General features: G+C 38.8%; 1 protein-coding gene and 1 long non-coding RNA gene across 38 annotated transcripts; one reads left to right on the forward strand and one right to left on the reverse strand.

The window, feature by feature from the left end:
• Nucleotides 1–45,746: 45,746 nt before the first annotated feature.
• Nucleotides 45,747–237,844, reverse strand: GRB14 (growth factor receptor bound protein 14). Of its 37 annotated transcripts, XM_086370424.1 has the most exons (15): nucleotides 114,595–114,816; nucleotides 112,912–113,009; nucleotides 108,767–108,796; nucleotides 94,179–94,335; nucleotides 74,511–74,632; nucleotides 72,494–72,568; nucleotides 68,642–68,779; nucleotides 63,419–63,529; nucleotides 63,132–63,227; nucleotides 56,922–57,002; nucleotides 50,116–50,232; nucleotides 49,952–50,024; nucleotides 49,720–49,807; nucleotides 47,400–47,493; nucleotides 45,747–46,107 (listed from the first exon to the last, which is right to left on the reverse strand). In XM_086370424.1, the coding sequence occupies exons 5-15, from the start codon at nucleotides 74,577–74,579 to the stop codon at nucleotides 45,961–45,963; spliced, it is 1,089 nt and encodes a 362-aa protein (XP_086226550.1). In that variant the 5' UTR covers nucleotides 74,580–74,632; nucleotides 94,179–94,335; nucleotides 108,767–108,796; nucleotides 112,912–113,009; nucleotides 114,595–114,816; the 3' UTR covers nucleotides 45,747–45,960. The 37 variants fall into 37 exon arrangements, 30 of the variants coding, with proteins under 30 accessions (XP_086226550.1, XP_086226441.1, XP_086226549.1 ...); XR_015152616.1 differs by lacking the exons at nucleotides 108,767–108,796; nucleotides 112,912–113,009; nucleotides 114,595–114,816 and adding exons at nucleotides 178,635–178,767; nucleotides 180,019–180,350 and having other exon boundaries at nucleotides 63,132–63,280; XR_015152645.1 differs by lacking the exons at nucleotides 108,767–108,796; nucleotides 112,912–113,009; nucleotides 114,595–114,816 and adding exons at nucleotides 178,635–178,767; nucleotides 180,019–180,350 and having other exon boundaries at nucleotides 63,132–63,280; nucleotides 63,368–63,529.
• Nucleotides 194,158–210,280, forward strand: LOC147378447 (uncharacterized). The gene is made up of 3 exons (XR_015152660.1): nucleotides 194,158–194,292; nucleotides 195,257–195,342; nucleotides 210,241–210,280. It is a non-coding gene; the product is annotated as an uncharacterized LOC147378447 (long non-coding RNA).
• Nucleotides 237,845–255,653: the final 17,809 nt, after the last annotated feature.

A 255,653-nucleotide genomic window follows, 5' to 3' on the forward strand; every position in this document is an offset into this window, starting at 1 on the left:
GAGAGTTGGGAATAACACACAAGCTCTTTGGCATTCACTGTTTTCTAAGCTTCACTGTGTTTGAGCCTTTTTCATTATTGTGCCACTTTGGTACTCACAGCGAAAATTAAACTACATTAGCCCTGCTGCCCAGGAAGTTGCAATCTAAAACTTGAGACCAAATGGATGACATGAAAATCATCATAGTTGTCATTATAATGACATATATTTTTCAGTTTACAATTTATCAACTTCGAAATATTTTCTATCACCTTGGTTTACCCTCAAAAGAATGCTCTACAAATTATGTAATAGAAAATATTGCATGAATATTTAATAGATAACTTTTACATACTCCAGTTTGCTCTCTGGGAGATGGTCAGGAAAGAAAAGTCACTGTGGTTTCTTACATGTGTGAACAGTATGATGCTCTTACTATATATGCTGGATGCCACTAAATTGATTTTATGATCAACCTATAACACGCATATATACACATATGTATATACATATATATTTGTGTACATATATACATGTGGGTATGTGTGTATACATGTATATTTTTTATAAATACACATATAATTTCTGTTCATTTTCCTAGCCACATTTGGAATCCACTAATGCTTTTTGCTATATTCCATGTGTCAGCACAGACAAAAGTCATCTCAGGGCTCTGGAAATGGCAGAGAGTGAATAATTAAGATCGGGCATCAAGACATTGACATGTCATTCACTGGTAACACAGAGGGACAGGATGCCAATAGTACTTTCTAAATATGCCACCAAGGGAGGGATTTTCTAGATCCTTAATAAAATTGGTCCCCATACATAATGGATACTACCAGTCAGTACCTTCTTTCTACTGCACAGCTTATGTCAAAATTATGAAGGAAAAAAAGAAGAAAAGGATACTGCCCATTTGCTTATGGAGTAGACAACTGTCTATTTTGTGAAATTTGAATGGAGTGAGGCAGGGCCTCTGGCCAAAAGTATATCCCTCAATACCTGTCAGACTGCCTGGAAATCCCACCATTATCGACTCAATCCTTTGTGTCTTGAATCTGTTTCAGGCCTTAAGCAAACCTATTAAAATGCATATACTCTCAAAAGTGACACAATCTTCTTGCAGATTAGACCCTTAATTAATGGGACCCAGGATAAACCAGGGATGAGGAGAATGATAGCAGAGTGTGTTTTTAAAATAATAGAACACAAATATACTTCCAGATATGGAAAATATGCCTGGGGCCATTATACATATCAGAATGTGGAGTGGGACTTTTCTATTTGAGCATTAGGATCCACAGTTGAACATAACAGACCAAAAAAAAAAAAAGTTCTCAAATTATAAAGGGAATCACCAGCAACTGGGGCCAGGCAGCCTGATCCCAGGACTGAAGGAGTGTGGTATATTTAACAAACCACTGGAACCTGCTTTTGGAAAGGGGACCCTGAGCATATCTTTATGCTTAAATAAAAATTTAAGCCTCTTTGTAATATTCTCTGGTGGGCACAAGGTCCTGATTTTTTTTTTTTTTTTAATGTCTGAGTCCTTGTCTGACTCATATCTACCTACAAATAGAGCTGGGTACACAGTGACGTTTACTGCTTATTGTGTGCCTCCTAAAACCCAAATGTCATGATAGGCTTGCCACCAAGGAGGACCTCATTTTAACTGATCTAATATCAGTAGTGCTTAGATTTCTAAAATCTGTGAGGTTGAACTTACATGGGAGACACTAGATGATAGACAATTAGATCATTTTTCGTGAGATGAAGACGATATGGTAAAAAAGTACTATGAGAACTCCTTGCTGAGGGACTGGCAGCAGTGTGATCATAAGAACATCCCTGACACCAGCCACTCCACACTACACCGCGTGCCTGGAGCCTGCTGTGCACATCCGGACAAGCGAAGAATGAGTGTCCCTACGTTTATTGCGTCTGTTCATTTGACCGCTGGTAAATGGAGAGAAATAAAGTCATCCAGAGCCTCTGTAGGAAACTCTACTCGTGACTGACAAAAAACCTTGACTGAGTTTGAGAATACCTCACAAGAGAAAGAAGGAGAGAGTAAAGAAAACCCAAAATGCAATGGAACCTAATCTGTACTCTAACAAAACCCGCTCAGCCAGAACAAACTATGACGCATCCTGGGAAACAGCAGCTCCGCTCTTTTGAAGAAAAGATATTCTACGACCCCCAAGGGGACAGTCCTGCCAGCCAGGGACAGATTCTACAAACCTAGATGGACAGAGTAGGGAAAGGCTCTATTCACTCACTGGAATTTTGTAGAGCTTCTGTAAGTGTCAATAAACACCCATCTAAGGGTTATATGATGTTCCAATATATTTTGGTGAAATAGTTGTAACCAGGAGAGTCTTAAAATAAAAACACTGGAGGGAAATGTGTGAGTCTGTCGAAGAAGGTGAGGCCATTCTGAAAGCCAGCATCTAACTGCAGAGGGAGGCTTGAATCCCCCGAAACCAATCCAATAATCTGTTTCACTGATACAATTATTAAATCATTGATTAGTGTGCTGAGTCGTCTTTATTACGGGTTAAATGTAGCCACCGCCAGCTGTTTCTGTGGTAAGTTCCTCTGCTAGAGAAAAGCTGGCATTGTGCCCAGATGGAGCCTGGGAGCGCCACAGCTTCAAAGTGTTTTTTCTTTCCTCCAGCGAGTGCTTCCCCCTGTCATTACATGGTTTCCCTGCGCTCTCATCATTCCAACAATAGAATCCATAAAACCAAACACAGAAACAAAGGGATAACTTATTGGCAACTAATGAAACACAGAAAAATTGTTCAAGCAGTGCAAATGCGAAAGGGCTTTGAACTTGTTTAAATAATCTGCCTTTATTCCATCGCCCCACGGTTAACACAGGCATGAAGGCAAGTGTCTCAGCTTCGTAGAAACTACACATTCTTTGCCTTAAAGGTCTGCTCGCTTTTGCTCCACTTCTCAAACTCTTGGAATGCTGGTTTGCTTTCTGTCCGCTTGTCCAAATTCTTCTACCCATTTAGCAACACTGGCTTATCTCCCAGCTTTTTAAAGAAAACTTCCTTGGACATGCAAATTCTGCTAAAAAGCTTTCTTTTCATTCTTCAGTAATTGAGGTGTTTCTTACTCTTTTGGCCAGCAGGTGCCAGGGCAGAATGGGAAACTTCGAGAAGCCATGCTCCATCACAGTAGACAATAGACCAAGGCACTTCCCTCTGATCTTAGATACACACACAAACACTTTCTCAATCAATCCTCCCGGTGGTTCCATCACTTAGTACTGGCAGGTGAAACCTGTTGGCTATGTGCTGAGGAATTAGGACAAGCCTTGGCATCAGACGAACCAGGATTCAAACCCCAGATAAAAATGTTTAGTAGATATGCAACCACGGCTTTTGTGTTTCTTTTCTTAATCCTGAGACTCAGTGTTTTAATCCAAAGAACAGAAATGATATGATCTTTTTTCACAGTGTGCGTTATGCCTATGCATGCGAGCTAAGTTACTACGGTCATGTTCAAATCTTTGTGACCCCATGGACTGTAGCCTGCCAGGCTGCTCTGTTCATGGGATTCTCCAGGCAAGAATACTGGAGTGGGTTGCCATGCCCTCCTCCAGAGGATCTTCCTGACCAGAGATCAAACCTGCATCTCTTATGTTTCCTTCACTGCAGGGTGTGTTACCACCAGCACCACCTGGGAACCCCATGTTATGCCCAGTACTTGGCATAAGGTGCACCAAGAGCCTAAAGTATGAACATGTCCTCTCCTCCAGTCCCAATCTCCACCCCCCAAGACACTTAGTATCATGCACCACTAATCAGGTCTTCTGTCTCCAAGTAGACTCTAAGTTCCTGGAGGACAGGAACTATGCTAAGGCTAAAACTGTATGCATAGACTATATGCATAGACTCTAAACTTTGGGCCCTTTCCCCTAAACTAGTAGGTAGACTGGAAGAAATGTAGGTAAGTCTATAAATAGAAATAGGAGAATATCTACTAACAGTTTCAGGTAGTTGATTTTTAGCATTATGATCATTCTCTATTGATTCTATGATATGCAAACATGATAAAATAAAATCCTACCCATTTTTGGCCCAGATATATAACAACCTCAGTAATATTCTTGCAGATTCCTGTCTGAGAGTATTCTGATGCTTTATTTTAATATCTGCACAGGGTCTGCTCAGGTTGGGGGATGAGCTCCCTGATTTGGTCTGGCACAACTCTGACAAATGGTAAGAAAAGAACACATCTACCTATTAGTTTCAGGCATGCTGCCAAATTGTGCTTAAGAACCATTTTGAAAAAGGAGTAGAATTAGCACAGATATCATACTATTCTTGAGAGAAGAACTCAGTTATCATAAACTTGAAATTGCACCTTTAACCAGAACTAGCAGGATTTGAGAGGCTTCCCTGGTGGTGCTAGTGGTAAAGAACCAGCCTGTGAATGCAGGAGACATGAGAGATGCAGGATTGATCCCTGGGTTGGGAAGATCACCTGGAGAAGAGCATGGCAACCCACTCCAGTATTCTTGCCTGGAGAATCCCAAGGACAGAGGAGCCTGGTGAGCTATGGTCTGTAGGGTCGCAGAGAGTCGGACACGACTGAAGCGACTTAGCACACACACAGAAGGCTTTTAAGGCTTCCATGCCCTATCCCCACAACCTATCACTGAATAGGCTTACTACAGGTTATGGTACAGTAATGGGTTATTATACATGGTCTAAAGTATATTAGAGACCAATTTCTTTAACTCAAACATCTCCGTTTTTTCTTTCTTTTGAAATACAATTTGTGATGCAAACAAAATTCAAATTTTCCAAGTTAAAAGTCCCCTTTGTTCTTACAAAGAATGCAAAACCTCCAGCCATGGAGAAAAACATTAAGTAATCACAGATTCATAGAATTTTCAGTGCTGGAAGGGACCTTAGAGACCATCTAGTCCAACCCTCTCATTTTAACAGATGAGGAGACTGGTGTCAGTGGAGGATTATAGCCTCCAGGGTAACACAGAGTTCATTAACTCACCTTAGAAAGGATCTGTTTTTGTTGTTAGAATAAATGATTAAATGATTCCAATTTCATGCCATCTCCTTTAGTCAGAAAGTTTATCATTCGCCTTCTTCTTTTGTACATGTAACCATGACAATTGCTGGGAATAATATAGCTATCAGTATAAAAATAGCCTCATTAGCATCAACAGAAAGCTCGCCAATCAGCTTGGACCTATTAAAGGGCTGATAACCACCTTCGGTGGCCTTACACTTAGCAACACACACTCTCCTGATTCCTCCCTTAGACTGGCTCTTTCCTCTTTTGAGACTATCTGTCACAGCTTGACAGCTGGGATTTACAAGGGGAATCCTACCTGAGAAAGCCCTGTTCTCAAGCAGGCTCAGTTGGATCTTGTCCTGGGATTTCTGGTCTGCCCCTGCTTTTGAGAATGTCTAAAGCAAAAGTGAACATTTTCCTTCTCTGTGTATTGCAGAGAATGGGTAAAAATGAGCTATAATCTAGGAATGGACACATTCATTAGCAGGAATCCTTTAGAAAGGGTTTGGTGTTTACTTTAGGTTCTTCATTTGATTCTTCCACTGCCACTTCCCACCCCATCTTGAGCGATTTGATGATTCATGATAATTTCTATAGGTTTGTATGTAATATAAAACAATTTGTCAAGGTATTTTTATCACACAACCTTCCCCCACCACCACCAAAAGCACAAACAACATAAAAATTAAAATGAAACAAAACTGTCAAAGGATAGAGAGAGGACTTAGATCCATTTTAAATCACTGGCTAAATTCACCTTGAATAAATTTCACTAAAAGAGAAAGTTAAACTGAATTTTCTAGTTGAGCTACAGAGATGGAGGAGGAGACTGATGGAATGGAGCTCAGCAAACTGCTTTGAGACTTAAAAGGTTACACAAAATAACACAGCCTTAAAAATAGACAAATAGAGCAAGATGGAGAGTCCAGAAGTAGATCCATACATATATGATCAATTGATTTTTGACAAAGGTACAAAGGCAATCAGGTACAAACAAAATAATTTTCTCAACAAAAGGTACAGTGACAATTGAATATTCATATCCAAAAAGATGAGTATTGATGTCTCAGCAAATGAACATTTTTATTCAAAATGTATCATACACCTAAATGTAAAACCTAAATGGAAGTGAGAAATAGATTTAAGGGACTAGATCTGATAGACAGAGTGCCTGATGAGCTATGGACGGAGGTTCCTGACATTGTACAGGAGAGAAGGATAAAGACCATCCTCAAGAGAAAGAAATGCAAAAAAGCAAAATGGCTGCTGAGGAAGCCTTACAAATAGCTGTGAAAAGAAGAAAAGCAAAAAGCAAAGGAGAAAAGGAAAGATATACCCTCTTGAATGCAGAGTTTCAAAGAAGAGCAAAGAGAGATAAGAAAGACTTCCTCAGCGATCAATGCAAAGAAATAGAGGAAGACAATAATATAGGAAAGACTAGAGATCTCTTCAAGAATATTAGAGATACCAAGGGAACATTTCATGCAAAGATGGGCTCAATAAAGAACAGAAATGGTATGGACCTAATAGAAGCAGAAAATATTAAGAAGAGGTGGCAAGAATACACAGAAGAACTGTACAAAAAAAGATCTTCATGACCCAGATAATCAGGATGGTGTGATCACTCACCTAGAGCCAGACATCCTGGAATGTGAAGTCAAGTGGGCCTTAGGAAGCATCACTACAAACAAAGCTAGTGGAGGTGATGGAATTCCAGTTGAGCTATTCCAAATCCTGAAAGATGATGCTGTGAAAGTGCTGCACTTAATATGCCAGCAAATTTAGAAAACTCAGCAGTGGCCACAGGACTGGGAAAGGTCAGTTTTCATTACAATCTCAAAGAAAGGCAATGCCAAAGAATGCTCAAACTACCGCACAACTGCATTCAACTCACATGTTAGTAAAGTAATGCTCAAAATTCTCCAAGCCAGGCTTCAGCAATATGTGAACTGTGAAATTCCAGATGTTCAAGCTGGTTTTAGAAAAGGCAGAGGAACCAGAGATCAAATTGCCAACATCCGCTGGATCACTGAAAAAGCAAGAGAGTTCCAGAAAAACATCTATTTCTGCTTTATTGACTATGCCAAAGCCTTTGACTGTGTGGATCACAATAAACTGTGGAAAATTCTGAAAGAGATGGGCGTACCAGACCACCTGACCTGCCTCTTGAGAAATTTGTATGCAGGTCAGGAAGCAACAGTTAGAACTGGCCATGGAACAACAGACTGGTTCCAAATAGGAAAAGGAGTACACCAAGGCTGTATATTGTCACCTTGCTTATTTAAATTATATGCAGAGTACATCATGAGAAACACTGGGCTGGATGAAGCACAAGCTGGAATCAAGATTGCTGGGAGAAATATCAATCACCTCAGATATGCAGATGATACCACCCTTATGGCAGAAAGTGAAGAAGAATTAAAGAGCCTCTTGATGAAAGTGAAAGAGGAGAGTGAGAGAGTTGGCTTAAAGCTCAACATTCAGAAAACAAAGATCATGGCATCTGGTCCCATCACTTCATGGGAAATAGATGGGGAAACAGTGGAAGCAGTGGCTGACTTTATTTTTCTGGGGCTCCAAAGTCACTGCAGATGGTTATCGCAGCCATGAAATTAAAAGACGCTTACTCCTTGGAAGGAAAGTTATGACCAACCTAGACAGCATATTAAAAAGCAGAGACATTACTTTGTCAACAAAGGTCCATCTAGTCAAGGCTATGGTTTTTCCAGTGGTCATGTGTGGATGTGAGTGTTGGACTATAAAGAAAGCTGAGGCGCAGAAGAATTGATGCTTTTGAACCGTGGTGTTGGAGAAGACTCTTGAGAGTCCCTTGGACTGCAAGGAGATCCAAACAGTTCATCCTAAAGGAGATCAGTCCTGGGTGTTCATTGGAAAGACTGATGTTGAAGCTGAAACTCTAATATTTTTGCCACCTGATCCGAAGAGCTGACTCATTTGAAAAGACTCTGATGTTGGGAGAGATTGAAGGCAGAATGAGAAGGGGATGACAGAGAATGAGATGGCTGGATGGCATCACCAACTCGATGGACATAAGTTTGAGTAAACTCCAGGAGTTGGTGATAGACCGGGAGGCCTGGCATGCTGTGGTTCATGGGGTCACAAAGAGTTGGACATGACTGAGTGACTGAACTGAACTGAAATCCATAAAACTTCTAGAAGGAAGAACTGAAAAATTGTGTAGCCTTGACTTAAGCAAAGATCCATGACTCATGTGTGATAAATTGATAAATGATAAACTTTATCAAAATTGATTGTCCCTTCAAAGACATCACAAATAGAATGAAAAGGCAGCCACAACAGGAAAAAATATTTGCAAATCACATTTCTGTTACAGGATTTGTATCTAAAATATATAAATAATTGTCAAAATCATTAATAACTCAATTTATGAGTGGAACAAAATATTTAAATAGTCACTTCACCAAAGAGGATAAAGAGTGTCAAAAAGGCACCTGATAGTCATTAAGTAAATTAAAATCACAATGAGACGTCACTGTATCACTCTTTAAGTGACTAAAATTAAAAAGGCCAAGCTGACTTACTGTTGGTAAAGGAATGGAGCAGCTACAACTCTTACGCTGATAGAGTATGAAATGCTAAACCACTTTGGAAAACAGCATGACAAAAATTTAACGTACACTTACTCTATGATTTAGTCATTTCACTCCTACATATTTCTGCCAGACAAAGGAAAGCATATGTCCATACAGAGACTTATATTTGATTTCATAGCAAATTTAGTTGTAACAATTGAAACCTGGAAATGATCCAAATGCTTATCAACATTTATTATGGAATGAATACGTAAATTGTGGTATAAATATAGAATAAAATACTACTTGGCAAAAAGAAGGAATAAATTATTAATAGACACAACAACATGAATGCTGTTTGGATAGAAACATGCCTTTGCTTACCTTGAAAATAAAATTCAAAATAACTATGCTAAATGAAAGAAGCCAGATCAAAACACCAAAAAAGAAAGAGCACATGCTGTATGATTCCATTTATATAAAATTCTAGAAAATGCAAACTAATCTATAGTGAAAGATAACATATCACTGGCTGTCTGGGGATGGGAAGGGGCTTGGTGCTGGTGAGGATGGGAGGATAAAAAGAGAGATTGCAGAAATGCACAATTAAACTTTGAAGAGTGATGGATATATTTATTATTTTGATTGTGCTGAAGGTTTCATGGGTGTAAATATAGGTCAAAGTATACTCAACTTCACAGTTTAAAATGAGGAGTAATAAATATACCATGGACTAATTTATTGATATGATTCCTTTTGATAATTATAGAATGCTACTTTTGAGGACATGGGTCAAGGAAAAATAAAGTATGAGATAAACATGACAAAAGAATATTTAACCAAAGAATCATACAACATAGGGGCTTCCCGGGTGGCTCAGACAGTAAAAAATCTGCCTGCAGTGCAGGAGACCTGGGTTCAATCCCTTGTTCAAGAAGATCCCCTGGAGAAGGAAATGGCAACCCACTACAGTATTCTTGCCTGGACAGTTGGCGGGCCACAGTCCATGGGGTCGCAAAGAGTCAAACACAGCTGAGTGACTAACACTTTCATACGACATTGCCAACTTAGATATCTGAGTGCCCTTATTTCAGCTTAATTTGGGGATCATTTTCTAGAGCAGCAATTTTCTAAAAGCAGCAATATTTCCACTTGTTTATTTTTTAAATTCATCCTCAGCACTTCAAACAGTACTCTCTACTGAGCACTTCCTCTGTGCCTAGCATCTTACCAAGCACTTGACTTGTATTTCCTCATTTAATTCTCCCAGTAGATATTATTGTTCCCACTTTACAGATGAGAAAACCAAATCTCCAGGAGTTTAATAGCATGCTCAACATTATACAACCCGTAAATGACAGGTGGAACTCAGATTTACAAGCAAATCTGACTTTACAACCCCATGTTCTAAACTATTGCTTACTTATTCAGAAGATAGAAAAAAAAAAATGCTGGGTGTGAAAACAACCCAGAGTCCCTTTGACTTAATCTATCCCCTTGAAGGGTTTCCCTGCTCAGGTATAAGATCTCCCTTCATGCAGTTCAACAAAATTCATCCTACTCCATAATCCTGAGCAGATTTTACTCTTCAGGATACAGGTAGACTAGGGAAAAGCCCTGTGTGTCCCTGATAATACAAAGACCTGAAATCACAGATAAAGCTAAGTAAACACAAATAAGTAAGATGCAGAGATGAGACATAGAGCCCTAAAGGATGCAATATACATCTGTGTAATTTATTCGCTGTGCAGGTGCTTGGCACTGAAGGGGCAAGTGAAGCTTTGCACCCCAGCTTCATCCACCAAGACTGGGCTTGTGCCCTCACTCAGGGCTTCACCGACTAAACAAATGGCACTTTAAAAGAAAAATTTTGCTCAAAGCTAACAGTGGTCTTGATGAACAGATTTCCTTTGTTTGTCTTTTGTTCTTTTACTATCTTCCAAACTCATGGCATTACATTATTGCTCTGGATTTTGCATTATTCATGTCAAATAATCTGCTAAATAATATGTTCTAGAAGGCACAATCTGAGCCAAGGTAACTCACATAAAAAAGAAAAAAAATAGCATAAATGATAAATGGAATAAAGATTTTTAAAGAAATTTTACGGTATTTAATTAATGTACCAGTTTTACTAAGTTGCTTTCAAGTGAAATGGCTCTTTACCAGTGCCTTTTGAAAAGGTTAGAAGTGAATTCCCTGAGCTACAATCATTAGCATATAGATGTCTCTAAGTGTTAATTTCTGTTTTCACTGAATGAATGTAATTTAAAATGAGGCCCTTTCAAATCAGTTAACTTCGGCCATTTGAGGAAGATAAGAAAAATGGACTCAAGCATGAACCCCCAGCAGAACCTGCTTCTTCAGGATAAGTACTATATGCCAGAGCCACGCACTACTTTGGGAAATTACAGGTCTGCTCAGAAAGAGAAAGAGGGTTTGAGGTGAGTAGGTTAAAAGGACCCCAAACATTTGCTTTGGATTTAGCTAATCATGAAAAGGAAATTGAAAATGAATGAAGAAATCAATTTTGAAAAATATGGCCATCGTGTCCCTGCAGAAAATTTCAGTAATACTGTTGATGCAGTCCAACAGCACCAACTGGTTACTCCTGCACAGTGCTTGGCACATAGAGGGTACTCAACACACGTCTGCTGAACTGTATTATCATAAATGGAAACACATGTGTTGTAGTAATCTCAAAGATCATTAAGTCATTTATTTTACTCATGCTCCCTTTAAAACCCCTTCTTTTTACAGCAATGATCCTTTGAAAATATAAATCAGATTCTGTCAATCTTGTACTTACAGAACCTCAATGACTTCCCCTTGTTCTTTCTTAGAATCAAATTCTAACTCTTGTGCACAGCCCATACGATCTTACATGTTCTATCTTTGTGACCCTTCTCATTCTCCTCCCCACTAGGCTCAGCTATGCTGGCTTCCCTGTTCTTCACACATAGCCCTGTCCCACCTCAGGGGTCTTACTTCTGCCCCCCTCTGAATGGAAGGCTCTTCCGCTAAGCTCTCCTAGGAGCAGCTCCTGCTCATCCCTCAAGCCTCGGGTCAAACACCACATGTTTAGGGAGGCCTCTCCTTATCAGCCTACCTAAAGTGACTAACCTCCAGTTCCCCCAGTGGTTCTGCATCTCATCACTCTCCTCTGTCATTATATTTTTCAAAATCTGACATTATGGTTCTTATTTAGCATCTGTGTTTCACACACAAATGAAAGGGCATTGTGAGAGCAGGGGGTTAGTCTCTTTTATTCACAGCAATGTCCCTGGTGCCTAACACACCAGGCACAGTGACTGTTCCTGTGTGGGAGATCAAAGAATGTTTTCTGACTTAATAAGGGAATGACATAGAGATGAGTTTACCAGTCCCACTCAATTTTTGCAATGGTATATAGACTTAAAGATGCAGAAAGCCCATTGCTTATACAGAACAGTTTAAATTAGAAAGACTATAGACTCACTGCCTTCAAAGTGTTGTTTTAAAAATCCAAGTATTACCTACATTCCCCCATAGCACTTAGAACATAGTAGCACAATTGCACTTAACACATGGTGCTGACCTGTCTGCCTCACTCACACTAGACTCATATATTCAGAGGAACATGCCCATACCCTAAATTGTAACATGTGGCAGGATCAGATCACACCTAGCTCAACTTTGCATCCCTCAGAGTGCCATGCACATGACAAATACATTTTAGCCATTCTGCTGCTGCTGCTGCTAAGTCACTTCAGTCGTGTCCGACTCTGTGCAACCCCATAGACGGCAGCCCACCAGGCTGCCCCATCCCTGGGATTCTCCAGGCAAGACACTGGAGTGGGTTGCCATTTCCTTCTCCAATGCATGAAAGTGAAAAGTGAAAGTGAAGTCGCTCAGTCGTGTCCGACCCTCAGCGACCCCATGGACTGCAGCCTACCAGGCTCCTCCGTCCATGGGATTTTCCAGGCAAGAGTACTGGAGTGGGGTGCCATTGCCTTCTCCGATTAGCCATTCTACTAGTCTCTAATTCGCTAGAATTCAGATATACTGCTACTTGGAGTCCCTCCTCAAAACTGACTTCAGGCACTCACCAGAGCAAAGAGAAAAAGGTGATCATCTAATAGATCTCCACGAGATGAGACTAGAACTAATTATTCACTCATTCTTCAGTCAGTAAATGCTACTGAACACCTACCCACACATTATAGTCTATATAGTAAGCTGTGTTGGCCATACAGTGATAAACAGGCAGATAAAGGTCCCTCTTGGGGGACCTTGGGGGACCATATACAAGTATAGCTTACATGCTAAGCTGCAGTCGTGTCTGACTTTTTGTGACCCTATGGACTATATCTCACCAGGCGCCTCCTTCCATGGGATTCTCTAGGCAAGAATACTGGAATGGGTTGCCATGCCCTCCTCCAGAGGATCTTCCCAACCCAGGAATCAAACACACACCTCCTGCAACTCCTGCATTGCAGGTGGATTATTTACCACTGAGCGAACCAGGGAAGCCCACACAAGAATAGACAAACTAACAAAAACCCATAATTCAAATTATCAATTGTTTTATGAAGATATGAATAGGGCAAATGATACAGAATAGGCTGTAGAAGGGAAAGGTAGTTAGGGAAGACCTCTCTAAGAGGACATTTAAAAGGATTCCTTAAAGAAGGGAGGGAACAGCCCTAATGTGGGAAAAGACTGGGTACCCTCAGGAAATTTAAGAGGCCCCTGGGTCTGTAGGCATACACAGAGGAGGAGTGAATGACCTTGCAAAGGAAAGCACAGTCTGGATCATGGAGGACCTTGAAGGCCATAGCATGACTTTCGAGTGCATCATAGTGCATGAAACAACAAAAAGCCATTGCAGAGGTCCAAACAAAGGCATGATAGGCTATATTCCCATTTTAAAGGGTTATTCTGGGGGATAAGTGGAGAAGGCCGTAGTGCCCTTTAACCGCAGGGGATATATTCCTAACCCCCCAGTGGATGCCTAAAAGCCTGGATAGTACCGAACCTATATATACCAGTATACTGGTTTTTTCCTGTGTACATACATATCTATGACAAAGCTTATTTTGTAAACCAGGTGCAGTAAGAGATTAACAATAATAACTAATAAATAACATATAACAATTTTAACAAGAGACTAATGATAGTTGTGTGAATATGACCTCCCTCTCTCTTTCAAAATATCTTACTGTACCAATGTAGCGTCTTTTTCCATCTTAACTAAGCATTCATCACACACAGTGGCTGTAACTTCTGCAGTTTAAAGTGCAACAAGAAAACTAGCACAAATTTCTATTTCCTTCTTTACAATTTCACAGATGGAAGATTCGTTCTTACTGTAAGTCTCAGCAACCTCAGCATACAATGTTTTTCTTTCCCTATTAAGTCGAGAACTTGCCCATCTCACTTAAAGGAAGCACTTAACGAATTGTCTTTGGCATATCCAAATTGCCAGCGTCACTCCTCTTGTGTCTTGGGGCCATTATTAAGTAAAATAAGACTTATTTGCAACAAGCACTGTGACACTCCCACAGCCGCTCTGATAACCAGCTGAGTTATTTTTGCCAAAGGGATGATTCACGTTTGGGGCGGGACCTAGAGGGATCATCGCCAGATTTCGGCACAGGAGCTACTCAGAATGTGGCTCCCTTTAAAATTTGCCAATTGCTAATTTCTAGAATTTCCCATTTAATATTTTTGGATCAGGGTTGATCCTGGGTAACTGAAAAACACAGACAGCAAAACCACGGATAACAGGGGACTACTGTACATCAGTCGTGGAGATTTATAAGTGCCACTCCTTCGACAAGCTAACATCATACTTTAATCTGACAGAATCTTTTCCTAACTAATGGAACCTCACTCGATACACTCAGAAAACCCCACTGGAGGTGCCTCAATTTTCTAGGTGCCTAATCACACCATGGAATTCATCACAACTTCAGAAGTACACTGGGACCCTGATGCCAAGAATGCTGGTGAGTACCTTGCGCTTTGACACTGGATCCATAATGGGTTTTCTCATTAACAGCTTCATTCTTTTAAGAAGAGAGTCGGACACGATTGAGCGCACACGCAAGCATTCCTTTTCGGCTTGCTTTCTCACAAGTTTGTTTATATAAGTTCCAATTTTATCACTAAAAGCCATATTTTTAAAGGCAAAACTTCAGAACTGACTCTTACCTCCCACCGCAGGGCTAAGCTGGCTCCCCCAAACCTTATTTGACAAAGGTGATGTGTGGGCACATCTCAACACATACAGACACACACACAGTCACACTAGGGGCGATGGATGAAGGGAACCAAAAGTTTTGTAGTTTTGTTTTCCTTTTTTCTAGGGCAAAAGTAGAATAATACCTTGAAGGTCATGTAACATCTCAGTGGCTCAGATCGCCCCTCTACAATAGCTCCTTCCCCCTGCTTCAAGGAGCTATTTAAAGGACTCAATTCTCTCCATGTCCAGCCTTCCTTCAGTTCAGAAAACATCAGTGCATTAAAAAAACATATCTATTTCCTGTGACCTAAATAATATCCCAGGTAGCCTGAGTTGATATATCAACTAAGGTGACAAATGCATTGCCAGGAGGACCCTAAGCTGAAGATAACATAGCTAAGGGAGGGATATTCTCTCTATATTGAAGGTTAAGGTCCACAGTTCAAGAAACAAGGGTGTCACTAGTCAGTAAATTCAGAATACAGTCTGGTTCATCTGTGTCCCTCATAGCCCAATTTATGCAACAAATCTGCATCAACGATTATGATAATAAACTTAGAGCATACAGGAAATAATTATTAACAATCTATGTTAAGCAATGATGTGTTGAATACACTTATTTCTAGTATAATGTTATGATGAAGCAATTATTATTGTCCCCAATTTATACATGATAAAACCTAGCTCCAGTAGATTAAGGAATTTGCCAAGTTTACATTTTAAGTGACAGACATGGGATCAAATCCAGGTCTGTCTAATCCCAGGTCTAAACTCTTAGTACTATAAAATGCTGTTCATTGTCTTCAAGAAGATCACACAGAGTTAGTGGCTCCATCGTGTCCAACTCTTTGTGATCTCATGGACTGTAGCCTGCCAGGCTTCTCTGTCCATGGAATTCTCCAGGCAAGGATACTGGAGTGGATTGCCATTCTCTTCTCCTGGGGATCATCCTGACCCAAGGATTGAACCCGGGTTTCCTGCATTGCAGACAGATTCTTTACCTTCTGAGCCACCAGGGAAGCCCCCACAGTGGGAGAGCAAAAGTAAAATTTACTTGTATGTACCTTGGAAGTTGCTATGTATGGTGGTCCCTGTGGGAGCTCAGAAGAGGTATTTCCTGGACAGAAGAGTCTGAAGAGAAGGTAAAGTATGAGCTGAATCTGTGGTGCTGGTGTAACATAGATTATAATTTACTGTCTTGGAGGTATATTGCCTGAGCTTTAATCTGGTAAACTGACTTTGTGTTCTTGCTCAAGTTATTAATATTTAAGTTTTCAGTTTCTCGGTTTCCCCATCTATCAAATGGGGATGATAATTTATATGTTTCAATAGGTCAATATGGGGATTTAATGAGTCAAGTGATGTCATATGCTTGGAAATTTGGCTATAGTAAGCATGTCATATGGAGAAGGAAATAGCAACCCACTCCAGTATTCTTGCCTGGAGAATCCCATGGACGGAGGAGCCTGGTGGGCTACAGTCCACGAGGTCGCAAAGAGTCGGACATGACTGAGCAACTTCACTTTCACTTCACTTTCAAGCATGTCATAAATGTTACTAATTCCTATTTTTATCAAAGTAAAAGTGGGAGGTTATCAACATGTATTAGATGGTAGAGGAAATGGCATTCTAAAGTAAAAGAATATTTGCAAAAGCCTGCAGAGAGAGAGTATGACACAGTCAAACCATTTTTTTTTCATTTTATTTTTTAAAATTTTTATGGGAATATAGTTTATTTACAATGTTTTGTTGGTTTTAGGTATACAGCAAAGTGAATCAGTTATACATATATCCACTCTTTTTTTTAGATTCTTTTTCCATTTGGTTCATTACAGGATATTGAGTAGAGCACCCTAGGCTATACAGTAGGTCCTTGTTAGTTATCTATTTTATATATAGTAGTATATTTATGTCAATCCCAATCTCCCAATTTATCCCTCTTACTCCCTGGTACCCATAAATTTGTTTTCTACATCTGTGACTCTACTTCTGTTTGGTAAATACAAATAATTTCATTTGTATCCTCTTTACAGATTCCACATATAAGCTATATAATTCGGTAGGGTGGAGTTTAGGGCTTCCATGTGTACAGAAAGGAGGTCTCACTCATGACATGAGAGGGAATTGTGCGCCATGGCACTAAAATGATCTTGCCTGTAATTTTTGAATTAAAGAATAACTGGTACTTGGGGTTCTCATGGGTAAACTGGAAGAATTTGACAAAATGATAATGTAACCCCTTGCAGTTCTAGTAATTACCTTAGTCTACAATTCTTAACAATCTCCATTATAAAATTCTTGTGGAATTTATTTCTTGAGTCTTTTTAATCTAGCTAGCCACCTGGCTTTCTTATTACAGAATCCTTAATTACTGATGTAAATTCTTGACTTACATTTAATGTCATCATGTTTAGTAATGACCATATCCCTGTAAATAGACAATCTTAAAATTATGGTAACTTTTATATTTTGGTCGTATTTTTGACAGTTAAGTTTTTCTCACCCAAATATTGTCAATCTTATCAAGGCATCTTTTTTAAACAAGTCTATGAAAAAATATATTCTTCAGATATAATAATAAAGAAAAACACTAGGGACATAAGGTACTGACAGTAGTTAACATCACATGGTAATGTTTATCTAACAAATATGTGCTGTGTGCCTGACTTTTCCCCTGGTACCAATACCAATTTGTTTTATTTAGTTTAGTTTTTTTTTTTTTTACTTACATTAGCACAAGTGCATTTAAATAGTAAATTTTCTCTGGGCCTAAAAATGTTAACATTCATAAAAACATATACATCTTGTTTTAATACCTTGTCAACACATTTAGTAAAGATGGATCCAGAGACCAGAATCCATTCAAAGTCCCACTGTTAGGGAAATCATTTGTTTCCAGCCAGTCCAATCGCTGCAAAAATAGGCATTGCTATTGTGCTGTAGATCACAGCATTGTTATTTATAAAGTACTGCTTTGGAACAGAGAAGTGCCATCCATCAGTATCCAATCAGCAATGAAGCTGGCAGAGGGAAGTGGGGTATACAAGAATGCATTGGCACAGACCATTTAAACTGGCAGATTCTAGAGCTTGAACTTGGCAGTGGTTTTTGAAACTAATTTATTTGTTATTTGCGGGAAATGGTTACCACATTGAAATACATTCGACAAGCTTCCAATTTCAGGACATTGAAGAATCAAACACTGCAACTAGCATTCTTGTGCAACTCCCTCCGTGTATCTTCTTGGCCCCATCCTCATACCTGATAAGATGTCATTTCATTCCCTGCCATGGTTATATTTTTTTGCTCATTTTCTATTTCTGTTTTTAAAATTGGATCCTCTCCAAATTCTTTCCTATTTTAAAAACCACCTGCTCTTCTTTCTAAAGTACTTCCAACACAGGTTCACATCTCTTGAGTTAGATTTGGAAGTGATGTATACATACTATTTGTGTCTTGGCATTAAAGTCTGGAGTACAGCATCAACTCTTCATTTGAACATGTTAGTATTATGTAGACAAAATAAAAAACTTCTTGGGCATTATAAATTCAATGCAGTTCCAATCAAAAGCATAATAGGATTTTTCCTATGCCTTAACAAACTGATTCTTAAATCCATATAGAGAAATAAAGCTCTGAGGCTAGCCAAATATATTTGGGGGAAAAAAATCACAGAACAGAGAGGTCTTTCTCCACCAGAAATAAATGTTTTTATATAAAGCCACGGTAATGAATACAATGTGTTTATAGAGTAGAAAAAGACATTTTAATCAATAGAAATGAATAGGAATCCCAGAAACAGAAGTATAAATATAGATGAACTTGGAAGTTGTAAACAGGGTATTAAAACACATCATCAAAGGACAAACTATTCCAAAATGAGAATTTGGACATTAGCTTCATATATTAAATAATAGTAATAAAAATAAAATCAGACTGTTAGCCAAACAATATACAGAGACATAATTCCAAGGATATTAAAACTTACAAATAAAGAATAAAAATAGGAAATATTTGTGGACTTAGGATGGCAAAAAAATAAGAGTTATAAAGGAATAGATGGAGTAATTTGGATCAAAATTTAAATCTCTGTTCATAAGGGATATCAACAACAGAATATAAGGACAAGACACACACTGGAAGAAGACATCTGAAACACGTATCCCAGGAAACAGAATCAAAAAAATTATAGAACTCATATATGATAAAAACGCAATAATATAGTAAAATGTGGAAAGGATTTGAACGAATACCAGAAAAGTAAATTTCCATTGTCAGTTAACACAATCCTGTGGGAAGATATCCACACACATTAATATTTTCAAAATACTATTTCATACCAGACTGGCAAAAAAGTTATAACACCTAGTGTTGATGAGGATTAGGTAGCTTTGGCTCATTACAATAGGGGTATAAAGCATTAGGACCAATTATGAAAGCATTTTCAAAGTATCTTTTAATGTAGGAAAGGTACAAAATCTGAAATCTACCAATTCAATCCCTAGGTATATACTCTAACAAGAACATTAACAACACAAACAAAACTTTTATAAGAACACATAATTTAGAATTTTTTGTAGTTTTATTTGTAATGATGAAAACTTTGAAAAGAATCCCCCAAAATAACATGTACAGAAATTGATAGATTTTGGTATAACTGTAAAAAGCAGCAAAAGTTAAATGCATACTCAGCTAGACAGAATAATAGAACAATAAGTAAATCAACACAAATAGATCTCAAAATTTAATGTTTATTTACTTTTCAAAAGCAAGTTATAGAACAATATGTATAGGATGATAGCATTATGTAATTTTTCAAACACACGAAAATAAAATGTATCTTGTTAATGGATAGTTACATAGTAGTGAAAGTATAAAAAATACACATAAAATTTGTGAATGTGATTACCTTAGGGGAGAACAAAGGGGAGGCTAAAATGTTTTATTTCTTAAAAAAATAGCATGAAGAAAATATGATCAAATGTTATTTATAATTCCAGGGGTTGGGGGAGTTGTTGTCTGCCATGGAAATTAAAGCTGCAGGGAAGGGGTATGAAATATTTCTACTGATTACACACTCAAGGAATTATTGTCAGATCTCATTTCCCACAAGCTTTACCTTCCTGAACTTAAGTTATGGTTATTTTTCACGTTAATACTTGAATAAATTTCACTTTAAACAACTTAAAATATCTACCATTTCAGAAGCAGCTGACCCCTGAGCTTACACAGACATAAACTGGTATGGAAGATTCAGGTATCCAGGAAGCACTAGCATTTTTATCAGAACCTGGGCAGAAATAGGGGGCTTCCCAGGTGGCACAGTGGTAAAGAATCTGCCTGCCAATGCAGGAGATGCAGAAGATGTGGGTTTGATCCCTGGGTTGCAAAGATCTCCTGGAGGAAGGCATGGCAACCCACTCCAATATTCTTGCCTGGAGAATCCTATGGACAGAGGAGCCTGGCAGGCAACAGTCTTCAGGGTCGCTAGAGAGTTGGACACATCGTCACAACTGAGCATGCACAGAAATAAGGAAAAGCCCTCCCTCCCTTTGAATTCTCCCTTACTACTCAGTCTTATGGAGAAGGCAATGGCAACCCACTCCAGTACTCTTCATGGACGGATGAGCCTGGTAGGCTGCAGTCCATGGGGTCGCTTAGAGTCACACACGACTGAGCCACTTCACTTTCACTTTTCACTTACATGCACTGGGGAAGGAAACGGCAACCCATTCCAGTGTTCTTGCCTGGAGAATCCCAGGGACGGCGGAGCCTGGTGGGCTGCCATCTATGGGGTCGCACAGAGTCAGACACAACTGAAGCGACTTAGCAGCAGCAGCAGCAGCAGCCCTCAGATTCAGATATTTGATTGTCGTACAGAAACTAGGAGAAAATAGTTTTAGTCTATGGCTTTTAGCATAGAACTTCCCTGCAGTGGTTACAAGATCTTCTGAATCAGAAACACAGTACAGGCATTTTAAATAATTGTTTTTCAGAGAATTCAAGCCAGGTTTCTTTCATTTTGCTGAGGACTACAATTGGAAAATAGGTGCTGAGGTCTTCCATAATCTAATGTGTTTATGGGAAAACACAAAAATCAAAGAAAGGTCATTCATTCTCATTCTTTCACTTCTATTTATGAGATCTAGTAGAGTAAAATGAAAATCTGTTAAAGTCCCAGAAACACTTTGTGCAGATATTTTAAAAAAAAAAAATCTTTTAAGAGGATTATATATCTTCAATGATGTTAATGTTTGTGCAATTATGCCTAAAATTAATATCATTTGGACCAATTCATTTACTATACAATATCCTCTGCAATATATTTGATTCTCTTCCAGTTGTAGCTAACTTGTAATCACCTATGCTGGCAGGTCTCTATGTGAAGTTTCATACTAGGTATTTTTATATCCAAGACAATTTAATGTCAAAATGTATCCATGTTCTGTAACAAGGGATTCTAAACAAATCTAACAGAGCTTGTCAGCTTCCTTTATCTTTTGTAAAAACTATTGGTAATTGCAAAATAACATAATCTGTTCGAAGCATAGTATTTAATTATTGGCTCATAATTTTATTAAATTCAATGCAGCAACTATAATGAGTTTGTGTTCAATTCTGCATTCAGAATCAAGATCTAGGGATTAAGTAATCTTCTTATATTCCTATTCATAACAAAAATCCAAAAGCATTATATCAATTTGATAAGATGTAAAACCTCAAGGAAATTGCTGTGGTCAGCTAGATCTGCAGTCTTAATTTTGATAACAGAGATAATATAATAATTTCTTTAGAATTTTTTTTTTCTTACAGTTCTTTTAAACCTACTGCATTTCCTTGCAGGCATGTCTCTGACAGCAAGCCCAGAAGATTTTTTTTCCCCTTCATTTTTCTCTTTTTGACAAAGAAAGAAAACAAAGTCTGGGAGTAATCCTTTTCCTAGAACAAGAACAGCAGAGCCTTTTAAAGGACTTTCATTATTTTATGTGGTAAATGTTCACAGCTCTCAAATTTATTGGCATAGCTGTCAACATGTATATTCAGTTTGATAATAATGTTCCAGCTTAACGAGGCCTCTTGGAATTATTTATTATTAAATTTCATTACTTTCTGCAAATGTTCATGCTGATTAAGCCCACCCTTTCAGGCTCTACCACACTTAAACCAGTCACAGTGTGATGTGATGAGATGGTGAAATTCAAGCTAACATGCTTTCCACAGGACCTGTCTTGTCAAATCTTTAAATATAATTTAATGAAATGTCTGTTGACGTAACTATGGAAAGTGGAAAAACTCATTTATAAAATCAACCAACCATACCTGAAGAACATTTGCACTTTCTGACATGACAAGAATTACTTACACATTTTGGACTGCTTTTGTGTGGGAAGAATTGCTACATATGGCATTTGCCAAAGAGTCTGCCTATTATATTCTGTTGTAAACACGGCACATCTTTCCTGAGTAGTGTTACTCTCAAGGCACAGGCCTCCACAGAAATGCCTGGAGAAGTACCAAATGATATAGAAATGCAACATGCTCTTATCCTTTCAGATGTTGACAGTCAGAATAGACCTTGTCTAAATTCTTGATGATTTTATAGTGGAATAAAAGAATAGAAATATATTATATATTATCACTATTGCCATAAGAGAAAATCCATATTATCACTATTGCCATGAAAGTAATTTCATGTATAGCATAGAGAAGGCTTATGAATAGAATAGATAAATAGATAATCTATTTCCAAATGGAATATACAGGTGTCCTGGTTTTATGGAGTCAATTCGGTAGGAAAAAGAACTCATGGTAAGAGAAAGGCTATGGGCCCACTGAATCAAAATTATCACCGGCAAGCTGTGGAATAAGAATATCTCAGAACACGCCTTTGGCAGCCGAAATTAGGTTTAACTTGTCCATTTGGGGTGTTCTCATTATACTTCTGAGTTCTAGCACTGCACCAACCATATTTTTTATGCCACACAAATGCTTTTTATTGAATAAACACAAATTATTTTTTAAATTCTGACTCTCTGTAAAAAAATTATTGAAATATGATTGCTTTATAATGTTGTGTACAGTTCAGTTCAGTTCAGTCACTCAGTCGTGTCCGACTCTTTGTGACCCCATGAATCACAGCACGCCAGGCTTCCCTGTCCATCACCAACTCCCAGAGTTCACTCAAACTCACGTCCATCAAGTCGGTGATGCCATCCAGCCATCTCATCCTCTGTTGGCCCCTTCTCCTCCTGCCCCCAATCCCTCCCAGCATCAGAGTCTTTTCCAATGGGTCAACTCTTTGCACGAGGTAGCCAAAGTACTGGAATTTCAGCTTTAGTATCATTCCTTCCAAAGAACACCCAGGACCAATCTCCTTTAGAATGGACTGGTTGGATCTCCTTGCAGTTCAAGGGACTCTCAAGAGTCTTCTCCAACACCACAGTTTAAAAGCATCAATTCTTCAGCGCTCAGCTTTCTTCACAGTCCAACTCTCACATCCATACATGACCACAGGAAAAACCATAGCCTTGACTAGACAGACCTTTGTTGGCAAAGTAATGTCTCTGCTTTTCAATATGCTATCTAGATGCATCATAACTTTCCTTCCAAGGAGTAAGCGTCTTTTAATTTCATGGCTGCAGTCACCATCTGCAGTGATTTTGGAGCCCAAAAAATAAAGTCTGACACTGTTTCCACTGTTTCCCATATATTTCCTATGAAGTGGTGGGACCAGATGCCATGATCTTAGTTTTCTGAATGTTGAGGTTTAAGCCAACTCTCTCTCTTCTTTCACTTTCAACAAGAGGCTCTTCAATTCCTCTTCACTTTCTGTCATAAGGGTGGTGTCATCTGTGTATCTGAGGTTATTGATATTTCTCCCAGCAATCTTGATTCCAGCTTGTGCTTCTTCCAGCCCAGTGTTTCTCATGATGTACTCTGCATATAAATTAAATAAGCAGGGTGACAATATACAGCCTTGAGATACTCCTCTCCCTATTTGGAACTAGTCTCTTGTCCATGTCCAGTTCTAACTGTTGCTTCCTGACCTGCATATAGGTTTCTCAATAGGCAGATCAGATGGTCTGGTATTCCCATCTCTTTCAGAATTTTCCACAGTTTATTGTGATTCACACAGTCAAAGGCTTTGGCATAGTCAATAAAGCAGAAATAGATGTTTTTCTAGAACTCTCTTGCTTTTTCCATGATCCAGCGGATATTGGCAATTTGATCTCTGGTTCCTCTGCCTTTTCTAAAACCAGCTTGAACATCTGGAAGTTCACAGTTCACGTATTGCTGAGGCCTGGCTTGGAGAATTTTGAGCATTACTTTACTAGCGTGTGAGATGAGTGCAAATGTTGTGTTAGTTTCTGCTATACAACCAAGTGAATCAATTATGTGTATACATATAACCCCTCCTTCTTGGACCTCCTTCCCACCCCACTCTCCTAGCTCATTACAGAGCACCAAGATGATCTCCCACTAGCATCTTCCCACTAGCTGTCTATTTTGCATATAATCCTGAATATGTCAATGCTACTCTCTCAATCTGTCCCACTCTCTCCTTCCCCACCATGTCCACAAGTTTGTTCTCTATATCTGCATTTCTATTCCTGCCCTGCAAATAGGTTCATCAGTACTATTTTTCTAGATTCCATATGTATGTGTTAATATATATTTGTTTTTCTCTTTCTGACTTACTTCTCTCTGTATGACAGACTCTAGGTTCATCCACATCACTGAAAATGATGCAATTTCATTCTTTTTTGTGCCCAATGAATAATATAACCATATTTTAAAAGTAATTATTTATTTTAATCAGAGGATCATTGCTTTACAATGTTGTGTTGGTTTCTGCCACACATCAACATGAATCAGCCGTAGGTATATACACATTCCTGCCTTTCTGAACTTCCCTTCCACCTCCCACCCCATCCTAACCCTCTAGGTTGTCACAGAGCACCAGGCTGAGCTCCCTGCACTATATAGCAACTTTCCATTAGCTATCTATTAATATCTTACACATGGTAATGTATATATTTCAATGCTATTCACTCAATTCACTCTGCCCTTTCCTTCCCCCACTGTGTCCATAAGTCCGTTCTTTACGTCTGAGTCTCTATTCCTGCCCTGCAAATAGTTAATAAGTACCATTTTCTAGATTGTATATTTATATGTTAATATACAATATTCATTTTTCTCTTTCTGACTTCACTCTGTACAACAGGCTCTAGTTTCATCCACTTAACTAGAACTGACTCAAATTCATTCCTTTTTTTGGCTGAGTAATATTCCAGTATATATCAGTTCAGTTCAGTCACTCAGACATGTCCAACTCTTTGCCACCCCATGGACTGTAGCACGCCAGGCTTCCCTGTCCATCACCAAGTCCCAGAGCTTACTCACACTCATGTCCATCAAGTCGGTAATACCATCTAGCCATCTCATCCTGTTGCTGCTTTCTCCTATCCCCTTCAGTCTTTCCCAGCATCAGAGTCTTTTCAAATGAGTCAGTTCTTTGCATCAGGTGGCCAAAATACTGGAGTTTCAGCTTCAACATCAGTCATTCCAATGAATATTCAGGACTGATCTCCTTCAGGATGGACTGGTTGGATCTCCTTGCAGTCCAACGGACTCTCAAGAGTCTTTTCCAACACCACAATTTAAAAGCATCAATTCTTCAGTGCTCAGCTTTCTTTATAGTCCAACTCTCACATCCATACATGACTACTGGAAAAAACATTGCTCTGACTAGATGGACCTTTGTTGGGAAAGTAATGTCTGCTTTTTAATATGGTATTTCTAGTTGGTCATAGCTTTTCTTCCAAGGAGCAAGTGTCTTTTAATTTCATGGCTGCAGTCACCATCTGCATTGATTTTGAAGCTCAAAAAAATAGTCTGTCACTGTCTCCACAGTTTCCCCATCTATTTGCCATGAAGTGATGGCACTGGATGCCATGATCTTAGTTTTCTGAATGTTGAGTTTTAAGGCAACTTTTTCACTCTCCTCTTTCAAATTTCATCAAGAAACTCTTTAGTTCCCCTTCACTTTCTGCCATCAGGGTGGTGTCATCTGCATATCTGAGGTTATTAATTTTTCTCCCAGCAGTCTTGATTCCAGTTTGTACTTCATCCAGTCCAGCATTTCGCATGATGTACTCTGCACATAAGCTAAATAAGCAGTGTGACAATATATAGCCTTGATGTACTCCTTTCCTGATTTGGAACCAGTCTCTTGTTCCAAGTCCAGTTCTAACTGTTGCTTCTTGACCTGCATACAGATTTCTCAGGAGGCAGGTCAGGTGGTCTGATATTCTGATCTCTTTAAGAATTTTCCACAGTTTATTGTGATCCACACAGTCAAAGGCTTTGGCATAGTCAATAAAGCAGAAGTAGATGTTTTTCTAGAACTCTCTTGCTTTTTCAATGATCCAGAGCATGTTGGCAATTTGATCTCTAGTTCCTCTGCCTTTTCTAAATCCAGCTTGAACATCTGAAATTTCATGGTTCACGTACTGTTGAAGCCTGGCTTGGAGAATTTTGAGCATTACTTTGCTAGCATGGGAGATGAGTGCAATTGTGCAGTCATTTGAATATTCTTTGGCATTGCCTTTCTTTGGGATTGGAATGAAAACTGACCTTTTCCAGGCCTGTGGCCACTGCTGAGTTTTCCAAATTTGCTGGCATATTAAGTGTAGCACGTTCACAGCATCATCTTTTAAGATTTGAAATATATACCACTATTTCTTTCATTCATTCATCTATCGGTAGACATCTAGGTTGCTTCCATGTCCTGGCTATTGTAAATAATGCTGCAGTGAACATTGGGGTACATGTGTGTTTTTCAGTTATCTATTATATAACCATATTTTTGGTTTTTTTTTTTTTGTTTTTTTTATTTTTATTTTTATTTTTTTTTTAATTTTATTTTTAAAAAAAAAATCACATGCTCCCCATCCTGAACCCTCCTCCCTCCCAACCTCCCCATACCATCCCCCTGGGCCTTCCCAGCGCACCAGCCCCAAGCATCCAGCATCGTGCACTGAACCTGGACTGGCATCTCGTTTCATACATGACATTTCACATGTTTCAGTGACATTCTCCCAAATCTTCCCACCCTCTCCCACAGAGTCCATAAGACTGTTCTATACATCAGTGTCTCTTTTGCTGTCTCGTACACAGGGTTATTGTTACCATCTTTCTAAATTCCATATACATGCGTTAGTATACTGTATTTATGTTTTTCCTTCTGGCTTACTTCACTCTGTATAATAGTCTCCAGTTTCATCCACCTCATTAGAACTGATTCAAATGTATTCTTTTTAATGGCTGAGTAATACTCCATTGTGTATATGTACCACAGCTTTCTTATCCATTCATCTGCTGATGGACATCTAGGTTGCTTCCATATCCTAGCTATTATAAACAGTGCTGCGATGAACATTGGGGTACACGTGTCTCTTTCCCTTCTGGTTTCCTCAGTGTGTATGCCCAGCAGTGGGATTGCTGGATCATAAGGCAGTTCTATTTCCAGTTTTTTAAGGAATCTCCACACTGTTCTCCATAGTGGCTGTACTAATTTGCATTCCCACCAACAGTGCAAGAGGGTTCCCTTTTCTCCACACCCTCTCCAGCATTTATTATTTGTAGACTTTTGGATCGCAGCCATTCTGACTGGTGTGAAATGGTACCTCATAGTGGTTTTGATTTGCATTTCTCTGATAAAGAGTGATGTTGAACATCTTTTCAAGTGTTTGTTAGCCATCTGTATGTCTTCTTTGGAGAAATGTCTATTTAGATCTTTGGCCCATTTTTTGATTGTGTCATTTATTTTTCTGGAGTTGAGCTGTAGGAGTTGCTTGTATATTTTTGAGATTAGTTGTTTGTCGGTTGCTTCATTTGCTATTATTTTCTCCCATTCTGAAGGCTGTCTTTTCACCTTGCTAATAGTTTCCTTTGATGTGCAGAAGCTTTTAAGTTTAATTAGGTCTCATTTGTTTATTTTTGCTTTTATTTCCAATATTCTGGGAGGTGGGTCATAGAGGATCCTGCTGTGATGTATGTCAGAGAGTGTTTTGCCTATGTTCTCCTCTAGGAGTTTTATAGTTTCTGGTCTTATATTGAGATCTTTAATCCATTTTGAGTTTATTTTTGTATATGGTGTTAGAAAGTGTTCTAGTTTCATTCTTTTACAAGTGGTTGACCAGATTTCCCAGCACCACTTGTTAAAGAGATTGTCTTTAATCCACTGTATATTCTTGCCTCCTTTGTCAAAGATAAGGTGTCCATATGTGCGTGGATTTATCTCTGGGCTTTCTATTTTGTTCCATTGATCTATATTTCTGTCTTTGTGCCAGTACCATACTGTCTTGATAACTGTGGCTTTGTAGTAGAGCCTGAAGTCAGGTAGGTTGATTCCTCCAGTTCCATTTTTCTTTCTCAAGATCGCTTTGGCTATTCGAGGTTTTTTGTATTTCCATACAAATTGTGAAATTATTTGTTCTAGCTCTGTGAAGAATACTGTTGGTAGCTTGATAGGGATTGCATTGAATCTATAAATTGCTTTGGGTAGTATACTCATTTTCACTATATTGATTCTTCCAATCCATGAACATGGTATATTTCTCCATCTATTAGTGTCCTCTTTGATTTCTTTCACCAGTGTTTTATAGTTTTCTATATATAGGTCTTTAGTTTCTTTAGGTAGATATATTCCTAAGTATTTTATTCTCTTCGTTGCAATGGTGAATGGAATTGTTTCCTTAATTTCTCTTTCTGTTTTCTCATTATTAGTGTATAGGAATGCAAGGGATTTCTGTGTGTTGATTTTATATCCTGCAACTTTACTATAATCATTGATTAGTTCTAGTAATTTTCTGGTGGAGTCTTTAGGGTTTTCTATGTAGAGGATCATGTCATCTGCAAATATAACCATATTTTTGTACTGGGTTTGTCCTGGTAATTTTTCATGAGTTCTTTGAGGACAGGAACCTGTTTTCTTTTTATGTTACATTTCTTTGGCACCGAGAACAGTATCTAAGATATAGGAGATGATTAAAAGTGCTAAATAGATTAATTGAGAATACATAAAATAATCATAATCAAAAAACAACTTGGATATTTTTCTTAAGTGCAGATGGGCTTAAAATTATTTTCCTATTTCTCCAAAGGAGAGGTACTGGTGAAGGTGAAGGCAGAAGAAAATGACCAGTTTTTTTTTTAAAATTCTGAAGAAGGATTATTTTATACCCTTTCTTTCTGATATGGTTTGGTTGGAAATGTGTCTGTTATTCAAATCAGCAAATATGTGAGTGCTTCCTTTGAATGCTTCAGGAGCATCAAGAAAATAGACAGTAATATATGCAATGCTTTCCCTGCTCATGAGGACCGTGTAGTCTGTTTCAAACACATGCTGATTTTACAAAGCCCCTTCAACATGTTCTCAGAAATGTAAAATTTTGAGAGAACTGCATGCTGTGTGAATCTAATGTTTTTCTCTTGGAAGAGTTCATCAAAAAGGTACATGTCAAGTTGTGCTTTGAAGTACAATAAGATGGTGAATAAGTGAAGAAGCCTTGGGTAATGAAAAAAAAAGTCTACTTTTAGGGGAGTACATATTTGATGGCACGGGAACCTACCAAAAACAAATGAAGTAGTCAGCAAAAGTAGAACCCAGAGAGATTTGGGAGACAACAGGCTCACATCTACAACCATTTGGAAGGTAGGCATGGAAAGATTAGGATAAGGATGGACATTATTATAAGTAGGCTTAAAAGTTATTCATACAGTAGCAGTTATTTATCCTCTCAACCAAAATGTATTAAATAATTATGTTCACATAGAAAAAGGAGAAAGGAAATGATTTGTAAGTTAGCATTTATTGTTATTTTGTTCCGGGCCCTAGTCCTCATGTTTGACATATGTTATGTCTCAGTCTGTATGGTCATTCCTTTTGTATAAGGAATGTGAAGTGCAGAGAAGTTATATGTGCTAAAATCACAGAGCTATTAAGTAGACTTGAACCCACTGTATTTCTGTAACAAAAGCACTTTTCCCTCCCATCCCCTGTCTGCCACGTACATACTGCCTCCAGAATGTGCCTTCTAACCAAAACACACAGCGATGGATCTTTTACACAAAGGTCTTGTACTCTGGTTTTAAATAACGAAAGACATATATACATAGTTGTATAGCTAGATAGAGACAGAGATTTGACCATTAAATAGCGGTTGAAAAGCAGCACACATAAGCAATTGCAAAATAGATTAGTGTTATCAAAATCTTGGACAAACAAAAACCCTGACATATGAAGAAATAGAAAACAAATTATACCATCAACATCTTTAAATGCCCATACCTACCCCTACGAGTCCAGAACCTCAGTTTCTTAATCATTTAACCTATTTTAAATCATTTTACAATTGCTGTTTTTATTCACCCATAATGTTTATCCACAGATATAATTGTATCGTGCTGAGATTGGGATAAAATTAGACTACATAGTTAATGATAACCCAGTGAAAACCAGAGTTACAAAAGTAATCTTCAGAAAAATATCTCTATAATAAACCTAAACAAGTAGTGTCCAGGGTCCAACATGAGAAGAACTGGCCAATCCCAGAGTTAAATCCAGATTCATGAGATGGCCTTGAGGCTACTGTTTGTATTCACCATGATTTTTCCATTTGTAAATTAAGACTGAAAATCTCTTCTTCATTTTCCTGCCTTTGACAATAAGGGACTAACCTTAAACAGTAAACGTTACTATTCTACAGTGACTCTGATTACATAGGCTCCAAAGAGTAAATAACTAGATTCAATCCTATGGAAAGGCATAGACAGAGCCCCGTTCAAGGAGCCCTGGAGAGGTTGGCAGATCTTTTCTGTTCAGGAAGGAGCACTGTTCTTTGACATCATTGGCACTCACACTGCCAGCCCCTTCATCAAGCCATGGAACATATTCGGTTCAATACCTGGGCAATACTTGAGCCTTAGGAAGCTTATCTAATGAAAGGAGAGAGTCCTTTGGAAAAAGATCTTAGGCCTTTGAGTTAGACACTCATGATTTGAAAGCAAGCTACAATGCTTACTTTTCTGTTTTCCCTTCTCTGATATCAGAATAGCACAACTTCCTGTCGGGGCTTTTATCAATGATTAAATGAGGTAAACCATGCAAAGAGCCTGGATAGTGCCTGAAACTTAGCCCTTCAAAATAATAACTACTCCTGATATTGTTTGATTGGCCCTATAATACTGCTAACAAAACAGATACATAAAGAGTTTAAGTTTCTTTTCTGCTATCACACAATGGAAAGACCTGAACTGACACAAAATTTGTGTTCATAGCAGAGAAGAATCCATGACCTGGAGGAAAAAAGCATCTTAAAAACTTATTTGGCGGTCAGAGTTGCTAGGGAAATTTCATAATTTTATAATTAACTAAAAATAGCTTTATTTTAAGCCCAGCGATCTCAACAGCAGTTCCCATTTGATCTGGACATCTACGCTTCACTGCTTATACTTCACAACAAACCTTCAAATTAGAAAATTCACTGGAGTAATTAAGATTTTTAATTGGAAGAAAAAGTATACAATTTGCAAAATGTATTTAATTAGCCCTCAGACCACTCACTGATCCAACACATAATTTCCAAAACAGTTGTACAATTTAATACATCATCTTTGCTAAAAAGGAAACCATATTATTAAAACAGCTAGATCTGACTTAAAGGGTAAACATGTCCTGATCAAATTATATTCTTACTTCTTGGCATTTAACCCAATTCCCTTTAATGTCTCACTTCTTTTTTAATGCTTCTAAGCTTGTTTTTCTATTAATTATACAAATCATTAGTATTAAAAGGCGATATAATTGTTTCAAGAAGTGGCTTCACAGACTATCTGCATATTTAATCAACTGCCTCTAAATTTTTAATCATTTGAGTCCAGGTTCTTGTCTTGAAGCTTAACGTGATAACAAACCTACCAACTGGTACAACTAATTGGTACAGAATTAGTCAATAATTTATAAGGTAAGAAAAAAAAAATATTGGATGTTACAAAGGTAAAAGACCGTCAGTCACAGTTATTTCTGAGAGGTACCAGCAAAAATAGCACTTGCTTCTCCAAATACGTGGTGTACTGGTGACACCCACTGGCAGTTCTTTGGCATTGTTCAGATTCTTTGCCTTTTTAGTGTAAGAGTTGTTTAAAAAAAAATCAGCAGATCTTACATACTTATGCCTTTCTTTAATGTTAAGGTTAGTTGGATTAACCTGTACACCCATTACACTGAGTGGGACATGTGTCCAATGAAGAGCTTGAAATTCAATAATATATGTGAATTATTCTGTGTATTCTGAGTTAGATCCCAGTGATGCTCCTGGCCATTGTGAGTTTGAGAGAAGACAAACGAAGACACAGTGAGAAGAGAAACATCTTCAGTTTTTATACAATTGGTGAAAATCAATACTGTAGTGTTACGCTAACGGGGATGTGGTGAAATGCCTTGCTGCTGTCATTTTGAAAACAGTGAAGCATTTGGGAAAGACTGGCACTGGGTAGCAATGGTCAAGTGCACTAAGATTAGTAGCTCTCAAAATTTAGTAAACAGCAGAACTATGTGGATTGCTTATTACAGCTACAGATTTTGGGGCTTTATTGCAAAGCTCTATCAGAATCTCTGAGGAAAGTTTCTAATGTAATTGGCTCACAAACCACACTTTGAGGAATAAAATTCCTTATCCTCTGTGCTCCACACATGGAATTAGATACAGAATGCAGAACATACGGTTTTGGATGCCCAACTGGGGGCAACGTGGGAGAGAAGTCCAACTTTACCACTGGAACAACTTATTTAAATGACTTCTTTTGCATTATATCACTTCCAGTGATTTGATCATCCCCTGGAGGAGGAAATGGCAACCCACTCCAGTATTCTTCCTGAAAATGTTCATGGACAGAGGAGCCTGGTGGGCTACAGTCCACGGGGTCGTAAAGAGTTGGGCACAACTGAGACTGAGCACGCCCACACTTCCAGTAATTTGATCGTCAGCTCATTCAGAAGTATTTTAAAAAATTTTTTTTCAAATCTTCCAGGCAGTACGTATACGACAGAAATAATTTATGATTGTTTATAAATGGAAATCAGATTCCGAGAAAGGAGTGAAATTAAATAGGTGAAGAGTAATGAGTGTAAAACACTCAAAGGCAATATGTCATTTATTCTCACTATACTTATCAATGTGTTAGCAGTATTGTGTTATTTGTAGGTGGTAAAATCACAAGTAAATTTTTTTTGCTACATATACCTGAGCTTTTTGCAATTAGAATGTGTTTATTTATTTTGTAAGTTTAGCTAAACATACCCACCCTACAGGCTCTGGGGAAACCACAGTTGTTCAAGGATCAATCAACCAGAAGCTTCATGGATGCCTTTAAGAATTGAATCACTGCATAAAGAGCTTGGGTATTTACTCAGAAACTACGATTTCATAATTTAAATTAATAATTGAGACTTGGAGTGAAGAACAAAGTTGAGAAGACCTGACAAGGTAGAGGACATAAAGGAAAGAGAGCACAAGGCCTAAGCTATTTTCTATGAGGAACCAAGTATAAGGTGCTACAGAGATGGGGTTATACAACAGTAAAGGCAGGAGGGACAGCAACTAGGATTTAGAGGGGGTGAAACTATCTTCAATTTTTTGGAGAGATTAAAGATTAAAAATGAACAACGTAGATTGCAAGTCCAAGTAGGTTATTTCTTTTAGCTGCAATAAAATGTCACAGTGTTACAAAGTCCAGTAACAAAAAAGCAACGTCCCTTCAGAGAACATGCTCAAACCACCTTCAGGCTCCCAAGGACCTGTGTAGGATTCTTGTGTGTCTGGGATAATGTTGCTGGAAGAGAACTGGGGAGTTTGATGCTGTAGCCACTTTGTAATCTTTACTAGTCTCTCAGGATGAAAGCCAAAAGCTCCCCAGCCTCAGAAGATAAAAACAGGTCTCTTCTAATGAAAATTCTCTAGTTCCTTTGAGTTACAAAACCACAGCCTGGGGAGAGAGCCTAAATTTAGACTTTTCTTCTTTCCTTAAGGAACTGTCAAAGAGCTGCCAAGATGTGTGTTCATTGTCCATTGAGAATTAATGGGAAATAACTAATCCACCTGTTTTGGAGATAGAGTAACATGCTCACATTGAAACAGTAGCTTGGATGGACAAACACCCAATAATCCAGATGCATATTTTACAAGAATGCTAGTTCACATTAAGAAATAACAATTGTATTAGAAAAGTAGAGAGTATAAAATCACTTATATAAAAAATTCCCTGTGTTGATTAGTCTCTTTTTCTTGAAAATGAAGAGAGATTTATTTTTCTGAATATAAAAACTACCCATTCATCAAAAGCAATAAAGAAAAATTACAAAGCCAAATAGAAAGTCAGCCAAGAATACCATTAATTTTATATCATAGGGAGAGCTGCTGCTGCTAAGTCACTTCAGTCGTGTCCGACTCTGTGCGACCCCACAGACGGCAGCCCACCAGGCTCCCCCGTCCCTGGGATTCTCCAGGCAAGAACACTGGAGTGGGTTGCCATTTCCTTCTCCAATGTGTGAGAGTGAAAAGTGAAAGTGAAGTTGCTCAGTCGTGTCCGACTCTTAGCGACCCCATGGACTGTAGCCCACCTGGCTCCTCCATCCATGGGATTTTCCAGGCAGGAGTACTGGAGTGGGGTGCCATTGCCTTCTCCACAACAAATCTCTACTGAGCACTCAATATCTGCCTTAGATATTTTGCTAAGTTCTGAGGTTACAGCCATGAACAAAGTTCTTTCTTGCCAGGAACTTACACGTATAAGCTTCCCTGGGGGCTCAGATGGTAAAGAACTTGCCTACAATGTGGGAGACCCAGGTTCAGTCCCTGGGTTGGGAAGATCCCTTAGAGAAGGGAATGGCAACCCACTCTGTTATTCTTGCCTGGAGAATCCCATGGACAGAGGAACCTGGCAGGTTACAGTCCATGGGGTTGCAAAGAGTTGAACATGATTGAGCGACTAACACTTTCACTTTCACTTTAGACTTATAGAGAAAACAAAAATTAATGAGTAATTCAATAGAGTGCGACAAGCATTATAATAGAAAAATAGCAGGAACATATTATTGGCTAACCTACCTAATCTGTAATCAAGAACATTTTCCTGAAGAAATAATATATTACATAAGCCCTAAAGGGGGAAAAGTGTTACCTGGGTTGGAGAAAACAGTAATGTGTTCGAGATAAAGGGAACAGTACATGCAAGGGCCAAAGCTAAAGAGAACATGTCAGAAAAGAGTCTATTCCAGGGCATTAGCTAGCTGGAAAATAGAACACAAGGGAAAGTGACTAAAGATAATGCTGGAAACACAAAGGTCAAATCATGAAAGCCTCATAGCCCTGTTAAAAAAGCTTTATCCAAAGCCAGTAGGAAGCCATTGAAGTTTTTAAGTAGAGGAGTGGTATGATCAAGTATTTTTGTGAGACCACTCTGAGTATAGAGTATGGAATAAACTTGAGAAGGGAGGGTAAGTATAGAGAAAGATCAGAAAAAGAAAGGCCAGCCAAGAGTCTGCTGTAGTAGTCTAGGAAAGCAAGTGGCCCAGATCTGTGTAATGGCAATGGAAGTGGGGAGAAATACGCAGATATAATCAACATTTTACAGCATTTGGTATTTCTAGACTGTTGTTTGGGAAGTTGGTGGTAGCACGTTTACAAAGCTGTGAAGCTCTGGAGGAGATCAGGTCTGGAGGGAAGATAAAGAGATCCATGAAAATGTAGTGTGATGTAACTATAAGATATACAAATGGAGACGTTGAACAAGTGGCCAAATAATCAGATCTGAAGTTCAGAAAGGAGGCGCAAGCTTGAAAGCCACTTAGACTGTATGTGACCGAGAAGGCAATGGTAACCCACTCCAGTAGTCTTGCCTGGAAAATCCCATGGATGGAGGAGCCTGGAAGGCTGCAGTCCACGGGGTCGCTGAGAGTCGGACATGACTGAAGCGACTTAGCAGCAGCAGACTGTATGTGAAGCCATGAGAATAAAGGGACGGAGTAAAATAAGGAGGGAGGGAAATTTATCTTATGGCCTAGCTAAGCAGAGCAAGATTTAGGGAATGAGCAAAAAGGGAAATGGATTTGTAAAAAAAAAGACCAAGAAGAGGTATCCAGGACTGGAAGAATAAACTTTTGTTGACATGGAAACCAAAAGAAAGGAATGATTCAAGAAAGAGAGACTGGTTAGAAGCACCGAAGTTGTTGAAAGAGCACGTGTGAAAGATCTGAAATGTTTCCTTTCATGTGTGGTCTCACAGTTTCAAGGAGGTGGGGGAATGTCAGCGATTGTGAGTCACAGCAAGTGAAGAAAAGGTGATGTGCAAGAAGGTACTTTATAAAGAAGGAGGCCAGGGAGAGAGTTAGAGTTGTTACTAAGGCAACCAAAGGGTGATGTTTTTTAATGACTACAAAAAGTGAAAATTACATCTTAGCTGAGGGCAGATAACCTTTTTGTTTTTTGCAAAACAAGCTGCATCTACTTGGAAGGGCAATGACCAACTCAGAATTCCTGACATTAGGCTGACACTTGAATGTTCTGTTTCTTACCTCTGCTGAAGTTTTAGTTGCTTGTGTTCCACCTAAACCTTGACATGGAGTACAGTCTGATCCCTTGACTTTCTACCACAACACTCTTCTAAGTCACTAGTCTACGTGGGGATTTCATGTCAGGTTTGGGAAGATGAAGCGCTGTTGAACTGTAGAAGCACACGGCAAACATCCTAGGAAATACGTCCTCAATGTCCTTATTCTTAAGAATCTTTTACAGCCTGGTCTCCAGAATTTGCCAATAGCCATCTTTCACCTCGGCTTCCAGCCGCCCACTCTCTCATTAGATCACTTGATTCATTTTCTTGCTGCCTCCCCTGTCTACTTCCATGCCCAAGTTCTTATCTTCCCATGAAAAATGAAGTTCTCTGTACTTAATTTTTTCAGCATCAAGTTTCAGACTCATCTTCCTACATAAAGAGGTGCTAAAAAAAGATAATTATTTTTCTAAGAATTCCAATGGCATCTGTTAAAATTGTAACTTTGTCACCATCATAATTATTACAATCTTCCTAGTTTGGGGACTTCACGGGTAGCTCAAATGGTGAAGAATCTGCCTGTGGTGCAGGAGACCTGGATTCGATTCCTGGATCAGGAAGATTACTTGGAGAAGGACATGGTAATCCACTACAGTATTCTTGCCTAGAGAATTCGATGGACAGAGGAGCCTGGCAGGGTACAGTCCAGGGGTTCACAAAGAGTCAGACACGACTGAGTGACTAACACTAGTTTCTTTGGCCCTAAACCTACTAATAATTTCCAGCTCCTCCCTTTACCCCTTCATGTCTCTCATCCAATGTCTGGTGATAACACTGATGATTTCTTCCTCCCATAAAATCATTTTTCATGCCCATGACTGGACAGCAGGCTCTCCTGATTATTGCCCAGATTACTGCAATAGCTTCATGATGGGCTATCCTCCTTTGGTTCCCCTCTCCTCCTTAGTCATCTAATACAGAGTTACCCTTCTAATACAGATATCATCAGAATACTTTTATCCTCTAATTATTATACTCATTGACTCAATAGATATGTCTGAGAATTTCTATTATGCAGAGCATAGATAAAAAGGCAAAGCTCATTTCTGATTTCAACAAGGTAAAGATGAAATGGGGTGGCACACTGAGGTACCTGGCTATGACTGTCCTGAACTAAAATGTAAACCATAAGCTTGGCTTTCCAGTTCTGTTAGCCATGACCTTTCCCTCTGTCACATGTCCTGTACACTTCAGTTACAATGAAGCTATCATTTGCTGGAAGACTCTTAAATTTAACCTGTGCCCTTTCCACACTGGCTGGCACTGCCACTCTCCATTTGATGACACTCTCGGCTCTCTCTCCAAGGTTTGGCTTTATAAATGTAATCCCCACAGGCCTTCTAGGACCCATCTCAATCTTTCCATCATTCAGCAAGTGTAACCAATGTCTCTCTCCCATTGTATTTATAATCTTATTCATCTTGGCTTCTGGGACACCTCTGTATATCCAATACTGTAATATTGAATTTAGCAGGTCCTTCTGTCTTCTTCCACTCAGTCATGTATTAGCTCAATTCCTGTGTTGTCTAGGTGGAGGGAAGGATGTCTCTGGATCAGGTTTTCAGTCTTCTACATTTCCCACTTTATCAGTGTTATTTGGGGGAATGGAGATGGAAAGCATGAGCATCTCAATTATCACTTTGTATTAATCTAGTGGAAGGAAGCATGGGTGTCTGTAGGATCTGGTACAGGTAGGGACAGCTGTCCACATCGTCTCTTCGGGTAGCAGGGGGAGAGCACCCCAAGCTATACTGCAACTGTGGCTTATTCCATAAAAGCAGTCTTACAGGAAGGACTGAAACCAGGGCTGAGGCACAATTATTGATGTATATTGCGCCATTCTTGGCAGGAAGGGCACACAAGTGATGGCATGGCAGATACTCAGTGGTGGAAAGGGCAATGTTCCAGGGAGGCAGAGTACCTGAATGTACAATCACTAACATGATTATCTAAAAATACATCAGTTAAGAGTCCAGATAGTGTGCTAAGCACTTTACGTGAATTTCATTTCACCACCCAACTGAAGAAGTAGCGATGATGCTGATATTGATGATGGTAACCCCCTTCATAGGAAAGAAGAAACTATGACTTGGCCAAGGCTTCATAGCTACTATGCAAAGGCTGGCATCCAAATCTGCAAAGTATGATTTCAGAGCTACAATCTTAACTCGAGTTCCCAATGCCTGGGGTGTCATGTGGAGTTGAATTAGGAAGCAGTAAATTTTTTATAATTACAAAGCAAACTAGGGTGGTAAAGGACTAGTCACCTGATACTCTAACTGTAGAAACAAATATTTATGCTGGTTAAAAATTCACTTGGATTCCTTTCTCAAGTTGGGAAAATCTCTGCAATGACGTTTTGGGTTAATATAGTTATGTGCTCAGTCCAAAGGCTAGGCTTTCTCTTGTTCACATCTATAATTTGTGGCCCGAGATATATGCAACTAGAGCCATTATAAGCAGTGCCCTGGTTATGAGCATTCCTAAGTGTTAAGTGGTAAAAGTGTGGGAGTCAGGGCTGGCAGGGAATGACATATCCCACAAGAGGCAGGTATGGTTTGGTTGAGGGTTCAATAAATGTTACTAGAAACCTGCATCTCAGGCAAACTACTCTGTGCCCCACTGGTGTGGTAACACTGACTGAGCATTACCCTTGTATTCCCTAGAGGATGTGACACAGAAAACTGGAGGCTTTATATGAGCAACAGTCAGTGCAGCCAGGAGGCACAGAAGGTCACACTACCTCATGTGTCCAACTGGGGTCCACCTACATATATAATCGCACAGTTACAGTTCTGTTATTACTTTCTTTTGAAATCCTATTTTATTTTATGCATTTAAAGATATTCTGTGAAGGGAGTTCATAAATTTCACCAGAACTGAGAGATGGATCCAAGGCACAGGAAAGTTTAAGAATGCCTGGAAATAGGGAAAAGAGCTCTTAAAATAGTGGAGCCAGCTTGAAACACCGATTTGTAACCATTACCAATGGTAATCTTTCAGAGAAATCATAATTCAGGTGGCAGTCTGATAGCAGTAATGTAACATAGCTACCACATGTAGAGTTAGCACTGTTGGAGATCAGAAGCCAGAGACCACATGGGGCTCTAACTAATTGATGCTCAGTTCAATAGCTCAGTCGTATCTGACTCTTTGCTACCCCCATGGACTGCAGTATGCAGGGTTTCCCTGTCCTTCACCCAACTCCCAGAACTTGTTCAAATTCAGGTCCAGCAAGTCGGTGATGCCATCCAACTTTCTCATACTCTGTTGGTCCATTCTCCCGACTTCAATCTTTCTCAGCATCAGGTCTTTTCCAAAGAGTCAGTTCTTCATATAAGGTGGCCAAATACTGGGGTTTCAGCTTCAGCATCAGTCCTTCCAGTGAAGAATCAAGACTGATTTCCTTTAGGATGGACTACTTGGATCTCCTTGCTGTCCAAGGGACTCTAAAGAGTCTTCTCCAGCACCACAATGCAAAAGCATTGATTCTTTGGTGCTCAGCTTTCTTTATAGTCCAATTCTCACATCCATACATGACTACTGGAAAAACCATAGCTTTGAGTAGATGGATCTTTGTTGGCAAAGTAATGTCTCTGCTTTTTAATATGCTGTGTAGGTTGGTCATATAGCTTTTCTTCCAAGGAGCAAGTGTCTTTTAACTTCATGGCTGCAGTCACCATCTGCAGTGATTTTGGAGCCCAAGAAAATATAGTCTTTCACTGTTTCCATTGTTTCCCCACCTATTTGCCATGAAGTGAAACGATGTCCTTTAATTATAGGGGACTGGAATGCAAAAGTAGGAAGTCAAGAAACACTTGGAGTAACAGGCAAATTTGGCCTGGGAGTACAGAATGAAGCCGGGCAAAGACTAATAGAGTTTTGCCAAGAGAACACACTGGTCATAGCAAACACCCTCTTCCAACAACACAAGAGAAGACTCTACACATGGACATCACCAGATGGTCAACACCAAAATCAGACTGATTATATTCTTTGCAGCCAAAGATAGAGAAGCTCTATACAGTCAGCAAAAACAAGATCAGAAGCTGACTGTGGCTCAGATTATGAACTCCTTATTGCCAAATTCAGACTTAAATGGAAGAAAGTGGGGAAAACCACTAGACCACTAGATTTGATTTAGGTATGACCTCAATCAAATCCCTTATGATTATACAGTGGAAGTGAGAAATAGATTTAAGGGACTAGATCTGATAGACAGAGTGCCTGATGAACTATGGACAGAGGTTTGTAACATTGTACAGGAGACAGGGATCAAGACCAGTCCCAAGAAAGAGAAATGCAAAAAAGCAAAATGGTTGTCTGAGGAGGCCTTACAAATAGCTGTGAAAAGAAGAGAAGCAAAAAGCAAAGGAGAAAAGGAAAGATACATCCTCTTGAATGCAGAGTTCCAAAGAATAGCAAGGAGAGATAAGAAAGCCTTCCTCAGTGATCAGTGCAAAGAAATAGAGGAAAACAATAGAATGGAAAAGACTAGAGATCTCTTCAAGAAAATTAGAGGTACCAAGGGAATATTTTCTGCAAAGATGGGCTCAATAAAGGAGAGAAATGGTATGGACCTAACAGAAGCAGAAAATATTAAGAGGCGGCAAGAATACACAGACCTGTACAAAAAAGATCTTCATGACCCAGACAACCATGTTGATGTGATCACTCACCTAGAGCCAGACATCCTGGAATGTGAAGTTAAGTGGGCCTTAGGAAGCATCACTATGAACAAAACTCATGGAGGTGATGGAATTCCAGTTGAGTTATTTCAAACCCTGAAAGATGATGCAGTGAATGTGCTGCAACTCAATATGCCAGCAAATTTGGAAAACTCAGCAGTGGGCACAGGACTGGAAAAGGTCAGTTTTCATTCCAATCCCAAAGAAAGGCAATGCCAAAGAATGCTCAAGCTACTGAACAACTGCACTCATCTCACATGCTAGGAAAGTAATGCTCAAAATTCTCCAAGCCAGGCTTCATCAATATGTGAACTGTGAACTTCCAGATGTTTTAGATGTTTTAGAAAAGGCAGTTCCAGATGTTTTAGAAAAGGCAGAGGAACCAGAGATCAAATTGCCAACATCTGCTGGATCATCGAAGAACAAGAGAGCTCCAGAAAAACATCTATTTCTGCTTTATTGACTACAACAAAGCCTTTAACTGTGTGGATCACAATAAACCGGGGGAAATTTTGAAAGAGATGGGAATACCAGACCACCTGAGAAATCTTTATGCAGGTCAGGAAGCAACAGTTAGAACTGGACATGGAACAGACTGGTTCCAAATAGGAAAAGGAGTACGTCAAGGCCGTATATTGTCACCCTGCCTATTTAACTTATATGCAGAGTACATCATGGAAAATGCTGGTCTGGATGAAGCACAAGCTGGAATCAAGATTGCTGGGAGAAATATCAATAATCTCAGATATGCAGATGACACCACCCTTATGGCAGAAAGTGAAGAAGAACTAAAGAGCCTCTTGATGAAAATGAAAGAGGAGCATGAAAAACTTGGCTTAAAACTCAACATTCAGAAAACTAAGATCATGGCATCCGGTCTCATTGCTTCATGGCAAATTCATGGGGAAACAGTGTCAGACTTTATTTTTCTGGGCTCAAAGTCACTGCAGATGGTGACTGCAGCCATGAAATTAAAAGACACTTACTCCTTGGAAGGACAGTTATGACCAACCTAGACAGCACATTAAAAAGCAGAGACATTACTCTGCCAACAAAGGTCTGTCTAATCAAGGCTATGGTTTTTCCAGTGGTCATGTACGGATGTGAGAGTTGTACTATAAAGAAAGCTGAGAGCCGAAGAATCAATGCTTTGGAACTGTGGTGTTGGAACAGACCCTTGAGAGTCCATTGGACTGCAAGGAGATCCAACCGTCCATCCTAAAGGGAATCAGTCCTGAATATTTGTTGGAAGGACTGATGGCAAAGTTGATACTCCAATACTTTGGCCACCTGATGCGAAGAGCTGATTCATTTGAAAAGACCTGATGCTGGGAAAGATTGAAGGCGGGAAGAGAAGGGGACGACAGATGATGAGATGGTTGTATGGCATCATCAACTCAGTGGACATGAGTTTAAGCTCCGGGAGATGCTGATGGACAGGGAGGCCTGATGTTCTGCAGTACCTGAGGTCACAGAGAGTTAGACACAACTGAGCAACTGAACTGAACTGATGGGACTCGATGCCATGATCTTAGTTTTCTGAATGTTGAGTTTTAAGCCAACTTTTCCACTCTCCTCTTTCACCTTTACCAAGAGACTCTTTAGTTCCTCTTTGCTTTCTGCCATAAGGGTGGTGTCATCTGCATATCTGAGGTTATTGATATTTCTCCCAGCAATCTTGATTCCAGCTTGTGCTTCATTCAGCCTTGTATTTCACATGATGTACTCTGTATAAGTTAAATAAGCAGGGTGACAATATACAGCCTTGACATACTCCTTTCCTGATTTTGAACCAGTCTGCTGTCCCATGTCCAGTTCTATTGCTTCTTGACCTCCATACAATTTTCTCAGGAGGCAGGTAAGGTTGACTGGTATTTCCGTCTCTTTAAGAATTTTCCACAGTTTGTTGTGATCCACACAGTCAAATGCTTTAGCATAGTCAATGAAGCAGATGTTTTTCTGGAATTCTCTTGCTTAACTGATGTTGATCACCCTAAAATAGAGCTAAGACAAAAATCTCCAACTGATATATCAGTCAGATCGTATACCATTATATATGTGAAATAAGTAATTATTCTGAATTACTAAACACTCCTAGTAATTTTTATCTTGTCTGACTAGGTCTCCTGAATGTTTCAAAATAAATAATTCTCCCATACAAGAAAAATGAAACAGAACAATGTGGATGTACCAGATCTGCTTTTTTTTTTCTTTCTGTCTAGGACTGTATACTAACTCTAACATATGAAAAGCAAAAAAAGAAGAAAACACAGCTAATCTGTCCTAATCCTAATCCAAAAGTGGCGTGATAGCAGCAAGGAGATCAAATCAGTCAGTCCTAAGAAATCAACCCTCAATAGTCATTGGGAGGACTGATGCTAAAGCTGAAATTCCCATACTTTGGCCACTTGATGTTAAGAACTGACTCTCTGGGAAAGACCCTGATGCTGGGAAAGACTGAAGGCAGGAGGAGAAGGGGACAACAGAGGATGAGATGGTTGGATGACATCCCTGACTTACTGGACATGAGTTTGAGCCAGCTCCAGGAGATGGTAAAGGACAGGGAAGCCTGGTGTGCTAAAGTCCATGGGGTCACAAAGAGTCAGACATGATTTATCAACTGAACAAGCAGAATTTGGCTAAACCAAAATGAAAAATAATCCAAATGTAATTTGTATTTTTCTTGGAAATTCATTTAAATACTGTACGAATTCTGGATGTATCTGACACTCTCAGATTTAATTTCCTATAAGGTATATATACTAATTAACACCTGTTCAAAATTCTTTATCAGAAAGAACCAGAAAGGATAATGTCAACCTTTCCTCAATAATTTTTCTTGGCTCATGCTTTAAGATCAAAGTGAACAATTCTGTACAAAATCTGGGCTCCACAATAATAAATTTAGATAATGAATGAAGTTAGAGACACAATAGCGAAGACAAGCACATGTTGGTCAATTTATGAGAGTCTAGCATTTAAAACAGGACATTCTGATACTGGTCAATTTGACTCTGCTGCAAAACAAGAAAATGCATATCAATTCAAAACAAAGCATTTTTATAAATCAGAGATAATCCAAGATATCCTACAAGGTTGAAAGTGTCAAGTGTGTTTACCTCTTGCTCTTCTATTTAGAGATCCTGTGTGTCATCCAAGCCTTTGTAAGACACCAGATCTATCTCTTTTTTTGGTGTTTTCAAGATTTGTATTTATTTATTTATTTTTAATTGAAGAATAATTGCTTTACAGAATTTTATTGGTTTCTGCCAAATATCAACATGAATCAGCCGTAGGTATATATATGTGGACAGATCAATCTTTGATAACATCAGATTTGTGTTCTAAGTTTTGGTGTTTTAAGAATTAGGTTTGAACTGGCTAAAAATAAATTGAGTACACTTAAATTCTGTCAATAATTCTTTTCTAGTAACAGCTGATTTTATTAGCATTTTGTGAATATTTTCAGATGCTCTATTACTAAAAATGTATAGCTTTCATTTAAAACTACAGTATGCATTTTTGAAATATTATTCTTAAAAAAATCTTAACTTTCCCACAAAGTTTTACAAGGATCAGAGCAGATGGGCAACATTGTGTATTATGTTAATGTTTTTTTGCTGTTTAACTTCTCATCGTTTTTTAGAACACTGAATACCCTTCTCACAAAAAGTAGGAAGAATAGAGATAGAATCCGCACAAAAGCTTTCTAGATGGTCTCAGGGAGGTGATAAGGGAGGCTGGTGTCACAGCTTTCCGAAACCTTTGTCTTCCATAGTGATGTTGCCAAGGTAAGAAACTGAAAAGTGGGTATGAAAAGAGAATAGCATGGATTTACCTTTTTGAATCTTAATAGATTTTTACATCTTAGATTTTAATATTTTGATCAGGTTAATGATCTAGCTGTATAAGGATCTAAAGAACCTTCTGAAAGTTACAGCATGGGGCAAATGAGAAACATTAAGGTGAAAATGTTACACTGTCATAAATTTACATGCCATGAGAAAGCATGTGCAAATTATCTAAATCCCCTCTACATTTTGATGATTTTTTTTTTACATTTTGATCATTTTCTTAAAAACAGGTAGTCACAGTCAATCCTTAAATAAATGAAAAAAATGCAATAAATCATGTCACTGATAGGTACAATACCAGTGTAAATATTATGGTATAATTAATAACTTAATATGTAATAAAAGTCATTCTGAAAAATCAATATATTTCAAAATAATTTTAAGCTGTTATTTCAAAATATGATTTGATCTTAAGGTTATAATAAACTCAGAAAATATACAATTCAAAATACTTTTTAGTTTTATTAACAGGTTGCAGGTAGCTTCTTTTAATTGATAACTCAAATTTTTATCATACTTCTTAAGTTATAAAAACAGTAGTATAATTGAAATTCAGTCCACAAATAATTCATTCTGAGCCTCATATTTTTTTCACATTTTGTGGTTGAGAATTCTAATGCTGCTATAGTAAATAAGGACAGAAAGATGTCTAAATTATGTATATTTGAAGAAAATATTATAATAATGTAAAATCACACAAGAACACACCAAATCATTTTTTTCTGAGGTTTAATTTTAACTAATGAATTTTTAAATGATGAAGGTAATGTCAATCCAAATCTTGAATTATTTGTAACGTACAAACTATTTTTTGTAATTGTAGGTGAAATAGATTATTTTCACCATGGCAATGCCTTCACCCTTATTTATGGTCTTTTTCTTGAGTTCTTTTTCCTCAACAGTTTAACAAGTCACTTCTGGTTTGGCTAAAGTGCAATCCTAGCACAATAATGTTTCAGCTTGCAAGGAAGAACACCCTTATTGAGTTGATAGAACTCCACCAACTGGATTAGATCCGTAAATCTTGTATGTCCATCATCTAGGGTGTGGAACATCTCACCATCATCTTCCACCTGAAACAGGAAAAACAACAAACCAGTAAGAAGGGAAATAACTACTCAGAAAGTCAATCATGTTCTATTGCACACTGCATCTTTAAATGCCAAAACTGACACATTTATAATACTAAAGGACAGTGAAGAGAAGATTCTGGCACATCCACTTCTTTTTTGTAACTGTACTTGCATTTAAAGGAAATATCATCTGATCCCAAGGTAAGCAGTGTGGCTCTACTTCCTGTATCTTCAATTCTCTTAACGGTCTATAGTTAGAATAGTAGGACCAGTCTGAATCAATACAGTACACAGTGAGAAATCTGCACTATTTAGTGTAAGAGTCAACAAAAGATTTTAGTATGCCTACCCTCAGAAAATAATTTCCACTTCTAATTGCTGTCTACCTAAAGCCTCACTTTGTATATTTAAAAATGAACATCCACCAGAATTTGTATCAGTAAATTGATTCTGGAGCAGTCAGTCAAACATTATGTTAATGGAATGACAGGTTGATTTGGTTTTTTTCTTTTCCCTTTGCATTGAGATCTTCGGGCATTAAGCAATTCATAACTTGCCAGGGATGTCACTTACATAATAAAATGCAGTCAGGAAGAAACTTCATATGGATTGGATAATTTCAGAAAGAGTTCATTTGAAAAAAGAAAACACTAGCAACTTAGCAATTTCATGTTAATACTTTTTGAAAGTAGACTGGATCTCTGTTCCACACTATCTGGTTCTAATACACAGACCACATGCATACATACATGCACGCTTGCACATACACACACACATATGCAGCAGGAGCAAGAACAACAACAACAAAATCTCAAAGCAAGCTGTGCCACCTGGAAGCAGAATTACATTTTTAAAAGGTGTTCAGAATAGTTTAAATAATGATCTCCAGTGCTACAACACCTGCTTACATATCCATAATGATGATTATAAACAAAACTACAAAAAAAAATTTTTGGGACAAGAGAGAACGGGCTTTAAAATAATGGTTTTTAAAGAACCACTAGTAGATTTCAGGAGAAAGAATTTTCAGTGGCCTTTTAATAATAAGTGGCATGGGGTCTATACAATATTACCAAATCATATTTCATGAGAAAAGGGAAATTTAATTTTTACAATTCCTGTATTTCTTATATTAATTCAGACTCATAAAACCATTTCTGCCATACTTAACTCTAGTCAAAGCACAAGCTCCCATATTATATTTAATAAAAGAACCAAAGAAAACTAAAGTCTCCAAAGCTTGTGCATTAAGATCATCTCTAATACACGAATAAGAAATCACAAATACTTACTGGTATAATTTGAAAGTGCTTTATTTTTTGTCCATGACTCATTGACAGTACAAAAGTTTTGGGGTTACTCTGACTATCCCGTACCAAGAAAACTCTAAAGAGAGAGAAGGAATTTCAATGTTTTTCTATATTTATTCATGGATTTCATAGAAATATAGCCTACACCAAATCCAGGAAGTATATTCCTAAATGTAGCTGGAGTTTTCCTTTTACTGCGTATTCAATGATGGGATTATCCAACATGGTAAACAATATGGTATGATATACTCTAATACTATAAAACTATCATTGGAATTAATTTAATTTTAATAGTATAAATGACAGTCATCTGTCAGATTTTTTTGCTCACAATAACCAATATAAAGCTATGCTGGCATCAACAATTATTGCCAAGTCCTTTTTCCATTGGGAAGTTGGGTAATCATATGCAACTTTTTGGTACAGAGAATGAATCATTAGCATATTGTTACTTCTGGATCATGTAAAGTCCTGCAGAAAGAAACTTTTTAGAATTAAAAAATTTTAAACCCACTCTTCTATACTGGATCCTTTTTTTTTTTTTTTTTTAATTCTGATTCCTACTACTACCTACAACTAAAACTGAGAAGTGAATATATTCTAAAAATCAATCCTGAAATCATTTATTAAATGTTTGAACAAAATACTTTTAGTAAGAGAAATATCCAAACAACATTTACTTCAACCTTGAAAAAGGTAGCATAAAGTCTCTATAACAGGCTAGAAAAACAAGACGTGTCCTAATGGCCTAAGAAAAATGTGGCCAGGCGTGGATTCTTATTAACTGGCAACTCAGTGCATCACCATCTTTGTATTAATTGCTGGCAAACAGACTGGGCGAACAGTTCCCACTGGTGACTCCGATAACTAATCTCACTGTACCTGAGGCAAGAGACAGCCAAAAGTGAGCCATCACAGACGTCTGACAAGATTATCCATTTCATCTGTGCTGTGTGATTCTGACATTCCATCTCTGGGAGATGGGACAAAAGGGAGTTTCCCTGGTCAGTCAAGCTCTAAGCCTCACCTGATTCCTGATTCCTGAGTGGATCAACACTACCACCTAGCGGACTGCCCGACAGCATCACATCTTTCCAAAAGGAAGACCAAAAACAAGTTTTTACATTAAAAAACGTAAAACATAAGGATATGTCATTCTTTTGGCAGTTATGTCATTCAATTAAAAAAACTGGGCTCAAAAATAAGGAAAATTATAATCCTCCAAAATATTTTGACAATCCTTTGTGATTTATTTCTTTTATTGGTCTTATCAAACAGTAATTCTGCTGATTGTTCAGATTTAATCTAAAAAGATCTAGTTCCATGTAGAATATATTGAAATCTTTTCTTATTTAGAGCCTACTGAAATGCTGACTTGCTATTAATAATCTTCTACATGAAAACGCATTTTTGTCTAAATGTCTGTATTAAATCACCTTGAAATCTTGCCATCATTTTAATCCAACCCTTGAAGATATAAGATCCCATTACCACTTGTTTAAATTGATGCTGGTTTTATTTCCCATCCAAACCTCAATACAACCTCCTTAATTTGTACTGCATTTAGGAATAAAATTCAGCTAATATTATATTATAGGAAGTATCTATAATATTGAGTAATTTGAGAAGAATAAAATTCTTTAGAACATAAATCTTGCATAGTAAATTTTCTGCTTCTCCTGTGTCTTCTATGGTATCCCAAACTAAAAGATAACATGAGAAGAGTCAAAAAGTACTATTTTCATAGGTTTATATTACTTGAAACTGTTAAAATTTAGAGGAAAGAAATGGGATGTAAACAGAAAAACATGAAATAGTCTAAGTACATAAGAAACAGCTTTTTGCTTTACTTTTATGTTTTACTTTAACACACCCTCCATCAAACTTAAAAAAATGTGCAACATGTAAAATGTGGTTCATGGTTTTGTAAGATGCGGTTTTGTCATGACACAAACAGTACTTTGCCATTGTACTAATCAATTCAAATCAAAATGTTGACACACCAAAACGTGTTCAGTTTTCCCCCATCAATTAATATCTGAGATGCACAGAATGGGAAAATATTAACTATCAATGTTTAAGACCAGAGAATCCTATTCAGCTATCTTCTTTATGGACAAAGACTATGCAACTGCAATATAACAGGTATTGTCTAGGTATTGCTAGGATTCAGTGGCAACCATCCTTACAACACAAAGTCACTTCTGTTTTATTGAGCCGAAATCAAAACTCTCTCTGTTGAATAAGTAATTACTGATTATAAGAGAAATCAAAAATCAGTGCTATTCAAAATCTAACTTACCCATCCACTAGACCTTGCTGAATAATCAATCGCTGAGCTTCCTCTCTAGAAATTTTGTGGTGAAACCATGGTTGGGACCGGTGGATAGCTGAAGAAATAACGTGGGGTAATACAAGATTTGTTTGAAATGATCATAGTCTAATGACATGTACTTTGACCCTGGCCCCTCAGTGACTACATCTAAATGCAACCTTCCCACCCAGCTGGCCACGGCGACTGTGCGCAGACATACCCATGCTTGCGGCAGAGCTCTGTGAGGATGCAGTGGGGCTACCGTGACTGCCCAGGCGTAAACATCCTTTTTTCTGCATAAGGAAGTGGGAGACAAATTTCAACTTTCGGGGTGAAACAAATTCAAATCATAAATATTTTGAAGAACATGAAGCTAATCTGTACCCTCCAAGCTAGTCCTTCTTCAACTGCAACGGAAAGGGCTTCAGTGGGATTTTCTATAACTCTGGTTTTCTGGCCTGAGAAATCCATTGCTACCAGGGAATTCTCTGATATACTTCTCTGGAAAAAAGCACATTTTTTTTTACCTTGAAAATACCTTTGAAGTTACCTTTCAGTCCTTTGCTGACAATATATCTCCATTTTAGGATATGGTTCCAAAGGTAACTAGCAGGAAATTAAAAAGTTAACAATACATATTGATAGGAAATGATGCTATAAAATAATTTAAGTAAGTTACACAGTTATTTGTTAAGGTCACTGAATTAAGAGAGATTATTAGCTTTCAAGGTAAGTATGTCTTTCTCCTAAAGCAACCCTGTATCTTTTTATTCATTTAAGCAGAAAAATACCAATTCACAAAAAAATAATCCTTCATATGGCTAAAAATATCCATCACTTCCAAATTCATCTCTCTATTATGCTTTGAAATTCATCAATGGTTATTTAAATGTTAAATCTACCTACTTATAAAACAGCTTTTATTAAGATTCAAGATACACTAAAGCTATAACAGATTCACTTACATTACTTCTTTAGAAAGAAACAGTACTCATATTTTATAATAAACCAACAACATGTATTTTAAAAGTTTATCACATCAACTTTCCTCTAACTTAGAAAATGACGTTTAATGAAATAATTCAGATAACTCCATAATATTAAAATTTCTATGATTTAGTATGTGAATGTGTTTTCATCTTATGGGCATAAACATGGCAAAATAAGAGTTGCAAAACTTAGTTTGAATGATGAAAGAACCAATAGAAAAGGAAGACATCTTTAAACATAATTTTAAACAAGTAAGAAAGTCATCTTTGCCAATTACTTTTTTCATTCATAGTCTCTGATTGTGAAAATAAAACACCCAAAACATGGATCTTATTTTGTTTTTTCTTTGTTTAGGACTCTAATTCACAACCATCTTTCTTTAAAATGTGTCATCTTAAATAATGTATGCTAAAAAAAAAAAAAAAAAAAACTTGTCAAACTCTCCGATTACAAGTGTCACTCGGTTTACAGGAATAAAACCTCTCCAAAAGACAAAATATCCAAAACCAGCATGTGTATGCATGCTAAGTCACTTCAGTTTGTGACCCTATAGGTTACAGTCTGTTGGATTATCGAAAAAGTGAGTGAGTTCCAGAAAAACATCTATTTCTGCTTTATTGACTATGCCAAAGCCTTTGACTGTGTGGATTACAACAAACTGTGGAAAATTCTGAAAGAGAAAGGAATACCAGACCACCTGACCTGCCTCCTGAGAAATCTTTATGCCAGTCAAGAAGAAACAGTTAGAACTGGACATGGAACAACAGACTGGTATATAATTAGAAAAGGAGTACATCAAGGCTGTATATTGTCACCCTGCTTATTTAACGTATATGCAGAGGACATCATGAGAAACGCTGGGCTGGATGAAGCACAAGCTGGAATCAAGATTGCTGAGGGAAATATCAATAACCTCAGATAGGCAGATGACACCACCCTTATGGCAGAAAGCAAAGATGAACTAAAGAACCTCATGATGAAAGTGAAAGAAGAGAGTGAAAAAGTTGGCTTAAAACTCAACATTCAGAAAACTAAGATCATGGCATCTGGTCCCATCACTTCATGGCAAACAGACAGGGAAACAATGGAAACAGTGACAGACTTTATTTGGGGGGGCTCCAAAATCACTGCAGATGTGACTGCAGACATGAAATTAAAAGATGCTTGCTCCTTGGAAGAAAAGTTATGATGAACCTAGACAGCATATTAAAAAGCAGAGACATTACTTTTCCAACAAAGGTCTGTCTAGTAAAAGCTTTGGTTTTTCCAGTAGCCATGTATGGATGTGAGAGTTGGACTATCAAGAAAGCTGAGCAGCAAAGAATTGATGCTTTTGAACTGTGGTGTTGGAGGAGACTCTTGAGAGTCCCTTGGACTGCAAGGAGATCCAACCAGTCTCGCCTAAAGGAAATCAGTCTGAATATTCATTGGAAGGACTGATGCTAAAGCTGAAACTCCAGTACTTTGGCTACCTGATGCGAAGAACTGACTCTTTGGAAAAGACCCTGATGCTGGGAAAGACTGAAGGCGGGAGGAGAAGGGGACAACAGAGGATGAGATGGTTGGATGGCATCACCGACTCCACTGACATGAGTTTGAATAAGCTCCGGGAGTTGGTGATGTCCATGGGTCACAAAGAGTCGGACACGACTGAGTGACTGAACTGAACTGAAGTGACATCATGGTCCGCCAGACTCCTCTGTCCATGGGATTCTCCTGGCAAGTATATTGGAGTGGGTTGCCATTTCCTCCCCCAGAGGATCTTCCCTACCCAGGGATCGAATCTATGTCTCTTAAATCTCCTGCATTGGCAGGTGAGTTCTTTACCATAGTGCCAACTAGGAAGCCCATAAACCAGCATGCTGCTGCTGCTGCTAAGTCGCTTCAGTCGTGTCCGACTCTGTGCGACCCCATAGACGGCAGCCCACCAGGCTCCCCCGTCCCTGGGATTCTCCAGGCAAGAATACTCGAGTGGATTGCCATTTCCTTCTCCAATGCATGAAAGTGAAAAGTGAAAGTGAAGTCTCTCAGTCGTGTCCGACTCCTAGGGACCCCATGGACTGCAGTCCACCAGGCTCCTCCATCCATGGGATTTTCCAGGCAAGAGTACTGGAGTGGGGTGCCATTGCCTTCTCCGATAAACCAGCATGGGCAATGTTTAATAGGCTTTCCCCACTGGTCATTAATAGAAGAGCAACACACAAAAAATGGGCTTCCAGATGGAGCCAGTGCTAAAGAATCCGCCTGCCAATCCAGGAGACAAAAGAGATGCAGTTCAATTCTTGGGTCAGGAAGATCCCCCAAAGGAAATGGCAAACCGCGTTGGTATTCCTGCCTGGAAAATTCCATGGACAGAGAAGCCTGACGGGCTACAGTCCATGGGGTTGCAAAGAACTAAACACAACTTGAGTGTGTGCACACACACACACACACACACAACACAAAAAAAGTTTTCATGGTAAAGGATGAGCCAATATACACCTGGAGACTCCTGGCTTAAGGCCATTTTGCCTCTCTCTCCACATGGTTTCTTCCATATCCTGCTTCGTCTAACAGACTCTAGTCAAAGTCTGCTTGAAACAAAACCTGGTTCATACAAAAATGGGATGGGGGGATCATTTATCTCTGCGTTACACATCCCACTTTGTTAGCATTTATTGTTTCCTCTCGAAACCTTGCTGTAGTGGTCCACAATCTTATTATGGTTCCTCTTTATTTGTGGAGATCTGGCGTGCAATCTTTCATTTGTTACAGGAGTTTTTGCAACTGACAGCTGCTCTTTCCAGACAGATGCTGTCTCTGTAATCTCTATTTGCTGTCACACCTTACTTTGCCCTTCTCACCCCATGATCTTCTCTGCTGGGTCATGGACCAGTCAGATATACTTTTGCTTTGCCAACATTAATGAAAAGCTTCCACCTGCCCAAGCCACAGAGTAACTAATCTCAATCATAATGATAGCTTTATCCTTATAATATCTCTGCCTTCACATGCCAAGATGGCCTCTGTAATCACAAGACTCTGATAACATAAAAATACTGTTAGGAAAGAAAAATAAACATAAGCAGTTGTTCTTAATTCGCTTCTCATTTTTTCCCCTATAGTATGACAGGCTGAAATGTAAAACAAGATCCCATGTTCCATAATTACCTGACCTTAAGTAGGGAGTCTACAATACAAATAAGTATTTTCATTTGCTACGTTAACTATGCTAGGGGAACACACAGAAATAGAGCAAATGTTTTCTACTGAATGGCAGGTGGTAGATGAAAAATTAATAGTTTACCTTTGGTGGACAAAGAAATGGAAGTGAAGCAAAACCTGACTTGAACCAAAAGGTCATTTTCAGCTCAATTTCTTTCACATAGGAAAGCGACATTGTTAACATTCAGAATCAGTGTATTTCTCAACTATTTGTCCCTTTTCCTAGCTCTTCCATGGGGTGGATAAACAGGGCAAGCCCCAAAAATAAAAGTCCATGATTTTAATAGCATGTCTCTCTTTAAGAAAGAAGGAGCCTGAGTACACCCTCCATTAGCCAGATCAACCTTGAGATCAGATCCAAACACTTTTGAGTGAGGCTGGGGCATGAAATGTTTTTCAGGCAGCTTAGCTAAGCAGCAACTAGTTAACTACTCAGTCTCTGCCACTCCAGGGCTTTCCTGGTGGCTCAGATGGTAAATAATCTGCCTGCAATGTAGGAGACCCAGGTTCAATCCCTGGGTCAGAAAGATCCCCTGGAGAAGGGAATGGCAACCTACTCCGGTATTCTTGCCTGGAGAATTCAATGGACAGACAAGCCTGGCGCGTTACAGTCCGTGGGATTGCAAAGAGTCAGACACGACTGAGCAAGTGACTTTCACATAAACATGCAGTGCAGGCCATAGTAAGAGGGCACAGAATTTCCTCAGATAGTGTCTGACACTCACCTCTCATCAGTGTCATACAGAGCCACAGGACATCAGAGGTATAATCATTTCTACAGATCACACAACCACCCTCCCTTATTTTATACTGCAGGACAGCAGTGACTCAACCAAAGTCACACTCTTGGTAAAAACAGTGACAGGCCCTATCTAAGGTTCTTTTCTGTACCACGGGATGGGAGGTACAGGGAAGAAAATGCAATTTGGAATGTCTAGCTCAAGGTCAAATATGAGAAACAATACATAAGAACTTCAGTTGATTTGCTTCTCCCATCCCCTCATTCTGGCCAGGGTCTAACTGATAGATGTTCCTTTAAATGAATTCTGTTTTTTGTCCTAAAAATAGGCCAAATATCTGCTTCTTGAAATATCTGCTGATGATTCTCCTTCCAAAGCCTGATGGGGTAGCTACTGTGTGCTGTATATAGTTAAGATGTTCATTATGGTATGATAATTTTTTCTCATTTCCCTTCTCAAAATGAATCCCTGGAGAAGAAGATAACATTGTCCCTTAAAACTATAACTAAAGTAGGCAAAGTTTTTCCTGCTGTTCCTTGAACGTGCTGCCTTGATGAAAACCCAGAGGCAGGTGAGGTCACTGACTCTCTCATCTAGAAACTATCCTGGGATTCTGTATACATATCAAAGTAAACACAAATGCCTCCCCAATCTTTTAAGTTTCCTTCCTGAAAATTAAGAAGAATAGAGGTGCCATTTTGTCTGATGTCAACTGCCATACAGGACTAGGTCCTTGTCCGCATCACAGAGATTCAAACCTCTTGTCCTTGAACTCCTGTTTACAGCCAAATTCAAGACTCAAGGAGTGTCTTTTCTTATACAAGGTGTTGAACAAATACAGCTACATTAACTGAACCGTCATAGATTTACTGATCAACAGTAGGATCAGTTTCAATGGAAAGAAGCAAGAATAATACTATACTTGTATATTAATGACAATGATGAGACTGGAAAGGACTTATTTTATAGCTTTTTTCCCCTATGATTAAGAGGATACTAAATAATAATTGCCTCCAAATCATGGCTGCTATTAACATGCTCATCCTAATAACTTTAGACTCTGAAAGAAATTTAGAAGGATTTAGAAAAGGATTAAGATAATAAAATTCATTATTCATATATACATGAATTAAAAGATTAGGGTAAGCTGACAAATTATAAAAATTCTCACCTTAAAGCTACTGCTTTTATAAAAATTCATTACATTCCTTACTTCCTTATTTTAGAGCTAAAAAGTAATAGATATAAAAATGAAAAGTTACTCTTCCTTAACTTAAAGCACCATAACTACAGAATTGGAATTCTTTTTCCATATTAGTCTATCAGGATACATAATCGACATTATTTCATGCCTCATTCCTAGAACTGAGTGTTTTATCTGCTATGTTACCATGTGCGAAAATGCACCTCCCTTGGTCACAGCCATGAAAAGCATGTTTTAACCTAAGTGTAAATGCAGCATGTTAGCCGATTGGTCACACAAGCTCATACGTCCAAATTTCCAATATATTCACCAGTAAAGAGCACAAGCAAAAACAGCAGAACATAAACTTTAAGTTCAAAAATAAATTTCTTGTTAATGCACAGGAAATTAAAATTAGGTCCCAAAGACGGGGAAAGATGTATCTGTGTATAAATATCCAAGTGCCATTTAGGATAAACTTGTGAAGCGGTGCTAGTCTTAATGTAATGCACAACCAATATTTTGGCTTGCATCTTTTGGGTTTCCTGGAGAGCGGTATGTTTTTCAAGGACCTGAAACTTTAAAAATATTATTGTTAGAAAATCAGAATGCAAAATAAGTCACAGGCTATGATAATCCCAGAATTAATATTTAAATAAATAAACCTACAATCAAATCAATAATTAAGAAATATCTACACTCTCAAGGACAGTGTTCTATAAAATATCTTTTTAAAATCTAAACTTCAATGTAATGACACACAATGACTCTCATAATTCTTTCAAATATTTAAAATTTTTCTTTAACATAAAACATTATTTTATGTTTTATTATGTTTTATTATGACTACTTAATGTATGCCCCACTATTTGATTTTATCACATAGGTTGCACTCACATAAGATCCAAAAGTAAATAGTTTAATATAACATGGTAAGAAGCTGTCCAAAAGTTACTTTACTTGACCAAAAAAAAAGGAAATGTATTATAATGTACATTTATAATGTAATGTGATTGCAAATTAATGTAATGTAAATATAAAACAAAATGTAGGTTCAAAAACTTGGTCCTTACCATGGGAGATATACTCTGAGAACTGTAGCCACTTCTGCCTTGATACGGATGCATGTAATTCTGGTACAGCTGCATGCCATACTGCAGAATAAATAAATAAAAACACAGTCCCACCACTTTTACCACATATGTAACTTATGAAAATAAATACTCTCATTCATTATACATCAATATAAAAAACGAAAATTACAAGCTTTCATTAAAATAAATAAGTAAAGCAACCAAAATTTTGAAAGATAAAATTTTACGTTCTAAATAGGACGGTTTAAAAGAGTGGTTTTTATTGGGACCCACACTTAAGTTCTAGCTTACAATACAAAGATCTGGAATTGACATTCCTACTCATTATTCTTGTGTCAATAGCACCAAAACTATGTGGAGTGGTATATCACCTAGTGATAAGATAGCTCACTTGGGAAGTCTTCCTGAGTTTATGGTACAAAGACTCTGAGAATCTGACACACATCCTAAGCAGAACTGGGTAAAATTTACCATAACTCTTCAATGACAAATTTACCATAACTCTTCAATGACTGATTGATGAATTACACTGTCTTTTGTAATCCATAAACTTGATCCTATTTTGAAGATTCCTGGCACTGTACCATCCTCTGGTAACAACACTCTTAGGCCATTGTTTAATTTTTGACTTTAAATTCTGGGAATCAAAATGGTGGGGCATCAGGCTGATTTCAGACAAAGGGTCATGGCATACAATGTAAAGAGCAGTAGATAACTACACAGTCTTTACTTTCATGAGGTAGCATCATAAAAACCAGACTGCCAGGCTACGATAAGAAAGTGGGTCTGGATTATAATTGGATTATTAGTTTGAGAAACACTAAGAACGTCAACTGCCATGGCCAAACAAACATCTTGCGGGAGCCCCCATCTGAAACTGGAAGATAACCCCCTTAGATTTAAGTTACTCCCTTAAAAAAAAAAAAAAAAGGAAAGAAGAAACCAATGGAACAGATAGGCTTGTCTTTTTTTCTGCTACCGTCTATAATTCTCTCCATTTCATGGAGCCATTATGAACTTAAAAGTAGGTCCTATATAAAAGACTTTGAAAAGACCATGGAAAACAATATTAGCCTTAGGATGAATTCCATTTAAACATTCCAACAGAGCTATTTCTCTAATAAAAACTATTTTCTTGAAAGCAATTCCAGCAATGTGGATATATTTGGTAATTAGGCAGAAAGTCAGAGGGGGGCGAGGGAAGTCATTGTTTTCAAGATTTTGCTTTTAATATGACTACAAACCCAGAGTCATTTAAAATTCTCTGTGTTGACTTCTTTATCCAATTATTTCCCAACTTCTAAAAGTTATTTTTTAATTTAAGGTTTGATTGACATTAATAGGATCTAATGAAATTTATTTTAAATCAACTCTAAGCATACAATGACTTTAAGAAGAAAGAGGAGCTTAACTTCTAGTCAAGTTCATTTTGAAGAATATATAATAGACTCCAACCAACACTTTCACAAGTACGTGCTGCCTGGACACCTTTTATTCACCTGAAGTGAAAAGTCTGTCATCTACTAATAAAACTGTTTCCTTCAAAGATGTTCTGTCCCCAGTACCCCTGGCTTTAGGAAGTTGCTTCTGTGCTGCTGAAAGTCTTTAGTAGGCAGTTAACTCTGATCAAGGGGTAGGGCATGGATCACCTTAATATTTCCCTGTCCTATGGAGGTTAAGGCACCAAAATATGTAGGAGTTCTAACTGAAGGAAAGGGGAAAAAGACACCATGTACCTGGGACAGTCTACACGAACAAATCTCCCCTTTTCTAAGTCTCTGATTTTTTTCTGATTCTATATGGAAATGGAATTTCTTCAAAGAGAATGGGAATATTTCTGTTTGTTGCTACATGAAGAGTTTACATGTATATATGAAAAAGAAAGGAAAATAAAGCAAGAGGCCAAAATTCTTGGGGGAGACTATATCTAATAAACAGCATATAATGGAAACAAGAAGGGTACTTCTGGTTGAGCCAACATAACATAGACTAGTCTTCCCCTCCTCCTTGCCAATAAACTGGAAATAACACAATAGACAACCAAAGGAGATGATCAAAAGCTACCTCTAACCCTAGGTGAGCCCAGCTGCACCAGCCATGGGGATCAAATCAGCACCTCATTGACAACAAGCTGCCAGTCCCCTATTAGACAGTCTCAAATGTGTCTGTGCTGGCAGGCCCAGGCTTCCTGTAACTGATTATTTTTAAATGTAAAACAGATCATATCACTTGCCCGTTTGATTCCATGGTGGTTTCTCATTGGTTCCATGCTAAAGGATTTCACTGATGCTGGCCTGTATTTCCAGCCTCATCTGGAAAAGCCTTGCCATAATTGAAACAAACAGGGAACATGGATGTGGTAGCAGAATAATGGGCCATATATGTCCACATCCTGGAACCTGTGAATATAATACATCAGGCTAACTGTGTGGGTTTAACAGTCGCGTCTGACTCTTTGCGACCCCATGGACTGTACCCCACCAGGCTCTTCTGTCCATGGAATTCTCCAAGCAAGGATACTTGAGTGGGTTGCTAGGCTAGCTGGCAAAGGGGAAATAAGGTTGCAGATATGATTAAGGGTGTTGATCAGCTGACTTTGGAATGACATGATTGTCTTAGATGATCCTGGTAGATCCAGTGTAATCACAAGGATCCTTATCCAGAGCCAGAAGAGAGAATCGGAAAAAAGGGAGCATGGAAAGAACTCAGCAGGATATTGCTGCCTTTAAGGATGGAGGAAGGTGTCATGAACAGTCTCTAAAGGCTGGAAAGGGCAAGAAAACAGATCCTCCCTTAAAGCCTCCAAAAAAGAATGGAGCCCTGTTGACACCTTTTTAGGCCAATAGACCCATTTCAGATGTCTGAATGACAGAGGTGAAGGATAATAATTTTGTGTTTTAAGCCACTATGATGGTAGTAATGTGTTATAGCAGCTATAGAAAACTGATACAACATAGCCTCTTTAAACTGGGCATCTGGGACTTGAAAGAGACTGAGAAGAGTCAAACAGTAAGAAGGCACAATCTTCCAGAAACAGCATTCTGGATATAAAAAGAACAAAGCTTTCAGTATATTTCACCATTTCTCAGACAGACATCTGTTTTTAGACTAACAATCTGTATTATAACCTATGGCATCTTATATTCACTGTGGACCAAGCAACTTGCCATTGCCTGAAATTGATGGGATTAAAAAGTCATTAGCATCAAACCTTGCAAAGGGATTGCCAGCGGCTAGAAAGAACCTCACAGACCATGGCAGAGCACTCATCTGCCTCCCCAAAGCTCTTGAAGGCACAGAGCTGGATAATCTGTGAAAAATATAAGTATCCATGACTCTGAGATGAAAATGATTCAGAAAAGTCAGATTTAGAATATGAAGAAGTTTCATGAATACCTTAACTAATTTATTTCATAAATATATGTGTGTGTGTGTGTGTACATACACAAAATTGATAACTTCAACAAAAATGATGAGAAGCAGGACTACAGGCCTAAATAAATCTAAATACTCAAATGAAAATAAAAATTATAAGTGATGTGAAACCTCACATCATAATTTTATTGCCATAATTCTTATCTTTCTAGTTACATAAAAATAATGGAGCATCCTAATAAAATCAATGGCATGTTAGAGTCACTGAAGGACTTTTAAAGGAAGTGGGTTTACCGCCTGCTTCTGTGTTGGGTATTTGAATTTGAGCCCATGAGAAGGGAGAAAGTCTTGCTATACAATGTTGGAAGGTATCTCCTCAATCAGCCTAGCTAGACTTCCAGAGTTCTGATGGAAGGGGAGAGAAAATCAGACACCTTAAGATATTTTCTCTACCATAACTGTGATGGAATAAAGTCTTCCAAATAGTGCCAGCTTCTTTATCTGTGAAAGGAGGGGACTGGATGAAGTCAGTGGTTCTTAATCAGGCAGACACTTGGAACTCAGTCACTAAGTCAGGATCCCCGAGGATGCAGCTGGGCACATGGAGCCTCAGAAAGCACCTCCTGTGATTCCAATGCATGTCTCTGGTTACCAAGTTACTACTGCCTTGACTGGTTGGTTTCCAAGACACTCTAAAGTACTTCTCTCTTTTTCACTTTGTTTGTTTGTTTTACATTTTATGACAATGAGAGCAACATAGAAGTGATTAGTGACTACTTATCATGAGGGTTTCAAAGAATTAATAAGATTTGCTGAAATAAAAATCATGACAGCCATGTTGACAATAGACTATTTGAGAAACAAACAAATTTCTAATAAAAAGGTAACCATAGTTACCTTTCTGCCATAATACAAAAGGAAGAAAATTTCACAGTTAATCCAAAAGCTTTACATTACTTTTAAACACTTGCTTCCTACCACTTCACACCTACTAGGATGACTATTTTTAAAAAAAATAATGGAAAATAATATGTGTTCATGAGGTATGGAGAAGTTGGAATTCTTATACATTCCTAGTGGGAATATAAAGTGGTTTAGCCTCTGAGGAAAACATTTTGGCAATTAGTCAAAAAGTTAAACATAGAATTACCATGTGCCCAGCAAATCCACTTTTAGGTATATATATAAAAATAAAAACTGTTACTCAAATAAATATGTGTATAGACATGTTCCAAACAGCACTATTCACAACAGTAAAAGGTAGAAACAATCCAAATACCCATGAATGGATAAATAAACAAATTGTTTACTTAACATATATGTATGTGTTAAACAATACACATACAATGGACTATTACTCAGCCATAAAAAGAACAAAGTACAGATATAAGCTGCTACAACATGGATGAAACACAAATTATGCTAAGTGAAGAAGCCAGATCCAAAATGTCACATATTGTATGATTTTGTTTGTATGGTGGTTTAGTTGCTAAGTCATGTCCAGTTCTTTGTGATTCCATGGACTGTAGCCCCCCAGGCTCCTCTGTACCTGGGATTCTTCAGGCAAGAATATTGGAGTGGACTGCCATTTCCTTCTCCAGGGATCTTCCCGACCCAGGGATCAAACCCAGGTCTCCTGCACTGCAGGCAGATTCTATGCTGACTGAGCTACTGGAGATGCACAGAACATGTGCCACCCGACGTGGGGCCTGAACCCATGACCTGAGATTAAGAGTCGCATGCTCTACTGACTGAGATAGCCGGGCACTTCTATTTCTGTGAAAAATCCAAATTGGTAAATCCATAGAGTAAAAACATGGTTGCCAGAGGCTGAGAGTAACTACTTACTGGGCACAGAGTTGCATTTTGAGTGAAGAAAATGTTTAGGAACTAGACAGAGGTGGCAGTTGCACCATATTTTGAATGTACGCAACGCCCCTAATTTGTTCATATTAAAAAGAGTTAATTTGGTTAATTTTATGTTACAAGCATTTTACCTCAATTAAAAAAAAAAAAGGAAAAGGACAGAACATAAGATTTTGCTCCAAGCCTGGTATGACAACTACTAATTCTGATCCTGATTATTCTGCCCTTCTTAAAATGAAATGGGTGATGTTTTATAATTATAAATTTAAAATTGTGCTAAATTTACTAGCATACAAGTTTTGAAAATACATGTGCTTTCTATATATCCAGGAAGGTATCATCTGTGTCTCTCTTCCCTACCTAATTTCAGAACATTCTTACTCCTTGTCAAAATGTTTGCCAATAAATTTTGCTTATGGAAGCTAGAATTCTTACTTAGCACAAAGGTGAATATTTGAATAATACAGCTATAGTAAAATTTTAAAAATAATTTGCATTAAACTAAAAAGCAATTCACACAATACTTAAATAAAACGTAAAACAACACATTAAACATATCCAGGTGGGCACATTTTAAAATACACTTTACTTAGAATTGATGACAATGTTTCTAAAATGCAGACTAAGTAAACAGGGGAAATTTCAGTCAGTTTTACTGACTATATATGTAACAGTCTTACCAAAAAACAAAAATCAGAACATTTCTAAAAATGGAAGCCTCCACACACACGAGATAAATGCATTAGGTTATTCCACGCTACTCTGGAAATGTTTACCTTTTAGATAAAAAATAAAATACATAAATATGGTAGTGGTTATTTTTCTTTTTCCTCACAAAACCACACGAATTCAGAGTGAGTCTTCTGAGTTTTGATATACAGCCATTTTCAAACTTTGATGGTACTCCCAGCAATTTTTAATAGAAATTCACACCTGCCTCGAGATTACCTTAAGCAATCTAATCGCGGTCACCCAGCACGTCCTACTCTGCTCTTCTTCTGCACAGAGCATTTTCAGGTCTCGGGGCCCTCCCGCTTTGTTAGGCTAGAAGGCCACAGCACATTGTTTATCGTTAATGCATATCTTGAAGGTAACACCTGTTGAAATAAAAGCCACTAAAATTCTCCTATATATAAGAGAAAGCTGTCTCTTTTTAAAAGAAATTAAAAGAAACTCAAGCTTACCTAAAAGGCTGAGGCTTGCTTTATTCATCTAGCAAAATATTAAGCCTGTACCTTAAAGCAGAATCCATAGTTAGTCGGTGCTCCGTGTTTTTTTTTGCCTGCCAGTGACACATAAATATCACTATTGCCAAATTCGCTGAAAAACTGCAAATGCCGTGGTTCCTTAAAAAAATATACATGTGTGTGTTGAAATGGGTACATATATTTTACACTACCTTTTGTATTTCTATTATATTATGTAATTTATACCTTGGTAAACATTATCTCAAATAATACCATAGAAACAAAAGGAGAGGAAAACTAAGTCACCATATCCTTAGATAACCAGGAGCTGAATATGAGATTATTTAAGAAGAGGTGACCTGTTTACAATTTAACTTCCAATATACCAAAAAATATATCTCCATATTTATTTTTATTTTATTTTATTTTATTTTTAAACTTTACACTATTGTATTGGTTTTGCCAAATATCGAAATGAATCCGCCACAGGCAAAATGACTCGCTTTAACCATCACTTCAAGGAATCTGAGGGAAAGAAGAAAGAGAGCAAAGAACAGCTTTTGAAAATGTTTTCTTTATCTGGGTTTCAAATAATGGTAGTTCCTCAGAGGGAAGAAGGGTGGTTTAAGCTTCTGCAGCAGTAAAAGAAAAGAAAGAAAAAAGAAACAGATGAAGATCCCTGCTGCATTGAGAAACGATTACTCCTCATGTTTGTGTACTGCCTCACACACCACAGCAAGCAATGAGGGAGGCAGCACGACCCCCTTCTTTTATAAAAGCAAGGGAGCCTGTACAGATAAATGCAGGGAAATTACCTGGCGATGGAATTGTATGATTTTCAAGGCAAAATGGAATCATGAAGGGCTATTTTTTCTCTGGGAAAGCCATGAGATTTAGAGTTGGTCATGGGAAATCTGGGTCATACTCTTCTGTGATAGGTTAATAACTTGGAGAAATGCTTAATTCTGGGGTTGAATGTATAATCAAAACTGAGCAAAATGCATTTGTTCTTTAAAATCTTGCTACTAGCAGTCTCAGACCAGCAGTATCATCAGCACCTGGGAGTTTATTAAAAATGGAAAATCTCAGGGCCCACCCCAGATGTGCTGATTCAAAACCAAAATCTATAGTTTAACAAGAACTCAAGTGATTGTATGCACTGAAAGACAAAGCAGAACATTCAGCAATTTGAGCAACCCATTCAAATCCAAATCCAAAAAAATTCAGTCATTGGACAGTAGGCTGGCTATCCCATCAAGAGTTTCTGTTGTATGCAACTGTTTCTCTATGTGTCACTGTTCTTTAGGCACTTTAACCCAATGAATGAATATAGTTCCCAACTCCATGGAAGAATGCAGCAGAAAAGAAAATTGTTAGAGACCCAATCTAGGGTCCTGGGAGAAGGGAGGAGGAGGAGGGAGAAAGGTACTCTCACTGGCATGGCCTTTAAAACTTTATTCCTTGATAGAAACTTTGCTCATAAAAATGTCTGATTTCTATCAAGATGGAATAAAACCATTCCTGCCCACTGATACTGTAGAAGTCAATGTAGCTGAGTCCTTTGGATGCGAGAAAAAGGCAACTCAAGAAATACTGGAAGGCCATAAGAGGCATGATCAGCTTCTTCTCTTGAGTTTTTTTCCACTAGTTTGGATGGTATCACTGACTCAATGGACATGAGTATGAGTAAACTTCAGGAGTTGGTGATGGACAGGGAGGCCTGACGTGCTGCAGTCCATGGGGTAGCAAAGAGTTGGACATGACTGAGCGACTGAACTGAACTGAAGTGCAGACGTATCAAGGTTTACAACACTATTAGACTGCAGGCTGAGCTGGCATGGTTAGCAAAGCTATGCATGCACACGTGTACATAAGGGGGGAGGTGGACAGCAGGGTACTTAGATATTTCTCTGTAAATGTAAGTCACAGCCATTCCTCCAAGGCTTGCAAAAGTGTTTATGCAACTCCTGTGCAGCCTACATCTTCACAAAGTAAAATAAACAAGACCCTTCTCATAGAAAAAGGGAAGGAAATGGTCACTTTGCCAGGCAGGTATGCCATATTAGACTTTAGACAACCTACATGATTTGTATCAAAGTCATAATCCTTGGGGTTATCTAATATATGGAATTCCTTTTTTGAGGGAGAAGGTAAAATCATTTTCATGTATAAACTACAGAACACATGCTTATTAAGCACAGGCTAGAGAGAAGACCGGGCTTCCCTGGTGGTTCAGAGGTAAACAATCTACTGCAATGCAGGACATGCAGGTTCAATCCCTGGGTTGGGAAGATCCCCTGGAGGAGGAAATGGCAACCCACTTCAGTATTCTTGCCTGGGAAATCCCATAGTCAGAGGAGCCTGGCGGGCTACAGTCCATGGGGTCTCAAAGAGTTGGACGTGCGTGCTGCGTGCTAAGTTACTTCAGTTGTGTCCAACTCTTTGCGACCCCATGGACTACAGCCCCCCACAACCCCCAGGCCCCTCTGTCCATTCTCCAGGCAAGAATACTGGAGTGGGTTGCCATTTCCTTGTTTAAGAGTTGGACACGACTTAGCTAATAAACAACAGAAAGAAGGCTGTTATGTATGAGGCCCAGTAAAGTCAGACACCATGCTGAGGAGAGCTAAAGCATGACCTGAGGATAGAGGTTTGATACTTGTAATGCCACCCAGCCAAGGGGGAACCACGGCAAGGATAAGAGCATGGCTCCAACAGATGGAATAAGAGCTGTCTTATTATGTAATCAGTAGGAAAAGAAAGGAGCCAGGTGAAAGAAAAAGATAATGGGCAGTGGATGTTCATGAGAAACCAATTAAAGAATTCAGGAACTGAGGAGATACTATCATATCTTCCAGTGAAGAATCACTGGAAAGACAGTGAAAGAAACACGGTCCCTGGATTTAGAATCTATTTTTCTCCCATGTTAAAAGTAAAAAGGTGACCCAACACACATTTGTTTAAAACTAACTTCATATATTACTTCATACATTAGGAACACTGGGAAAAGAGAACGTTCGTTACAAAGGTTAAGGAAAAATCTAAAATCTTAATTACAAAAATGGGTAATTATTCATCCTAACATTATCTACAATATAAAAATTTGAGAACTCGGTTTAAATCCTCAAGAAAAGTTAAATGCATCTATAAGATAGAATGGGGCTTCCCTGGTGGCTCAGAATACTAGTAGTCAAACTATATATACTTATAAATAAACATAAAAGATTTCTGTGAAGGAATGGGTTACTAAGTGGAGCTCTATTCCATGAAATATTCTACCACTTAAATCTTAAAGAAACACACACACACACACAAACACCTGCAAATCTTCATGCACAAGCGTGTGAGTAGCAACAAAGGAAAACTGTGTTTCAGGGAAGCCAGGAAACCATGCAAGAAAAATGGGGGAAAATATGGTATCATTACTTCTTTGCAACTCTGTAACTCCTGTTAGGACCACTGCCCAAATATCTAGTCTCCATCATTAGCTGTGTTCTGGGCATTTCCATTTGATGCTTCATCATCAATGCAATATATCTTGAACTAAGATCATTGTCTTTCTTCTAAGATGGTGACCTTGAAACAAATCTCCTATTCCTGTTTATTTCATCATTTTCTATTTATTTTCCTTTCGTGTCCTTCTCTAAGAACATTAAGTGCTTCCTCTTCTTTCATATCAACTGTCAACAAAGCTTGGCCATTTGCCATTTGATCTTACATCCACCCCTTTCTTCTCTCTCCACTGCTCATCCTAGGTTAGATCTCATCACCTCCATCCTTGATTAATGAAATGATCATCTAATTAGCACTAATCAGCATCTGTACCTCAACTTAATCAATCATTCTTTCTCCCTTCCCTGCTAACTACCCCCCCATCCCCCCTGCTCCCTTCCCCTCTTCATTTTTCTGTCTCTCTAGTTGATTTTTTAAGCTTCCTATGGCCATACTAATCTTCTTACAACCTGATCATTTCAGTCTTCACCCAAAATTAAAAGATCTGTCCATGTCCTAACCTGAAGAAACTGTGAATGTGACCTCCTTTTTTTCTGCAAAGGGGTCTTTGCAGATGTAATTAAGTTAAGGATCTAAAGATGAGATCTTCCTAGATTATCTGGGTGGGCTCTAAATCCATGACAAGTGTCCTTATCAGAGACACACAGAGAAAGGAGAAGATGGTGTGAAGAGAGAGGCAGAGACTGGAGGCAGCCACAAACAAAGGGAAACCTAGAGCCAGGACTAGCCAAGACAGAAAGCAGTACTACAATGTAAAGGATCAAATATTGAAAATGAGAAATAAATAATGAACATCTTCAGCATATAAGAAAAACAAGAATTTGCAGACTGAATGTGTATGTTGAGAATCAAGCCAGGTTTAGCAGAATATATTTGAACATACCAAGAAATATGCCAGGAAATGACTAAATACCGAAGATGATAATAAAATTTGAAAACGAGCCAGAGAAAAATGACAGATTACCCATCAAAAAGCAACAATGTTGTCAGTGACAAAACAGAGGCATGAACATAGAATTAAACTCTCATGAAAACTCTCAAAAGTAGTTTTACTTAAAAGGAATCTATGCATTGCATAAAATATCAAGACACAGAATGCAGGCATATGGTGTAGTCGGCAACTACTAGGCTCCATAGAAACAGTCTACCTAGTGCTAGCACTAAGGCAATTATACGCATATGTGATTCTGTGTGTGTGTAGGAACATCAGCACAGCCATGTCTGTGTAACTGTATACATAGATAGGTATGCATACACAAACACACAAACACATACATCCACCTGATCATAACACAACTTCCTCTAGGAATTTACAGTCTAGGTGAGGAGGCAAAACTGACACACACAAAGCAATTAATAAGCAGTTACAGACTCAGCTAAATGTTATTAACTGCTCAACATCAACAGGTCAGTAATATGAACCTGGGTAAAAAGAAAAGATGTGAACTCTGATGGGCTTCAAAACCCCAGCCTTGATAAGAAAAACGAGGGTGGATTCAGAGTGGGGGAAAAATGAGCAAGGAATGTGATACTGAAACAAGAGCATCCAAATTCCATCAAAGGATGTATATTGAAACTAGTGGAAAATAAAGCTGAATAATTAGTTTTTAAACAGGTTATGGCAAATGTTTGGAATCTTAAAAAAAAAATACCAAATATCAATACCATGTAATAAAATAATAAATAAAACAAAGTAAAGTCCATTTTAACTTACAACTTCCATATAATTCATAATATATCATTGATATTACAATTTACCTTTGATGTCCCTTTAGTAGAAAAATATAAACCGGATCTTCTTAAAAGGAAATAAATCTTTTTCCAGGACTTCTTTCCCTGTTCTTTTGCATGTAAGAAGCCATGGATTTCAGGATATGTGCTTGAACTTAGAAACATCTGGAAGAAAAATTAGACACTCTGATATAGTTTCTGAATCAATGATACTGTAGCTTTATACTTCAAATAGAAATGTGCACCTTCAAACAGGACTTACACCACTTATACACCGCTATGGAAATGGGGATATATATACACAGAAAATAAATCAGTCTTCTGAAACCCTCAGGCAAGTTCCAAATGGAAATATGCTCACAAAATATATATTCTGAGTGATCAGTACTTAGTCAAACACCAAAATTATAAGCTATTTCAATGTCCATTTGAAAAGTTCAACTTCGTCTTGATACTTTTCATCTCATTCTTTAATAAAAGGTGAAAGATTTATAAGATCTGGAGAGAAACCAGAGTATCCTTTCATCCCTTTCGGTGATTTCCCTCGAGATTATAGATTGACCTATCAACTTCAACTTCATCACAGTCTAAGTAAGACCACGATCCAGACTTCCATTATTCAGTGAATAAAGAAATTGAGCCAAATTCATCTCCTCAATGAAGGTAAAGCAAATAATCTCTTCTTCGTCCTCTATGGTTCTCAGTTGTGGGTGGGTATGGCAGGTTGTGTTTTCCAAAGAGAACTGCAACAGTAGCTCTTCTGCAAGTGTTACCCTGCTACTGAACCAAGAAATGAAGTTTCTCCACCCCCTTGAATCTGGGCAACGCTTGTGGCTGCTCTGATCAAAAGGATGTGGTGGGAGAGGCACACTGCTGATTCTAACTCTCTGTCCCTTAACTAGCCTGATGGCTTTCACTCATTAACTCTTGGAAGCTAGCTGTCATGTAAGAAACTGGACTACCCTGAGATGGCTGTATAGTGAGAAGCACAACGCAACTGGAAAAGCTCTAGAGGATGAGACATCATGTAGGGCTGGGGAGAGGTGAGAAAGAGAGAGGGAGAGGTGCCAAGCAATACCAGGCACATACAGTGAAAAGCCACTTTAGAAGTGGATCCATAACCCCTTTGGGAGTCAATCTGCCTCAGAAAACCATCCAGCTAAGCCCTTTCCAAATCCTGACCTACAAAACTTTTGACAAAATGTGAGTGGATACTTAAGCCATTACAGTTTGGCCTAGTTTACTACCCGGTGAAAAGTAGCTGAGACAGAGGGCATGTGTCAGTCAGGAAATGGAGAATGAAAAGGACTAGCTCTGAGTAGCTGTGCTCAGCATCCTTAGTTAAGACAGTGGAAATACATTAGTGTCTCATTAAAAGAAGAAAATAGAAACCTCTATGAATAAACTAATGCAAAATAGAAAAACTAAAACTAAAAGAAAGCATTATCTAAAACAACGTGACATATTTTTAAAAGGCTATTCAGGGAAATACCGAGAGTAGATAATGTTTTTTAAGTAAATTAAAAAAAAGTTTTAATTTAATGAGCCACAGATATTAATTAATTGACATGCAAAACAGGGAAGTAGGTTTTTTAGTTTGAGTGCTTTCCAAGTTATTAAACCAAACCAATTAAATTTTAAAAAGGGAGTCACAGAGGTCACACTAGAAAAAGAAGGAACGTTTTAAAAAGTGGAAATATTGCCTCAGTGGAGAGAAGAGGTCAGGGGCACATACAGGACTATCTGATTCCAAAGTTCTGATTTTTCTTGTTTTTTAATCTAACATTAAAGCAGTAAAACTAAATTATAGGAGAATTTGGGAAAGGAGGCGGAAGAACTCCAACCCACCACTCTCTCATAATCCAAATGCAAAGTATTAAGAGGCATGAGAGTGGGGGTCCTGGGGCACTACCTCCGCTGCAATTCACCCTAACATTCCATGGGGTGTCTGTGAAAACCCACTAGCTTTTGGAGAAATCTTGAGACCAATCATATGTCCAAAATATTTTGAAGCAAAAAATGAAATACAACCTATTAAAAATAAAAAGCCCACAGAAAAGAAATCTGTGATCCTCAGTGTATTTACCAATATATTCAAATATCAATATATTCAAAGTAATATCTATGCTGGAACTATTAAAAGTTTTCCTCATTTAAGATGAGAGAATATTGAGTGGATTCGAGGATGCCTGCTGTTTAAATCAAACAGCGACCATTATAAAGACACTGCTTACCATTAACCTGTTAACAAGTATAGTATCAAACATAAAATATCTGAAACCTTTTATTGTAATGCAAATGTCTTGGGAAAATGGTCACCTAAAGCCATAGCCAGTTTGGAAGAAATGCCCAACAGATGCAAAACTAAGGAAATGTTAAATACTTAGTATTCTTAACTCAGCCATTTCATATTTCAATCAGGTATTTCCATCATAGATAGTATTTCATTGAATTGCTAAATATTTTATCACAAACAGGATTAAAGGCATTTATTATAAAGTTAATAACAAATATCTGTTTGTAAAGGGTCTACAATTTACTGGAAATTTTGACTTTTTCAAACACTAACATATTCTTTAAATATGTCACAGAGCAAAACTCTGCAAATTTCCTTTTGTGATACACTTAAAATCCTTTGACAATTGTCCAAAACTGGAAAGAATAATATAGTGATGGGGTCTTTATTGACTTAGGGAACTCTTTATCTAGATTTTGTTTTTTCCTAATCTTTTCCAACTTTATCTCCATCAAAAATTAGTAATTTAAGACATAACATCCAAAATCTGGACATGTATAAATATGGATCTGACTGAATAGCCATTTCTCCAAAGAAGATATACAGATGGCACATGAAAAGGTACTCAGCATTGCTTATTATTAGAGAAATGTAAATCAAATCTACAATGAGGTATCACCTCACACTGGTCAGAATGGCCATCATTAAAAAGTATACAAATAATAAATGCTGGAGAGTGTGTGGAGAAAAGGGGACCCTCCTACACTGTTAGTAGGAATGCAAATTGGTACAGCCATTATGGAGAACAGTATGAAGATTCCTTAAAAAAACTAAAAATAGATCTAAAAATACGATCTTGTAAGCCCATTCTTAGGCATATATCCAGAGAAAACCATAATTGGCAAAGATACATGCCTCCCAATGTTCATGGATGCGCTATTTACAATAGCCAAGACATGGAAGCAACCTAAATGTCCATTGACAGATGAATGAATAAAGATGTGATATATTTACATAATGAATATGGAATATTATTCAGCCATAAAAAGAATGAAATAATGCCATTTTAAGCAACATGAATGGACCTAGAGATTTTCATACTAAAAAGTGAAGTAAGCCAGAGAAAGATGAATAACATATAATATTGCTTATATGTATAATCCTAAAAAAAATTATATAAATGAACTTATATACAAAACAGAAACAGATCCACAGACATAGAAAACAAACTTATGGTTACCAAAGGGGAAAGCAGAGGATAAATTAAGAGTTTGGAAACAACATATACATACTACTATATATAAAATAGGTAACTAATAAAGACCTACAAGGACCTATACTCAATATTTTGTAATAGCCTATAAAAGAATCTGAAAAAATAGATATATACATATGTATAACTGAATCACTTTGCTGTACACATGAAACTAACAGAACACTGTAAATCAACTATACTTCAATAAAAACAGAGAATTTTTAGTCTCATAAAGTAAAAAAAAAGGGGGGCATTGAAATGCAAGATGCAATTGCATAAAAATGCAATTTTATATCTACTTATAAAATTCGATAAATAAATAAATATGGACCTTACAGTTTCCCTTTATTATTTATTACTTACATACTTTATTGAAAATATATTTTACCTGCAAAATCTGTGTGGGGGATATTTCACCATTGGTTTCAGTTGCAAAAGACACCATATGCTCTGGAAAAAAATACTAACGAAAAGATACATGTTACATTCTCCCAAAAGCCATGCCAGAAAAGACGGAACTATGACCAACAGAGTAATCTAAAGCAAAAGCTCTTAAATCAGTGTTTTGAAAATTCACCCAAAGCACTTTTTAAAATGCCAGTCCCTGAATCTAACCAATACACAGGTACCTTACATGAGGCAGACACTCTCAGGGAGTGCCGACACATGAAGACCCGTGTACCTCCAGTTACAAAACACTGCCCTCAGGCTGCTCGTGTGTGAGCTCCCATGCCTTGTCCCAGAGTCCTGCAACCACTCTAGCAGGTACTGAAGGACTCTTTTATAAACTCAAGGCTCACAGAAGTAGAGTATCTACCCAAGGTCACAGCCACATTATAAAGGAGCCAGGACTTGACTAGAGGATCAGGTTGCTAAAAGGACAGTTTTTTCTACCTACTGTTTTCCCAAACCTGTTTAATCATAAAATTCACCCAGAAAAGCTGTTTAAAATAGGAATTCCCGGGCCTCAATCCTGGAGTGTCTGATCAGTAGGTCAGGGTAGATCTGGTCCTGTATTTTTAATAAGCACTATCCCCTCCCCCAAGAAACTTTTATGATCAGGCAAGTTTGGAAAATCACATGCCACTATACTTCCTCTCATTTCCTGGAGAAGGAAATGGCAACCCACTCCAGTGTTCTTGCCTGGAGAATCTCAGGGGTGGGGGAGCCTCATGGGCTGCCGTCTATGGGATCGCACAGAGTCGGGGACACGACTGAAGAGACTTAGCAGCAGCATACTTCCTCTAGGACAGGGTTTTTGAATAGTAGCTCTATTAACATTGTTTAATAACACTGTACTGGGGGGACTGTTCTGTGCATTGCAGAATGCTTAGAGCATCCCTGGCCTCCCACTAGCAGCCCCCCTTCCCCTCAGTATGACAACCAAAAAGGTCTTCAGACATCATTATCAATCACTCTCAGTTGAGAACCACTACTCTAAGTCTACAAAATAAATCTATAGCCTTATTTAAATTAAAAAAAATTAGATAAACCAAAAATGAGCACTAAATCATATGTCTTTAATGATGACTTTTAAATTTCTTGCTTTTAATAAAGATTCACAACAAGAAAACAGTTTCCTTTTAAATTCTATTTAGTTTTTATTAGGACTCTAATTTTATTCGTCAAAGATCATCCCATTATGTTTCTATTAATAGGTTCAAATAAAGAGAACGTAAGAGGCCTTTCTGGGTTTGAAAATATTCTATTATGGTGTGTATCATATATTTTTCATTAAGTATATCATTTCAATCCAATTATCCAAAACTTAGTGTAAAAATATGCTACAGCTGCAGAGACAAAAACAATTTAAAATAATGAGCCCAGAGGCTATTCTGACTTCTCTAGATCACTAGTCTTCATTAGTATGTGACATACATTTATTTTCTTTTAAAAAGAACTATAATGAAAGTAGTATTTACTAGATAATGGACTGGTATTTATCTCATTTCTTCTTAGCTCAGTAATTATTGCACTGAAAACAAAATAATCTGGAACAGCAAGATGCTTGTCAATCTAAACTTCTGGTTAAGTTTCAACACTCCTAACAAACATAAATCTGTTTTTCCTTTAGAATTTTTCTTAATTTCCTAAGTTCTGCAAAAGACTTAAACCATAGTATCTTGGAACCTGCTTGGGAGATATCTAATAATTCATTTCCCAAATCAAATGTAGTTTTTTTTTTCTTAAAAGGCAATAAAAGAAAGCAACAGTTCCCCAAAACTATGTATATGAACTTCTGTGAGCATGTCGACTATAAGTTTAAAGGACTAGAATTCTTACCTACAATTTAACAAGTACAGAATTGTACTTTATCTATAGTGTACTTTTTCCTCACATAAAATAAAATAAAATTTAACTAAACTCATTTATTTTCCATAACTATTAATTGGGATTTCACTTACCATTGGGTTTTTAAAGAATTCATATTTGGCATAATTTTTTCTAAAGTATAGCTTATTTTCTTCTTCCATTCCCCAGTTAGATAGCACTTCAATCACCAGCTCGTGGTCTTCTATTGTTCTTTCTGTAAAGAATGTTCCAGTGAGCATGTCAACAGATAGATGGGTGGATGGATGGATGAATAGACAGGAAGATGGACAGGTAGGTAAACAAATATATATATGGACATATATATCCATACAAATATATAAAATATATTATGTATGTATCTTTATTAAACACAGCCAATTTAAACTCAATTCTGAAATAGCCAGAATGATAAAATTTTCATCAACTTTGAATTTGCAATGTCGATTTTACACCAAAGCAGTTTGTAACCCAAAGAGAAAAATGACATAAAATATCACAATGCACTTTTCACTAATTCTCAATCTCCTTTTACAGCTACATAAATTATAAGTTTGTAACAAACCTGCATTAAGAATATGAGAGCTATTATTTTTCTCTAACTCATCATGGTGCCAAAAATTAAAATATTTGCCTCAAGGTTGAACAATTCATCCCATTAAGAGATGAAAAATTTTGACAGGTACAGTATGCATTTAAGACTCATAATCTGGATAGTTGAGAAAAATTAAAATAAATGCTTTAAAAAAGAAACTTTTAATGCAAGGACATACACTTTTTAAGAAACTTAATTTCGTGCGGTACTTTTTATTCTCAAAACTAATGTTCAGGCACTTTGTATTAACAAAGAAGATAATTAGGCAGGGTGGGAAGGCACTTAGGAGAAAAGGAACTTAAATGAAAAAAGCAATGGCATCTTTAAAGGGTGAACATAACACGCAAAACTCCTGTTTTAAAAAGAACCTGTGATGTTCACAGTGGTACTATTCATAATAGCCCCAAACTGGAAGCTATCTAAATGCCTATCAATGTGAGAATGAATAAGTAAATTGTGTAAAGGACACAGTGGAATATATACTACACAACACACAATTGCATGGATGAATTCCACAAACATTATAGTAATGAAAGAAGTCAGACACAAAGAATAACATTCTATTTTTATAAGTTTAAAACAAATACAACAGATCTACGGTGTTAGAAGTCAAGATAATGGGTACAGTGGGTGAGTGTGCAGGGGTGTGAGGGAACCACCGGGTAAAGGAGATATTCTGTTTCTTAATCTGGGTGTTAGATACTCAGGTACATATAATACAACATCTGAGAATCCATCAAGTTGTCTACATTTGTTCTTTTAGGGTAAGGTATATCACACTTCAATAAAAGGGTAAATAAAAGTGACTATGAAATTATTAATGCAAAATGGAGAAGAGTCAGATAAGAAATACAGAAATCCTCTGCTTTTTTTAGGTGCTTCATGAACCTTTTTGAAAAGAATCTGTCTCAGAAATTCAATACTCAGTAATAATCTATGACCTACAACACCCAAACCCTTGAAAGTAATGTCATACTTAAACAGAAGCTTATGCATCTGAAAGGAAGTTCTTGTAAGAGCTCTCAGTGAATATGGATGAGTTGGAACTAAGTGTGTATCAGTACTCTGGATTCTGTTCCTAACTCCGATCGTTCTTTTTCTGTCTCATTGACTAGCTCTGGTAGCTCCTGCTCTCCTAAGATGCAGTCCTTGGCTTGACTCTTTTCTTTCCCTTCTCTCAACTAATTCACTCTCCCTCCTCTTCAGCTATTAAGGCTGTCTGTCAAGTTCCTTGAATTGAAATCTCCAGCTGCAGTTGCTTTCACTGGCACTTCAATCCTAACTGCTAGACTTTCCACCACTGCAAACATAGTCTGTCTAAAACCAAAGTTCCGAAGGGTGGTTCCTCAAAATATTACACAATTCCAGCAGTTCCACTTCTGAGTACATAACCAAAAGAAGTGAAAACAAGGACTGAAACTGGTACTTGTACATCAGTGTTCACTGTAACATCATTCACAGTAGCCAGGAAGTAAAAACATCCTCACGCCCATCAACAAACGAAGGGGATAAACAAAGCGTAGTAAAGACATACAGTGGAATATTTAGCCGTAAAAAGAATGCAATCCTTACACGTGGTACAACATGGATGAACCTTAAAGACATTATCCTATATAAAATAAAACAGACACAAAAGAATAGATACCATATGATTCCATTTACATGCAGTACCTAGAACCGACAAATTTAGAGAGACAGAAAGTAGAATGGTGGTTGCCAAGGACCAGGGTGGGGGAGGAATGAGGAGAATGAGGGGTTATTGTTTAATGGGTTCAGGGTTTCATTATGGGAAGACAAAAATGTTCTAGAGATGGACAGGGATGATGGCTGCACAACAATATAAATGTATATAATTCCAGTGAACAGTAAAATGGATAAAATGATAAATTTTATGTTACACACGTTTTCTCAAAAGTTGCTGAAAAAATTAAAAACTAAAAGTATCTCCCTTTTTCTCTCTCAAAGTGCTTTTTTTTTAAATTCTGCTACGTCTCTTACAACTCCATGTCCTCTCCAATGCCCTCCACTGTTGTTACCCCAGACATTAGACTCTTCCTCCGAGTTTCTCACACAACCAACAACTCCTCACCCCCATTATTACCATTCCAATTTAGACCTTTGCCTTTTCCTAACTAATCTCCAAACCACTGTTTTCTCATTCTTCCAATACAACCTGGACCTTTATATCATAGGAAACCTCATAATACATTTGCATCAACGTGACCACTGCTCAAAAACTCATCTACTTCCTACTTGTTATGAGATAAATCCATGTAGTCTGGCAGTTTTCGCTTGTTCATTCATCTATCCATTCAACAAATATTTATTGAAGGCCTACCATGTGTCAGACATTCATCTTGGAGCTTGAAATTTTGTAGTCAACAAGACAGTAAGTAAGAAATCATTGCCTTGTGGGGCTCCTATTCTAATGTGAAGACATGAAAAAAAAAATCTAATGTAAATCTTAAATGGTGGCAATAAACACTATAGAGAAAAATGGATTGCAGAAGAGGGAGAGAGGAGGGAACAGGGGAAAGAAATTCATTTTCTAAAGCTTGTCAAGGGACTTCCCTGGTGGTACAGTGGTTAAGAATCCACCTGCCAATGCAGTGCACATGGGTTTGATTCCTGATCCAGCAAGATTCTACATGCCACTGAGCAGCTAAGCCAGTGCACCTCAACTACTGAGCCTATGCGCCTAGAGCCCGGGCTTCTCAACAATAAAAGCCACTGCAATGAGAAGCCTGTGCACTGCAACTAGGGAGTAGCCTCCACTCGCTGCAATTAGAGAAAGTCCACGCAGCAACAAAGACCCAGCACAGCCAAAAATAAATAACTAAAAAAAATTTTTTAATAATAAAGATTACCAAGGAAGGCCTTGTTGAGAAGGTAATGCTTAAACAAAAATCCAAAGGAAAAGAAGGCATGAGCCAAGCAGCTATTGAAAGTAAGAAATAGAAGAGACTCCCTGAAGCAAACAAAGGCTGGCATGTTTGAAGCAGGGCAAGGAGGCTAAGGTAGCTAAAGCTGAGTGAGCAAAGGGGAGGGAAGTACCAGGACGAGAGGTCAGGGAAGTAAAGGTGATGAGCTGGGGCAAATGGATAAAGCCATGCAGGTCAGAATAAGGATCTGGCTTTTCCTCTGAGTTAGATGAGAAGTCATTTTGAACAGGACTACTACAAGCTGACCCCTGTTTTCACTGGATGACCCTAGATGCTGAGTGGAGAACTGATTTCACAAGGCTTAAGGGTAGAAACAGGAAGCCCACCTAGTAGAATACTGCAATTAACAAGGGGAAAGATGACGTGGCTTGGATGAGAGTGGCAGCAGAAAGACATATAAGAAGCAAGCAGGATCTGGATGTGTTCTGAAGGCAAAGCCAATAGGATCTGCTGACAAATTGGATGTGGAGTGAAAGAGAGGGGTTAGTTAAGGAAGACACGAAGATTCTTCACTTAAGCATTTGGAAGGACTGCCTCCATTAAAGAGCTGCTGCTGCTGCTGCTAAGTCACTTCAGTCGTGTCCGACTCTGTGCGACCCCATAGACGGCAGCCCACCAGGCTCCCCCATCCCTGGGATTCTCCAGGCAAGAGTACTGGAGTGGGGTGCCATTGCCTTCTCCGATTTAAGAGCTAGGAAGACTGTAAGAGAAGCAGTTTGAGGGCAGATCCAGTAGTCACTCAGATATCAAGTGAGAAGTTGCACCTCTAATAATCTTTATTAGCCTTACGTGTGTCTACTTCTCACACAACCCCAGCTGATATTTTCAATCTTATGAAGCGCAGGTTCACATTATTAAACATACTATGTGCTAAGCGCTGTATCTGTATTCACTGCAACTACAGTGGGAGAAAATTGCAAGGTATTAAGCAAGAGGTCTGCCTATTTATTAACCTGAGTTTAATTGTACTCATCACCTATCCCTGCTGCTGCTACTGCCGCTAAGTCGCTTCAGTCGTGTCCGACTGTGTGTGACCCCATAGAGGGCAGCCCACCAGGCTCCCCCGTCCCTGGGATTCTCCACGCAAGAACCCTACCATTAAGAAAACAGCACATGATCTGCCCTGAAGATAAACTATGCAGAGAGGAAAAATGACAAAGATGCACTTTCTTTACTTTTTGCCTTCAAATTAGACTTTATCAATCTTTGACAAATATGATCACTTAGGGAGAATAATGGGCTTCCTTGATAGCTCAGTTGATTAAGAATTTGCCTGCAATGTCGGAGACCCCAGTTTGACTCCTGGGTCGGGAAGATCCCCTGGAGAAGGAATAGGCTACCCACTCCAGTATTCTGAGGCTTTCCTTAGAGTTCAGCTGGTAAAGAATCTGCCCACAATGTGGGAGACCTGGGTTCGATCCCTGGGTTGGGAAGATCTCCTGAAGAAGGGAAAGGCTACCCACTTCAGTATTCTGGCCTGGAGAATTCCATGGACTGTATAATTCATGGAGTCACAAAGAGTTGGACCTGACTGAGTGACTTTTATTTCCACTTTCAGGGAGAATAATGGCCAGCCGATCCTCCACTGCCCCATGCAGGGATGCACCCTCTGTCATCTGGGAAGTTATCTTGGATTAACGGGTTAGTGGAGGAAAGGGTAGAGTGGAGACTGAGAGGAGATGGAGAGTAAGTGGATGGCTTAGGTCCCAGCAACCCCATACTCTGCCCTTCCTAGAACTAGGACCCTTTCAGGGTGAGGAGTGGACGGTGATAAAACCCCATATAAGTTTACTGGTGGTGTGTGGTTCAAACCAGAGAGAGCCTCGGGAGACTTAGAGCCTCAAGTAGAAGTCCTGCATCTAACATGGCAGAAAAGCAATTAGCTAAGTGCAACCTTGAGGAAGATGAGTCCATAACATTCAAGAATGAGAAAGAACACTGCAGAATCAAGTCCCCCAAAAGGAGTGGGGAAGACCATGAACTTAGTGGGCTTTATGGTATAGGCAATAAGCTTGAGAGTAACAAGAGTTTCTAGAACATGAAGAGAAAAGTTGGATAGCAGTTAGACAAATACCCTTCCTGGGACTTAAATGCCCCACCAGAGTATCTGAAGAGTGAAAGTAGGTCTTTCAACTAAGAGGATCTTAAACTTGTATGTAACTTATGTATATAACCTAAACTGATTATTTACCACAAAAAGACTAAGAATAATCCATAAAGCAAACCAATAACAAAAGATTAAACTGTCATTAAGGGGTCAAGAAACTCACTCAGAAATTAATTCAAGCTATAGAAATAAAGCAAGTTACATCTCTTCATGTATAAACCTGAGAAAACATAGCTGTATTTAATTATTATATAATTATTCTGCAGTAAGTTGAATAAAGACTTCAGGTCCTGATCTCTGGAACCTATAAACATTACCTTATATGGCAAAGGATTTGCAGATGTCATTAACTGAAAGATCCCGAGAAGAGATTATCCAAGACTATACAAAGTGAACTCGCTCAGTCATGTCTGACTCTTTGCGACCCCTGTGGACTGTAGCCCACCAGGCTCCTCTGTCCATGGGATTCTCCAGGCAAGAATACTGGAGTGGGTTGCCATTTCCTTCTCCAGGAGACTATACAGGTGGGCCTTAAATCCAAACACAAGTATCCTTTTAAGAGAGAGACAGAAGGAGAACTGACAGAGAAAGAAGAGGAAAGGACAACGTGACCCCAGAGGCACAGACTCAAGTGATGTGATGTGACCACAAGCCAAGGAATCATGGTAGCTACCAGAAGCTGAAAGAGGCAAGGAACAGCCTCCTCATAAAGCCTCTGGGAAGTGTGTGGCCCTGCCAACACCTTGATTTCAGCCTAGCGAAATTAATTTAAGACTTCTCACCTCTAGAACCTTTAAAGATTATATTTGTTTTAGTTTAAGCCACCATCAAAGACAGAGGATGAGACGGCTGAATGGCATCACTGACTCAATAGACATGAATTTGAGCAAGCTCCGGGAGATGGTGAAGAACAGGGAAGCCTGGAATGCTGTACTCCATGGGGTCGCAAAGTGTTGGACACAACTGAGCGACTGAACAACAACAAAGCCACCATGAATTTGTTACAGCAGCCTTAGGAAACTAAGAGGATAATCTATAAGGCAAACTCTATTTCCATTTTACAGATAAAGAGTCTCCCGTTTAGAATAACAAATGTCTCAGGATTTGAATGGCAGCCACATATCTGACCTCGAGTCTCTCCTCCTTCCTCTGCACAGCACTGCCTTGGCCTTCACTACAGTTCCCACTGGAACGGCATCCCCTGTTCATAGCCTACTTGTTCTTTCTGTATCAGCTCAAATCTCTCTTATGTTCTGGCAGTTCTCAAGACTCCATTGCCTCAAATTCTTTTATTTTGATATGTGTTCTATAACTATTTACTAATTAACTGAAAACAAACAACCACAGTTTGGGTCTAAGGGAAATAATTTAATAGGCAATATATCAAATTATCAATCTTAACTTCACATAAAAGTAAATTATTTGAATTTGGATTCTCTTCAAAAAAGAAAACAAAACAAAAAAGAGTGGAAAAACCAAGCTGCATTTGAACAGCTATGACAAACATGTCACACACACACAAAAACAGGTGTAATATGGGTAGTCACCAAAAGAGCAACAGTCTAGCTGGGGTTTTGTTGATTACACACATATGAAGCCCAATATACCAATTCAGAATGGAAAATTCAGGGATATACTATTTGCAGAAAAGTTCATAGAATGATAATACCAAATGCCAGTTACTAGCATCAGGAAAATAGCCTGGTAACCTTAGGCAGAAAAAATGTCTTCAAATCAAGTGGGCAAAAAACTAGAGTATGTGGGAAAACAAAAACATACTTCTGGTACTATTCTATTGAAAATTCAGAAAACATATAAAAAGCAAACAAAGGCCAGAGTATCAAATGTAGCCACAGGTTTTTACCTCTTATACACTTCTGGTAATGGAGACAAAACTTACTTATTATAGAATCTTTTAAAAACTATATTAAATAATTTGCTTACATTTATACATCACAGTCCCCATTTAGATGTGCCATTATATATACCATCTCCCAACCAATGCTCATTACGTTAAAGGATGAATGCTATAATAACGCAAAGAACCCTAAAAGGTCTAAGTGATTATCAGCTAGTCACATCTTACAGAAAATTTGTGTTTTTTAAAAATGCAGAAATCAAACTAATTACAGATCTTAATAGGGAGAAGTTCAAGAGGATACAAGATGCCTAGATGGATTACTTTGAGAGGAAAAGAAAAACACTTAAAGGGGAGGTGAAAAGTGGCCAAAGACCAGCTTTGTTTTGCCAAGGCCTATTCACAAAGTAAGACATCACCACCAACACCCAAGAAAGGGAAAACAAAAGACTTGTCTAGATGGCTTCCAATAAACTTTCTATTGACTCTTCTTCTGTAGTCTCATTATAAAGCCAAGCAGACTTGAACCAACTGAGCAATCCTTGCAAATAACTTATACTGTTTAAATAGCAAAAGAAGTGTATTAATTCTATATTTAGAGGCTCTTTGCTGTAAATGTTTGAAAACACAATATTACGAACTATCATCCAGGATGAACTCAGATACTTGTTGAGTTAACATTTGAGAAATGACTCCAGGTAAAATCCACATAAATTTAATGTGATTTTTTAAAAAAACCTTTCTTTTAAAATGTCATAAATTCATCAAAAATATCATATTAAGATATATTATTAAAACTTCACGGGACTTCCCTGGTAGTCCAGTGTTAGGACTCCATGCTTCCACTGCAGAGGCCATGGGTTCCCTCCCTGGTCAGGAACCAGGAGGCTGCAACCGGTGCTGCATGGCAGAAAAAAAAAAAAGCCACAAAACCTTCACAGACACAAGTCGATTTAAAACACTTTCTGAAGAATTTTTAAGACATTGTAACATGAATTTGTTATAATGATAAAATTCCATTCTAGGTAGAAAAATAGGAGAGAAGCCATCTTAAGTCACTTCAAAACAGCAATCAAAAGGAGAAAAAAAAGCCTCCAGAAAGAATGAAAAAAAAAAAGCTATCTTAAAAAGAAAAGCTTCATATCACTAAGTTTTATTTTTGCTTCTGATAAATCAGTGAAGTCTTATGGTAATAGACTGAAATATTACTGAAAAGTGATAACTACACATAATTCTGTTTTCTATTTAATTTTCAGAAAAATTTTCTTTAAAAAAAAAAAGGAAGAAGTTTCTTCTGAAACTGTTTATTTAACTTCAAAGTCTTTTTAAAAAACCTCAGTCCTCCCAGAATGGAAAGTGTTCACCTGTGACCTTCTGCCTGGACTTCTTCGCTGAGTCTACGGAAAGTACAGCATGGGGATCAAATAGAAACCGAAGTCCCTACTCTTCTCATCACTAGATAAGAGAAGAAACAAAAGTGGCTTTTAGCTCTAATTCACCCAGAAAACAATTCTTTGTATACCTCTGTTACAGGAAACTCCAGGAGACAAAGGTCCTTGTACTTCTCTGTGCTAGCTAGAAACTACATACATTTTGTCAATCTTATTTTCAGATAAAAATGAACAGCATCTGAGCAAGCAAAACAGTAACTGGAGAAGCAAACAATAAAGCAAGGCTCAATTTCTAAAAGGTTCCTTAACCTAAGAAAACTACCTAATACCAATAAGATCCCCAGAAAATTGTCACTGCCAGATTCAGCTTCCCAAGAGCAATAATGGGAACATCTTGATGCTTAAGTAGTGGGTATAAGGGTCTTGCGGATCATTCCTCAACAAAGCATAACAGTCCTCATATTAACTCAGATTCAATGATCACAACTTGTAGTATTCATAGAAAGCCTTATTTTTTCCCCAAAAGTCTGCATATATATTATCTCAAGCTGACTGCAAATACTTGAAGAGTTTAGAAACAACTTCCACAAATTCTAAGTTATCCAAAGCATCCTTTAAGGACACAGAGTAAATTTCCACCCGGGCATGGCATGGCATGGCATGTGATTCCTCTAGCTCCTTTTTCAAATCTCTTCCTTCTGTGCACTTTGTAATCTATCCTTTGAACTGCTTGTTTAGTACAGCTTAGCTCAGAAGCCATTTATTTGTTTTAGACTCCAGGTTACAAAGATGCACATATGCACAGTTCCAAAATTGATGGAATTACAGATTAGATTTAATAATACAATCCCTATTAAGACAGTTGCAGAAAATGTTATAGCAGCATAGAAGATTGGTACTTGATCCAACTTGAACCTTCAGGAAGTTGTCTGAATCAAGGCTTTAAAAAAATCTCTTAACAAGTTTTAAAAATTGTGTTTATTTTTTTTTCCAGATTACTAAAATAATGTATTTCCATTACAGAAAATTTGAAAACAGGCAACTCACAATCACAATCTATCTTTAAAACTGTCAATTAGGAATAAGAAATTAACATTACATTATATTCCCTTCTTGTCTTTTTCTTTGGGACAATGTGAGTTTACATGTATAGATTTTTCACATTTAGAAAACAATGTATATATAGATGTATAAACATATATACAACATTTCCTAAATGCCGTGAAAAGTGTACACTTCATTTAAATCAGTGTTACAGTCCCACATTTGTCGGTACTAGTCTTCAATTGAAAAGCTGCAAAAACATGATTAAAAGCTGTATAACATCATATTATATAAATGTACTATAATTTATAACATTTCTCTATTATTATAGCATTAGGCTTCTTTTTTTCATTAATTGATACTGTAAATAATCCTGCTTGAAACAGCCTTAAATCTGTTTCTTATCCAAATTTGCTTGTCCCCTGCACCCACCTATCTGGTACTTGTGGGAGAGTTGCCTGCCAGAACACAATTCACCTCTATCACTCCCAATCAGTTTTCATTCCAATCCCAAAGAAAGGCAATGCCAAAGAATATTCAAACTACCACACAACTGCACTCATCTCACACGCTAGCAAACTAACGATCAAAATTCTCCAAGCCAGGCTTCAACAGTATGTGAATTATGAACTTCCACATGTTCAAGCTGGATTTAGAAAAGGCAGAGGAACCAGAGATCAAATTGCCAACACCTGCGGGATCATTGAAAAAGCAAGAGAGTTCCAGAAAAACATCTACTTTTGCTTTATTGACTACACCAAAGCCTTGCTTGTGTGTATCATAAGCAAACTGTGGAAAATTCTTTTTTTTTTTTCTTTTTTTTTTTTTTGGAAAATTCTTAAAGAGATGGGAATACCAGACCACCTGACCTGCCTCCTGAGAAATCTGTATGTAGGTCAAGAAGCAACAGTTAGAACTGGACATGGAACAACAGACTGGTTCCAAATCAGGAAAGGAGTACATCAAGCCTTTATACTGTCATCCTGCTTATTTAACTTACATGCAGAATATATCATAAAAATGCCAGGCTAGATGAAGCACAAACTGGAATCAAGATTGCCTGGAGAAATAACAATAACCTCAGATACGCAGATGACATCACCCTTATGGCAGAAAGCGAAGAAGAATTAACGAAAGTGAAAGAAGAGAGTGAAAAAATTGGCTTAATACTCAACATTCAGAAAACTAAAATCATGGCATCTGGCCCCATCACTTCATGGCAAACAAATGGGGAAACAGTGACAGACTTTATTTTCTAGGGCTCCAAAATCACTGCAGATGGTGACTGCAGCTATGACTTGCTCCTTGGAAGAAAAACTATGACCAACCTAGACAGTATATTAAAAAGCAGAGACATTACTTTACCAACAAAGGTTCATCTAGTCAAAGCTACGGTTTTTCCAGTAGTCATGCATGAATGTGAAAGTTGGATTATAAAGAAAGCTGAGCATCGAAGAATTGATGCTTTTGAACTGTGGTGTTGGAGAAGACTCTTGAGAGTCCCTTGGACTGCAAGGAGATCCAACCAGTCCATCCTAAAGGAATCAGTCCTGAATATTCATTGGAAGGACTGATGCTGAAGCTGAAACTCCAATACTTTGGCCACCTGATGTGAAGATTCATTGGAAAAGACCCTGGTGTTGGGAAAGATTGAAGGCGGGATGAGAAGGGGATATCAGAGGGATGAGACAGTTGGATGGCATCACCGATGTGATGGACATGAGTTTGAGTAAGCTCCAGGAGTTGGTGATGGACAGGGAGGCCTGGCGTGCTGCAGTCCATGGGGTCGCAAAGAGTCGAACACAACTGAACGACTGAACTGACTGACTCCTAGTGCTTCCTGCATCACTCTGTTTTGGGGGCTGCAGGAGGTCTGTAATTTCTTAAAAGATGTATGAGAAAAACTGGTGCCAGCAAGTATGCTGATTGTCTCAAAAGACAACTAGCTTCTGAGTAGCCAAAGTCTGCACCTAGGCATATGGGAGAGGCAGGTGTGTGTCCCTACCTGCTCTCAAATGGAAGGGGCGGCTCCACTTCATAAGGCAGAGTGTGGGATGCCTTCAACTGCTTTCTCATCTTTCCTCTCCTTGGACTATGGCATCAGGTTAGCTGTCAGTCAGCCTGGACAGCTGACTGACATCTTTGTTTTTATAGGAATTTTTAGGAAACGGCTAGCAGTTACTATTTGAAAGTGCCACTCAGTCATCTCTTTGCAACCCCATGGACTGTAGCCTGCCAGGTTCCTCTGTCCTTGGGATTTCCCAGGCAAGAATACTGGAGTGAGTGGCAATTTTCTTCTCCCGGGGATCTTACCAACCCAGGGATGGAACCCCCATTTCTTACCTCTCCTGCACTGGCAAGTGGGTTCTTTACCACTAGCACTATGGGAGAGTTATTATACAGTTATATTTTATTTTCCATTTTAACTATAATTCCAAGTAAGCCTTGGAAGATGCACAGCAGTTAGCCAGGTAGAGATGGGTGAGAAAGGACTTCCTGAGAATCTTAACAGCATGAGTAAGGAGACCGAGGAGTAGAAACGCAGGCGACTACAGGCAGTGGTCTAGTGTATAGACTCAGAGGAGAAGAGAAGGACACAAGGCTGGAGACAGGAAGGGTCGTCAAGTCGCACATACTAAAAGCCCTGCAAAGGACCTTGGACCCAAACACAAGGTGAATCATGCCTGCGCTCAGATGGATAACTCTAGTATGAGCAGAGGCAAGAGGAAGGACCAGCTGTGAGAAGAAAGGAATTCCTGAGAAGAGAGGTGATGAGACTTGAACCCAGGCTATTAGAACACTGAAAAGGAAAACTCAGCTGGACCACGAGAGGCAGATTTGACTATGAGCACTCTCTGCTGCTTTAACATTCCATTTCCTGTCTTAGTGTGCTACCAGAACCGTGCTGCCTTAATCCTCGGGTCAGGGTCTTAGGAGAGACACATGCACACGTGTCCTAAAAGCTTCACAATTATTTCTGCTGGTGATGAGGGTGGTCACAACTCTGATGGCTGATGGGTTCCAAACAGCACAGAAGGTACAAATACACATTAGTATCAGTGTCAAACATCCACACGTGTGCCTTCTTTTGCACACACACACACACAAAAAAAGTGGAGTAGCTTCAAAGCAGGCTGTTGGGAAGGGTTCCCTCCCCACTGCTGTGTACTGCTTCAGTCTTAAACAGACCGTGTGGGTAGAGCTGCACATATAAAAGTGGTTTCATTAAAAGTCTCCAGTCATTCATTTTGCTTATTAAAGCCACTCTGCAGTGATATTCAGAATAGAAATCTCAGCTGTCCCCAGCAATGACTCTAAAATACAATTAATTCCACTTCCCGAGGAGTCGATAGCTATGCGCTTGAGGTAGTGTGTTAATTGCTGCTGCTTCATACCAGGAATCAAAATGGGAGCAAAGCAAACATGGATCCTATTAAGTTCCAGAAGACTTAAAACTGAAGTTTCTTTTTCCCCCACCCTCCTCTTACACAATGATTCTAAAAGCAGGGGACTCCATCTGGGGAACTGCAGTGACATCCAGTGGCTGTGAAGTGAAACACACCAGTTACAAAACTTTGTTTGTTTTATAATTAGAGAAGGGGGGATATTTGTTGATTTACTGATATTTGAAATCCAATGTCAATAAAGCTGTGTGTACATCTAGAAACTCATAATAACATAACCCCAAATCAGGCAAATCAGGGATCTGTAACAAAAGCAGGATGTTGGGCTGCCCTCCATGATTTACTCTGCCTGGGAAAATTCTCGGCAGTATATATTAATAATTATGGACAGAGGTAATGAAATAATGATACTGCAGTCAAAGCTCCAAATGTCCTATTACCATTCAAGATGTGTATAAATTCAAGAACAAGTCATTTCCAAAATGATCCCCTTGCTCGCCAAAATAAATAACTGGCTCTGCAATAAAGTGGACCAGGCGGGATCAGTTAGATTCCAGTAATTTCAGTGCTACCTGGCTGAAGGGTTATATGAAAATGTTCTTGAGGTTTCAACATTTCAATCTGTATTTATAGCATGTATGAGAGACAGAGATGGAGAGTGAGACAGACAAACCAACTACAGACTCCCCTCAAAATTTGCCTGATCTAATGGGGTGAAGAAAAAACAAACTTGCTTCCATGGAAAACATGTACACTTGAGAATCTGACAGGTATATAGATTTGTGCAAGGTGTAACTCTGGGTCAGGTATTCTATCACCGATTCTTTGTATTCGTATATGTAAAATGGAGATGAAATTAATGTACCTTGCAGGGTTACTATGAAGCTAAATACTGAGTGTCTATCAAGATGAAAGTGAAGCCTCTATGTAGGGGCCCTGCACACACGAGATACACATTAATAGTAGCTATCACACATATACATTCATATTAAAATAAAAAGAAGTTTTCTTTGCCACACCACCTGTCACTCTCAAAATAGACTTTGGATTCAATGCATGCATGTGTGCTCAGTCTCTCCAGTCATCTCCAACTTTTTGTGATCCTCTGGACTATTGCCCGCTAGGCTCCTCTGTCCATAGGATTTCCTAGGCAAGAATACTGAAGTAGGTTGCCATGCCCTTCTCAGGGGATCTTCCCAACCCAGGGACTGAACCCACATCTCCTGTATCTCCAGCACTGCAGGCAGATTATTTACTGCTGAGCCACCAGGGAAGTCCTTTGGATTCGACAACCCTACCATATTTTTAATGTCACGTGCTCCTCCTCCTGACCTCAGTAATCTGCAGTGTGCTTAAATGGATCAGAAACAATAATAGTAGCACATCTAATAACAACATAGCATGTCTCTGAAACTTTCCTAAGCTTATCTGGGACATTGAAGTCAAATGAAGTGCAGAAAACTCCCAGCTGTCATGATTTCATAAGTCAAAATGTTCTTGCCTACAAGATTTCAGGATCTCACAAACACTAAGCCTCATATGTGTGCAGACCATGACGTGAAGATGGTACAATGTGACACGCCATCACTAGCAGAAATGAGAGATGGGCAAGGACCACGCCAGCAAACTACAGATAATTTGATGTAAACGCAAAATGAATTTGCTTAGCCTCCAAATGGTTAAAACTTGCATTTGGGTCTTCTCAGTAGTAGATTTTAAGTCAGATTCTACCACTTTCTGATGCAAAAACCTCCAGTTACCTTTTGCCTTACTCATTGTAAAAGTTCAGTCCCCTCCATAGCCTGAGGGCCCCATAGAAGCTCCATGCAGTCCCTTTCCACTACTCTCCTGACTCCCTAAGTGCCCACCTCTCGGCTGCTTCCTAAACACAAGCAGGTTGCCAAGTCCAGGCCTCCCCCCTTTATGTTCCCTTCTTCCTGAACAATCTTCTTCCATTTAAGTGAGAGAGCTGCTCCTATCTGCTTCGATCTCTACCCAAACATCACACTGTCAGGGACACCTTCCCTGATTTCCCTGCCAGCCCTAGACTCCCTACCCCATTCTCTGCCTTCATTTTCTCCCCAGTGCTAACCATTACTTAAGAGATTACCTATTTTAATCACATGTCTCTTGTCTTTCTCTTCCCATCAGAATGCAAGTTCATCAGGGCATTGCTTTTTGTCTATTGTGTTCCTACTGTACCCCAGGATCCATATACAAAACAGGCTTGTGCAAAACAGTCAATCGACATTTGTTAACCTATTGGAAGAAAGCAATTGGGAAACGCAGAGCGGGCAAAGGGAGTTCCTAGTTTTTGTGGAAAAAAAAAAAAAACTGAAAATATTCAGGATTTTTGTTTTAATGTACACATATATATAGAAAGGTAGTTTACACAAGTGAACACACAGGCAAGAGATGTCAAAATAGAGAAACTAAAGAAACATTTCAGTGCTGTTAAATTGTGGATAGCATGCATGCGTGCATGCATTGGAGAAGGAAATGGCAACCCACTCCAGTATTCTTGCCTGGAGAATCCCAGGGACAGAGGAGCCTGGTGGGCTTTCGTTTACGGGGTCGCACAGAGTCGGACATGACTGATGCGACTTAGCAGTAGCATTGTTTACTTCTTGACATCTTTATTTCTAAGTTATTGGCAGTGAGCCTAATTATTTTTGTACTAAAAATATTTTTAAAAAATAACAGACTATCCCTTCACCTTTAGAATTCTGTGCATTGAAAATCCAGTATTTCTATCAGAGAGAGAGGTCAACAATGTCCCCTGAACAACATGCAGGGCTCACTAGCTGGTCACCAAAGTCTTGGCAAATGGTTTGTCCTTTGGTTCTTTAAGTCAACAAGACGCAAAGAAGATTTACAGTTCAATATGTGAGGGCCTCACTCTATTGACAAAGGACATTGTCATCTGCACAGCATATTTAAGGGGGAAACACTCCATTCTACTTGTTTTCATTTCAACATGCAAATAGCAAAAATGTTGCTTAATATCACTCTTAGGCTGAAAAGATATTGCAAGAGTATTTATAAGCTACATCCTGACAAATACAATTCAAAAACACACTGGTTTTACTCTTCATGCTGAGAAAGACCACAGCACCATAAAAGTTGTTTTTGTCACACTGTTAAAGAAGTGGAAGAAATAAAGAGGAAAAAACTGTTCCTCAAGAGTTTATTTGGATAGTCATTAACTATTATCATCTGACATCTCAGTGTATCCTTACAGAAATAAAGCAGTAGATTTTTTTTAAAAAAGGAAGGGAAGGTGGTAAATCTAATACACATTAGTAATTCAATAGCATTAATGTCTGCAATTTTTCTACTGTATAAAGATATTATCTGAGTAAAAACAAAGAGAAAAAAAAAGAACACAATAAAGCTTTGGGACTCAATTTCTTTCTCATAAGCTTTGGCCTAATGCTTGGTTAATGAAACCATGAAACAATATTCTCACATCTTTGATTTTATTTCAGCAGTTTCCAGAAAATACAGTAATGGAGAAATATATTTCTATTCAGTGCCTAAAAGTTTAAATTTAGTATGTAGCTCAAATTAATTCTCAATGTTCCATTTTAAGCTTCTACATTAAAAGACTTGCACAAATCTTTTTATTCCTCATATAACCTGCAGTGGTCTCCATGAACACTGCTGCTTGATTTACAGAGTAGATTTTATTACTGAACTTCAAGCTCTTTGTTAGGGATAAATCATAGTGACTGCAACTGTAAAAGATGTTTAATGATTTTTAAAGTCTCTCAAAGAGAAAAAGTTAAGAGTATAAAATACTTTTATTAGATATTATGTTAGTTAAGAGCTATATTGCTAAAAGCCATAAGTAAACAAAATAGTTTGGAATTATGGCACGTGCCTTTTGAGAGTTACCACCACACTTCTAAGAGGTTAATGATCATAAATAGAAGTTAAATGAGTTACAAATGGCAAGGAAGAAAATATACATTGGGTTTTTTCTGGCCTATGAAGGTGAGACAGCAAGTCACACAGACCAGTATAGCATACCTGCAAGATTCGAGTTTTCCTGGCAGGTATAGGCTCCGTTGGAAAAGACTCTGATGCTGGGAGGGATTGGGGGCAGGAGGAGAAGGGGATGACAGAGGATGAGATGGCTGGATGGCATCACTGACTCGATGGACGTGAGTCTGGGTGAACTCCGGGAGTTGGTGATGGACAGGGAGGCCTGGCGTGCTGCGATTCATGGGGTCGCAAAGAGTCAGACACGACTGAGCAACTGAACTGAACTGAATAGGCTCAGCTGTGAAGATCAGCTGACATGTTATGGCCCATTAACTCTCAAACAGAGTGTGGGAGGGTGGGCTCGGGTTCAGAATCCCTGTGGGGACTATCCAAGCTTCTTTTCTGCAGATTTCCCTCTGTCCTCTCCCAAGGTCTTGACACATCTTAGGACAGCAATCTTCAAACAGCGAGTACTACAGACACTTCTGAACTGTTTAGGGAATGCAAGGGACTTTAAATGAACCAATCACTTTCCAGAATTTTTTGAAGATGGATCCTCCTAAGAACAGGGACTTCCCTGGTGGCTCAGACAGTAAAAGCATCTGCCTACAATGCAGGAGACCTGGATTCGATCCCTGGGTCATGAAGATCCCCTGGAGAAGGAAATGGCAACCCATTCCAGTATTCTTGCCTGTAAAATCCCATGGATGGAGGAGCATGTCAGGCTACAGTCCATGGGGTCGCAAAGAGACACGACTGAGCGACTTCACTTCACTTCACTTCCTCCTAAGAACATAACTTTTCTGCCAACATCATCTCCACTGTACTTCATAAGACAAAGGCAAACTTCTCATTCAAACTGAACCTTGCTTTGGTACACTGCTCTTGGGCAGAAACATGTTTCCTTTGTTCTATGTATCAAACAAAGGAAAATGTTTATAATACTAGTAGCTAGCTATGCAAGAAAGTGAACGACACTCATAGCTAGGTATAAAATTCTCAGTTCTTTAAACAAATGGAAGGAACAAACTGTGCTGTCACTGACAGATTATTTAAAATAATTTTGATGATTTACTACTAAGTTGTTTGATATATAATGCAAAGGAGTTGGTGGTAGGCTAAGTGATAGATACCCATATCTTAATCCCTGAAAACCTGTGAATGTTACCTTACATGATAAAAAACAAAGCTTTGCATATATAATTGATTTAAGGATCTTGAAGTAAAGAGATTACCCTGGGTTATGCTGCATAAAGCCTAAGTGCTACTGTTAAAAGACAGTGGCAATGGGAGATTGCACATGGACAGAAGAGAGCACGGTGTGACCATGGAGGTAGAGAGTAGAGTGATGCAGCCACAAGCCAAGGCATGCCAGCAGCCACAAGAAGCTAGAAGAGATGAGAAATGAATTCTCTTCGTGAACCTCCAGAAGAAGTTCATCCCTGAAGATACCTTGAATTTAACCCACTGATACTGATTTCAGACTTCTGGCCTCCAGAATGGTAAGGGAATAAACTTCTGTTGTTTTAAGCCACCAAGTTTATGCTAATTTGTCACAGTGGCCAAGGGAAACTAATATAAAACTCTAAGAATCAAATGGCACTGTCCTAACAAACTCCTTCCTTTTTCATCTACCTATATGTTTTTTAACAGCAATATCTGTAAAAATAAGAAAAGGGAGACAAAATTGTTGTTAAATTCTGTCCCATTCTAGCAGGAGAATGGAAATAGTTTATAAGTTTTTAAAAGGTATGAGAGGAAAAGCCTCTACAAGTTCACAATACAGAGATGCATTTCCAACTGAAAATAAGACTATTTTTTATGTTTATGACTTTCAAATGTGAAGGAATTATTTATTTAAGAAAAATTTAGGGTATACACTCACATAAAGTGAAACACCACTGTGGGTATTTCCCATGGCTGTACTATAATTAATGCAAAATGTAGCTCACATTACAGCATATTTTAGTAACCTCTCAAAATTTTTCTTTGTGCTGCTGCTGCTACTGCTAAGTCGCTTCAGTCATGTCCGACTCTGTGTGACCCCATAGACGGCAGCCCACCAGGCTCCCCTATCCCTGGGATTCTCCAGGCCAGAAAACTAAAAATTATTATGCAATGTATCTTTCCATCAACTTAGACTCTATGGTTTAGCTCCCAAATTTCCATAGATCATTATGGAAACAATGAGAGGTGGTAAATTTGTAATACTTCTATCTTTATTTCTATTCTTATTTTTTATTCTTATTCCTATTATTTCTATTCTAGTGCTACTTCATTTTTCTCTCAATCATCACCAACAAAAATTAAACACAAAGAAAAGGATGATTCATAACTGTCCTCTGTCTTTCCATAAGTGAAGCAAACCTTTGCCATATGATCAAAATTATAAAGGACAGAAAAGCAATGATATGGCCATGATTTTGTGTTCTTACCTAGACCTACATGAGGCAGGTGCTCAAAAAGGGTCCAGCTGTGGTCATCAATGTAATGATTCTTCAGGATCAACAGCTGGCAAACATCTCGGGCAGTTATGTCACTGGGTACCTCTAAAGCTCTGCTGGTTTCATCTTCACTGTATACTTTAATTACCTGTGTATGTAGAAATAAAAAAAAAAGAGAGAGCTGGAATAGTCTGTTTAAAATATCATTCTAACAAGTCATTGAACTTATTGGTTGAGCTAATTACAAATTCCTCATACAGTCTATTTTACATCTAATTTTCTTATACATGGAGCAAATGGTGCCCATCCAAGACTTGTTTATAACACGTCAAAGTCACTCTGTCCGACCACTTCCAATCTGTTAAGTGTGTAAACGTCAGGCTATTCAATGACCATTCAATATCAATTTCCACTACTCTGATCTACTAAAAAGCTATTCATCTCTTATCAACATTTAAAATTGTCCATTCCACATTTTAATCTGTAAATAATCCAAGTAACACAGGTGATTTATTCTCAGATATACACAAGTTGTAATAGCAGCAAAGATTTCTCTATTTCAGCTTATAGGAACTTTGGCAAAGACTGGCTAGATGCTCACAAAATCCTTTTTTCTTTTCTGCCTTGCATGTAGTTGTGTCCACAGGATTGAGATTTGGTCAACAGGATGTAAGTACATGCAATGTGACACTTCCAGGCCTAGTCCCTACAGCTCTCCCACATACTGTCCTCCATTCTCTTACACCACCTGCTCACTGAATAGTGAAAGTGAAGTCACTCAGTCATGTCCGACTCTTTGCGACCCCATGGCCTGTAGCCTATCAGGCTCCTCCGTCCATGGGATTTTCCAGGCAAGAGTGCTGGAGTGGATTGCCATTTGACAAAGACCTAAAGAGGAGAGCAGAGTATGGGACAGAAGGAGGCTTTGTTTCTGAATGACGACATAAAAGGTGTTCAACTAGGAATGCCTGCAAGGAATTTTGACAAGAGCAAGAAATTAACTTTTACTGCTAACTTATTGTGATTTTGTATTTATCTATTACAGCAGCTTATGTCACCCCCAAAATAAACAGAATCAGAGAAAGTTTCATGTACAGCACTCCCTTCAACATTTACCAAGTTGTGCTACATGCTAGAATTTCCACTATTAACTATAGTATGTCAAATATAAATTAAATTATTTATGATGAACTAAATACCTATGAAAATAGTATAGTAAGATCAACACACACAAATGTCCGGATGTTATAAGAAAACTCAATATAAGAAATATTCTCGCTATAAAAATGTTGACATTTAAACATTTTTAGCAATTCAAATAAATGAAAATTAAAATGATATATCAATTCTCTCCTATTGATTATTTTTCTAATTACATAAAATGACTGGAATGAAACAGTTACTCTCTTACAATGACAGAGTGTTATAAATCGGTAAAACTATTTTTTACATCTATTGGAAAGTATCAAAAGCATTAGAGAGGCTATTTCTTCAACTTAGTAATTTCATTTAGGCAAACTATCTCAGTAAATCTGTCCTAAATGTGGAGAAAATAGCTTTAGGTGTAGACATGTCCTGCAAAGCATTATGTATGTTCTATCAACCTAAATATTCCACAATAAAAGAGTGGTAAACCATAGTACTTTCATAAAATGGAGTATTATAAGGTGCTTAAAAATGTTATTCAAGAAAATGACATAAGAACTTTAAAAAAAATTCTTAAAATAAGGACACCAAAGTATAAGTTATGCACAGTCTTACTGGCTGGATTGGCCACCAGGCACTGACTCACTGAACTGGCATTTTGATTGGCTTTTAGAGAACCACTGCCTAGGAAGGCAGTGCCATCAGTCTCTGTGATGCTGGCAGCTCTGCCTTCAGCTCAGCGACAGAGTAGTGGAGCTGCTGGAAACTGCTCGTCACAGCTGACTGTTAAACATTCAGGAACTCGGCCAGCCAGGCATCCTGAAATCAGCCATGGTGGGAGAATGTATACTCAAGAATATGGCAAATGCTACAAATAGGTCTTTTTTAAAGAAAAAATTTTTAGAGCCAGTTTACCCCTGCATGATTGCCTCAGCTCCACAGAGAATATATTTTCTAGATGGATCAATCAATGCCCAGAGTTTCCCTGGCAACAATGACTATTTCAGAGATGGGGACATGACCTAATCAGAGCTGATCAGGGCCAATCTGGACTCATAAAGTGGGTCTTCTTTTCCACTGGGCAGGGATAGGTGTGGCTGCTACTGTTCACAAAGAGAAAGACTGTGGAAAAATAGGGTCCCATATGGAATAAATCACACCAAGAGATGAAAGAGTCCTGAGAATAACCCTGAACCCTTGGACCAAGTAATTTTGAAGTCTTTGTGTTTTAATCATATGTGTGCTATGTGTACACTTCTAGTGGTAATATCCACCTACTTATCTCCCTTGTTCTAGCCATAGACCTTCTCTAACTCCTCCATACTGCTAGAGGAATAAACTTTCTAATAGCTGATCATATCAGGTCATTCTTCTAAAATTCTTCAGGGGCTCTTCATTGTCCTAACCCAAGCAGCTCATTGTGCAAAGTCCCCATGCAAAGTGCAAATCCTCTGCTAAGTGTTTTAATATAAGGCTGGCTTTCTAGGTGGTTCAGTGGTAAAGAATCCACCTGTCAATGCAGAATACATAGGAAATGTGGGCTCAATTCCTGGGTCAGGAAGATCTCCTGGAGAAGGAAATGGCAACCCACTCCAGTATTCTCGCTTGGAAAATCCCACGGACAGAGGAGCCTAGCAGGCTACAGTCCATGGGGGCGCAAAGAGATGGACACGACTGAGTGACTGAGCATGCACATGTACGTCAGCGAAAGAGTTGGCTGTTGCCCTCAGAGAGCTGAAGCACAGTGGGGAAAGCAGTATTCAAAACAAAAGAATAATTAGAAAGTAGGACCTAAAAATGCAGTATGTTACTCAGTCATCAAATGGGTATTAGGAGAAGCCCAAAAGACATCCCTGGGAAAGTGATATTCAGGCTAAGACCTGAAGGAGGAGTGGGCAGTAGCTAGGCAAAAAGAGTAAGAGCATTTCAGGATAAGAGAAGTGAAGTCATACAAAGTCCCTGGGGCAAGCAAAAACTTGGCAGGTTCTAATGATTAAGAGAATCAGGGGTGGCAGGAGCAGCAAACAGAGAGCATGGTCCTAAGGAAGCAAGTCGTAAACACAGTGGTCATAACAGGGGTGTTAAGACCCTAAGCTCAGAACTGACTTAAGAATCACTGAGATTATAGGTGGTAAACAAACTTGTGGACATGGATATATCAGCCAAGGGAAAAAAGGAAGAAGCATGAGGGGAAAAAAGAATCTAGGAAATTCCAGTATTTAATGGTGAGTTAGAGTCAAGAAAAGTCTGAAAGATGAAGTGAAATAGAGAACCAGGGAAGTGGGGCCCCAGGAAACAAAGCCCAAAGAAGTCCCTGAGAAATTCCAGTATTTAATGGTGAGTTAGAGTCAAGAAAAGTCTGAAAGATGAAGTGAAATACAGAACCAGGGAAGTGGGGCCCCAGGGAACAAAGCTCAAACTCTAGCACACACCCAGCTGCATGTGTGTGCTCGGTTATTCAGTCGAGTCTGACTCTTTGCAACCCCATAGACTTCAGCCCGCCCGGCTCCTCTGTCCATGGAATTCTCCAGGAAAGAATACTAGAGTGGGTTGCCATTTCCTTCTCCAGAGGATCTTCCCGACCCAGGGATCAAACCCACATCTCCTGCACTGGCAGACAGATTCTTTACCACTGAGCCACCTGGGAAGCCCCTCACAGCATGCATACCCCCAGCAAGTCAGCCTATGGAACAGGTCACTCTGACCTTAGACAAATATGATATATATTTGCTACTTCTTCTATTTGCTCATGAGGTATCCTCTACTTGAAATATTTGCTCCAAACACCAACAACATGATTTATTTGGCAAATTCCTACTTATCATTTGGCTCCAATTTCCACAGCACTTCCTCCAGAAAGTCTTCCTTGACTGCCCCTGGCTTTGTAATGTGCCCATTTCAGTACTCTTATTTTATAATTTTCTATTTGAATATCTTTCTCTTCAACTGTATTAGTAAGCTCCTTTAAGGAAAATCTCTATTTACTCACCATTTGACATGATATCCCAGGGACTGAGTGCAAGTAAATGTATGGCTTAATAAAGATCTTTGGAACAAATGAATTTTGTACCCGTGCAAAATGTTTTGCACATAATACTCAATGCATATTTGTAAATTTTAATTTAGAAAAATTTTTCTGTTGCAAAAGTATAAATTGATCAAATTTTAATGCTTGGGAAATTAAAATTCTTCTATTTTTCTTATAAATAATCCTAGGTAAGAACTGACAATATTGCCATCAGCTGACAGTTCTGAGTTTCGAAGTCACTGAGGCAGCTATAAGGTCATTTTATATCAGAAAAACTAAGAAATAAAAATCTGGAGACACTGCCAAAATCAGATGCAAGTGGCTGAGCCCTCAATTCAATTCCTTTACTTTAGGGTTAATATGTGTGGCTCACTAAGATCCCAAGATCTATTTGGAATCTCAGTGTTTCCTGTGATTGCAACTGGGTAGGCTGTTGTTCTTATGTCTGTGTCTTCAATGCCTTCAGACAAATCTCAGCGTCACACAATTGATGAGGTGCTAAGAGATGCCGTCCACTATGCTGCTGTGGCCAAGCAGTGGTGGGAGCATTTGCCAAAAGCAGCATGAAGATGACCAATCCTGAGAGGACAAGAAGATCTGACTTGGCGCTGCTCCTTCATGTGAAACAATGATAAGGCGCCATTTCAGTACCCTCAGAGGCCACTGCCCACTCCATGCCAGGGAACGAGGGATTGGGAATAAGCTAGTGGCCATTGGACAGGTTCCCTGGACTTCCTGACTACCCCCATGCTTTCTTACAGTAAACTCCCATCACGTAGGATAACGGAGCATGCCTCTTATTTTTCATGCTCTATTGTTTATATCAGAGGAACTACGAAATGAAAATCTGGAGATATTCTGAAGTCTAAGCCAAATTTAAGTAGAGAACAAAAACAGAGCAAGAGGTAAATGTTGGGGAAAACGAAAATGACATCTAACCAACCAGGAAATGCCATTAATCTCTTCAGTTGACGTTGCTACAAATTTTTTAAAAAAATAAAGTTGCCAAGAATTGAGACACATAAATTTAGAAGGACAAGGCCAATTTAAATTTCTGGAATAAGTACATGTACTCATTTTTAAAGTAAATAACACTTGTTAGAAGAAAAACTCAATATTTTTGCTTGAACTTCATTTCAAATCCTTCTTTTAAAAAAATAGTTCCATTTAATGCTGACATTTGTCCAAAATACACATTTATCTATGAAGGATAAAATTACATTTTTGGTTGATATTCCACAGTCCCTGTCATCTCTCGGATCTATTCAGTATGTATGAAAAACTCCTTACACTACCAATGGAGAGGCTTTGTTAAAATGTCTCATTTTTGTTTCTACTTATTTCTCCTTGAAATATATGAAAAGGGGAAAGATAATTTAACCCTTAACTCTTTAGTAGGTTGAATATGCCCCTTGTCAATATTATTATTACACTAAACTTTCACATTTAAGAAAATATCAAGTCATAAGTGAAACTACATGACTACTACAGATTTAAACTAAGGTACAAACTTTTGTGATCATACAAAAACCAAATAGCAGAGTTGCTCTTAAGAATTATTAGAGCTAAACAGTGGTATCCTATTTCCTCCACATACTGAAAGATAAAAACAGAGAGATATGGAGATCATATAATCATGCTATTTAATAAAGGGATATTGTACATTTCTAATTGAGTGAGTGAGTGAAAGTCACTCAATCGTGTCCGACTCTTTGCGACCCCGTAGACTATCCAGTCCACGGAATTCTCCAGGCCAGAATACTGGAGTGGGTAGCCTTTCCCTTCTCCAGGGGATCTTCCCAACCCAGGGATCGAACCAGGTCTCCCGCATTGCAGGCGGATTCTTTACCAGCTGAGCTATCAGGGAAGTCCTTGTAGTGGCCCAAATCCTCAACTTTCTATATAAAGTAAAAAAAAATAGGATAAAAAGAAGTCATATCAATTGATCCATGAGATCATTTGCAATTGTATATTAGCAAGAAGAAATCCTCCTGGAACCCTAAAGAAGAACAGGAACTGTCTTTGTCTCATCAATGAGCAAACGCTTGATTAGCAAGAAGACAAGCATTGATAAGATCTGTCTATAACATCCCGCCAGGATGAACAGAGAGAGCTCCGGAGGACAGCCAACAATGTACACACAGGCTGTGTTGAGGAAGCCCTCAAGTATCACTATAATCCTGACAGAGCAGCCTTGGCCTTTAGAGTGGTTTACAGTTTAAACTGCTCTGGGAGCATGTGGCATCCAGCAATGAAAACGTAATATAAAGACCCAGTAGCCCCTGCAAGAGGACATGCCGGCATGTGGATGGAGCAGCTCTCTGTTTTGGCTGACATCCTTATCAAGGCAGTTTATATACTTTACACCCCAACTGCCCTAGACTGGCCCTTCATAAATAAATAAGTGGAGCCAAGAGATTAAAAAATTAACATAACTCATTTTGACATCAGTAGACACAACAATGTTCAAATATATAAAAACAGCAAGAAATGGTTAACTTCAGAAAAGATCTGAAAGCCTAGGGACTAAAAGAGATGAATGACTTAAAACATAAGACGAAGACTATCACCAAAAAGTAGAGACTGAAGTTGAAAGTCAATTTGATATATATTGCTTTGCCCTCAAAGCACACACAGTGGTCATCTGTTATTTTCTCTGGAAATTCTGATTCTTAGAACAGATTATGGGGGAAGCCTCAGGAAAGCCCTGGGAAGGGGCTAAGCAGTCAGCCTTTCTCCTCCTTCCTGAAGACTCAAGAAAGTGATGGAACAGGATGGCTAGTTCCTTTCCAAACTGGATTCATCCTAGAATAAGGGGAAAAACTCAGGATTGTCATCTGGTCATTTGGCAATACCACAAAGCAGAAAGGGGCACTGGGCCCATTGGCAAGTAACTAGCTACTTGATAACCTTCCCCCATTTATTGCTTTTTTCTTCAGAGAAAAGAGGAAAAGGTGATAATCATTCAGCAGGTAAAAAACAAGCACAGACTAAGCATAACTACATGAGCAAGAATCTACAGGATGAAGCAAGAGACCTTTTTAAAAAAAAAAAGAAGAAAGAATGAGCAAAAGAGAAGGAAAAAGACCACTGGATATGGCCGTTTTCTGTGTCAAAGTTTCTATTTTGGGAAAAATTAAATTTTATTTTTAGATTAAGTACCCTTAAATTGGAGAAGGAAATGGCAACCCACTCCAGTACTCTTGCCTGGAAAATCCCATGGATTGAGGAGCCTGGTAGAGTCCATGGGGTCGCAAAGAGTCAGACATGACTGAGCGACTTCACTTCACCCTTAAATACCACATTTAATATTTAATTAAATATAAGTTAAACACTATCATTTCAATACCAAGATCTTACTAGAATGAAAATTACCTAACTTTTCAAAAGAAAGATAAATGCATTTATTGTACCTATTAATTATATATGATGTTTATATAATTAATAGAAAATAAGGAACAAGGTAAAGTCCATAGAAATTTGATTTCAACTAGGTCCCAAAGTAAAGCTTATTTCCACTGCTCTTTAAAATGTTATCATCCAAGTAAAGCCAGATTATAAAGATATCTTTTAACGCTTCAGATTTTTTTTCTCCATTATTTTTAACTGATAGGCAATGTACCTAAAACAGTGAAATATTTTTATATAGAGGTCAGAGTAGCCCTGGATTTTTACATTCTTCTAAATAAGGAACGCAACGTCCTAAGATAAGAAGAGAAAGATATTTTGAATTAAGCAGCTCAGTGTGTTCCCTTGAAGGAAATGGCAAATAATATATTCATTCTTGCTTTTTCCAAACCTCTAGCAAAACGTTATATTTAAAAACAAAGACTGTTCCAAAAGATCCTAACAGTTCAAGAAAAGCTGTTGCTTCCTTATTGCTACCCTTCACATTTTGCTAGCTGTCAAATATTTATTAAGAGCAAAACAGTACATAGTTTGGAGAAATCAGATAGTAGGGACTTAAATTCTTGTCATTAGATGAGACATTCAACAACATATTTTATTTGAGCATGAGCATTACATGTTCAATTAGCTATCAGATATTAACTCAAAATAAATACTGTCACCAATATCAGAATTACAAGTGACTGACATAAATGGGTTCATTTCATACTCCGGTGGCCCCTTTCAATTTTATTCCCCATGATCCTTCCCTTATTCTCTAACTCTGATCATATTTTTCTCAGTTTCTTTAAACAGCCATGCCCCTTCCTGACATGGGGTCTTTGAACCTTTTACTACCACTGCCTAAAACACTGTCCCTCCACCTTCTGCTTCTCCTCCCTCAGATAAACCATCCATTCTGTGGGCAAGTTTTCAATGCTCCTCCCAGTGTAGGTCCCAGCCCTTTGTTTCATGTATGCATATGTGCAACCATGTGGTTACTATCCATCAGCTTCTACTACTCAGCATGCTGCGTGACACCAGGGATGATGTCAGTATGTGACTCCCAAGATGTTCCTCCAGCAGTCAGCACAGTGCCTAGCACAGCGTAAACACTCCTTCAGTGATGACTGATACCATCACGAACAGCTCTGTAGGAGACAATATTAGGGATTCCAAAACAGTAGCTTGGAAACCTCACAGGGTTTAAAAACTTCTAGGGGAGGAAGGGCCCACATGAGACCAAAGAGAAAACACAGGCAAAGTTTTCAAGAAATCGGCAGACTCAACAAAAGTGGATGAGATGACATCTCTAGGACTTTGTGAGAATTTGAAAAAAATAAAGACCATATGGGTGGAACAAATATCATAAGCAAAGATACTTGGACTGAAAAGGCAAAAACTATGCATGAAACAGAAGATGGAAGACTCAGTTGAGATGAGAGAGGCCGAATTCCCAAGACCAGGGAAGGAAGCATGGGCACTGGGAGGCCTATGGAAGAAGTACCTTGGCCCAGCACTCTGGACACTGGTTTCCATCAGTGCAAACTAGCGAGGAGGGCACCCCAAGAGTGGATCCCTTTTAATATACACAGATGACAAACTACCTTTTTTTCAATGGCTGGAAATAGATAATTAAGTTTTAAAAAGAAGTTTTACTAGAATAAGATTATCAAGTGGTAAGAGAATGATAAATAACCATATGGTGATCTAATCATTTGGGAACAAGTTCAGTTACAAGTAACAGAAAAATCTATTTGACAATGGCTTATTAACCAAATTAAAATTTTGATTTTTTTTCTTTTTCTCACATTTGAAACCAGAGGTGGACAGCTCAGGGTCTGATGAGGCCCTTCCATCAAGTAACTATGGATCCAGGCTCTTTAAATGTCAGCTCACAATCCCTCAGGGTCACAAGGTGGGTCATCCCCACACCACCCCTGTAAAAATCCTCAACTTGGTTACATCTGGAGGTTATTACATTTTATCAGGAACATTAGAGTGCGTGCTGGGATAAAGAGATGAACTAACTCAGAGTCAAAGCATCTGTGTGGCTGGGGATCCATACAGATCTTCTGGGAGTTCCGTATGAATTCAGAAAGCCAGGATGACGCTTTTTGCTGTATGAATTCATTTCCCGTCTAGCATTAGGGCCTGAGGCCCAGTGTGGCCTCACTACTGGAAATGCCCCAAGCCTGGCATGGCAGGGGATTTAGCACTGCCCCACCTGACAATCTGGATCGGTGACACTGGAGAATCATGCCCTGTCTAGGCTTCCAACCAAGAGAAGAAAGCGTGTCTGCAGGCAAAGAGGGGCCCAGAAACTCTCCTTCAAGCCCCTTTGCTCCTCTCTGTTCTTGATCCTTTCTGCTCTCCTTCTCAGGCCAAGAGCCAGGCAGACTGCTCATTCCTCGGACTTTCTTTCTCCCTCAAGGATAGCAAGAAAGACCCTAGCTCAAGCAGGGGTCCAATTTTATAAAGCAAGATATCAGAAGCCCTTTCAGTGCGCTCTGTTACGTGGTAGGAAAAAGGGCAAAAGAAACAGCTCCAATTTCATTATAAAAGAAAGTAAACATTAAAATTAAGTCTAAAAAAATCCCAAACCGTGGACACACACATATGCATATGAATATATTCATGTTATTTTAGGACCTAAATCCAACACAAATAATAAAGAGGGTCAAAGCACAAATCCCACTCTAATGTTCCCAGTAACTTCATCAAAGGAGTGTTCTCTGAAGCCTCAGTGTTTTTAAAACTCATGTAATTCCTGTGAAGATGCCAGTGCTGACTAATTCATCTTTGAAGTAAAAAAAAAAAAAACCTTCACAAGTGCTAATGCTTATTCATATTTAAAGCAGAAAACCACTGGTCATGCTTATGTTGGACACAATGTTATTCCAGTATCTCATTTCAGTTTTTCAGCAGTCGTTTGTTCCCAGAATAACCATAAGACATGCCTAAGCGAAAAAGTTAATAACTGTCTCACACAGTGAGGAAGGACAAGTAGGGGAAGGGCAAGTGGAGAAGAGTTTAGAAAAGAGGAGAAAACACGAGGAAAGGAAAGAGAATATTTATCAGAGCCCAGGACCCATCAGACTTTTTGCTGTAAATTCTTGAGCCGCCTGGCATCAACCAAAGCACTTTTAGAACCTTCCTGTTTCAGTGATTTTCAAAAGCATATCTTCTCATATTTAACTTCTCTGAACCTTAGGTGTAACTTACCATCAATGGTTATGGCATAGTTTAATTGGAAGCATATAAGATAATGATACTTTTTGTGATGTAGGGTGCCAGAGAATCAATGAAATACATGATATTCAGTCTTCTGATACACCTGCGGGTATTATTTCATGAACTTTTAACAGCATGCAAACTATCACTTTCTAGACCTAACATTCCCATATTGAGATAGCACTAGGGAAAACTGATTTATATCCATTTTTTATAATTTTACCTTTTCTCACTTTTCTAAATATTTCTTTTCTATCAGTGCAAAGCATGTGTATCAGTATAAAACATATATAGTTCCATAAAATGGAGTAGGAAATGGCAACCCACTCCAGTGTTCCTGCCTGGAGAATCCCATGCACAGAGGAACCTGGGGTGGCTATAGTCCATATGGTTGCAAAGAGTCGAACACAACTGAGTGACTAAGTACAAGCACATTCCTATAAAAAAAATGGCAGCAATACTGTTAGAATTATAAAATACTTAAGGCTGCCAGGACTCTTAGAAACACCCACTGAAATCTTCTCATTTTACACGTGAAGAAGCTGAGACTGAAGAGGGCCTGACTTGCCAGGGGATCCATCTGCTCACTGGCAGAACCTACCAGGGAATCCGTCTCTGGGTTCCTACCTGGTCTCTCCAATCTGCTTACCCAACTTTACGATGCTGTTTTGACAAGACATCTTGGATAAACACATTAGATAATTGAAAACCCAAATATGCAACCATATGCAAATACGGCTCAAAGCACCCAGCTTTTTGAATGTCAAAAAAGTTGTTCTTTGTGTTTCACTTTTTTCAGCACAACTTGCCAGAAGAAAAAAAAAAAAAAAAGGCATATTCAGAAACAGCCAGGAGAGGGAGTCTTTATTTCTCGGTGCAAATAAAGAAAGAAAACAGGATGCTTTGAAAGTTGTTTTAATTTTGTTAGCCCTTTAATATTTAATATTGCTTTATTATTATTGGGCTTCCCTGGTAGCTCAGTTGGTAAAGAATCTGCCTGCAATGTGGGAGATCTGGGTTCAACCCCTGGGTTGGGAAGATCCCCTGGAGAAGGAAAAGGCTACCCATTCCAGTATTCTAGTCTGGAGAATTCCACGGACTGTATAGTCCATGGGGTCACCAAGAACTGGACACGACTGAGTAACTTTTACTTTTTTCACTTTTACTATTATTAACCCTACTGTGGTCACGTATGGATGTGAGAGCTGAGCGCCGAAGAATTGATGCTTTTGAACTGTGGTGTTGGAGGAGACTCTTGAGAGTCCCTTGGACTGCAAGAAGATCCAACCAGTCCATTCTGAAGGAGATCAGCCCTGGGATTTCTTTGGAAGGAATGATGCTGAAGCTGAAACTCCAGTACTTTGGCCACCTCACGCGAAGAGTTGACTTATTGGAAAAGACTCTGATGCTGGGAGTGATTGGGGGCAGGAGAAGGGGACGACAGAAGATGAGATGGCTGGATGGCATCATTGACTCGATGGCCGTGAGTCTGAGTGAACTCCGGGAGTTGGTGATGGACAGGGAGGCCTGGCGTGCTGCGATTCATGGGGTCGCAAAGAGTAGGACACAACTGAGCGACTGAACTGAACTGACTGATAGAGGTCCTGTTTAAAATAGTTGTAAGCTTCTAACAAATTTAAATCTATTTTTAAACATTCTAAACTATTTGAATTTTTAAGATAAATCATGTCTAAATCTTTAATAAGAAGGGTTAGGGATGGGGTGTAGGGTGGTGTGTATATATTTTATACATATATATATATATACACACACACACACATATATGTATATATATGTCACTTCTGGTGGTATATAATATAAAGTCCCCTTTCCTGGAACTCAAGCTGAGATCCTCCTTGGCATTTGGAATATCATGGCAAAATTTTTCTTCAAATCCTGATAAAACTACCCCAACTAATTTGACTTTTGAAACTATAAAATAAAACTCCTGGTATCTTCACAGACACAACTGAATGTGTGTATCCAAATGTGAAGTCCAATTAGGAAGCTATAAACAACACAGGACAATGCTGTTTTGCCAAAATGGTTTTTTAATCCCTCTTTTGAAACTGTCTTAAGAGCAAGCATTTTTAATATCCTTTGGGAGTAGAAAATCTTTATCCTTTCAGAGAGCTTAATAACTGAAATAACCAAAAGTCTTACTTCTTGTTTTCTGCCAAAAAGAGATTCTTATTTTTCTAGATTTGGCTTAGGGCGCTGAGGCATGGCCAGGAGAGTCAGCCCTAAGACCGGCCCCGAGCAAGAGTCTTAGACTGTTAATCAGCCCAGCTATTTTTAATCTGCTTTCATTGCCAAAAGTGGACCAGACATTGTAGTTTGCAAACTAATACGAAGTATGGCCCTCATTCGTGCAGAGGTTCAGACTATGGCTTGAGGCCATAGTAGACTCCCAAAATCTGCTCTGTGATCAGATCCTAGACCACCAGCTTATCAACTATGAGTCTTAGATTCCTCATCCTGTAAAATGAGCAAAGTGACAGCAAACTCATAGCACTCCATTCATAATAGTGACTACTATGATACATTTTTGAAAGCAAAATAAGTTCCAAGAGATTTCTACTGAGGTCCAATGAACTCTCTCATATGGTTTGATCACTATATCTTTGAAGCAAGATTGAGTGCACATCAAGGAAAAAATAACTAGGAAGGCAAAAGACAGAGCGAGTAAAGAAAAAAAAGGTGAGATTTGTCCAATGAGTAAACTACAGGCGGGCTTCCGTGGCAGCTGTGCTGGTAAAGAATCCACCTGTGATCAGGAGACCCCAGTTCAATTCCTGGGTTGGGAAGATCCTGGGAAAAGGGATAGGCTACCCACTCCAGTATTCCTGGACTTCCTTGGTGGCTCAGATGGCAAAGAATCCACCTCTCAGACAGCAAAAAATCTGCTTGCAATGCGGGAGACCGGGGTTCAAGCCCTGGGTTGGGAAAATTCCAGGAGGAGGGCATGGCAACCCACTCCAGTATTCTTGCCTGGAGAATCCCCATGGACAGAACAACCTGGCGGGCTACAGTCCATGGGGTTGCAAAGAGGTGGACACGACTGAGCGACTAAGCACAGTACAGCACAGACTACAGGTGAGAAGCAAGGGCTTGGCAGCTTCGGGGTGGAGCCCGCTCTGCAGCCTGCATGCGCCAATCAATTCTGACAGGCAGTCCCTGTGCAGGCAGGGCTTACCTGGGCTCAGTCCTGCCTCATCATTCATTAGCAGTGTGCTTTGGGTAACTTCTCCAAGCCTCACTTTTCTCATCCCAGACTGCGTTTGCCCACCAATCCTTTAGGGTTGTTAAGAAGATTAAAGAGACCGTGAAATTAGTGCTGAACACTGTATAGCTGCTTTTATTTCTATTGGTGTATGTGGATGGCAGGGAGTGCTCAAAACTGCCCAGGGCAACAAGCTGGGGGGTGGGCCCTGGGGTGAAACAGAACTCATGAAAAAGCAGGGTGGACCAGCTAAAATGGGCCCTGAGTGCATGACTTCTCACCACAAGGTATGGAACATAGGGAAAAGGAAAGGAGTGCTACAGAAAGATAAAGAACGAAATCCTAATAACAGGTCAGTATCAAAAAAGCCCAATTTACTTTTTTTAAAAATGTGTTTATTCAATGAATAGGAATTATATCTCAGCTTTGTACATTCCCTGTGCTGGGCACTTGAGTGTAGAGATGATCAAAACTGACACAGCCCCTATCAGCATATAGCTCACAGTCCAGTAATGTCCCTCTGTCTACTGAGACAATGTCTGAACACTAGGTACAACTTACCTCTTTCAGGAAGTCCCTGATGGATAATCCCTAGGAGAGTGAAAGGAGAAGTTATCTAAATACCTATCTTATTATATTTAAATCTATATTCCCAGATTTTTAAAAAAATATTCATCAGCATATAATAGTTGGATTAATTTTTTTAATTCAAATTAGAGTCTTCATTTCAGAAAGTAACCAGAGGGAACAAGAATTTGAGAGACATATTGTCTTTTGTTCCCTGGCTGCACTGTATCAAGGACAACTACTTTTTGGTTGATTCATTTGTTATAAAAAAATTTTTGGATACCTACTTAACAGGATAGAGCCCCCACCACCACCATTTTTAATAGGCAGATTTTAAACTGTTTATGAAACTAGTAACACATGCCAGATGAGGGGGGAAAAAAAAGAAATTCACATTTGTTGAGCTTCTACTACATGTCAAGTACTTCTAAATATTTATCCTATTTAATCCTCACAACTGCTCTGTGAGGAAGCACCATCATTCCCAAGACAGAGAAACTGACTGTTAGAAAGGTTTAAAAAGAAGACACCTCAAGTCACAACACTGATCAGTGACAGAGCTGAGTTCAAACTCAGGATTTCCTGACTAAAATAGAATCTCCACTCTATCACACTTCCTAAAAGCACACTTTTAGGGAAAAGAAACATTCTGTGAAAACACAAAATCCATTCATCTATGTGGTACCCTTCCTGCATGAATATGCAACTCTGTTACCCTGTATAAAAATTAAAAGGACAGAAGAAAGATTAAGGTTTAGCAGGAATGAGAACTCCAGGCAAATAAGCAAAAACAGTACTCACTACCACTTCAAGACCACCTTTCAAGCAAGGCACCCACCTAAAGTCAAGTTACCATCTATGATCTCCACTAGCCTCCCCTTCTCAGGAAATCTGCTCTCTCCCCACTTACTAAATTTTTACTGTCTCCAATCAAGCAATAAAATATATTTGTTCAAAAAGCATAACCATATCTTATAGCTCGCATGACAATAATCAAAATCTAAGGGATAAACATTTTCTGCATGCCTTATATGTAGGAGGCACTTGACAGCTAGTTGCCCACAAAGAACCATCCTCCCTATCTCCTGATTCTGATGAGAAGGGCAGCGTGTGGAGTTCAAGGCCTATATTGCCAGGCTTCCCTTGGATCCAGACCACATGACATGATCCTGGCCAGTAAGTGGTGAGCAGAACCTCCTGATTATTCCCTGGTGGCCCGTTAATAACTGACAGAAGTAGCCTGTATACCCTTGGTTCCTCCCATTTTGTATGCTAGGAATGTGAGCCAGATGACTAGCAATTTGCAATTGTCTTTCCATAAAAGGAAAAGGCACCCACACTAAGGATGGTACAATAGAAAGCAAGGGGCTTGGTTGCCTGAGGACATTGCAGGAAGGCTAAGTTAGCTTTGGACCAATTCTTGTAAAGAGAAAGAAAAATAAATCTCTCCCCTGTTTAATACACTGTCATTTGAGTTTTCCGGTTACATGAAATTAAATTCAGCCTGCAACTGACAAAGCACTTTATTTAAAGAGTCTTTTCCTTCAAAGCGTAAAATCTAGTTATAAAACAAAATACACCAAATTTTGAAAACCAAACAGAGCAAGATATATAAAAGATACACGAGGTCCACAAAGAAAACTAAAAGTCAAATATGAAAAGTCAGAAAGTTTCAGATACCTAAGGATAAGATAATAAGACTTAAATATCATAAAAGGTAATAACGAAACTAATGTCACCGAGCAGGCATTACTGAATTGAGGAATGAGTAATAAAGGTACAGCCACTGACATTTGAGCCAAGGCATCATCAAGACAGATGTGATGAGAATGAGTCTTAGAAGGCTTCAGGATGGTACTACAGCCTGAGCTGGGACACAGCCAATAGCCTTTGGGAAAACAAACAGGATCCTGGAGTTGTCTATAGGCCATGGAGCGTAAGTCAGGGTGCAGAAGTACAGAGGGACAAACAGCACACGCTGTTTGGAGCACAAGGAGAAAACCCACGTGCTGCATGGAAGTTTCATAGGAAGCTGGGGAGACGCTTGTGGATCCAGGTCCTGAAGCACAGTGAGTGCTACGTACGCCTGGACTGACTTCACACGTATTTACAAGTTTCTGGGCAAAATAGTGACATGAAGATCTACATTCTTTCGTTCTTTATAAAATTGTTTTTAGAAATTCAGAGCAATAATTCAAATTGTTTGAGGAGAGAAATGAGTATAACAAACTATTGTCTTGTACAATGGGGGAACTGGATCGTTTAGTAAATGGCCTTGCTCCATATTATATTCGTCAATTTTGGATTTTCAAAATGATTTGAATCTTATGAAAAATATATTCTAAAAAGTATCTCTTATTTCTCTGAGATTTTGGAAGACATGTTAGAATTTTGTGTGCTTTTGAAAGTCTCTTGTAATTGTAGTATGGATAAAGAATGTAGAAATGCTTAGAAACACAGTTTGCAAAATGATTTTAATCTGAAAGAGGTAGAACCCTTTCTACCCACAGAATCAAAATATGGACATCTGGCCTTCTGACCTTGCAGTCTTTCTATAAAAAGAATGTGAATTTTATATTGCACTTAGTGTAAGCCTTATAATGCTTCAGTCTTTTGTTAACTCTCTGGGACCTTAAAATAGTTTCTTGATGTAATGAACCCAATTAGAGCACTGGGTACAATTGCCTTTCCATCTCTCTCTCTCTCTCTCATTCTCTCCATTCTCCTCTCCCCCGCTCTTTCTTTCACACACACACACAAACACACACACATGTGCACACACACACACACACACACTCATTTTATTGCTCACAATTGCTTTCTGAATAAAATGTTTTCTACACTAGAGCATATGGGAGTTGGTGGAGGTGCAGAGGAAGATGAAAGGATTTGTCTGAGCTAATTTCAGACTAGAAGCTGAATGGCAATTAAACACACCATAAGGCAATTTCATTAACATATTAATTCAGGAGGTAACATGTATCTAATAAGAGAAGCACACTGGAAGTCACAAGACCTAGATTCTATTTCTAGCTTTGCCATTGACCTTCTGAGTGACCTTGCCTGATAAGTCACTCAACACCCAAGAGACTCAGTCTTCTCATCGGAACAAAAAAGGCATAACCTAGTAGTGCTCTGAGAAAAATGCTGTGAGGTACAGAACTCACTCAACACACTTGATGAGGATGTGATCATTTCTGAGAGAGATGATGAAACTTTCTTCGCTGGAACCTTGATTAAGTACTAACCAGAATCAAGGAAATCAGATCCTAATAGAATTAAAGAAAGTAAAATGCTCTTGCCAATTTACTTCATAGAGAGTCCACACAAATACCCTATTCCTCAAAGATCAAAACACCTTTGATCTGCTACAAAAAAGACCCATACCATACTATGAGCCATGTTAAAGTTCAAGTTCTCAATCCATCTCAGGAGATCTTATACCCAGTTAAATCATATGCACTTGCTGATAAGAAACTGACTCCTTAGCACTATTAGGCATTTTCAGAAATGTCCTCGGCCTTTGAAATCATTATGGTTCCAGTTGGCAAATTATTTTGCAAGCACCACTCATTCAGGATGAGCAAATTCTATGCCAAACCTGTGGAAAAAATACCTACGTTCTTTGGAAAAGGAAGAGCTGCCCCCCAAATACTTTGAGAAATGCTTGTATTAATTTGTATCATCCTAAATTATGGTGCATATAGAAAATGACAAGTTAATTACAAGTACGGAGTAATTTCCTATCTTAGCGGAAAAAAAGGCATGGTGTGACCAGAACAGATGGATATTTTTTAGTCAGAAAAACACACAGTTCCTAAAATAAGATCAACACTAAGATTTTGAGAACAATCTTACAGACAATGGATCCTCTAGGGATTAAAATGTTGGGAGAAAGAAATAGTATTACATATTTTCAGCAAATGATGTGCTAAATTATATGAACATCTAATATCTGTTCTCACAGGAAAGGAATAACATGGACTTGGGCAAAGGGAATTTTGACTTATTTAATTATTATAATAGAAACCTGACTACAAGCTTATTATAAAAGACCAAGAGAAATCACAATGATATATCTATTGGCAGCTCAGACTCAATATTAATTATAATCACAGTAATCTTGTTTTGCTACTTACCAATCAGAGCTGGATGTTATTTACTCACACCAATTTCCCCTAGACTAACTGCTCCAAATACTTGAAGATGACAGCATCTTTTTCTAATATTTTATACACTAAGAAAATAAGAAATGGTTTAAATATTTTATTATAGTTATAAAAATCCAAATACTTGATTCACAAAATTATAGACACAAATAAGACTGAAGAGAGCACTTAATGAAAATCTCTCAACAATTATATTATAGGTGACGAGGTAATGATGCCAAGTTTAAGTGACTTGCCCAAGGTCATACAGCTAGGAAATGGAGAATCCAGGTGGCATGCTTTCCACCACACCAACATGTCATGCAAAAAATACCATATGATGAAAGTTTCTTGGTTAATCCAAACTGAAAAATTAACTGGATAAAGAAGAACCCAAACATAAGGACATAGATATGATATATGCTATTATATCTTTTTGCATCCCTGGTGACTCAGAAATCTATATAGTCATTATTAATACACTACTAAGTCTAAGTCAAAATAAAAGTTCCAGCTCAAAGCAAAATATTTTTAATTAAATTTGCTCAAGATGAGAGAAAGACATCAAGAAAGATAAGAACAAATGTTGGCAAAATTATCATATACTATTTCACTGCCAAGTAAAATGTCCCTGGTGAATAAGTAGTCAATTGGATAAGAAAATAAATTAAGAACAATAAAAAGAGACACTTCTTGGAAAAAAAAAAACTCTAATTGTAAGATTTGTCATTTTCAAATAAATTAAACCATGACATCTGACTTAATGAAATACACTGATAGTTAACCATTAAAAGTTAGGTATGGAAATAACATTACAGTTTCTAGAGTCACCAAAATCATTCAAAAATTATAGTGCCAAAATGTTTTTTGGTGCTTTCTTTTTTTATACAACAGATTTGATACTTTAAGGATTTCAATACATGCTTCTTATTTGGTGCATTTCCAAGAGAAGTTTAGTATATTCAGCTTTACTTAAATGCTACATTATGTGTTGTGTTTATTACCTTATGAAGTACAATGCAGCGAGTGAGACATAGGAATAAACTTTACAAAAAAACTAATAGACAAAATATTTTCACACAAAGGATCGATTGCATTAATAATTAACAGAAAGCCTTTTCACAGGGTAATTAAATGGAAAGTTTTTCTTAAGCAAGAAAGCAGAAACTCAATAGAAATGGGTAGAAAAGTGGAGGCGAATAAACTGATGCCATATGTTTAAATAGTAAAACAATTACACAGTCCATTCAACAATGAAGATGGATATATTATGAATTATAGTGAAACAAAGAAACTGCTCCTTAGTAAACAAATATGAAACATAATAGCTAGCAGATTGCCTATTGAACTAAAAGCAAAGAGGCCTGAAGTTACAGTAGAAGGGGAAAAAAAGAAAGAAAAAGCTTCAATACAGTCTCTAAATCACAATGCCCTGAAATTGAGACCAAACTGCTTTCACAGGAGCTTTTTTACAACAGAGATGTGCTGGCCCTGCTTTTTTTCCCCCCTTAGTCTAATTTCAATAATCTGTCCTTTAATCACCTACAGCCTCAATGAATTCTAGCCCCTCTCAGGATAGGTAACGAAAGTGACCAACACGCTAATAAACACAGTTACAGGAAGGAAAAAAAAAAAAAGCAAGAAGAAGAAAAGAAAAAAGCAGAAGTCACATACCCTTTTCTGGAGAACTATGGGCGTTATTGCGGGCAGAGTGACCCTTCTTGCACTCAGACTCATGCCTGTTCTTCTCAGAGGGATCCCCTCCCGTAGATCATGGACGAAATGAAAGAAATCTTTTATAGTTTCTCCTTGGGAATCTCGGGGCTCAGTGCAAAGAAACAACTAGGAAAGTAATAAATGTCACTCTGCTTATGTGATTCCAATCTACCCAAAGCCAATTAAGGATGGCTGTGGGACAGGACAAGGCAGCGACCAATCAAAGCCCAGAAAACTCCGCCTTTGTCCTTGGAAACACATTCTGATACTTTTGTTTATGATATTTAAAGAACCAGATTAACAGCCATCTAGTTCACTTAACTTTTTTTTCCAAAACAGTGCAATTCAATGCCATTCTTTGTTGACTAGGCAGTTATGTCTTTACTAAAACATTTCAACATATGGCAGATAAGAAACTGTTTACATTGGTCTATTTAAAGTGTATAAATATGCAGATGCACTAAATTTACTTATGCTACTCATAAAAGTGATAAATGGGTCGATTGAAACATGTTATAAGAGGCATAAAAAAAATAATGCTGAAGTTAGAATCAGTCCAAAAGTGTTCATTTACAAGTTATAATAAAAGGATTTTTATGTATATTTAGGCATTTCATCTTCTAAGCAGCTAAAATTTTTTGTTATGAACCTTTCAGCTACCCTTGAAGTTACACACTTAAATATTCCTGTTAAATACAACCTTAAGAATCAACCTAAATAATAATGTTAAATATAAATGGGGCATTAAGCTACAACATATGAATTGGAAATGCTAATGTTTTTTAAAAGCACAGATCTGTGTAACTGAGCATATTTCACTTAATTCAAAGCATTTAAACAATAATCATGCTTAAAGCATTCTCAAAATTTTAACAAGCATTTTGACTTTTGTCTTATAATAACTAAAAATTGTATTTCAGTATTTTTGAGGGTTGGAGAATGGTCCATTTCTGGTTAATGAGAAAACTGTCAATGAAGTCTAAATGAAGAGTAAGAGAAACACTCAAAAATGACAAAAAAAAGTATTACAATATTAAAACTAATCTAGTTTTTATAATTATAAAATCTCTTCTGGACTGACTCCTTAACAAGCACCTGCTCAATGCCCTTCACGCAGGACACGAGGTATGATGCACGGTCTTTAGCGTGAGGGGAGCTCCTCGATCACTCGATCACAAGGTGGTTGCTGTAGAAACAAGGCAAAATGGAAGATTCTCAGCAACTCAGGCACAGACTTTCCATCTCATTGTCTAGCTGCTACTGGGCAGGGTTCACATGGGTGTGTTTTATATGCATGGTGATCTCATACTCCTCAAAAGACACTACAAACTCTAGGGTTCCCTACTTTGAATTTCAAATCCTACACAGATGGCTCACAATGGTAGTTAGGGGTAGGGGGAGTTCACTTAATAAAAAAGTCACAGTCATCTAATTTGGGGGCATGCGTTTGATTCCTATCCTATTAGGGTTATCATGGTCTTTTTTTTTCTTTAATTAAAAAAATAAATTTTTACAAAGTTGAGTTGGTTTCTGCCACACAACAATGCAAATTGGCCATAATTACACATATATCCCCTCCCTCCTAAGACTCCCTCCTCTCCCCAAATCCCATCCCTCCAGATCATCAGCAAGAGCCAGACTGGGCTCTCTGTGCCACACAGCAACTTCTCACCATCCATCCACCCGATACCCAACAGTGTATGCATGCTGATGCTACTCTCTCCATTTGCCCCACTCGCTCCCTCTCCCACTGTGTCCAAAGTCCATTCCCTACATCTGTGTCTCCTTTCCTTCCCTTCAAATAGGTTCATCAATATCGTGGTCTTTTAAAATAAAAACTACCAACAAAAATTCTCCTAGTATTGAGAGGGAAGTCACCATTTGTGAAGGAAAAGATTTTGGTTTAACCTTGACTCACTTTTTTGGCAGGCGCACAATAACAAAGCCCTCTGTAACTACATAGTTTCAAGATTACTATCTATAATTTTTCTTTCTTCTTTTCTCAATTTAGTCTTTGGATATTACAAAGAAGCGTTATCCCTGGTCTCAAAAATTTTTCGACCATAATCCAAGTAATTCATTCCACTAAATCTTGAGGCAAAGTGCCTACTATGTGCTAGGCAGTGAGTTAGGTGGTAGGCACACCCTGATAAGTAAGGTATGGTCACTGCTTCGTAGTGGAATAGACACTCATTTTTTAAATGAAAAATCACATATGTAACTTTGTTCTGTATTTTCCAAGTCTCTATAAATGTGTCATCATATTTTCATAATTTAAAAATAAAAACACAATTTAAAAAAATTTTCTAAATTTTTAAAAAGAGGTGAACAAAAAAAAAAAATTACATTCAGTAATGGACTGAGTCTCACTGTGATTAAATGCCAAGTACCAGGGGTGCACCATCATGACAGGCTTCAAGGAGGAAATGACATTTGCTCTGAAAAGTGATGAGCAGACAAGAATATACAGAACTTGATAACTGATGGAGACACAGAGGGAGCTTCTCAAAGCTGACTGCAAGTTTTGAAGTCTTGGCGAACGGAGAGTTAGAGATGCTGTTTTACATCACACAAACTTTTTAAACACTAAAATGAATCCTTCAAGTCAAAACATCATCCGGTATACGAGACAGCAAAAGAGACACTGATGTATAGAACAGTCTTATGGACTCTGTGGGAGAGGGAGAGGGTGGGAAGATTTGGGAGAATGGCATTGAAACATGTGAAATGTCATGTATGAAACGAGATGCCAGTCCAGGTTCAGTGCACGATGCTGGATGCTTGGGGCTGGTGCGCTGGGACGGCCCAGGGGGATGGTATGGGGAGCGGGGAGGGAGGAGGGTTCAGGATGGGGAGCACGTGTATACCTGAAATTTTTTTAATTAAAAAAAATAAATAAATAAATTAAAAAAAAAAAAAACAAAAAAAAACACATCATCCGGGCTCTATATTCATTGCAGTGCAACATACCTGTTCTTAAAAAACATTCAAGAGACAACAAACTGCTGAAGTACAATAGGAACTCTTCAAAATTAAAGTTTACAAATTTTCAGTGAAAACCATGAGGGGTGAAATGTGGTGTTTTGTGACTCTTTGTTCCCAAAAAGATCTTTAGAAAAAAAAAAGCTTACATATATTTTTCACAGTCAACAAGCTGAAAAGACTAATGAGACAACACTTGCACTTAATAACATCAGAGGAGTCCACTTTTCAGCAATCCTTTCCAAGTGTTCCTAGTGACTGTCCTTTATCTTACGTCCTAATTATTAATTTAACTTTCAGATCAGATCAGTAGCTCAGTCGTGTCCGACTCTTTGCGACCCCATGAATCTCAGCACGCCAGGCCTCCCTGTCCATCACCAACTCCCGGAGTTCACTCAGACACACATCCATCGAGTCAGTGATGCCATCCAGCCATCTCATCCTCTGTCGTCCCCTTCTCCTCTTGCCCCCAATCCCTCCCAGCATCAGAGTCTTTTCCAATGAGTCAACTCTTCGCATGAGGTGGCCAAAGTACTGGAGTTTCAGCCTCAGCATCAATTCTTCAGAATGGACTGGTTGGATCTCCTTGCAGTCCAAGGGACTCTCAAGAGTCTTCTCCAACACCACAGTTCAAAAGCATCAATTCTTTGGCGCTCAGCTTTCTTCACAGTCCAACTCTCACATCCATACATGACCATAGGAAAAACCATAGCCTTGACTAGGTGAACCTTTGTTGGCAAAGTAATGTCTCTGCTTTTGAATATGCTATCTAGGTTGGTCATAACTTTCCTTCCAAGGAGTGAGTGCCTTTTAATTTCATGGCTGCAGTCACCATCTGTAGTGATTCTGGAGCCCAGAAAAATAAAGTCTGACACTGTTTCCACTGTTTCCCCATCTATTTCCCATGAAGTGATGGGACCGGATGCCATGATCTTCGTTTTCTGAATGTTGAGCTTTAAGCCAACTTTTTCACTCTCCACTTCCACTTTCATCAAGAGGCTTTTGAGTTCCTCTTCACTTTCTGCCATAAGGGTGGTGTCATCTGCATAACTAAGGTTACTGATACTTCTTCCAGCAATCTTGATTCCAGCTTGTGCTTCTTGCAGCCCAGAATTTCTCATGATGTACTCTGTATAGAAGTTAAATAAGCAGGGTGACAATATACAGCCTTGACGTACTCCTTTTCCTATTTGGAAACAGTCTGTTGTTCCATGTCTAGTTCTAACTGTTGCTTCCTGACCTGCATACAAATTTCTCAAGAGGCAGATCAGGTGGTCTGGTATTCCCATCTCTTTCAGAATTTCCCACAGTTTATTGTGATCCACACAGTCAAAGGCTTTGGCATAGTCAATAAAGCAGAAATAGATGTTTTTCTGGAACTCTCTCGCTTTCTCCATGATCCAGCAGATGTTGGCAATTTGATCTCTGGTTCCTCTGTCCTTTCTAAAACCAGCTTGAACATCAGGAAGTTCACGGTTCACATATTGCTGAAGCCTGGCTTGAAGAATTTTGAGCATTACTTTACTAGCATGTGAGATGGTGCAATTGTGTGGTAGTTTGAGCATTCTTTGGCATTGCCTTTCTTTGGGATTGGAATGAAAACTGACCTTTTCCAGTCCTGTGGCCACTGCTGAGTTTTCCAAATTTGCTGGCATATTGAGTGCAGCACTTTCACAGCATCATCTTTCAGGATTTGGAATAGCTCAACTGGAATTCCATCACCTCCACTAGCTTTGTTTGTAGTGATGCTTTCTAAGGCCCACTTGACTTCACATTCCAGGATGTCTGGCTCTAGGTCAGTGATCACACCATCGTGATTATCTGGGTCATGAAGATCTTTTTTGTACAGTTCTTCTGTGTATTCTTGCCATCTCTTCTTAGTATCTTCTGCTTCTGTTAGGTCCATACAATTTCTGTCCTTTATTGAGCCCATCTTTGCGTGAAATGTTCCTTTGGCATCTCTGATTTTCTTGAAGAGATCTCTAGTCTTTCCCATTCTGTTGTTTTCCTCTATTTGTTTGCATTGATTGCTGAAGAAGGCTTTCTTATCTCTTCTTGCTATTCTTTGGAACTCTGCATTCAGATGTTTATATCTTTCCTTTTCTCCTTTGCTTTTCGCTTCTCTTCTTTTCACAGCTATTTGTAAGGCCTCCCCAGACAGCCATTTTGCTTTTTTGCATTTCTTTTCCATGGGGATGGTCTTGATCCCTGTCTCCTGTACAATGTCATGAACCTCATTCCATAGTTCATCAGGCACTCTATCTATCAGATCTAGGCCCTTAAATCTATTTCTCACTTCCACTGTATAATCATAAGGGAGTTGATTTAGGTCATACCTGAATGGTCTAGTGGTTTTCCCTACTTTCTTCAACTTAAGTCTGAATTTGGCAATAAGGAGTTCATGGTCTGAGCCACAGTCAGCTCCTGGTCTTGTTTTTGCTGACTGTATAGAGCTTCTCCATCTTTGGCTGCAAAGAATATAATCACTCTTATTTCGGTGTTGACCATCTGGTGATGTCCATGTATAGAGTCTTCTCTTGTGTTGTTGGAAGAGGGTGTTTGTTATGACCAGTGCATTTTCTTGGCAAAACTCTATTAGCCTTTGCCCTGCTTCATTCTGTATTCCAAGGCCAAATTTGCCTGTTACTCCAGGTGTTTCTTGACTTCCTACTTTTGCATTCCAGTCCCCTATCATGAAAAGGATATCTTTTTTGGGTGTTAGTTCTAAAAGGTCTTGTAGGTCTTTGTAGAACCATTCAACTTCAGCTTCTTCAGCATTACTGGTTGGGGCATAGACTTGGATTACTGTGATATTGAATGGTTTGCCTTGGAAACGAACAGAGATCATTGTGTCATTTTTGAGATTGCATCCAAGTACTGCATTTCAGACTCTTTTGTTGACCATGATGGCTACTCCATGTCTTCTGAGGGATTCCTGCCCACAGTAGTAGATATAATGGTCATCTGAGTTAAATTCACCCATTCCAGTCCATTTCAGTTTGCTGATTCCTAGAATGTCGACATTCACTCTTGCCATCTCTTGTTTGACCACTTCCAATTTGCCTTGATTCATGGATCTGACATTCCAGGTTCCTATGCAATATTGCTCCTTGCAGCATCGGACCTTGCTTCTATCACCAGTCACATCCACAGCTGGGTATTGTTTTTGCTTTGGCTCCATCCCTTCATTCTTTCTGCAGTTATTTCTCCACTGATCTCCAGTAGCATATTGGGCACCTATTTAACTTCAGTCTATGCTTTTTACCACTATTATGAATGGTTCGCATACTCACTAACCTTGTCACGTGAGCCTTAATTTCTTCAGCTGCTGCTAAATGGGAATATAAAGCTATGGCCAACAATTTGGGGATTGCTATGAGGGTCAAGGATATCAATTCTGTGTAGGATCTGGAAGAGTCCAAGGCAGGTGCTGCAAAATATTCCCTGAACTGCTCCTGCAAAGGACTGGGCCAAAGATACTTTCTTCTTAGACTGTGTCACAGATTATGGTTTCCAAAATTCAATTTTGACATAACAGGGTTGCAAACAATATAGTCTGGTATACAATGAAATATTATAGGATAGCACTGTATATTATTTTGTTCTTTGCACAGTACTTTGTTAGAACAAGAGTGAATTCTGTCACTCAAAATATGTATATCAAAGTTTCAATGTGAATTAAGACTAACAAAAAATAATATATAATAATAAACATTATGATGATAATAATATATAAGGGAGCACCCAATATGAGCCAGGCATTTAGCTAGTTTTCATTGAATTCTCACAACTTTATAAGGTGCATGTGTGTGCTTAGTCACACAGCTGTGTCAGACTCTGCAACCCCATGGACTGTAGCCTACCAGGTTCCTTTGTCCATAGAATTCTCTAGGCAAGAATACTGGAGTGGGTTGCCATGACTTCCTCCAGGGGATCTTCTTGACGCAGAGATCGAACCCTGGTCTCCTGCATTGCAGGCAGATTTTCTACTGTCTGAGTCACCAGGGAAGCCCACTCTATGAAGTAGGCACTAGCTGTTCAGTAAATGAAGAAACTAAGGACAGAAGAGCAGATGGCTAAAAATGGTCTCAGAATTAAATACATATTGCAAAAACTTACCCAAATTCACAAAGTATGTAAGTCCATCAGTCAAGGCGAAAATTACATCTGGCCCTCTCCAAGACACTACTATTCTACTCTACAATTTTCTCTCCCACATTGTACTATATAATTTGATGTATAATTAGCATAAAATGTCATCTTCATACCACTCTTTTTCTAATGTACCTAAGCATTCATTTTACTAACTCACTTAATAAATACACATGGGGGTGGGCTTTATTTTTTTTTATTTTTATTTTTTTTAATTTTATTTTTAAAAAAAAAATCACATGCTCCCCATCCTGAACCCTCCTCCCTCCCAACCTCCCCATACCATCCCCCTGGGCCTTCCCAGCGCACCAGCCCCAAGCATCCAGCATCGTGCACTGAACCTGGACTGGCATCTCGTTTCATACATGACATTTCACATGTTTCAATGACATTCTCCCAAATCTTCCCACCCTCTCCCGCAGAGTCCATAAGACTGTTCTATACATCAGTGTCTCTTTTGCTGTCTCGTACACAGGGTTATCGTTACCATCTTTCTAAATTCCATATACATGCGTTAGTATACTGTATTTATGTTTTTCCTTCTGGCTTACTTCACTCTGTATAATAGTCTCCAGTTTCATCCACCTCATTAGAACTGATTCAAATGTATTCTTTTTAATGGCTGAGTAATACTCCATTGTGTATATGTACCACAGCTTTCTTATCCATTCATCTGCTGATGGACATCTAGGTTGCTTCCATGTCCTGGCTATTATAAACAGTGCTGCGATGAACATTGGGGTACACGTGTCTCTTTCCCTTCTGGTTTCCTCAGTGTGTATGCCCAGCAGTGGGATTGCTGGATCATAAGGCAGTTCTATTTCCAGTTTTTTAAGGAATCTCCACACTGTTCTCCATAGTGGCTGTACTAATTTGCATTCCCACCAACAGTGTAAGAGGGTTCCCTTTTCTCCACACCCTCTCCAGCATTTATTATTTGTAGACTTTTGGATCGCAGCCATTCTGACTGGTGTGAAATGGTACCTCATAGTGGTTTTGATTTGCATTTCTCTGATAAAGAGTGATGTTGAACATCTTTTCAAGTGTTTGTTAGCCATCTGTATGTCTTCTTTGGAGAAATGTCTATTTAGATCTTTGGCCCATTTTTTGATTGGGTCATTTATTTTTCTGGAGTTGAGCTGTAGGAGTTGCTTGTATATTTTTGAGATTAGTTGTTTGTCGGTTGCTTCATTTGCTATTATTTTCTCCCATTCTGAAGGCTGTCTTTTCACCTTGCTAATAGTTTCCTTTGATGTGCAGAAGCTTTTAAGTTTAATTAGGTCCCATTTGTTTATTTTTGCTTTTATTTCCAATATTCTGGGAGGTGGGTCATAGAGGATCCTGCTGTGATGTATGTCAGAGAGTGTTTTGCCTATGTTCTCCTCTAGGAGTTTTATAGTTTCTGGTCTTATGTTGAGATCTTTAATCCATTTTGAGTTTATTTTTGTATATGGTGTTAGAAAGTGTTCTAGTTTCATTTTTTTACAAGTGGTTGACCAGATTTCCCAGCACCACTTGTTAAAGAGATTGTCTTTAATCCACTGTATATTCTTGCCTCCTTTGTCAAAGATAAGGTGTCCATATGTGCGTGGATTTATCTCTGGGCTTTCTATTTTGTTCCATTGATCTATATTTCTGTCTTTGTGCCAGTACCATACTGTCTTGATAACTGTGGCTTTGTAGTAGAGCCTGAAGTCAGGTAGGTTGATTCCTCCAGTTCCATTTTTCTTTCTCAAGATCGCTTTGGCTATTCGAGGTTTTTTGTATTTCCATACAAATTGTGAAATTATTTGTTCTAGCTCTGTGAAGAATACTGTTGGTAGCTTGATAGGGATTGCATTGAATCTATAAATTGCTTTGGGTAGTATACTCATTTTCACTATATTGATTCTTCCAATCCATGAACATGGTATATTTCTCCATCTATTAGTGTCCTCTTTGATTTCTTTCACCAGTGTTTTATAGTTTTCTATATATAGGTCTTTAGTTTCTTTAGGTAGATATATTCCTAAGTATTTTATTCTCTTCGTTGCAATGGTGAATGGAATTGTTTCCTTAATTTCTCTTTCTGTTTTCTCATTATTAGTGTATAGGAATGCAAGGGATTTCTGTGTGTTGATTTTATATCCTGCAACTTTACTATAATCATTGATTAGTTCTAGTAATTTTCTGGTGGAGTCTTTAGGGTTTTCTATGTAGAGGATCATGTCATCTGCAAATAGTGAGAGTTTTACTTCTTCTTTTCCAATTTGGATTCCTTTTATTTCTTTTTCTGCTCTGATTGCTGTAGCCAAAACTTCCAAAACTATGTTGAATAGTAATGGTGAAAGTGGGCACCCTTGTTTTGTTCCTGACTTTAGAGGAAATGTTTTCAATTTTTCACCATTGAGGATAATGTTTGCTGTGGGTTTGTCATATATAGCTTTTATTATGTTGAGGTATGTTCCTTCTATTCCTGCTTTCTGGAGAGTTTTTATCATAAATGGGTGTTGAATTTTGTCAAAGGCTTTCTCTGCATCTATTGAGATAATCATATGGTTTTTGTTTTTCAATTTGTTAATGTAGTGTATTACATTGATTGATTTGCGGATATTAAAGAATCCTTGCATCCCTGGGATAAAGCCCACTTGGTCATGGTGTATGATCTTTTTAATGTGTTGTTGGATTCTGATTGCTGGAATTTTGTTTAGGATTTTTGCATCTATGTTCATCAGTGATATTGGCCTATAGTTTTCTTTTTTTGTGGCATCTTTGTCAGGTTTTGGTATTAGGGTGATGGTGGCCTCATAGAATGAGTTTGGAAGTTTACCTTCCTCTGCAATTTTCTGGAAGAGTTTGAGCAGGATAGGTGTTAGCTCTTCTCTAAATTTTTGGTAGAATTCAGCTGTGAAGCCGTCTGGACCTGGGCTTTTGTTTGCTGGAAGATTTTTGATTACAGTTTCAATTTCCATGCTTGTGATGGGTCTGTTAAGGTTTTCTATTTCTTCCTGGTCGAGTTTTGGAAAGTTGTACTTTTCTAAGAATTTGTCCATTTCTTCCTCGTTGTCCATTTTATTGGCATATAATTGTTGATAATAGTCTCTTATGATCCTTTGTATTTCTATGTTGTCTGTTGTGATCTCTCCACTGTCATTTCTAATTTTATTGATTTGATTTTTCTCCCTTTGTTTCTTGATGAGTCTGGCTAATGGTTTGTCAATTTTATTTATCCTTTCAAAGAACCAGCTTTTGGCTTTGTTGATTTTTGCTATGGTCTCTTTTGTTTCTTTTGCATTTATTTCTGCTCTAATTTTTAAGATTTCTTTCCTTCTACTAACCCTGGGGTTCTTCATTTCTTCCTTTTCTAGTTGTTTGAGGTGTAGAGTTAGGTTATTTATTTGACTTTTTTCTTGTTTCTTGAGGTGTGCCTGTATTGCTATGAACTTTCCCCTTAGGACTGCTTTTACTGTGTCCCACAGGTTTTGGGTTGTTGTGTTTTCATTTTCATTCGTTTCTATGCAAATTTTGATTTCTTTTTTGATTTCTTCTGTGATTTGTTTGTTATTCAGCAGCGTGTTGTTCAGCCTCCATATGTTGGAATTTTTAATAGTTTTTCTCCTGTAATTGAGATCTAATCTTACTGCATTGTGGTCAGAAAAGATGCTTGGAATGATTTCTATTTTTTTGAATTTACCAAGGCTAGCTTTATGGCCCAGGATGTGATCTATCCTGGAGAAGGTTCCATGTGCGCTTGAGAAAAAGGTGAAATTCATTGTTTTGGGATGAAATGTCCTATAGATATCAATTAGGTCTAACTGGTCTATTGTATCGTTTAAAGTTTGTGTTTCCTTATTAATTTTCTGTTTAGTTGATCTATCCATAGGTGTGAGTGGGGTATTAAAGTCTCCCACTATTATTGTGTTATTGTTAATTTCTCCTTTCATACTTGTTAGCATTTGTCTTACATACTGCGGTGCTCCCGTGTTGGGTGCATATATATTTATAATTGTTATATCTTCTTCTTGGATTGATCCTTTGATCATTATGTAGTGACCTTCTTTGTCTCTTTTCACAGCCTTTGTTTTAAAGTCTATTTTATCTGATATGAGTATTGCTACTCCTGCTTTCTTTTGGTCCCTATTTGCATGGAAAATCTTTTTCCAGCCCTTCACTTTCAGTCTGTATGTGTCCCCTGTTTTGAGGTGGGTCTCCTGTAGACAACATATGTAGGGGTCTTGTTTTTGTATCCATTCAGCCAGTCTTTGTCTTTTGGTTGGGGCATTCAACCCATTTACGTTTAAGGTAATTACTGATAAGTATGATCCCGTTGCCATTTACTTTATTGTTTGGGGTTCGAATTTATACACCATTTTTGTGTTTCCTGTCTAGAGAATATCCTTTAGTATTTGTTGTAGAGCTGGTTTGGTGGTGCAGAATTCTCTCAGCTTTTGCTTATCTGAGAAGCTTTTGATTTCTCCTTCATACTTGAATGAAATCCTTGCTGGGTACAATAATCTGGGCTGTAGGTTATTTTCTTTCATCATTTTAAGTATGTCTTGCCATTCCCTCCTGGCTTGAAGAGTTTCTATTGAAAGATCAGCTGTTATCCTTATGGGAATTCCCTTGTGTGTTATTTGTTGTTTTTCCCTTGCTGCTTTTAATATTTGTTCTTTGTGTTTGATCTTTGTTAATTTGAGTAATATGTGTCTTGGGGTGTTTCGCCTTGGGTTTATCCTGTTTCGCCTGGGTTTCTTGGACTTGGGTGATTATTTCCTTCCCCAGTTTAGGGAAGTTTTCAACTATTATCTCCTCAAGTATTTTCTCATGGTCTTTCTTTTTGTCTTCTTCTTCTGGAACCCCTATGATTCGAATGTTGTAGCGTTTAATATTGTCCTGGAGGTCTCTGAGATTGTCCTCATTTCTTTTAATTCGTTTTTCTTTTATTCTCTCTGATTCATTTATTTCTACCATTCTATCTTCTAATTCACTAATCCTATCTTCTGCCTCTGTTACTCTACTATTTGTTGCCTCCAGAGTGTTTTTAATTTCATTTATTGCATTATTCATTGTATATTGACTCTTTTTTATTTCTTCTAGGTCCTTGTTAAACCTTTCTTGCATCTTCTCAATCCTTGTCTCCAAGCTATTTATCTGTGATTCCATTTTAATTTCTAGATTTTGGATCAATTTCACTATCATTATTCGGAATTCTTTATCAGGTAGATTCCCTATCTCTTCCTCTTTTGTTTGGTTTGGTGGGCATTTATCCTGTTCCTTTATCTGCTGGCTATTCCTCTGTCTCTTCATCTTGTTTAAATTGCTGAGTATGGGGTGTCCTTTCTGTATTCTGGCAGTTTGTGGAGTTCTCTTTATTGTGGCTATTCCTCACTGTGTGTGGGTTTGTACAGGTGGCTTGTCAAGGTTTCCTGGTTAGGGAAGCTTGTGTCAGTGTTCTGATGGGTGGAACTGTATTTCTTCTCTTTGTTCAGTCGCGCTGTGGGGAGGGAGGGAGGGATGCTGCAAGCAAATAACACTGGCGTGCGCTCGCAGTGCCTCAGCCACACTGGGTCTGCCCCCGCTCACTGCGCGTGTAGCCTCCCTGCCCACACTGCTCGGGCTCTAGGTTGTTCCGCCGGGAACAATCCAAGGCTGGCCCTGGGCTGCATGTACCTCCCAGGTCCAAGCCGCTCAGGTTCAGGCACTCGGATAGTCCTCAGAGGCGCAGACTCAGTTGGGCCTGAGTATTGTGCTCTTCCCAGGTCCGAGCAGCTCAAGTGATGAGGTGTTTGGCGAGCGCCAATGCTGCGACTTATCGCCTCCCCGCCACTCGGTTATCTGGGCGCAAAACCGGCGCACCTTCTTAGGCAGATGTTAACCGTCCAGACCCCCAAGAAGTTTTAGTTAGCAAAGAAGCCTGCTTACAGTTTTATAGATAATGTCTCTCTGGGGCTGCGATTGCCCCCTTCCGGCTCTGGCTGCCTATCACCGGAGGGGGAAGGTCTGCAGCCGGCTATCTCTGTTCAATTCTTTGTTCCGTGCACGGGCCTGGCGGTCTTAGGTTGGGGCTGGCTTTTCGCGTAGTAGATATCCCACAGTCTGGTTTGTTAGCCCAAATTATTTCGCTCAGATAGTGCTCAGGGTATTCAGGCCAGATTCTTACTCTAAGCGATGCAGCCCGCGCTGCGCCTCCCTGCCCAGCCCCCGCTTGTTAATGGCGCCTGCAGGCGTCTGCGCTGCTTCTCCACTGGGGGAGTTACCGTAGGACTCGCAATCTTCGAGTTTTAATTGTTTATTTATTTTTTCTTCCTGTTATGTTGCCCTCTGTGCTTCCAAAGCTCGGCACAGATTCGGCAGTGAGAAGGTTTCCTGGTGTTTGGAAACTTCTCTCTTTTTAAGACTCCCTTCCCGGGACGGAGCTCCGTCCCTCCCTCTTTTGTCTCTTTTTTTGTCTTTTATATTTTTTCCTACCTCCTTTCGAAGAGTTGGATTGCTTTTCTGGGTGCCTGATGTCCTCTGCCGGCATTCAGAAGTTGTTTTGTGGAATTTACTCGACGTTTAAATGCTCTTTTGATGAATTTGTGGGGGAGAAAGTGTTCTCCCTGTCCTACTCCTCCGCCATCTTGGCTCCTCCCGGGGGTGGGCTTTAGTATGCATAAAGTATGATGGTATTTGCTATCGGGAGTTCAGAGTTGATAATCCCTGATACCTGTGTAGCAGAGGAGCTGACACATGGCAACATGTAAACACTTGGTCAAAGTAAGATACAAGGTTGGATCCAGGCAGAAGGGATGCGGCGTAAGCACCAATCACCCTCTAAGTTCCAAGCCTGCCTTTTAAGCCTCTCCTTTCACTCAACATCAATGAAAGCTTCTTGGAACTTACTTAAGCATGTTCAAATTCTACCTCTTTATATCATAATGTTCTCTCTCTAAGACCCACAAGGCCTCTCTAAAACCTTTCAAGGCCTCAAACCAGTCCCACCTCTTCTGAAAGTTTCACTGGTGATGCTTCATTCAAGCATCTCTCTCTCTCTCTTTTTTTTTTTTTTGCACAAGTTACCTTAGAATTGAGGGGTAGAGAATGTTCTATAAAGTAGGCATTATTTATTCCCATTTTACAGATTCAAACCATATCCATCTTTTCCAGACTCTTTACCCTAGTTTAGTCAAGCTTTAGCTACTGTTTCCTAACATTCTATGTTATTTAGAATGTATGGCACCCCACTCCAGCACTCTTGCCTGGAAAATCCCATGGACGGAGGAGCCTGGTAGGCTGCAGTCCATGGGATCGCTGAGGGTCAGACACAACTGAGCGACTTCACTTTCACTTTTCACTTTCATGCACTGGAGAAGGAAATGGCAACCCACTCCAGTGTTCTTGCCTGGAGAATCCCAGGGACTGGGGAGCCTGGTGGGCTGCCGTCTATGGGGCCGCATGGAGTCGGACACGACTGAAGTGACTTAGCAGCAGCAGCAGCAGGCTCCTTGAAAGTAGGGACTTGTCTTTGTTGTTGTTGTTTAGCAGCTAAGACATGCCTAACTCTTTGCGGCCTGATGGACTATAGCCCGCCAGGCTCATCTGTCCCTGGGATTCTCCAGGCAAGAATAGTGGAGTGGTTTGCCATTTTCTTCTCCAGGGGATCTTCCCAACCCAGGTATCAAACTCACATCTCCTGAGGCTCCTGCATTGGCCGACAGATTCTTTATCATCAAGCCACGAGTGAAACCCAGGGACATGTCTAACTTCCCTTTGACTGTATAGTCCATGGGGTCACCAAGAACTGGACACGACTGAGTAACTTTTACTTTTTTCACTTTTACTATTATTAACCCTACTGTGGTCACGTATGGATGTGAGAGCTGAGCGCCGAAGAATTGATGCTTTTGAACTGTGGTGTTGGAGGAGACTCTTGAGAGTCCCTTGGACTGCAAGGAGATCCAACCAGTCCATTCTGAAGGAGATCAGCCCTGGGTGTTCTTTGGAAGGAATGATGCTAAAGCTGAAATTCCAGTACTTTGGCCACCTCATGTGGAGAGTTGACTCGTTGGAAAAGACTCTGATGCTGGGAGGGATTGAGGGCAGGAGGAGAAGGGGACGACAAAGGATGAGATGGCTGGATGGCGTCATTGACTCGATGGACGTGAGTCTGAGTGAACTCCGGGAGTTGGTGATGGACAGGGAGGCCTGGCATGCTGCGATTCATGGGGTTGCAAAGAGTCGGACATGACTAAGCAACTGAACTGAAATGAACTGATTCATTAACTCCCTCAAAGATGCAGATCAAAACTGGCCCCTCCAAGAAGTCATTCTCTGCATCTAAATTATATCATTTCTTGTTCTATACTTTTTTTAGGGCTTAAACTTTTCCATTTCTCATGCCTTTTTCTGTACATACTAATAATTGCTTTGATAACTAATAAATCCTTTTGTAGGCCTTTAGTTATTTGCCCAAGGAAAATATAATCCTTAAGGGTGAGACCCAGGATTTCCTTTCCTGTGCTGCTCCCAGAATACCCAGCAGAGTGCTCTCTGTGCATAGTAGGCATTATGTTACAGTCAATGTGGAATGACGACTCACTCTGGTCACATGGTGGACAAGCTTCCTTTCTCATCTTAACAATTGCTAGCCTTGTGATTTATTCTGAACAAAAGCACACAATCTTCTTCACAGGACCATTTGAATATTCTTTTGCTAACTGACAAAGTTCTGGGCTTCCCAAGTGGCTCGTGGTAAAGAATCTGCCTGCCAATGCAGGAGACGCAAGAGAGAAGTGAGTTCGATTCCTGGATTGGAAAGATCCCTTGGAGGAGGAAATCCCCTGAAGGAGGCAACCCATCCCAGTATTGTCTGGAAAATTCCATGGACAGAGCAGCCTGACAGGCTACAGTCCATGGGGTCACAAAGAGCTGGACATGACTGAGCAACTGAGCATGAACAGTCCTGTCAGTGGTCAGCAGTGTTGTCACTATATTCAACTGTTGTCCTAAGAACACTGGATTCAGAAAAATCTTAAAATATTTAGTTATAGCAGTTAATTGCAATAAGTAGTCTGGATCTTTAGATACAAACTCAGCACTTCTAATCCTATCAGTTTATCTTACTCAAATACCTTTTGCTTCCCTAGGTATATGACACAGCATTATTCTTTATACTTGGTGGATCTGATAGGATCTTCCTCTATCTTACTTTTCCTCCTCCACCTTGACAGCTCTTTCCTTCCATCAAAAATGTCTGGACTTTCTTACTGATTAAAACTCTGATAGAAAGTTTCTTCTTTTAAAGAAATTACTGAATGACTTATGAGACTAGTGATGATAAATATTACTAATCTACAGGTCATTCAAGTATTTTTAAAAGTGCCTACGTATTCTTTCTCCAGATGACACAGTTTTCTAGGAGCATTATGGCTGCCGACCAAGGAGGCATGATGTATTGTGCTATCTACAGAAAGGTAGATGGACACATAAAAATAGTTATAACAATATGTTAAGTTCTTTAACCAAGTATACATAAAGTTCTGGAACCATAAAAGAGAAAGACATTAATTTCACCATGAGCAAGCAGACAAGTTCCTCAAGTAGACAAAATATTCAAGAATGAAAGTAATTCCAGATAATGGAAACATATACAAAGATGAATCTGGAAAAGCATGGGCCAGCCAACAATGGTCATTCTATGTCACACTGAGAAGTTTGACTTTCATCCTCAAAGGTAGCAGTATTTGATAAGATGTGGCCTTTATCTTAGTGTGAAAGATAAACTGTGGAATGGTAACTAGAAGGAAGAAAAAGAGAAAGAGAGAAATTAGTCCTAAATGAGTCCCAGAGAGAAATGGAAATTATCAAGATAGAAACCAAGATTTCAAAGATGACAAGGAGGAGAAATACAGGATCAAATAGTAAAAACATTAACAAATATAAATAAAACTATATTTTCCCTGTATATGAGCTTTCAACATAAATTATAATTTAAAAAAGTATAAAATATAAAAAGCTAAATGTCTTATCTACATTATTCAAATTTCATATACTTTAAGGTTCTCGTAAGAAAAATGGATCAGGAAAGTAGACAGAAAACAAACACTAACTTTCTTCATGCCTCTAAAACCTTAAAATAACAAGAAGAAGGAAGAAGAGAAGAAAAACGAGAGAGAATTTCCTTGCTAAAAGAAAATAAGTCATTTCTCTCTCTTTTTTTTTTTTTTTTTGTACCATGCTGGGATACAAGAAAGGTACCTTCAGCATACCATAAATTAAAACAATTTCTGAAAGCTAGAAGTCATTGAGATTAGACTGATAAGAACACAAGAAATTACAGCCAGAATTTGTGTATAAGGGAAAAGATGGTGAAGGCAGATCCAGAGAACTTAGGTTTACAGTATATTTAGAGAAAGTAAGAGAAAAGGAATGCAGAAGATGAGGCAACTAGAACTCTCAAACATTATAACAAAAAAAGCTAAAAACTAGAAAACAATATAGGAGATAAAGTTGAGAAAGTGTCTTCTATAATGTGAAGGAAAAAGTCAAAGAAATGAAAAGAAAATCATGGAGGAACAATCTAAAAAGATCAACACACACAGAATATGTTACAGAAGGAGTTTTAAAAAAAGAAAGTACAAGGAATAAGGAAAAGGCAGAAGAGAAGTTCCCTTAGCTGAATAAAGTTACAAGTTTTAAACTAAAAGTGCCCCAGATGGCTAATATGAACAAAAAAGGAATCATGCTCAACAAACGGTGGGAAATGCGACAACTTCAAAGAGAAAAAAAATTCCTAACACTTTCCGAGAGAAATTTTTGTTTACCTGCAATGTAGGAAAATCGGACAGGCATCAAGCTACTATCCAATTTCTCATCAATGTCCCCCATGAACACAGGCACAAAAATCCCTTTAAAAAGTAACAGAAACCAAAGGAAGTAAGAAATCAATTTTTGCAGGAACACCATACCTCTGTAGCAGTGGGAAGTCATTATGTTAAGAAAAACTTCACGTATTCCCAAATCCCTTCACTTAGAAGAATTAAAGACTGAAAAAAACATTCAATCACAGAAAAGGGAAAGTCTTTTTAACTTAGTACTTAAACTGTGGCTGTCTTCCTCATGAACCTCCCAAAAATATGTTCCAACAAAAACCCACAGCTTGTAGATGAATATTAAAACAGACCCTTCCTCAAATCTGTATAAACATGAATGGGAAGAAAGAAGAAAAGGCACAAGAAAAACAAATGGCAGATGAGGACTACTTGCAAGAAAAGTACTGGCGAAGAGCAGATAAAATTTAAGATCACACATTAAACCAAAAATTAAAAAATAATTAGTGAAGCAAAATCATACCTGTTTGCACACAAAGTAGACAATTAAAAGTATAAGGAAGAAATACCAAGACAATAAGAGGAGATGAATCGTCAGCTGACAGAGCTCAAAAGATTTAATTGCCATGTATTGAAATCTATAGGGAAATCAAAGTCAGGATAAATAGATGACAAATACAAAAACTGCAACCAAAGAGAGAAAAAAAAATGCTTTAAATTTAAGAAGCACTAGAGGCTAAGACAGTAAAGAATGCTCCTGCAATGTGGGAGACATGCATTGGATCCCTGGCTTGGGAAGATACCCTGGAGGAGGGTGCAGCAACCCACTCCACTTTTCTTGCCTGGAGAATCCCCATTGACAGAGGAGCCTGGCAGGCTATAGTCCATGGGGTCACAAAGTCCATGTTTCAAAGAGTCAAACATGACTAAAGTGACTAAGCACAGCACAGCACAGAAACAGAGAACTAAAGACAAGTAAAGAAAATCTACACAATCTTCCCAGAAGAAAATCAAAATATTGGAAATAAATAAATATATAAAAATAAAATATAAGAAACATTTTATAATAAAATACTTACTGAAATCTGAAAGATATATAGATATACATATTTGTATTTATTTATGTATAGCTGAATCAGTTTGCTGTACACCTGGCACTAACACAATATCATAAATCAACTGTATTTCAATTTTAAAAAAGAGATTTATTAAAGGGGCACATCAGAAACTCATTCTACACAAAGTTTACTTCTAAAAGAATTTAAGTATTTTCCTCTCAGTAGGCTCTGATGGCCATATACTATTTTGCTCCGAAATGAGAGTTCAACATTCCAATAAAGGCTTGTTCCATATCTGTTGAGAGAGGGACATCTTCATACTTTCTAAATGCTAGCTTCTGCTTAGATATGATTGCAACATAAAGTATCTTAGTATACTTCAGGGAAAAGCAATGTAAGAGCTCTACTGTCTGAAAATAAGAAAAGAATTGTCCAGTGGATTGGTCTATTCTCTCAACATGGAAAATGAAGCTACTTGTGGAATGTTCATTGATCATTTGTCTGTAGTTTAATAGGTATTTAGCAATACAGTTGGAATAACAGTGAATATATGTGACATTTTGTAAAAATTCATTAATGTATTTCCTAGCTATAAAATGCAGGATGTAGAAGTCTGTATTGAGAGGTGTGAAAGCTTTAGTTGCAGTGTAACAGCAGAGAAATATCAAATAAGACTAGGAAAAGGATGACAATTTTCGCTTCATTCCTTGTATTTTTGAAGGATATGTATTTTATTATACTCAATGATTCTTGGCATTCTCTCCTGCAAGTCTTTCTTTCCCCTAGATAAGAATGAGTAAGTTACCAAAAGGTAACAATGAGTTAGAAAAAAAAAAAGGTAAATTTAGCTCAAACACTCAGCTCCATCTCACCTGCCACTCTGACCAATAAGTGGACATTGAACTCTTTACCCTTACATGACAAATGTAGTTGTAATTGAACCTAGGTTATACCACTCAAGACAAGACTGAAATGTTAATTCCAACTTATAGTAATCTTATTTTCAGATCTGACGAGGTTTGCGGCTGGCCACTGGTTGCCCCATCGCTCATCAAAAGATTCTGCAGACCCGTTTCACTTAGATGTGGGTGTCCAGGTTTATTTTGTATGAAAAGTGAGTGGGTAGCTGGGAAACGAATAGAAAGTTCTAGTTTTGCTTATGGTCTAAACTGATTTCTCTATTCCAAATTTACTATTAATAAAGCTGAAATGCTATTTTAATGCTTCAAAAATAAAATACCTACCAAAGGGCACATATCCTTTGCAAAGAAAGTTATTTTAATAGCCAACAGTAAAATACTGTACTTTATTGACTTGAAATTTAAAGAATGCTTCGGACATCAAGACAAAAAAGCCCTAGTGGCTCATAAGGGGAGCAGTATTTCTCCTCGATAACATTCAACAAGTTTCACTGGACCTCAGTGCCTTCTAGTTACTCCAATGGATGAAGTGAAGCCCATGAAATACTTGCAGAAAGAAAAACAGAAACGAGATTTTTAAATCTAGTGAAACTCATTGATTATAAAGACAACAGACAACATTCAAAAGTTCTGAACATATGAAAGCACATAAAATCTTGTTCCCATGGAACCTTCTTGAAGAATTTACTAGGAGATAAATTGCAATCATCCGAGAGACAGCTGGAAAATTCAGAGGAAAAGGACTATCATAAATACCAAAACTAATTATGGAACTAAATCCCTATGTAATTATGCTGCTATAATAAAACTAATATAAACCTTAAAAAATGCAGAAATGATAAAACAAACATGGAAAGATAAAAGCTGAAGGAGGAAAAACATGGAAATGTTACTGAGATCAAAAGCTATTATTTAAGACTTAAATCACAGGATAATTTAAATTGCTTTATAATGCTAAAGCCAGCGGGTAGAAAAGGGAGGAGGAAAAAGAAAAATATTAATTTTATTATTGCTCCTTAGAGGGGATTAACAGATAATGCTTAAAGAAATAAGAGGTTTAAGGGTTTCCATATATAGTCATAATGATAACAGAGATGTAAACCTTTCTAATTAAAAGAAGGCAATGCTAAGAAGGCAGAATACACAGTAAATTTTCTTCAAAACCTGTAAGTTTTAAAACATAATAAATAGTATAACAGGAGTAACACCAAAATTTTATGTTATCTCAATAAATGTCAGAGAGCCAAATTCACCTACTGAAAGGGAACAAACTTTCAAAATCTGCTTTAAAGCAGATTCCACTCTATTCTGTGGGAAAGAGACTTCCATAACCACGTGACTGAGAAAGTTTGAAGACAATGTGGGAGAGTGGCACAGGGGTGAGAAAGGGAAAAAAGGAGGGAAGTGGGGCTAGAGAAAGAACAGAGGTGGGGGGTGGGGAAAGAACGCAGTGAGCAACATCATGCAAGACTGAATCCAGGACAGAAAAGCTCTAGACAAGCAATGAAGACAACTTTAATGTTAAAGATGCGATTCACAATAAAAAACATATACTGATCATGAATGTCTAGGTGTCATATAATACACATCCATATAGGAGATATAAGGAACATCAGAAACACTCTATCAATAGACTATTATCCAACCCTCTCAAACCATGATGAACAGGTGTATTAAAAAGTAGACATAAACATGAAAACTATAAATAGTTTGATGTAAGTAATAAAATGGGTTTAACTGCTACATATTGAATTCTAAGGTTAAATTGAGAATATAACTTCTCTTTTAAGAAAATGGTTAAAAAAATACTCGGTCACATTTTAGAATCACAGATAAAACCCCAATAAATTCTAATAGTGGAAGGATGACAAACAACAGTTTCTGATCACAATATAATAAAATGAAAAATTACAAATAAAATATGGGGTTAGGAAAAATTTTAAGACTCTTCATGTAACCCTCCAAAGAAAAAATTGAAATTGAAGAATATCCATATAGTAATACTACTACTATTAATAACGAAATTAATGAAAACACTATACATCATATCTTATACTGCCAGCATAATTCTCATACTATGCTTCATAGCCTTAAATATATATTAACAAACAAGACTGAAAATAAATTCACTAGCATCCAAAATTTAGAAAACATTATTAAGCTAAATCTCAGCAAAATAGAAAGAAAAAACACTTAATAAAAATAAAAGTAGAAATTAAAACTTGGGGATAAAAAAGAAAAATGATAAAACTGAATAATGTGCCCCCATTAAAAAAAAAAAAAAGTCCATGTCCTAATTCCTGGAATCTGTAGCTGTGAATATATTAGCTTAGATGGTAAAAAGGGCTTTGCAGATGTGATTAATTTAAAGATCTTGATAAGAGGAGATTATACTGAAATATATAGGTGGTCTCAAAGTATTCACAAGGGTCCTTTATGATGAAGGCAGGAATGAAGTCAGAGTCAAAGAAAATGATGTGCTAATGGAAGCAGAGAAAGAAAGATGTAAAAACAGAAGCAGGGGTCACAGAGAGGTGGGATCAAGAGCCAGAGGCTAGTAAAGGCAAGTCAATGGAGTCTCCAGAAGGGAAAAGGCTGTTACCTTGATTTTAGCTCAATGAGTTGGTTTCAGATTTCTGAAACTGTAAGGTAATAAATGTGAGTTGTTGTAGTTTGTTAGCGTAACAATAAGAAACTAATACATCCGCCTTTCTCTCTAGTTTCTTAGGAGTCTTACTCTTTTCTCTCTCCTGGACATTTAACCTTTTCTCAACCAGATTTCTCTTAGGCTTTTAAACATATTACTGAAGCCTCTAGATTTAAAACAAAAGATACTACAATTTCTCTCCAGCTAAAATATTTTTTTTCTTTTACTAACAAACTTTCTCCAAATACAATCTAAGACTTCCACTCTGAAAGGGACTTAATTCAGTCCTTTTATCAATGATCTCCTTGAAGCTAAGTAAAATGAACATTTTTCATCCTCCTTTCTATTTGCCCTTCATTATGTGAACATTCTTGGCTAGCATCTCTCTGTTGACTCTCATTTGGCCAGCTCACTCAGTCCAAAACTTCAATTACCACCATATAAGCAGATGCTCACAAACTCACATCTCTTGCTCAGATATCTCTGTGCAGCAAAAGACTCATGTAATTATTGGCTATTTGATATCTCCATTTGGAGGCCTCAAATGCATCCCAAACTCAAAAATTCTGAATCAAACTCTTTAATGTCACTATCCAACATGCAAATCTGGTCCTCTTCCAGTGTTTCTAGCTCAGTGAATGGCATCATCCATCCATTCAGCAGCCAGAAATTTGGGGATGATTCTGGATATGCCTCATATCCACACCTCATATCCATTCTACCACCAACTTTGCTACTCGTACTTCACGAACGTCTCCAAAATCAATCCACTTATCTTCACCACTTATAGTAAAACACTGGAAACCTACAAGCTTATAGAGTGAAATAGCTGAATAATTTTCAAAGCATTTAAATTCATTAGTCCAAAAGAAGGCAGAAAACAAAAAAATAAGAAATATAAAATGGGTGGAACAAATAGTAAAAGGGTAAACAATCAATGGTCTGAAGCTGTAAGGTACTCATTTTTACATTAAAATGGACATAATTTCTTAGTAGATTTTCTAGCTGTAAACATTCTAGGTAAGTTCAACAAAGTGAACTTTTCTTACTTGAGGACATTTTCTTCTTTACTGAAAATCATACTTGTTTTGTTTCCCTGTGAGTATACAGGATTAGCTGACCTCATATGCATTTACATATTATCATCAATTCTATATCAGTACCCAGAGTCTAAAATGAATTACACTGAATTCAACTTATAAACTATGAAAGGTTAAACCCAATTTCAATTTCCATCATATTTTTATTTTAAATAAGAAATTTTTAGTCAGCCTAGTAATAAAAGTGAAAGTGTTAGTCACTCAGTGGTGTCTGACTCTTTGTGACTCCAGGGACTGTAACCTCTGTCAACAGAATTCTCCAGGCAAGAATACTGGAGTAGGTTGCCATTCTCTTCTCCAGGGGATCTTCCCAACACAGGGATTGAACCCAGGTCTCCTGCATTGCAGGCAGATTCTTTTTTTCTGTCTATAAATTGTGACAGGTATGCTCTGTAATGAGATGAACTGACATTTACAAAACTATTGCTAATATTAATGTTGTGATGTTAGGTTTAAGATTAATCCTTATTTTCTTAGAGCACTTAAATTCACTCAAGAGTTTCATTTAAAAAGTGAAACCACAGATAACCACATTTCTAGGTTATACTGAGAGATTCAAAAGAAGGCAGCCTACTTTTGAACCCCAACTCTACCACTTCATAGTGTGATCCTGAGCAAGCTACTTAATTTTTCAATGCTTCAGTTTCCTTATAGTGAGAGTATATGAAAATATTTGCATTATACATATTAGCTGTTATTATTACTGTTGTTTTGCTGTTAATATTGTTAGCCTTAATTTAGAAGACTTGATCATTTTGGTCCTCTACCAACTCTGAGCATCTATCCTTCTCTGCAAAATGAAGTATTGGTAAAAAAACAGTCTTTAAATATTTTTTTCATTTTTAAGGGGAAAAATACTAATATAAACTTGAAAACATACTCATGTCATGAAAGAAAAAAAAAAAATCTGTGTATTTACCAGGGAGATGATCAGAAGTAAGTCCCTACAATTTAAAAGTTCTTTTCAGAAGACTTAAGTAAGGATTTTTCTCTTAAGTACTGTCATCATTACAAAACTGCACAGGAATATGTTGACTTGCCACAAATCAATGCCACTCTGCTGACTGAAGACACAAAATTATAGCTACTCTTTCCCCAAATATTATAAGTCACACATAACAAATTGCCACATAATGTCTTGCCTTACTCCTCTTCTTTGTATCCATCAAGAAACTTCTAGTGCATTTATAAAAGTCATGCACTTAGTTACAGAAATGCTGCAACTTAAAGAAGACATTTCATATCTTCAGTTTTATCAGTGGAAAAGAAGTTAGAAGACAGAATGCATTTTGAAACAGAACTCAACTCTCAGCAGATCTGTCACAGTAAATCCCAAGTAACAAGTATGTTCACAGGTAAAACAAATTAGATGGTATAAGAAATTTCATTAAAATGCACAATATTTTTCAGTCATAAACAATATTATATCTGATTTTCATTTTTCTTCATAAAGACTTTTAAAAGGAGAAGAACTGAAAGCTGAGTAACTACATCCCCAAATTTGACACATCCTATGTCATGCGAAAGTGCTTATAGCTTTCATAAAAATCAAGAAGCGATCATATAAATGATATTTTAAAAAACCTCTGATCAAAATAGTCAAAAAGGCACAATTTTGGTTGCCAGTCAGTTTCATCAAAAACAAAACAACCTCCAAGTCTATTTTCCTCTATGTAAAACATTACAATGCAGCATGACTGCAATGCATTCACTCATTTAAGCATTCAATTATCAAGCACAGGTTACAAAACAGGCATTGGTAGACCTCAGTAAATTACAGATGAAGATAAAGCTTCTACCTTAGGTCATTTCAGTGCAGTATGTTAGGTGCTATAAGAGATGTACAAATCCTGTGCTTCGGGGCCGTATAGAGAAACAGTTGCAGAGACTGCCGGAGGCTTTGTAAAGGGAGAAGCTCTGGGGGTGAAACTTAAAAGCAAAGGATTTCACTAGAAAAAATAGAAGGCAGGGAGAACTGCAGGCAAAGGGAACAGCATGGGATAGATTTGGGAAACAGAATAATATATTTTAATTAGAATGAATGAATATGTAGAGAACAGTAGGATATAAGATTGGAAAGTTTAACTGGAGCCAGTGTTTTGGACAACTTGAAAATTAAGTTCAAGAATCTGATGTTACCTCTGTAAGGAAATGGAGATTCAACAAAGATTTTTAAAGAGTGGTGACATGATTGGAGCTCTTCTTCTGGGAAGATTAATCCAGCAGCTATTCATCAGCTGAATCTATATGGAAATGTTGTAGATCCCACAGCTTTCTTGTATAGACTTCTACCTTGTAACAAACTGGGTCACCTTGTTGTTTAACACTCTCCCATTTCCACATTTACTTTGACTCTTCTTTTCCTCTGTGCTGAGCACTGTAGTTGACATATAACACAGCTACAGTATCCAAAGAAGTCTTCGGAAATGAGCCAGTGCTACCTTGAGGAAGACCAGAGTCATGTCCAATAACCTTCATGCTAAAAACAGCCCAGACATCGCTTTAAGAGCCAGAAATCTATATTTAGTTTGAAGTGCCTTGATCAAAACGATAAGCTTACAGGAGCAAGGCATATCTGAAGGAGAAAGAATAATTACCATTTTGGATACTGGCCTCCTGGGGATTATTATTTCCACTTTATAATAATGCAATTGATGATCAAAGATGTTAGAGGTTAACTAGCTGAAAACCACAAAGCTGACATAATGCTTGGCAAAATTTGGGCCCAGAAGGGAAAAACAGAAGAGAGAAAATAATGAAACACACAATGTTCTCTTAGCTAAAGAAAAGACTGTGAGCTTGAGATTAAATGAGCCTATCAAGTACACAGCAGGAATAGTAGGGTTTTTAAGACAATTGTTAAACATATTTTAGTGAAATATCATAACCCCAACAATAAGAGAAAAACTGCAAAGCTTCCAGAAAGAAGAATAAAAACCAATAAACAAATCAAAACAAAAACTCTTACAAAATAAACAGGACTCAGGCTAGCAATACACTTTTTATCTTCCAAACTGAATAATCAGAGACAAAGGATTGAGTCAAAGTTTTGAGAGTAAAATAATTTTGAACCTAGAATTCTAAACCTAGCCAAATTAATAAACAAGAATGAGGGTCAAGTGAAGACATCCTTAAAAACAGAGCTTTATTTGCTTTTAATTACAGATGATTAATTAATAGCTCTATTAATTCACCTGAGATAATGGATGCCTAGCACTATACCCGCCCTTTCTGCTTCAGATGCGGTACTAGGCATTCATTAGCTCAGGTGAATTACTTTGTCCAAGACAGTTCTTCTACCTAAAAGGGTTTTCTTACAGTTAATAAAAAAAAATTCAGTTTACTGGAACACTGTATTCCCCAAACTGGCTTAATTCTAATATTTCTATAAATGAGGTGTTTTTTTAGTACTGGGATTGACATATAATGTAATATTGTTTACATCTACCAACTCTCATACCAGAGACTGACAAATAATCACTGACAATAAAGAAAAGGAAGAAGGGAGTCATTCAGGCAGTCAGTAAGTTGAAATTCCAACGAATAATTCAAGGCAAATCTTTACTCATTTTTATTTTCTCCAGTTTAGAGTCTGCTAATCTTACTGAACAAGAACTACTAAACTGCTCAGCCACTAATCTTAATGAACAGAGACTATTACTCTTACCTAACAGATACTTAGGATTATCTTCCAAAGCAAACTTTCGTTCTAGACAATAGGACCAAATGTGAAGAAAACCATACCTGATATAAAGGATGGTATGGGGAGGGAGGAGGGAGGAGGGTTCAGGATGGGGAACACGTGTATGCCTGTGGCAGATTCATTTCTATATATGGCAGAACCAATCAATATTGTAAAGTTTAAAAATAAAATAAAATTTTAAAAAAAAGCTTTTCTCGTACAAGATGGGGGCACCATGGATTCACCACAGGCAACGCTGGAGGGAGGTGAGCTCACAAAGGACCTTTCCAGAGATGGTGTTTGTCATGGCAACTTCTGATATAAACAACCAGGTCCAAAAATAGTGTGTGCATTTGTTTCGGACTTCACTTTTAGTCACTGCAGTCCTTCTGCATTAGAGCTACTGCTGCTGCTGCTACTAACTCACTTCAGTCGTGTCCGACGCTGTGCGACCCCATGGGCTGCAGCCCACCAGGCTCCCCCATCCCTGGGATTCTCCAGGCAAGAACACTGGAGTGGGTTGCCATTTCCTTCTCCAATGCAGGAAAGTGAAACGTGAAAGGGAAGTCGCTCAGTCATGTCCGACTCTTTGCAACCCCATGGCTGCGGCCTACCAGGCTCCTCCGTCCATGGGATTTTCCAGGCGAGAGTACTGGAGTTGGGGTGCCATTGCCTTCTCCGTGTTAGAACTACAGTGGTCACCAAAAGATTTCTGAAGCCAAAGGAAATGGTCAACCTCTCATCAACTTTTAACAGATAAATCCATTTCCAGTCCTCACAAACTTTCTATATGTAACAGGATTTAAACATAGAGCCATCTTTTAAAATATTATGTCACGTGTAAAAATGATTTTATTGTTTAAATGATTCATTTAATGGTTTTATAAAGATAAGAGAACAACAATGCCCAGCCAAGGGTAGGCAAGAAATGCAGAAATGGTGCCAATGTACCCCATCTTAACAGCAGCATCCTTCTGTTCTCTCATTAGACTCTCCTGAGCAGATTGAGTAGAACTACCGAGTTAAATAAAGGCCAAAGAATTTCTCTACTCAAATCAACAGACCATCTGCTCTGCTCTGCTGTTTCTGCCAGTGGTCACAGCAGAAACTTTGAGAAAGCAAATGTGGACATCATTATAGAGTTGTATGTAGGTGGAGAGAGAAGAGTATTCTTAACTTTTAAGTAACTGTGGGAGAATATGCAGTTTCTTGATTGCAAGTTCAAATATTTATGAGGTGTGACTATGTGATATTATCCTGATTTAACAAATATACCAGAACATAAAGATGCAGCAAATGAGTGAACTCCTTCAAGAGTGACTGTCTCAGGAGTTCTTCAGGTAGATCTCATCATTTGGAGCTGCATTTCAAAATAAACCTGTATTTTTATTTTCAGCCACCTTTATCCATGTGACAGTCTATTGAGAAGATACCATTATTTCCTGGAATAAATGGGGAGGAGCTGTAAGCTCCTCCTTAAGTAACATGGATCTAAAGTTAATGCAGTAGTTTTGAATGTTCCGTTTACTGCAGGGAAAGCTATTTTGAGAAAAAAATGGTTTCCATTGAAACCTCTTAGACATACTTATTAAAATTCCCAATTCAGATAAACCATTCCCAAAATTTCTTCTGAATAGCCCCAGTAGCTCAGCTGGTAAAGAATCCACCTGCAATGCAGGAGACCCCAGTTCAATTCCCAGTTTGGGAAGATCCCCTAGAGTAGGGATAGGCTACCCACTCCGTATTCTTGGGCTTCCCTGGTGGCTCAGATGGTAAAGAATCTGCCCACAATGCGGAAGACCTGGGTTTGATCCCTGGGTTGGGAAGATCCCCTGGAGGAGGGCATGGCAACCCACTCCAGTGTTCTTGCTTGGAGAATCCCAGGGACGGGGGAGCCTGGTGGGTGCCGTCTATGGGGTCACACAGAGTCGGACACGACTGAAGTGACTTAGCAGCAGCAGCTGCACAACAGATGAGGTACAATTATACTTTCGGTATGTTGAATGTACACATTATAGCACACAGAGGTCTTCCCTGGAGCCTGTGTACATTTATAGACATTTTATAGTCACTGCAATATAAGACTATATCCCCCTGTTACTTAAGAGTGATTTATGGTTATTACGTTTTTGCTTTCACAATACTGTCCTTCTAGGATGTATTTAGCTCAAATTACAACTATAATAATACCTTGCCTTTGGAAAAAAATGCTATCCTAGTTAAAATATTCTAATTTGCAGTTCGAAAGAAAATGTCACAGAAAAAGTTTTAGATATCCTATATCCTTATTCTAACAATGTTCTTTTCCACAAGCAATTTCCATATACTTCCTAAGGAATATCAAGGTGTCTGAGGCAAGCAAGAAATGCAGAACCTTCTTCCTAAATGTCCTGGATCGAGCATTCCCATCATTCTCCAGAAGTGGCTCAAAATAACTTTTTGCTAACTCTCAAAATGAGACTGCTTCAAGGAATTAAGATCAGTCATCAATGAGAATGGTTAAAAGATTGTTATCAATCTCTAAAAACAACTCAGTTGTTACAAACTTTTGAGCAGTAACATCATCACTGGAATCAGTGTCATCTCCTAGTGTTTATCCTGAACGAGAGTATATTTATTCAGATGTATCAATTCTAGAATAAAATAAATTGCATGACTTTAACACATATCCAAATGAAGATGAATCCAGCTTGGAAGGAGAAAAAAAAAACAAAACTATTAGTTAGATTATAATCTAGTGCAAACTGACATTTAATTTATGCTCTCTATATAGTACATTGGAGAAGGAAATAGCAACTCACTCCAGTATTCTTACCTATAGAATCCTGTGGACAGAGGAGCCTGGTGGGCTGCTGTCCATGGGGTCGCACACAGTCAGACATGACTGAAGCGACTTAGCATGCATGCATGCATTGGAGAAGGAAATGGCAACCCACTCCAGTGTTCTTGCCTAGAGAATCCCAGGGACAGAGGAGCCTGGTGGGCTGCCATCTATGGGGTTACACAGAGTCGGACACGACTGAAGCGACTTAGCAGCAGCAGCATATAGTACATAGCACCCTGGCATTGGATGAAATCTACAAGGCTACACGTCTTTTCAGGAGTATCATTTTATCTGAACCTATGGCTGAAACTACTTTTATAGTGATTTTCAAAAGTAGTTTCACTTTTTTTAAACAAACAAGATACAACCATATTCTTTATTCTATGAAAAGAAAATATCAACTCCATTGTTTTGGTATTACAAGTGCTCTAAATATACAACTTCACTGGTTATATTATAATCCGTATTTGTAAAACTGCCACTTGATTTATTTTGTAAAAGCTACAACACATACGTAATAACAACCCAACAGGACAAATACTTGGCTATAATCATATATCACTTATGAGTTTGTTAACCCAGTAAAATTATTTGACCTAATGAATTTGTCTCAGCCCTAGGAAATTGCTTTCAGTTCTAATATTAAGCTGAGGAGAAATAATACACAGAAATTTCTGTGTATTTAATTGAGAGTTCCTCTAAAACTCAGCAACTGCTGCAATAAATTGGCACTTAAAAATACTCTTCCACATCAGTCTTCCACACAGAATGTAGACTTTCCAAGACTAAGGATGGAAAAAGATCATACCAGCATCCACCTCATTTGTGAGTATTTCACTAAGGTGCCTTCCATCCCAGACCATTAAGTAAGCAGTTTTGATCAAAACACTGCATTTAAAGTGTCTACTGACAAAAGTCTTAGAATGTTTCAAGAGTTAAAGCAAAATCTTTTCCTCCCTTCCTTCCCTTTTCCTTCCCACTCTCTCCCCCATCAATAGGCTTGAGTTCACCACAGGCTTGAGTCCTCAGTGCCTCAACTGTACTTACATTCTTCAATAAAAGAGAGAAAAATAAAAGGTTATTCTGCCCAAGTCCAGCTAAATCCTGAAATATCAGGCTGTTGTTTTGCTAATTTTCAGAGAACCAGAGGTCAGATATGGGAAGGCCTGGTTACCTCCAATCCTCTGGACTGCTGGTCTGGAAACCAGAAGTTTCCAAAGGCCTCAGGGCAGGTTACTTCCCTATCATTCCCCACGAATCCTCAGAACCTATTTCCTGTTCCCACTACCTTCTCCAAAGCAGTACCTATTGTTCTGGGCAGCTGAGCAGACACATTTGGTGCGCCTGACTCAGAGACTGTGCTTCATAGGCTACTGATCTTAGCAAGGCCTTTGGGACCCAACCCTGAACAGGCCAGCTCTGACTTGGAGGCCCTGACTCTTGGGCACCACCAGGCTGGGATCCAAGCAGGTGGCTGGCATCAGCCACTAGGCACACTGTGGGCAAGCCGCATCCGTCTTCACTGTCTGGCATTGGTATGCATGGCAGCCTGCTAACAATCTGAAAAATCAGAGTGTGACTCGCATTCAGTGACACTGCAGCAAGATCATCAGAAAACCTGAGGTTTCCTCTTGCCACCACTTCACTTGATAAATGGTCACGCCCAAGTACTAGAAAGTAATTTAATTCACTTGGGTTAGTCTCTAGATTTGTAAAACAAGAAAAAAATCATTAATAGAACCCTTCCTGGTAAAAGCTTATGACTCTAGATCAATATACAGTATTTGATTGAAAAACTATATGTTTAGATGCATTAAAGGGGTAGAGAAAGATAAAAAGTCCAAAATTTTAGCAGGAGTTATTTCTAAGCAATGGGATAGTACTTTTATTTTTGTTCAGTGGTCTTAATTTTATCTTTTGTTTGTATAGTGTTTATAGTTTTCCACAATATTTAATAACTTAAATTAATTAAATTTAAATATTTATTTTAAATTTAAAGTACAAAATAAAACTATATAACTTCTCACGAAAAGACTGATGGTTAAGATCAGTCAAGCAGGATTTTTCCAATTCACTAAATGTTTTCTGTGTTGTTTTTTGTGTAGACTAGGAAGCTATTTTAGTAGAGCTTTCTCATTTACACATACATAAAGCATGATGGACGGAGAAGGCAATGGCACCCCACTCCAGTACTCTTGCCTGGAGAATCCCATGGGCGGAGGAGCCTGGTGGGCTGCAGTCCATGGGATCGCTAGGAGTCAGACACGACTGAGCGACTTCACTTTCACTTTTCACTTTCATGCATTGGAGAAGGAAATGGCAACCCACTCCAGTGTTCTCGCCTGGAGAATCCTAGGGACAGGGGAGCCTGGTGGGCTGCCGTCTATGGGGTCACACAGAGTCAGACATGACTGAAGTGACTTAGCAAAGCATGATGGAACTATGCATATAGCATTACTAACTGAATTACAACCAACAAAGTCTTTGAGTAATTGTTTTTGTATAATGTTGATATAGGGCTTCCCAGATGGCTCAGTGGTAAAGAATCCGCTGCCAGTGCAGGAGACAACAGGAGACATGGGTTCAATCTCTGGGTCAGGAAGATCCCCCAGAGGAGGAGGAAATGGCAACCCATTCCAGTATTCTTGCCTGGAAAATCCCAACAACAGAGGAGCCTGGAGGACTACAATTCATGGGGTCATTTTGTGACTAAGTTGCTAAGGACATGACTTGGCAACTGAGCACAATGTTGATATAGATGCTCAGAAAATAAGTTCCTTGAAAGCATCATCCTCATATTGAATCACTGAATGTGTATGTGTTGCTGAATATACATGGATAAGCCAGAAATTATTTAATGGTCTCAAGTCTATCAAAATTTTTCAAGATGTGCACAGATGCATGTTCTCTTTTAGAAGTGGCAACTTTCTGATGCAAGCTTTGCTATTTACTAGATATTTGGGGAAGCATATGGTGACACACACCATATGCTTACTTTGTATGTGTTTTGTATGTAGTTGAACACTATACTAGCTATACTATTTTTTCCATGTGTGGAAATACTCCTCAGTTTATGAAAGTCAGCCTAAATACCCACCTCCATTTTTTTAATTTCCTTTCAACACTGAGCTTCTCTCACTGCATCTCAACTCTGCCTCCATGCCCCACAGCCTCTTTTGTCTTTTATACCTCAATGTTCTGCATAATCCCCAAGATAATCCTTGAGTTTCATAAAAATGTGATTGAAAGTGTATAAGAACTAATTCTAAACTCTAAATTAATACAAATCACTTTATAATATATAGGGGTTTATAGCACTTAAAATGTTTTCAAGTAAAGATATCAAGAGAAAGTGTTAAGCCAAAAAGCAAAGTAAACAGGGTATGCCTAAAAATAAATATATATTTATAGCTATAAATATTTACATAAGTAAGAAAGGGATGCATTGTTGTTGTTCAGTCACTCAGTCATGTCCGATGAACTGCAGCACGCCAGGCTTCCCTGTCTTTCACTATCGCCTGGAGTTTGTTCAAACTCATGTGCATTGAGTCAATGATGCCATCCAACCATCTCATCCTCTGCTGCCCCCTTCTTTTGTCTTCAATCTTTCCCAGCATCAGGGTCTTTTCCAATGAGTTGGTTCTTCACATCAGGTGGCCAAAGTATTGGAGCTTCAGCCTCAGCATCAGTCCTTCCAACGAATATTCAGGTTGATTCCCTTAGGACTGACTGGTTTGATCTTGTTGTCCAAGGGACTCTCAAGAGTCTTCTCCAGCACCACAACTGAAAAGCACCAGTTCTCTGGCACTTAGCCTTCTTTATCATCCAACTCTCACATCCATACATGACCACTGGAAAAACCATAGTTTTGACTATACAGACCTTTGTTGGCAAAGTGATGTCTCTGCTTTTTAATATGCTGTCTAGGTTTACCATAGCTTTTCTTACAAGGAGCAAGCATCTTTTAATTTTGTGGCTGTAGTCACCATCTACAGTGATTTGGGACATATCAAAGACATTAATAAAAGTGAATCCCTACAGGATGTGGAGGAGATGTCCTAAACCAATGGATTTGAAACTGAGAGCAAGACTTCTTGATGAATAATTTTCATATATTTTATATTGCAAACTATATGTATGTTATAGCTACTCAAGAGAATAAAATTAAAAATGAAATGAATAAATGCATGAATGCATTTTCAATAAAATTAAAGTTTCAAGACTGTAGGGTAATACATTTTTCCTCCTTTTCAAATGCCCCCAAACAAGAACAATAAACAAAAATATTCATTTCAGCTACAAAGAGATCAAGGAGCAGATTTAACTACGAACTTTAATACATGAAAACAAAATAGCTAGAATAGTAGATGACTTAGGAGAATGGAGGGAGGTCAAACCTAAGAGCAGAAGCAATGAGAAGCAATCCATTATGTCCTGCAAAGCCCTGGTATGTTCAGAAACTAGAAATATAAGGTATGTACAGAAGAGGTGCTCTTCAGTTCAGTTCAGTTCAGTCGCTCAGTCATGTCTGACTCTTTGCGACCCCATGGACAGCAGCACGCCCTTACTAGATATTTCAAAAAAAAAAAAAAAGGTTATGACCTGAAATTTTGAATAAAAGAGTCTCTACACCCTTCCTACACCCTTCCTCTCCACCCTGCAGAGTCAGGCCACTACTTCTACCAAGTCTCAGGGGAGATAGAGAGTTAAGAGAAATGAAGTTGGAGAGGCTCTAGGGTCAGAGGAGGCTAGGGGTGAAAATCTATATCCCAAATAATCAGACACCCACTCTCCAAGCCCTCTGTTCTTGCCCAGCTCCTACACACTGGCTTCCAGGTTTATATCCTCAAGCAAAACATTGGCGAATCCCTGTCTGGATGAACTAAATGGCCTCAGATGTAAGACCTGTTTAGACATGTGTGTTTCCCAATAAGCTTGATTAACACTGCTTTACCATGAAAACTGCCAGCCAACAAACACAGTTTCCAACAATCATTTTCTGACCTCATTTCTAAATATGAATGGGCAGCCAAACTTCAACAGGCACTGGGTGAGTATCTACAGCACAGGAGAAAGAAGCACAACAAATAAACAGAGGAAAAGAATCAGACACAGTGACTGAGACAGAGTTAACTTCAAAGAGGCTACAAGTAATATCCAGAGAGAGATGGCATCAATTGCATCAAGATACTATAAAAATTAAAAAGGAAAACTTAGAATAAGAAAAGGGTTCTTAGACATGAAAGATATAATCACTGAAAAAAAAAAAATGGTTGTTTCAAAATGGAAACATAAGAAGAGAAAAATCACCCAGGAAGTAGAACAAAAAGTCCAAAAGAAGGATGAAAAGGAAGAAAGGATTTAAAAATTAGATCAGCAGGCTCAACATCTGACTTGTGTAACTCTAAAATAGAGAAAACAGGGAGGAAACCAGTTCTTCCACAGAAAGATTATAGAAAAAAATGCAAAAGAGGACTAATCTCCAAATTACAAACTGCCTTACACAATAATTAAAAAAAGAACCCCACATCATGGCATTTCATCATGAAATTCTAGAACATCTCTGACAAAGAGACCATCCTAAAAGTCTCTAGAAAAGAACAAACAATTCACAAAAGACTGAAATTTTGAATGAACTGGGCCTCTCAACAACAATCTCCACCAGTGGAGAGTTATTCAAGGATTAACAGAGAAGAAAATCATGTTCAGATTTAGGTTCTTAGAAGAAGTACTCAAGTACAACACCCAAAGAGAGAAAGGTATGGTCTGAGAGACCACTTGATGGCATCTGGAGATTACTGCAATGATGTAGAATAGGGTCACACATCATATTAAAATATGCTCAGGGAAAAACTAGGAAAAAGCTGAATTCTATACTTGGTACCTACATATAAACTTCCAACTTAGGCACTAGTACTTGGGAATTAGTACCTGGGAATAGTACTGTAGGTATTCCACTCCATGTATAATTAATGTACACAAATTAATTAAAATAAATTTCCCAAACATAAGTAAATCAGCAGTGTTGTAAGGGACATAAGAATTTTCATAAAATCTGTAACAATATCAAGTTTTAATCAAGCAAATAGAGCTAAGTTTCTCTTTTGAAATGCTGAGTGTCTAAAGAATTTGTGCTCTAATAGATGTTTAAAGAATCCTGAACCCTAACATAAAAAGTAGAAATTAATACCACTCAAGTTATTAAAATGCTAGTTTTCTTTAAAAAAAAAAAGGACTAAGAATTAACCAAGGTCTTTAATAAAAAGTTTCCTTGCATATCATTCTAAGTTTCTCTTAAAATTACTATTTAGGATTCTCTCATAGTTGTGTTTTCAATTACTTGAAGAATTATTTAAAGGACATTTGGTCTAAGAAGATAAAAAAAAGCAAACAGTTTAGAATGGCTAGGGCAAAAAGCTGATAAATATATGAAAGATAACATTTTGTAGAATAGTATGTTCTTCAATTTGAGACTTCCTGGCATCTTGTTTTGGCACTTCAAATCAGGCTCCGGGGAACATAAAACACAAAACTACCTTGAACTTTTCTGCACAATTTTTTTCTTATCCTTGAGGAAAAGAGAACTGTCACAATGCAAAGTACTCTGAATAAAGAGCTATAGTTCACTTGTCATCAAAAAACGAGTGGGGGGAGAAAAAGTTTCCTAGTTGTAATCTTTAATCCTTGAAGTCACTCGCAAAACCTTCGTTTATTTACTTACTCTAAGGAATAGAAGTATTTAATGTAGATACTGCCCTTATTATTAGTGAGTGAATTAGCCACACATTTATGACTTTACACAGTTTCACTATTTGATGGTATCGTAACAAGAAAGTTAAGCAGTAATAAAGGGAAAACCAAAGGGAAAATTTGACTTTAAATTTTCACATACACTTGCACTAAATATACAGGCTAGGAATGTGGGCAATACCACCAGCATTCACAGGATTTTAAAACAATTGTCAGGGCATTTCACCCTCTTTCATTGCACAGATATATAACTATAGAGGTCATAATTGTGATCTGCACAATAAATATTGCTAAGTATTTCAAAATTATATGAAAGGGATTACAGAGAAAAATTAGATGTAGTCTCTCCTATCAAGGGCTTACAATTGAGTAAAACACCTATAATTTGTCTTAGTTATATAAGCAGTAAAGGTGCCACTCACCATCTCTAAATCTAAAAATAAACTGAAGGATTTAATTAACTATAGCAGATACCAGGGAAGCCTCGAATGTTGTAGTACATGGGATCACAAAGAGCTGGACACAACTGAGCAACTGAACAACAATAATCAGATAACAATTCCCAAGGCATAAAAGAAATTAGATTGATTTTAATAGAAATAAGGGAAAGGGAGGAAGGAAAGAGGGAAAGAAGGGAGGAGAGAGAGGAAGAGAAGGATAGAAAAGAAAATCTCTCTTCTATTTTGAGAAATAGAAAAATATAGAAAAATGCAAAGACTTCATCCCATCTCTAGTGAGTTTAAGAATGGCTACCTTAAATGGGGGAAGCTATTGGGAAGGATGAAAAGGAAAGAAAATAAACAAATCTCTAGGATTCTTAGAAGAAAGAGGGGACAGAAACCACCAGGAGTTGATTTGAACTGAGAAATTTAATCAGCAAGAGGTCCTGAACCTTGCCATTGCTCCCTTTCTGCTTCCAATTGCACAGAGCCCCCAGAACCTGCTCTCCTTCATCCCTAGGCATAAGAAGTCTGTCCCCAGCTGATGCTAAGAGCGAGGTAAGGTGCTCACTCCCACTGTTCATGAAAGAACAGAACCCAGTTCCTCTGCTACAGTCAAATAAAGGGAGAAGCTGGACTGACAGGTTCACAGATACCAAGCTGGAATTTGGAAAGCATCATCCTATAGAAAATTAACAAATATGGTGATTATTTAAAGTACTATATATTAAGCATATTATGTATTAAATTGAAATGTGCTTATCACTGTTTACATAGGGAAATTCATTCCAAGTTACCAAATTCATCAAGGAAGTTCTGGAATACAGGGCTTCCCTGGTGGCTCAGACAGTAAAGAATCCACCTGCAATGCAGGAGACCCAAGTTTGATCCTGGCAACCCACTCCAGTATTCTTGCCTGGAGAATTCCATGGACAGAGGGGCCTGGTGGGCTACCATCCATGGGGTTGCAGAGTCGGACACACCTGAGCAACTAACACTTTACTTCCTGGAATACAGTTGCATATGTGTTGAGATGACCCATATAGGAAATAAGCATTCATTATTTGTGTGTATGCTTATTTTTCTAACATTACTTACTATATTTGAATATTAAGTGAAACATCCATTTACACTGGAATGTAACTTTTTTAATGATAGTTAAATCATACAAAATGGCTGGGTTGGGTAATCCTGGGACAAACACTGTTTGGGGGTCCTTTCTGAGGTTGTATAAAAGTTCTTTCAGTCATGTTACTATTCCCTTGGTGTCTCTATGCTATATCTGCATGTCTTGGCTTTACCAAGTATAAAGTGAAAATTAACGATCTAGGGTATTCCAGCAGCAAATGCAGCATTCAGACTAGAGTTTGACTGCGACCATGACTGTCAGGATGACTTGAAAGGAACATGTCACTTCATTTCTCTGGAATGCAGCTTTTCCCTATAAAAGGGAGTGGTTAAGTAAGATGTTCCCCAGAGTTCCTTCCTGTTAGCACCATCTATTCTCTCAGGAACTCTGCTCGTGTTCTGTTTATCCTATCGCGGCATAACAAACTGCCCCAAAACACGGTGACTTAAAACATGAATGCTTTTATCGTATCACAGGATTTTGTGGATCACGATAGGACTTGGCTAAGCACTTCTTCAGTTCTGCATGATGTCAACTGGCTAAGCACTTCTTTTGATTTGGCGTGATGTCAATAGAAGTCATAGGTATTCAGCCAAAGGATGGGCGGGTCTGGAGGATTCAAGATTGCATCACTCTGGTGTCCAGCACCTTGGCAGGGATGCCTAAAAAGCGGGGCTTAGCTGAGACTATCCATCAGAGAGCCTAAATATGGCCTCTCCAACATGGTGATCCTAATAGTCAGATTGGAGTCAGACAAGAAAGCTGGGGGCTTCCAAAGAAAGGATTCTAAGAAACAGTAAATGGAAACACCAGTCTTTCAAAGCCTTGGACCAGACAGAATCACTCCCACTGTGTTATACTGGTCAAGTAATCAGACACATCAAAGATTCTAGAATACCAAGATATAGATGCCACCTCTCGCTGGGGGCTGGTGGTGGTGGGTGTGGGGAGGGGTTGCAGGAAGGGGCTGTAGAAAGAATCAACAGGCATTTTTAATCCAGCATATAGCCTGTATCTAAGAATTGACACCTGCAGTGACACTCGTTATCTGTCCAATATTTCACAGTAGAAAATAAAAAGATAAAAAAGGACAAACAGTCCCTGGCTTCAGAAAAGTTCTCAACACAACAAAAAGAATGGCAAAGGAAGCATTCTTTTTCTACTTAGTAACCTAACTCAAGCTGATTTATTCTCTTGTTACTAATAGGACATTAATTAATAAGTGATAAAAACATGTATGGGGAAATGCCACATTAAAAAAAAACAACACCAAATTATAAACAGAGTCTACCTATAAACTAGGTCTAGAAGGAAAGAAAAAAGTTTTAGGATATGGAATTCATTTCCAATTTCTTAGTGATATAATTTAGTCTAAATGATATGTATCTTCAATTCCTAGGCAAAACACTGTAAAACTTTACTCAACAAATAGTCTGCAGGAAGTATCTGTCAATTCTAGTTTTATAATCAACTAACCATTTAGCTTATCAGACTCTTAATTCTTACAACTGAAAAAAAAAAAACCCTAACTGGAAGAGATGCTAGCTACAACCAGTGTTTGTAACATAATGTGAAAATGTGGAAAGAAACCAGAATTATTTAAATACATAATTAAAATATTTTTCCTCAAATAATTAACTGATTAAAACTTCTGATCACGTGGTCCTTCCTTAAATAGACCATTTGTTTCAACAAATGATACTTTCCTAATGGTCAAATTGAAATGAATTAAGGATGCACTCTAGAATAATTCATATTAAAACAATTAGGTCACAGGTTCTCTGGGTCATTTAAAGCACGCTCCCTCTGCTGTCTGTTTTCCGAACTAGCTACAGACAAAACCATATCCCAACAGCGCCCTCCTGTGTGATCTACATCAGCAACCACTTGAGCAGTCACACAGCTGTGCCAATTCTCATTGCCACAGAAGTTCTTTCTTAAGCAACAAATAGGCTTTATTTTTAAAGGCAATGCAATTTCAAATCAGCCTGGAAAGAAAGTAAAAATATTTAGACAAGCGCTATTATTCAGAAAATACAGAACCACAAATGGATGTAAAGCATGTGGATGTACATGTGGAGTAACACTTCCACAATAATGGTGGTTGCCTAATTCTTTCTCTGCAAGGGAAATGCTGTTTTTCCAACCCCTGACTCAATCAGAATGATCCCAAGATGTCCTCAAAAGTGGTCTATAGACAACCTGCACCAGAGTCATAAGAATCACCTGTAAAGCATTTGTTACAAACGTTCTAATACCTCGACCCCACTCCAGACCTATGGAAACAGACTCCCCAGGAATAGGACCCAGGAATCAGCACTGATATCAAACATTCTAGGTATGTGACACATGCCCAATGAGGCTTCAGAACTGCCACCCTAACGCATTACAAATATAATGGGATTGGAAGGTAATCATTAATAAATGAAGGATCACACATGCATATGTATGGCTGAGTCCCTTCGCTGTTACCTGAAACACCACAATATTGTTATAATTGGCTATGCTGCTGCTGCTGCTAAATCACTTCAGTCGTGTCCGACTCTTTGTGACCCCACAGACAGCAGCCCACCAGGCTCCCCCGTCCCTGGGATTCTCCAGGCAAGAACACTGGAGTGGGTTGCCATTTCCTTCTCCAATGCATGAAAGTGAAAAGTGAAAGTGAAGTCGCTCAGTCATGTCCGACTCCTAGCGACCCCATGGACTGCAGCCTTCCAGGCTCCTCCATCCATGGGATTTTCCAGGCAGGAGTACTGGAGTGGGATGCCATTGCCTTCTCCGATAATTGGCTATACCTCAACACAAAATGTTTTTGGTATTAAAAAAAATTTTAATTTAAAAAAATGAAGGATTACTAACTTTTGTTAAAAGTGTTAATCACTCAGTTGTGTCCGACTCTTTGCAATCCCATGAACTGTAGCTCACCAGGCTCCACTGTTCATGAAATTCTTCAGGCAAGAAAACAGGAGTTTGTTGCAATTTTCTCTCCAGGTGATCTTCCCAACCCAGGTATAGAACCTGGGTCTCCTGCATTGCAGAGAGATTCCTTACTGTCTGAGCCACCAGGGAAACCCACTAACCTTTTTTAATGGAATTTAATTTGATCTCTGAACACTTGAATCATTTTGATTCCATGTTTCAAAGACCAGAATTCTCTGCGCTGACATTTACAGCCTTACATTTAGTCCAACAATGGGTATCTGACTTGCTACAGGTAACAGTGCAATGGCAGTACAGATTCACTACCAAATCTTTACTCTCCATAGATGACCTGGGTTCTATCCAACACAACAGAAAGGTTGAGAAAACACACTGCTCTCCACTTCATCTACTTTGTCCAGTTTTTCTCTAGGTCACAGGGCAGGATTTTCACTAACTTAAATCTCAACTAAATCCCAGGCAGTGGTCTGTCAACGAAAAATTAATTTAACACCCCAAAGCACAGCTAAGCTCTTTCAGTCAGAATACATCCTGACTTGAGAAGGATCCAATTTCCTGGGTAGTTTCCAAAAATCATTCGAAATCCTATAAATTAAAAAATAATAAAGATCTCTGACACTTTCTGAAACTATAACAAAAAGGTTTTCTTTAATATATTTCCTGAAAAAAATACCATTGGAAAAACACTGGAGGTAGAGGGAGATCAGAATACAGTAAGGCTGGGTTTCACGTGCAGTTCAAAGGACAACTCTTTATTACTGTCACAATTTATGTTCTATGACATGAAAATCAGTGATATTGAAAGCAAAAAGGAGGAATTCTGCATGTAGTTTTTAAGTAGAATGCCACCTATCAATTTGGTGTTAGGCGCTCAGGGCTGAAATTGAAATCTGAAAATCTTGGATCAAGTTTTGGCTATGCAAGCCTCTACGATTTAACCCTTGATCTTTGACTCAGCTTCTTTCCATATGTAAAACTGAGATAACACTAACTCTTCTACCGACTACATTCAGATATTAAAAGGATAACAGCGATAACCTATTTGAAAGTACCTTGCAAGCTGTACCATCACTAACACAGGCAGGAAGCTCCATGTACCCGCAGAAACTGGCATAAGAGAAGTCATACTGCTCTGAACAGCCTGGACCTCCACAATCTAGGAGCCAGTCTTACTGGTTTTGAAAAGCCATTCTTGTCAAAGAAGTAAAAAAGCATTTTTATACTTAAATTCTGTGCAATTACTAAATTTTATATATCCAGAGATGAACTAATCAACTTCAAGCTAATGTTGTGTGAAAAGAACCTCTGGGTAAATCTCACACTGGCTCTGTTCCATCAGGCACACTGGTCACAGCATGTATGAGAGATGTCTCAGAAATGCCTACCTCTAGAATTCTACCATGCAAAACAATTCATAGTTGGGGTCTGGTATATTAATAAAAATAATTGTTTTTTGTTTTCAAAAAAAATGTAAGGGTTGTGGGGGGAGAATAGAGGAAGCGAAGAAGAAGGGAAGGGTCATCAGGAGTGTGCAAATGTCACTACCACAAGGGGGCCTGAATGTGGATCCTGCCCCTGTGACTTCTCGTCTGTGTAAAACTGATCAAAGAACATCATGTTTCTTAAACCGGAACATCTTCCTCTATAAGATGGATATGATGATCGCATCTACTTCACTGAGGTATTGGGAAAAGTATATATTATAAAACTCATCTCAGCACAACATCTGATGCATTGTAAGGACTGAATAAATATTACTGATAATAGTCATAACTACTAACTTATTACCTTTACATAAGCCTCTAGACTGATGGGTCAAAGGAATATCCAGGACTAAAATATCTTAATTTCTAAAGAATAACTGAGAAAAATAACAGACAAAAAAACTGGACAGACAAAATGAAAATAAGACCAAAATGATGACGCAAGTATACATATACCAAACACAATGACAGGTACAAAGTAGACACTCAATAAATATTGGCTGAACAGTCTGGCAACAGGTTGAGGAAAAAATAAAAGTGTTTACAATCCATTAGCAAACCTTTGAAGCAGGCTAGACTAGCAAGCTTCATTTTTCACTCTTGACTGAAGACACTAATGTCATCTATATTTGTGTGCATATGAAGCAAAACTGAGAGGGACAATTACTGTAATGAAAGAATACAATTCAATAATATACTGACATGCTGGAAGAACAGATCAAAATTTAGACTTAAATAGGGAAAGGTAAGATACTACAAACAATTACAGTTAAATTATTTTCTAATTATTATACACAATCTTGGTTTTTATGCAATTCATAAGAAAGTATTGGTACCAGGGTTTTTTGGTCACAGGAAAATTAAACTCATCATTGAAAATGCTTAAGGAGACTATATGGCTCATCTATCAGATATTTTTCAGAGACAAATCCTACTTTAGGTAAAAACAAAAACAAAAAACTGTTATATGAACCATCTGTTCAATTCAGCAAGTATTCATAGAGGGTCTACAAGATGCCAGGCAAAAGGCTGGGGTCTGGAACTGCTCTGACGTCTGAGGCAAACTTGGTTCCTGCTGCCCACAGAAAACTTCCTGGATAGTGCAACAATGATATGTTAACAGACTGATGATGCAACTTACTGAGCAAATAAGAGAGCACTGACCACAGAGCTGCGAGAGAAGAGAAGACTCTCTCAGCCTAGTGTTCAAAGAGAGGTATTGGAAGCTAGCTTTGTACTCGGGCTTCCCTGGTGGCTCAGATGGCAAAGGATCCACCTGGCATGTGGGAGACCTGGGTTCGATTCTAGGGTCAGGAAGATCCCCTGGAGGAGGGCATGGCAACCCACTCCAGTATTCTTGCCTGGAGAATCCCATGGACAGAGGAACCTGGTGGGCTACATTCCATGGGGTCGCAAAGAATCGGACATGACTGAGCAATGAAGCACAAGGAGAAAAGAGATGCAGGAAGTCAAATGTCTTATGTAAAGACCTGATCCTCACTGGTCAGATAAGCATAAAAACTAGAAAACTGAAAGGAGTTAAGTGTAACTAAAGAACAGAGTATACAGGAGGAAAGGGCTGGTGACAGGGTTAGAAAGGTGGTTCAGCTACGCAGTACCCCAAGAGCCCTAGTAAAATCAATATTTGAAGAATGATGGGGATCTGTGGAATGGTTTAAGAATGGAATAATCTGATTGGCCCTTTAAAACTATTCAGTTCAGTTCAGTCAGTCAGTTGTGTCCGACTCTTTGCGACCCCGTGAATCGCAGCACACCAGGCCTCCCTGTCCATCACCAACTCCCGGAGTTCACCCAGACTCACGGCCATCGAGTCAGTGATGCCATCCAGCCATCTCATCCTGTTGCCCCTTCTCCTCCTGCACCCAATCCCTCCCAGCATCAGAGTCTTTTCCAATGAGTCAACTCTTCTCATGAGGTGGCCAAAGTTCTGGAGTTTCAGCTTTAGCATAATTCCCTCCAAAGAAATCCCAGGGCTGATCGCCTTCAGAAGGGACTGGTTGGATGTCCTTGCAGTCTAAGGGACTCTCAAGAGTCTTCTCCAACACCACAGTTCAAAAGCATCAATTCTTCGGCGCTCAGCTTTCTTCACAGTCCAACTCTCACATCCATACATGACCACTGGAAAAACCATAGCCTTGACTAGACTATTAATTTTCTATAAAAAAGAGAACTTGCTACATGATCAAAGCATGCTAAAATGCTTTGAGAAAGAAGAGGTGGTTAATAAATGATACTTGTATGAGTAGATATTCATTTGGAAAGAAAATTAGAATCCTATCATGTATAAAAATAAGTCATGCTATATTAAAGACCCAAGTATGAGAAGCAAAATGTTGAAATGACTAGATGAAAATATATTCATAAAATAGGAGGGAAAAATTTATTAAGATGTACAATAATTTGAAACTAGATTTAACTAAACTAAAACAAAATATTCTGTTTCATGACACTATTAAAAAAAAGTTGGCTTAAAGCTCAACATTCAGAAAACGAAGATCATGGCATCTAGTCCCATCACTTCAAGGCAAATAGATGGGGCAACAGTGGAAACAGTGTCAGACTTTATTTTTGGGGGGCTCCAAAATCACTGCAGATGGTGATTGCAGCCATGAAATTAAAAGACGCTTACTCCTTGGAAGGAAAGTTATGACCAACCTAGATAGCATATTCAAAAGCAGAGACATTACTTTGCCAACAAAGGTCCATCTAGTCAGGGCTATGGTTTTTCCAGTGGTCATGCATGGATGTGAGCGTTGGACTGTGAAGAAAGCTGAGCACCGAAGAACTGATGCTTTTGAACTGTGGTGTTGGAGAAGACTCTTGAGAGTCCCTTGGACAGCAAGGAGATCCAACCAGTCCATCCTAAAGGAGACCAGTCCTGGGTGTTCATTGGAAGGACTGATACTGAGGCTGAAACTCCAATACTTTGAGCACCCCATGCAAAGAGTTGACTCATTGGAAAAGACCCTGATGCTGGGATGGATTGGGGGCAGGAGGAGAAGGGGCGACAGAGGATGAGATGGCTGGATGGCATCACCGATTCGATGCACATGAGTTTGGGTGAACTCCGGGAATTGGTGATGGACAGGGAGGCCTGGCGTGCTGCGATTCATGGGGTTGCAAAGAGTCAGACACGACTGAGCAACTAAAATGAACTAAACTGAACTGATGACAAGCCATAAGTATTGAGAAAACATCACAGCAATGTTTACAATTATAAAAAGAATAGTATTCATACTAATTATAAAGGACTCTTACAAATCAATAAAAAACACAATAGAAAAATATAGATAATTCACAAATAAGAAATATGAATGGTCAGAAGCAAATGAAAAGATGTGCAACCTTATAAGTAGTCAATCTAAAGCAAATCAATGCCATAATTAATTTCATTACACTCATTATACTGGCAGAAACTTTAAATTCTGAAAATATCAGCTGCTGATGAGAAAATGTGGAAATGGAGACACAGTACTGGTGGGTACAACCACTTTGGAGAAACAATTTGGCAGTATCTAGTGAAACTGATTATGTACCTGCTCTGCAGCCAAACAATCCCAATTGTGAATACATACAGCAGAGAACGCCTTCACATGGGCATAATAATGTGTACTTCAGTGTGTTTTTTAATGATAGAAATTAAGATTCTCAATTTTCTTCAATGGAGAAAGGATAAATAAATTTTAATATATACATACAATGAAATAAAATTAAAATAAACTAGATCTACATTTACTGACATGGAATAATCAAAAATGCTGAATGAAACTGTAAGTTGCAGAGATATTCATACAATATATATTTTTACATAAATCACTAAAACAAAGTACAGTGCTATATTTTGCAAAGGTATAAAATTATGAAAGGAAGGATGTTCACCCACCTCAGGACAGTGGTTCCCTCACAGTAGGAAGAAAGGAGAGACAAAACAGGATGGAGAAAAAAAGAACAAAGAAGGGAGCTACCATGAACGAACAACATCCTGTCTCCTCAAAAGAAAAAATAAGTACTTCTCCACATGTTTGGAATTATTTCATGGTTAAAAGCATATTATTACATGTTACAAAGTGGATGAACTTTGAAAACTTGCTAAGTGAAAGAAACCAGACACAGAGGTCATACATTATATGATTTCATTTATATGAAATATCTAAAGTGAGCTAAATGCATAGAGACAGGAAGCAAATTACTGGTTGCCAGGGGTTGGGGGAAGGCATGGGTTGAGGAGTGACTTAATGGATACAGGGTTTCCATTTGGGGTGATGGAATTAAACAGAGGTAATTATTGCACAACACTGTAAATGTACCAAATGCCACTGAATTATATGCTTGAAAATGCTTAATTTTATGTTATATGAATTTTAGCTCTTCAATTTAAAAAAAATTGTTTTAAGCACATTACACTTTTAGGAGTAGAATAAGACTAAAAATAGAATAATCAGCGAGGAGACTCTCTAAGTAATTATGAGATGATTTGGCCTGAACTACAACAATGGCAGAGAGCACATTAAAAAAAATGGATAAATTCAACAGTTGTTTTTCCCAAGAGAAGTTTGTAACCAGCTGAATGAGGAAACAGAAGAATCCTGAGGAGTCAAAAGAGAAGGAAGATTTCTGATCTTCTAGTATAAGCAGAGAGCATGCTATTCCCTAGGAAGGGCAACCCAGGAGAAGAAGCAAGTTTAACAGGATAAGTATTAATTTGGTTTGGAATATGCTGACTGTGCAAAGCCTACGGTTTCCACAAATGAAGATATTCAGCAAGCAGCCCAGGCAAACCGAGTCTAGACTTATATATAGAGGCCACGGGAGTAGATGAGATTGCCCCAGCAATAAAACGAAAATAAAATGAAAACAAAAAGCTATAGTATAAAACCCTAAGGAATGCCAACATCAAGATCCTTCAACAGAGACCTATAAGAGGTAGAAGCCAAGAAAACGTTTCACAAAAGAAAGGGTAGTCAAAAAAGCCCCAAACTGCTGAGGTATCAAAATAAGCACTGAAGTAGGTCTTCAGGAATATGGTGGTCTTTAGAGATTTTAGTGAGAGCAATTTCCTGACATGCTGCAGAAAAGTCAAGTAGAAAAAAACACTTCAAATGTTTAACAACCCTATACCCTCAAGATTAATGATATAGGTACCAATAAAATCAGAGACATTTCAGCGAGAAAGAACTTTAGCTAGAAAAGAATCAAGAAGGAAAAGAGAGAGGACAGCTGATCCTCTTGAGGATTATAAAAAGCCACTTTCCACAGACCTGAAAACTACACTAGGTTTCTCAAATTTTTCTACCAGAAAATTCTTTTCTATCAAGCATACAAAAGAAGGTCATTACACAGCACTTGCCTTCTCAGGGTAGGCAAGAAGTCTAAGGTATACAATTTGTTCTTAAAAATCCATGTAAATTGTGCATTTGACTCATAAAAACAGGAGTGTTTATTCTAACATAAAAGTGTTTCCTCTCATTTTCAATTAAAATTATTGTTCCAGAAAGGTGTTCCATGTTTATCGTGCAACTTCCCATATGGCCCTCCCACCATTCTCATATACACCATATGCATATACATACTATATCCTCCCACTTTGAGAAACATGGAGGGCATGCTTCATTTCCTCTGGAAATTTCTGCAGAAGGATCTGCTGGAGCACAAGGTTCATGAACTACTACATGACCTATAAACATTTCTTCCTTTCCCTTAAAACTATCCTCAACCTTCAAAGTATGTTTCATGGAACTGAATGGCTACATCCATGTGGAAAGGACTTTAATTATACCACTTCCTCATCTTTCTTGACAGAAATTCCTAATTTATCAAGTATTCTTTACATGGAGGTTGATCCAATGTTTTCAAATCACTTTTTTCTAAACCTTTCCCATTTATTTACCAAGGCATAGACATGGTTTGGTAAAGAAGTCCTTATGCCTTCAGGACAAAGACAGGTTCAGCCTAAATGAGGTCATTAAAACAAAACATCAAGTTCCCAGTGCCCTAAGATTCTAAGCCAATGACCTACAGAATGTTCCAGGTGATCTTAATTTCCCTGGCACAGCACAGTAAGAGTACTGTAATATAATGCAAAATGTCTCCAAAGAGAAACTAGATACTGGCCTGAGTCTTGCCAATACACAGTTAAATAATACCAAAGTACCCCTTTCATCTGAATACTGGGCTTCGTCACCCTTCCCAAGAATGAAAGTAATCTTCTACTGTGAATGTGGGTTGACTGAAAAGCTTTTACTGGACTTAGTCCCATAAAGCATACATGCTTTTTAACTGGCACACATGGGCTGGTAAGACTGAAAATGCTTACAAGGAGACCAAAGAGACAAGAACAGCACATATTCTGAGCAACAGTAATCCGGATTTAGAATGTGCTAATAGTGGTAAATCAATACTCAAAAGTTTATTCTGACGAGGATCTCTTTAACATCTAACAATATCAGAACCTTCCCAGTAACTAAACTAAATCTTACTTTCCTAAGTTTTCTTCCAAACTCTTTACCATTTATATTAAACTATCAGTGCGTTCTTAAACATACCCTCATTCCTTCTATTAATAATACCTACTTCCTCTGCCCCTTTCCCATGCATTCATTCATTCATTTATTCTTTCATTCAGCAAAATTTATTGTTGTTGTTTAGTCACTCGGTTGTGTCCAGCTCTTTTGACCCTGTGGACTGCAGCTCGCCAGGCTTCCCTATCCTCCACCATCTCCCAGAGCTTGCTCAAACTCATGTCCATTGAGTCAGTGATGCCATCCAAGCATCTCGTCCTCTGTCATCCCCTTCTCCTCCTGCCTTCAAACCTTCCTAGCATCAGGGTGAGGGTCTATTAAATGCCAGACACTGCTCTATCTACTGGAATCTGAATAGCATATAAAACAAAGTCCCTGCCCTCACAGGGATTATATGCTAGTGGAAAAAGGTACTGGGAGAATAAACAGATACATGTATGAACATACAATATGCCAGCTGACAGTAAGTGCTAGAGAATAATTAAGCTGAATAAGGGAGAAAAGAGTGCAGACGTGACAGAAAGCAACATCAATCTCTGAATTTCATCTGAGCTAAAATTCATTTTTAATGATCAATCATCCAATAAATCAATGAGGGCCTCTTGGTGACTCAGAGGTTAAAGTGTCTGCCTGCAAGGCGGGAGACCCAGGTTCAATCCCTGGGTCAGGAAGATCCCCTGGAGAAGGGAATGGCAACCCACTCCAGTATTCTTGCCTGGAGAACCCCATGGATGGAGGAGCCTGGTAGGTTATAGTCCATGGGGTCACAAAGAGTCAGACACGACTGAGCGACTTCACTCACTTTATAATGTAACCAAAAATTGAGTTGTAAACCACCCGACTATTTGCTACCCAATCAGATTAATTCATTGTCTCAATTTCTGGACAGCTTATCAAAAAGGCCAACACTCTTTCATACTTAACAACACTTAAACATACTTTGTTCAAAGTAAAACGCTCAGAAAAATATGGGAGAAAAGTATTAAATTTATTACACCTTGGCCAAACCAACATGCTGATGAGGTTTTTGCATGACTTCTTTCCAATTTTTTTTTAATACAATGCTTTTGTTTTATAATGTACTTTATACGTTCATCAAAAGTTTAGGGATATATACTGTTTACAGTAGGCAAGACATGGAAGCAACCGACAGATGAATGGACAAAGAAGATGTGATACACACACACATACACACACACACACACAATGGGATATTACTCAGACATAAAAAAGAATGAAATAAAAATAAATAAAAAAAGAATGAAATAATGCCATTTGCAGCGACATGGCCTAGAGATTATTATACTAAGTAAGCAAAATAGACAAAGACAAGTATTATATATCACTTATATGTGGAATCTAAACTATAATACAAACTATGAACTTTTTTATAAAACATAAACAGATTCACAGACATAGAAACAAACTTACAGTTACCAAAAGGGAAATGGAATAGGAGAGGGATAAATCAGCAGTTTGCAATAAGCAGACACAAACTACTATATATAAAAAAAACAACAAAAGTCCTACTGCATAGCACAGGGAACTATATTCAATACTGTGTAATAAACCATATGAAAAAGAATATATATATATTATATATATAACTGACTCACTTTGCTGTATACCAGAAATTAACCAACACTGTAAATCAACCATAAATCAATTCTGAAAATTTTAATCCTTCTAAATTAAATAATAAAAAAGGTTTAGGACTGTAAATTTAGTGCATTTAATTTAAGAAAAATGTCAACCATATAACTGGAAAAGTTAGTCTTCACTCTCAAATCAATCAGACAAATCAGACTAATGTTCTATCAAATAAAGTCCAGCTTTACTTTTCAATTCAAATGGAAGGATCAATATGCATTCTGAGAAAAAAAATATTTTAAAAACCAGTAAAAATTAATTATCAAACATATTTTCTAAAGAAATAGCTGAAAGCACTCAAAATTAAAATAATACAGAATTTAGAGTTCTGAGTAGTATGACAAAGTGCTAGGAAGGCCATGGAATTCCTTTGATAATTGTGTGAATGTACATTTACACCTTGATTTTCAGCTTTTGGATGTAATTTTTAACAATTAAGTATAAAATTAGAAATGGTTTCATTAATTATAGTATTCGTCATGATAAAGTTTTCTTACGGTTTTAATGAAAGCAACTTGTATATACTTCTAAAAATTAGTCTACTGTATTTTATTGATGATGTTGTCATTGTTTAGCCACCTAAGTTGAATCCAACTCTTTTGGACCTCATGGACTGTAGCCCACCAGGCTCTTCTGTCCATGAGATTTCCCAGGCAAGAATACTGGAGTGGGTTGCCATTTCCTTCTCCTGGGGATCTTCCCAACCCAAGCACTGAACCCAAATCTCCTGAATTATCAGGAGGATTCTTTACCACTGAGCCACCTTGGGAGCCCATTTGATTAATAGAAAGTGGAAAATACTAATGTATTTTATGATTAAATAGGTTGGGAATTGACTGGAATGAATAGTTCATTACATAATTTGATAAAATACCACAGTACTAAATAAGACAAATAAAAGCTGAAAAAAATTATGTATAAATTATATCCTTGAGATGTTGCAGCATACAATCCAAGACTGCCCTTTTCAGGACTGAAGGACTAATTCTCCCAGCTATTACAGTGTCAGCCACTAAGACCTGGCTAAGGGTTGGGGGCGGGGCATGCAAAATATCAGACTGAGTGACTGAGGACAAGGGCTTCCCAGATGGCTAAGTGGTAAAGAATCCACCTGCCAGTGCAGGAGCTGAGAAGGTCCCCTGAAGGAGGAAATGGCAACCCACTCTAGTATTCTTGCCTGAGAAATCCCATGGACAGTGGAGCTTGCGGGCTACAGTCCATCAGGTTGCAAGAGTCAGACATGACTGAGCAACTAAGCACACACATGCATGCAAGTGTTCCCCACCTGTCACTGCTCTCAGCTGAGGAGAGTCACCATGTCCAAGCTCAGGTCCTGCTGAGCAGCCTCTGTGCCCTAATGCTGAACAATTCTATAGGGCCTTTGCAGCTCTAGGTCCTATGAGATCAGCTGATGCTTCTGCTGTGGCTGCACTGCAGCCCAACTTGTCCTGTGCTCGTCCCACAGACAGTGTTTCCAAGTGCCCTGAGCCCCAGCATACTTCCTGCAGGCAAATCTAGGCTCCAAGTCGGCTCCCGGGGGAACTTCCCTCACCCACAGAACCCACTTAGTAATATATATAACATCAGGTGTTTGTAGGTGCATTTTCTTTCAGCTGTGGATATGTCTCAAGTATTGAGAACAGTGGAAAATACATATAAATTACATTTAAATACATCCCAAAAGGCCATTTTCAGCATTCAGTATTTCCCACTGATGCACTCGCTATTTGCTTTGTTCTTAGGAAATTCTCCCTCAAAAGTTATATATTCTTTGACAACAGTCAGTAGAGGGAAGAACTAAGTCAATAAATGTAAATTGAAAAACAGAAAAAGTGAAAATTGTCATTACTCCAATCATATATCTGAATTCAGAATGTTTCAACACCAGCCAAAGTCCTTATTTCTAACCATGTTGCCCCTTAACAAAAATATAAGGCATAAAAAGACAAGAACCCCTTCTGATTTGTTGCACTCTGATTAATCATTAAAGGACACTTTCCCTGTGTGTGATGCCCTGGAGGTTTTCATGCCCCAGGGTGATGCACCTAGTGAGACACTTACTGTGAACACAGGTAGCTGTTAGGAAGAAGTACACGCGGAGGATGAGGATCTGGGAACTAGTTATCCTAAATCTCTGAGTTTGTAAATCTCTTGGAAAGTGTATATCCACAGAGTATATGTCTCCCCATTTCTACATCATAGCACTGGCCTAAATCATTCATCGATGACATTAATAGGTAATAATTTAAAACACTTGCTATAATAATAGGGCTTCCCAAGTAGTACTACTGGCAAAGAACCAGCTTGCCAACACAAGAGACATAAAAGACATGGGTTCGATCCCTCGGTCGGGAAGATTCCCTTGGAGGAGGAAATGGCACCCCATCCCAGGATTCTTGCCTAGAGAATCCCATGGACCGAGGAGTCTGATGGGCTACAGTCCATACGGTCACACAGATTCGGACACAAGTGAAGTAACTTAGCACGCATACGCTGATGGTTCAGATGGTAATGAATCTGCCTTCAATGCGGGAGACCTGAGTTCAAGCCTTGGGTCGGGAAAATCCCCTGGAGGAAAGCATGGCTACCCACTTCAGTATGCTTGCCTGAAGAACCCCATGAACAGTGGAGCCTGGCAGGCTACAGTCCATGGGATCACAAAATGTCAGACATGACTGCAGTGACTTAGCACGCATGCATGCACACTATAATAACATCTACCCCTTGCTCTGAGAGACTCCTATTAAAAACCCAACTCATATTTACACTTAATTTTTTTTCTAAATGCGTAGATTTTAAACACACAATAAACTGGAAGTATAACAATCCACCATGTACTTACACTTATAATTCCATTAAATGAGAATAATGATTAAAATCAGAAATATATCCACTAATTTCACTACACATGATCAAAATTTCCTATGTGCATAATGAAAGAAAAAGATATGTACTGCTAAAATCCCACAGGTCTACAAACCTAGTATATTCATTTTTTTGTAAATAGAATCTGTTAATAAAATTAGAAATATGTTTTAATGTTTTAAAATTTGATGAAGAGGAAAAAGATGACTGACAATGATTAGAATAAATATGCCAAATATAGTTTGTTTAATTGGTTTTAACTATTTATCTTCAATAATCCATTTACTCATTAATTCTTTCCTTAAAAGAATCCAAGAACAATAAAACCACAGCATTTTATTTGGAGAGAAAAACAATAACTAGAGCAAATAAATAAATGAGACCGTTCAGATTATGGTAACTATGACCAAGGAAATGTGATAGGATGGGGAAAGAAAGTGTGGAGGGATAATTTAGGTTGACTTATCAAAAAAGACCTGCTTGATGAGATGATCTTACGCTAGGATCTAAAGAATAAAGAGGAGTCAGCTTTGTAAATAACCAGGACAAAAAGGTTCCAGATGGAGAAAACAGCCAAGCCCAAGACTCTGAGGTAGAAAAAAAAAAGCCTGCCAAGTTCACATTCAGGCAGGACTGTCCCTCTCCAGTGGTTAGAACATGAAGAGTAGAATGCAGGTGAGGTTCAAGACATGGACAGAAAGCAAACTGCTTAGGAACCTGCAGTCCAAGGCGGAATTTTAAATTTTCTCATAAGCTATCAAAACGTTTTCAAGCAGGGAGTGACATAATGGGATCTACATTTTTAAAAGTTCATTTCTTGCAAGTATATGGAAAATGGACCACAACAGCCTAAAGGAGAAGCGAAAGGAGGCCATTTAAAATGTTCCTAGATGTCAGAAGACAGAGGCTCCAGTTGGGATGGTAGCAGCAGAGATGGAGAGGAGGTTATGGATTCAAGTTTATTGGGATGAAAGATGCAGCAGTACTTGAAAGAAGGCCAGAAAGAGGACTCCTTGGTTTTTGACTTGAGTGATCAAACAGATGACTTGAGCAAGCAGAGTTTAGAAAAGGACATAGAAGTTATAAGCCCCTCAAACCCTTTAAGCCAAGCATAGCCAAGAGCATACTGAACCTAGGCCAGTCTCCACTGTTCATATATAATCTTATAGCCTTATTTCTAAGTTTAAATACAATTTTAACACACAAACTGACCCCTTCCGGATATGATACCTTTCTGACTTTCTCTTATTTGGATCTAGACACATTGATACACAATGTCAAGTTTAAAAGCCCCTTCTTGTCCCCATCATCTCTGTAAAGTTGGCTCCTGTGCACCTTGCCCCACAGCACCCAAATGTTTTCTTCGTCAAAGGAGGTGTGGTAACCACGTGAGAAGATCTAAGACTGAAAGGGAAATGCTTGGGCCAATGGGATCAAAAAAGCCTCCTAAGACACCTGTCTACTATGCAATCATTAGTATTAATATTCCAAGAGCCATCAGAATCACTTGCTCTAGGAACAGATAAAAATTGTAGCACTCAGGGGCCCAGAAAGTGGGCAATAGGCTAATATCACATCACTCAGCAGCAGGACCCTATTAAAAACTAGGTTTGTGGATTCCCAGGCCAGTATCTTTCAATTACATCATATGGCCCTACATCCTTCTATGGAAACGGTATTAAAAGCTGGTGCAGAGGATGGTGTAAATCTACCATTTGGAAGCGCGATTGTGGGTTAAAAAAGTAACTGGCTCCCCTAATAACCTAATAATCATATCTAGCATTGTATGTGCTCAGTCAAATCCAACTCTTTGCAACCCCATGGACTGTATGTAGCCTGTCAGTCACTTCTGTCCATGGAATTTTTCAGGCAAGAATACTGGAGCAGGTTCCCATTTCCTCCTCCAGAGGATCTTCCCAACACACAGGTTGAAGAAGTCTCCTGAGTCTCTCTCACTGGCAGACAGATTCTTTACCTCTGCACCACCTGGGAAACCCCATCTAACATTACATCTATGGAAAAAATACAAGTGAATAAATAGCCAACTTATAAACGATCTTTCAGAATAGATGGAAACATCTGTAAACTACCAATAGTTAAAAATGGTAATCCTGCTATTTGTGTTTATTCTCTCTGTGGCTTTGAAAACTACTCAATAAGTGGAACCAAAGGGAAGGACAAGAAGTAAAAGATACTTTTCCTATGTCAGCTCTCCCATTAGACTTCTAAACTGATTCTGAAAGTTTCCCTTCTGCTCCCTTTCTTTGGCAAAGGCTTGTGGCCATTTCCTAAGTTCTGCATTGAGCTAGCCCTTACCGAGAGTGCCAAAAGGACAATTCCCAAGTCCGCTTATCCTTGTTCAGATACTTATACGATGGAGTTTATTACTATTCCGTATAAGCTGACATGTTTCAAACCAACTCCATAAGACTTCAGAAAGCTTTTCTATATTAATTAAGATCCACATTTATACTGAACCATGAATGACTCCAGTCTTCCTTCTCTTGAAGAACTTAATATACGCCCCTAAGGAAAAACAAACTAGAAGCTGAGCTTTCAAAGAAGTAAAAAATAAAAGTCATGTTGCAGATAAAGGTTGGACTGCAAATGTATCCTGCAAATTAACTAAAAATTAGAGGCAAACTTCAAACTGGAAATAAAACCTTGACAAGCAGCTCTGCTAGGGGATTTAAGTTTTAAAATAGGAAGAGACAGCTGTTTTCTGTTACAGTCGAAGGTATCTAGCATGAAGTAGGGAGGATCCTGAGTTGATAGCTCCTGTCCTCAGAAGCCAAGGGACCTCAGTAACATGCAGGCTTGGAACAAAGAACAAGGAACAAGGAAGATGACCATCACTGAAGGGTGTCATCAACTGAAAGCACTGTCAAGTAAACTCCCTTCAAGTGAACTAAATGATTTGAGGTAAAGGAGTTGGATCCTGTGAACTGTGCAGATTATGTCAGACCAATTAATCGGTGGGTTACCATATATCATTCATATATTATAAGAATTTGTGTGTCCAGTGTTCTTTGTTTGAGCTTTTTTTCCCTAGGACACTAGTTGTTCATTATTTCCTCCCCATCTCCTTACATTATACCTACTGAACTTGCACTTCCTACTCACAGAATTTGTTCCGTAACCTTTGCTGAGTGAGCAGCGGTCCAGGTCCCTTGTGTCACCTTGGCCACAGCTGACTGAATAAGAGCTGGACATACTGGGTTAACAGCTCTCTCCAAATATGGACTCACGTGCTAAACCAGCTAAACCAGGAAGAGTTATTCCAATAAAGGTAGCCACTTGGGGCCACATGCAGTGACATTAATCAAGACAAGCAAGACCATTGAGAAATATCAGAGGATGATATGGATTTAGAAAAAGAAGCAGAGACTATGTGCTATGTTTATGGGAAAATAAAGAGGGAGAACGGAGAAAGTGGCTGCCTTGATTTTTGCTGGCTCTCTGATTCCCAATTCCAGTCTCTCATGAGATCAATGAACTTTTGGCCTTCAGGTACTATAATATAACCTTTCAAACTAGTTAACATGAGTCTCTATTCACCCCAAACAATCAATACCTGGATAAAATACCAACTAAAGTCCTTTTGTAATATTTCTACCTTTTCTCAACTAAATAAAATTGTCTTCAATCTTGAAAGGTCAAATTGCTCCAGAGCCTGAAAGCAGCAGAGAATAAGAGTACCCCTAATTTTGTATATATGTTAAAGAAAAAAAAGAAGTCAAATCCCATGCCCTTCACCAGGATATTATTATTCAGTGGATTTTACAAGAAGCCCCAGTATCTATATTTTTAATAAGCATCTCTGCTGATTCTGAGGAAGGTAGCCCAGTGAGAAGTACGGTTCTAAACCCTGCTTCAATACTGCTACAAAGATCTGGGCACTTTCGAATTTCTCCCAAGGAAAATCATATTCATCAAGTGCCAACATTCAAAAGTAGCACTCTGCTGCTGGAAACACATATTTGTTTGAAACCCCAATAGGAGCAAGTATTGTTTCTGTATATTTTCTGCAAATATATGAAATTTGCATTTCATTTTACATAATATAGGATTTTGTAAAACAGCCTGGTGGGCCTAAACACAATGTATAATGCTGTTTTCGTGGATTCAAACAGCCAAAGACCTAATTTAAAGATTCTGAGGTATAACCAGTTTGTAATTTGAGGATTTCATGTATCATTCCAACTTAGAAATTTGACTATGAAGGATATTAAGTGATACCAAGATATTTTTCACATGCAGCTCAGCTGGTAAAGAATCCACCTGCAATGCAGGAGACCCCGGTTTGATTCCTGGATCGGGAAGATCCCCTGGAGAAAGGATAGGCTACCCACTCTAGTATTCTTGGACTTCCCTAGTGCCTCAGCTGGTAAAGAATCTGCCTGCAATGTGGGAGACCTGCATTCGATCCCTGGGTTGGGAAGATCCCCTGAAGAAGGGAACAGCTACCCACTCCAGTATTCTGGCCAGGAGAATTTCATGGACTGTATAGTCCATGGGGTCACAAAGAGTCGGACACGACTGAATGACTTTCACTTTTCAAGGAATTTTTATTTTTGTTAGGGAATAATAGCCTGCTAGTTAAATAAGAAAATGTAGTTTCCAGCAGTGCATACAAAACTAGGTAGGGATGCAATGACAGAATGTCCAGAATTTACTTTTTTAAAAAATAATTTATTGTGCTTCAACAAATACAATAAAAATTTCAAAAAGGAATAGATGAAATAAATGAGACAAAATCTTGATAACTGCTATATCTGGAAAATGAGAATGGGGAGTAGAGTTCTTTGCTTTCTTCTTCTATGTATATTGGAGAAATGAGTATGTAAATTTGGATAATGCAGCAGCCACATAAGAACCACACATACAGGGTTAGCACTGCACAAATTAAAGTCACTACTGACATCATGAAGGAATGATATCAGAGACCCTTTCATCGGGGACAGAGATGAACTTACTGTTTGATAGTCCTGGACATATGAGAAGAAAACAAAAATCAAAGGCAGAGCATATGGAAAAGAATTTCTTTAATTATTTGGAAGAAAGTTTTTATTTTACTGAGATATGCAAAAAGGTTTAATTCAATATAAAATAGACCAGAAATAGTGTGGTGAGGGACAAAGACATACAGAAATGACACTTTTCGATTTTCCTTTATCTAAACTGTGGAAGCATGGACAAATCACTTCTGAGTTTTGTACTTTAAAAAAAAAAACTTATGATGTGGATGACAGACACACTTCCTGGCCTCAGTGTGTCTGTGGACTGTAAACTACACACGAAATCCATTTATTAATAACACTGATAAAACTTACTTGATGCAGACCAATGATTTGATAGATTTTTCATATCAGTTTTAGGGAGAAGACAGAGAAGAAAGCTAGAGGGGGAAGAAAACACAAAAAGACTGCTATAGTCGAGGAAGGAAAAAGAAAAAGGAATCCAGATCCTTAGGTGGAGATCATCAAATGGCTTTTGCTGCCTCACCTTTTATATTATGGGGAGAGTTATAACTAACAACAACTGATACAGGTTTATCACTCTGCTATTCTTACAGTTCTCAGTTTCTGCAGATATTGTACCTTCCTTAAAAGGGGGCTGTCTATGCTTCAAGAAATCCAATTTTCAGGTTCTAGCTGTGATAACATCAGCCACAAAACATTTCTTTGCCTCAACTTACTCATCTCTAGAAGACTGTTTCACCAGCTTATCTCAAAGATCTCTTCCAGCTTGAAACTTCCATGACACTGTTTCTCACAAGTGATTTTTTATCTTTAAAATCTTCAGTGGCTTTATTTTGAATTAGTTATCCTACACAGTCCTGGAAAGCAATGAGCCAGAGCAACTACATAAACTGAGTCCAAGTACAAAAATAACCCGGGGGTAGGCAAACTTGAGAAAAGAACTGATTCTTTTGCAAAGGCTAAAGATATTCTTTCCCTTTCTTCAAATAATAAGTGCTCAGGTATGATTTTCTGGTAAATTTTAATCAGAAATAGGAAAAAAGATAGCTAAATTCATAAGTTACTTTTCATATAAAATGTAAATTGCAAGTAACTTTTCTGGATCATGTATATGGAGGGCACACTTCAAATCTGCTTTATTGGCAAACACAAAAAAATTATGCTGAAGAAATATACCCAGTTAGTATTATTTTTAAAAAGGTGGGGGGAGAATAAAGAATCCAGATTCTATCCCAATCTAGTTCTTATTTTAAAATAAAAATACTGAAAGCATATAGTAATATATACTTTGAGACATTTTATTTGCACAAAGAGATAAAGCATAATCTATTTGTGGCATCAATTCATTTTACCACTCATGCATTATGTAGACATTGCAAATTGTAAAAAACAAAAAAAGTATCTATGGCCTGTAAAATGGTTTTGACTATGGTTTTGAAAGGCCACATGAGATTTAACATTGCCAGTCTGGATTCTTTCAAACTTTTTGGTCATTTATTTCTAAGTAACAAGTGCAATTCTTCACTTTTTCTATGGGGGGAAAAGAATTGCTAAAATGACTGGAATGGTTAAACAAAACAAATCAAAGAGAGACTATCAAGAAATGAGACATCGTCTCCTAAGATGTTTCAGCCATAAATAATAGTCAATAGAAACCTAGTACATCATCTCAACCAAAGGTCAGAGATAATTGGCCTGAAATATCATCTTGTAAAGGGTTAATCTGTGTCACAAAGACACTGAGCTTGGGGGAATTACCGACAAAGAGTCCATCTGTACCCAAAACCTCCCTCATTCCAAAGAACTAAGCATATAGAAAGTAATAAAAACAAAGGATCAGTTCTAAAAGCAAAGTCTAGGTGCAGAAAAGAGAACAAAAAGAATACAAGAGATTTCCCTGGCAGTCCGTGTGTTCAGTCACTTCAGTCGTGTCCAGCTCTTTGTGACCCAGTGGATAGGAGCCCACCAGGCTCCTCTGTGCATGGGATTCTCCAGGCAAGAATATTGGAATGAGCTGCCATGCCCGCCTCCAGGGGATCTTCCCAACCCAGGAATCGAACCCACATCTCTTATGGCTCCTGCACTGGCAGGCACGTTCTTTACCACTAGTGCCACCTGGAAGCCCTGCCCTAGTGGTCCAGTAGTTAAGATCCACTTTGAATGCAGGTGATGTATGTTTGATCCCTGGTCAGGGAACTAAGATCCCACAACTAGAGAGCCCACAAGCCACAACTTCTGAGCCTGAGCACTCTAAAGCCCGTGCCCCACACCTCAAGGAGAAGTCCCTCTGCTGCAACAAGAGAAGCCCCTGTGTGCTGCAACTAGAGAAAACCTGTGCTTCTCAACAAAGATCCCACAGGCTGCAACGAAGACCCGGCACAGTCAAAATAAATTAGTGCACAAAGGAGACTTCTTGCCCAGCTCTAGGACACCCTTCTCTTTACGGAAATTCCAACCCTTGCACCAAGGAAGAGATGAGCAAGGAGGGCGCTTCTCTGATGGGAGTACACTTGGGACTGGTCCCTAGGATTCAGGCCAGAACTCTGCTCAGGCCACAGCACAGCTGTCTGTGTGGGTGCAGGGCTCTTGCCGAAGGTCACTGGGACAGGACATAAAGGCCCAAGTAGGGAACTGGTTGGAGTAAAGCACAGCATAGCACCCTTCTCCCACTTTGCCAATCTGCTGAACCGGATCTGAAGAAACATTGTCATTCAGAATCAGATGTCCTACTCGAGATGGTGACTACCCACACCTGGGCCATACTCTGACTTGACCCTGACACGTACACCCACTCTCTTTCTCTTTTTTCTTCCTCTATTAACATAATCATAAGATGTTTATTCTCTCTTTATTCAAAAGAAACCCTGCCCCTTCAGCTCATCTGGTAGACACAGGCTTTCTCCCAGTGCTCATTCACAAATTTAAAGCCGGAGTAAACCCAGGCCTTTCTCCGTCTTCTTCCCTTCCTCTGTTCAGCTCCTAATGCTTAACCTAGCCCTACCTTTTGATAAATACCCTTTTTAATTTAATTATTTTTTTCTCTTATTTTGTGGCTGTACTACACAGTATGTGGGATCTTAGTTCCCCAGTCAGATAGAACTCATGTCCCCTGCATTGGAAAAATGGAGTTTTAACCACTGGCCCACCAGGGAAGTCCCGATAAACACCCTTTGGATGGCATTTTTGCTTAGCTCTGTGCTTCAGAGCCTAGGACGATGCAAGAAACGTAGCAGGCCATCCATAAATAGGGAAACAATGCATTAAATTCCCCAAAGGACTATTATGCCATCATCAGACATTTCCTTTCCCCATCCTGGATCACAGGGATAGTTCAAAATCAATTTTTCCATCACCATGATGCACAAAATAATCTATCATCCATATTCCCATCTTACATCTTAACCCAAACACACATTATTGAACCCATCACAGATAGTAAAAGTGCAGAAAAAAGGAAAGAACAATAGCTGGGGGAAAATAATCAACCATCTTCTCTCTTTTCATTAACCCCTCCTTATGGCAAGCATCTGACTGTTTAAATTTGTTGCTTCTACCCTTGGAAGAAAAGCTATGACAGACCTAGATAGCATATTAAAAAGCAGAGACATCACTTTGCTGACACAGGTCTGTATAGTCAAAGCTATGGGTTTTCCAGTAATCATATCAGGATATGAGAGTTGCACCAAAGAATTGATATTTTCAAACTGTGGTGCTGGAGAAGACTCTTGAGAGTCCCTTGAACGGCAAGGAGATCAAACTAGTCGATCCTAAGAGAAATCAACCCTGAATATTCATTGGAAGGACTGATGCTGAAACTGAAGCTCCAATACTTTGGCCATCTGATGCAAAGAACAGACTCACTGGAAAAGACCCCGATGCTGGGAAAGACTGAAGGCAAAAGAAGGGGGCATCAGAGGATGAGATGGTTGGATGGCATCACCAATTCAACGGACATGTATGTGTATGTATGTCAAAGTCACTTAGTTGTGTCCGAGTCTTTATGACCCCATGAACTATACAGTCCATGGAATTCTCCAGGCCAGAATACTGGAGCGGCTAGCTGTTTCCTTCTCCAGGGGATCTTCCCAACCCAGGAACTGAACTGGGGTCTCTTGCATTGCAGGTGGATTCTTTACCAACTGAACTACTAGGGAAGCCCCCAGTGGTCATGAGTTTGAGCAAATTCTGGGAAATAGTAAAAGACAGGGTATCCTTGTGTGCTATTTGTAGTACATGGGGTCACAAAGAGTCAGACACGACTTAGCGACTACAAACAACAACCCATGCAAGAACAAGGTACACAGTGAAGCTTCTCTTTGTTTGCTGATCCAAGACTGGAATGAAGTATATTCAGAAGAGATGGGATTAACCTAGGAAACACTTTTTTTTTTATAATTGTGATACATCTCCCCACCACTGCTTGGTTCTTGAAGTTTAATTTGCTCAAGTCAGCTCCACACTAGAAACTTGAAAGAAAATCATAAAAATTAAGTCCATAAGCTAATCATCACTTACAAGTCATCTGCCTTCTGCAGTCAGAAGCTTCCAAACTGAGAATTCGCTGAAATGAAAGAAAACCTGTGGGGTCCAAAACTCCATTTACCTTTCACCACAGATTCACCATTATCAATTTTCTTTAGTAAATAAGGTTGGCTTGGGTTGAAAATATGAAAGATTAAAGAAGGTATTAAAGGAACTAGTCAATTCCCTTCTCACTCTAAATCACTACCAGCTCTTCCAATTTCTGAGTTAAAATTGCTCAGTTGTTATCATATATAACTCTCCACTTACAATGTGAATAATAATAGCTCCTAGGCTCTGTACTTCACATATATTCTTTCATTTAATCCATTCCAAAAGCCTGATGGGTATGTTTTAACATACCCATTATACAGATGTAAAAAGTGAGACCCTAAAGGAAACTAATGGCAAAGAACTATGTCAGTTAATAGAGTATTTAAAATAGGCCATGCTAATCTTTTGCTAATATTGTAAGTTACTATCTTAAAGATTATATGGATATAGAACTTCTAAGATTTTTTAATTAGAACATTTTAAAATGCATACCTGTTTTTTCCTTGAATTTGCTTTGGGAAACAGGCCTGCTGACAACACAGATGTAAATGGAGAGCAGCATAGCTCAGGAAAAGGGTTTGGAATAGATGGCATTTCCAGAACATCAAGATCTTTCTTTTTTCTCCTACACCGAGAGAACATAGGATGTAATTTACATAAAACAGAATGTAAAATATAATTGCTGTCAGGATTAAAAAGTTGAGGCCAGAATGCCCCATTCTGTGACAATACTAATGTAAAGTATACAGGAAAGGTCTGTGGTGTACTTTCTGTGGGTCAGAATAAAACATGTCAATTGATATAAATCAATCTCCTTTTGCATTCCTTTCTTTCTTTTCTTTTGGCCTTAAAAAAAAAAAAAATCACCAGGCCTGGAAGCCCCATTTCCAGCACTTCTGATAATTTTCCTGAAACTGACATACAGACTACAGAATTACTGAAGTAAAAATCATTCTGAGGAGTTAGACATTGTTTTGCATCCACTAAATTGACAGTCTATAAACATTTAGTGAACTCATCCCTATTCTATTCTACTAATCACTTTTGAAAGTTATGGTTTATTAATTATAGTTGTGGTTCATCTCACTTCAAATTTCATTCACAATGTGGCCCACACACAGTTTGCTGATTTTTCAAGTGCTTATAGATACTAAACTGCAAGGCAGTGTTTTTGAGGAGGTAAGTGAATAGAACTTGCTAGTATTAATGTACTTTGGTCCACTGCAGAGTAATTTTAACTTCAGTGAAGTTGAAGCACTTTGAAAATCTGAAGGAAAAAAAGAAAGATACCATTTAAATGTATGAATATAAAGGACTATAGATTTTTGTATTGTTGCAGCCTTTTTCTTTCCTAAAGTATGTGTGAAATTGTGAATTCTACAGGCACTTAGGGCTGAATGCTATGGAGATTGGGAAACACTTTAAAGCCTCTATTCTTTCCTGCTGAACAGCTAGACTGCTCAAATGTCAATCCGTACTTTGCCTCTCCAGGGTCGCTCTAAGACTCCATGTGGGAGGCGAACTGATTTATTCTGATTTTTTATAATACATAAAAGGGATTTTTTTGTTTTTTAACGCAGTAAAGAAGGAAGGAGGGTGGTCAGCCTGGAGCTTGGCCTCCTGGTTCACATCGATGGGCAGAGGCGAGAGCGACCCGGAGCTCTCAGTGAATCGGTGATGCTATTTATAAGGCGCTGGGAGATCGCAATGTCCAGCCCATCCGGTAGGTCCTGCCAGCTCAAAGGGAATTGTCTTCTGAGACTTTCTCAAACTTGGCCCAGCTCTGGGCACATGGCTCACCCCCTAGGACCGCCTCCTCACCCCTCGCCGGCTGCCAACCCAGGACACTCCCCCGCGCCCTCCGAGGGCTGCCTACCTGTCTGCCGCACAGCCGCGGGTCGCGTCCGGAGGGGGCAGGAGCGCCCGCGCGTGCAGCCAGGGGGCCGGCGCCAGGTCGCGGGCGTCGCCCCTCCCCTGGGCAGCGCCGCACACCTGGGCGGCCAGCGGCGAGTCCCGGGCAGCCGCCCGACCCGCGGCGCTCTGCCCATCTTGCAGGGAAGTGGTCATTGTCGCCGGCCGGGGGACTCGGGCGTCATGAGAGACCCGGCGCGGGGGGAGAAGGAGATCGGGCGGCGGGAGGCGAGGTGCCGGTTCGGCAGCCCGAGCGCGCTGCAGGTGCGGTGGCCTCGCCGCCTGCGCTCTGGACCCGGGCGGCTCACACGCTCGGCCGAGCGGTAGGCGAGGCGGCGGGGGAGGGGAGGGGGCGGAGGAGGAGGGTGGGGAGAGGGGAGGAGCGGCGGGTGGGTGGGGGCCGCGGGCGGCCGGGCGAGGCGCGGAGGGGGCGGGGAGGGCGCTGGGCGGGCACCGCTCGCGGCCCGTGGCTCTGGTGGGCGCTGGCTGGGGGCCCGCGCCCCTGACTGCCGGCTCCCGAGGCTCGGGCCGCCGGCTCCCCAGGTGGGCGCCGGAGCGCGAGGCTGAGCTCGAGGTCGGGGCGGATCCGCGTCGCGGGAGGCGGGATCCATGTGATCGGGCGCTCCCTCGGGGCTAGCCTGGCAGAGCGCAGGCGGGGCAGGGGTCTGTGCAGCCCTGACCCCCGAGACCTTTTCATTCTTCTTGCTGTGCTGTCGGAGAGCTGTCGCTGGGCCGCCATGACAGGCCCACCGTGCCAGGAGAGCGGGGGACCAGGTCTGTCCCAGTCTTTCCCCCACGTGCCTCTTGCTTCCACTCCGCAGCTGAGGACGCCGGCGAGGGAGAAGGGGTGGACGGGGAACAGGCAGTACAATCGGTGCCGAAAACTACTGAGATGTTTGAGAATTCTGAGTAAGGTATGCGTAAACCTGACGTCTTAGGAATTAGGAAAATTGTTCATTTTCTTCTGATAAGAGCAGCTCTCATCTAATGGGTCCCCACTCTACCTAGTCCTGTTCTACCTCACAACGGCCCCATAAATTAGATGTTTACCCCGTTTTACAGATAAGGGAATTGAGGCTCAAAGTCATGGAGTACCTGGGACAATACAGGGCTAGTGAACTAGTGCAGTGAAGCTTCCGACCCAAAAGATTCCATGCCCCAAATCCAGACTGTTTGAAGTGGTAATTACATTATGCTCACCTGAGATGCAGTCGCCCTACTCTGAATTCTGGGTGGTAAATCTGTTTCTGCCCTTCCAGTAAGTGCCCCATCCCAGTGCACTGTTCGGGATTTCCAAATGTTTTATACACTCTTTGTTCTTTGACCAAATTAGGTAACATCTGTCCCTGGCTTCTGTTAACCAGGTTTTCTTAACCTTCACAACCTCTGCCCAGGGAAAGGCAAACACTGCCTTCTAAAGAAACTGGCAACCCCCCCTGCTCCATATCTGTGTGTCCCCCACCATCCCAGCACCCCACACACACACACCATGGCACCAACCACTGCCGACACCCAGGGTTTGCTAATTCCCCAGCCTGTGAGAAATCTGTAGTACTTCACAGAGGCACAAAATTTTGAGTCAAAGAGCTTACAGAATCCAAGTTTTGCTCACGTCAAAATTAAAACCCAATAAATAGCAGTGTTGACCTGGATTACACATCAAGAGTGGTCTCCAGGACACTTTATGCAATGCAATGGCTAAGCCCAGACCAAGTGGTAGGTCCCCTGAGGGATAAAATTAGTAATACTAATCATGATGATAGCTAACATATTGGTGCTGTGTGCCAGGCAAAGCCCTCATTCACATCCTATTCCCTGAAGGATGGTCTGGATTCTATGTGGATTTCAAGAGAGTTTAATGTAAAAACGTACAGATATGTTGAAGTCTTTCCAGCAAAATAAAAAAGAAGCATGTATTTGCAGATAACTTGAGCTAAAAACATAAAGAAAGAAATATATTTTCATCATCATCATCATCAATCATTCCTATTTTCATCCAAAAGTCCTGAAGGCAGTCATTGCTCCTTTCTGAAAATGATATAGTTTGAACATTCTAACAGGAGAGTGAATCAGTGGCTGAGGTTTGTCCCCTCCCTACTCAACAACTCTCTCTTTGTCTTTCTGTCTCATACAGAGAAAGAGAGAGCAGGCTGTCTTTTTTTGCCAGAGGAAAGAGTAGGTGGAAACTATATCTTTGGAATCACTGGAAATACTATTTCCCAGTAGTGTATACTGCTCCACTTACCAGCATAAAATTTTAACCTCAGGAAAGAATATTCAGTGGTTGGAATGAGATCTCAATTGTGTCTCCCCTCTCTGGGCATTTTCTCATTTAGTGGGAATCCAGGGAGTATCCATTTGCAGGCTTTATACTCCTCCTCTAACCCCCATGAGTAAAACTTGTTATACCTGTAGTAATGGCGGGGGGTGGGGGAGGGGGCAAAAAGGAAAAGAACAAATCTCTGAGGAATGATAACTTAAATAGTATTGTCTTGTAGATTGACATTAAATATTGAATTTAGTCCCAGACACCTTGAGGATCTATATCAAGAATGATACAGTTACCTCATTCACATTTTTGAAGCAAGCCAACAAAAGAACTAGCTTTTGTATCCAAGAGATTAAAAAAAAAAAAAGATTCTGAATAAAGAACTATGCAATATAAAAGGTGCAGAATACTATAAGACCTAGTACAGCCTAAGAGAATACAGAGGCATTTTTCTGTGAAAAGGGAAGTTCAAAAGAGATTTTCCTTCCCATAACTAATGAAGATATCTGAAACAGTAAAGCAGGTACCTTGTCACCACAGAGCCAGTCCTCCCCTAGCGGCTGTTCATTTTTGACTTGAGCCTGTAAAATGGTAAAGGATAAGCAGTTTGTCTCCTGGCCCCTCCCCTACTGTAAGCCTTTTCTGCCCCTTGGTCTCTCTCTAGGAATCCTAGCCTTCCTACCCCTAAGGAAAATGTGACCTCTTTGCTTTGTTCTCTCCCTTTCTCAACCAATCAAATTGCTTAACCCTTTATATTGGGAAAGATAGCCCATGTACAGAAAAGAAGGTCACAAACAGAACTGTGTGATGATTTATCATAAGGCAAACACTCATGTCAGATGATGAAATGCATTATTGTCAGTCATCCCAAAGCCCCGCCCTCCAATCCAGATTTTTCCAAGTAATCATAGTAAACTCATAGTTTAACCGTAAGTATCCATCCCTACTCACAATAGAGTAGGTTGTCTGGTTTGGACCTTTATGTAGATAGAATCATGCTGTAGGACCCTTTTGTGCTTGACTTGGTGGTTCCCTTCACCCATTGTTTACTATATGCTTCCATACTTTTGTTTATTTTGTTTATTCTTCCATGCTTTTACAAGTTTCTCTAGTTTTTCTAACTCTTCAATTGTATGTAAATACCACAGTTTATATATACATTCTACTACTGATAAGCATCTGGGTTATTTCCAGCTTTAGACTGTTTCGGATGGAGGAGCCTGGTAGGCTGCAGTCCATGGGGTCGCTAAGAGTCCGACACGACTGAGCGACTTCACTTTCACTTTTCTCTTTCATGCATTGGAGAAGGAAATGGCAACCCACTCCAGTGTTCTTGCCTGGAGAATCCCAGGGACGGGGGAGCCTGGTGGGCTGCCGTCTATGGGGTCGCACTGAGTCGGACACGACTGAAGCGACTTAGCAGCAGCAACAGCAGTACTGTTGCAGTGAACATTTTACACCCTTCTCTTGGTGGTGTGCATGCATTTCTGTGGAGCATGTATACAGAACTGGCATTGTGAGGTCATGCTGTGTCTATGCTCCTCTCCTGTTAGATACTGACAGTTTCTCAAATTAACTGTAGCAATTTTCAGCACACCAGCAATGCATGTTTCCCCAGTTGTTCACATCCTTGAATTTGTACAATAGACATTCTGGTGTATGTACAGAAATACCTCATGGTGGAATTTGACTTTTCTTGATGACTGATGAGGTTGAGCACTTGTTCACGTGATTATTTGCCATTTGGACTTCTCTTTTGCTAAGTACCAGTTCTCCTGCCCGTTTATGATTAGTTGTCTGTCTTTTTCTTATTCTAGTTATATTCTTGTTATGGGCTTCTTTTTTAATGTCTTGTAAATCTGTTCTCCCATTCTGTCTTATATCTTAGACATCACTGATATTTTTTGAGAAACTGTTCTTAATAATTACAGGACTACTCAAGTATTCTTAATCTAATATTCTTATTTCTTCTAATGTCAATTTTGACAAGCAGCATTTTATAAGAATTTTTCTCTTTCATCTAAATTTTTAAATGTTTTACATGTTCAGTTGCTTAGTCGTGTCTGATTCTTTGTGACCCCATGCTCCAGGGTCCTGTGTTCATAGGATTTTCCAGGTAAGAATACTGGAGTTGGTTGCCATTTCCTCTTCCAGGGGATCTTCCTGACCCAAGGGTCAAACCCACGTCTCCTGCTTCTGCTTCATTGCAGGTGAATTCTTTATTGCTTGAGCCATCAGGGAAACATTTTAGCAGAAAATTATTCATATTTTCTTCTTAATTGTTTAATACCTAAAGGATGTATTGTATTGGCCTATTCCTTAGTCCTAAATTAGCTATTTGTGCTTTCTCTCTTTTCTTTTTGATGATATTCACCAGAATTTATGAATTTTAAAGCTTTTCAGGAATGACTTTGTTGTCTGTGTGCTGTCTTATTTCTATTCTAATCTTTTCTTTTTCCCCTCTTCTACTTTCTTTGGGTTTATTTGCCATCCTTTGTTTTCCCTAAATTTTTTATGTGGATGCTTATAGCTCATTGATATTTAGCTTTTCATATTTTCTGATATTCACATTTAAAAACATATGTTTCCTCTCAAGTATGACCATAGCTGTATCTTTCAAGTTTCAGTGAGTTATATTTTGATTATTATTCATTTCAATGTATTTTACATTGTGATAGAGTTTTTTCTAGCTGTCTTTTTCTTTTGTTCTTTTTTTTAATATAATTTAATTTATTTGTTGTCATGGATAATACTCTATGTGATTTCAGTCCTTTGAAAGTTGCTTTTTGGCCAAGCATGTGGTCAACATTTATAATAGTATGCGTATGGTTGAAAAGAAGGTGTTTTCATTTCAGTGTGCCAACCATGTTGTTTAAATTCTCTGTATTCATAGTGACTTTTTATTTATTTATTCTACTGTATTCTGAGAGATATATATTAAAATCTCCCACTATGTGGATTTTTTTAACTCTTATTTTGCTTTATATGTTTTAAGGCTAAATTTTTAGAAGTTAGTTTTAGTATATAATTTTACAAATTTAGAACTAGTAGGTCTTTTTGGTAAATTGAAACATTGAACATTTGAGCTGTTCTCCTTTACCTCTATTAACTTTTCTGCCTTAAAGTTTTCCTTTGATATTCATACAGTTTGGCTGATGTTTTATAGTACATCTGTTTTCCATACTTTGTGTCAGCATTTTTTATCTCCGTTTTATGTGTCTTTTATGACATATGATTAGGTCTCTTAGCCAATTTTTTTTTATCCAAGTAGATGATCATTGCTTTTAATTGAAGAATATTTTGTGTTAAATGTCTATCCTAATAAGTTCTGTCTTCTTATCTAACCATTTCTGTGTTTCTTTTCCCCTTCTTTCATCTCTTGAATTATTTTGTATTACTTCATGTTTTTCCTTCTGCTTATCCATTTTTTGTACCTGATTGATTCATTTTCCATCTTTCCCCACCCTGCCCTGGGTCCCAAGGAAGGTCACGTTTATGGATGACATCAAAGGGCTTCCTTGCTTTCTGACTTCTGGTTGGTTTTGTTCAATGGAAGAAACCAGTAAGAAACTGAACAGTGGGAAGAATATGAAATTGGGATGTTTATTCCCTTTCTCTCCTGTCAGGTGGCATGGTTCCTCTCTTGCAATGCAATCCACTGCATGTGTAAGTGTTACCTGACCTCTTTATGTAATCCTATGGGAATTTCAAGCTCAGAAAACTGCACAAATGCTGATACTTTGGCTACTGCTATTGCTGTGAGTGACAAACTGTCCTTTGTCTCTGACCCAGGAGTTTTGTGTCTTCTGCCAGGATCCTTGAAACTAGCAGGATAATTTGTCAGCTTGCAAGCTGAGTAAAAACTCGGTTAGATCTTCACACAATGGAGTTCTCCACTAGCTCCTTTTGTTATATTTTGTTTTGTCTTGTTTAAACTTAGTCACATCTTAATAAGGAGCTCCTTTATTAAACTCTCTTCAAATTACCCAGCTTGAATGTGCCATCTGTTTTCTGCTTTATTAACTTGAGAATAATGCACATTTTTAGTATTCTTTTAGTGATTGTATCAGAGATTACAGCATAAATAAATAATTTAATTTTAACCATCTTTCCAAACAATGCAAGGATATCAAACACTTTTATATGAAATGTCCAGAATAAGCAAATCTGTAGAGATAGACAGTAGATTAGTGGTTACATAGGACCACTTGGCTTGGGGTAAAATGGAAAATAATTGCTAATGGGCGTGAGATTCTTCAGGGTGTGATAAAAATGTTCTAGAATTAATTGTAATGTTGGTTGTACAGATCTGTGCATATATTAATAGCTGTTGAACTGTACATTTTAAGTGGTGAATTGTGTGATATGTGACCTGTATCTCAACATAGTTGGACACTCCCTGGTGGTCTAGTGGCCAGGATTCAGCAGTCCCAACACAGTTGTTGTATATGGTCTTTTATGACTGGCTTCATTCACTTAGCATACATTTTCAAGGTTCATACATGTTGTAGCATTTATATGGACAGTTTATCCGTTCATCACTTGATGGATATTTGGATTTTTTTCCACTTTTTGGCTATTGCATATAGTGCCACAGTGAACATTTGCCTACAAGTTTTTGTGTGGACATATGTTTTCAATTCTCTTTGAAATTGCAAAGTTATTTGGTAAATATGTTTAATCATTTAAGGAACTGCCAGAATATTTTCCAAAGTGTCTACACCAGCAGTATACAAAGTTTCCAGTTTCTCCTCATTTTGACTAACACTTGTTATTTTCTGTCTTTTGAGTATAGACATTCCAGTGGGTGCCATGTGGTATCTCATTATGGTTTCGATTTTCACTGCCCAAATGGCTAACAGTGTTGAACATCTTTTCATGCACCAACTGACCATTTATATATCTTCTTTGGAGATATGTCTTTTCAGATCCCCTCCCCATTTTTCACTTGGTTCATTTGTCTTCTTTTTTTTTTTTTTCAGTTGGTTCATTTGTCCCATTGTGGGTTTTCTTCTCACTTCTGATGATATTTTAAATCACAATGTAAGCTTAGATAAAGTCCAATTTTTTTGACACATGCTATTGGTATCATATCTAAGACAGCTGATGTCACAAATATATACTCCTATGTTTTCTTCTCAGTTTTAGAGTTTTAGCTCTTATTAACGTTTAAGTCAATAACACATTTTTATATATCATGTGAAAAGAGTCCAACTTCATTTTTTTACATATATATATTCAATTGTCCTAGCATTATGTATTGAAAAGACTTTTGTTTCCATAGCATTATTTTGGCATCATTGTGAAAAATCAGTTGACCACTAATTTACTTCTTGACTTCCAATTCTGTTCCATTGAGCTCTATTTTTCGTATGCCTGTTCTCTTTTTATTATTGTAAATTTTTAGTTAGTTTTGAAATTGGGAATTGTGAGTCCTCCAGCTTTGTCCTTTCTTTAAAGTTTGTTTAAGCTATTCTGTATCCCCTTAATTTCCTCTTGAATTTTAAGATCAGTTTGTCAGTTTCTGCAAAGGAGCCAACTGAGATTTTGATAGGGATTTCACTTAAGCTTCGGTTCAGTTAAGAGGAGAATATTGTCCTTTTAAAAATACTAAATCTTCCAATCTATGAACATGGGATATCTTTCCCTTTATTTAGGTCTTCTTTAGTTTCTTTCATCAGTGTTTTGTGGTTTTCAGATTATAAATGTTGTACTACTTTTTAAAAATTTATTACTAAGTACTTTATCCTTTTTGATGCTAATGCAAATGGAATTATTTTCTTAAATTCATTTTTGAATTATTCATTTTTAGTGTATATAAATTAAATTGATTTTTTGTATATTGATTCTGTATCCCGCAACCTTGCCGAACTGAATTGTTAGTTCTAATAGATTTGAGGATGCATTTTTTTCCCCTCTCAGGATTTTTCATATGCAAGATCAGGTCATTTGCAAATAGAGACAATTTTAGTTCTTAATTTCTAATCTGGATACCTTTTGGTTTATTTTGCCTTCTTTATTCTTTTTTTTTCTTTTTGTCTAATTGCCCTGACTAGAGCCTATAGTATAGTATTGAATAAAAGTGGTGAGAACAGATATCCTTGTCTGGATTCTAATCATGGGGGGACAATTCAATCTTTCAGCCTTAAGTATGCTGTTAGCTATGTTTTCATAGATGACTTTTATCGAGTTAAAAAAGTAAACTTCTATTCCTCGTTTTGAATGTTTTACTATGAAGAAGTATAGGATTTTGTTAAATGATCTTTTCTGCTCAGCTTCCTATTTGAAGGATTTTTTGCTGCATAGAGAATTCCTACTTGGCACTACTTTCTTTCAACACTTGGAATATATTCTTCCATTGCTCTGACGAAACCAACTCAGTCTAATTGTCATTTATTTTGAAAGTAATTTGAACCCTATTTACCCCCCTTATTCTTAAGGTTTCCCTTTCCTTTAATATTCTGCAATTTTATTATGTTGCACCTAGGTGAGAACTTCTTTTTATTCTTCTTGCAGTTTGTAAGTGCTCTTGAATCTGCTACATAATATTTTTTGTCATCTTAGAAATGTTTTTAGCCATTATCTCTTCAAATAGTGCTCCTTCCCCTTTCTCTCCTTTCTTGGATTCTAATTATGTATATCTTAGACCTTATCACTGTGCCCTCCTTGCCTATTGACATTTTTCATGTATTACCAAATTTTTATTTTTTCATACTTTCTGCTAGGTATTTTTTTCCTGACATATCTTTCTTAAGCTGAGTCCAAGATATTAATAAATCCATTCATTCATACATAAATTCATGTGAAATTATCCTATTTTTGGTATCTAAATACCTGTTAAAATTCAGTCTTCTTGCTTATCTCCTTGAAAGTCATAGGTGTTATTTAAATGTGTCTGATAATGCCAGTCTTTGAACCCCTCATGTGTCTATTTGCATTCTTATTACATTTGATTCCCGTCTTTTTGTCTCTTTAAACTCTTGGTTATTTATTTTTGTTTACCTAACATTGATTTGCAAAATAACTTTTAGAAATAAGTGGAGGCCCAGGATGACACTAGATTCCTGCCCAAAGGGTTGTAATTGCTTTTTCCTGCTTCTGGAAGCACTAGCACTCTGAAATTATCTCATCTGGTGATGACTCAAAGCTGAGCTCCAGGTCATTTAAAGATTTACTACTTCTGATTTGCCATTACTGCTAGAGTACATCCTTTTGGTGACCCATCCCAAATCAAGGGGTGTTTCCAGGATTCCTTTTTCTACTTTAATAGTGCTCTATTATCATAACCCTCACAAGACTGCCTTTCAGCCATCCTCTAAACTGACAAATGAAATTTCATCATCAAATCTTAACCTATGTTATATCTTATTCCTTTAAAACAGGACTATTGTAGACCACCCCTACCCTTCACCCCCACTTATAGCCAGCTGTGCTAACAAAGCAGTTAATAATTGTGGGAAAAGCTTAAGCATCTTCTCTGTGATCTAGGAGACATACATTTATCCCGTGACTTTTAGAAAATAAAGTCTACCCCTGAATAACAGAAAGTATAGAAGAATAATAGTAACAATTTAAGGTCTTCTAAGATAGAAGGGTGGTGCCATGACCAGCCAGTGTAGACACCTGTTTTCCAGGAGCACATCTATTGGAGATCCCGTTATCTTCTGTTATGTGGCCCTCTCGCATGAGTGTGCTGTGCTTAGTGGTTCAGTCGTGTCCAACTCTTTGCAACCCCATGGACTATAGCCCTCCAGGCTCTTCTGTCCATAGGGATTCTCCAAGCAAGAATACTGGAGTGGGTTGCCATGCTCTCCTCCAAGGGATCTTCTCAACCCTGGGATCAAACCCAGGTCTCCTGCATTGCAGTCAAATTCTTTACCATCTGAGCCAACAGGGAAGTCCAAGAATACTGGAGTGGGCAACCTGTCCCTTCTCCAGGGGATCTTCCTGACCCAGGAATCCAACTCGGGTCTCTTGCATTGCTTTCTTTACTAGCTGAGCTACCAGGGAAACCCCTGCAATGAATAACCATTTTAAATAATCTTTGTGCCTTATTAAAAATGAAATTTCCAGGAGCCATAAGTGACTTGCCAAACTACGTGCACTTCTTGTGAATTTATTCATTTATCTCCTACCACTGCCTTTCAGATGCAACAACAACCTGATTTATGTAAAAATTTTGACGTGCTTATAAGTTCCTGCTGCTGCTGCTGCTAAGTCACTTCAGTCGTATCCGACTCTGTGCGACCCCAGAGATGGCAGCCCAGCAGGCTCCCCTGTCCCTGGGATTCTCCAGGCAAGAACACTGGAGTGGGTTGCTATTTCCTTCTCCAATGCATGAAAGTGAAAAGTGAAAGTGAAGCCGCTCAGTCGTGTCCGACTCCTAGTGACTCCATGGACTGCAGCCTACCAGGCTCCTCCATCCATGGGATTTGCCAGGCAAGAGTACTGGAGTGGGTTGCCATTGCCTTCTCCTATCAGTTCAGTTCAGTTGCTCAGTCGTGTCTGACTCTTTGAGACCCCATGAATCATCATCCCCTTCTCCTCCTGCCCCCAATCCCTCCCAGCATCAGAGTCTTTTCCAATGAATCAACTCTTCGCATGAGGTGGCCAAAGTACTGGAGTTTCAGCTTTAGCATCATTCCTTCCAAAGAACACCCAGGGCTGATCTCCTTCAGAATGGACTGGTTGGATGTCCTTGCAGTCCAAGGGACTCTCAAGAGTCTTCTCCAATACCACAGTTCAAAAGCATCAATTCTTCAGTGCTCAGCTTTCTTCACAGTCCAGGCTTTCTCACAGTGGTCATCCATACATGACCACTGGAAAAACCATAGCTTTGACTAGACAGACCTTTGTTGGCAAAGTAATGTCTCTGCTTTTCAATATGCTATCTAGGTTGGTCATAACTTTCCTTCCAAGGAGTAAGCATTTTTAATTTCATGGCTGCAATCACCATCTGCAGTGATTTTGGAGCCCCAAAAAAAGAAAGTCTGACACTGTTTCCACTGTTTCCCCATCTATTTCCCATGAAGTGATGGGACCAGATGCCATGATCTTCATTTTCTGAATGTTGAGCTTTAAGCCAACTTTTGCACTCTCCTCTTTCACTTTCATCAAGAGGCTTTTTAGTTCCTCTTCACTTTCTGCCATAAGGGTGGTGTCATCTGCATATCTGAGGTTATTGATATTTCTCCCAGCAATCTTGATTCCCACTTGCGCTTTCTCCAGCCCAGCATTTCTCATGATGTACTCTGCATACAAGTTAAATAAGCAGGGTGACAATATACAGCCTTGACGTACTCCTTTTCCTATTTGGAACCCGTCTGTTGTTCCATGTCCAGTTCTAACTGTTGCTTCCTGACCTACATATAGGTTTCTCAAGAGGCAGGTCAGGTGATCTGGTATTCCCATCTCTTTCAAAATTTTCCACAGTTTATTGTGATCCACACAGTCAAAGGCTTTGGCATGCTGTGAAAATGCTGCACTCAATATGCCAGCAAATTTGGAAAACTCAGCAGTGGCCACAGGACTGAAAAAGGTCAGTTTTCATTCCAATCCCAAAGAAAGGCAATGCCAAAGAATGCTCAAACTACCGCACAATTGCACTCATCTCACATGCTAGTAAAGTAATGCTCAAAATTCTCCAAGCCAGGCTTGAATAATATGTGAACCGTGAACTTCCAGATGTTCAAGCTGGTTTTAGAAAAGGCAGAGGAACCAGAGATCAAATTGCCAACATCCGCTGGATCATTGAAAAAGCAAGAGAGTTCCGGAAAAACATCTATTTATGCTTTATTGACTATGCCAAAGCCTTTGACTGTGTGGATCACAATAAACTGTGGAAAATTCTCCTATAATGCCCCAAGTAAGTCCCATTACTAAAAATATTTCAGCACATTTGTAATATCCCTGCCTCTGTTGCTGTTGCTTTGCAGGAAGAAAAATGGGGCTGCAGAACTACCAGTCTGATACTTTTATGAACTACATTCTATATGGTATCATTTTTTAAGTGAAAAAGAAAACCACTACAATATTCCAGGAAGCACACTTTATTCTCCAGTCCTAGAAGCATGACGTTTAGTGAGTACCTACCAGTGCAGTTGTGTGTGCCTGCCTTCATTAGCTCGAAAATATGCATGCTGTCAAACTCCTGAACTCCAGATGGTTCACAGAGATTCTACCACCAACTTTTTCTATGGAAGTTGTATAAAACATTTTATATTTCAAGTTTTATTACTTTCAGTGGTTTGGTATGATTTCCTTCTTGTTAATTTTTTTAAAAATATAAACAAATTAGTGTGTGTGTGTTAGTCGCTCAGTCACGTCCAACTCTTTGTGACCCCGTGGACTGTAGCCCACCAGGCTCCTCTGTCCATGAAATTCTCCAGGCAAGAATACTGGAGTGGGTTGCCATGCCCTTCTCCAGGGGAGCTTCCCAACCCAGGGATTGTACCCAGCTCTTCTGCATTGCAGGTAGATTCTTTACCATCTGAGCCACTTATAAGCACATTGGGTATGTCCTGTTTAAATAACAATACCAGAAAAGCCAAAGACTATCCTTTGAATAACTGTCTTAAGTGAGCATCAAGATTAGATTGTTAAAGGAAGGAAGGAAGGTAGAAGGGAGAGAGGGAAAGAAGGAAGAAAGGGCAAAAAAGATTGAGATAGTGTAAAGATAAATTAAAAATGAAAATTCACTTAAGGAGCATTCTAGAGAAATTGAAATCTCAGGTAGCAGTTTTTAAACCAGCAAAGTACTGTGGGCTTAGGCCTAAGGAAATCTGACAGTATACCCTAAAGAAAGGCTTCTTTCCCTAAAGATGCTTTTTAAGAAACTTAAAATTTCCCAAGAAAATCAGGCTCTACCTGTAAAGTTCAAATGCATTGTAAGAAACGTCAGTGTCACTCTTATCCGTTTATAGCAAGTATACAGATTCCAAAAGTCTGCGTTCTCTATATGAATACTACCCATGGTTGGAGCTTAATTCCTTTTCCTTATGTTCAGCATTGACTTTGACTTCCTTCTGTATGTTTTGGTTTTTGCTGTTCTTTTTATTGTTATCTTTCTGTGTGTGTTCTGGCCACCTCATACAGTTTTTGGAATGAACCTAGTGATGAGTAGATAAATAATAATAATAATTAACAGTTTATCGTGGTTACTATGCACTCCACAGTGTTGTGAGGGGCCAAAAGGCCTGTAGAGTGCATATGGACAAAGCTCAGAGAAGTGTTCTTTGTTAAAGCTGTTTTGACTAATTTTCCATTTTATTGGGCTTCCCTGGTGACTCAGACAGTAAAGAATCTGCCTGCAATGAAGGAGACCCTGGTTTGATTCTTGGGTCAGGAAGATCCCCTGGTATTGGCTACCCACTCCAGTATTCTTGCCTGGAAAATCCCATGGACAGAGGCGCCTGGCAGTTTACTGTCCACCCAGCCAATATGTCTTGGGGAATCTCTCTTTTAATGGACACTTGAATATCAAAGGAATAGGGGGAGGTTAGGGATAAGATTTAAACTTCCCTGCTGGTGCCAGCCTCATACTACTTAAGTCTCATGCCACCTAAAGCCTACTTCAGTGTCCTCTTCCAGTCACCAAAGATGTCTCTTATAAGCAGTTTACCCGATGTGTAGATAAAGATGGGTCATTTATTCCTTTCTTAAATATTGATGCAAAGCATATTATTTATTGGGTATGGTATTCTAACAGAAAGCCAAACCAGGCCTGGTATCAGCCTTCGAGAACTTTAGATAATGTGTTGAGGTGGTTTAGTTGCTAAGTGGTGTCCAACTTTTTGCAGCCCCATGGTTTGCAGCCTGCGAGGCTCCTCTGTCCATGAGATTTTCCAGGCAAGAATACTGGAGTGAGTTGCCATTTCCTTCTCCAGGGGATCTTCTTGACCCAGGGATCAAACACCCATCTCCTGCATTGGCAGGTAGATTCTTGGCTGCTGAGCCACCAGTGAAGCCCAGGTAATATATTACCAGACACATAATTTTATAAGACTACCATAATGATTTTCTTTTGGCTTAAATCTCATCTTTGACTCTGAGCTGCTGTTTTGCCTAATATCATATACTCAGTTGAGTTCATCATTTTTTAATTGAGTGATTTATCTTTGCCTTGTGAGGATTCATAAGTTCTGCTCAGAATTTGGTTGAGAGTTCTATCCACTTCTCTCAACATAGCCTCCAGCCCCATCATAAGATAATCCTTAATTGCAGAGATCTGTGGCAGGCTTTTCCATCCCTAACTTTAAGATCCGTAAGAATATTTGTGAACCTCTTCTGCAAATTCTTTAGAAATTGAGGAAGGTAGGAGAGGTGTATCATTCTGTAGCTTCTCTTGGATTTGAGGTATCATCTCTTGTGGGGTTTTTGTTGTTGTTGTTTCTCTTTTTTGGCTGCTGTGGGACGGGATCTTAGTTCCCTGATCAGGGACCCAAGCTTTGCCCCCATGCAGTGGATGTGCAGAGTCCTAACCACTAGACCACCATCTCCCAATACACACCTGTATTAAGAAAGGAAGTCTCTCTTTAGAGATTGGCCCACCTGGCTGTGAGAACCCAAGTTTGTCAAATATCTGAATCTTCCCCTTCTCATTCTGATTCCATACAGCTACCTGGTTAGATCATGATGAGGGGTCAGTTTGTTTGACAGTTAAGACTTTCAGCATAAATAAATTGTTTATTCTGGTTTTATACATCTGTGTTAAGGGCGCTGTTAGCAAGTATAATATGCATTAACCTAATCAATTCCCCAGGTCATTTCTGAGTCTTTAAAGTAAAGGACATACTCTGGGCTGAGGTGAATTCAAATTGTTGGCTCCGTGAAAGCAGGGACTGTGTTTATCTGGCTAATCACCCTGTAATTTAAAGTGCCTAGTCCTCCATTGGTGTTTGATATATGTTAATAAATAAAAATTTTACCTTCTCAGGTTTATTGAGAAGCTTCTAGCTACTGAATTGGACTCTCTCCTGGTGGCATCAATTATACCACACAAGATTTATTTTGAACTTCTTGGTAAGCTGTATTATTCTCATTTTATATATTTAAAAACCATGACTTTCCTATTGTCACAAAACTAACAGAATGACTTTGAAACCTAGATGTAAAGAATTCCAAAGCATGTACCCTTCCCATTGCATCACAGTGGCTTTAGGAATAAATCAATGGGAGATCTCAGCTAGCTAGAGTTATCAGGTAAGGCATCTTGGAAAAGGTTTAATTTGAACTAGGCTTTCATGATATCAGCAACGTGGTATCAGCCAAGGTGAAGTCAGATGTATAGAACAGTCTTTTGGACTCTGTGGGAGAGGGAGAGGGTGGGATGATTTGGGAGAATGGCGTTGAAACATGTATAATATCATATATGAAATGAGTCACCAGTCCAGGTTCAATGCACAATACTGGATGCTTGGGGCTGGTGCACTGGGACGACCCAGAGGGATGGCATGGGGAGGGAAGAGGGAGGAGGGTTCAGGATGGGGAACACGTGTATGCCTGTGGCGGATTCATTTCAATATATGGCAGGACCAATACAATATTGTAAAGTTTAAAAATAAAATAAAAAAAAAAGAAACTGCATGTTACATTTAGGAAATATTAGGTAATAAAATTCAGATTCAGTGTATAAGAAATAAATTATAGGATGATAGACAGTGAGTCAAGAAAAGTATGATGGATAATTAAATTCTTGAATAGCAGACTGAGGAATTTGAACATTTTTTATAAATATTCTTAGACTTCCCTGATAGCTCTGTTGGTAAAGAATCTGCCTACAATGCAGGAGACCTGGGTTTGATTCCTGGTCAGGGAGATCCCCTGGAGAAGGGAATAGCAACCCACTCCAGTATTCCTGCTTGGAGAATCCCATGGACAGAGGAGCCTGATGGGCTATAGTTCATGGGTTCACAAAGAGTCGGACACAACTAAGCAACTAACACAACACTGTAATTTTCTTGCCTGGGAAATCCCATGGACAGAGGAGCCTGACAGGCTACAGTCCATGGGGTCACAAAGAGTTGGACACAATTGAGTACAACAAAAAGACTAAAAAAGATAGCAGTAAATTTTTATTGGGCTTCCTTGGTGCCTCAGGTAGTAGAGAATCTGTCTGAAATGCAGGAGCCACTTGCCAATGCAGGGGACCCAGGTTTGATCCTTGGTTGGGAAGATCCCTGGAGAAGGAATGGCAGCCTACTCCTATATTCTTGCCTGGAGAATCCCATGCATAGAGAAGCCTGGTGGGCTCTATAGCCCATGGGGTTGCAAAGAATTGGACAAGACTGAGCGGCCAACTAAATAAATTGGAAGCAAATGAAGATTTTTAAAGATGATATGAAACATGATTAAAGCCATGCTTTAGAATGATGATTCAACTTGACATGTTCCTCAGTTGGAAGCAAGGAGACTAGTTAAGATGTTACTGAAAGTAGTGCAAATAATAATAGGAGAGGTGGAACAGTAAGCGAGGAAGCATATAATCCAAAGAGCTCTGAGCCTCAAGGCAACATAGATAGGAGAAGAAGTACTAACAGAAAAGAGGAATTATTTTAGCCAAATGTAGAAGACTAGTGCTTCTTTTGAACTGTGGTGTTGGAGAGGACTCTTGAGAGTCCCTTGGACTGCAAGGAGATCCAACAGTCCATTCTAAAGGAGATCAGTCCTGGGTATTCTTTGGAAGGAATGATGCAAAAGCTGCAACTCCAATACTTTGGCCACCTCATGCGAAGAGTTGACTCATTGGAAAAGACTCTGATGCTGGGAGGGATTGGGGTCAGGAGGAGAAGGGGACGACAGAGGATGAGATGGCTGGATGGCATCACTGACTTGATGGATGTCAGTTTGAGTAAACTCCAGGAGATGGTGATGGACAGGGAGGCCTGGCGTGCTGCAATTCATGGTGTCGCAAAGAGTTGGACATGACTGAACAACTTAACTGAACTGAACTGAGTGCTTCCCAGGTGGCTCAGTGTAAAGAACCTGCCTGCCAGTTGAGGAGACAGGGGTTCGATGCCTGGCCCAGGAAAATCCCCTGGAGAAGGAAATGGCAACCCATTCCAGTATTCTTGTCTGGAAAATCCCATGGACAGAGGAACCTGGTGGGCTACAGTCCATGGAGTCACAAAGAGTTGGATGCAACTGATCACAGAGTGTAGCAAAGAAGACCAGCAGGAGGTTGGAATGTGAGACTATAGCCTGAGAAATTTCTGCTAGACTGATCTATTTGGGATTCTTCTGTAGGAAGGCAACATTGAAATCATAGGGTAAATGAGATTATCAGAGGCAAGAGTCTGAAGAGCAGAAAGTAAAAACTTGAACAAATCTCAGGCAGGAACATTTAGAGGACAGAAGGAGGAAGAAGAAGCCTCAAAGTAGACACAGAAGGCGCGGTCAAAGAGGTAGGTAGTTATTACTTCCCTCAGGGGGTTATTTCTGCTAGTTTCAAGACTGAGAACTACTGTCTTAGTTTAATGATAGAAAATGATGGAAATAGCTAGGAGGAAGTAAGTTGGTAAATATGGATTAGGCCAAGGCAAATTTGATGAGCTGAATAGAATTTTTTTTTGGTAGCCATTTACTTTTAAAACATTTTTTTTTACAATGCTACTTCAAAACTGGCTTATTTTCCCAAGCATTCCCCACCCTATTTTGAACAAAAGTAATAGGCAGTAATGCATAAAGGATTCTTGGTAAATTCTTAAAACATTCAGGAATATGACTTGAAGCTGCATTTTAGACTTGATTCAAATATGAATTGAATTACTAGCGACTGATGTTATAAATTGACTTTGAATTGAAAATAGTCTATTAATTGAATGACTTTATCTTAGCTATTATTGTACTCTTTTCTTTTTCTATATTTTGTCTCTGAAATACTAATCCCTCTTTGCCCTCTGGTTTCCAATCTTTGGTAAGTTAGATACTGTCATTTTACTTTTTAAAATTTCAAATTTGACATAAGTAACATTTGTTTCTCTGACCTTTAATAATGCTAAAGTCACAGAAATGCTATTCTATATTTGGATTTTTGGTGGGGGTTGATAAACACACAGTATATTTCGATTATATGATTATGTGATACTTTTATAGAACACAAAAAAAAAGGTGAAAAAATAACTATTGCTCAACATCAAAACTTGTTTGCTTAGTCTTTTTTTTGCTTTTGAAGTATACTTGATTTACAGTATTATACTAGTTTCATAGGTACAACATATGACTCTGTATTTTTATAGGTTATACGTAGTTTTTATAAAATATTGACTATATTCTCTGTGTTCACTCTTAATAAAAATATGCATATTTCATAGCCTGAATATTTTTTGCTAATGTAGATTTGTTCTTTTTGAATAATGAATGGAGTCTTTGGAAAATTGCTTTTTAATTGCAGAAAGGAGTTTTTTCTTCAACTGATCTCTATGATTAATTTCAACTGATATTAGAAACCCCAAAAAGTATCTTAACAAATGGCACAGACAGTTTAGAAAGTGTCAGTAATCTCCATATTTATTTGTTATGGTTATTTTTAAAAGAACATTTTGATTGGCTAAAATTTTAAAAAGGAATTGATGTCATAGTAAATATATTAGGAGAAGATAGCTAGAATTTAAGAAAATTTTAAAGATGAGAAACACTCAATGGGAATTTAACAGAACGTTCTCTAAAGGTAAATAATCCACTTTAGTGCAAGGCAAAAACATTAAGTCTCCTATTTATATTCATTTCTTGCCTAAAAAATAGAAGAGAAATTCAGTTGTACCGATCGTTAATGTAGATATTTGCACTGACACCTCACTCGCCGTGTATGTCGGAAGGTCGTGCATCGTATGATGAGTGAGAGGCGCACCAAGGGTACACTGTGGCACCCGGCGCTGCCCCATCACTCTTGGGTTTCCTTTCAGCCTTTTGCCACGTGTTGCAATTTCCTTGTCCCATTAAGTGAATTTTTAAATTTATTATTTTCAGTATTATAACCATTAAATAGTTTGTAATGAGAAAGACAATATCTAAAAACTTTTGTCTTACAAAGTCATTCACTAGTTATTTCACTGAAGTACTTAAAGTGATTGTTGAAATAAAAATTGAGTTATACATTTTTATTTTATATATTAAATAAGGGCTTCACATTTGCTGGACTTTTCTGCACTGGTAGGTGGGTCTCAGCACAATGTCGCCTGGTAGATATTTTTTGAAAAAAGACATGTTTTCATCCAGCCCATTGAGGTAACAATGAGTGATTAAGCAACAATGGTTGCTTAACAATGAGTGATTCACAAATTGTTTTTGCAACTAATTAATTAGAGAAGGCATTTTTGAAAATATATGATTTTTCTGCATTTTAATAACAGATGTAAATATGACATCTATAAATGTCCGTTCCTTTTTTTAAAACATAAACTAACGTGATTTAATCTGTTTTAAAGTCTTCTAACTGGAAATTTAAGTGGATCTTGAACTCATTGCTAAAAGTATAACAATGCAACAACTTCTGATTAGGTGTCAAAATCTAGAAAATGCCAAGTTGCTGAATTTCAAAAAATATCTGGTAATTGGTAGATGGATTTGAAAAATGAGTAGTAGTATGATTTCCTAAGTATTTCCCTTGATATACTCATTTCATTGGAATGTAACATTTTTTTGTAAAGTATCTTCTTCAGATATGTTAGCCATTAAAACCAAGTTTAAAAAGTTGAACTTTTAACTTGACTTTCAGATCACTAAATGTTAAAACTTTCATAGAAATTCAGCATGTGAGGTTATATTGTTTTCTCTAAAAATAATTATCAATAACTTTAACAGCAAAGATTTTATCATTAATAACTTAAGAATTATTTAAACATTATTTCATCTTTAATCTAGACTTTAAAGTCTTCCATTTATATACTTGTAACTATGTATATATTTCATACACTATCATAGAACAGTGGTAGATATACATATTATAAATATTTATTTATTTATAGCTTCCAGGATACACACAGGCTTCCCAGGTAGCGCTAGTGATGAAGAGCCTGCCTGCCAGTGCAGGAGACGCAAGAGATGTGGGTTCGATCCCTGGGTCAGGAATTTGCCTAGAGGAGAGCATGGAAACCCACTCCAGTATTCTTGCCTGGAGAATCCCATGGACAGAGGAGCCTGGTGGGCTATGGTCCATGGAGTCACAAAGAGTTGGACCTGACTGAAGTGACTTAGCACCCGTGCATGCACACACACACACATTCAAATAGTCTAGAGTCTATTCAATCATTAAACTAGAGTGAACACGATAACGTGTTTCTGTGAGAATAATAATTGTACTGGAGTACACAGCCCCTTAGTGTCTGTTATCATGTAAACACATGCTGCTTTTATTATGACTTTGAAGGACCCTAGACACAGCCTTCATGGGCCTTTTCCTTCATAAAACTATATTAAGTTATATTTTATAATTGCATTGGCTGAAAATAAATATATCAATAATACTTGTATTCTCTAACCTAAAAGTTCATTTTTTTCTTCTGATTTTTAAAATAAATCAAAATATCTGCATATTTTAAATATTGTGGGCCATAGCACATGGACAAGTTGACCCTGGCACCAGCACCATAAGAGATGAAAAATACAGCTTCTCACATTCAGATTTCAGCGCCATAACTAGTACATCATTTGTTACAAAATAACCACACATGAGGACCAAGTATTCTTTGTAAGGAAGGACTAATGCAAAACACAAGGTATATGTTTTCTCTAAATAATCCGGCAAAGACACGAAGTCCTTCTGTTTGAAAGATAAGGGGGTCCCAGAACAGCAGTGAGCACAGGAGAGAGGAGCAAACATGGACCTGAAACTACAGCCGAGGAGCAGGCAGAGGACGTGCGGGTGCTCCCGGCATCAGCGCAGTGAGGGCCCAGCCTTCAGTGAAACTGGAGCCCAGCTCCTCCCCTGGGCCCGCACCTCTGACCCACCCTCTTAATTCCAGTGTCCTTCATCAGGTCCCCATCACAATGGCCTGCCCACCATTCCTCACAAATGTGTTGAGCTCCCTGCAGCTTAAAGGCCTTTGCTGGGTCACTCTCCCTGCGTTGGGACAGCACTGCTCCCGTGTGTCATTTTGGCCTCTGCTTACGTGTCATCTCCCCAGACAGTCTTTCCTGGCCACCCTGTCCCTCACTACTCTGTTAGAACACCCTGATTTCTTTTCCTTATAGCACTGATCGCTGTCTGAATCTTGATCATTAATTCATTGATCGATTGTCTAGCTCACCAAATGGAACACAAGCATCATGGTTACAGAGGATGTCTGGCTTGTTTATGTGTAGCTCCTCAAAGTCTGTAGCAGTGCCTGGTATTCAAGTGATAGATGAAAAAACTGAGCTCAAGGCAACCGCGACCTCAGTCTTTCCTTCCTCTGCTTCTACTGAAGTCCACGGCTCTGTCTACCATGTGATCTTTCCTTTTAGGAATGTCAAATGTAGTTCAACACCTAGTTTAATGTACTGTATCTGAAAAGTGCTTTAGTATCCTTTTAGTAAAAGGATACAGGGTGGTGCAGTACAGCTGGACAGCTGAGAAAAACCTACCCAAACACCTTAAATGTCTGTTAGTATTTACTGGTGACTGAAGCCATGAAATTAAAAGACGCTTACTCCTTGAAAGGAAACTTATGACCAACCTAGATAGCATAGTCAAAAGCAGAGACATTATTTTGCCAACAAAGGTCCGTCTAGTCAAGGCTATGGTTTTTCCAGTGGTCATGTATGGATGTGAAAGTTGGACTGTGAAGAAAGCTGAGCACTGAAGAATAGATGCTTTTGAACTGTGGTGTTGGAGAAGACTCTTGAGAGTCCCTTGGACTGCAAGGAGATCCAACCGTCCATTCTAAAGGACATCAGTCCTGGGTGTTCTTTGGAAGGACTGATGCTAAAGCTGAAACTCCAATACTTTGGCCACCTCATGCGAAGAGTTGACTCATTGGAAAAGACTCTGATGCTGGGAGGGATTGGGGGCAGGAGGAGAAGGGGATGACAGAAGATGAGATGACTAGATGGCATCACCAATTCGAGGAACAAGAGTTTGGGTGAACTCTGGGAGTTGGTGATGGACAGGGAGGCCTGGTGTGCTGCGATTCATGGGGTCGCAAAGAGTCGGACACGACTGAGCAACTGAACTGGTGTTAATACACTTCACATGAGTATGTATCACATCATTAACTACCTGGCACTCTGTTGTTACATAAAACATCTTTGTGCTGCATCTATAACATAGATAACAGTCTGGGTAAAATGACATGGCACTTGCAATATACCTATTGATCATGTATCTGCCTCACAGAAGTGAAGATGATAGCAGAGAATGCAATGTCTAATATTTAAAATGTCAACAGTGTTTTCAGGGCCTCATTTCTCTAGCCACCAGATCTATTCCCAAGCAGGAAAGTTTTTGAAATGCTTTATCGCCCGCTTTCATTTTCTGTGAGGCAGTCATACTACTGCCTACTGTCCAATGCTCACTAATTGTCAATACACAGCTCTAAAAACTGCAGAGGGTGATGTTTAAGGCCCCCTCACACCCCCAGACACTGGTTTTGACTTCAATCACAAGTTCTTCTGCTGGAACACCTTCAATGTTCTGTTCTTCTTCCTCATACTCTATTATGCAGCCATCCCCACAGGCACTCACAAAGCAATCAACCCAAAAGTATTTGCTTACTGCTGATGGTGTGCTCAGGACTGTGCCAGAGCTTTGAGGAGATGGAGGTGAGTTGTAAAAAGCATTCCTGTTCTTGAGAACTTATAGACCAAATTAGAGACAAAGTTGTTTAGTCACTAAATCGTGTCCAACTCTTTTGCAATCCCGTGGACTGTAGCCCTACCAGGCTCCTGTATCCATGAGATTCTCCAGGCAAGAATACTGGAGTGGATTGCCATTTCCTACTCCAGGGGATCTTCCCAACCCAGGAATCAAACTCACGTCTCCTTCATTGGCAGGCAGATTCTTTTACACTGAGCCACTTGGGAAGCCAGAAACAAAATTACTAGGAATAAAAAAGTATCAATGAATATTAACTAAACTTATTGTTGTGATCATTTTGACATAAACATATATTGCATTCCTGAGACTAATGTTATATTTCAATTATATCTCAGTTTTTTAAACATTAAAAACAAATCAATTATTTTTTTTAAAAAAAGCAGTGAATTTTTGAATAAAAAATACAGTTACAGGATGCAGACCAAGAGTCCATTCTCCAAGTAAGCGAGAAGGCATTTCAGGCAAATGGATAAAGGCATAAAGAAATGGCTTATTTGTGGACTTTGAGGAGACTTGATTAAAATGGTGTCTATGTTAGAAAAAAAAAAAAGTGGGAAATGCGGTTAGTTAGCAAATGAGAACATACCATCAAGACGTTGAATGTTAGGCAGAAGCGTTTAGATTTGTTTGAGCGGAAAACTTAGAATTATTTTTGCTCTCATTTTTCTCTCCATGTCCCAAATTTGTGGAGAAAATAAAAGACTTCTTTTTGTTGAATAATTCCTTCCTGGAAGTCTTCAATTTGTAGTAATGACAGTCAAAACTCTCTGAAGGTATGTTAAGAATAGTTGCTGAAACCTCAAGCTGGGATTTTTAGCATTTATATGTTTTTTCATAAGCTTCTTTTTGTTATTTTTAACCCTAAATAATTTGGTTTGGAAGAATGAAAGAAATAATCCTTAATGAGAGGTGACTTTTTTCCTGACAGCAAATAGATTTTTCATTTCAGCTGGTCTTAGGACATGGTGACTTTCTCAACTATCTTAAGCTGCTTTTGGTTTGTCTCAGAATCTGGAATAAGAATATATTATATCCAAGCAGGCAATACATGACCTAATTTTAATTTTTTTTTTAATTTAAACCTTATTTCTATCATCTCGTCCACTAAATTATTGTCAAAGGAAAGAAGAAAATTTGTGGAGCATGTATTATGGATCATTGTATTAGTCAGGATAGAGTAAGATGCAGGACAGCTAAAAGAACCAGATTCTGGTGGGCACTAGTAAGGTCTGTCAAGGCCATGCATCCGGCCAACGTGCTTCATAAGTTTTACTGAATCTTTACAAGAGCTTTAAGGAGTAGTATTATCCTCAATTTTGCAAATGCAAAAAGCAAAGTGGTACGGTACTGTAGAAAGAGATTTGGATCAAAGGTCTTGGATTGGGATCTCAGTTCTGTTATATATTTAGCTGTAAGACAGTTGAGCTGATATGTCACTTCTGTAGAATTACATTACGCACATCACAGTAGAATGATTTTCCTGATCTCTTGATCATATTAAGTGCCTCCTCTGTCTTCCTGTAGCCATCTGTACTACTTTTCCCTCATTGCCATTATTGTAGGATAACTACTGTGATAATGATAAATTTCTTAAGAAAATGGTTATTCATAGTTGCATCCATTGTATCCAGTTCAGTTTCTGGTACCTGGTATTTAATATTAATATTTATTGAGGGAATAAATTCAAAACCTTAACTTTCTAGTCATCTGTTTGCTGACACAGGTCCATACAGCCAAAGCTATGTTTTTCCAGTAGTCATGCACGGACGTCAGAGTTGGACCGTGAAGAAGGCTGAGCACTGAGATTTGATGCTTTTGAACTGTGGTGCTGGAGAAAACTCTTGAGAGTACATAGGTCAGCAAGTCCCTTGATCAAACCAGGCAATCCTAAAGGAAATCAACCCTGAATATTTACTGGAAGGACTTATGCTAAAGCTGTGGCCACCTAATGCGAAGAACTGACTCATTGGAAAAGACTCTGATGCTGGGAAAGATTGAGAGCAAGAAGAGAAGAGGGCAGCAGAGGATGAGATGGTTGGATGGCATCATCGACTCAATGGACATGAGTTTGAGCAAACTCTGGGAGATAGTGAAGGACAGGGAAACCTGGCGTGCTGCAGTCCATGCGGTCGCAAAGAATCAGACATGACTGAACTACTTAAAAACAACAATTTAGCTGAAATATTAGATGAAAATGGAGATGTAGGTAATGGTATGAAGTAACTTGCCGTATTCCAGAAAAGCATAGCCCAAAATATCTATTTTTACAAATTCCTAGGGTTTTTATCTAAAAAATAAAACAAAATTACTTAATATTACAGACTGGCAAACCATATATGAAACTGACAGGTGAACTTTTTCTTTACCATTGTATTGGTTTCCTAGGGCTGTAGTAATAGAGCAACACAAATTATGTGGCTTAAAACAAGAGAATTTTACTGTCTCATAGTTCTGGAGTCTAGAAGTCAACACTGTCAGTTCCTTCTGAGGGCTGTGAGGGAAAATCTGTCCCATGCCTCCCTTCCTGGCTTCTGGTAACAGCCAGCAATCCTTTTTGTAGAGGTATCATTACAACATCTGCCTTCCTCGCATGACCTTTTCCTTGTGCGTTTCTTCTCCCTTCTTTTCTTATAAGGACACCAGTCATGTCAAATTAGATTCCACCCTAGTGACCTCTTGAGAAATTTGTATGCAGGTCAGGAAGCAACAGTTAGAACTGGACATGGAACAACAGACGAGTTCCAAATAGGAAAAGGAGTACGTTAAGGCTGTATATTGTCACCCTGCTTATTTAACTTATATGCAGAGTACATCATGAGAAATGCTGGGCTGGAAGAAGCACAAGCTGGAATCAAGATTGTCGGGAGAAATCTCAATAACCTCAGATATGCAGGTGACACCACCCTTATGGCAGAAAGTGAAGAGGAACTAAAAAGCCTCTTGATGAAAGTGAAAGAGGAAAGTGAAAAAGTTGGCTTAAAGCTCAACATTCAGAAAATGAAGATCATGGCATCTGGTCCCATCACTTCATGGGAAATAGATGGGGAAACAGTGGAAACAGTGTCAGACTTTATTTTTTTTTAGGCTCCAAAATCACTGCAGATGGTGATTGCAGCCATGAAATTAAAAGACACTTACTCCTTGGAAGAAAAGTTATGACCAACCTAGATAGCATATTGAAAAGCAGAGACATTACTTTGCTAACAAAGGTCCGTCTAGTCAAGGCTATGGTTTTTCCTGTGGTCACGTATGGATGTGAGAGTTGGACTGTGAAGAAGGCTGAGCACTGAAGAATTGATGCTTTTGAACTGTGGTGTTGGAGAAGACTCTTGAGAGTCCCTTGGACTGCAAGGAGATCCAACCAGTCCATTCTGGAGGAGATCAGCCCTGGGATTTCTTTGGAAGGAATGATGCTAAAGCTGAAACTCCAGTACTTTGGCCACTGCTGGGAGGGATTGGGGGCAGGAGGAGAAGGGGACGACAGAGGATGAGATGGCTGGATGACATCACCGACTTCATGGACGTGAGTCTGAGTGAACTCTGGGAGTTGGTGATGGACAGGGAGGCCTGGCGTGCTACAATTCATAGGGTCGCAAAGAGTCAGACACAACTGAGCGACTGAACTGAACTGAACTAGTGAACTCATCTTTACTTGATTACATTTACAAAGACCCTATTTTGAAATAAGGTCCTGGACTTCCCTGGTGGCCCAGTGGTAAAGAATTTGCCTTGCAATGTAAGGGACACGAGTTCTTTCCTTGGTCGGGGAACTAAGATTAAGCCCAGGCGCCACAACTAGAGAGTCTATGTGATGCACTGAAAAGATCCCAAAAGTCGTGCCAAAGATCCCGAGTGCTGCAACTCAGAACCTACACAGCCAAGTAAAATTATAACAAGTTAAATAAGGTCACATCCACAGGCACTAAAGTGTAGACTTCAACACGTCTTTTTAGAGGCCAGATCAAACTGCAACAACTATGAATAGCATTGTTTTAAATATGTGAGTCAACAGTAAGATCATTAGACCTCAAATAAAAGTCTAGATCTCTAATTCTGTTGAAAACTCAAAAGATCTTGAAAGAGAGAACTGGGTTTTCAAGATTGTGCGCACAATATCAGCAAAGGTAAAGGGGCAAGATGTATGATATATTGGAGAAATATTAAGTAATAAAGTCCAACTTTAGTGTATAAACTTTAAGATATAGAACTACCAAAATGAATTTATTCAGGACAAGTTATTTCAGAATGAATGACTAATTTTAAAAGCCTGGAATATAATCAGGTAGAGCCCATGAGAAATGGGCCCATGAGAAGGTAGTGTCAAAGGAGAAAATGTCAATAATCACTTTTTCACAAAAACAGCTGAAACAGTGCAGCAATAGTTAAGAGGAAGAGACACAGGAAAATGAATTGTATCATATGACCCACCCATGGGCAAGATAAGGGCTTCTCTGATGTCTTAGATGGTAGAGTCTGCCTGCAATGCAGGAGACCTAGGTTCGATCACTGAATTGGGAAGATCCCCTGGAGAAGGAAATGGCAACCCACTCCAGTATTCTTGCCTGGGAAATCCCATGGACAGAGGAGCTTGGTGGGCTGCAGTCCATGGGATTGCATAGAGTCGGACATGACTGAGCGACTAAGCATGCATGGGAAAGATAAAAAGATGTATTCAGAAAAAAAATTAACACTATTTAAAATCATAATAGTCAAATTTTAAGGATACACAAAAAGAATTTATAACTAAGAAAAGAAAATTCCTAAAGGGACTCATGAGATGAGGGTAAAATGTTAATTGTCTCTTAAAGTTGTTTTATGGATTGCTAAATAGAGAGTGGGCTTCCCTGGCCCAAACGGCAAAGAATCTGCATGCAGTGTAGGAGACCTGTTTCAGTCTCCGGTTTGGGAAGATCCCCTGGAGAAGTGAATGGCTACCCACTCAAGTATTCTTGCCTAGAGAATTTCATGGACAGGGGAGCCTGGCGAGCTATAGTCCATGGGGTCACCAAGAGTCGGACACGACTAAGCAATTAACACTTTCCTTCAAATAGGAAAAATAACTCTATGCAGCGTTCAAGGGCAGTGAATTTAACAAAAGTGAACAGCAATAGATCTTTAGACCTAAACAGACATGAACTGCCATCCTTCAGTCATTACATTTTCGATGTCAAAACTCATTTTATGCTCATTTTTCACTTCCCCCACCTGATCCAAGCGTGTCTCTCTGCTGAATTCCCTGAGTTAAACACTAACCCTGTTTTCCAGTCGTCTGAGATGCAAGCGTCCCAGCCTCACCCTTTACTCTGAATCACATTCAATCATGGATCTTGTCTTGTTTTTTTACCTCATAAATATATAGGGAGACATCTATTTCCTTTTCATCCTCACTATTCCCATCTTCATGAGGCCCCCTCCACCATACCCACTCTGCAAAATGGAGTTACAAATAATCAGATGAATGCATCAAAGCAGGTCCTCATCATCCCTCCTGTAGACTGTTGCACTTCCTGGAAATTGGTGTCCCTGTCACTTGCCTCCTCCAATTTTCTTTTATTTTACACCCGGACTATGGCCATTTGCACATCCTGTGTCCTATATAAAATACTCCCTCAACTCAAATGCATATGCATGTGTGCTCAGTCACTTCAGTCCTGTCCAACTCTTTGTGAGCCTATGGACTGTAGCCCAGGAGACTGTCGTCTGTCCATGAGATTTTCCCAGCAAGAGGACTGGAGTGGGTTGCTATGTCCTCCTCCAGGGGATCTTCCTGACCCAGGATTGAACCTGCATCTCCTGGGTCTCCTGCATTGCAAGTGGATTCTTTACTGCTGAGCCACCAGGGAAGCCCACTCAAATGCATATAATACCTACCTTCACCTTCTATTGCTTATCCCTCAACTCCATCTCCCTCTGTGGAGCCTTCCATGTTGAGTTAGTTTCCTTCCTTCTGTGCTCTTTTAGCATCACTCTGTTTATATCTCAATGAACTTGCTCCTAAACTTTGGTCCATTTGTCCACAGTCTCCACAGCCTGGGAACTTGTGAAAAATGTAGAATCTCAGGTTCTTCCCCAGACTTACTGAATCACAATCTGCATTCTAAGGAAATCTGCAGGTGATTCTTACACACACAAATGTTTGGGATGTGTGAATAGAAATGTTATTATCAGAGATTTGGATCTCTATCTTTTACCCTGAACTCCGAGCTCCTCTAAATAAGAGCCACATATTTTATTTCTGAATGCCTAACAAAGTGTCAGTGTATGCTGAGCATTTACAGTATGTAAATGAGTGAAAGAGAAATAGAAAACAGACGGTTCAGTGGTCACCCGAGTGTTAGTGGCAAAACCAGGACTCCTCAGGCACGTACATATCAGAGCCTTTCTACACCCATGCTGTGCCACTTACAAAATGTCTTTCTTTTACATTTCCAAGACTTAGAGATGTTGAATGATGCACTTATAGTCACAAGGCTATTTTAAGTGGCAAAGAGGACCCTAGAATACAAGTTTTTATCTTGACACTTAGTTGAGGATCTTTCCACTGTGTCATTTGGCCTCTATCTGTCAGAAGAACAAGTGAAAAACACATTAATTGAACTTCTGTTCTCACAATTCAAGTTTCAAAGAGCATCTGCCATGATGAATAAAAATATATTTGTATTCCCCCAGTGTGCTTCAATGCAGTCAGGCCTGGGTTACAGTCCAGTAAGCTAAGCTCTATGAACATGTTTATTTCAAAGTTAAAGGGAAAGCCTGAAATTAAACAAAAAGAAATAATTATAAATAGAAACATAATTACTCACTCAGTTTGCCAGTTTGATTTTTTTTCTATGTGGTTCAATAATTTCCAGCTTGTAACATTAAGTATATTTTTATAGTACATTTATAAAATGTTTGATATATAATGGTTACAAACTTTCATTTAAGACATATTTATATTCCAGATGATACATTTACTTATGTATTTCCAGCATGCTTAAATATTTGGGGAGGGAACAAATAGGACATTTATATAATTGCCACCAATAAGCTTTGTTTTGTTTCACTTTTGAAATAATAATCGTATTATGCCATCCTGTTCATTCATGAAGACAGCAAATATTTATTATATGTGCACTATGTTTCAGGCACTGTCGTAGGCTCTGGCCTCAGAAAATTCTGCCTCCAAGAGTCTTATTATGGATTAATGGGGGAGAGAGCCAAAGAAGCAAGCAGTTTCATGAAGGCAGGTGAAGACACAGGTCCTACAGGGCATCCAGTCAGAAAGAGCACCTGGTCCTGCAATGGGAGACCAGAAAAGTCTTTGCAAAGAGGCGGATGAAACTGGAGCCTATTATACAGAGTGAAGTAAGTCAGAAAGAAAAACACCAATACAGTATACTAACGCATATATATGGAATTTAAAAAGATGGTAACAATGACCCTATGTGCGAGACAGCAAAAGAGACACAGATGTAAAGAATAGTCTTTTGGACTCTGTGGGAGACTGTGAGGGTGGGTTGATTTGATAGAATAGCGTTAAAACATGTATATTATCAGATATGAAATAGATCGCCAGTCCAGGTTTGATGCATGAGACAGGGTGCTCAAGGCTGGTGCACTGGGATGACCCAGAGGGATGGGATGGGGAGGGAGGTATGAGGGGGGTTCAGGATGGGGAACACATGTACACCCATGGCTGATTCATGTCAATGTATGGCAAAAACCACTACAATATTGTAAAGCAATTAGCCTCCAATTTAAATAAATAAATTAATTTTTAAAAAAAGATGGCCATGAAGCCATGTCCTAAAAAAGAATAGAATCTAATTAGGCAAATTATGTGAAGTGGGACTTGCCAGATATAACAGCTACACATGCAAGAGAAAGAATGTGTGTGCTCAGTCGCTTCAGTCCTATCCCACTCTTTGCAACCCTATGAACTTTAGTCCTCCAGGCTCCTCTGTCCATGGGATTCTCCAGGCAAGGATACTGGAGTCAGTGGCCATGCCCTCCTCCAGGGGATCTTCCCAACACAGGGAATGAACCCACATCTCCTGCGTCTCCTGCACTGCAGGCACATTCTTTACTGCTAAGCCACCATGGAGGTCCAAGTGAAGGAATGGAAGGTTCGAAATAGATGCAAGTAGTTCAGTATAGCGAGAGCAGAGCTTTGCTGGTGTGAAGGAGGGAAAGATAACAGAGAGTGAAAAGGTTAATGCCAGACAGGAAGGTAATGGCAACATCATGAGGGGTGCTGGATGCCCTACAAAGCACTTTGGATGTCATGCGAAAAAGTAAGAGTGACGAGTAATGCACTTCTAGTGCTTATTATGGGCTCCACATTGTTCCAAATGTATCTCATTTTGTCTTCATAACTGGTATATGCTCTAGGTACTGTTATTACGCCTACTTTTATAGATAATGAAACTGAGGCAAAGAGAGTTAAAAGTCCTTTAGCAAAGTTGTTCATCTGGGTGTTAATGGTGCTAGGCTTTTAAAGGTGATGGGAAGGGGGATGATTAATTTTTGTTTTGTAAAGATCATTCTGACTCAAGAGTGAAGAGCGACTTTAAGAAGACATTTCAGTAATCTAGGTGAAATAAGCCAAAGAGTTGAACTAAACTGAGGCAACCAGGAGGAAAGAAGTAGGGGCCTCAAGAGATGTTCAGGGGGGCTAGGCCAGACATAGTGATGGGTCAGTAAGGTGTGAGGCCAGCTATGTGACCAGATGCACTCCTCCAAACAGGCGTAAGTACCAGATTTTAGGGAATAAACAATCAAATATGCATTTTCCATGACCACATTTTTCATTAGGACGACTAAATAAATATCAGCTAATCTCTAATTGATGACACATAATTTGAATAGTGACATAATTTAAATGAATAATTGGAAGACCTAGTTTGATTTTATAATAAATAATGTAATCTGACTATGGTGTCACTTCATTCTTATGTTGTTTATAGTACAGCTCTTGCTCATTCTCTTTTTTTCCTGCCAGTTTTAATTTCTCAGCAGAAGAGCCTCATCTGTGACTATTCTCCCACTGCTGGCAGGAACTCAAAATTCAGGTTGTTCCCTGCAAGTTTTGAACTATGCTTGGTAGATGACCCAGATTCCAGGTTGTGAATATCTTTCTTGATCCCATTCGTCTTTCTACCTTGTCTCTAGTTACCCTATTTTTATATGCCTGTTTCTATGCTTGGGCTTTTCACCATGCAGTGCCTGCCATTCACATACACTTGAACCCTGGCCTTTCTAGTTCAGGCCCCATATTACCAGTTGCCAAACCAGTATCTCAGCTCATCAGTTCATACACAGTGATCTTTTCTCTTCTCCTCTGAGGTTTTTTTTTTTTTTTTGTAATATTGATAATGTTATGATAAAAGTAATTTTTTCAGACACTGTGTTGTTTATTAATCTTATTCATAATCTGTATTTAAATGCCAGCTAATTAGTATTCTTTAGTTTTGACCAATGACCTAGTCCATTTCTAAAAAGACAGTTTTGAACTTTTAGGACTTTTGTCACTTATTCTCGTAATGTGACTATCCTTTTTTTTTTAATTGGATGTAGGGCCAGGCCTTGAACTCCCTTTAATATCACATCTTCACTTCCTTATCATTAAAGCAATTATCCTGTGTGTTTCTATTTCAGGTCTTCACCCAACTTTTAATCTTGCCTGTACTTGGTTCTTCTCTTCCAGTTCCACAAAGACCAAAGTTCAGTCCCAATGTTATTAATAGCTATTAATCCCCATTTTAGATTACATCATTATTAGAATAGCCAAAAATCATAGTACATCACCATATTTTAAAAATAATCTAACATAAAGAGAAAGGTGAGAGAAGAGAATTTTATATTATTAAGAAGACAGAGGAATACTTACTACATTTATGAAAACCTAAAAACATAAAATGACAACCATTTATCAGAGCAAGGATAAAGAAGCCGATATTTTCTTTGTTATCAATTGTCTCAGTTTTTATCAATTATTGTAAATAATAACAATAGAGCAAATCAGTGCACATTTTGAAGAACACAGGATCAAGGGTAAAATGGTTGATGGACAGTAAAAAAAGAAAAAAAGATTTGGAAAACATTGCAAATTTGGAAGAGGTAACAAAAGAAAATTCCCAGCAGAGATTAAAAGCAAAAGCAGATATACTAATTAAAATGCCACTATCTCTACATCTTTATCATTGACATTTAAAAAATCAGTTCATTGGCAGATTTTTGTTATTTTCATCTACACCTGACTTCACTGGTTTTTGCAGGGTTAGTAAACTACAGCCGGAGGACCCACTAGCTCAGAATGATTTTCACATTTTTAAATGGTTGAACAAAAATTTTATTTTTAAATGGTTGAACAAAATCAAAGAATAATATTTTGTGATACATAAAAATTAAATTCAAAACTCAGTGTCCACAAAGTTTTATGGGAATGCAGTCACACTGTTCATGTATGACTGCTTTCGCATTGCAATGGCAGAGCTGAGAAGCTGCAGCAGAAACCGTATGGCCAGGAAAGACTGAAATACTTAACTACCTGATCCTTTACAAAAAAGTTTGCCAGCCCCTGATTTTGCAACTAAATTTCATTTTATTTGACAAAGGCCTTTGAACTCAAATATTTTATAAGTATTCATTCCCCAAAGCAGTGGATGCCTATATAATGGTATAATGCATAAGTATATAAGTGAATAAAACAACTAATTTCCTACACAGATCATCAGGTTATTTACCAGACTACATAAAAACAATGCCTTTTTTGGCATATGTGACAGTTGAACAGTCTATAAAACTTCTCTAAAAATATTCTATTGCTTGCTTATTAATTCCTGGACGTTTTTCTGGAAAGTTCTAAGGGATAGAATGAGGTTGGTTTGGATATGCAATACGAAATGAAAATCCTCAGAAATCCTAAAAAGAAACAGAGAATAGTGGTAAGTGAATAAAGGTGTCTACATAAAATAACTGTCATTTTTATAGCACATAAGAATGTCTTTTGGGAAATAAATGTGGCCTCTAAAAATTACTTGTATTTTTGGAACAAGTTTGCCATGTTAGATTGAACTTGACCTTGATATGTAAAGGCCACTGAAGCAGTCTCTTGAGCAAATCCATTGTATTTACATAGGTCATCAGTGTGCTCTACGACTTCACTTAATCTTTTTAAAAATACAAGAGCTTTTGTTTTTGTTTACATATATTAAATTTGGAATTAAGACAACGATACAGTATATACATCAAAGGTCAGCACAATTCCACGTATAAGAAGTTAACACAAAGCAAGGTGTTTATGTTAATATTAGCCAACAGATTTATTAAAGTTTAGGAATAATATTTTTGCTAAACTGAATTTGAGACACTAATAAGATAAATTAACAAAATTATGTAGGAATGAAGAGGGGTTTTAAAAACTCATAATCCAAGGAGTTTTGTCCTCCATAATTTCAGTGTTTAATGTATTTATTTATTTAAAAATAAATATCTATTCAGTTTTCATCCATCACAGGCAAAGTGGTATGGCTAAGTCCATGGGTTGTGGTAGAAAAAGACCTGACTTCAAACCTCAACCCATCTGTAACTAACAGGATGTACTTAGGCAATGTGATTAACTTTTTTGTACCTTAGTTTTTCTCCCTAAAATTAGATGTAATAGTATGTCCATGTTGTAAAGTTAACATAAATATTAGTTCATTGTTATGGTCATTTTATGCCAGGCCCTATGTGAAGAGTTTTAACATAGTATAAGTGTGAACATTTACTATCTCCTTGATTTTTCTATCAGCTCATGAAATTGAAAGTGTAGTTATTTCATCATGTTCGACTCTTTGTGACCCCATGGACTGTAGCCTACCAGGCTCCTGTGTCTATGGGGATTCTCTAGGCAAGACTACTGGAGTGGGTTGCCATCCCCTTCTCCAAGGGATCTTCACAACCCAAGGACTGAACCCTGGTCTCCTGCATTGCAGGCAGATTCTTTACCATCTGAGCCACCAGGGAAGCCCATCAGCTCATGAAGTAGATCATTATTACTGGCTCCTTCAGCTGCATTTTTTTTTTTTTTTGTAATGTTAGTGAGAAAATGAAAATGTTCCAAACAGCACTGTAGCTTGTGAAATCTACCCATTGTCTGTTCATATTAAATCTTCACCTAACCAGTCATCTTTAATTACATCTATATAATAAAATATAATAGCCATTGTCTGCCATAATATGGGGATTTAATATAGCTGGTCAGAAAGTAGTTTCTGAATGCATATTCCCACTGTGTGAACATCCCTGTAATCATGGAGCTAGTCTCACAGAAAGATTGTTGGAGCCAGTCTGACTGTAAGCTTCCCTTGAATGAAGTCCTGTTTTGAGCTGGTGTTGGCTTGAGGAGACTGGAGCACACCCAGCGGTCACATCCAGGACCTCACTAGGAATTTCCCCTACACAGACATGACTCAAGTCAGCTAAATAAAACCCAAAGTCTCCAAGTATGAGAACTTCATGTTGCTTGGATGAGCAGACATTTCTGAATGCCTATTCCGATTGTCATAACCCTGTTGGGAAATTTGGACCCATCCTATGTTATAGCACACTGTGCAAGATTTTGACCAAGTATATTTTTGTCCAAAATGCAAGCATACTTCCCTGAATTTACAAAACATTGCTCTGTTGTGAGGGATGGACTGTGGGAGTCACTGTGAGTAAAGTCTTCTCTGAAGATTTGGTCTTGGTTCAGCATCGCCTGCCAAAAGACGGATCCAAGGGGGATTCCCTGTAAGGTTGAGACTCCCTAATAGAATTACTGTGAAAGGGGAAGCCAGACAGTCTGGAGGGCCATCATCTTTTCCTTCAAAGCATATTTGTGATCTTTCCCAAAGGGGAGGGAAAAGTTTCCGTGTCATCTTGAACAGGTTGGATCATCCCTCAGAGGGGACATCTAGGCCACTGAAGGAATGACTCAGATGAGACATGAGGCAAATTCGATGGAAAGTCCCCAGATTTCCTTATGGAGAACCTTGGAACCAAGTCTCTCATGAAAAGATCTCTGTACCAAGAACCCACACTCTTTGGGAAAGGATATTTCTTGAATTTGCCATTTTCAAATCTATTGGCTATCTCCAGACTGTGTTGGAGTTGAGAAAACAAAATGAGACGCTGTGGGGAAAAAAATTTCCCAAATTTCTGCACACACAATGGAAAATTCGATGGATAACCATTAAGTTTAAGCAAGCTTTGTTCAACAATCTTTCATTAATATACACATATTAAAACAATCCATTGTAACTTCAAAGAAATTAGCCAACTTGGTTTACTAAGAGTTCTTTAATATTATAAAACTGAGGCAGCGGGTACTGCCAAGTCCCAGGCATATGGCTCCACCATGTGGATGGAGCCTCTGCAAGTTACACTGACAATAATTTTTTTAAAAGAAGTTAGTCTTAATGAAAATCTGAGATCAGAGGCCAAACTCTCATTTTATATGTAAGACAAGAGAACTCACGAGGTTAAATGATTTACCCAGTCACAGTTCAACACTAAGGCTAGCAGCTTCGAATTCTTTTTATTAGAGTAGTTGCATAAACTAATTAAATCTTCCTGTTATTTCACCCATTCATTTAATTATTAAATAATCAGATTAAGCATGTTCAATGGGTATGTCCTTCATTTTTGTCTGCTCAGAATCTAAGACCCCTTTTTATCTGGTAGGAATCTTGTTATGGAAATACCTTTGGGGAACCAGAAGGAACATTCATTCCCTCTTTTCACCCCGAGAGCTAAGATGCAGACATGTCTCCTAGGTTTGGTCAGCAGGAAGCTTTATATGGGAATGCTGGAGCTTTAGGAAGTGACAAAATCAGCAGTAGATGAGGGTGGTTCTGGAGGCAGCTGAGCAGCTAACTCAAAGCGGTTCCGGGGCTTCATGCTAGAGCAGCAGCCAGGATCCAGTGGCAGCAATGCTAATGGGGATATTCCGTCCAGGCTGATCCTGAGAGAGAAGCTTAGTTACCTTCTCTACTTCCCAGTCTCTAACCCAGGCACCTTTCCTGAGCTTGATTCTCTAGCCCTCTTATAGACTGTCTGAGCCAACATTTTTTTCTTCCAATGAAGTCCTTTTCTGTTTTGTAGAATCAGAGTAGGCTTCTGCTATGCAAGCAAGACCCCAGTTTAAACAGAAACTGTTACCATTAAGTGAGTTGCAGCATAGAACATCAGTGAAATTGGGCAGGATCCAGGTCTTTTATCTGGCTCTGTTGAAGGTGAAGAATAGAAAATTCTAGTCATTTTAGAGATAGAATGTAGATCTGCCTGATTCTAGTATGAAGAACTGAAACAGCTAATTAACTTATTTCTTGTGGTCCCTGGGAATGAAATCCTACCACTCTCTGACCATCATGGTCTGTGGTTGCCAAGAGAGGCCTTATGTAATTACTTCAGTCATCAGTCTTTGTCCTTGAGTCAGTTCAATCTAGGCACCAGATATGTGCTAAGGAGACTTCAGATGGCTCCAGCCCATAGTTAATGAGTCATCCCCAAGCTCAGGATATCCTAACTGAGGCATCACAGGACAGGGGAAACCCTTCCCCAGGGTTCCACCTGAATTCCTTACCTGTAGAATTCATGATCCTAATAGAGTGATTGCTTCAAGCCACTAAAAAATAAAGTGAAAGTGTTAGTCACTCAGTGGTGTCCAATTCTTTGTGACCCATGGACTGTAACCCACAGGTTCCTCCGTCCATGGAAATCTCCAGGCAAGAATACTGGAATGGGTTGCCATTTCCTCCTCCAGGGATCTTCCCAACTTAAGGATCGAACCGTGGTCTTCTGCATTGCAGGCAGATTCTTACTGTCTGAGCCACCAGGGAAGCTCTAAGCCACTAAATTGTAGGTTAGTTTTATAAACACCAAAGATAATCAAAACAAGAACCCATGCCAATCCAGTGGCTAATGAAACTAGTCAGACGGCCAGGCAGTTGGGAAGAGTAGGATTGGAGGATGATGGAGGAGTTTGGGGAAAGCGTATGTTGAATAAATCTGTGCTCTCATAATGTGAGTACCTTTCTTGGGAGGTTATATGTTCACCACAAAGTCTGTTGTGTGGATATGTGACCCACTCCATAAATACAGGTTAATCTCCTTTCTTGGCAATGTCAGTGGGTTCCTGAATCAAACGTTTATCATAGAGGGAATGAAGATTATCCCTGGTTTCAATAACATGGAGTTCTCATCAGTGGCCATCCAGCTACAGGGAACACTCCTTTTTCTAGCATCAGTAACTGATCATGGGCTTCTAAACAGCATTATACCTAGAGAGACCAAAGAACAATTTAATGTCAAACAGCTCAGCTGATAAAGAATCTGCCTGCAATGCAGGAGGTCCTAGTTTGATTTCTGGGTTGGGAAGATCCCCTGGAGAAGGGATAGGCTACCCACCCCAGTATTCTTGGACTTCCCTGGTGGCTCAGCTGGTAAAGAATCCGCCTGCAATGCGGGAGACCTGGGTTTGATCCCTGGGTTGTGTAGATCCCCTGGAGAAGAGAACAGCTACCCACTCCAGTATTCTGACCTGAAGAATTCCATGGGGTCACAGAGTTGGACACAACTGAGCAACTTTCACTGTTTACACACAATACCAGTCATCTTTATGGTATGGGGAGCAGAGAGCAGCAATTTCTCCAAATTGTAGTAGATATTCTGAATTTATTTTTGCTTTCCCTTATCATTTTTCTCCATCATTATGCTACCTGTAGATTAATTGGTTGCCTTATGCAAAGACGTGGTACCCCACACTAAATATTTCAGATTAAAGAAAGTCATTTTTTAAAGAAACAGGAAGTCAACGAGTTAATGTTCCAGGGATTCACTGTTCCTTTTGCATACCCCATTCCTAGTCACTTAGGTAAATTACACCTGAGAGTCAACAGTGTGGGGGTTTGATGTGTTGTCCTGCAGGACATGTTATACACTTTGAATAAATGATTACCACATGGAGTTCCTTTTCCACTTAAATATTCAAGTCGGAAACCCTAGGGTTTGAAATTGGGATGGAGGTTCTCGGGGTTATATTTGTTGACTCTCATGCCAATTGTTTGCTTTCTATCCTTTTGATTTTAGATTCTGATGGAATAGTTACATGAGGATTGGAATTCCACTGAATTGAAAAGTAAGGCTGCACCTAATCAGATGGGGTTCTTCATGCCCTATGTGTGTCTGTGTGTGTATGCTCAGTCACATCCAACTCTTTGCGATGCCATAGGCTGTAGCCTGCCAGGCTCCTCTGCCCATGGGATTTCCCAGGCAAGAATGCTGGAGTGAGTTGCCATTTCCTTCTCCAGGGGATCTTCCCGACCCAGGGATTGAACCCATGTGTCCAATATCTCCTGTATTGCAGGCAGATTCTTTACCACTGAGCCATTGGGGGAAAAAACAGAAACCTACAGAGAAGGGCTTCCCTGGTGGTCCAGTGGTGGGAAACTCACCTTCCAGGGCAGGGGACACGTGTTCCATCCCTGGTCAGGAAACTAAGATCCCACATGCCATGGGGCAGCTAGGCTCCAGTGCCGCAACTAGAGAGCCTGTGCTTTAACTAGAGAAGCCTGTGCACCACCATGAAAGATCCCATGTGCTACAACTAAGACCCGACGCAGCCAAGTAAATAAATACTAAAAAAAACACTAAAATCGCTACAGAGAGAAGATGACTGTTGCTGTGTTGCTATGTTTGTCTGTTCTCCTTAAGGGAAAATAGACTTACTGTCACAGTGGTGGGTGGAAGAAAATGTCAATATACTGCAAGCTGACTTAAACAGGGTTACTGGGGGCTCAGCTCCCTCACCATATTGGGTAAAAAGTCATGACCCACTGATATTCAAACTAAAGGCAAAGGAAAGTATAATGGACAAAGGGAGTTACAGAATCCAACTAAGGCCTCAGTCGAAGAAGCCACGGTTACTTTTGCTGTGTCATGTTGCTTTGTTTGTGTTATTGTTTGCAGCCAAGAACTTGGACTGGTATAGTCTCCAAATTTGTTGTTAACTCATTTTTCTGGAAAGTGATAGAAAAATCACAGTCCAGTTTAAGTTTATTGCTATTGGAATAATATAAATTTGCATCGATTTTAAATTATATTATCTACATTAATTATAATTTAGGAAGAATTATTGTATTTCAAGTAGACAGACATATAAATTTTCAAAATAGGATTTATTTGATTTAAATATTTATTTGACTTAAACATTTCATCAGGTAGTGAATGATAGTGACATGGGAAATTATTAATTTTTAGTATCATAGTATTTTATGATTAAAAATACTTATTTCTCAACTTTACATAAAATCTTTTCTGTATTAATAATGTTTTAATAATACATTAATAATAATAATCTTTTCTGTAATAATGACATTTCAACTAGTCTCCACCATAAAAATGAACGCTTTTCTTAAATATTCTTAATAAGAAAGTAATAGAGTATGGAGAGTTCCAGAAAAACATCTATTTCTGCTTTATTGACTATGCTAAAGCCTTTGACTGTGTGGATCACAATAAACTGTGGAAAATTCTGAAAGAGATGGGAATACCAGACCATCTGACCTGCCTCTTGAGAAACCTATATGCAGGTCAGGAAGCAACAGTTAGAACTGGACATGGAACAATAGACTGATTCCAAATAGGAAATGGAGTACGTCAAGGCTGTATATTGTCATGCTGCTTACTTAACTTGTATGCAGAGTACATCATGAGAAACACGGGGCTGGAAGAAGCACAAGCTAGAATCAAGATTGCCAGGAGAAATATCAACAACCTCAGATATGCAGATGACACCACCCTTATGGCAGAAAGTGAAGAGGAACTAAAAGCCTCTTGATGAAAGGGAAAGAGGAGAGTGCAAAAGTTGGCTTAAAGCTCAACATTCAGAAAACTAAGATCATGGCATCTGGTCCCATCACTTCATGATGGACATGAGTTTGAGTGAACTCCAGGAGTTGGTGATGGACAGGGAGGCCTGGCGTGCTGCGATTCATGGGGTTGCAAAGAGTAGGTCACGACTAAGCGACTGAACTGAACTCAACTGAACTGAACATTAGTATATTAAATTAAATAGCTTATTATTGGGGAAAAGAGTTTCAAATTTATAATTCTAAGCATTTTTCATTATTGAAGAAACCATAGTATACCATGATATTTAGTACATTAAACTAACATAGATATTTTAAGTTTTAAGAACTGATAACTAGGCTGTGGAATGGAAATAAGAATTTCATAAATGTTAAGATTATTTGCTACCAGAAAGGGAAATTAAGTCCTGCAGGGTAAATGCTTTGGATCATACAAAGAAAATAACGTAATGATCTAGGGTTGTTGGAGTCTTTCAAAATAAATTGGTAGTTATGTAAGAATATTATTTCAGTGTTTACAGAGTAATTTATCACAGAAAAATGTTCAATTAAGATCCCAAAATGATTTACCACAGACATTTTAAGCATATTCAAACATTTTCCCATAAATTAAACATGATGTAATTGAGTGTTGCATTAGCAATGTACCACTGTTGATTCATGTGGAAATCACAGACGTTTCACTGATTACTATCCTTTCACCATATTTAATGTAGATGTCATAGGTATTTTCACGAGATTTTCAGTAAATCAACTTTAATGTACCGTTTTAAAGATTGAAGCAGTTTTCAAAATGTCATAGTCCGTTTATTCAGGTTTGTTTAGAACCTGTTTAGAACTTACAAATAAGTGCTATTTACTTGAAGGATTACTTCAAGTAAAACTATTTAAATAAGTCATTTACCCGTGAGAACTCTTCATGTTTACCAATATATGACTTGTGTGTGCTCAGTCACTCAGTTGTGTTGGACTCTTGGAGACCCCATGGACTGTAGCCTGCCAGGCTGCTCTGTCCATGGAATTTTCCAGGCAAGAATACTGGAGTGGGTTGCAATTTCCTACTCCAGGGGATCTTCCCAGATCTGGGATTGAACCCCAGTCTCTTGCATCTCTTACTTTGGCAGGCAGACTCTTTACCACTGAGCCATCTGGGAAGCCCTGATACATGACTTATTATCTGCTAAAAAGTGATTCTTTCTTATAGCTATTCATTTTGGATATTCTAGCACAAACATAATTAAAACATAATTAAAGCATACAAAGGCTATTTCATAATTCTGGTCTTTGGGTTTCCTAATAATCATACAAATTCTTTAGCCCATCTTTATTTATATCTAGATAAGCACCCAGAACAATTTAGGGTAGATGATTGAGAGTTTATTTCACATGTGAAATCTTTTTTGAACTTTTAAACAAGGAAAAAATAAGAATGGAAAAGTTAGATGGAGCCAGGAGTGAGGTTAATATCTAAAAAGCATACACTTGCTGCTGCTGAACTGCAAATTTGGCTCCAAGCTCTCCAGCAGCCAGATGTTCCTTAAATAGCTTGAGGCTGTCTTTACACAGAAGCGAAAACCAGTCTGAATGACCTTGAGGCTACTCAAAGTTAGTACAGTATAAGAAGATTACAAGTGAACCATGCTTTATACAATAGATTCATTACTGATAAACTGTGCAGAAACAAAAATTTTGTACATGAAATAATGTTATAAATATACTCATGGAGGGATCATAATGATCCCTTTTAAAGAAAACCAAAAAAATGACTCCTTGTGTAACATGGAACTAATACACATACTCCTCTCATGTGCTTTGAATTTTTAATATTGGATTTTTCAAAGAGTCGATATGTAACATAAGGCCATCCTCTCATCTCAATATTGTGGTAGTAGAAATATTTAATGTATGCACCGAAGGGAGTAGGTTGAGACTATGTAAAATCCTTTAACTTTTGTTTGTTCAGCTGTATTTATCATGTTTCATTGCTTTTGTTCAATTTTCTGAGTGCATAGGGCAACCTACAATTTAAATTCCTTTGTACAATACGCATGTATTATCCAATGTTTGAAAATAGAAATACACACATCTTTAGTCATATTCAAAGATAACTCTAACATTCACCAGGTATAGCCTATCATGGTAAACTCTAGATATTGAACCAAGTATCACTTAAAATATCTTATTTTTTTTAAAGCTTTGCATTTACTAAAATGGGTAATCTTTTATGATCCTTGAAATAAAAACAATCAGATGAATTAGACAGTTTATACCTAAAGGGAGCTTTATGAAGTTATCAGTTTCCTATTTTGCAAGAGAAAAGCACAGGGTGCCAAGAGTTTTCCTTCCTGTTGTATTCCAAGGCACCACACTGCTGCTGCTGCTGCTAAGTTGCTTCATTCGTGTCCAACTCTGTGTGACCCCATTGATGGCAGCCCACCAGGCTTCTCTCTGTCCCTGGGATTCTCCAGGCAAGAACACTGGAGTGGGTTACCATTTCCTTCTCCATTAGGCACCACACTGAGCTAATGCATAATAGGTTCTTGGTATGTTTAATGAAAGAAAGAAAGTGAAGTCGCTCAGTTGTGTCCGTCTCTTTGTGACACCATGGATTGTAGCCTACCAGGCTTCTCTGTCTATGGGCTTTTCCAGGCAAGAGTACTGCAGTGGGTTGCCACTTCCTTCTGCAGGGGATCTTCCTAACCCAGGGATCAAGTTTGGGTCTCCTGCATTGTAGGCAGATGATTATTTAATGAAGGTGAGGTATTTGAATATTATTTCATGATGACATTGCTTAAGTGTTCACCTATGATGATTAAATTAAACTTCAGAGGTACTCTTATGAAAGCAGAGAAATATGACTTACATGTCATCTATAAAAGCAATGAAACAGAAAATGTAACAGTGTTACATTCTCATTTAGAGAAGCATAAGTTTTTGTAATACTGTCTGGTATTTTCAAATGCTAAAGGAACTAAGTCAAAGAAAACAGTCAACTTAGAATGTTTGCTTATAATCCAGACTTCATAACAAAATGAAAAGTCTAACTTTTACTTATATTTAGTAAGTTGAAAAGTATTTTAGGGCAGTTGATCCACTTAGACTGAAAATGTTTCAATATGAATAACTCAGAAAATAAATCATTAGCAACACAGAATGAAAATACAATATTGCAAACAGACTAAGCCACAGATACCTGGCTAGTTTATTCCAACGCCAATGAAGACCAGAAATACTATTCAACTGTATGACAAACTGTATACCCTAAGTGACAAAAGCTATTTTAAAAACAAGTGGGAAAGTACACTTAATTTTCCCACAAAGCATGTATTTTCACTGTGTAAATATTAGGTTGATACAAAAGTAATTGTGGTTTCAGACCATGAATTTTAAATCATTATAACTAGGCTCAAGCACATCCTTAATAATCAAAATAGGAACCATTACAATCAATGCATTTTTGCCAACAAGAAATAAGTTTGTTTATTCTTGTAGCGTAAAAATCTGTGCTTCGGGATTTGAAGAACTCTTGGAAAGTATTTCCTGCCTCCTGCTGGTTGTGGAGGCATTTTCCCTGCCAAAAGTTGTTGAGATGCTTGAAGAAGAGTTAGTTGGTTGGCAAGAGGTCAGGTGAATATGGCAGATGAGGCAAAACTTCGTAGCCCAATTCATTCAACTTTTGAAGCGTTGGTTGTGGGGTGTGTGGTCAGGCGTTGTTGCAGAGAATTGGGCCCATTCTGTTGACCAATGCCGGCTACAGGCGTTGCAGTTTCTGGTACATCTCAACGATTTGCTGAGCATACTTCTCAGGTATAATGGTTTTGCCGGGATCAGAAAGCTATAGTGGATCAGGCCGGCAGCAGACCACCAAACCGTGACCATGACCTTTTTTTGGTGCACTTTGGCTTTGGGACGTGCTTTGGAGCTTCTTCTCAATCCAGCAACTGAGCTGATCATCTCAGGTTGTCTTGGTAAAACCTACTCTTCCCGGTATATAACAATCCAATCGAGAAATGGTTCATTGTTGTTGTGTAAAATAAGAGAAGACAACACTTCAAAACAACAATTGTTTTGGGGGGGTGCAGCTCATGAGGCACCCATTTATTGAGCTTTTTCAGCTTTCCAATTTGCTTCAAGAGCCAAACGACTGAAGAATGGTCGACATTGAGTTCTTCGGCAATTTCTTGTGTAGTTGTAAGAGGATTGGCTGCAATGATCCTCTCAATTGGTCACTGTCGACTTCAATGGCTGGCCACTGCGCTCCTCATCTTCAAGGCTCTTATCTCCTTGGAAAAACTTCTTGACTCACCACTGCACTGTACGTTCATTAGCAGTTCCTGGGCCAAATGTGTTGTTGATGTTGCGAGTTGTCTCTGCTGCTTTACAACCCATTTTGAACTCGAATAAAAAAAAAAATCACTCAGATTTGTTTTTTGTCTAACATGAGTTCTATTGTCTAAGATAAATATACACAGCAAGTAATATCATTAAAAGAAAAACATAAAGTGAGAAATGTGCATTAGAATGATGTATAACATAACCGCAGTTGTTTAAGAATGTATTGCCATGTCAGACAGCAAAGTTCAGCAATGCAAAATAGCAATTACTTTTGCACCAACCTAATATAAAGAAATTTAAAGCATTTACTCTGTTTGTAACAGAATTTGAATAGAAGACAGGAGTAATTAGAAGATGTTCTTAATGACACGAAGCTATTGTCATTTAGTTCTTCTGAGAAAGTTAACCATAACCATAAACTTAGCCATAACCACTTAACTGAACTACTGTTTAAGGGCTAGAGTTGAATTAACCTTTATTTATGTCCACTACTGAAAATGAAATTATAGCCAGTCAGCCAGGATATCTTTAAGCACACACACACACACAAACAAAATAGGGTGAGAATAAAAGTACATTAGTGAATTAGCTGTAAATAACATATAGAAATAAAGGATAAAATAATTATATCAAGATGGAAGGTAAAGAAAAAAAATTTAGTAAAAAGTATTGAAAAGGGAGCCTTAAAGCCATATTGAAAAGAAATTTGTAAGAGGAAAGAAGAAAGGAGCAATATAAACATCTGCTGTAGTTGAAGGAAGAAAAGGAAGAAAGGGAGGGAAGGAAAGAGGGAGGCAAGAAGGATATGATCTCTTTTTATTTATTTATGTATCCATTTATTTATTTTCGGCTCTGCTGGGTCTTTGTCGCTGTTCACCGGCTTTCTTTAGTTGCCCTGAGTGGGGGCTACTCTAGTTGCAGAGCTCAGGCTTCTCATTGAGGTGGCTTCTCTTGTGGAACACAGACCTTTAGCATGGGCTCAGTAGTTGTGGAGTATGGGGTTAGTTGCCCCAAGGCCTGTGGGATCTTCCTAGACCAGAGATTGAACCCATGTCCCCTGCACTGGCAGGCAGATACTTAACCACTGAACCACGAGGGAAGTCCGAGAGTAAGATCTCTCAAAGTTCACTACAAATTGAAGACCCCACTCCAGAAGATTGTCTGTCTCTTTTCTCACCAGAGTGGCTATTTCAGAAGTGTAAGCTCTAAACACAATAGCTTTCCTTGGAGGCGAATGGCAAGGAGTTTTTTAAATGTTTGTATGTTTCTTTCTTTCTTTCCAGTTTTGGTGTGTTTGGTTGGTTTCTGTCACTGGGGGTGGGAAGAGAAAGCTCTATCTATTCTTCTAATGGCAAAGAAAACTCTCCATCATTTATTTATCTTGTTTTTTTTTAATGTTTGAACATGATTTATTAATTTTCATATTCACTTCTGAATCTAAGTATTGCATTACATTTTGTTTTTGTTTTTTCTTCTTTTTTTTTAAATTTTATTTTTAAACTTTACAATATTGTATTAGTTTCACCAAATATCAAAATGAATCCGCCACAGGTATACATGTGTTCCCCATCCCGAACCCTCCTCCCTCCTCCCTCCCCATACCATCCCTCTGGGTCGTCCCAGTGCACCAGCCCCAAGCATCCAGTATCGTATAGAACCTGGACTGGCGACTTGTTTCATACATGATATTATACATGTTTCAATGCCATTCTCCCAAATCTTCCCACCCTCTCCCTCTCCCACAGAGTCCATAAGACTGTTCTATACATCAGTGTCTCTTTTGCTGTCTCGTACACAGGGTTATTGTTGCCATCTTTCTAAATTCCATATATATGCGTTACTATTCTGTATTGGTGTTTTTCTTTCTGGCTTACTTCACTCTGTATAATAGGCTCCAGTTTCATCCACCTCATTAGAACTGATTCAAATGTATTCTTTTTAATGGCTGAGTAATACTCCATTGTGTATATCCGCAAATCAATCAATGTAATACACCACATTAACAAATTGAAAAATAAAAACCATATGATTATCTCAATAGATGCAGAGAAAGCCTTTGACAAAATTCAACATCCATTTATGATAAAAACTCTCCAGAAAGCAGGAATAGAAGGAACATACCTCAACATGATAAAAGCTATATATGACAAACCCACAGCAAACATTATCCTCAATGGTGAAAAATCTATCTTGTTTGTTAATTCTCTTGCATATCTCAAGCAACAGTTTAAGAAATTTAAGAAGAAAAAAAAAACCACCGAATCCTTATTCCTATTTTAACACCATTGCTTCCATTATTCAGTGTTAACCTTCTAGTTTATTCACATCACATGGTATAATCAAAGTAAACAGATCATTTAGTGCTCTGATTTTTAACATGTTGTTTTTCTATGTTATTATGCAGTTTATATTTATCATTATTTGAGGGAATGAAATATTCCATGTTGTTTACTTATCTATTTCTCTATTGTTGAATAATCAGTATGCTCCTTAGGTTTTATTTATAATTGACACTATATTTGAATTCTCTCTCCATTTATGTTTTTTTTTTCTTTTTAATTATTGCCTTAGAATAAATTCCCGGGAATAGGAGGAACTGTGCCAAATATTATGAACATTTATAGTGCACTTTGTAAATGTTGCCAAATTGTTTTCTAAAAGGAATATACCAATTTATACTTTCATCAGTAGTATCTGAACATATCCGTTTTCTCAGAAAGTTGACAGCAATTTTGCTTTATCATTTGACCACACACATGCTTTGGGATTTTTTTTCCTCACTATCTTAAAGGGATAAGTAGATGAACACGAAAAGAATGGAACTTTTAACTTAGTCAGTTTGGAATGACTGAGGGTTCTTGTTTTCATTCAATAGCTGTTGTTACATCCACTCAAAGAAATATTATGCAGGAATAAATAAGGATAAACACAAATGCTACATAGTAACATAAAAAACACATTCTGGAATTCAATTCAAAGGAAAAGGAAGACTTAAAGGGTTTGGCTTGTCCACTTATGTTTCCAAACCCACACCATCTGAGAGACAACTGTGTATACTCAGTCTCCTTTCATGCCAAAAACTTTCTTGCAACACAGTCTGTCTCCAAGGGTAATACAAATCTAATTTTCCAAGAACACTGCTTGCTGCCTAACCATTTCTAGCTACCTACAAAGTTTCAGAAGAGACGGATCAACTCTGAGGCCCTGTAACTTCTCTGGATGGGCGTAATAAGTCACTTGGGAACATTGCAAAACATTCTTTCTTAAAGAATAGGGCATCTATCTAATTCTTTTCCTGGTAGTTATCTATCTGGTCCTTTTCTCATTAATTGCAATTAAATTGTAAAAAATTTAAGGTCTTTTTAGAACGTTTGACTTAAACTGCAACATTAACAAAAATATCTGCTCAATGTTAAACTCTTCTATATCTGTTTATGTATGGTCAGGCCATTCAAGACAGCTGTTCTCTTATTCTCTGTACGCCCCCCTGCTCAACCAGGCTCTGCTTCTCTCACATGAATATCCAATCCTCTTAATCATGGAACCTAATTAACTGCCTGCGTGCTTGCCCCTTGCCTCAGCTGCTGGTCTCCCTGGTAACTGAGCCAACCTGACATCAATTCTCCTATAAACAGAGGCTTCCTCCCCCTGCCACCCCCAGCCCCAGGTAGCAAGGGTTGCTGGCGTTTCTTGCTCACTGGCTGCCTCACACAGCACACAGTGGGACGCTGCTCTGGGACTTCACTTCAGACAAGTAGGATCTCCTGTCCCTTAAGCCATTGGTGTCTCTGTCATAACTACAGACTGTTTCTTCAGTCTTAAAACTGGGCAAGTACAACAAAGGTCCATCTTAGTCAAAGCTATGGTTTTTCCAGTAGTCATGTGTGGATGTGAGAGTTGGACCATAAAGAAAGCTGAGCACTGAAGAATTGATGCTTTTGAACTATGGTGTTGGAGGAGATTCTTGAGAGTCCCTTGGACTGCAAGGAGATCAACCAGTCCATTCTAAAGGAAATCAGTCCTGAATGTTCATTGGAAGGACTGATGCTGAAGCTGAAATTCCAATACTTTGGCCACCTGATGCGAAGAACTGACTTATTTGAAAAGACTCTGATGCTGGGAAAGATTGAAGGTGGGAGGAGAAGGGGACGACAGAGGATGAGATGGTTGGGTGCCATCACCAACTCAATGGACATGAGTTTGAGTAAACTCCGGGAGTTGGTGAAGGACCGGGAAGCCTGGCGTGCTGCAGTCCATGGGTCGCAAAGAGTCAGACACAACTGAACAACTGAACTGAACAACACTTGCAGCCTAACAATTGGCGAGTCAGCCAGGTGGCTGAGAAAACTCCCGTAAATGTCAAGATGTTGGGAAATAAGGACAGGGAATGAAAGTTGCAAGGTAACCCCCCACCCCCAGCATGTGGAGCCCTGTGGACACTTTACCATGAAAGGTGTCTTTTTATTCCATTATGTCGATGAAATCCTGTTAAACTCAGAGTCTCTTGCCAGTTGAAAAGTAGCAGCCCCACGTTTGTGCACAGGAATGGCTGATGAATACTGACAAAATGCAGGACCTGGGTTCTCATATACCTGGCTGTTTTATAGTTGGGTGGAGGTGGTGGTTTAGTCACTAAGTCATGTCCGACTCTTGTGACCCCATGGACTGTAGCCTGCCAGGCTCCTCTGTCCATGGGATTTGCCAGGCAAGAATACTGGAGTTGCCATTTCCTGCTCCAGGAGATCTTCCTGACCCAGGGATCAAACTATGGTGTTCTGCATTACTGGAAAATTCTTTGTCAACTATGTTGAACATACCCCTAACGCACCACCCCTAAGCAATTACAGGCACAGGCTTTAGGGATATTAACTCAGGGACAGGCTTGTAAATTGGAATGGCTGCTTACTTGGAAGGGTTTGTTAGGGGACTGTGACAATAGCAAAATAATTAGAGCATTCTTGGGCTTCAGGTCCCAGCTATGCAAAAGTGCAGAGTGACGATGCAGTGTGATGAAACAACAGCTAAATGTAGCCTACCATATAAGGTGGAAGACATTACAGGAGGCCTATCCTAGTTATCTAGCAACCCAAAAAACATTATTTGGGATCTAGAATAGCTATGCATGATAGACTTCCCCCCCGCTACTGTAAACACTGATAAGAACCAAGGGATCCACTTTTCTTGATCATGAATTCAGGAATGGGCCAATAAAAATGGCCTACACTGGTGTTTCCACCTTCCTTACAAGCCCACTTCTGCCAGGCTACTTCATTACTGAGACGGAAACCCTCTCTCCCCATGTGTGGTCCCATCACGGTTCTCATGCCGTGTTAACCCACAAGCAGCTGGTCCAGGCAATCCGAGTTCGACTACTGACCACCAAAGGACGACTGCTGGTTATTTATCAGGACACTTAACTTGCTTCTGCCCTTGCCACAAGATCTAGCCCCAGAGGAACACATTGTAAAATGGCCCTGGGACTGGCAGGTGCTTGGTGGTTTCAGTTTGCTGCCTACAGATCTCCCCTGTCTCCTGCCGGGCTTCACTTAGTAAAGCAACTACTCCAGGCTCTCTACCAGAGAAAGGCACCCTTACATTACCATGGGGTCTGTCACATAGCTTCTCCAGTATTCAGCACCAACTGTCAGCACTGTGAGTGGACAGGTGAGATAGCCCTGCAGGCCAGGATGAAAACCACAGGCAAGGCTGACATTGTCTCAGAAGGCTGTTCTGCTTGTATTTGTTTAGTGGTCATGATCTCCCCTGTATTGTGCCTGTTAAACATCTTGCATTTCATCCTTAGTCTGAGCGGAGGGAATCTGTTCATGAACAGGTGGCTTCACTGCAAAACAAGTATGATTGCTGAGTTGCTAAAGTGAGATGACTGTGTCATCCTCTTCTGGACTTCCATGAAAAACTGATAAGCATGTGACCCCCAAATTGTCCATCTCTTGGCCCCACAATACTCTTTAGCTACAGCTTGTCGATTCTGTGTGTGTAGTATATGGTTTCCGTGTACCTCTACATACCTACTCCAGGGGTATCCGGGAAGATGGGTGGACACAGACTATAAGAGTTATGCATGTGTGCAGTACTCTTGCCTAGAAAATCCCATGGGTGGAGGAGCCTGGTGGGCTGCAGTCATGGGGTTGCTATGAGTCGGACACGACTGAGCAACTTCACTTTCACCTTTCACTTTCATGCATTGGAGAAGGAAATGGCAACCCACTCCAGTGTTCTTGCCTGGAGAATCCCAGGGACAGAGGAGCCTGGTGGGCTGCCATCTTTGGGGTTGCACAGAGTCGGACACGACTGAAGTGACTTGGCAGTAGCCTTAGGGATGAGTGTATAGTCAGGCCGCTCAAGATGGCTGTTCTCTTGCTTTCTGCTTAACCAGGCCCTGCGTCTCTCACATGACTATCTACTTCTCTTAATTATAGGGCCTAATTAACAGCCTGTGTGCTTGCCCCTTGGCCCAGGTGCTGGTCTCTCTGGTAACTGAGCCAACCTGACATCAATCCCCCCTGTTAACGGTAGCCTCCTCTTCCCTGAGTAGTGAAGACTGCTGTCATGTCCCTCCCACCGTCTGTGCACAGGAGGGTGTACAACCTTGGATAAGATCCCTCTATCCCTTAAACCACTGATGTCTCTGTCGCTTACTCTGGGCTTTTTCTTTAGTCTTAAGGCTGGGCAAGTACAGGGCTTGGTACCTAGCAGTTTATAAGAATGGACTCTGGAACTAAATGGATTGTGTTCAAACCCTAGCTTTGTCACTTAGCTATGAGATTTTGCATATTACTTAACCTGTCTGATTCATTTTGCTCATTTGTAAAATGAAAATGGTGATACCACTTGTCTCAGGACTGGTACAGGATTGTGAATCTGTTATATTAATGATATCCTAGTGTCTAGAAGCACATAATGAAACATGGAATAAATTGTCTCTGATGTTGTTACACGAGAGATCTTTCTGTACTGTGCTGGCTCCAAGCTCAAGACAGAGTAGCTTACTAGTGACCTTCATTTCTTCTCCAACTGTCATTTTTTCATTTAAAGTAATACATAACAAAGAGAATAATTACAATAGCTGTCATGACTGAATGCTTATTATGTACCATGCACAGTGCTAAGTGCTTCACATGCTTTATGAGTCATCACAATAACTATGAAGTTGATACCAATTTTCAGATGCAGTGACAGAAGCTTAAACTAAGTAGTATGCCCAACACCAGCTAACTAGGAAGTGGCAGAACTTAAAAGCAGTCCTGCCTGTCAGAATATGTGCAGAAAAAGAGAAAATGTACTCAAATATCAGTGGTTTCTGGATCATAAAGTTGGGGTGATGATTTAAAATGCCTCTGCTGCTGCTGCTAAGTTGCTTCAGTCGTGTCCGACTCTGTGCGACCCCATAGGTCACAGCCCACCAGGCTCCCCCGCCCCTGAGATTCTCCAGGCAAGAACACTGGAGTGGGTACTTCTATCTGTTTTATGTAGTAAGAGCATATTTCTCTGATAATATAAGACTTTGCATATTTAAATATATTTCAGATTCTGTATGTATTAGCATTTCTGTTTCATAATGAATAATAGTTCCTCTTATTGCTCACTCCTGTGAACCAAAAAGGAAGTCTATCTTTGAATCAGTCTTTTTATCTTTTGCACAAAGCAGTTCTATTACTGCCTTCTAAAAATGAATATAGTGTTTTAGAATCTGAATTCCATCTACTTGTTCTTAGCGCAAACATCACATACACAGATTTTATTAAAATCAAGTTAACATCCAGCATTGCCTTGAGCTTGGCATCGTAAGGTCTCCTTGCTGTTACCCCTAGTGTCTCTAAGGGAAATCCCCTGATGAATTTGCATGGGGATCAGCAACAGAAGACAGGCCAAATGAAAGCAGAAACACAGCCTGGTGACACTCAGAGGAGTCAGGTGTGCCCCACACTCCATCACTTCTCTCCCAGAACTCTTAACGAATGGAGAAGAGGCAAGAAAGGCAGTGTGTGGCACATCAGATTCATGGTTAGTGTCAACTAACACTTACTCTACTGCCTGTTAGGTCCTGTGTGCTTTTACCAGCATTTTCCCATTTTATCATCCAAGACCAGTGTGAAATAGGTATTATTAGTTCCTCTTACAGGTTGGGGTAGTAAGGATCAGGTTCAGCAGCTTGCTCAGTCACCCAGAGGACAGGCAGCAGACTTGAAATTTGAACCCTGATCTGCCAGTGGCCTACACTAATCTTTATATAGTGCCACCAACACTTTCATAATTCCTAGTGCCCAGAGACATAAGAGGCAGTAATCTATAAGAAGCATTATATATAAGAGCAGATCCATAAATTGGAATACTGTAACAACATTAGTAAATAAATATGGGTCTATTTGCCTACCAGTCTGTACTTCCTTTGCTTTTTTATGTAAGAGCTTATTTCTTGATTACATGTTTCAGTTTAGATGGTTTTTGCTAAATTTGTGATTCTTGGTATGAATTACAAAGCAAAATTTCATTTATTGATGTATGACAAATCGTAGATCTGATTTATAGAAAATAAATAGTTGGAACCATAATGTTACTGTAATTAGAAGCAGAGTCCACAAATGTGCTAATTATTCCCTTCTCTGAGGTCTTTGAGAAGATATAACCAGTTCTGTGACCCATCTCGAAGGCTCTCATCATCGATGTTTCTGTCAATTTTATTATTCTATATATCTGTCAACAGGGAGCTTAAATAGGAGTGTGGACTTATATTGCTTTCAGAACTTTATGAGGATAAGGACATTTTAGACAATGGAATATGTTACTGAAGTGTCTTATGAAGTTTTTTGTTTTTTCTGAGAGGCTGAGCTGTCATTTGCCTGGAATGGTTCAGGACAGTTCTGCCTGGAGGCAGGACTATGGACTCATTAACCTTCTAGCCCTGCAACTCTGTCAATCTCAATTCTCTCCGCAGTTTCAATCAGATACAGCTGCCTCTAGTTTCATTCTGGTTGGTTCAGTGTGGCTGTGTGCTCTTGCAATTTTCCATATTGCAAGGGAAAAATAAAGCGTCTTCAATATATGTAGCTGTGTGTGAGGCAGTGTGCATGGTGGATCCTTCCTTACCGAAAGGCTAAACATAAAATACACTGATAGACAAGCACACTGGTGTATAGAGGAGCACCATATGCCAAATATAGAGGATTCTTATTTCTCTTTGCATATAGATGAATATGCAGCTGTGGCACTCTCAGGAGGCCTCGGAGTCGACTTGGTCCAGAGGAATGACTGTGCTATTTTTGCACTTTCCCTTACATTATTTCTCAAGGCTTGAGGGAATTTAAATGTGACTTACTTGGCAATGACAAGTCTCTGTCCCCTCGGTACCTCCTGAATGAGATCATTTGCAAAAGTCACCTCACCATAGCTCATTCTATTTCTTCATAGAGAAACAGTATCACTTAGATGGACTCTAGATTTCAAGAAAGAATGGTGTTTTATTTCCCCTTAAAAATGACTCCTTTAGAATGTTACTATTAAATTCATAGTAGTTTTGTAATTTATTTAAAAAGTATATGTTCTCTGGAAGCGATAAGGGTCATGTCATAGAATCTTAGTTTTTCTAATGAAGGAATTGAGGTTCTGAGAAATTAAATGGCCTGGGTAAGATCTCCTGGTAAGTTAGTAGCATTACAGGCCTAGAATTCAGCTCTCTGGTGTCCCAGTCCATAATGCAAGCTTCCTTTCCTTCTGAGGCCCTGTTTGCTGTTTAGTTGCTCAGTCGCATCCAGATGTATGCGACCCCATGGACTGTAGTCTGCCAAGCTCTTTCCATGGGATTCTCCAGGCAAGAATACCGGGGTGGGTTACCATTTCCTTCTCCAGGGTCTGAGGCCCTACATACTCCGGAATGAAACTGATTTTAACAAAAGCAGTAAGATCTCTCTTCAGTAAAATGTTACTGTACTTATCATGAAGTAGAATTTTGAAACTCTCAGAAGTATTCATTGGTGGTGATTTAGTTGCTAAGTTGTATCCAGCTCTTGCAACCCAATAGACAGTAGCCTGCCAGGCTCCTCTGTCCGGATTTCCCAGGCAAGAATACTAGAGTGGGTTGCCATTTCCTTCTCCAGGGGAATCTTCCTGATCCAGAGATCAAACCTGAGTCTCCTACATTGCAGGCAAATTCTTTACCGACTGAGTTATTTCTTATACTTGAAGAATTTTTTGAAACAATGAAATTCATCCATTCCCCTGGAAAATCTTTTAAAATGGAGACAAGTAGTAATTAAGCCAAGTGTAAAATACACAATGAATTGGAGTCTGGAAAAAGTGACCATTTGGAGTCCTTCTCTATAGAGGGAATAATCAAAAGCCCTGGAAGAGGTGGTGACTTGATTAGAGCTATAATATTTTAGAGAGTAGGGATGAGGATTTTAAAAATCAATAAACTCATTTATAGAAATTCTTTTTGGAAACCACTTTTACAAATACTATGAAAGGTTTCTGTGCTTCCTAATGTATTTGTATATATTTCTGGCAGAATATGTTTTAGTGGAAATCAAGACAGCTTTGAGTAAATTTAACCTCAATTACCCAAATTTTCTGTCTCTTTAGAATTTGAGGGAATTCTACAATAGTTGTATCAAGATTGAAGTTAGGTTGTTGTCATTATTAAGCTCTCAATACAATTGGCTATCATTTTCTTACATTTGTAGAGAGGTGGATCAATATTTCTAATGAGAGAAAAAAATAAAAATTCAAATGATCCATTTCTCACTTAGCCAAGATTTTAAAAAGCTATTTACTGAATTGCACATTCATGCTTTAACCAATACTTATCACTTGCAGAATATGACAGGTAATATAGGAGAATGAGGACTCTGAAGTCAGAGTACCTGGTTAATGTTCTGGTTTTCTACCTACTAGATGTGGTCTTTTGGTAATTTGTTCCTTAGTGTCCTTGTTTGTAAAATTGGAGGTAAGAATATCTACTGTTAGATTAAAGGATTAATGTCAAAGCGTTTAAAAGAGCATATGATCAGGGCAAAATGTTAATTAACTGCTGCTGTTATTATGTGTTATGGACTATGGATGGAAGATAAACTAGGTATGATTTTTTTCCCTCATGGAGAACAAGTTAGTAATTGAAAAATAGTAAACAATTGGATAAATAACTCTAAGATACAATTGTTAAGCGCTAAGGGAAGTACAACATGAATAATACCAGTGGAAATAACATCTCTCCAAATGTTCATGTGTCATTGTCTTGTTTGCAACCAAGAGAACCACACTTCATTTTGCTGCTCCACACCCTCTATGGTGACTGAGTCTCAAAATCTTTGATATTTTTAGGATTAATCATACACTTTCAAGTGAGTAGCAACTGGAATTTCACATCAGGACCATTGTGTTGGGCAGGCATCCTCAAAATAATTTATTTTCCCACTTCTCATTGCTTTATGACCATTTAAAGTTTCAAAAGGGTGGCTCAGACAGTAAAAAATCTGCTTGCAATGCAAGAAACCTGGGTTTGATCCCTGGTTCAGGAAGATTCCCTGGAGAAGGGAATAGCTACCCACTGCAGTATTATTGCCTAGAGAATCCCACGGACAGAGGGGCCTGGGGAGGTACAGTCTATGGGGTCACAGAGTCAGACACAACTGAGAGACTAGCATGTACACACGCACACAATTTCAAGACAGCAATCCTAATTCCCAATGGTTTGCTACATTTCTTAAGGCATAAATCTCTGCGATGCTCCAGAGACCTTTGTCCTAATAAAGACAAGTTCTTCTGAGAGCAAATGAAGAGAGCGTGAGCCAAGGTTTGTTGAGGAGGAGCCCAGTTGTCTCTTCCATTCAGCAGCAGATGGCACGGACAGCCTGAGTGCCAAGGAGGAAATGCACAACCCCATCACCCAACCGTTCTCGTCTCGCTCAAAAGCTCCACGTCACAACTACAGTCACATCTTCTCATTCAAGTCTCAGCCTTCCAGGAGGGAGCTGATTTGGATAATCTGCACTGATATTAACCAGATACCCCTAAGTATGCTTGGCATTTTGGCCCTACCCAGACATTTGAGGCAGATTGTAAACTCATATTTAAATGAAGGTCAGCTTGTTCCAAAGACTGCTCATAAGGGTTTAAAAAAGAAAATGGTCAGATTCTGCAAGAAATCAGGCTTTTTTTTCTGATTTTTTTTCTTAAAGAATAAAACAATTCTTATCCAAGGATTCCCCAAATCAATCCTGGACACAATCAAAGTCCTAGGTTTACTAAAAATGATTTACTTGACCTTTGGCACTTATATTAAATGTCTTATTTTTAGACAAGATTCTTGAGGTCCCCTGTCAAATACAGGGTCATCAAAATACTTTATTGCTCTTTTTTCTTCTTGCCACAACACGGGTATTCTTTGGGCAAATAGGAAAATTTAGACTCACCCTTTAAGTTGGAAGACACAGATGACTTAAGCACAGGCCGCCCGCTACGAGGGAGGGTGCAGCCTAGGACTGCCGCGGTTATATAGTGAAGTGTTAAAGCATTTCTGCCCTGTGGTACTTGAGTGTACTAAAAATAGGCAACCCTGAACTATTACTGCAGTTGAAGGACGAGATAAAAATAGGAAATAAAGTTGAAAAAGTTGTATAAATAGAGTACTGGGATTAACAACTCAACGCACAGGATTGAATTCGCTAATAAGATGTATTAGTTTTTGTTGAATGTAGCAAACAGGATACCATTTAAATATTTAAGAGCAATCTTGGTTATGAAAGTATGTTCAAAATTTAAGGACGATTGACATTCAAGCAATGACAACTTATTTGAAATAGGGTTTCTTTCAGTTTTCCAGCTGGGAAGTCCCTTTATATCTTTTAATGGTACTCTTCTCACTTAGAAACAAAAATGCAAAAAAAACACACCCAAATTTGGATAATAGCATCAGCTAGCTAGACATAACTGATCTAGCACATGTAGCTAAAACTCACTGGTGATTTATGGTGTCACGTTACCCTTGAATTCAATTCCCATTCAGTAGGACTGGGAAGAGCCCAAGAACTAAAGCCATTCAGTTTATTTAGCATAAATTTAGCCACTTATAGAGACAGCATCAGAAATTTAAAATTCTTCACATTGCCTTAAAAGATGATATTGAAAATTCTGGCTTCAAAAATTCTGTGACGAAAAACCCATCCTGGGAAATTAACTCTCAGCCTCTTCACTCTTCCTTTGTTTGGGCCTTCTGTGTTTCCACCAAGAAAACTAGCAACACTTAGCCGTGTTTCTTGTTCCTTCTGATGCTCCTGCTGTGATTCCAGGACCAGAATGCCCTCGCTAACTTCTGAATTTCTACTGTTGTCTGCATCCAGCAGATTAACATAAATGTGTAGGGACACTACTTTTCTGCTCAAAAACTTCAGATTAGAGGATAAATTTGAAACTCTTCACCTGGATCTAGACTTGCTAAACCTGCTTTCATGTTTTAACATTAATAAAGGATAGGTTTGTTTTTATTAAACCAATTTATTTTCACCCCTGAACCTGCCGTCTAATTCATAACAAGATAGTAATACTAATAACCTACCTGTGTCCTCCTTGTCTACTTTAATCTTACCCTTTTCCTCTCTCTCAGAGCTAACCACAGTCCTAAGTTTGGTGTTTGTCCACCTCATTCTTAAGATGTTTTAACATATATAAATAATCTTCAGTTTTATAAAAGCTTATCATGCTCTAGTTTGCCTTCTATGGCTTGCTTCAAACTGTTTTCCTCAACATTTGGTTACCAAGACTCGTCTGTGTTGCTGCATGTCTTACGGTTGGTTAGTTTTCACTTTTGTATAATATTAGGTTGCAAATATATCACAATTAGCTTTGATCCCACCCTCCTTGTTTTCTGTTTTGCTGTTACCAAAGTGTGCCAAGTGTATTGCGGACATTCTTGAACATGTCTCCTGGAAAGCATTCCTGCTTTGGTTTCTCTTGGGTGTGTGCCTAAGAGTGAAATTGTTGAGTTTTAGGTTGTACCAATAAGGGTCCTGGCAGGAACAAGGTCAAATTGTGTAATTGAGGAAAGTTAAATAAAGGAACTATTATGGGATGATGAAGCATGCTAGCTCTAGCAAGGGCAGGGAGCCATGGCCATCCCATCCCTGAAGAGGAAGGGAGAGGGAGGAATTACTGGAACCTGAAGAGGGCAGCTGCAGCTGTAGGAGGGGATTACCCAACAGAGCTCTGGCTTTTCGTAGAACTCTACCAATCAACAGCCTGGCAGAGAGGGAGCTGATCTCACTAAAAACCCTGACCTCACTCTCAACCCGTCCCTTCAGTGTTTGGCAGAGTCTCTCATTAGCTCAACCCAACTCAACCAGAATGCCAGGGAGCCCATTGACTAAAGTCTCTAAAGGTCAGCTTGCAAAAACAGAGCAAGGTTTTGCCTTTTCATATTCACAGGGTGCTTGAGGCAGGAATTCTGAAGTGGTTTACCATTCCCTTCTCCAGTGGACCGCATTTGTCAGAACTCTACACCATGATTGTCTGTCTTGGATGGCCCTGCGTGGCGTATAGCTTCAATGAGTTACACAAGGCTGTGATCCATATGATCATTTTGGGGTGCTTTCTCTGATTGTAGTTTTCATTTTGGAGGCTGTGCAATTATAGTTCTTACTTCTTCTCTTTGCCCTCTGATGGATGAGGCTAAGAGGGCTGTGAATGTTTCCTGATGGGAGGGACAAGCTGTGGGGAAAAACTCTTGCTCTGGTGGGCAGGACCATGCTAAGTAAATCTTTAATCAAGTTTTCTGCTGATGGGTGGGGCTGTACTCCCTTCCTGTTTGTTGTTTGGCCTGAGGTGGCCCAGTCCTAGAGTCTACAGGCTCTATGGTAAAGGCTAACCCCAAAAGGACTTATGCCAACATGGGCCTCCTAGTACTGCTGCTGCCAGTGCCCGATCCCTTCAGGAGGCCATTACCAACCACATCTCTGCAGGAGACCCTCAAACACTTGCAGGCAGGTCTGGTTCCGTCTCTTGTGGGGTCACTGCTCCTTTCCCATGATTCCTGGTGCACACAAGGTTTTGTTTGTGCCTCCCAAGAGGATCTGTTTACCCCAGTCCCTGTGGATGTTCTGTAATCACATCCACTGACCTTCAAAGTTGGATTCTCTGGGTATTCCCAGTTCCTTTGCTGGATCCTCAGGTCAAGAAATCTGACGTGGGGGCCTAGAGCCTTTGCAACAGTGCAAGAAACGTCTCTGCTGTTACCATTCTTCAGTTTGTGGGCCTCACAGTGCGCATGGGATTGGATTTTAATGTGGTTGCACCTCTATCATGTGTTGCAGCTTCTCCTTTGTCCTTGGAGTCTGTGAGTCGAGTCTGTTTCTATTTTGTACATATTCATTTGTGTCATATTTTTGATTCCACATTAAGTGATATCATATGGTATTTGTCTTTCTCTTTCTGACTTAACTTCACTTAGTATGATAATCTCTAGTTATACCGGGTTGCTGCAAATGACATCATTCATCTTATGGCTGAGTAATGTTCCATTGTATGTATGTACCACATCTTCCTTATACATTCATCTGCCAGTGGACACTCAGGTTGTTTTCATGTTTGGGGCTATTGTGAATAGTCTGGTTATGAACATGCTACTGCTACTGCTAAGTCGCTTCAGTCATGTCCGACTCTGTGCGACCCCAGAGACAGCAGCCCACCAGGCTCCCCCGTCCCTGGGATTCTCCAGGCAAGAACACTGGAGTGGGTTGCCATTTCCTTCTCCAATGCATGAAAGTGAAAAGTAAAAGTGAAGTGGCTCAGTCGTGTCCGACTCTTAGTGACCCCATGGACTGCAGCCTAACAGGCTCCTCCGTCCATGGGATTTTCCAGGCAAGAGTACTGGAGTGGGGTGCCATTGCCTTCTCCGGGTTATGAACATAGGGGTACGTATATCTTTTTCAATTATACTTTTGTATAATTTAAAATTATATACACCCAGGAGTGGGATTACTGGATACTATGGTAATTCTCTATTTATTTTGAAAGTATCAGGTAAGTCAAACTGACCTGTCGTATCATTTAGGATCTCTGTTGCTTTATGGATTTTCTGTCTAGAAAATCTGTCCATTGATGTGAGTGAAGTGTAAAAGTCTCCTCCTACTATTGTATTTCTGTCAACTTCTCCCTTTAGGTCTGTTAGTTTTTATGTATTTGGGTGCTCATACATCAGGTGCCACATGTAGCTATATTTTTGATGTATTTGTGGGAAGAGATGAGCTCCATGTCCTACCCCTCTGCCATCTTCATCATGCTCCCTCTTAAATTTTATTTTCCTTATTTCTGTCCTCCCTCTCACAGATAATGCTATATTTAATCAAATCTTGAAGTGTATCTTTTTTAGTTAATACTTAACAATAAAACTGTTCAATAGGCTTTGCTAGTAGCTAGTTGCTTTTGCCAAGTTAATGCTTGCATCACAACATCTCCTCCGACTTGCCTAAAATTCTTCATTGGTGGAAGGGAAACAAATGACCACAAATTAAACTCTCCTTCTCAACTTGTGCATAGTGCAGCTGTTCACTATTATAGGAGTATCTCAATAATTTGTTCCCCAACTTTATATTATGAATAATTTCAAACATGTAGGAAAATTTGAATAATCATATGTAATTATAATCCAGATAACCCCCTATTAGATTTATCAGTCATTATAATGATTATCATATGAATGATGCTGAGGTTAATGAGGACATTAGCAGAATATCTTTCTTATTTTATTTTTTATTGAATGAAAGTGTCTTTAAATTCTATAATGCTTTTAAAGTTTTCCAAAACAGTTTTCCAAAGTTTCACACACACAATTTCATATACTCTCAGAATATCCTTTTTTTTTTTTTCACTATATTGTGGTCTTTCCACCCTTCTTACTCCCTCCTAGTAATGACTAGTTTGTTCTATATATCTATGTATCTGAGTCTGTTTCTTTTTTGTTATATTCACTATTTTGCTAATTTGTATTTTTATATTCCACATGTAAGTGACATTTTACACCACTTTTTTTTCCATTTGACATTTCGCTTAGCATAATGCCCTCCAAGTCCATGCATGCATCCATGTTGCTGCAGATGGCAAAATTTTATTATTTGATTTTTATGTGGCATTCTACATCTCCTTTATTCATCATCTGTTGCTGGATACAGGTTGTTTCACATGTCTTGGCAATTGTAAATAATGCTGTGAATATAACCATGAACCTTGTTATTGTTGCTGCTTCTAAGTTGTGTCCAACTCTTTGCAACCCCATGGTCTGCAGCTCTCCAGACTCCTCTGTCCATAGGATTTCCTAGGCAAGAATACTGGAGTGGCTTGCCATTACCTTCTCCAGGGGATCTTCCCAAACCAGGGGTCAAACCTGCATCTCTTGCATTGGCAGGCAGATTCTTTACCACTGAGCCACCAGGGAATGTTGATGTGAACATTGAGGTGCTTGTATCTTTTCAAACTAGTGTCTTTTTTTTTTTTTTAAGATACATACCATGGGGTGAAATTGTTGGGTAGTATAATAGTTCTATTTGTGGTTTTGTTAGAAACCTCCATACTGTTCTCCACAGTGACTACACAAATTATATTACCACTAACAATGTATGAGGATTATCCTTTTTAAACATTTAATTCTTATTTTGTATTAGAATATGGTTGATTTGTTAGTTTCAGGTGTATAGCAAATTGATTCAGTTCAGTTCAGTTCAGTCGCTCAGTTGTGTCTGACTCTTTGCGACCCCATGAATCACAGCACGCCAGGCCTCCCTGTCCATCACCAACTCCCGGAGTTCACCCAGACTCACGTCCATCGAGTCAGTGATGCCATCCAGCCATCTCATCCTCTGTCATCCCCTTCTCCTTCTGCCCTCAATCTTTCCCAGCATCAGGGTTATTTCAAATGAGTCAGCTCTTCGCATGAGGTGGCCAAAGTACTGGAGTTTCAGCTTTAGCATCATTCCTTCCAAAGAAATCCCAGGGCTGATCTCCTTCAGAATGGACTGGTTGGATCTCCTTGCAGTCCAAGGGACTTTCAGGAGTCTTCTCCAACACCACAGTTCAAAAGCATCAATTCTTCAGCGCTCAGCCTTCTTCACAGTCCAACTCTCACATCCATACATGACTGCTGGAAAAATCCATGTGCAAATATCCATCTTTTTTTCAGACTTTTACCATATAGTTTATTACAAAATATTGAGTAGCATTTCCTACATTATACATTAGGTGCTTGTTGATTGTTTTATATATGGTTGTGTGTGTGTGTGTGTATATATATATGTTAATCCCAGACACCTAATTTATTCCTCCTCCCACCTTTCCACTTTGGTAACCATAAATTTGTTTTCAAATTCTGGGTGTCTGTTTCGATTTTATAAATAAGTTCATTTGTGTCATTTTTTTTTAGATTCTACATATAAGTGATATTATATGATACTTGTCTTTTCTCTGTCTCTTACTTCACTTAGTATGATAATCTCTGGATCCATTCATGTTGCTACAATGGCATAATTTCATTGTTTTTACAGCTGAGTAATACTCCATTGTATATATACCACATCTTTAACTACTCCTCTGTCAATGGACAATTAACTTGTCTCTACGTCTTGACTATTATAAATAGTACTACGATGAATATTGGTGTGCATATATCATTTTTGAATTAAGATTTCTCTGCATATATGCCCAGTAGTAGTGATTGCTGGATCATATGATAGTTTTATTTTCTATAGTGGCTACCAGTTACATTCCCTCTACCATTGTAGGAGGTTTCCTTTTCTCCACACCTTCTCCTGCATTTACTGTTTGTAGACTTTTTGAAAATGAACATTAACTAGTGTGAGATGATAATTCATTGTAGTTTTGATTTACAGTTCTCTAATGATTAGTGATGTTGAGCATCTTTTCATGTATTTTTTTGCCATCTGTATGTCTTCTGTGGAAAAATGCCTGTTTGGATCTTCTGCTGAATTTTGATTTGGTTTTGTTTTTTGATATTGAGATATATGAATTGTTTTTATATTTTGGAGATTAATCCCTTGTCAGTTGCTCCACTTGCAAATATTTTCCTTCATTCTGTGGTTTGTCTTTTTGTTTATGATTTCCTTTGCTTTGAATGCTTTTAAGTTTAATTAGGTACCATTTGTTTATTTTTATTACTCCAGGAGGTGGATATTGCTTCAGTTTATGTCAGAGTGTTCTCCTTATGTTTTCCTCTAATAGTTTTATATTATTAGATCTTACATTTAGGTCTTTAATCCATTTTGAGTTTATTTTTATGTATAGTGTTAGAAAATGTTCTAGTTTCTCTACTTTCTAGACTTGGATCACTGTTTCTTTCCCAGGTTAGGAGAGTTTTCAGCGATTATGTCTTCAGATGTGTTCTCTATGTCCTTTCTCTCTCTTATCTTTCTGGGACTTCTAAAATGCAATATTAGTGCACTTGATGTTTTCCCAAGGGTCTTTTAAGCTGTGCTCACTTGTTTTCATTTTCTTTTCTTTCTTCAAAGGCAGTGATTCCCACTACTCAGTTTATCAGCTCACTGATAGGTTCCTCTGTATCATTTGGTCTAATGTTGATTCCTTCTAGTGTACTTTTCATTGAAATTACTGTGTCTTTTAATCTGCCTATGTGTTAATTGTTCAGTCGTGTCTGTCTTTTTGTGATCCCATGGATTGTAGCCTGCCAGGCTCCTCTGTCCATGGATTTTTCCAGGCAAGAATACTGGAGTGGACTGCTGTTTCCTTCACCAGAGGATCTTCCTGACCCAGGGATCGACCCTGAGTCTCCTGCATTCCAGGCAGATTCTCTAACATCTGAGCCACCAAGCAGGCCCATTTCATCTGCCTAGTTGTTTCTTCAGTTCAGTTCAGTCACTCCGTCGTGTCCGACTCTTTGCGACCCCATGAATCGCAGCATGCCAGGCCTCCCTGTCCGTCACCAACTCCAGGAGTTTACTCAAACCCATGTCCACTGAGTTGGTGATGCCATCCAACCATCTCATCTTCTGTTGTCCCCTTCTCCTGCCTTCAATCTTTCATGCATCAGGGTCTTTTCAAATGAGTCAGCTCTTCACATGAGGTGGCCAAAGTATTGGAGTTTCAGCTTCAACATTAGTCCTTCCAATGAATATTCAGGACTGATTTGCTTTAGGATGACTAGTCTGATCTTGAAGTCCAAGGGACTCTCAAGAGTCTTCTCCAATACCACAGTTCAAAAGCATCAATTCTTCGGCGCTCAACTTTCTTTATACTCCAACTCTCACATCCATACATGACTACTGGAAAAACCATAGCCTTGACTAGACAGACTTTGTTGGCAAAGTAATGTGTCTGCTTTTTAATATGCTGTCTAGGTTGGTCATAACTTTTCTTCCAAGGAATAAGCATCTTTTACTTTCATGGCTGCAGTCACCATCTACAGTGATTTTGGAGCCCCCAAAAATAAAGTCTGCCACTGTTTCCGCTGTTTCCCCATCTACTTGCTATGAAGTGATGGGACTGGACGCCATGATCTTTCTTTTCTGAATGTTGAGCTTTAAGCCAACTTTTTCATTCTGTTCTTTCACTTTCATCAAGAGGCTCTTTAGTTCCTCTTTGCTTTCTGCCACAAGGGTGGTGTCATCTGGATATCTGAGATTACTGATATTTCTCCTGGAAGTCTTGATTCCAGCTTGTGCTTCATCCAGTCCAGCGTTTCTCGTGATGTACTCGGCATATAAGTTAAATAAGCAGGGTGACAATATACAACCTTAACATACTCCTTTTCTTATTTGGAATCAGTCTGTTGTTCCATGTCCAGTTCTAACTGTTGCTTCCTGACCTGCATATAGACCTGCATATAGACTGGTGGTCTGGTAGTCCCATCTCTTTCATAATTTTCCACAGTTTATTGTGATCCACACAGTCAAAGGCTTTGTCACAGTCAATAAAGCAGATGTAGATGATTTTCTGGAACTCCCTTGCTTTTTTGATGATCCAGTGGATGTTGCCAATTTGATCTCTGGTTCCTCTGCCTTTTCTAAGACCAACTTGGACATTTGGAAGTTCACAGTGCGCATATTATTGAAGCCTGGCTTGGAGAATTTTGAGCATTATTTTACTAGCGTGTGAGATGAGTACAATTGTGTGATAGTTTGAGCATTCTTTGGCATTGCCTTTCTTTGGGATTGGAATGAAAACTGACCTTTTCCAGTACCATGGCCCCTGCTGAGTTTTCCAAATTTGCTGGCATATTGAGTGCAGCACTTTCACAGCATCATCTTTTAGGATTTGAAATAGCTCAACTGGAATTCCATCACCTCCACCAGCTTTGTTCATAGTGATGCTTCCTTAGGCCCACTTGACTTTACATTTCAGGATGTCTGGCTCTAGGTGAGTGATCACACTATCGTTATTATCTGGGTCATAAAGATCTTTTTGTACAGTTCTTCTGTGCATTCTTGCCACCTCTTCTTAATATCTTCTGCTTCTGTTAGGTCCATGCCATTTCTGTCCTTTACTGAGCCTATCTTTGCATGAAATATTCCCTTGGTATCTCTAATTTTCTTGAAGAGATCTCTAGTCTTTCCTATTCTATTGTTTTCCTGTATTTCTTTGCATTGATTGCTGAGGAAGGCTTTCTTATCTCTTCTTGCTATTCTTTGGAACTCTGCATTCAGATGCTTATATCTTTCCTTTTCTCCTTTGTTTTTTGCTTCTCTTCTCTTTATAGCTATTTGTAAGGCCTCCCCAGACAGCCATTTTGCTTTTTTGCATTTCTTTTTCTTGGGAATGGTCTTGCTCCCTGTCTTCTATACAGTGTCATGAACCTCAGTCCGTAGTTCATCAGGCACTCTATTTATGGATCTAGTCCCTTAAATCTATTTCTCAGTTCCACTGTATAATCGTTAAGGATTTAAGTCATACCTGAATTGTCTAGTGGTTTTCCCTGCTTTCTTCAATTTAAGTCTGAATTTGGCAATAAGAAGTTCATGATCTGAGCCGCAGTCAGCTCCTGGTCTTGTTTTTGCTGACTGTATAGAGCTTCTCCATCTTTGGCTGCAAAGAATATAATCAATCTGATTTTGGTGTTGACCATCTGGTGATGTCCATGTGTAGAATCTTCTCTTGTGTTGCTGGAAGAGGGTGTTTGCTATGACCAGTGGGTTCTCTTGGCAAAATTCTATTAGCCTTTGCCCTGCTTCATTCTGTATTCCAAGGCCAAATATGCCTGTTACTCCAGGTGTTTCTTGACTTCCTACTTTTGCATTCCAGTCCCCTATCATGAAAAGGACATCTTTTTCAGGTGTTAGTTCTAGAAGGTATTGTAGGTCTTCATAGAACCATTCAACTTCATCTTCTTCAGCATTACTGATCGGGGCATTGACTTGGATTACCGTGATATTGAATGGTTTGCCTTGGAAATGAAAAGAGGTCATTCTATCGTTTTTGAGACTTCATCCAAGTACTGCATTTCAGACTCTTTCGTTGACTATGATGGCTACTTCATTTCTTCTAAGGGATTCTCGCCCACAGTAGTAGATATAATGGTCATCTGAATTAAATTTATCCATTCCAGTCCTTTTTAGTTCACTGATTCCTAAAATGTCGATGTTCACTCTTGCCATCTCCTGTTTAACCACTCCCTATTTGGCTTGATTCATGGACCTAACCAGAGAAAGCAATGGCAACACACTCCAGTACTCTTTCCTGGAAAATCCCCTGGACAGAGGAGCCTGGAAGGCTGCAGTCCATGGGGTCGCTAGGAGTTGGACACAACTGAGCAACTTCACTTTCACTTTTCACTTTCATGCATTGGAGGAGGAAATGGGAACCCACTCCAGTGTTCTTGCCTGGAGAATCCCAGGGACGAGGGAGCCTGGTCTCTGGGGTCACACAGAGTCGGACACGACTGAAGTGACTTAGCAGCAATAGCAGCAGCAGCATGGACCTAACATTTCCGGTTCCTATGCAATATTGCTCTTTATAGCATCGGACCTTGCTTCCATTACCAGTCACATCCACAACTGGGTGTTGTTTTTGCTGACAAAATGTAGTCCACTGGAGAAGGAAATGGCAAACCACTTCTGTATTCTTGCCTTCAGAACCCCATGAACAATATGAAAAGGCAAAAAGATAGGACACTGAAGGTTGTTTCTTAGTTATTTCTAACTCTTTGTTTAAAAACATCTAACTTCTTGCTCTGTGGATCCATTCTTCTCCCAAGCTCTTTGATCATCTCTATTATCATTACTCTAAACTCGTTTTCAGGTAGACTGCCTATCTCCACTTCACTTAGTTCTTCTGGAGTGTTATCTGGTTCCTTTGTCTAAACCATGTTCCTCTGCAGCCCTATTTTGCCTGCATTGCTATTTGTATTTTTATGTACGTGTCAGTTATGTTTCTCAGCCTTGGAGAGGTGGCCTCCTGTGGGAGACATTCTGTGTGTTCTAGCAGCCCACTCCCCTCTCATCACCTAAGCTATGTGTTCTAGGGGTTTCCTCTCAGAGGGCTGCATGGCTTCTTCTTTTGGGACAGGCTGGTTATGTTAGTGGTCTGGTAAGCTGGACTGGCCCATAGCCCAGTCGATTGCCATGTACTGCTTTGTGCAGATGCTGCCGGTTAGTGGGGCCGAGTCATGGAACAGCTTGCTGCAGAACCCTGGGGAATCCTAGGCTAGTGCTGGCTCAATAGTGTGTGAAATCAGGGTTCAAAAGACTCAAGAGCTGTTGCCTGCTCACTGGAGAGTGAAGCCAGATCATGGGGTTGGTGCTAAAGTGCTGGCTTGCTGAGCCAGGTCCTATAGTCTGGCTGTAGGACCCTGGGATACTAGTTGTTGTTCAGTCGTTCACTTGTTTCAGACTGTTTGTGACCCATGGCCCACAGCATGCCAGGCTTCCCTGTCCTTCCCTGTCTCCCAGAGTATGCTCAGACTCATGTTCATTGATCAGTGATGCCATCCAACCATCTCATCCTCTGTCGCTTCTTTCTCCTCCTGCCCTCAATCTTTCCCAGCATCAGTGTCTTTTAGAAGGAATTGGCTCTTCGCGTACCAAAGTATTGGAGCTTCAGCATCAGCATGAGGCTTTCCAATGTATATTCAGGGTTGATTTCCTTTAGGATTGACTGGCTTGATCTCTTTGCAGTCTAAGGGACTCTCAAGAATCTTCTCCAGCACCACAGTTTGAAAGCATCAATTCTTCAGCACTCAAAGTTCTTTATGGTCCAACTGTCACATCCATATATGACTACTGGAAAAACCGTAGCTTTGACTATACAAACCTTTGTCAGCAAAGTGATGTCTCTGCTTTTTAATATACTGCCTAGGTTTTCATAGCTTTTCTTCCAAGGAGCAAGCATCTTTTAATCACTATCTGCAGTGATTTTGGAGCCCAAGAAAATAAAGTCCATGACTGTTTGCATTTTTTCCCATCTTTTTGCCATGAAGTGATGGGACCGGATGCCATAATCTTAGTGTTTTGAATATTGAGTTTTAAGCCAGCTTTTTCACTCTTCTCTGTCACTTTCATCAAAAGGTTCTTTAGTTCCTCTTCTCTTTCTGCCATTAGGGTGGTGTCATCTGCTTGTCTGAGTTTATTGATATTTTTCCCAGCAGGCTTGGTTCCAACTTGAGCTTCATTCATCCCAGTATTTCACATGGTGTACTTTGTAGAGAACTTAAATAAATAGGGTGGCAATATACCACCCTGATGTACTCCTTTCCCAATTTTGAATCAGTTTATTGTTCATGTGCAGTTCTAACTGTTGCTTGCTGACCTGCATACAGGTTTCTCGGGAGGTAGGTAAGGTGGTCTGGTATTCCCATCTCTTTAAGAACATTCCACAGTTTGTTATGATTCACACAGTGAAAGGCTTTAGCGTAGTCAATGAAGTAGAAGTAGATGTTTTTCTGGAATTCCCTTGCTTTTTCTGTGATCTAACGGATGTTAGCATTTGCCCTCTGATTCCTCTGCCTTTTCTAAATCCACCTTGTGCATCTGGAAGTTCTCTATTCATGTACTGCTGAAGCATAGCTTGAATAATTTTGAGTATTGCCTTGCTACCATGTGAAATGATATGATTGTGCAGTACTTTGAACATTCTTTGGCTTTCCCCTTCTTTGGGATTGGAATGAAAGCTGACCTTTTCCAGTCCTGTGGCCCTGCTGAGTTTTCCAAATTTGCTGCCATATTCAGTGCGGCACTTTAGTAGCATCATCTTTTAGGATTTGAAATAGCTCAGCTGGTATTACATCACTCCACTGGCTTTGTTTATAGTGATGCTTCCAAAGGCCCACTTCACTTCGCACTCCAGGATATCTAACTCTCGGTGAGTGATCACGCAATCTTGGTTATCCTGGTCACTAAGAATTTTTTGAACAGTTTGTGTATTCTTTCCACCTCTTCTTAATATCTTCTGCTTCTGTTAGATCCATACCATTTCTGCCCTTTGTTGTGTCCATCTTTGCATGAAATGTTTCCTTGGTATCTCTAATTTTTTTTTGAAGACATCTCTAGTCTGTTCTTTTGTTTTCTCTATTTTTCATTGTTAACTTAAAAAGGCTTTCTTATCTTTCCTTGATGTTCTCTGAAACTCAGGTAAGTATATCTTTTTCTTTCTCCTTTGCCTTTTGCTTCTCTTCTTTTCTCAGCTATTTGTAAGGCCTCCTCAGACAGCCATTTTGCCTCCTTGCATCTCTTTTTCTTGGGCATGGTTTTGGTCACTGTCTTCTGTACAGTGTTATGAACCTCAGTCCATGGTTGTTCAGGCACTATCTCTACCAGACCTCATCCCTTGAATCTATTCATCACCTCTACTCTATAATCATAACCGATTTGATTTAGGTCATATATAAATGGCCAAGTGGTTTTCCCTCTTTTCTTCAATTTAAGGCTGAATTTTGCAATAAGGAGCTCGTGGTCTGAGCCACAGTCAGATCCAAGTCTTGTTTTTGCTGACTGTATAGAACTTCATCTTTGAGTACAAAAATATATAATCAGTCTGAATTTGTTATCGACTACCTGGTGATGTCCATGTGTAGTTTCGTCTCTTGTGTTGTTGGAAGAGGGTATTTGCTATGACCAGGTGTTCTCTTGCCAAAACTCTGTTAGCCTTTGTCCTGTTTCATTTTGTACTCCAAGGCCAAACTTCCCTTTTACTCCAGGTATCTCTTGACTTCTTACTTTTGCATTCCAGTCTCCTATGATGAAAGAACATCTTCTTTGTGTGTGTTAGTTCTAGAAGGTCTTGTAGATCTTTATAGAACTGTTCAACTTCAGCTACTTCGGCATTTGTGACTGAGCCACAAATGTGGATTACCATGATGTTGACCTGTTTGCCTTGGAAGCAAACCGAGATCATTCTGTCATTTTTGAGATTGCACCCAAGTACTGCATTTTGGACTCTTGTTGACTATGAGGGCTACTCCATTTCTTCTAAGGGATTCTTGCCCACAGTAGTAGATACAATGATCATCTGAATTAAATTCACCCATTCCCCTCCATTTTAGTTCACCCATTCCTAAAATGCTTATGTTCACTCTTGCCATTTCCTACTTGACCATGTCTAATTTACCTTGATTCACGGACCTAACATTCCAGGTACCTATGCAATATTGTCCTTTACACTGTCAGATTTATTTTCACCAACAGACACATCCGCAACTGAGCGTTATTTCTACTTTGGTCCAGCCTCTTCATTCTTTCTATAGCTATTTCTCCACTCTTCCCCAATAGCGTATTGGACACCTACTGACCTGGGGGCTCATCTTCTGGTATCATCCTTTGTGCCTTTTCATAACTGTTCATAGGGTTCTTGAGGCAATAATTCTGAAGTGGTTTAAAATTCCCTTCTCTAGTGGACAACGTTTTGTCAGAACTCTCCACCATGACCTATCCATCTTGTATGGCCCTGCAAGGCATGACTCATCGCTTCAATGAGTTACACAAGGCTTTGATTTATGTGATCATCTTGGTTAGCTTTCTCTGATGTAGTTTTGTTTTAGAGGCTTTGTGATTATAGTTCTTCTCTCTGCCCTCTGATGAATGAGGATAAGAGGCGTGTGCAAGCTTCCTCATGGGAGGGACAAGCTGTGGGGAAAACTGAGTCTTGCTCTGGTGGGCTGGCCATGCTCAGTAAGTATTTGATCCAGTTTTCTGCTCATGGGTGGGGCTGTGCTCCCTCCCTGTTTGTTGTTTGGCCTGAGGTGGCCCAGTCCTAGAGTCTACAGGCTCTATGGTAGGGCTAAAGGCTAACCCCAAAAGGACTTAGGCCAACATGGGCCTCCTAGTACTGCTGCCGCCAGTGCCTGATCCCTTCAGGAGGCCACTACCAACCACATCTCTGCAGGAGACCCTCAAACACTTGCAGGCAGGTCTGGTTCAGTCTCTTGTGGGGTCACTGCTCCTTTCCCATGATTCCTGGTGCACACAAGGTTTTGTTTGTACCAAGAGTCTCCGTTTATCCTAGTCTCTGTGGACGTTCTGTAATCAAATCTGCTGGCTTCAAAATCGGATTCCCTGGATATTCCCAACCCCTTAGCCTGATACCCAGTTTGGGAAGTCTGTTGTGGTGCCTGGAACTTTCCCAACAGTGTGAGAACTTCTTTGGTAGTATTGTTCTCCAGATGTGGTCACCCACCTGGTGGGTATGGAATTTGATTTTAATGTGATTTCCCCCTCCTACCATCTTATTGCAGTTTCTCTTTTGTCCTTGGAGTCTGTGAGTCTGTTTCTATTTTGTAGATAGATTCATTTGTATCATATTTTAGATTCCACATTAAGTGATATCATATGGTATTTGTCATTCTCTTTCTGACTTCACTTAGTATGATAATCTCCAGTTATATCATGTTGCTGCAAATGGCATTATTTCATTCATTTTATGACTGAGTAGAATTCTGTTGTGTATATGTACCACATCTTCTTTATCCATTCATCTGTCTGTGAACACTTGTTTCCATGTCTTGGCTATTGCAAATAGCACAGTTATGCACATAGGAGTGCACGTATCTTTTTCAATTATAGTTTTTCTTGGATATATGCCTGAGAGTGGGATTGCTGAATCCTATGGTAATTGTCTATTTCCTCAAAATATCCCTTAAATCTATCCCTTAGGATCTCTGTTGCTTTATGGATTTTCTGTTTGGAAAATCTATCCATTGATGTGAGTGGAGTGTAACAGTCTCCTACTACTACTGTATTTCTGTCAACTTCTCCCTTTAGGTCTGTTAGTTTTGTTTTATGTATTTGGGTGCTCATATATCAGGTGCCACATGTAGCTATATTCTTTATATATTTGTGGGAGGACATGAGCTGCATGTCCTACCCCTCTGCCATCTTCATAACACTCCCTCTTAAATTTTATTTTCCTTATTTCTGTCCTCCCTCTCACAGATAATGCTATATTTAATCAAATCTTGAAGTGTATCTTTTTTAGCTAAGACTTAACAATAAAACTGTTCAGTAAAATTTGCTAATAGGTAGTTGCTTTTGCCAAATTAATACTTGCATCACCACATCTCCCCTGACTTGCCTAAAATTCTTGATTGGTAGAAGGGAAACAAATGACCACCATTTAATCTTTCCCTCTCCACATATGTTAGTGCAGCTGGCCTCTGTAAAAGGAGTATCTCAATAATTTGTTTTCCAACTTTATTTTAAATAATTTTAAAACATGAAGGAAAGTTTAAAAAACCTTGTGTCATTATAATCCAAATATCTCCTATCTAGATTTCGTAGTCATTATAATAATCATAATAATGATGCCGAGATTAATGAGAACCATAGCAGAATCTTTTTTATTTTATATTATTGAATGAAAGATTTTTAAATTCTATAATGCTTTGAAACAATTTTTCGAAACAGTTTTCAAAAGTTTCAAACACACAATTTCATGTACTACCACAATAATCTTTTTTCCCTACATGGCAGCTCCACAGTTCTTTCACCTTCCTGGTAATGATTAGTTCATCTCTATATCTGTGAGTCTGTTTCTTTGTTATATTCACTAGTTTGCTGTACTGTTTAAAAATTCCGCATATAAGTGATATTATACACCATTCTCCCCCTCTGTTTGACTTATTCCACTTAGCATAATGTCCTCCAAGTGCATCCATGTTGCTGCAGACGGCAAAATTTTATTTTTTATGGCTGAGTAATATTCCATTATAGGTCGTTATATATGTGTGTGGGTGTATACACACACACACACACACACACACACACACACACACACATCCCAGCTTCTTTATTCATCATCTGTTGATGGATACAGGTTGCTTCCATGTCTTGGCAGTTTTAAATAATGCTCTAAATGTAAACATGAACACTATTGTTCTTACTAGATCATGTCTAACTTTTTCATGACCGCATGCACTGTAGCTGGCTCCTCTTATCCATGAGGTTTCCCAGGCAAGAATACTGTAGTGGGTTGCTATTTCCTTTTTTAGGGGACATTCTCCATCCAGGGATCGAACCCGCATCTCCTGCGTTGGCAGGCAGATTCTTTACTGCTGAGCCACCATGGAAGCCCAACGTGAACACTGAGGTGGCTGTATCTTTTCAAACTAGTGTCTTTGTTTTTTTCAGATACATACCATGGTATGAAATTGTGGTTAGTGTGGTGTTCTCTTTGTGATTTTTTGAGAAATCTCCATACTGTTTTCCACAGTGGCTGAACAAATTTGCATTTCCACTAACCATATACGAGGATTCTCCCTTTTTAAAATTTAATTTTTATTTTGTATTATAGTTGATTTACAATGTTTTGTTTTAGTTGTACAGCAAAGTGATTTAGTTATACATGTACAAATAACCATTCTTTTTCAGATTTTTTTCCCCTATAAGTTATTATAGAATATTGAGTAGGGTTCACTACCCTGTACAGTAGGTCCTTATTGATTTTATATTTGGTAGTATATAAATTATACTATATATATTTTATATATATATTATATAATTTATAGTAGGTCCTTGTTGATTTTAAATATGGTAGTATACATATGTTAATCCCAGACTCCTCATTTTTCCTTCCCTCCACCTTTCCCCTTTGGTAAACTTTCCCCTTTTGGAAAACAGAAGTTTGTTTTCCAAGTCTGTGAGTCTGTTTCTATTCTGTGCATAAAGTCATTTGTGTCATTTTTAGACTCTACATGTAAGTGGTATCATACGATATTTGTCTTTATGTGACTTACTTCACTTAGTATGATAATCACTGGATCCATCCATGTTGCTGCAAATGGCGTTATTCATTCTTTGTTTACAGCTGAGTAACAGTCCATTGTATACAGACCACATCTTTAGTCCTCTGTCATTGGCTCTTACTTTGTTTCTGTC

The sequence above is a fragment of the Bos grunniens genome, chromosome 2 (genome assembly GCF_055505025.1).
Source record: "Bos grunniens cultivar Pamir isolate PY7600 chromosome 2, Bosgru_T2T1.0, whole genome shotgun sequence".
NCBI classification, from domain to species: Eukaryota; Metazoa; Chordata; class Mammalia; order Artiodactyla; family Bovidae; genus Bos; species Bos grunniens.

What these genes read in the sequence shown, in the direction of transcription:
- GRB14 (XM_086370315.1), bottom strand. Translation starts at nt 180,209, where the DNA reads ATGACCACTTCCCTGCAAGATGGGCAGAGCGCCGCGGGTCGGGCGGCT. An exon ending in ACTATGGATTCTGCTTTAAG is followed by an intron (nt 63,228 to 63,418) that starts GTACAGGCTTAA and finishes GTGGCCTTCTAG; the next exon opens with CCTAACAAAGCGGGAGGGCC. An exon ending in GAGCTCTGCCGCAAGCATGG is followed by an intron (nt 49,808 to 49,951) that starts GTATGTCTGCGC and finishes TTATTTCTTCAG; the next exon opens with CTATCCACCGGTCCCAACCA.